The sequence below is a fragment of the Eschscholzia californica genome, unplaced genomic scaffold, assembly GCF_041429995.1.
Source record: "Eschscholzia californica isolate CP2 unplaced genomic scaffold, dmEscCali1.0.p SCAF_3, whole genome shotgun sequence".
Classification (NCBI taxonomy): Eukaryota; Viridiplantae; Streptophyta; class Magnoliopsida; order Ranunculales; family Papaveraceae; genus Eschscholzia; species Eschscholzia californica.
Genome location: NW_028238420.1, coordinates 57,155,238 through 57,432,379, shown reverse-complemented (window position 1 = coordinate 57,432,379; position 277,142 = coordinate 57,155,238). Strand labels below are relative to the sequence as shown.

At 36.3% G+C, this 277,142-nt stretch overlaps 36 protein-coding genes and 5 non-coding genes across 65 annotated transcripts; 23 read left to right on the top strand and 18 right to left on the bottom strand.

Moving 5' to 3' along the window:
- Positions 1–2,131: 2,131 nt before the first annotated feature.
- Positions 2,132–8,322, top strand: CDS2 (cytidinediphosphate diacylglycerol synthase 2). 4 transcript variants are annotated; one of them, XM_086667881.1, is made up of 12 exons: positions 2,132–2,488; positions 3,336–3,515; positions 4,582–4,835; positions 4,981–5,132; positions 5,240–5,381; positions 5,484–5,640; positions 5,736–5,783; positions 5,870–5,956; positions 6,056–6,184; positions 6,272–6,328; positions 6,490–6,573; positions 7,874–8,322. In XM_086667881.1, exons 2-12 carry the CDS (start codon positions 3,441–3,443, stop codon positions 7,955–7,957), a joined length of 1,269 nt encoding a protein of 422 aa, XP_086524007.1. In that variant the 5' UTR covers positions 2,132–2,488; positions 3,336–3,440; the 3' UTR covers positions 7,958–8,322. The 4 variants fall into 4 exon arrangements, with proteins under 4 accessions (XP_086524007.1, XP_086524008.1, XP_086524009.1 ...); XM_086667882.1 differs by having other exon boundaries at positions 2,224–2,488; positions 3,410–3,515; XM_086667883.1 differs by having other exon boundaries at positions 2,224–2,488; positions 6,490–6,599; positions 7,291–8,322.
- A 1,245-nt stretch (positions 8,323–9,567) lies between these two features.
- LOC147552325 (stress response NST1-like protein) lies at positions 9,568–12,184 on the top strand. Its single transcript, XM_086668894.1, has 2 exons — positions 9,568–10,047; positions 11,797–12,184. Exons 1-2 carry the CDS (start codon positions 9,616–9,618, stop codon positions 11,965–11,967), a joined length of 603 nt encoding a protein of 200 aa, XP_086525020.1. The 5' UTR covers positions 9,568–9,615; the 3' UTR covers positions 11,968–12,184.
- Positions 12,185–12,613: 429 nt separating this feature from the next.
- LOC147552324 (alkaline ceramidase-like) lies at positions 12,614–16,044 on the bottom strand. The gene is made up of 3 exons (XM_086668893.1): positions 15,577–16,044; positions 14,493–14,826; positions 12,614–13,324 (listed from the first exon to the last, which is right to left on the bottom strand). The coding sequence occupies exons 2-3, from the start codon at positions 14,744–14,746 to the stop codon at positions 12,811–12,813; spliced, it is 768 nt and encodes a 255-aa protein (XP_086525019.1). The 5' UTR covers positions 14,747–14,826; positions 15,577–16,044; the 3' UTR covers positions 12,614–12,810.
- A 1,607-nt stretch (positions 16,045–17,651) lies between these two features.
- LOC147552323 (protein-tyrosine-phosphatase IBR5-like) lies at positions 17,652–22,582 on the top strand. The gene is made up of 5 exons (XM_086669725.1): positions 17,652–18,042; positions 18,738–18,837; positions 21,517–21,574; positions 21,673–21,779; positions 22,020–22,582. The coding sequence occupies exons 1-5, from the start codon at positions 17,806–17,808 to the stop codon at positions 22,319–22,321; spliced, it is 804 nt and encodes a 267-aa protein (XP_086525851.1). The 5' UTR covers positions 17,652–17,805; the 3' UTR covers positions 22,322–22,582.
- A 2,054-nt stretch (positions 22,583–24,636) lies between these two features.
- On the top strand, positions 24,637–26,564 carry LOC147552322 (uncharacterized). The gene is made up of 2 exons (XM_086669929.1): positions 24,637–25,142; positions 25,776–26,564. The coding sequence occupies exons 1-2, from the start codon at positions 24,722–24,724 to the stop codon at positions 26,219–26,221; spliced, it is 867 nt and encodes a 288-aa protein (XP_086526055.1). The 5' UTR covers positions 24,637–24,721; the 3' UTR covers positions 26,222–26,564.
- A 223-nt stretch (positions 26,565–26,787) lies between these two features.
- LOC147552321 (Formyl transferase) lies at positions 26,788–36,011 on the bottom strand. The gene is made up of 7 exons (XM_086669928.1): positions 35,983–36,011; positions 30,659–30,860; positions 29,577–29,942; positions 28,590–28,701; positions 27,999–28,175; positions 27,581–27,707; positions 26,788–27,192 (listed from the first exon to the last, which is right to left on the bottom strand). The coding sequence occupies exons 3-7, from the start codon at positions 29,935–29,937 to the stop codon at positions 27,079–27,081; spliced, it is 891 nt and encodes a 296-aa protein (XP_086526054.1). The 5' UTR covers positions 29,938–29,942; positions 30,659–30,860; positions 35,983–36,011; the 3' UTR covers positions 26,788–27,078.
- A 608-nt stretch (positions 36,012–36,619) lies between these two features.
- On the bottom strand, positions 36,620–38,208 carry LOC147552320 (mitochondrial pyruvate carrier 4-like). 2 transcript variants are annotated; one of them, XR_015237852.1, is made up of 6 exons: positions 38,060–38,203; positions 37,543–37,641; positions 37,321–37,373; positions 37,152–37,225; positions 36,738–37,013; positions 36,620–36,657 (listed from the first exon to the last, which is right to left on the bottom strand). XR_015237852.1 is itself a non-coding variant. In XM_086669930.1 (5 exons), the coding sequence occupies exons 1-5, from the start codon at positions 38,112–38,114 to the stop codon at positions 36,962–36,964; spliced, it is 333 nt and encodes a 110-aa protein (XP_086526056.1). In that variant the 5' UTR covers positions 38,115–38,208; the 3' UTR covers positions 36,620–36,961. The 2 variants fall into 2 exon arrangements, 1 of the variants encoding a protein (XP_086526056.1); XM_086669930.1 differs by having other exon boundaries at positions 36,620–37,013; positions 38,060–38,208.
- Positions 38,209–38,431: 223 nt separating this feature from the next.
- On the bottom strand, positions 38,432–42,017 carry LOC147552319 (extracellular ligand-gated ion channel protein (DUF3537)). Its single transcript, XM_086669926.1, has 4 exons — positions 41,540–42,017; positions 39,749–40,198; positions 38,998–39,310; positions 38,432–38,918 (listed from the first exon to the last, which is right to left on the bottom strand). The coding sequence occupies exons 1-4, from the start codon at positions 41,939–41,941 to the stop codon at positions 38,782–38,784; spliced, it is 1,302 nt and encodes a 433-aa protein (XP_086526052.1). The 5' UTR covers positions 41,942–42,017; the 3' UTR covers positions 38,432–38,781.
- Positions 42,018–49,571: 7,554 nt separating this feature from the next.
- Positions 49,572–53,532, bottom strand: LOC147552318 (triacylglycerol lipase 2-like). Of its 7 annotated transcripts, none has more exons than XM_086671857.1 (10): positions 53,437–53,532; positions 53,016–53,067; positions 51,923–52,051; positions 51,435–51,575; positions 51,252–51,362; positions 51,027–51,170; positions 50,888–50,928; positions 50,560–50,639; positions 50,369–50,458; positions 49,572–50,024 (listed from the first exon to the last, which is right to left on the bottom strand). In XM_086671857.1, the coding sequence occupies exons 3-10, from the start codon at positions 52,019–52,021 to the stop codon at positions 49,705–49,707; spliced, it is 1,026 nt and encodes a 341-aa protein (XP_086527983.1). In that variant the 5' UTR covers positions 52,022–52,051; positions 53,016–53,067; positions 53,437–53,532; the 3' UTR covers positions 49,572–49,704. The 7 variants fall into 7 exon arrangements, with proteins under 7 accessions (XP_086527983.1, XP_086527985.1, XP_086527982.1 ...); XM_086671859.1 differs by having other exon boundaries at positions 51,941–52,051; XM_086671856.1 differs by lacking the exon at positions 53,437–53,532 and adding an exon at positions 53,169–53,211.
- A 10,328-nt stretch (positions 53,533–63,860) lies between these two features.
- Positions 63,861–65,333, top strand: LOC147552317 (ethylene-responsive transcription factor 3-like). The gene has a single exon (XM_086669398.1). The coding sequence runs from the start codon at positions 64,305–64,307 to the stop codon at positions 64,968–64,970; it is 666 nt and encodes a 221-aa protein (XP_086525524.1). The 5' UTR covers positions 63,861–64,304; the 3' UTR covers positions 64,971–65,333.
- Positions 65,334–68,734: 3,401 nt separating this feature from the next.
- On the bottom strand, positions 68,735–72,607 carry LOC147552316 (zinc finger CCCH domain-containing protein ZFN-like). The gene is made up of 8 exons (XM_086667279.1): positions 72,371–72,607; positions 72,111–72,256; positions 71,520–71,695; positions 71,104–71,157; positions 70,828–70,944; positions 70,341–70,655; positions 69,549–69,818; positions 68,735–69,457 (listed from the first exon to the last, which is right to left on the bottom strand). The coding sequence occupies exons 2-8, from the start codon at positions 72,172–72,174 to the stop codon at positions 69,119–69,121; spliced, it is 1,335 nt and encodes a 444-aa protein (XP_086523405.1). The 5' UTR covers positions 72,175–72,256; positions 72,371–72,607; the 3' UTR covers positions 68,735–69,118.
- Positions 72,608–76,454: 3,847 nt separating this feature from the next.
- AGO6 (Argonaute family protein) lies at positions 76,455–83,079 on the bottom strand. Its single transcript, XM_086669925.1, has 23 exons — positions 82,752–83,079; positions 81,706–81,905; positions 81,419–81,624; positions 80,674–80,889; positions 80,449–80,585; positions 80,260–80,357; positions 80,078–80,175; positions 79,789–79,963; positions 79,562–79,678; positions 79,379–79,486; positions 79,213–79,275; positions 79,011–79,124; positions 78,760–78,925; positions 78,570–78,682; positions 78,330–78,467; positions 78,107–78,237; positions 77,957–78,022; positions 77,803–77,866; positions 77,527–77,638; positions 77,370–77,443; positions 77,175–77,269; positions 77,057–77,088; positions 76,455–76,975 (listed from the first exon to the last, which is right to left on the bottom strand). Exons 2-23 carry the CDS (start codon positions 81,883–81,885, stop codon positions 76,800–76,802), a joined length of 2,679 nt encoding a protein of 892 aa, XP_086526051.1. The 5' UTR covers positions 81,886–81,905; positions 82,752–83,079; the 3' UTR covers positions 76,455–76,799.
- Positions 83,080–90,680: 7,601 nt separating this feature from the next.
- On the top strand, positions 90,681–93,616 carry LOC147552314 (inositol diphosphatase DSP4-like). Of its 2 annotated transcripts, XM_086669924.1 has the most exons (6): positions 90,976–91,017; positions 91,058–91,381; positions 91,470–91,563; positions 92,573–92,630; positions 92,724–92,767; positions 93,243–93,616. In XM_086669924.1, the coding sequence occupies exons 2-6, from the start codon at positions 91,122–91,124 to the stop codon at positions 93,426–93,428; spliced, it is 642 nt and encodes a 213-aa protein (XP_086526050.1). In that variant the 5' UTR covers positions 90,976–91,017; positions 91,058–91,121; the 3' UTR covers positions 93,429–93,616. The 2 variants fall into 2 exon arrangements, with proteins under 2 accessions (XP_086526049.1, XP_086526050.1); XM_086669923.1 differs by having other exon boundaries at positions 90,681–91,381.
- Positions 93,617–93,714: 98 nt separating this feature from the next.
- Positions 93,715–93,787, bottom strand: TRNAK-CUU (transfer RNA lysine (anticodon CUU)). Its single transcript has one exon. It is a non-coding gene; the product is annotated as a tRNA-Lys (tRNA).
- Positions 93,780–97,564, top strand: PHOX2 (Octicosapeptide/Phox/Bem1p (PB1) domain-containing protein / tetratricopeptide repeat (TPR)-containing protein). The gene is made up of 2 exons (XM_086669922.1): positions 93,780–96,743; positions 97,353–97,564. Exon 1 carries the CDS (start codon positions 94,160–94,162, stop codon positions 96,500–96,502), a length of 2,343 nt encoding a protein of 780 aa, XP_086526048.1. The 5' UTR covers positions 93,780–94,159; the 3' UTR covers positions 96,503–96,743; positions 97,353–97,564.
- Positions 97,565–98,950: 1,386 nt separating this feature from the next.
- LOC147552311 (pathogenesis-related protein STH-2-like) lies at positions 98,951–99,875 on the top strand. Its single transcript, XM_086669921.1, has 2 exons — positions 98,951–99,234; positions 99,422–99,875. Exons 1-2 carry the CDS (start codon positions 99,051–99,053, stop codon positions 99,718–99,720), a joined length of 483 nt encoding a protein of 160 aa, XP_086526047.1. The 5' UTR covers positions 98,951–99,050; the 3' UTR covers positions 99,721–99,875.
- Positions 99,876–101,489: 1,614 nt separating this feature from the next.
- LOC147552310 (uncharacterized) lies at positions 101,490–102,987 on the bottom strand. The gene has a single exon (XM_086671707.1). The coding sequence runs from the start codon at positions 102,346–102,348 to the stop codon at positions 101,659–101,661; it is 690 nt and encodes a 229-aa protein (XP_086527833.1). The 5' UTR covers positions 102,349–102,987; the 3' UTR covers positions 101,490–101,658.
- Positions 102,988–104,860: 1,873 nt separating this feature from the next.
- LOC147552309 (putative amino acid permease 7) lies at positions 104,861–108,919 on the bottom strand. Its single transcript, XM_086670955.1, has 7 exons — positions 108,522–108,919; positions 107,868–108,104; positions 106,810–106,903; positions 106,430–106,644; positions 105,951–106,084; positions 105,604–105,831; positions 104,861–105,408 (listed from the first exon to the last, which is right to left on the bottom strand). The coding sequence occupies exons 1-7, from the start codon at positions 108,610–108,612 to the stop codon at positions 105,007–105,009; spliced, it is 1,401 nt and encodes a 466-aa protein (XP_086527081.1). The 5' UTR covers positions 108,613–108,919; the 3' UTR covers positions 104,861–105,006.
- A 13,126-nt stretch (positions 108,920–122,045) lies between these two features.
- Positions 122,046–124,715, bottom strand: LOC147552308 (glucan endo-1,3-beta-glucosidase 14-like). The gene is made up of 3 exons (XM_086667736.1): positions 124,430–124,715; positions 122,982–124,313; positions 122,046–122,388 (listed from the first exon to the last, which is right to left on the bottom strand). The coding sequence occupies exons 1-3, from the start codon at positions 124,515–124,517 to the stop codon at positions 122,174–122,176; spliced, it is 1,635 nt and encodes a 544-aa protein (XP_086523862.1). The 5' UTR covers positions 124,518–124,715; the 3' UTR covers positions 122,046–122,173.
- Positions 124,716–132,196: 7,481 nt separating this feature from the next.
- LOC147552307 (small ubiquitin-related modifier 1-like) lies at positions 132,197–134,768 on the top strand. The gene is made up of 3 exons (XM_086667045.1): positions 132,197–132,505; positions 134,228–134,377; positions 134,543–134,768. Exons 1-3 carry the CDS (start codon positions 132,419–132,421, stop codon positions 134,606–134,608), a joined length of 303 nt encoding a protein of 100 aa, XP_086523171.1. The 5' UTR covers positions 132,197–132,418; the 3' UTR covers positions 134,609–134,768.
- Positions 134,769–134,932: 164 nt separating this feature from the next.
- Positions 134,933–140,004, bottom strand: LOC147552306 (uncharacterized). 2 transcript variants are annotated; one of them, XM_086667044.1, is made up of 10 exons: positions 138,991–140,004; positions 138,776–138,891; positions 137,792–137,933; positions 137,421–137,717; positions 137,181–137,328; positions 136,120–137,073; positions 135,788–136,026; positions 135,639–135,712; positions 135,428–135,521; positions 134,933–135,327 (listed from the first exon to the last, which is right to left on the bottom strand). In XM_086667044.1, exons 2-10 carry the CDS (start codon positions 138,829–138,831, stop codon positions 135,286–135,288), a joined length of 2,046 nt encoding a protein of 681 aa, XP_086523170.1. In that variant the 5' UTR covers positions 138,832–138,891; positions 138,991–140,004; the 3' UTR covers positions 134,933–135,285. The 2 variants fall into 2 exon arrangements, with proteins under 2 accessions (XP_086523170.1, XP_086523169.1); XM_086667043.1 differs by having other exon boundaries at positions 138,776–138,860; positions 138,991–139,925.
- A 1,229-nt stretch (positions 140,005–141,233) lies between these two features.
- AUG2 (HAUS augmin-like complex subunit) lies at positions 141,234–145,385 on the bottom strand. The gene is made up of 6 exons (XM_086668720.1): positions 144,963–145,385; positions 143,080–143,205; positions 142,642–142,746; positions 142,294–142,362; positions 141,950–142,063; positions 141,234–141,726 (listed from the first exon to the last, which is right to left on the bottom strand). The coding sequence occupies exons 1-6, from the start codon at positions 145,083–145,085 to the stop codon at positions 141,385–141,387; spliced, it is 879 nt and encodes a 292-aa protein (XP_086524846.1). The 5' UTR covers positions 145,086–145,385; the 3' UTR covers positions 141,234–141,384.
- A 353-nt stretch (positions 145,386–145,738) lies between these two features.
- Positions 145,739–150,227, bottom strand: LOC147552304 (transcription factor IIIB). The gene is made up of 4 exons (XM_086668719.1): positions 149,911–150,227; positions 149,421–149,574; positions 146,924–147,034; positions 145,739–146,228 (listed from the first exon to the last, which is right to left on the bottom strand). The coding sequence occupies exons 2-4, from the start codon at positions 149,535–149,537 to the stop codon at positions 145,989–145,991; spliced, it is 468 nt and encodes a 155-aa protein (XP_086524845.1). The 5' UTR covers positions 149,538–149,574; positions 149,911–150,227; the 3' UTR covers positions 145,739–145,988.
- Positions 150,228–155,918: 5,691 nt separating this feature from the next.
- On the top strand, positions 155,919–156,106 carry LOC147552303 (small nucleolar RNA Z112). The gene has a single exon (XR_015239061.1). It is a non-coding gene; the product is annotated as a small nucleolar RNA Z112 (small nucleolar RNA).
- Positions 156,107–156,157: 51 nt separating this feature from the next.
- LOC147552302 (small nucleolar RNA snoR2/U65) lies at positions 156,158–156,311 on the top strand. The gene has a single exon (XR_015239088.1). It is a non-coding gene; the product is annotated as a small nucleolar RNA snoR2/U65 (small nucleolar RNA).
- A 30-nt stretch (positions 156,312–156,341) lies between these two features.
- On the top strand, positions 156,342–156,425 carry LOC147552301 (small nucleolar RNA snoR77Y). Its single transcript, XR_015239105.1, has one exon. It is a non-coding gene; the product is annotated as a small nucleolar RNA snoR77Y (small nucleolar RNA).
- A 343-nt stretch (positions 156,426–156,768) lies between these two features.
- LOC147552300 (small nucleolar RNA SNORD96 family) lies at positions 156,769–156,860 on the top strand. The gene has a single exon (XR_015239021.1). It is a non-coding gene; the product is annotated as a small nucleolar RNA SNORD96 family (small nucleolar RNA).
- A 1,282-nt stretch (positions 156,861–158,142) lies between these two features.
- Positions 158,143–164,099, top strand: LOC147552299 (ATP-dependent caseinolytic (Clp) protease/crotonase family protein). Of its 3 annotated transcripts, none has more exons than XM_086666288.1 (16): positions 158,143–158,653; positions 158,739–158,811; positions 158,916–158,999; positions 159,085–159,153; positions 159,272–159,335; positions 159,445–159,518; positions 159,634–159,717; positions 159,847–159,931; positions 160,019–160,104; positions 160,418–160,539; positions 160,634–160,694; positions 161,983–162,081; positions 162,718–162,819; positions 162,924–162,965; positions 163,045–163,151; positions 163,821–164,099. In XM_086666288.1, the coding sequence occupies exons 2-16, from the start codon at positions 158,782–158,784 to the stop codon at positions 163,876–163,878; spliced, it is 1,167 nt and encodes a 388-aa protein (XP_086522414.1). In that variant the 5' UTR covers positions 158,143–158,653; positions 158,739–158,781; the 3' UTR covers positions 163,879–164,099. The 3 variants fall into 3 exon arrangements, with proteins under 3 accessions (XP_086522414.1, XP_086522415.1, XP_086522416.1); XM_086666289.1 differs by having other exon boundaries at positions 158,307–158,483; XM_086666290.1 differs by having other exon boundaries at positions 158,350–158,479.
- Positions 164,100–164,875: 776 nt separating this feature from the next.
- On the bottom strand, positions 164,876–170,798 carry LOC147552298 (Nodulin MtN21 /EamA-like transporter family protein). Its single transcript, XM_086669272.1, has 10 exons — positions 169,735–170,798; positions 169,277–169,433; positions 167,443–167,617; positions 167,224–167,339; positions 166,402–166,461; positions 165,976–166,129; positions 165,694–165,760; positions 165,522–165,593; positions 165,330–165,395; positions 164,876–165,132 (listed from the first exon to the last, which is right to left on the bottom strand). Exons 1-10 carry the CDS (start codon positions 169,915–169,917, stop codon positions 164,992–164,994), a joined length of 1,191 nt encoding a protein of 396 aa, XP_086525398.1. The 5' UTR covers positions 169,918–170,798; the 3' UTR covers positions 164,876–164,991.
- Positions 170,799–170,881: 83 nt separating this feature from the next.
- Positions 170,882–174,616, bottom strand: LOC147552297 (Major facilitator superfamily protein). 4 transcript variants are annotated; one of them, XR_015237639.1, is made up of 12 exons: positions 174,201–174,616; positions 173,982–174,102; positions 173,519–173,719; positions 173,314–173,413; positions 173,071–173,183; positions 172,805–172,898; positions 172,558–172,714; positions 172,179–172,325; positions 172,003–172,076; positions 171,798–171,886; positions 171,383–171,586; positions 170,882–171,292 (listed from the first exon to the last, which is right to left on the bottom strand). XR_015237639.1 is itself a non-coding variant. In XM_086669271.1 (12 exons), exons 1-12 carry the CDS (start codon positions 174,385–174,387, stop codon positions 171,095–171,097), a joined length of 1,596 nt encoding a protein of 531 aa, XP_086525397.1. In that variant the 5' UTR covers positions 174,388–174,616; the 3' UTR covers positions 170,882–171,094. The 4 variants fall into 4 exon arrangements, 2 of the variants coding, with proteins under 2 accessions (XP_086525397.1, XP_086525396.1); XR_015237638.1 differs by having other exon boundaries at positions 173,519–173,743; positions 174,201–174,570; XM_086669271.1 differs by having other exon boundaries at positions 171,472–171,586.
- Positions 174,617–195,539: 20,923 nt separating this feature from the next.
- LOC147552296 (Major facilitator superfamily protein) lies at positions 195,540–198,813 on the top strand. The gene is made up of 5 exons (XM_086670759.1): positions 195,540–195,747; positions 195,859–195,973; positions 196,289–196,506; positions 196,711–197,258; positions 197,573–198,813. The coding sequence occupies exons 1-5, from the start codon at positions 195,745–195,747 to the stop codon at positions 198,471–198,473; spliced, it is 1,785 nt and encodes a 594-aa protein (XP_086526885.1). The 5' UTR covers positions 195,540–195,744; the 3' UTR covers positions 198,474–198,813.
- A 4,342-nt stretch (positions 198,814–203,155) lies between these two features.
- On the top strand, positions 203,156–209,206 carry LOC147552295 (pyrophosphate--fructose 6-phosphate 1-phosphotransferase subunit beta-like). Its single transcript, XM_086669268.1, has 16 exons — positions 203,156–203,511; positions 203,587–203,748; positions 203,845–203,966; positions 205,418–205,471; positions 205,561–205,667; positions 206,275–206,380; positions 206,463–206,526; positions 206,690–206,778; positions 206,876–207,007; positions 207,153–207,323; positions 207,417–207,532; positions 207,737–207,848; positions 208,149–208,233; positions 208,419–208,463; positions 208,769–208,837; positions 208,932–209,206. Exons 1-16 carry the CDS (start codon positions 203,337–203,339, stop codon positions 209,006–209,008), a joined length of 1,686 nt encoding a protein of 561 aa, XP_086525394.1. The 5' UTR covers positions 203,156–203,336; the 3' UTR covers positions 209,009–209,206.
- Positions 209,207–210,045: 839 nt separating this feature from the next.
- On the top strand, positions 210,046–213,368 carry LOC147552294 (plant UBX domain-containing protein 4-like). The gene is made up of 4 exons (XM_086669269.1): positions 210,046–210,743; positions 211,316–211,613; positions 212,519–212,614; positions 212,740–213,368. The coding sequence occupies exons 1-4, from the start codon at positions 210,334–210,336 to the stop codon at positions 213,118–213,120; spliced, it is 1,185 nt and encodes a 394-aa protein (XP_086525395.1). The 5' UTR covers positions 210,046–210,333; the 3' UTR covers positions 213,121–213,368.
- A 1,721-nt stretch (positions 213,369–215,089) lies between these two features.
- Positions 215,090–220,366, top strand: CNX5 (co-factor for nitrate, reductase and xanthine dehydrogenase 5). Its single transcript, XM_086669267.1, has 11 exons — positions 215,090–215,645; positions 215,983–216,075; positions 216,415–216,470; positions 216,855–216,919; positions 217,072–217,146; positions 217,272–217,350; positions 218,007–218,045; positions 218,256–218,364; positions 218,492–218,610; positions 219,051–219,167; positions 219,714–220,366. Exons 1-11 carry the CDS (start codon positions 215,393–215,395, stop codon positions 220,104–220,106), a joined length of 1,398 nt encoding a protein of 465 aa, XP_086525393.1. The 5' UTR covers positions 215,090–215,392; the 3' UTR covers positions 220,107–220,366.
- Positions 220,367–221,856: 1,490 nt separating this feature from the next.
- LOC147552292 (serine/threonine protein phosphatase 2A 59 kDa regulatory subunit B' gamma isoform-like) lies at positions 221,857–225,126 on the top strand. Of its 4 annotated transcripts, none has more exons than XM_086669265.1 (4): positions 221,857–222,149; positions 222,376–223,778; positions 224,372–224,726; positions 224,813–225,126. In XM_086669265.1, exons 2-4 carry the CDS (start codon positions 222,501–222,503, stop codon positions 224,839–224,841), a joined length of 1,662 nt encoding a protein of 553 aa, XP_086525391.1. In that variant the 5' UTR covers positions 221,857–222,149; positions 222,376–222,500; the 3' UTR covers positions 224,842–225,126. The 4 variants fall into 4 exon arrangements, with proteins under 4 accessions (XP_086525391.1, XP_086525389.1, XP_086525392.1 ...); XM_086669266.1 differs by having other exon boundaries at positions 221,897–222,149; positions 222,310–223,778; XM_086669263.1 differs by having other exon boundaries at positions 221,878–222,149; positions 224,372–225,126.
- Positions 225,127–225,223: 97 nt separating this feature from the next.
- Positions 225,224–233,977, top strand: LOC147552291 (Lycopene beta/epsilon cyclase protein). Of its 4 annotated transcripts, none has more exons than XR_015237634.1 (19): positions 225,224–225,763; positions 226,455–226,572; positions 226,698–226,885; positions 226,993–227,100; positions 227,632–227,696; positions 227,834–227,939; positions 228,452–228,535; positions 229,125–229,271; positions 229,387–229,515; positions 229,698–229,765; positions 229,922–229,955; positions 230,047–230,131; positions 230,291–230,358; positions 230,434–230,547; positions 230,651–230,686; positions 230,794–230,880; positions 231,055–231,146; positions 231,284–231,520; positions 233,757–233,977. XR_015237634.1 is itself a non-coding variant. In XM_086669261.1 (18 exons), exons 1-18 carry the CDS (start codon positions 225,410–225,412, stop codon positions 231,378–231,380), a joined length of 1,980 nt encoding a protein of 659 aa, XP_086525387.1. In that variant the 5' UTR covers positions 225,224–225,409; the 3' UTR covers positions 231,381–231,662. The 4 variants fall into 4 exon arrangements, 2 of the variants coding, with proteins under 2 accessions (XP_086525387.1, XP_086525388.1); XR_015237635.1 differs by lacking the exon at positions 233,757–233,977 and adding an exon at positions 232,793–233,102; XM_086669261.1 differs by lacking the exon at positions 233,757–233,977 and having other exon boundaries at positions 231,284–231,662.
- A 3,605-nt stretch (positions 233,978–237,582) lies between these two features.
- LOC147552290 (Ribosomal protein L31) lies at positions 237,583–240,656 on the bottom strand. Of its 2 annotated transcripts, XM_086671584.1 has the most exons (3): positions 239,841–240,116; positions 239,110–239,170; positions 237,583–238,045 (listed from the first exon to the last, which is right to left on the bottom strand). In XM_086671584.1, the coding sequence occupies exon 3, from the start codon at positions 238,037–238,039 to the stop codon at positions 237,833–237,835; it is 207 nt and encodes a 68-aa protein (XP_086527710.1). In that variant the 5' UTR covers positions 238,040–238,045; positions 239,110–239,170; positions 239,841–240,116; the 3' UTR covers positions 237,583–237,832. The 2 variants fall into 2 exon arrangements, with proteins under 2 accessions (XP_086527710.1, XP_086527711.1); XM_086671585.1 differs by lacking the exons at positions 239,110–239,170; positions 239,841–240,116 and adding an exon at positions 240,579–240,656.
- A 3,290-nt stretch (positions 240,657–243,946) lies between these two features.
- On the top strand, positions 243,947–245,305 carry LOC147552289 (uncharacterized). The gene is made up of 3 exons (XM_086668628.1): positions 243,947–243,953; positions 244,072–244,474; positions 244,645–245,305. The coding sequence occupies exons 1-3, from the start codon at positions 243,947–243,949 to the stop codon at positions 245,279–245,281; spliced, it is 1,047 nt and encodes a 348-aa protein (XP_086524754.1). The 3' UTR covers positions 245,282–245,305.
- Positions 245,306–251,758: 6,453 nt separating this feature from the next.
- Positions 251,759–256,083, top strand: LOC147552288 (malonyl-CoA decarboxylase family protein). Its single transcript, XM_086669259.1, has 16 exons — positions 251,759–252,094; positions 252,358–252,455; positions 252,564–252,654; positions 252,735–252,861; positions 252,966–253,149; positions 253,293–253,437; positions 253,553–253,643; positions 253,768–253,826; positions 253,906–253,983; positions 254,135–254,218; positions 254,438–254,619; positions 254,703–254,831; positions 255,057–255,129; positions 255,293–255,378; positions 255,633–255,717; positions 255,795–256,083. The coding sequence occupies exons 1-16, from the start codon at positions 252,026–252,028 to the stop codon at positions 255,804–255,806; spliced, it is 1,593 nt and encodes a 530-aa protein (XP_086525385.1). The 5' UTR covers positions 251,759–252,025; the 3' UTR covers positions 255,807–256,083.
- Positions 256,084–256,400: 317 nt separating this feature from the next.
- VTC5 (GDP-L-galactose phosphorylase VITAMIN C DEFECTIVE 5 (VTC5)) lies at positions 256,401–259,188 on the bottom strand. The gene is made up of 6 exons (XM_086669260.1): positions 258,473–259,188; positions 258,249–258,349; positions 258,061–258,120; positions 257,722–257,964; positions 257,398–257,583; positions 256,401–257,282 (listed from the first exon to the last, which is right to left on the bottom strand). The coding sequence occupies exons 1-6, from the start codon at positions 258,582–258,584 to the stop codon at positions 256,689–256,691; spliced, it is 1,296 nt and encodes a 431-aa protein (XP_086525386.1). The 5' UTR covers positions 258,585–259,188; the 3' UTR covers positions 256,401–256,688.
- Positions 259,189–268,247: 9,059 nt separating this feature from the next.
- LOC147552286 (Ubiquitin fusion degradation UFD1 family protein) lies at positions 268,248–270,884 on the top strand. The gene is made up of 3 exons (XM_086669859.1): positions 268,248–268,707; positions 269,085–270,401; positions 270,519–270,884. The coding sequence occupies exons 1-3, from the start codon at positions 268,525–268,527 to the stop codon at positions 270,744–270,746; spliced, it is 1,728 nt and encodes a 575-aa protein (XP_086525985.1). The 5' UTR covers positions 268,248–268,524; the 3' UTR covers positions 270,747–270,884.
- The last annotated feature ends 6,258 nt before the right edge of the window (positions 270,885–277,142 follow it).

Below are 277,142 nucleotides of genomic sequence, written 5' to 3'. Positions count from 1 at the left end.
GGCAAGAAAACCAATGTGTTTACAGTTTATTAAATGTAGTATCGCTCAATCGGTTGGGTATTTTTCATCCCTAATATGAAAAATACAAATCTATTATATAAAATAGGATGATGAGTGTTGACTGGGGCAAACAAAAACACAAACAGTGAGATAAATCTAGCCTTCTGTTTTGGATCAGATTAGTTAGATTAAATCGTGGCCATTAAAACATATTTATTATATAAAATCAACATTAGTACATCCTATGCATATGCACGTTAAAAAAAACATTAATTTGGATGTTACAGGGAGTGTTTATAGGCACCCACTAAAACTATTGTAGGCACCTCCCAGGATTGCTTGTCGCCTCTTGCGCTCCCCCACATGTCGTTTTTCCTCTCTTATTCTTTTTTTTGAATTATTAAGCGTGTGCCTCGAACCCTTGACCTCTAGGCGGAAGATTATACCTCTTACCACTCCAACCAAGGGTTGTTGGCTCCTCTCTTATTCTTTCTCTCTCCACTTTCTTTCTTTTAAGTTTCTTCCTCAATCAACAAAATATCCTCCACAACGATTAAACTCAAGGAATAAGAAAACAACAAATATGAAACCCACCTTAAAAATCTTAGAAATCTATCATAAAAATCCTCTTCAAAACTTTGAAACCGTAAAAACCCTAGAAATCATCTTCAAAAACTTTGAAAGCATACAAAACCCTAGAAACCCACTCTATAAATTCTCTTTGAACCCAAAAAATCAAAACCCTAGTTAGAGAGACATGGAAGCAGTCTCAGACTCAAAGCATGGCCTTGGACGGGACAGTCTGAATCCTTTCGGGCAAACAATCCGTGTCTGTTACTACTGGGCCAGTGCGGACCATGCTTTGGACCTCGGACTGATCAGTCCGAAGAGAGGCGCCTACAACTGTCGGAGTTTGATCGTGGTCAAACTCTTCTAGGAGGCGCCTTAAGACGCTCACAGACATAGTAAATCTTATTTTGCTTAAAAGAAAAGTTACCTAACACATGGATTCTAGATTCCAAAATCTATACAGTCATAACTAATAAGAGAGAATCAAAGTCACATGCTACATCCAAACACACTTTACAAAAATAATTAGGGTTTTATAATGATTAAGCTAACCATGGTTTGTTTAATTAAAAATGATAATTACAATAATGGCCCGTCATAAATGGTACAGCAAAACATGCTATTATTATTCCATTCCATACCATACCCACTACTAGTCATCTCTCCTCTTGAATTGAGGGCCTGCTTGGGTACTTGGTTTTATGGTTTAGGTTTTGGGATAAGACTCTACTAGTCTTCTCCCCAGAGAGTTACTCATTATTAAATATCAACGGAATTGGAAGTCTAGAGATACGTATAATTAAATGAGAACCATAGATTGTTGAGATTGTGGTGTGTTTTGTTAAATTTGTTCGTGGCTTGGGCAATGGGTGGTCTTCGATAGAGAGAAAAAGGCCCGACTATTTTAGTGCTGTCTCCAACGTGATATCACCAACCTTTATTATTGAAATATTCTACTTGTACGTACTCCATCCCGCTATTTCCCCGATCTCTCATTACCTCTCTTATTACCCCCTTGTTTTTTTGCCACCTCTAGACCCTTGGAGATATTTTGTAGTTTAAAATGTGGCAGCAACTCTATGCAAATTTGAATTTTTGATAGGAAGGTTTCAGATGGCCATAAGAATTTTGCTCAAATTATTATGTTTTAAAAGTTCTTGCGATTTGAAACTCGATGGAGAGTGTCTAGAGTTTGTGTGATCTGAAACTCGATATAGAGGGTCTAGAGCTCGTGCGATCTCAAATTCACTAAACACCGTAATCATATTACGGAAGAATCAGTACATATAAGGCAAATAGATTAAGCCCCACATTCATTGGCTTTCGATCTTACAAGTTGAATTTCCCAACGAAACATCAATAAAAACTCTTGGGTTGTTTGACTATTTGTTGGATGCAAAATTTACTCTACAAAAAGTGGTACAAACAAAACCAATCGCACTAAGTAATAGAAATGTGAATGCCTAGAATCGAAATACAAAATAACTTTTCACTTAATGGTAAATATACAGACAATATCGACGACTACTCTTACTTAGATCAAAACAAGGTCACGTAGAGTGGGACAAGAAAATATCATTTTAGTATACATATTGTTACTAAAATTAAGTGGGACCAAACTTAAAAACCCAATAATTTATCTTTTTATACTTTGTATAAATCGAGAGTACTGTTCAACACAAAAAATCGGTAGATTTATTCCTGTTTTTTGGTACCCAGACATCACATCTTCTTCTTCCCAGAATCTCTCAATTCTCTTCTATACTTTTACCTCTGTCCCTCTCTCTCTCCTCTTTCTCTCTCTATATCGCTTATAGTGAGAGAGAGATTGACCCGCAAATCACAAACCAGAAGATTGAGTGTGTTTGCCTCAAATTTTATTCGAAACCTCAATCGTTTCTCGCCATATACAATAAAGGTAAATCTCGTTCTTAAACTATAAATCACTTTAATGGAAGAGTTGTTATAAGCAAGCAAGTAAGCAACTCTTAGGGTTTCTTTTGCGTTCCTCAAGATCTTACGTTTTTTTCTTTTTTCTTTTTAAACTCCCCTTCAGGTAGGGGGAAGGTCAAGGTCTCGTAATAAATTGTAGTTTTTGTTTACAAAATTTCTAGGGATTTACTTGATTACTTCCTCATGTGTATTGACATTGTGTGATGTATGTAAATTTTGTTTCAAATTGGGGAGAACAATCCTAATTAGTAGAATCAAATTGAAATGAAAAAGAGATAACCTATTACAGGTCATTATCATGTGATATACCTAAATTAATCACAAATGGGGATAACAATCCTAATAGTAAAATCAAATTGAAGGAAAAAGAGATAACATATTACAGGTCATTATTATGGGATATACTCATTTGATACACTAGTTAGACTGGTTCTGGTGATTTTCAACTAGTTTACCAAGCCAATATTTAATGATTTTTCGTCGGATATATGGTTTAAGTGAGTCCTCTATTGAGCATTATCTATCTGAACCTAGTCATGAGCTTGCTTATATGATTTTGCTATACTGTTGGTCGTCTTCTTTACTTGCCAAATCAAATGGATATGATCACCGATTGCCATCTTATTATTACTTAAATGACGTGGTTCTGTTAAAAAATGCATTTGAATTTTTGTTGCTTAATAAGTTCTTTGCATTCTAGTTGATTTACTTAACGAGCGTTCGTTAATTTTTTTTTCCTTTTCAGTTAGTAGACGGCATTTTTGTTTTGATTTTAAGACTCATGTTTTCTTTGTTACATTATGTTACTGTAGACTACAATCGACCTCACATCTGTTCATTGAAAATTGTACTTGCGTATTTCATGACTTGACGAACTTTATCTAAGAACTTTGGAGTAACAAAGAAGTGTTAACATAATGCAAAAGGAGCACAGTTCCAGCACGCCATCAACTCCATCTGGGAGAATTAGACATCGCAGACGCTCAAATGAGGTTAGTGATATAAATTCTAATTGTAAATTGTTGGAGCTGTTTGACGCTGCACTTTTGCCTTTGTGTTTTGCTTTATCAAACAAATATATACATTGGTACTTGGAGGTGGAGGTTGTTTGCCTTTACTCCGTTTTCCTAGCTCTAAATATGACGATGTTGAACAGTTTGCCCCACGGAAGAAACCAGGTTTAAAAATCAAGGGGGGCCAATATATAATGCGAACTCAATTATTTTCATTTGACAATTTGCTCACACTTCAAATTTATACTTTGCTTATTATAAAATGTCTATAAATAATGATTTTGAAAAGTCAAATAAGAGTAGCACTAACATCAATTACGAACACAAATGAGATACTAAATACATGAGGAAATTATCTTCTATAGATAGTTTGTTATGATTAGTGGATGATCAAGTAGAATGCATGTATGTTCGCTAGATAGAGAAAAAGATGTCGAGTAAAATTGTCTAATTTAGGCATCCGTTGAGTTATTTTGCATAAAGAATTATTGAAACGTAATGGAAAGATGAAAGTTTCTTAATTTAGGACATCAGATTTTCAACGAAAAGTTGCATAATTGTAAACTTCATAATTGGTGGTATGAATATTCAATAAAACCAACCATATTCTTCATTGAATTTTCCTCTTTATTAGAAACTAAATGGTATATCATTACCAAACACCCCTAGAGGAGTGAATAAAAAACAATGTCGTGCTCTGGGGAATTGATCTTGCATCACGATCACTACGCATTCTTACCAACTTTCCTGGTACATTTCCATTGCACAGTTCATGCTCATATAAGGCAGTAAATCTTAACGAGCTTGGTTACCCTAGAGGAAATTTCGGCTAGGCCCAGTGGTCCGTGCCCCCTGCCTTAGCTGAAGTTTTGTCCTTGGTTCGCCCTGTCCTTTTCATTTTTTTTCCGTTGAAATCATGGAAGGTTTTGAAGTTATTATAGAAAAACTTTGTTCGATTTTATATTAGTCTTTTACTCTATGAGGCTTTGAGCACAATGACAATGTTGGAGGAGCTAGAAACTCAATGGTTCTTCTTTGTTGTCAGGCTCCTCTTGAGTCAAGTAAAGCAAATGGAGGTCATTTACTGGTTAACGATCAAAACAAATATCGTTCAATGTTAATTCGTGCGTATTCGTCTGTCTGGATGATTGGTGGGTTTGCACTTATTATCTACATGGGCCATCTATACATTTGGGCAATGATTGTTGTGATTCAAATCTTTATGGCAAAGGAGCTATTCAACCTACTCAGAAAAGCTCATGAAGATCGTCACCTTCCTGGATTCAGGCTTTTGAATTGGTAAGCGGACTTGTCAACTTTGTTTTTGTAAACTAAACTTTTGGTGTACATCTCTAAGTCTCTTCGCTTCTTTGTGCTCGACAGTAGATTCTATACATTTTATACATGAGTCATTGTCGTGTCTCACCTTTGCTCTTGTTGCCAGGCATTTTTTCTTCACTGCGGTTTTGTTTGTTTATGGCCGCATCCTCAGTCAACGACTTGTCAACACTGTGACTTCGGATAAATTCTTATACAAGCTTGTGAGCGGTCTCATTAAATATCAGATGGTCATTTGTTATTTCCTATATATCGCTGGTTAGTTTTTTTTTCTTGTTTTGAGCTGATATTTGTTGTCCGGATATTTGTTATCTTGTTATTATATGGTATTCCTCTTAGCTGTTTTTATTTGTACTTCGCCCCAGGATTTATGTGGTTCATTCTTACTCTGAAGAAAAAGATGTACAAGTATCAGTTTGGGCAATATGCATGGACGCATATGATTTTAATTGTTGTTTTCACTCAGTCGGCGTTCACTGTTGCAAGTATTTTTGAAGGAATTTTCTGGTTAGATCACTTTAACATTTCCTTGATCTTTCTTCAATTGAAACAATTTTTGCAACTATTATGCTTTTACCTCTTGACGCTCATTAGAATTCACTGCTGCAGGTTTCTTTTGCCAGCCTCACTTATTGTTATCAATGACATTGCTGCTTATTTCTTTGGTTTTTTCTTTGGAAAAACACCTTTGATCAAGTTATCCCCAAAGAAAACATGGGAGGGTTTCATTGGAGCATCTGTAACAACTATGCTCTCTGCATTTATGGTAAGAATTGTCGCCTACTTCCACATTAGATCACCCCCTCTTCTCTGTCCACATGTCTGAAGTATTTATCTGTCGCCTTCTTTTGATATGTGCAGCTAGCTAATGTTATGGGCCGTTTTCAGTGGCTTACGTGTCCTAGGGAGGTAAAACTCTGACATAATTTTGCCATCTAACTGCAAGAATACGAGGATGCAATTATTCATTCTTTGAGATGATTGAAAACTTGCAGGATCTTTCGACTGGTTGGCTTCACTGTGATCCTGGTTCCCTTTATAAGCCGGAAACTTATTCTTTGGCAGGATGGCTTCCTGAATGGGTAAGTGGTGATATATTTTATCGAAGTTTCAAGTTTTTAGCTGTATTTCTATCTTCAAAAATCGATTTATAATCTTAGGGTTCTTGTCTTCATCCACAGTTTGCATGGAAGGAGGTGTCAATTTTGCCGGTGCAGTGGCACGCTCTATGTCTTGGGCTTTTTGCGTCGATTATAGCCCCTTTTGGAGGCTTTTTCGCCAGTGGTTTTAAAAGAGCTTTCAAAGTCAAGGTAAACCCTCATTGATTTTTAGGATGAAGTTTGATACGAGTGCTTGACCAGCTTCACCATTGTTGATGTTCACTGTAATCTTTACAGGATTTTGGTGATAGTATCCCTGGCCATGGTGGAATCACTGATAGGATGGATTGCCAGGTAAACTAAAGAAAATTATGAATATATAATATTTGTCATTAAAATTTTAATCTTATGTCCTTTACCAAGTTCATGTATTACATGGAACAAGTAATTCAACTGGTATCAAAACAATGCCGCTGCATAAGTGTTTTGTGATTAAATGTGATCCATTTCTGCAGATGGTGATGGCTGTCTTTGCGTATATTTATCATCAGTCTTTTGTCGTTCCACAGACCTTTTCGGCTGAGATAATCTTGGATCAGGTAAACCTTTCTATATACATATATGTGTATATATATTTAGGGTTATTTCCCTAATGGCCCCCTACTTTGTGACCAGCTTCCCGCCTGGCCCCCTACTTTACGAGAAATACCCATATGGCCCCCTTCCGTTATAACACCGTCACTCTCTCTCCTCCATCATGTTTTCTCTCTCTGCCAACTCACGCCACATCATTTGTTACGCCACCTCATCACCTTCTCCGGCAGAGGTCGCCGGTCGGCCAAATTTCCGGCCGGCGACCTTCAAACTAAAAAAAAAAAAAAATTTCTCTCTTCCTCTCTCTCTCTAAAATTACTCAGGCGAAGGGAGACCTTCGTCGGAGTGGTCTGTTCTTGAAGAACAGACCGAGATCTGTTCTTCACTGAACAGACCTGGTCTGTTCCTTGAAGAACAGACCACTCCGGCGAAGGTCTCCCTTCGCCGGAGTAATTTTAGAGAGAGAGAGAGGAAGAGAGAAAAAAAATATATATATTTTTTTTTTAGTTTGAAGGTCGCCGGCCGGAAATTTGGCCGGCCGGCGACCTCTGCCGGAGAAGGTGATGAGGTGGCGTAGCAAATGATGTGGCGTGAGTTGGCAGCGAGAGAAAACATGATGAGGAGAGAGAGTGATGGTGTTATAACAAAAGGGGGCCATATGGGTATTTCTCGTAAAGTAGGGGGCCAGGCGGGAAGCTGGTCACAAAGTAGGGGGCCATTAGGGAAATAACCCATTTATTTATATAAGAATGGCGACATCATTTAGATACACCTCTGGGCGGGATTGGCACCCATCCCAATGCGAGGCACATTGTCTTGGATTTAGCACCATCCATTCCCACTGAGCATGGTCCACATGGAATATTTGGGATATGCTTCTTAGCCTACAAGAAATGAAAACATCTTTGACAACACGGGAGATGAAGAGTCCAGGTTTGAGTGCTTAAACAAGTTTATATGATTGCTTTTAAGAGATCTGGGAGTTCAGATCCGGACCTTTCATTTCGCAACTCGTCAAAGTTGTTTTTTTTTTTTAGGAATGAAGCATATATAGTTGCATGAACTCCTAGACCATTCTAGACTTTCCACCTGATCAGCCTAGAGCACACAAATAAGGCTAACCGATATGTAACACAAGGTGCTTATCGTATGACTCGTAGTTCTTTCTAAGTAACGGGGGACCAAGTACATTGCACCTTCTAGAGCTCATCTCAGGCCGAGTTTCACTCTATTACATACATCTAGTTTATGTTATCTTGTTCTTATTTTACGAATAAAAGGAGTTGTTGCTATCTTGTGATGTAGATAATGAGAAACCTTAGTTACGAGGAGCAAAGGGCTTTGTACATGAAGCTAGGGCAAATCTTTTTGGAGAGGCAATTTGGCTGATGAAACAAATCATAAAGCTTTGAATGTAACAGTAGAAATTATTTTTAGCTTGGGGGTATGTTCTTGAATTGGGAATCAATGTATAGTGCTTGATACCCACCCATTTGTTAATGCAGACTTTTTTTTAAGTCTAGGGATTTGTAATAGTAGTTGTGATTCATTTCTACCCTTTCTTCTTGCTTGACCTGACTTTTGAGTGTTTAATTTTAATAGGCTAGAAATGAACAAGAGTTGACATGTTTATTCAGATGATTTCTTCTCTTTGATTTTTCATTATGGATTTGGCTTGGGTGTTCCTGAGATATAAGAGGATGTTGAAATATAATAATTTCACATGGAACGGGATATTTTTCTCAGATTACAAATATTGGAATGAGCTTAGATGTTTTTGGAGGTTAGAATTGGTTCGAGTAGAATGTCATTGTTTTTGTATAACTTGTCTGAATGGTTGAACCAAATGATTCGGAGTCAGAATAGTAAGATTAAGTAAGAATGAATAATTCAAACCACCTAAATCCGATGACCTATATTGCTCAGTACCTTCTCCCTAATAGAAAAAAGTTGTATTGTTGCTAAAAGGGAAAGTTACACACAAAATGGTTTACTCGTCTAATTATCTCCCGGAGTTAAACACAATACATTAGAACAGCCTAATTCCATCACTCTAAGAGCAACTCCAATGGGATAGAAGAAAATTTTCTAAAAGTCGTATGTGTCAAGGCCGAGCCACTTACTTTGGAAGTGGTCCTCGCTGAAAATCTCGAAGGAATTTTGTATTTTATAGTAAATAATTTTTTCTACAATATAGATAAAAAGTTAAAACTTTAATTTAATGGTGTGTTTGGTTGCAGGATTAGGATTCCTATCAAATGTCGGATTTGGTAGGAATCAAACATCCTTGGTCTATTTGACTACCAAGAATTCTATGACTCTTGAATCTTAAGGATTCTGTTCCAGAATTTGTATTAAACCAAAATCCCACCCTACCTCCTAAAGATTTGCTAGGATTTTGGATTAATAAATCTAGATTTCAAATTTAAAATTAACAAATTAATATTTCTTTAAAATAATTATTTTAAATATATATTTTTTTCCTAAATAATGTTTTTTCCGAAAATCATTTTTCTCTTCAAACAATCGTTTTTTTTTTCGAAATAATTTTTTTCTCAAAACCAGATTTTTCCGACAATCGTTTTTTTTTTCAAAAAACGATTCTTCCCCAAAGGATTCATAAAATTTCGGTTTCCGAAAAAAACAATAATTTCTGGAAAATATTATTTTTCGAGAAAAAAAGTTTTCGAAGAAAAAACGAATTTCGAGAATAAGATTTCTTAAATACTTTTTTTAAAGAATCGTTTAAAAATACTCAAATAATAATAAAAATAATAGGATTTTTATTAGTTGTCAAACAAACGAAAATCTTTAGTTGAAAGATGAAATGTACATCCGTTTAAGTGTGCTAACGTGTATGTATCTCCATATTTCACTTTAGTTGAGTGGTGATATGTGTATCTCTTTGTAATTCACTTTGGAAGAATTAAGAGTGCCCATAAGAAACCCAAGCCCATCACCCATTTACTATCATCAAACAAAAACCTCCCACTTGATCAAACTCATCTCAAGCTTCTTCTTCCCTCTCTCTCTCTCTCTAGAAATCAATGGCGGCCTCTCGTCAAATCTTACGTTATTCTTCTTCATCATCATCATCAGCTGGTATTTCCAAATCATTTCTCCGATTCAAATCAACTTCATCATCAACGTTAACTTCTCACCATTCCCACCATCAAAACCAGCATGAATATTCAAAACCCTGCAATTTCTTAGGGAGTTGGGAAGCACCGAAAGATCCAAAAGAAGCACAATCGAAACTTGCTATGCTAAGAAGGGATTACGCGAATCAAGTTAAAGAACTTCGAAAAGAATATTTATACGAGATGGAATTACAAAGGCAAGAGAAACAAAAGAAAGATGAAGCTAACAGAGAAGCTATTCGTCTTGCTAAACAAGAAAGAAAAGCTGCTAAAGCTGAGATGGCTAAAGCTAGAGCTGCTGAGAGAAAGATTCTTGAAGATGAATTTCGACAAACCCTAGTAAGTTCATTCTAAGTTTTAACTTTTAATACATTAAAGTTGCAATGTCAAAATCCTTGAGAAATTGCATGAAAATGTTTCAAAAATGTAGTTTTTCAGATAAATTTAGGGTTTTTTAGACGTTAATTTCACATATTTTGTAGAAAATTAAGCTATTGCTGCTAATATTGAAAGTACATTTTGGATCTAGGAGTATTTGAGCCACTTTAGATGCTTTATCTTTACATGTCAAGAGAAATACTTAATTCTGAAAACCTAGATGGATTGCCGCATAGAGAAAAGAATTTGTTGAGACACAAATTGAAATTTTATGCAAATTAGGGTGGAGTATGGTAAGGAGATCGGATATGGTGTCATAGTCCACAAGTTTAGGATGTAAAAATTGGTTGTTGCTTAACGTACGGCATAACAACTTGCTATTCGCCTATAGACGATAAGGAGTTCATGGGAAGAGACAAGTAATGTAATAAAGAAAAAGTATTTAGATTAGGTTACCGCTCTAAAAATGTGTCAGACGAAAAACATGTTAAAAATCTCATATATGTATGTCTATACCATTTATATTACGAAACACCAAGATAAATTTATTTCCGTTTGTTGGTTGATGTGTAAATTTCCCTTGGGATAGAACCACCTCTAGAGGAGCACCGTAGCGTCAGTAGTACATGAGTAAGGTCGGCTTCAGTATACGGCATGACTTGTTTCCGTTCTTTGTTGTTTAAATATTAGGAGAACAATGTTACTTAAAACCCTCCAAAAAATTAGATACACAATAACCCTTCTATGTTGCAATACGTATAATCTGTTAGCGTAATTTCGGGTCTTGATACGTCACGCCTGTTTTCTTGAGTCCTTGTTGTATACTCTCGATAACAGAGTTCAATCCAGTAAGATAAGGAAGATGGTGTGGTGGCTGCGGAGTAGAAAAGCTATGTCATTTACTTGCTGGTGTGTACTTTCCGCACCTTTCTGTTTGGTCCAGTGATGTGTCCAAGGTTGGGTAAAACTTACCGAGATGTGTTCTATGCTGAGGTATTTTGGTCACTAGGTGAGTACACGAGTAAATCACTGGCCAAGTGCCCTACACGGGCAGGTCGAACACACGTGAACATTCCTTGTTACAAATATTTCCTTTAATACAATTCAAATAACATATACCAAACAACTTCCTTTTGAGTGACCACATTACATGTGACTGTATTTATGTTGCATGTTAATCAGCTAGTCACTTGGAGATCTATTGAAGATTCAAGAGATACCTACCCATTCAATACTATGTCATGCGTCCTGGACTATCACAAGACACTCACCACCCAAGTTGGTCTTTGTAGAAGCTTAAAACTCTGAACAGCTTACTGTACACCTAACGTATTCGAATTACTACCTGGAGGAATCGAAGATAACCTTCTGTGTGGATCCCAATCTAACATGGTCTTTGCAAGCCATATAGGTGTATTAGATTCAATTGGTTGTACTTGTGCAGTCTACTTAAACTTAGATTTGAAAATCGTTTTCCTATATTGAGATAATTTGTTTTGGGTTCTCTTAAGTCCCCCAATCCCAATTTTTGTTAGGAAAAACCCTTCATTTTTTTAAGTTCCGAGTAGGTATCCAGTATCCAAAGTGGTAGTTACATCTACGCACTTTTTTTTCGCTTCTATTTACACCGAATAGCTTTATTTTCCTGTTATCCATCACATATCTGCATTGATAAACTCTGAGGTTCAATGACATGAATATTGAATACAGATGAAGGAGAGAGAACAGAATCTGGAAAATTGGAGGCTTAAAGAGAAAACAAGAGAGGAAAAGAAGAAAGAAAAGAGAGAGCTCCTTCGCCGCCAGAGTTCCATGTGGGTTACCGAAACCGATTTGGAGAAAAAGATCCTCGAGGCCATTGTCGATACGAAGCCTCTCTGAGTTCATACCATCCTTGCGTCAGATTTTGGTCCACTCTATACTGTTTGTTAGATCCAGTGTTTCGGGACTCTAAATTTTAAAAAATATTTCAAATGGTTATCCTGTCTTTCAGAACTTTCTTTCATAAAATGTGAGTGGGTTGGGCAATAACCATCCCGATCATCTTTGTTTAGACAACTCCTTGTGGTTTCATATTTCATTTGTTTCTCGTCCTTCACTTATTCTCTTCGTTTTACCACTAACTTTTTCTTTTTTATCTTTGCCCCTCACGGTAGTTATATAAACACCACTGCCTTCGTCCACGGGATGGCTTGGTTAACATCAAGTAGCCCAAATCTCGGACCTCGTCTATGTAGGGGTTTCGGGTAAAACCTCTCGCCATGCCAAACGTCTGCTGATGGTTGCTCTAGTCATCCACCAACGATGTCGTGGTTGTCAAAATACAACCGTTTGCTAAATAGGAAGATAAAAACTTGTAAAGGTTATTCATGCTACAAAAACTGTAATGAAATCCTTGTGAGATAAAACAATGAATTCAAACATACCTCTTGCACTTTTCAGTGGAAGAATAGAAAACAAATGAGTTGATCCAAAAACAATACCTAGGTTATCTACCAACCTCCCCCTCCTCTCTCAATCTCTGACAAAAGCAAAGATATATAGTACATTCCAAAGAACATTCTGCTAGTTTTACATTTGAATATTCCAATGAAAACCCTAATCAACCAAACCACCAAGATTATCCTTTACATCCATTTGAGGAAAATAACAAAAAAAAATAACAAAAGAGCACAAAAACCCTAATCTACCACCTCAAGTTCTTAAATATTCAGTATCATCTGTTTACTGTGTTTTTGGCTTCTCAATCTTCACATAGGGCAGGAGTCCCATAAGATGAATGACCCTCGGTGACCACCCAAGTTGTTCAGCACGACAGAACATCACAAACGTGTTTGCAAAGTAGGAATTGAACCCCATAAGAACATGCCAAAATGCGTGACCTTGTGGGTTAACATACCAACCAGAAATCTCTTTGCAGAAAAAGCGATCACCCAACCAACACAGGCTTCCCAGAGATATAGTTAGCACATAAAGTTTGGCTAGACGTTTTGCTGATGCATCTGCTGTATAAATATAATATTTGTACATACGGGGTATGCAAAGAAGACAAAGGATTGCGTAATGAAACTTGAAGCCAATTTCGAAACGAACTTGAGAATGAACGACAGCAAAGACAACACCGTAGAGGAAAATAAATGTTGGCATTGTGCTACGGTAATGCCAATCTGGGGAGTAGAGTATATAGAGGTAGAGGAGCATCTCCCAGACCATTGGTGTTTCATCACTCTGCTGTTGTCTGCATAGATAGGTATTGAAGTGGTTAAAATATTGAAGTATATAATGTAACAATCAAGTAATAGAATTTAGGATTCGGGGTTTAGAGTTAAATTGAACCAAACAGATGTCGTCAACATATTACTGAACCTACTAGAAGAATGAAAAACATACTGTAATGAAAATTTTAGCAACTATAAACCAAAGGATAAGGACTAGAAGCAAGTTACTTCATAGCAGTTATGGTTTTCACAATAAACAGAAGGTCATGGTCACAAATAAGACTTGCAAATTCAACAATCCTAATCATCCGATAGATGGAGTTAAGACAGTTCGAAAAAAATTCAAAATGCAAATGCAACCAACTAATGAGAAGTTGGGAGTAAATCGACAAAACTAGGAAACCATAACAACTGAAGGACAGAATCAATCATTAGTGGAATAGAGGAAGCTCAGAAAAACAAGCGAAGTATATAAGAACAAAGTGTATAACCGACAGGTCTAAAATACCGTATAGACGAATGCCCCACATCTCAAGGTAGAATGAAGCATTCCATAACAATTACCAAATTATATATTAAAAGATGCCTTAAACTTAACAAAGTCTTCATCTTGTAAATATATACACGTATGAACATACTATGAGCTCTAATGGGAAATGATCACAAATCAACTATATCTTATAAATCTCTAAATTATACTGATGTTGCAATTAAAATTTTATAAAGTCACTTAGAACCATTTTTAAGCCTCTCGTAATTGTATGGGGATTCTTAAAATTCAAATCCAGTCGTCTTACTATAACCTGGTAGGCTGATACCACAGCTAAAGACCTTACAACAGGAAGCATCTAACATAGGCATAAAAAAATCTTCACTTTCGCATAACTTCTTCACTTTCGCATAACTCAAGTTAGAGAATCAAGACACTCATTTTCTTTATCCAAATATTTGTCAGTCCATTTCCTGGATCAGTTAGTCGACTATAAATATATGCTTCAGTGAAGCAGTCTAGAGAAACTATAAAGCAATTCCAATGGACTTGCATAAGATGTTCTAATGTATTAGAAAGGAGAACATGAAATCAAGGATGAAGGTTGATAAAGTTTCAAATTTGTAACATGAAAAGATAGGAGAGTAAGGCGGAAAATACAAGAAGATGCACAGATATAAAATATCATAGATACGTACACATGTTGTAGAGTCGCATGGAAAAGCATGCTCCCGATAGCTAGTATCATATTAGAGATATGAAGAACACTAAATCTTTTCTCAAACCGTTGTCTCAAAGCATTTATAAGTCCAATCAACGCCAAAAGTATACAAGGAACGTTTGAGATAGTGTTGTAAAACTCAGCAATATACGAGGAGTAGACATAATTCTTCTCGCACCACTCGGTGGTTGATGTAACAGGACCCCAGAAGCTCGGCACTTTATCTGCCATTCTCAAAAACGACAACCGAGGTCTAAAACACTGATAGAATTGAGGTACTTTTCAACTCCAGAGAACAACAAATCATGCACCTGCAGCAACCATAAAATACTAATTCAATAACAGAACAATAGGCATATCAAACACCTTAAAGTTTTCTAACAACCAGTCAAACTAAAAAGAAATTACAAAGACTAAAACGAGTTACTATTAGATCCCCAACCTCCTAATCGAAGGGGCTAAACAAGCAAGTCTTCAACCTAATCCCAAGTTATATATTAGCACCCCAAAATAATACAACCAGAACACATAAGAAAGAACCCTAAAATTGTAGCTAGGGCCAGATATACAAGGTACCCAAACTTGAAATTTTGATGTCTCAAAACATTATTGACAAAATTCATAGAAGATGGAGTTCTTCCATAAACCAATTTCTACACAACAAAAAACACAAGTTTTTGACCAAGTTTAGATGCAATCTGAATGATCAAAACACACTCAATTTCTTAGAATCATCATCTAACATTGGAAGATTTCTATACATACAGAATTTCCTCAAGAGAACAACAATAAAAAAAAAAAGTAAAACATAAACTGAATTCTAACCAAATAGGGGGGAAAAATAAAATCCTTGATTCAACTAGACAACAAACCCATCTGAGAAAGCAAAATCGAAAAATGAAAGGCGAAACCTCAGTTCATCATTACAGAAGAAAAACCCTAATTATACTTCATTTCAGATCAAATGACTTCTACACGAAGATCAATAATTCAAACTTGAATTATTAAAAAGAAGACGAATGAAATAGAGAGAGAGAGAGAGAAATTGGTAATAAACTAACCTTATGACGACGATGGATCGTTTCAGTTTCTCTCTCTAGAATTGTTCTATTGAAAAGGGGGGTGATAATTTTGGAAGGTCGCGTTTGTTTAGAGAGATGAAGAAAGGGGAATATACCTTTTCCTTCTACTTCCCCGAAATCAAGTAGAAGAAAATCGAGGAAGAGAGCTGAAATTCAGTATTGTGGTTCTCCTTCTTCTTCTTCCCCTTTTCAATTTTTTTGTGTTCTTCATTTACCATTAAAAACTAGGGTTTTATTTTTTCTTGATATGAGCGCCTCTGATTGGATCTGAGAGCCGGTCAGAGTCTCATGTACTATACAATAATTAAACCTAAGACCAACTCATGCTTGCCCTCCCGTGCCTTTTCCTTTCATTCACACCCTCTATAAATAATGCAACAAAAATAAAATTAAAATTAAGAATGCCACAATTTAATTTTGAATTTATGTTAAAATACCATCTGCAATGACGAATATGTGTGGCTATTAACTATCTTCACCTTTAAAAAAAAAAAAAAAAAAATATCTTCACCCTTTCGAAAGAATTTTTTTTTTCTCATGTAATTATTGACTCATCTCAAAGAAGTAGTATTTCAACGGAATTTTATTGCAATTCGGATTAAGTGTGAAGAGAAATCTTTTTGACTTGAGATTTGTTTATCTCTGTTGTGAATGCTAAACGTTTTTTTTAATTAAGAATTCTTTCATCTCTTTCTCTTCTTCGATCTCTAAGAAGAAGACGAAGAAGAATTATTAAAGGTCGCTAGCAGCAGTTTGCACGCGACTTAAAGATCTGAAAAAAATATTAAATGTCGCTAGCAATGACAGTAAGCCCGCGACTTTACCTGCGTGGAGAAGAAATAGTTGTGAGGGCTTAGGAGAAACAGAAACGAAAAAAAAAAGTTTATCAAAATTGTTTCACCCAAAATTTTATACCCAGAAAAATATTCTTATTTTCTTAAAGCGGTGGTCTTTATGAATCTAGGACCTACTACTGGTGCCCTGCCCAATATATTTCCCTCCCTAAAGTCAGACATAAGATTTTGATTTTTCTTTTCGGTTTCTTTGGGTAATGATGTAAATCTGTGTCAACACTCGGTTGACCAAATAGTGTTGACATAATTTGCTCACTTTATATGGTTTAGTATGTAGGCGCCCCTTCATCTTACTTTCAGTTTTTCTTTTCACGCGTCCACTGATCAGGGTAGTCTAACGGAAATCAAATTAGGAGGGTGCTTGATTTTGCACTTATTAAGTGATTTTCACTTATTAAGTGCGGCCTGGTAATTTTAGGTCGTTTGATTTTAACTTAATAAGTGAAAATCACTTCTAAGGGGCGGCAAAGTAAGTGTAAAATAGTAAGCTCCAAGTCTCCACTTACTTTGTAAGTGCTAAAAAGGACGTTTCTATCATTCTCCTAATATTCAATATAATGTTGACTAAGAAGAAAATCTTAAACAATTGATAAATACAAAATCTTTTTATGACTCTCTCTATGACTCTTCTACATCTTCACTCATAATTCACCTAAGTTTTCCTCCTAATGTTTTTAACATCTCTTCCTTCACTAATCATGGAACACCCAAACTCCATTACACAACTAAGTTCTTTCACCTTCATAATTCTTAATTATTTACGATTAATATTTTTGACATAGCATTCGTAAACCGTAGTTTTCTTTTACCTAAACTAACGAACTTATTACGAATTACTATAAAATACTAATGTGTAAATACACCAAAGTTAAAACAAACAATTTTTCATTTTTATAACATTTAGAATTAATATAAAAATTAAAATCAAGCACTTAGAACCGAACTGTCCTCGGACTATCCCAATTAGTGGGTTTCAGACTGAATAATCCGAGGCCTGAGGGGAATGCCAAGAGAGTGATGAAGTAAGAGCAAAATGAATTAGTCGGAGGGGGTTCGAGGCACACGCTGAACAATTCAAGAAAAAAGAAATTAGTCGGTGGCCCACAAGGAGTGCCAAGAAAGGTAATGGGGTAAGAGCAAAAATTGGGGCGCCTTTAGAGACACCCACGTTGTACAGAGTTAAGTCAATCTGTAAATATTATGTTGTGTTAGATTTTTAAGCTTCTAAGATTCGTACCAAAACATCATTGTTTCTAAAATCTTACATCCCCTATTGGTTTACTATTAATTTCTATCAAATCTAGAGAGAGAGAGAGAGAGTTTAGAGAGAGAGAAAAAAAGAGAGAGTTTAACGATGAGGAAGAGAGAGAGGGAAAATCCATGTGGGGTATGTGGGCACTATCACAAGTATGAAGAAGGGGAAATTTGTGGGATTTGTGGTCATCGGCTACCGGCATCAACCGAGAAATTTGGGGTTCAGACAAGTGCGTTTCCGTCGGAGATCTTGCCGGAGTTTCTCTACTTGGGCAGCTATGATAACGCTTCTAGGGCTGAACTTCTCAAAACTCAGGGGATCTCTCGCGTTCTTAATGTAAGTTTTATTCTTTAGGTTTTAATTGGAATCTTTATGATTCTTTGATAACAGGATTAGTAATCGGTTTTGTTCTTTCTAATAAAAGGGGAAGTTTTTATATTGATGTATTGAAGTAATTAATTCAATTATTACTTAATAGAAGTGTGGGTAATGTTTCTTTTCTCATAAAGTTTTAATCTTTGAACAAAAAAGGTCTTGAAATAAGTTTTATTGATTGGACTTATCACAATTGCCCTTTCAGTTAATCAACAAATTAGGTTTAATGTTAGCTGAAAACTAATGGTTTTAGGTATTAGTTTGATTAGAAAGTGATATAAGCTAAGGTTTTTTTGATAAATTGCATTGTGTTCTTGCTCTCTGTATGACTTAAATTTCTACCTTTAGGGAGTTAGGAAAATTAGGTTTTGGTATAGAACTGTCTTCGATCTTCTATTGTATCTTTATGCCACTGTCGGAGCTCTATAATCCCTTCTTATTTAACGCCGTTATTTCGATGCTCTTTATAATTAGATGAAAGGATATTGTTCTTGAGTTGTTTCGATAGGTAAGTAGCTTGCCCATTTCAATTTAGTAAAATTCCTATTTATCTTCCATTTTCGTTTCTCATGTACTTCCTACTTCCTATTGTCTTTCATTTTTTCTTGAGTTTATACTACTCGTACTCATACAATTCTTGGTTCCTGAATCTGCAGACTGTACCTGCTTGTCAAAATCTTTACAAGAACTCATTCACTTATCACTGCCTTCAGGAGGAGAAAATTTTACCTTTTGACGATGCAATCCAATTTTTAGGTATGACATTCCTTTGCTTGTATGTATCACATGGATGGCTTGCTGAATGAGTTTCATGGTTTCTTCTATTTGGTTGTGGGCATCTGTGGTAGTTACCTTGTTGCATTAAGATAACCAAATCTTTGTACCCTCATAAATTTTCGTCATCCTCGCAACTATAGGTGGAATCCTCAGTACTATATGTTTTTCATATATTTTTTTTTCTTTGGTGTTGTATGTTTCTCTTCTGGTTGGATATCTTGTTTTGAGGTTTGCATTTGCTTTTTATCGTCCTTTCTCTTCCTCATTGAAACCTTTGTTTGCATCTATATGATCCTTTTCCTATTTTATTCGTTCGCGGTTAGTGCTTGGTTTATTACTTTATTAGATCTCAGGATTGCTTTAGCCTTTCACCTTTGTCCACTAGCTCCCCCCACACTATAAGTTACCACCTTATCTGATACGTTTTCTTTTCAGAAATGTATTACAAGTATTTCCCAAGTGGTCAAAGTATTCTCTTCCATTCTATATATTTTATAATTTTCGTTAAGAAACAAATCTAGATTGGTAACGCTAAAAATACACAACCTAATTTTTTTTTTATGCAAGTACAAATTATCACACTAATAGAAGTATTCAGATAGGAAACCTATATCATGGGAAATAAAATGTGCACTTATTCTCTTGGTGGATGGCCTACCACAAAGCAAATTTGCTGCGAAATTCAACTAATATCATAATGGGAAGCAGTGTTGAGCAAATAGATGTGCCTAAAAAAGATAAACTGTAGCTCTCAAGAATTAAACCTATGACCTCTTGGTTTTTTGAGTACCCAACTGTCCCAACCTAATGAGCTGTCTGTCTAAGTGTCGACGTCTCAAAATTGGAACTAGTAAACCAGAACCATCAATATGGTACCTTAATATATCATGTAGCAATAAAACTTATTTCAAATAATTTACACTTGTATGAAATTATATATTTACCTATATTAAGTTTTTTGTTAATTTTTTTTCCTGCAATTGACAAATCTGGGGTCTTGAGATATGTGTAAGATAGTGTAGAGTAGATGTATTGGTTATTTATTGTGGTTTAATAGAATACGAAAAGCTGATTATTGATATGATAGGGAGGAGTTTGTAAACACGATCTCTATTCTCTAATCTTGTTAAGATTTTATACCACATTAACTACTATTTTGAAAGTGACTGAGTAAAGCTAAAATGCTTGCGGTATTTCTTTATCTATAAGATTGAAATGTAATGCTTGCCTTGAATTGAATTTTAGCTTTAAGAATTTTGTGTTTACATTTCTAGGTTGTTAAAGATAAGGAATTGGGCTTTAATTTGTATGTCCGATGTTTTATTCAATTGAATGAGAGGAAAAAGGAATCTAAATTCCAATTTGATTTCTTGTTTTTTTGTTAGTTTCCATATGGTTGGCTAATTAGTCTTAAATGAATTCATATAATAGCAATGCTTTTTTAAAAGTGTTTTTCTGCCTCAAGGCAGTAGGCTCCTAAGATGCGAAACAGCGCCTGGAGGCATATGGCTCAGTGCATAAACAGTGTACATTAAATTTTTTTCGTAAATTACCAAATTTTGTGTAGAAAGATCACTTAACATTTTTTTTTTACTTTTGTTATTGTAATCCAAAGTCTTAGATGTTTAATAGACAAAAATAACAATGTGTTTTGGAAATTTTTATTCTAAAGGAACAAGAGCATGAACTCCAAAGCCCTCAAACGGAACAAGAGCATTAAATTTTTCGTTTTAAAAACCCACATGTAGACAATATACGTAATGAGAATTAAAAGTGAACCTATGGATACAATTGTACAATTCATTTTTTTGTTTACAGAAATGGCCATTTTGTGAGGCTTACGCCTCGGACGCCTTGAGGCGTTTCGTTTCAAGGTGTACGCCTAGCGGAGTAAATGCGTACATTTTGTCGAGTATGAAAAAGGCGTGCCTGGAGGCAAGAAGGCACCAAACCGATTCAAGGCGGGCCTCAAGGCGTATGCCTTGATCCATTTTTAAAACATTATTATACGAAGGCATCACCTAGACAATTGTCACATGGCGTATTGTCATTCTGTGTAATATATGCCTGAGATTCACTTCAACGTTTAGTGTGATTCCTTGATTTTGTAACTGACAGCAACTCTTAGATATTCCTCTTACACTGTTTCTTTCTAGATTAATGCATCAAGGTCATTATCTGTTAATCTGACGTGATCTAGTATGTTGCATGCTCTGAAGTTTTGATAATTCAAAATTTTTTAAGGTGAAGCGCAAGATCCATCTATGGTTAGAAGACGACAAGATTATGGGTCAACTTGGCAGTTTCAGCTGACTTATTTGTAGATCTTGCTCTGACCAGAAGTCAAGTTTCCATATAAGAAGTCCACTTTCTTATTCATGTCGTTTATACTTCAACCCCATTTTTCTCAATGTACCAAGTTCTGTGCATTAGCTTATAACCAAATCCGCATCAAGAATGCCTTCACTCAAGAATGCATATCTTGTGGCTTCTTACCTTGTGTCTCGGCATTAAGAAACCTTGTGTTGAAGTTGTTCAAATTTTGATTTTCAAAGTAAATGATTTTAGGCATAATTAAGTATTAATTTTTTTTTCCGTTCCGTATGCATATTCTCTATTTTCCGTCCCACTGAAACTGGTACATATTTGTATTTACAGAACAATGTGAGAAAGACAAAGCTCGGGTTCTCGTCCACTGCATGTCGGGAAAAAGCAGGTTAGTGGTAGTACACCAACTGTTAGATATTGGGGAAGAGATGGGGTTAAAAATTTTCAGTTCTCTTTTACTAAAATTATCACTCTGATTTGTAACAGGTCACCGGCCATTGTAATAGCTTACTTAATGAAATGCAAAGGATGGAGACTTGCTCAAGGTTACCAATGGGTCAAAACTCGAAGGCCGTCGGTGGAACTATCTTCAGGTCTATTTCCTTACATTAGACCTTAAGCATTTAGAATCAATTTCCTATTTAATATCTAAGATGAATTTCCCAATCAATATATTTGTCTTCCTTGACCCCTGGCAAAACCTCCACGATAACCACTGATATTTACTTATTACATGGGACATGACTACACATAGTTGCCATCTGTACGAGATGTTGGACAATATATCCATGTTTTCTTTCCTGACTGTAGAATATATTGTACATGAATTATAGGTGTGTACCAGCAACTAGAGGAGTACGAACGACATATATTTGGATCAGTCGAAAGCAATCCAGTTCCTGCAGTTTTCCCTTTACCTCAAACACAACCTTTTGGGTTTGAGTTCCCAAAAGCTAGCAATGCAGTTCCTGCCTTCGGTTTCAGCAGTTCCCCATCTATTTTTGACAAGGAACCTCTACACATTCCGTCACAAGAATTCGCTTTCGGTGCTACCCACAATGAGAAGACGATTTCTAGCAACAATCCTTTTGGTTTTGACTCGCATGGAAATGATACTGCAATGGATAGCTCATAAGGTCCATTGTAGGATGAAGATGACAAGTTTATATCTGAAGTTTGTACATAAAAGCAGGGTAATGCTCATTTTCATTTGTACTATTTCAGATTTTAATCTTTTGACTTTGTTGTTCACTAGTATGGCGTTGGGAATTGATGTAATTCTGCAACTTTTTATTTGCTTATTTAACTTCTTCAACTATATGAAACATAAATTACCTTGAGAAGTTGTGTTTGGACTTGATTTATGAGATTAGTTTCTGTCACTTTATTAGGTAAATGTTCCCTCTTGGCTCATTCTTTTTCTTGTTATAGTCCCACATTAAAGATATTACGAAGCATCTGAGGTCGTGGTGGATTTGAAATCAGTGGGTTGTCATTGAAGTAATCTACCATCAACTTCCGCCGTTGCCAGATGTTTGATATTAATATTATTCAAGTTATGATTTAAAGCTTCGGATGTCAATGAAACTTCAGATTTGAAGCCCTGATGAAGCTTTGGTTGAAGCTTGACGCTCGGTTGAAGATTCTGCTGGAGCAGAAGCTTTAAATCGAAGCTAGAGAGAAAGAGAGACGAAGATGGTGGTGGTGGCCATGTATTGGTGATGGTGGTGAGAAGAAGAGAAAAAAAATTTGTTGAAATTCGTTGGCGACCGTAGGGCGGCCATTGTCAACGACCTAACGGCAGGGCGGCCATTGTCAACACCCTTTTTCAGCTACCCATCTGATGAGTATTGAGAGATAAATGACGTGACATAAATAACTTTAAAACATATGGTAAATGGGAAAAAAAGTATTAAGTATTAAATTTGAATGACGAAATCATAGTTTGACGACCAAATTAGAATGTAATTGCAACAAAAAAAACTTCCATCATCTAGTAGGGAAGGATTTAGGCTCAACAAAAAAAAGAAAAAGTAGGAAAGGATCTAAGGGCCCCACAAGGGCTTTTGTTTCCATCCACATTGAGTGACAACCTAGCTTTAATGAGAGTTTCGGTTAAAGCTTCGTATTTGACATGGAGCAGTACTTCTGTGCCGTCTAGAAGGTAATAGTTCTGAAAATAGGAGTGAAAAGACAAAAAAAAATTTACATTGTTAAATTTTACTAACGAAATCTTAATTATGAAATCAAGTTAGATCATTAGATCTTTCAACAAAAAAAAAAAAGTTAGATCATTAGACAAACATAAGGTCAAATATTCCAGATAGACATAAATTGGGAGTCTAATTGAGATTCAAAAATAATGTCCTAAACAATGGAAGCGAGCCACATAAGCCTCGGGCATACCCCAGATTTCGGGCCAAATAACATTTCTAACTCTTTATATTAAACAATTCGTTCACATCTATATCATCACCCCTACTGAGTTACAAATAATGTAGTATGGAGTATTAAGTTAGAAGAAATAGTTTTAATTGGAGATTACTTTGAATGTGAACTAAGGGTATGAATAAGGAACAATTAAGATTAGAATAAGAAGCAATAAGGCATCAAACGGTTCGAGTTGATAATTACATTTTTCTTTTTAAGAATTCGACTACTATACGTTAGTCGTTACAAGGCCTTGATGCATCATGAAGATGTGATAAGCACGATAACCGCCTAATTCAAACCAAGAACTAAAGAGGCCTAAAATCCAATAAGGAAAGAGACTTAAAATCCGACAAATTATTACATTATTTATAGCCTAAATTACATAGGATAAATCTTGATGACAAACTGCTTCTACTGAAGCTCGATCCCGCGACCTCATGGACTTAAAAGAGGTGCCCAACCGTTAAACCAAAAGGTGGTGAACTTGATAATTTCATTTTGACATACCGAGATTTACATAACAAATTTGGAAAAAAAAAATTTAGAGCGCAATACACAAAATCACATTTATTACATTAGCAAACCACCCAAAACACTAACTTAAAAAAATAGAGTTATTCTCTGTATATATAACTCAAAATTAAAAGACATAATTACTGATAATTATTTACTCAACCAAATTCAAGAATAATTCCTTGAGAAATGCTTTTTATACAACCCTAGGTGGTGTATCATGTATGTATGTAGTCAAGAAAGATTTGTTAAATGCTAGTAGTAATTAGGTCTAATTACATTTACACCCCCTAAAATACAATGAACCTTAAGGGTTAATTAAGAATGAATCCAGTCATAAAATCGCCCACGTTCGTTCATTTTAACTGAAGTATTGTCCACATTCATTTTTAAATATCGACTCCCAAAAATACATTGCTAACGTCGTTTAATCTCTCTCTCTCTCTAAACTTTTTTTTACCGGACTTGTCTTATAAATAACAAACATCCTTCTATCAATTCTTTACTCCCATAACAATATCTAGAGAGAGAAAGAGAGAGAGAAATAACAGAGGAGGATTCTAGTGAGAGAGAAAAGAAGAAGAAGAAGATGATGAATACTTATCCGATTAGGTTTAAAAGAGTTACGGCATCGTTTAACGAAGTCATTGCTCAAACTCGTTTCTGCGATGGAACCGATCATCACTTTCCTGATGACTCTACTGAGCTTTCTGATCTCATTAATTCATTCATTGAGAGAAGAAATGAAGAAGAAGAAGAAGTAGAAGAAGAAAAATACAATCGAAAGAAAAAATTCAACTTATCGGAAAGTTATTTGTCAATTTCAGAGATGAAGAAAATGTTGAGGAATTTGCTAGGGAAACCATTAGGTGTCACCGAATTGGATGAAATTAAAGAAACGATTCGTGAAGAAACAGAGCTGGCTTCTATTATTATCGAAACAAATTCCTCATCTGAAGGGTTTAAACGTAGTTTGGTGAATCGATTGCGTGATCGAGGTTTTGATGCTGGTAATTCCTATAAACTAATCAATTTAAATGTCTCATTTTCCATTTTTATTGTGAATTTTTTTTTAACTATATTGTTTGGTATATTTGGTTTGAAAATGGGTGCTAAAAGGGTGCCCACACACCAATAACTGATGTGCCGGACTCTCATTGGTCTTGTCGTTTTTTTCTCCACAAGTCCCACTGCATTAGTTTTGGGCCTGTGGTAAAAGTAGTTGTAGTGTAAATTGGGTCCGTTGGGCTAGCAAATGCCAGCACAAAGGAGCCACAGGCCAGTCCGGCCGTTGAAAGCTGACTTGAGGTGGGCCACATGCTAGTGTGGCCTGCCAATAGCGACCTGAGGCGGGCCACAGGCTAGTCCGGTATGTCAAAAGTCTGCTTGAGGCGAGTCACTGGCCGGAACCACCCGCTATATAGCCAGACGGGCCAGGCAGACGATTCCCATATGGCTTGGCCCAGACCACCAGGCTCTTCGGCAGGGAGGTCTAAGTTCGAGTTGTGGGCTAAGGCAGGCAGGACCCATGAGACAGTAGCTTTGACAGGCCCCCAACACTAATTTCTCTCTATTGTTCTAACATCTTTAGATTCTCAAAAGGAAGTGGTTGTTTAACATTATACTACATTGTTCAATTTCAGGTCTTTGCAAGAGTAGTTGGGACAAAATGAGTGGCTTCCCGGCAGGCGAGTACGAATATGTTGACATTTTTGTGGACGGGACTCGTTACATAATTGAAGTAGCACTTGCTGGAGAGTTCTCGATAGCTCGACCTACAAAAGAATATTTATCGTTATTGGGGGAGTTTCCTAGAATATTTGTAGGGAAACCGGATGAGCTAAAACAAATAGTGAAAATAATGTCATTAGCTGCTAAAGAGTCGATGAAGAGTAATAATATGCATTTACCACCATGGAGAAGAAATGGGTATATGGAGGCTAAATGGTTTGGTTCTCATAAAAGACTTACTAACGTTGGGATGGCAAAGAAGATGTGGAATGCCGGTGGAAGGAGGTCAGAAGGGATAGAGCCGTCGACATTGGCGACGTATCATTATTTCCGCAGAGGCGAAGTCGTAGGAAATTAGGGTGAATTAGGGTCGAGACTTGATATAGTTGAAGTAGTTCAGCTGATTCTACCTTGAAGTAGTGCCTTAAATATGGAAGTTCCAATCCAGATAACCACTGTATAGTTCTCCTTTGATAATGCTAATCGATTGAGGACTATATTTTAAGGAGATGAAGAAGAACCATAATCGGCGTTTTGGGAACTGCTAATCTTTCTCAAATTTATTTAATATATCTAGTATGGAGTTCATGAGTATGTGTAACTATAGGCTTACTATAGAAGTATGTAAAGAAATTGTAATACAGTCTTTTTGGTTGTTGATCGAATCTATACTTCGTTATATCATCACCTTGGCATGGCACTTAATGTTGTTGATCTTTTTTTTTGTTTTTGTAATTTATTTTGATTGGTTTGCTATTTTTTTCTTTTACAAGATTTAGAAATTTAACTAAATTTTTCTTAACAGTCTTGTCAAGTCAAAATATTTCGGTCGAAATGACCTAAATATTTTCATTTTCCATGTCTATAGAAACTTCCACGAAGCCAAAACTTCATTCATTGGGTAGACAGACGGATAAGAATCTATTTCAAACAACCTATTCTCCTTAAATAGTTTCATTCATTTAAAAGAAGTTCTAATCAATCTCTATATTAAGAACAACTTGTGATAATCAAATTTAGTCCCACTTTTAGGGAAAATAGTAAGCAATCCAAAAAGAATCAACAGATAAGAAACTATCTTCTTAGCCCAAATTTCCATCCACCAAGAACCCAATTCTTTTGCCTCTCCTATACGTTTTGATACTCAAAAGGGTAGATATTGAACAACTGCAACTTTGATCTTAACTTGGAGAAAAGTTGTGGGTACGAAGACATTTAACTGTATTTCTTCGGGTCTTCTCTGTCTCGGATGAGAGGAACGCCATCTTCTCTCCAAATTATTCTGTCTTCACAGAGTGCCTCTGTCACTTCCACATATAAACGATGTTCCTGAAATACAATCGCTGTTTGAAATTATAAATGAAGATGAAATAACGTCTCAAACATAAGGAGTTAATTCTTCGGTCGTGACATCACTTTGGGTTAGATTACCTAGTTGGCTAATCATGTTACTAATAGAATAACAACTCTACTGTGCCTTCTCGGCCTAACCACTGTGGCTAGAAATCAGACAGTTCATCTTTTCTGTGCACATCTTAAGGAGGTTAGTAACTCGACACAAGTATTTTGGATCAAAACTTGGGCCCATGTGAGGGATAGAGTTCAAGAACAATCAATAGAATAATCACTTTCGTATTAGGAGATTCATTTCTACTATAAGAAAGGTAAGATATATGGATGGTAAGAGTAAACAAAATATGAAGTTGTGTTTCATTACCTCATGAAGGACCCTTGCAGCCAATGCATCTGCAGTGTCATTAGCCAGAACAGGGACAACTGCTTGAGCAAGAATTCGACCCGTGTCATAGTGTTCATCGACAAAATGAATGGTCGGACCTGAATACCTGAAAGGTGATGTATAAATTTCTTTTACTAACTGAAATCTTCCGGAATTCAAAAACAAGTAAAACAAAGAACAAATTCAAATACCAAAGTAATTATATATTAGCGATAGTCTTGGTTTCAAGCTCGTTTCAAACTTCAAATGACCGTATAGTTCAAAAGATCAGAATCACAACGTACAACACCGGCCGTATTGTAATAGTATAACAAATTCTCTATTAAATGAAGAAGAATACAAAATAATCAGATAAATAAAAAATAAAACAAGAAAGACGCGTGAAATTTGAACTTACCTAGCTCCAGAAGCAATAACAGCTTTATGCACTTTCCTACCGTAGTAACCTTTCCCCCCAAAGGCTGGAAGAAGTGATGGATGTATGTTTAATATGGATCTCTGATAGGCTCGAATCAAGTCAGCAGGTATCAGCTTTAAATAACCAGCTAGCAGGATAAAGTCAACCTCGAATTTCCTGATCACATATAAACATTCACAAGTGTTAGCCCAAACATTGTTATATTGCTTATTTTTTTCCTCGGTGTTGTTTAAGAGCTTTTTTCCGAACTTGTGAGCTCAGATAAGGAGTGAAGGAGAGGAAACCTTAATGAGTTTTTTTCTTGTACGTTTATCTAGCTCATTGCCTCATAATTGCAAGGACTGAAACAAATGAGATAAATAATCATTTTCTAGGAGTATTTCCAAATCACTTGATTTTTTTTCCTGCGCAGTGATTGAGTTTTTCATGAAGAATCCAAGGTTTTGATTAGTCCAAGTTTCAGTTGACATTCCAGTCAGGATGTTACCTTGCAAAACAAAAATAACGGAGAAAAAAAAACAGAAATCGGAAGAGAAAAAGCCGTTTTTGTAAAAATACAGAAGAACCCACCTCAGAGTATTCAAGAGGTCAGCCACCGATAGTCCCTCAGAGGCATTTGAGGATTTGGGGAACACAATAACTGGGATACCATTGTTTCTTGCATATTCAGCTCCTCCACAATCTTCCATACCATAAGAACAAATATAAAATTCACAGTTAAACGACTGCATTACTTCTACCAATCAAATATGAACTTTTACTTTTAAAAATCAAGCTATCAGGAAAACAATTAGCTACTTCATAGCATGAGAAGCCATAAGAGGTTTCTTCGAATTAATTTACTCTATCTAAGAGGAAGAAAAGAACCCGCTGATCCTAGTAGAGATAGATACAATTTCTCTTAAGTATTTTTATTCTGGTTTAAGAATTTCTTTTTCTTTCACAATTCTCTTAACAAGCATGAAAAAGTGACCCTTTAATGTCTATAAATGTCCTGCTTCACCTAACGAAATAACTAATAAGAATCTACAAGGCATCCTACATTGATTTGAGCCTCTTATTCTTCTCTCGAGTACGTAGTTCAATGAAACAGTGAATGGTCAGAACCTTGATTTAGGAATCAAATGTAGCTCCCTTAGGTTAAAAACATCAAAACTCATAGCCCACTCCAAAAACTCAGAAATCCAACTTTCTAAGCCTTATCAAATTGAAAATTTCTAGTTGTATATAAATGCACTCTTGCCCACAAATTGCCTTAGAAAACCTTTAACTTAATTTTTCCTACTCGATGTCCCAATTAACAGTTTACCCCTACAAACAAGATTTGAAACATTTCATTGTCTCAGACACAAGCATATCTTAACGATACTGGGATTTTAAGATCACAAACATTAGATGAATAAGAACAACCAAAAACAATTCTTGGCCTAAAGTAAACCGGAATATTAAACACCAATCAAACAATTATAACAATCTAAAGGCACCAGAAGCATTCTCTTCTGAATCTTTATACTACTTTGTCTAATTCTGGAATCTCAATAGAGAAAAGAAGATTACCAGGTTTATTTGTGACTAAAACAGCAATATCACCATGAACAGAACCTCGAACAATGCCCTCATGAATTGATCGAAAATTAGACCCTCCACCAGAAACAAAAACAGCCAACTTTTTCCGTCGAATCTCAATTTCTGAATCCTCTTCCTGAAGACTAATAACATCTCTCCCAACACTATTTCTAAATATTAATCTCTTTTCAGCTCTTACCCTTTGTGAAACAAGCTTCACTGAATAATGGGTTCTCAAAAAGTCAAATTTTTGGGACGTATTGAGATTTACGAAGAGTGATTCCTTGGGTTTTCTAAGAAGTGATTTTGTTGAGATTGAAGACAAGTGGGAGAGCAAGCTTTGAGCTTCCATTAATACTACAAGCACAAAAAATCAAAACAAATAAAGTATATTAAGAAAAGGGGAAATCTTTCTGCAAGGAAGGGTGATTATTATCCAAAACAATTGTTATATCTTGGACGGAAATCAACAAAGAAAGTCGGTGGAGATCAAAAGAAAATATGGTTTTTCTAATGACGAAGAGATTGAGAAACTGGCTATCAACTTCACCCCTAAAGGGTAGGGGACGGGGGAGGAGCGCACAAAAATTAACAGAAAGTCATACTTGATGAGCGCGCAAAATGGTTTTTTTTCCCCTTTTTCACAAAAAAATTGAACTTATCTGAGTTTCCAACTTATAAGAAAGTAAGAATCATAATTTGTAACATGGACTAATTAACAAAATGTGAACTTATCTGAGATTCATAACTTATAAGAAAGTCAGAATCATAGTTCATAATTCATAATCATCAATTGATTGAAGTCTTTAACTTGCAATTTCTAATCTTCAAGTGTTCTTCAAACAAAAAATTTAAAGAGGAATTTCATCAAACAGTTGGGCTACATCCAAAACCATTTCCACAATTCTCAAAAAGACTCATCAATTCCTTGATGAATTCCTTAAAAGGGAAGCAAAATTATACCTAAAACATAAGGATCAATAATCTCCATGAGTCAAACCATTCAGATTTTAGGTTCTTTTACAAATTACACAGCAAAGTGGTTAGAATCAAATCAAGTATCAAGTACTCACCAGAAATCTGAGTATCCCAAATGCAATGTTGGACTATTCCAAAATTAAAAGTTCAACCGAATCCTTGAGAGAACAAATGAAGATTCAGGATAAAACCCTAGTTGCCCGGCAGCTCGTGGACAAAGATTTGAGAGAGAAAGTGGAGATTAAAGATAAACCCTGGTGCTAGTTGCTCACTAAACTTGCTTTGCTCGACTCATCCCTGCTGTTGTTGATTTTTTTTTTTGAGTTAATTCCTATATGGCCCCCTACTTTGTGACCAGCTTCCTTTATGGCCCCCTACTTTGTGACCAGCTTCCTTTATGGCCCCCTACTTTGTGACCAGCTTCCTTTATGGCCCCCTTTTTTTCGTAAATTCAAATATGGCCCCCTATTTTCATGGAAATGTCCTAACTACCCTTCCTTTAAATTTTTTTTCAAAATAAAATAAAAAAAACAAACATAATTCCACCTCACTTCCCTCTCCACCACTTATCTCTCTCCACCTCACCTCTCTTTCCCAATCATCTTTCTCTCTCCACCTCTCCTCTCTCTCTCTCACCACCTCACTCTATCTCTCTCCACCTCACTCTATCTTCTCCAATGAAGGTCGCCGGCCGGAAAATTTTCCGGCCGGCGACCTTCAACCTAAAAAAAAAAAAATTTTTTTTTTTTTTTTTTATCTCTCATCTCCCTCTCTCTCTAAAAACTCCGGCGAAGGGGGTTCCCTTCGCCGGAGTACGGGTCTGTTGAAGAACAGACCAGATCGGGTCTGTTCTTCAACAGACCCGTACTCCGGCGAAGGGAACCCCCTTCGCCGGAGTTTTTAGAGAGAGAGGGAGATGAGAGATAAAAAAAAAAAAAAAAATTTTTTTTTTTTTATAGGTTGAAGGTGGAGAGAGAGATAGAGTGCGGTGGAGAGAGATAGAGTGAGGTGGAGAGAGATAGAGTGAGGTGGAGAGAGAGAGAGGAGAGGTGGAGAGAGAAAAAGGTGAGTTGGAGAGAGAGAAAGATGATTGGGAAAGAGAGGTGAGGTGGAGAGAGATAAGTGGTGGAGAGGGAAGTGAGGTGGAATTATGTTTGTTTTTTTTTATTTTATTTTGAAAAAAGATTTAAATGAAGGGTAGTTAAGACATTTCCATGAAAATAGGGGGTCATATTTGAATTTACGAAAAAAAAGGGGCCATAAAGGAAGCTGGTCACAAAGTAGGGGACCATATAGGAATTAACTCTCTTTTTTTTGAGTATTTGAATACAATGGTGAACACAATAACTGTCGAAATACTACGGTCGAAATACTATACGACGTGATGAATCCATCCATACGACGTGATTAACACAATAACTGTCGAAATACTACTGGTTTAAAAATCATAAAAAATTAAATCTATATAATAAAATAGGTTGAAACGTGCTGACTAGGACAAACCAATGATAAATCTTGGTCGTTCGTTTGTATCATGATAAATCATGGCCTTCCTTACGTAACTCTAATTTATTGATAATGACATTGGATGTTTAATTAGGGTGGCCAATACGCGGACAACCGTTTTTCTTATATGGACAACTATCTTATGTGAACAACGCAAAAAAATTAAATTTTTATATGGACATCAGTTTCTAAGGGGACAACTCTCTATTATTTTCACTCAAGTCCTCTTAGAATCAGATGTATTATTTGATGACCTCTCTCTTTCTCCATAAACCCTAGGTTAGTTTAGTCTTCATCTCTTCTATTACTTGTTCTTCATCATCACCCAAATTTCTAGAGAGAGAAACTCCTTGGAGAAGCATTGGTGGTTATGACATCAAACAAAGGCAAGGGAGTTGTTGTAGAATCTCCCCAAAGACAAAGGTTAGAACTCTAAAACTCTAAAACCAACCATTAAGAAGAAGATGGTACTGATGGCAGAGAAAATTAGAGAAGATGTGGAAGACGAAGATGGATCTGTTGGTTCCGACTCTGAAAACGATGGTGAAGAGGAAAATAAATCTGGTAATTCGGGTTGTGCAAAAATATGGCATAACAGAACATCACTTGCGACGAAAATCTGCCATAATCAGAAAACTTGCCAGATTTTCGTCGCAACTTAGCTTCTGTTGTGCAATATTTTCGTCGGTTTTCTCCGAAAATACGGCATAACAGAAGCTAAGTTGCTACGAAAATCTGGAAAATTGTCCGATTTTGCCAGATTTTCGTCGCAAGTTATGTTCTGTTTTACCTCATCAATGTCATTAATGCCTATTATAGAAACGCCCGGAAAAAATTCTTCAGGTGCAGATTGAGGGATTTTGTCTTCTTCATCCATCTAGGGTTTGATAAAAAAAAATGGTAGAAACTACAGTTTACTTTTCGTAGAAGTGAAGAAAGAAGAATAAGACTAAGAAGAGATTTTGTCTTCATCCATCTAGGGTTTGATAGAAAAAATGGTAGAAACTATAGTTTACTTTTAGTAGAAGTGAAGAAAGAAGAATAAGACTAAGAAGAAGGAAGAAGATGAAGAAGAAGAAGACAGTTTAGGTTTTCAATCTTTAACTATTATTTTTGTTAGTAGTCCACAAGTTACTAATTATTAGTATTTAAGACTTTATGGAGTTGTCCCCTTATCAAATCAAAGTCAACTAAGTCAAGCATAGTTGACTCGCATCAGGCCCGAAAATAGTTGTCCATATAAGAAAAACGGTTGTCCGCGTATTGGCCACCTTAATTAGTTATAACTATTCTATTGGACGGTCAAAATCATGGCATTACTACTATCTTTTTGCTTATGACCGTTTCGAATCCACACTTCATGCAAAAATTGGGCCTTTAATGCCATGGAATATGGTGATCCTAATGCTAATTAAGTTGCAATATAATTTATTAAGATTTGAGTAAGAAATTTGATGTAGACTTGGACGGTCAAAATCATGGCATTACTACTATCTTATTGCTTATGACCGTTTCCAATCATGGCATTACTACTATCTTATTGCTTATGACCGTTTCCAATCATGGCATTACTAAAATGAATCCCATGTTTAATCCCCTGCCGTTAGAATATGGAAGGTGGGGTTAAATTTTAATGAAAAGAAATTAATTGCCTTTAGTTGGAAAAATTGATTAGAAGAACATGGGATCTTCCCCCCAAAAAATCGATGCATCCATTCCCCTTCCTGCCGTTACCATCTCTACCCCCTAATCCATTCTTCCACCAGACCCTATCTATAAAGGCCAGACTCAGAAGAGATCCTCAAAGTCCATTCTCAATCCACCATTAGAAGATGAACATTTAGTGAGAGTCTTTATCTCGATTTGTGATGGCGAAGCTTCTTTTTGAGGTTGTTACATTTTCTATCTCTCTCTATAATGTTTTCTCTATCTAAAGAGCAAAGTTGTGTGGGTTTTTTATGATGTACTTTCACTTTTAAATTTTGCAAAAATCTCCAAGGACGAATTCTTCAATAAGTTACCTCTCTTTTATGGTTGGCAATTACAAATGGCACTATCTGTATTTACTTCTATATATTTAAACCAATAATTGTCCAATAATCAGAATTTTCTTCAGTGCTTCATGGCTATTATTTGAATAACTGGTTATGTTCTTGAATTATATTTTTATTGAATACGTGGTATATCTACCGAGCTTCAAATACCGGACCTGTTTCGTTCAACAAACTTCCCTTAGTTACTCGGTTTATTAAGGAATATGCACGAATGATTTTTGAGAATCCAATTACGAAACATGTACTGACATATAATCAGATTTTTCTTTTCAACATTTTGAATGGTTGAATGAAGGTCTTTGAAGCTTTGATAATTAAAATTCTCAAGTGAATTTTCATTTTGGAATTATTTTATAATTGCAGGTTATCTATGTTCGCGTCAAACTCGACGATGGAGTTGTAGGGATACCACATTCGGGGTTTTTTAGCGTCAAGGGAGACCATCTCAGTGTGTTTTTTCTCTTAACTTTTTCACTTTGATTTCTTATTTACACTTCAAAATTTTCATGATGTAATTCATTTGCATATAGATTATTCTTTTACTCGGTAAGAAAGATGGCAAACAAGTACTTTTTCTACAATTCAACAAAAAAAAAATTACTTTTTCTACAATGAAGTCACGTATCATAATATAAAAGTTGGATTCCTTTTACTTATTTAGACCAACTTATTTTCATCACTTGGGTTTTGCCTGCCATTATGTTTTTTTATCTTAATTACGATGTAGTCTATTAGGCATTCACAAATGATTTTCTTGAAGGCAAACTTACACCTTTCTACAAGTCGAATCCTATGCCGAGATTGTAAGTTTTTAGTCCTCATTTTTCTGGTGATTCACTTGACAAAATAATTTTATACTTTTCCCTTGTTTCTTTCGTGAATGAGCACAAAATTATGGACAATGGAGACATATAGATAGTGGTAGTGAAAATATTCGATAAGATTGTGTATGAGTCAAAGAAAATTCTTCTTGAGACATCTGACTATCATTCTTCCCGATGATTCATATTTTTTTTTTACTTAGCTACAATCTCATTTGATGAATTGGCATTGATCCATACGAATGCACCACGTTGTGAATATTGCATAAAGTCATATTCGACATTTCATATTTCAGTTTAGCTTATTCTATTGTGGGAAAATGTGTTTAATGAAAACAATAATACTTTTTGTCATACTAATGCATGTTGATGGGTTCCCCGCATTGTTTTTACCCCCTGCAGGAAATTTAGTGAAGGAATTGATGTACCAAAAAGAGTAATTAGGGAAGTTACTTAGAAGTCGCATTTTTGCTGGGACAAAGAGAAATTTCGTTGAAATTGTCGAAAATCTAAATTACCGTGCTTCAATTCCTTCCAAGAGCGTCAACACTGGATTGCCCAAGTACTGGATAGTGTTTGACATAATACAATTTTTTATTGGATAATTTGCAGTGCTAACAAAAGGAAACAAACAATTAACAACAAGACAAACGAATTATGCTTTGTTATTGTGTGTCTCACGTATGAATCTTTTCTTTGGAATTGAACCTATTCCTTATCAAGAAAAGTGCAAATTTGTCCGGTTTTGGTGATTTTTTGAAAAAGTGATGATACATTGTCGATGAAAGTCGGTAGTTGCCTCCGAAGAAATTGAGAAGAAAATTAAGTATTTTTATATGAACTTCCATTTCAATCATGGTATTTGTTATATACTCAATGATCTCAGTCGTGCCGAAGGCACGGGTTATATTTAGTAACTTAAAATGTACAAAAAAATATTTTATTTATATTTAAGTTTAATATTCTTAGATTTGCATTTTCATGAGAACGAATCCGAGATCTCCGCATTGGCGCATTCTCACTTACCAAATGGGCTACCAGTTGTTGTTGTCGATTTTGAGAAGTTGGAGCAACTAAAGAACCCAAAATGCCCATCAACTTTTAAGAAATTACGGAGACCGAACATCAAATTTTTCATAATCCTATGGCTGCAACCATGGTAGTGGAAGAAGAAGAGTAATGATAGAAAACAAGAAAATAGGTAGACTCTGGACATAAGATTTTTGTCTAGAATCTGCTCAATTTTCTTGTTTCCTAACATTTTTCGAAGTGTAAACTTCACGCCCAAAGAGTAACAAAAGAAGAAAGTCAGTAGATATCAAGAGAAGATACATTTTTTTCCCCAATGAATAAGAGATTGAGAAACTGGGTTTGAACTTCACACCCAAAGGGTAGCAGCAGAAGAAAGTAGAGAACCAAAATTTTTGTTTATAAGCACTCCTCGTTAAAGAATCACTCCCATATATCAGTTAGACCTAACGACAAAGTTGACGTCGTAAAATTGTTTGTTAAGTTCAAACAAATATGACTTAATTAAATAACTGCCCCTCCTCCTTTATCTTCTCATTCAATTTCTTCTAATTTCTTTTACATAAAGTATACTTGACCTGCTTTCTGGAACTCCCACTTGAACCGCATGTGACAGAAAGAAGGGTTTCACAATACCTTAACATTATATCAAAATAATGATTATATAAAAGAGGATATCTAAACCTGCATGAATTATTGGATTCTACTTTGTTATCAAGAGTTAGTTTTTTATACCATAGATCATTTTTTTTTTTTTGTTAAACAAGATCATAAGTAATTTACAATTTAATTTCACTATAGACAAGGATATAATAGAGCTTCTTGGTTCCATGCAAACTTTCCCAACAAATACCAACTTATTGTCAACCAAAAGCAAACTATTTGTAGTCGCACAACTGAACTACATATATTTCCCATTGCAAAACAAAAATGCAGCCTTTTTTACATGAACTTCTTCTGCTTTGTTATCAAGAGTTAGTTTTCGTGATCATTTTTCTTTCTCTACATGAACTTCTTCTGTCTCGGCGTAGTAGTCATGCCTAAAAGTGTAAAAAGATGAAGCCATTAATATTACCAGAATGAATGATAAATTTCATTGTAAAATGTCAAACGCCTCAGTTTTTTCAAGTAAACAACAACAATTAACCTTTAATAGAGATGTTATAAATCTTGTATACCTGATTTTGCGAGAAAGTTGATAAAAGCCGGTTATAGACATTGCGGAACTTACGCTGAGAAGCAACAAATTTTTCTGAAACAAAGCATAGAACATTCAGACTATAGGCATTTTTGTACTTTTTCTGTTCCCCAAACAACATCGTTAATGTAAATAAAAAATTTCTTTACCGGTATTACTATCGTACTATATCGAGCCCAAATTACACCCGAGCATGCGACAGCTGCAGAACACAATACAAATATGAAATATGCGTCGTTTAACTGGTTGATATCGTTGAATTTTTCATTGACTTACATTAACCTCAAGTGTTTTTCCTTAACTTCTTTTTTTGTTTTCTAGAGCATCGAAAACGAAAAAAGTAAAAGAAAACCAAATAGTAGGTAAGTTACCTAATTGTTGAGGATATGAGATTTGTTCAGGCGGATTTTTAAAATCAGCAATATTTGCTATGCTTATTCCCCATTTAAAAGCCGGAGCCCAAAAGAAAACTGCATTTAACATACAAGATAAATAGTCACAACTAGATATGCAACAAATAAATGCTGGGAACAAAATTAACATTGGAAAAAAATTATAGTTCATAGAATAACTTCTCCAAATTAGAACCATCTTAACCATCATGATAGTTTGATTGACTCTTATAGTCTTATTTCAGATACTATTTCGAAACTAGTTCATCGTTTTGTCAAAAATGGATTAATTGCATAAAGATTACAAAAACACAAGGTCAAACTTTTAGATGTTCTCGACAAATCAATCTCAAATCTTCAACTATAAGCAGAGTCATGTGAATGATACATATTAAATTTTCATTTTACTAAAAGAAACGTCGAAAGGAGGTAAAGTATAAGACAGGGAAAACAAAATAAGTACAAACAGAAATTAGAAGATGGAAAAAACACAAACTGGTTTTTGGCCCGGCAGGATGGTTCCACAGACTTTTAAACTTCCCACTCGCCATTAATATCTATTTCTCCTCTCTCTGTGTTTCTTTTTCTATCTCTTTAAACTGTTTCAAATGTTTGGGTCTAATCTCTTTTTTTTTTAAACAAAAATGAACAAGTTGAATGGAAATTTCTATTGAATGGAGTAATTTATTTGTTTGACTTAATCTATAGATATGAATTTGGCCTTCCCAACTCTGAAGGGGGAGGCCGAAAATGTAATTGTTAATTATTTATTTGGAGTTGGTTGTAGTATTTAAAATATAAATAAGTAGATAACTAAATGAACGCGAAAGTTAAGCATCGCTCCATAGACGCAACTAAGAGAATGATAGAATGAAAGTTATAATGCAATTAACAAATAATTTAATTAGCAATAATAATTAAACATATTACAAACTCACATCACTCCCCTACACATATATATTATACATTTCGAAAATAAGATTACAGAAAAAATAAATACCCCCTTCTATTAAAAACAAAATACTTTCGAAGTAGAAAGTTGTTGTACACAGTGTTGATCACGCAAAGATGATTCAAATGGTTCATGTTTGAGACTGATATATCTTCGCCATATAGATCATCTTCCTAGGTAGGCCAAACGAGAACTCGGATCAGGCAGCCTATCCCGGTCCAATTGATAGCCCAAAACTCAAGGCCCAAGCTTTACCTTCTTCGGATTTAAGAGATACCAACAGTCTTCCCGAGCAACCAAAGAACCAAAGACATCTCAATTCCGAAAATTGTGTGTAATAATGTTCGATCCAGCATGAACCCAAACACAGTTATACCGGCACGATTGTTCTCGAAATAAGTAACTGCCATTTAATTAGTTTAAATAAGTTAAGCTATATATAAGAATGAAAATAAAGGGGGAGATGATCAAGTGATACTCACCTAGAGCTTGTCTCTTATGGAAAGACATGGTATGGGTATAGCTTGGCATTATGATCTTTGTATTATCAAGATCTTCATCATCACCATCACCCGGTTCATCATCGTCTGACTCTGTACTACCACTGGTTGGGTGTGCGGTGCAAGATGTGATCGGAGCCCTAGGTGTCTCACCATCAGTACCATCAAAAGAATCCAACGTCGCACAGATATGCCACTTGGCAGCAAGACAAGTTATAGATTGTGCTTTGTGTGTGATTTTTGTTGCACTTCTCATTAGTATATATAGCCCTGCTAGTAGAGTCATGGAGCACAGCTGCATTTACATACAAACATCAATGACTTCATAATTCATCCAAGGAAAAGACTAGATTTTTCAATTACAGCGTTTGTTTTGTCAAATCTAGACCCAAAATCTGATGGAAGATCTGTATTGGCTCAACCTAGATTTCGAGAAGTTTTATTTGTGTTTGGAATATCCGACTAGTTCATTAAACTCGTCCAAATGACTGAGTTTGGGATTTCCTAAAGGGTTGTGCCTGCTAAATGGTTGAGTCTAATGTTTCCCAAATGGTCATCCTAGGTCACTGCCCGTGGCACGTGTTTTCCAAATAAGTCGCTAGCCTTCTGATCCACCACGCTTCACGCCCTATAGAGAAACTCTAGCTGAGTTAAGTTGAGTTTAGGACCATGGCCTCAGACTCTGCAGAATCAGATATACTAAAGATTTAGATAAAGAATGCGGAATACTCACAGCAAGTTCGCCGGCCATGTAAACATTGAGATAGGCTCTGGACCGAGTGGTGCTAAGCAACGATGAAAACTGACTAGCAGTGACAATAAAAAGAGCAAACATGATAAATGCTCGATACCGATGACTAATGATCCGAAGCTGTCTTCTGATTCTAAGATGTTCTTTCAATACAGATTCAACATCTGATTCTTCTTGAAATACTTGAGCAAAATCTTGAAGCCTCAATATCTGTAGGTAACAATTGAGACGAAAGAGAACGCAGACCAAGAAGAAGATTGATGTCCTATATAACCATGAGAATAGTTCTAAAGTACAAGCAGCTGCGTCGCTTAAGTAAACATTGCCTAAGAATGGAATTTGGGTTGCACCAGAACTGTACCACCATATTTTGTAAGCTGCTTCTACACCAAAACATGGTAGCACAAAGCAAGCTAATAGTTTTAATGATCTCTGCATTTCATGAATTGAGAACCATATATAAGATAAGTATATAATCATGCAAATTGAACAAGTTTATAACGCGCAATTAATAGGTAAAGTGGGCTTCACAGAAAAACCCTATGCTAAAAATTATTGAAGATGTTGCTCCAGTTAGGAAGTTTGGGTAATACTGAGCGGTGGATTTCCTCTTCACAAAGGAAGAGTTTGTAGAACACAAAAAATTGTATTTCATTGTCTATACTACAAGAAAGAGTTCATATAATAGTCACAAAAACTAGTTTGAACTACCTAAATAATCAAGGAAAAGAAGCTCCGATGTGGAGAGTATGTGAAATATGTTATATACTAAAGAATTAAGAAAGTAGGTATGGCTACCGACTTACAGTTTATTATAGAGCCCTGATGCTATGCCCGGCCACATACCCGGGCCGGGATTGTGGTCGGGCATTGGATCATTTTCCTTTATTATATTAGTAAAAACACTCGCTAGTCCTGTTTTTGTTTTTGGGAACAGAGGATTAATTGGGTACAATAAATATCAAACATCAAATGGGTTAAAGACTTATAAGGATGAAATATGCTCATAATTGTCATAAAATAATCCTAAAGACAGTCATAAACCTTAAAGGTCGGATAAAATTCCTAAAGGCCGTCTAAACTAATAAATTTTTTTATTTATGCCCTTTATGAAACAAATCAATAATTTCTAGATATCCAGTCAAATATCAATCCCGCAACTTCTGAGTTTTGGAAGTAGATGTACGAAACAAGACCTAACGTGTGCCCGAGTCATGGTTATGATAGAGAAGAACTAAAATCGGCCAATAATTCATAACAAGTGTGTGTGTGTGTATATATATAAAAATATATATTAGTCTATCTTAGCTGCACTTACCTACATACTTAGTGTTATGCATATCAAAACATAGAGAAGAGATATTTGTCTTGTTCTAGGCTAAGTCTTAGCATCAATTAGTCCTAAGTCCTAACCTGGGCGGGCTGCGCTGGGGTGACCAAAGGGTAGACGTAGCCGACTAAGCTGGAAGGCCAACCCTACACGGCCAGTTGGCCTTATAATAACACGGGAAATTTGTTGGCATAATTAAAACAAATTGACTGGAAATCGAAGATCTCAATAACAATAAAAATCAAATTTGCAACAGTTTTTCTCTATTTATTATTTTCAATTCACCGACCAAAATTCGAATTATGAAAACCTAAATTGCATTAAATAAAACCAAGCTAATCAAGATCCAAATTCACCAAAAGCCAGCAAAATTGAAGATAACAAAAAAAAAAACAGTATATTATCTGGTTGAATTTAGAGAGAGAGAGAGAGAGAGGACATACATTGAGCTGAGCAGTATAACCTTGACGAACCTTTTCGCTTTCACCACAAAGTTTATCAAGGAATAGAAATCGTCGAAGTCCATATTTAGTAATAAATTTAGAGAGAGAAAGAAAGGATAGAATCGCAACAGATGTGAGAGATAATTGAACAACACCATCATAAGGACGATGATGAGTAGCATCACAATCTGGACAAGCTAAGAAAACATGTGATAAAATTGGTACAGCAATACCTAATAGAAAAAACAGAGACCATGATAAAGTAGCTCTCCATAGATTTGATTGATCAATACACATCCATCTTAAACATGATCTAAAACTTGCTAATTCATCTCCTGCGTTTGATACAGATCGTGCGAAGTTCTTCTTCTTGTATAACAAGCTTTGTTCACAATCTCCCATTTTCTCTCCCACTTTCTCTCTCTCTCTCTCTCTCGATGATTTGGGACTGGGGAACAGACATAAAATGGGAATGGAAATGATTAGCTTCTTCCAGTAAAATAAATCTTTATAAATAAAGAGAAGTCCGCCTAAAATGACCAAATAAGCCCTGGTGAGGTGGATGATTTTTTTTCTTCATAAAAACACTCCCCAGTTATAAGATGGTGCGGACCAGCCTTCTGGATTGCAGATCAGCCTTCTGGATTGCTAGTGATACTGTCAGCTAATGTTGTGGCAACAATCTCACATTGGTGGTGAGATGGAGTGTGGTGCTCCTCTTAAGAGGTTAAACACCTTTCCCTAGTGAATCCTTTTAAAACCGTGAGACCCAAGTGTGCAGACAGTATCACTAGCAGCTCAGAAGGCTGGTCCGCACCATCCTATAACACCTTGTTCATTCTTTTGTTATTTTAAAGTGCATCTCTACATGCATACAACATGCTCTTGTACACCTTTCCTTCCTACCATTTTAACAAAATGGCTGATTGGATGTGATTTGATTATAACTGAATATAAGGGTTGGTAAATAACTTCGAAGTCTGACAGAAGGCGTTCAAGATTGTTAAGTCCACGAATGATCAAAATCGAAGTGATAACTTCTGCCTAACTCACATTAATGGTAGGCTTGGTTGGAAAAATTTGGTTACTACTGGTCGATGATGACTCGATGTCTTAGAGATAAAAGTGACACAAGGCATTCATGATTTTATTTTCTTATAGATATATATGGTAATTCTCCAACTAAATCACGTTAAACCATAGTGTTTATTATGGTCAATGTAACTAGATTAAACCACAAAGTCACAGTTGTGGAGATTAGTACAATATGGCAGTTTACAAATACTTTTTTTTTTTCGTAAATGTATATCATAATTCTCCCATTGCACTATGTTAGATCATAAGGTACTCGTTATTTCAACTCATATTCCTATTATTGCAGAATCGTGACATTTAACAGAAAGCTATTTGCATTTAAGTCATTTTGTATCTCTATACTATACGTCTACGCCTATATAAGATATTTATGACACACTCAAGGAATGAGGATAAACATATTATTCAATTACGATGGGATAGATTTTAAAATATTGTTAAGACTGAATCGATAAGTGTCATTAGATGTGAAAATTAGAAAACACATAGTATAATATTAGTATAGTTGGTGGTGGTTAACAAGGACCGGTTCTTTCAACATCAACAAAAAGAAAAAAAAAATCTCATAAAAAAAAAAACAAGGACCAGTTCATTTCAAGTGCCACACATCAATTGATAGTAGCTGTAATGTGGGTCCTACTTTGCTCAATAATTATACGTGGTTGCTTAAAAATCGGTGAGTATCTATTAGCAAATGTTGCCTTCTTTGCCACATGTAAATGTTCACCTTAATTATTAAGAAGTTCTTTACTAATTAGGGACTTCTTAATTAAATAAACATAAAGAACTTTTGTATATACGAGCTAACAACACCTCACTTCTCAATGAACTAATCCTAACAAAGAAACTATTTCAATAACTATGAAGATGAGAGAGAGAGGGGGAGATTCTCATTCTATACATGGGCCAAATAGGGGTGTGGAAGATGGTAATAGGTTTGATTTATACTTAATTTCTCTTTGATTGGTAAAGTTAGGTTGAATGGAAATGTATAACAGTATGAGTTGGTAATGGAATATTATTTCATCCAATTAAATAAGAATTGAAGAACTAAATATTTGCGAATTTGTCCCGTACAGTGATGGTGACATCTCATTTTGAAAACAGAGAGACGGAGTTAGTTTATACGTGTCAAAAATTCGGAAAAAAAATGATAGACATACATACCTTTGTACTAATTGTGTGGTATGTTCTGCTTAGTCTCATATGCTAACTGCTCACATTTTGCTTAATTTTTTCTCTCAATAATTCAACTATAACTATCGTTTATTTCTTTAGATGCTTTTTTAGGATCATCTGCAATCACCCAAAAGATAAACTTCCAACAAAGTGCATATGTTTATAGTAGTTTTATCCGTCTGAAATATGAAGCAATCCCAACGGAGTACCTCGAAGCTGAAGCTGATTGAGTGATAATACGTATGTCTCACTAATGGAAATATTATGATCCTATAATTTCCAAAAAATAGTACAACTGTCAAGTCTTTCATTTGTTGGGCTTTTTTTGGACCGGGACAGAATGGTCTAGTTCCTCAACTAATTAACCCAGTAATGTATATTTTTAGGGAAACTTTTAAAGGCGCTACCAAATTCGAGGTCCCAATTTCCTCTAAAGACTAAAGGCACAGATAGCTTTGAAACGTATCAATTACTCGATAGAAAATAATGGTCTTTAGCAAAGACAGTGTGTTAGAAAGGTCAATTTCTAAATGTGCTGTTCGTTTACCAAATTAGTTTAAGGAGAACGTTGTAAGGATCATTTAATAAATAGTGCTTAAATATAAAGACTTGGATAAAAATTAACAATAAATCTAATATTCTATTCACTTGTAGTTTTGTCTCACATAAACAACCCAACCCTAATATCTTCACTACTATCAACATCAGCATTAGTATTAAAAAGCTTGCAAAATACAATTTTACTATCACTGTAGTCTTAGTTACAAGTTTTTAATGATGCTTCAAGATCTCAAGGATGAGGAACCACCATTAATGAAGAAGGAGGTAACTTACATCAAGAAAGAAGAATCCTTTGACTTAATCGAAGATGACTTAAACGAGGACATCGACTTAAACGAAGATATCGACCTAAACAAAGATATAAATAATGAAGATAATATGTCTCAGGTAAAGAAAAATCATTTTCTTGTCCTCCTCTATGGTTGAACAAACGTTTTTAGAGTTTTAGGTCGCTTTTATTCCGTAAAGGATTTCGGTTGGGTCGGCTGAAAAAGACAACAAATTTCGGTCTGACCGGCTGAAAAGGACAACAAATTTCGGACGGGCGACTGAAAAGGACAACAAATTTCGGCGGGACCGACTAAAATTGGTCTGTTTTTTCATCTACTTTAGATGAAATTTGTTTAAATTTCAGTGGTTTTGGATAAAAAGTTTCACTATTTTCATTCATGAATTTTTATTTATGTTGAACGAAAAGAAACAGAAAAAATGGAATTGTGATTTTGGAACCGAAAATGCAGAGATTTTTCGGTGCAATGGACGAAATTATAAAGATTTACAAAGGTTCCAACTGAAATTAAACCAAAACAAATCAATCAGTTCAGAAGATGAGCAAGCACTCTTATATTTCTTTGTTTGTATTATTCATTGCAACATTGATACTTGAAATCTTCAAAAGTTAAGTATTAAAACCCTAAAAATGTATGGAGAAATCAAGCAATAACAAGAATTACAAACCCTTCTATAGAGACGAGTGTTGTGTTAGTCATCTAGCTGTTAGGGTTTCCATCTTTATCTCTCTCTCTTTGATCAAAACGAATAGATTTAGGGTTTTTTTCTCTTTTGGTCGAACAGATTTTAAGGGTGTCTCTTCTCTCTTTTGGTCGAACATAGTTTAAGAGGAGGGACCAAAATTTAATTTTGAGATATTTTGAAAAATAGTGTTTATCTCTCCTTATTCTAAAAAGAATGCTCTCCTTATCAACTGCACTGCCTTTACGAAACATTGCTCTTCATATACCAAAGACCAAAATAATTTCTTCTCAAAACACTGTTCTTTTTAGAGTGTGAAATTTTTAAGTTAAAAAGAGGAAAAAAGGAAAAGTGAACAGCAACAACGAGAGAAGAAAATGAAGTTTAAAAATGAAGAGACTCTCTCTGCATAACCGTTTCATCCACAGAGATCCGAAAAATCCTTCTTTTTTCCGGCGAAAGGTCCTCCTTTCGCCGGATCCCTCTTTCATTCCAAGTTTAGTTTGTTGATTTGATTACCACACTCCTATATCTCTCACTCTACTTTTCTCTTTATGACCCCTCTCTGATCTACATTAATACACCCTAGACACAGTATTCATTCACAAAACCCCCAAACAAAACAATTTCAACCTACCCATCTCTGATCTACTATCACTTTTCAAGAACAAAGAAACTACTTCATGGAAATGGCCTTTATGTATACAACCTAAAACCCATTCAGTTAGAGTTGATAAAAATGATATATTCAACTCACTCAACTTTATTCTAGTTGTATAGTAGAAGATGTGTCATGTTTTACTATATCAATTCTGTTTTGATTTCTTGTTTTAGTTCTCCTTGAATGCAATCTTTTTAGATCTGAAGAATTACTATTTAACTTCCTGCAATTGTGGTTTCCGTCGTTTACCATCTCTTACCGGAAAAAAGTGCCAAGCATAGTACGAAGACGGGTTACAATCTGTACATGGATCTAGATTACTCCTTCATTATTTTGGATTACGATGTAATCGGGTGTGATATTGGTGAAATTAATAACCATGTGATAGAATTAGAGGTGTTCATTGAGGCTGGCCATGGTTTTTATTGGTGACGAATTTGACTGAATCTTCTAAAACAAATAAGATTTTGTGTTATACAGAGGTCGGGAATGCGATTTGGTGGAACACGGAGAAGAATTTCGAACTTTCCTCATGGTTAAAAATGGTGTCCAAGGTTACTGTAAGTTAATCTGATTGGTATTGGTGATGCTGATAATCATCAATGTGTTGATAATTTGGACGGGTTTGAAGAGGAACGTGGCTCACACTATTTGACTCTTCACTATATTTTATACAATTAAGTTGACGGAATGAAAGATCGAACCAGTGAGTGATGCGAAGAAAGGGAGAAGTAAGAGTTACTAGTTTTATATCTACTTAGTACAATAAAGGTTATGTTTCTTTGTTGGTCTTTAGGGCCTGTTTTGTTGGTCTTTAGGACCTGTTTTGTTGGTCTTTAGGACCTTTTGTTATTTTCAATTTTATTTAGGACCGAGTGTTTTGATCATAGACCACTAATGGGAGTTTCTTCATCAACTTACAACTCAATCTACCGATGTACCGGATTCAGAGGCGCTAACCGGAGATTTGCACGCCACGGTTGACGGCGAGAAGAGAAGAAGGTGAAAGAAGCATCGGTTATAAAACCACCCTTAGATGGTTTGTGGCGGCTGCACCAGAAGTAGCCCACCAGTTAGATCAGGCAGCTCTAGAGGCAACCCAAATGGGCATAACTTGTCTTGTTTGTCAGGTTTTGGATGTGTCTTTGTTATTTTAAACTTCATGATGTAATTCTCATTAGCCTTAAAGAATCAACTTTAGAAGTTGGTAACAATCCATCAAATGAACCCACTAGTTTAAAAAGTTGAGGTCACTAACGGTTTTCCTAGAAAAATAGTCAATCACTATGAGTTGACGAAGTCAAAAGTCATGGGTTAGGATTTGAGAGAAGGGGTGAGTGGTCGGGTTTTTTCAGTTTTGGTTCAAGCCGTAGCCGAACCAATAAGTGGCGGTTTGACTAAATCGTCGGTCGAAGTCGAACAGATCATTCGGCCGGCCGACATGGTTCGACTCGGTTGAGTTCGATTGATCGGTTTAACCGATCACGATTTAGAGAAAATTTTTAAACTAATGTTATTCATTTCATTACATATACCGAAAATAAAAATTAAAAACCCATCATACTTTTCCGCTATTACATATGCTGAAAATAAAAATTAAAAATTAATCGTACTTTTCCACCATTACAAAAAATAAATAAATAGAAGTACGAATACAAAATCTATAATTTTAAGTTACTAACTAAGAATAGGTTGTGGTAAATAGAAAATCATGAAGACTTACCTTTAAAACCTTGCAATCAAGTTGAATAGGTGGTTGATGAAGTCGACAACAACAACCAGCAAGAAGGACGGATAGTAGTATGGAAGACTTGATTACGGGTTTTCTAATTTTTTTTTCTTTTTAGTTTAGCACTTTCTAACTTTACAAAATTATTATTTCATTTTTCCTTAAAGTTCGGTCGGTTCGGTTTGGGCGATTTCTAGAAACTCAAGTCGAGGCCAAACCAGACCAATTTTGGGTTATTCGGTTTTTCGGCCGAACCGAGTCGAACGGTGATCGGTTCGGTCCAAAAACTGATCGGTGTAGTTCGACTTGGTTTGGTTCGGCCAATTGGTTCAGTTTTTGCTCACCCCTATTTGAGAGGGTGTGGCTAAACGTGCCCATAATAATTGTTCTTCTTGCCTTAATCTATAGGTGCCTACTATAATTTCATTTTTTTTCTATTGGTGCCCTGGATAAGCCAAGCGCCTCTTCATCCAAACCTGAACCTAGCTTTAGAATTCTACCTTCACTTCTTCACTTTGATCCCATGAAGACGAAAGTAATCCATCTTGTTATTGAAGGTTTTTACTAAGCTAGCCAGGAGTCTCAAACACGTAGCAGTCTGAGGCTTTCAATTGGCTCTTAGACATGTCAGCCTCCGAGATCTTTCAGACTGACCAGTCAGAAGCCTTGTTCTGGCTCTATGATTGGTAAGTCCGAAAAGGGCGCCTATAGATGTCAGATGTCAAACCAATGGACTAGTGTCAATCCATTTTTTGGAGCGTGAATAGCAATTTCGAGGGACGCCTTTAGCCGCTCCCTTTGAGATATTGGTAGCAAACCTTAATATTGTTCTCCCTGAATCGATTGGGTTGGTTTGTTTCCTGGGTATATTTAAGCCAATAAGAAACTCATGCTCCTATTCCAACAAAAAATCAGTAACATCATAAAGGAGGCAAGTAACCAACATAATCAAATATGAGCAATAAAGCTGCAATAACAATAACAGTTTCACCACTCAATACCAATGACAAATATGTCACCATCTTCTCATACAGACAAAATACTCACCCTATCATCAAAACCATACATTAAACTTCAAACCAACATATTTTATCTCCATCTTTTCCATATAACTAACTATATATTATATATATGCATATACAGAGAGAAGAGGGGGAAGAAAGAGTTACATACTCATGAGTAATAGAGGAGAGATGAAGAATTTGAAGTTTTACAAACTCATCAAATACATTAAGAAGTTGAAGAACATGGCAACTTTCAGTACTGTAAAGAGAACCAATCGATCTTCGACTATTTCTTCTTGTGCTGTTCATTGTGATGAACTCTACATAAATGCAGTCAACAAGTGCAACAATAACCAGAGGAACTACAATGACAATGACCCAGTTTTGATTTCTTACATTTTAGCTCAGAATCATTTTACTTCTAGGCCAAACTTTCTCGTGTAAACTCGAAAATTCTTCATATTCTTCTTGTTGTTGTACCTTCTGTAGTTTTTCCTGCATTTGCAACAAGTTTTTACAGTTTTTGTTCTCTCTACTTGTTTACGTAGTAACCACGCTAAATCTAGTGACAAAAGAACACAATTTCTAGCATTTAATAATCAACAATTCTAAATTCAATAATTAAGGTATATAAATGTTAGTATGTCGAAGAAGGTGTTACCAGGCTATAAACGAAAATAAAGACTAATGAAGGGTGCCTATAAAACTAACGGACTTCACCAACGGATTAACAGTGTTAGATGTCCGTTAGTTTGTTTTGTTAAATTCGGTTCACTCTCTCTCTCTCTCGAATCATGAGCATCATGCTGACAACTGTAATAGAAAGTTCGGTTTTGTTGAATAAAACCTTCTGCAATTCTCGTTTCTAACATATATAAACACACACACACACACACACACACACACACACACACACACACACACACATAGATAGATAGATAGAATACAATCAGACCGACGATCCTTAGTGAAGGCGGAAGAAGGCCATAAGTGGATCATAAACAAGTTTGTTAGCGTTTACACCAAAGATGAAGTCTAAATGAGCGTAATCCTCTCGGTATTGAACAACCAACTTATCTCTATCGTGGTCTTTTAAATCATTCAGTAAACGCTGCACATCTATAACATCAGATACGACGTCCCGCCCTCCGTAGCTGAGAAATAATGGAATTCCATTCGGGATGTTTTTCAGGTCATAATCTGGAGATGTAGACTGCCCATAGTGCTTGATATTCTCATTATCAGAACCATAATCAAACATCGCAATCCTGCCACTTCTAATCACTGTACAGAAAAGTCCGAAAATCCGAAAGCGCATTAGCTTCAATCTAAATTTGCAGTTACACAGTAGTCGTTTCGAATTATATAGGTATGTCTTTCTGTAACCACCCAAGCTCTAGTTACCAATATTACCTCTGTTTCGTCACAACCCTAACCCAATAGGTACAAGGTTTATTCATGGGGAGTGTTTCACGAGCACACCCAAAAGGCATCGACACATAGTAAGCTTGAGCTAGCACCTATAGCCTAATCTCTGTACGCTCCCCCCAAGGTATAAGGGAATACCGGATATTACACGTTAATTTGTTTCACGAGTGAATGAGGTATCAAAGAAATTGGAGACTTACGCTGAGCGTATTGGACCAGGTTCTTCGTCGCCGTAGGTTCAAGTAATTTGATGACTCCAATGGGCAAAGAGTTGACGCAACAGTTTTTACCTTCAATTTTGCACATATATAAAGTGTTAAATAGATGGATTATGGATAAAACAGTTCTCTTGAAGAGACTGTAACAGGAGGTAAAGATACACGGATATTACCTGTTAAAGCTGTCACTGTATCATTGCAAATACGACCTTGTTTCTTGCAGATCTTTACAAGAAGATTGGAAACAACCTCCCTGTTCATTCCGATAATTCAAGAAAATAAATCATCCATCTTACCCAAGAAGTTCTTGGCTTCCATAATCTTAGAAATATGTGAAATTCTTGGAAGTTTTCGTTTTGGCTGCATTATATTTGCAGAATATATACCAACAAAAAAAACTCAAAATTGAGAAACGCCGGAAGGTATTTGACATCAAAACGAAACTAGAGATTATGATAGAATAACATAACGATGTAGGAGCCTAGGAGGATGTTGTCTCACCTAGATGGATCGAACTCGTAAATGCCCAACTTATAGAGTGACTGTTACAAAGGATAAGTGGCAAATCAGTTCTCAAGTGTTCACTATGTTAAATATAAAAGGTGACTTCAAAACAAAGGATTTCCGAAATTGCTTTTACTTCGGCAACGAAGTTCTTAGCGGCAGGTCGGAGAATTGGTGATGACAACTGACCGAGATAAGCGATTGGGCTTAGTAAGGCAGCTGATCTCAACATATCCAAGAGCTTCAGTTTGGAAAGCGAAGTTAAAGCCATCAGAGTTCCCTATAAACACAAATACAAACAATCTTAGTCATATTCAACCAGAGAAAGAAATTAAAACATAGAATATATATACATATTCACCTGTGAATGCCCAACAAAGTAAAGTTTCTGACGCGTCTGATTATTCACATATCCAAAAATAGCAGGAAGTTCATACTCCATTAGGTCATCCACTGTCCAATCCCAATAAGCCTGCAGAAAACCACCAAAACCTCTGTATAATTTTTATATAAAGGAAATCTAGATGCATCTAAAAAGAAATACCGGATCATCCGGACTAAGTGAAGTATGTCCACGGCTATAATTGGTGCCACGAGTATTTGCAACCCAAACATCGAATCCATTATCTGCCAAGATAAATGCTAAAGCTTGATCTGGAGGATTAAACAGCCATGTGATTCCATCCTGCCAACGACAGAAGCAAGAATGTTAATCAACCACTTATCACCTTATGATGTAATTAAAGAATGAACCTGATTTCTGCAGCTAAAGAGAGCCAATTCATGAAATGATACTAAGTGAGACTCATAAAACAGTTTTTGAATGTTCTACGAGAAAAATGAAGTCTTTCTAGAAGTAATGTACATATCACTGGAGTATAGTTTCTCACCATTCTCTCTCCAATTGCTCCACACTCAAGTGATATGTCGCCACATCAATGGAGGGCTGGGGGAGGGACCAAAATGGAGAGATGGATAAAATTGCTCATATAATATACGTATACTTTATATATCTCTCTCTATATATATTACTTGTGTATTTATACTCACCAATAGTATTCCGTGCTGTAATAAAACTGGTGGTCTGGACCCTATTGTATCACCCGATCGTCCCGTTGGGATTCTTTGCATTGACAAAATATAACCGTCTGGAGTCGTGACCTGAGACCATCGCTACAAGTTGTCAGATACATACTTAAAAAACGAATGTTGAAAGAAACGAAGGTGGAACAATACTTTATGCTCTTCACAGGCATAACCAAATATTTGAACCCTTAATTTGCATAAACCATCATTGCTCGGAATCATATCACTACTTGCCCCAAGAGCTAACGTATAGAGTAAAAATAATACTAATATCATATAAGCAAGAGTATTTTTCATCTTCGGCGACTATATTGAAATGCTCTTATGAATCTACCAGCAAATATCCGTTCAAGTTATATAAATAGGATGAAGAATGAGTAATTAGTTATTTAGAAAAAAGAAGAATCTATATGAAACCTATTGCCTATCAATCTATCTATCAGTCTATCACAAAGCTAGATGAGTATTTGATGTCATCGTGGTGGCATCGACGTTTTAACTAGAATACAACTAACTTCCATAACTAGGTGGAAAATCTTAAATGTGTTCAGAAGTTTAAATTAAAAAGGATTTTCTATGTATGAGGTTTCTTTTGTTTTTTTATAAGAAAGTGGTGCATCTCAGAATTTGAATAAAACCTAGACCCCATGCCACCCCTTTCCCCTAAATGATAGAGGATATCAAATTTTGATTAAAGAGATCAACACAACCACCTTTTTTTTGAGAATTCGACTAAGATCTATGTTAGTCGTTACAAGGCATTGATGCATCATGAAGATGTAATAAGCACGATAACTGCCTAATTCAAACCAAGAATGAAAGAGGCCTAAAGCCCGAAACATAACAAAATTAAACAAGATAGAAGTCACACAATAAAGCAATTAACTAGTTCTCACTTTCACCTTAAATATTATGCAAAAATTGTGGAATATTATGGTTGAGATAATACAAAATTGAAAACAAAAGAGAAAAAATGAATCATAAAAAGGGAAAGTAAGCAGTTTTTGATATTTGACCAATTGATGAATCGTGAACTTACCAGCCCAAGCCGTTACGGGGTGAGCTTGAGATTGTATATAAATTACCTGAATCTGCAAAGAGAAATCTCAAAAATTCACATAAAGGAAAATATTGTATTACTATAAGAATCCAACATTAAAAAATAAGATCCCTAAGCAAACATAGTAAATACCCATTAGAACTTGATTAGAGTCAAGAAAAAGTGTGAAGTTAGGAGGGAACTGTTAAGTTTGTGGCCATCCAACTCAAAATCAATTGGCAATGAGTGGAGAAGACCTATACTTTATATTCTTGGTTGCTAGTTACCCATTCTCCAATGTGGGACTATTCTCACACGCCCCCTCACGTGTGGCGTTCTTTGAGCCTAACACGTGTTTTTTTTTCTTTACGGGTGACGTGGAGCACGTGTGGCTTTTAAACCTATCACGTGTGGGCCTAGCTTCTCAAAAGTGACAACACCCCACATTTCTACTTTGGGGTCTCTCAAATGTCTCCCAATGTCTTCCTTTATTGGTTTGAGACAAGAAATTAGCGATACCTCAAGATTAGTTAGGTTCATGGATATTTGACGACATTTTTAGATAAATTTGGAGAGTTTTTTGAGAGAATGTCTTTGAAAATATAAAAGATAAGGAGACATTTCGGTAAAGAAAAAAAATAGAAAAAAATTATTATTATCATTATATTTAGATTAATAGTATAGTATATAATAATATAACAATATTTATTACTATTATATTATTTTAATAGATTAATTTGGCTTTCGCTCTCAAGGGCTAATAGAATTTTAACTTTTTTCACGAACTACTCTTGGCCACCAAAATAGAATTGGTTCAAAAAACTTTGAAGACATAAGTGCCACCTCGTCTTTCCCTCTCTTCTTTTCGTTTTGGCTTCTTTCTCTTTCTCTCTCTATTCTCTTCTTAGGTGACCGAACCTACAAGGCCTGGAAACTAGACCGTGAAGGTCTGTTGACTGGAAACCAGAATTCCTGCAAAGAAGATCCTCCCCTTACTCTTGTATTGAATTATTATTACATAATCATATTTAATTAATTAGTACACGAATAATGAAACTCTTATATTGATACATAATCATATTTAATTAATTAGTACATTAATAATTAAACTCTTAGAAATCTACTAAGTGTCATCGGTAGGCCTCATATTCTACAAGTGTTCAACAAGATCTGTCTTTAATTTAGTATGAATGTCATGGCTTCTCACTCGACCAAGATGCTCAAGCACTTCGTCCAGTAAAGTTTCTTCACGATATATCGGGCCTCTTTCACATTCGTTGTAGCATTTGTTCCTTCATCTTCACTAATCATGTTGTACATTTTAATAGATGTCTTCATGATATCACTCATTGTCTTTACATCCCACTAACTTATTGGTCCTTAAATAATTCCCCAACGACCTCGCAGTGTACTAAAAGCTCGTTCAACATTTTTTCTAACCGAATCTTGTGTTTTGGCAAAGAATGTTTCTTTCAGAACATATGCATAAGCACAACTTTTAGGCCTAAGCTTCTTCAAGGTTGCGGTTTATTTTTTTAGGTAAAGCCCCTTGATTAAATTATAATAAAGAAAAATAGTTTTGGGGCCTAAGCCCCTCCAAAGTTGGAGTTGCCAACAACCCTTGGTTGGAGTGGTAAGAGGTATAATCTTCCACCTAGAGGTCAAGGATTCGAGGCACACGCTGAACAATTCAAAAAAAAAGTTGGAGTTGCTCTAAGAGCAAGTCCAAGCCAATAGGGCCTTAGGAAAAAAAAAACACTTTTCCTTTATTATAATTAAATTAAGGGGTTCTACTTCAAAAATCAACTCCAACCTTGAAAGGACTTAGACTTAAAAAACTGTGCACGTGTGAAACACGTGTGTAAATTTTTTGATGGTGTAAGGAAAACATGTGTGGTCTTGTGTATGTGCGAAACACATGTGTGAACTATTTTTATTTTTTTCAAAAATTAATTTTTTTTTGAAAACTAATCCAATTTTGGCCGTTGGATTTTTCCCAACGACCATGACCATCACCCACATGACCGTTGGGAGTCCAGAGGTCATGTGGACTGGTGCTCAGTCGACTCTACATTAAGAGTCGACTAAGCATTCCCTCAGGGGCTGTACCTCAACTCAACCACAAAGGACCAGGGCCGCCCCTGAGGTGCAAGTAGGCAAAGCCTCGCTTCGGCCTTAGGGCCTCCAACAAAGACTACAATGAAATAATCGAAGGGACCACAATTTATATTGTCTTTATAAAACGATTACCAAAAGTGACAAGTAGTCGAATTTAGCTCAATTGGTAGAAACCATATTAGAAAGTTTTAGCAATTCAAGTTCAAATTCAAGCATAAGCATTTTTGTCCTTCGTAAATAATTTTTTTTTTTAAATTACTTTGGTTGACACTTCTACCATCACGATTACTGAACCTCCACACTGTATTAACACCACCACCACGAACACCAACATTAAACTTCAACACTGCAACTACCACCATTAAATTGTACTCTTTTTAATTACTTTAGTTGACACTTCTACCACCACCACCATAATTACTAAACCTTCACCATTGTACCTCCACTACTACCATCATAACTACTAAACCTTTACCACTGTACCTTCACTACCACCACCACGACCACCACCATTACTAAACCTAACCCCATAACCACCACCAATACTAAATCTCCAGCACCACAATCAAGCACGACCAATACTATCACCGTTCAACAAAAAAAAAAACAATACCATCACGGTATCACCATAAGTACCAAAAAAAGAAAGTTCTTGGGCTCTTTTCTCAGATAATCATTTTCCAACACTTTTTATTTTGTTAAAAAAAGAACATAATGAACAAGCTATTGACTCTCTGAGTTTGGAACTCGCTAAACCACTTGATTGGGAGGTTGACTAAAGACCGACGAGGGCTCTCCCCGAACGCGAACCTATTTTTGAGTAACTCAATAAGATCGTTCGGTTCAGGCTGCAAGTTATCAACACAGATTTCATGTTTAAACCTCATATTATGTTTAAAGAAAATGTAGAAAGTTTCGATATACAATTTTTTTTTTTTGTAAAATACGTGTAGGTCACATTCTTAAACTTCGCTTCGAGTCTCCAAAATCTCAAAGCTGACCCTGCAAAGGATCCAACTTGGACGGAGAAGCTGAGGTCCAAATTTGAATTTTGGGCATGAATCTCTTAGGGTTGGAGTTGCTCCAGCCTCTAAGTACAAAGACCACAAACACGGGGGAACACATACATCTAGTAGATACAACTACCGTCAACAGTTGGTAGCCCAAGTGGTTCCTAGGTGTTGACATAAACTCTAGAAAGCCCTGGAGAGGTCCCAGGTTCGAATCCCAGAGAAGGTGGAATCTTTGGTTATTTGAATTGAGATTATTAGGGTGTAAATAATATTGTTGGGCTTTAGGCCATGTCTAGTTGGGCTATAGGCCCGGTCTTGTTAGTGTTTGAGTGGGCGGTTATCGAACTTATCACATCTATGATATATCAAGTGTCAAATGTAACGACATACGTATATCGTAGTCGACTTAAAAAAAAAAAAAAAAAAAAAAGTAGATACAACTACGAACTACCTGAGGTGGAGTGCATTTGCAGTAGTATTTCTTTTTCGTGAGTTCTCTCTCCCTATGCTCTACCAATGACCATCTGAAGGCCAAAACAAAGCCACGTCATTTGGTTCTGGGTCCCACATCAGGAAAAAAAAGTGGGAATCCCATTATCAACGAGACACGACAGTCCATACCTCGAGCGCAGCGGAAGAAAGAAAATCAAACTCCAAGACTAGTCAAAACATTTTGACCTCCTTTTTCTTTATTTTTATTGTAAAAAAGCGAAAAAAGAAAGAAAATTTTGAAAACTAAGAATAAATAAATACAAATGAATTTCTCGTGAAGAAGAAATAAAGAGGGGAGGGGTGGGGTCTAAATTCTAATAGGTGGTGGTGGTGGTGGTGGTAAATGCAATAAATTTGTTTCGCCGACAAAGGCATCAGAGGCTACAGCTGTTTGTAACCATTAAAAAGATAAATCAAAAGCTACCTTCCATTTTCTCTATTTCTTTTTTTTATTATTATTGAATTTAATAGTACTATTATTATTTTTAATTAATCATAATTATAGGATGAGTCAATGTCTCATTGGTTCTAACTCTAATTATTGTTTATGAGTAATGAAAATCACCTAAAACAAGATTATTAATATATACTTGGCAACTAATAAAAGACTGTTAGAAAGTTTGGCTCTATATTTGTCCAACCTTCAACCTAGCCTCAAAAATCATCTTCTTGTTAAGTATTTGTTAGTCAGTATTATCTGTCAAAATTTCATTTCCTTTTTTCCATCTCTATCTCGAAAGTATTTTCATCTTTATCACTTTTCTCTTATGAACACGTTTTTTCTTCAAAAAAAATTTAATCTTTTGATCTCTCCTTCTTCCTCCTCATCCCACCACCATCACCACTACCAGCACCGACATCATCTTCACCATCTCTATTTGTCTCGCTCACTCTTTGTCTCTCACTCACTCACTCGTTGTCTCTCTCTCTCACGTTGGTTCTCTAAAAAAACACAAATTGGGGGTTTCCAGAAGAAACCCCGAATTAGGGTTTATTCCTGAAACCTAATCAACGGGTTTTTCTAGAGAAAGAGGAAAATGATGATGTTGGTAATGGTGGTGGTTGTCGTGAGAAAACAATTGAAAGACAACAATGGTTGTTCAGTTCATTATCAACGATCATTCCAGTTTCCGACTAAGAAAAAGGAGCAAATTTTGACTATTAATGTTCACCAACGGATCCCTAAATGGTCCTGGGAGCCAAACTAGAACACTTGATAAATATGTAAACCATAATTTTATAGTGGTCACAAATTGAGAGGTATTAACAAAACCATAAATATATGTAGCATAGTTTTTGTTTTTTTTTTTTGAGAAATGTAGCGTAGTTGATATGCACTAGAAATTGATATGAACTAGAAATCCTATTGCCTCCAAATATGAAAGTTTTAGGTCTAAATAATATTGACAATAAATAAAAAGCACAAAATATTCCATGATTATTATTGAGGTAAATTTTTTTTACAAAAAGACTAAAATACCCTTTTTTTTTATTTTGTGTAGTTAATTCTTCATTTTTTTTAAAATTTTAAATCTATATGAACTTTTTTGACACGTCGGATTTCTATGAAATTTATATATTTATAAAAGATATTTCATTAGCTTTCTAACAAGATCAACTTTCAATACCTTTTCTTTTAAACAAATAACTCAGAAATTTCGCATTTTCTGCAAATTGGGTTTGTAATTTGTGCAAACTGGATTTGCAAAATGTAAATTGCAAGCTGTGGTTGCAAAATCTAAATTACAAACTAGAACAAGCTTTGCAGAACGTAATCTCGGGGTGCAGATCTTGCAAACTCGACTTGTAGATTTTGCACAAATTGAATAAAAAAAACGAAGTTTCATCATCATCAGATAAATTAGGATTTCACCATCATCACAAGATCAAAGTCGACCTTGCAAACTCGACATTGGTGCACATAATCATCATCATCAAGATCAAATTCATCGTCAACATCATCATGATCAAAATTAGAATTTCGGTTTAAGAGATAGAAGAATATTTGTCCAGATTCATCAACATCACAAGAACAATAGTAAGTGTGGTTACAAGAAGCTGGACCTGATTCAAGAAAAAGAAACAACCAAAGAAGAAGAAAAGACGCATAGTAACAAAGAAGAAAAATCTGAGATTGAAGAAGATAAAAATAGAGAATTTTCTAGTCAAATATGATAAAAGCAGGTTGTAATAGAACATATCTGATTTTCTACCTTAGATTCCGTCTCTTTACCCGTTAATGATTTAGTTACAAAGCTTGCCTTGATGTGTTCGTCGATCTATGGACTCTGGTTTCGTCTGGAATCTTACACGACACAAGAAGAAAAAGAACTGAAGAAGAAGAAGAAGATTCCCAAAAGAAGAAGGAAGAAAAAACCCTTAGAAGAAGAGTAAGCAGAAGAACCTTTAGAAGGAGAAAGATAAACCTGCATTTTGTAGAGAGATAGTGAGTTTTAGTGGGTAAAGTCATCTTGGGAATGGAAAAAAGAATGACTTGAATAGTAATTATCAATATTATTTTAAACTTTACATTACTACACATAATATTTCGGTAACTTCTACCTAATAGAGGTTTTAAACTGAAAAAGAAGAAGATTCCCAGAAGAAGAAGAAGAAAGAAGAACCCTTAAGAAGAAGAGTAAGCAGAAGAACCTTAAGAAAGAGATAGATAAACCTAAAAGGTTTTCGTATTTTTTTAAAGAGATGGTGAGTTTAAGTGGGTAAAGTCATTTTGAGGAATAAAAAAAATGACTTGAATAGCAATTATCAATATTATTTTAAACTTTGCATTACTACGCATAATATTTCGGTAACTTCTACTTGATAGAGATTCTTTTTTGTTATTATGATCAAATTTTTTTACCTAAACAACCGTTCTACCTTTTTTTTTTGTTAAGGAAAACAACCGTTCTACCTAATAGAGAATTTTTTTTGTTATTATGATCAATTTTTTTTTACCTAAACAACCATTCTTGACCGTGCCAAATATCATCTCTACTCATGACATAGAAGCACTATTCTAAATGAATCAAAAAAATTATTCTCTTCACATATCTTAGATAGATTATTATTTTACACGAAGTCCAATACTTGAACCTATATAAATTATACGATTTTTCTGCCTTTGTTGATAACTGTAACAACTTTTTATAGGCTAAATAGCGGCTATAGCAAGTCGAGCTTCAACATAACGTTTTTTTATGGCCTAAAGTAGTCTAAAGAAGTGTGCAAAATTCATTACAAAATACAAACTTACATAGACATTGAAGTTGTGAGACTTGAGATCATAACCTTAGGAGAAAATTAAGATACACTAATTATCAAAAAATGAGTTTTCACATGAAATATTGGTCATATTGAAAATTAAATGAGCATTACCAACATCATATCTTCCTTTGAACAAAAAAGAACACCATATCTTCGCTATTCATTTCCAAATATTTCCTTTTTAGGGGATATGAATACTACATCTCCTTCTGTAAGACCAACAAAAGGCAAGTCATTCATGAAAATTTCATAGGGGCTGTAACGATATGTGCCCCCACATCACAGGCCTCTTAAACATAAAAAAAAGAAAAGTTAGAAGCATCAAATCAATAATGTATTCTATATGGGAAGTCCTTGAGAAATCGAAAATCTAAGTTTGGTGAACTTCACACTTTTGAGCTCAAAAATATAGTTTCATAGCATCATTTGTGATCTAGTCCCATAAGGGTGGTAATATTTTCTCAAATTAGCTACAATTACGTTATTGGACTTCTGTTTCTAGCATTGGTCCTCACACTCTGCTAAAAGACCGAGATTTTATAATAAGATACTAGCACACTATAAATAACAATGTTTGCGTTCATGTAATTAGTAGTGTGAGACTAAGGGCGATCTTCCACACGTGCAACTCGTATATGAGGTTCTTTAAATTCCTAATAGAAAAAGTGAAACTTGTTCTACATAAATACATCAACTATGACTATCTCGTCTAAAAAGTCTAATAACGATATATGACAGACAATAGAAGTAACTATAACGCGTTATACAAATAGCCAAAGAAGGTGAGAGTTAGTTTTCTTTTCTTGAATGCTTCTTCTATTCAATTTATATTTACGCTTATATTTGGACTATACTATCTCTGATAACATCAAAGAAGAGATATAATTATACCAATGATGATGTCTAATTTATGTAGGCTGAAAGTAATTCCAGATGATAATTCATTTATACATTAGAATAAGCTTTTACATTCCTTTAATTTTTAGTTTATATTGAACAAAATACATTACTTTAATAAATGTTACTAGATCAAAAAAACAGTAGAGGGTGAATTAGGACTTAAGATTAAGTGCCACAACTAAAAAAAAGATTAGGTGCCAACAAACAACTATTTGAAAATGAAATGCTAGGTGTAAGAAAAAATCTCAAATTCTTTTGTCCAAAACTTTATCCGCGAGGTGTTAAGAGAGAAGGGATGATGAAGTCGAAGTTGATAGTGGGAGATAGGACTAGAGAAGTATAACTTTGCTCTTGTGATAATGAAGATGTGGAAGATGTGGGGGAAAGAATAAGTGGGAAGGTCGAGAGAAAGAAAAAATATGATATTAGACCAGGGACTTTGAAAGAAAAAAAAAAAGGCTCCGTGAACAAACATGATTTTGGACAAAAATGGGATTTTGAAAGAAAAAGAAAAGGGGGGTTTTGATAAAAATGTGATTTAAAAAAATACTATTATTTGATTTTAAACTTGAAATTCTGTTATAATCATCCAAAATCTTAGCAAATTTTAAGAGTTAGAGTTAGAATGAGATTTTGGTCGAATACAAGTTTAGGACTTCGAATCCTTAGGAATCAAGATTTCTAAGTTTTTTGGTCGTCAAACAGGCCAAAGTATTCTTGATTTATACTGAGTTTCGTTTTGATCTCGGTGCTCCCTCTCACATTTCCTCTCTCTCTAAACAAAGTGGGTATATTTCATCGCGCAATAGCAGAAACGAATGAGTATATTTCATCAAAGATATGTTGGTATCTATAAAATACCTTTGATGAATGGCGGATGATTCGTCTGATTGATAATCACATCGATGGATTCATCGCCTCTGAAATTTGAGATTCATCTCCTTTTATAATCAAATCAATGATTCGTTAAGAAAGTTGGTATTTATGAAATACCTTTAATTAATCAATGGCGGATGATTCGTCTGATTGATAATCACATGGATGATTCGTCAAAAAAATTGGTATATACGGAATTTCATTGTTTGATTTAAAAAGGAAAATGGATCTTTGAAATTTGAGATCGAATATAAAAATGAAATAAGGAATATGATGGTTTCCATTATGGATTTAGAAGATCTTGGATTAAACTCAGCCAGTTCAGTTAGAGAGAGAAAATGATTGATATTACAAACACCTCCATTATAACTAAAAAAGATATATCTCTCTAGATTTGTTTGTCTGAACTCTCTTTCTCTAGATATGTCTGTCCTATGGTGTCGCCGGCGAACTGCTGGCTGTCGTTGTCGGCGACCTTATTTCAGATGAACTAATAAAGAAAGACAAGAATGAATGTTTTCTAGAAAGAAGGGTAAAAAGGTAAAAACTATGTTGATTGTTAAAGTTGTCTAACAAAAAAAAAATGAAAAAGTGGGTCAAAATGGAAGTTGGTCATCTCGGGGGGGGGGGGGGGGGGGGGGGATTTTGGTGAATTGGTCACCTTTAAGGGGTCAAAATAGAATTATTTCTTCTCTTTCTCTCTTTATGTTTGTCTCTTTATCAATCCCAGTATCCGACAAAACCTACAAATTTTATTTGCAGAGGATGAAAAGCGGTGGTGGTCGAAGTTAGCAGTCAGAGGTGAAAGAGAAAAACAACAAATTTTAAAAATAAAGAATAGTTAATTATCGTCTTCAAAACAACAATGGCAATTTGTCGACAATCCACCTATATACCACGTATGAACCAGAAAAGTTGGGTGAAGAGATTGGGAGGAGAAAAATAGGTAAGAATTTGGCCTAAATTTTGTCTACAAAATTTCTACCCTAAAAAGGTTTTGTTGCCCTTCGGAAGAGTGGCCTAAAAACTGACCTAATATATCGTTTGCCGAAACGAATACTATCTCGATATCTCCAATGTTCAAACTTCTGACCTTTTTTTTTTTTACCAAACAACATCTGTTACACTACGCCATTGTTATCTTCTCCTACTCCTGGCATACCAAGATAAGAACGGTCCACGTGTTCTACACCCACTTATCTGGTCATACATAAAAATACACCTGGTTATATCATCCCCTCAGTTGGGCGGGTGAAAACCGGAGGCCGCTTCTCCAGGGGTAGCCCACTGGGTGTGCTTCCCTAATTTTTGTTCTTTAAATTGACTAAATTAACCCTCACTTTACTTTAACAGATTAGAAAATCTAACATATACACATATTGACGAAAATGCCCCTAAAGTTATCTTGTATTTTCTCTTTATTTGAGTAGGATATTATTGAATAAACCACTATTAAGCATTGTGTTTTCAAAATTTTAGTTACATTTTCATGTTTTATTAGTATTTAGAATTAAAAGTAGTGTCCAGTTTGGGATGAGGTTGCATAAATTTAGCTCGTAAAATAAGATCTTAGCGGGTAATTTTTGTAAAATTTTGATACGTGGTGATCACACAAACACAACTAGCTAGTGAAGTTGTAAGTTAAAAATGGATACAATATCCTATATTGCTGGATTGTTTGTAACGTAACGCGTGGTAAATTTTATGAATACGACAAATTAGTAAAGTGATTGATCTAACAATAAATATTTCTTATAATATCACTATAATGAGTAATCATTTTGAAGAAGTAAATACGTTAAAAATATTTTTAACGATATTTAAATTTGTCGTTTAGTAGACTGAAAAAATTTTCTTTATCTATTTTAGAAAGGAAAAGATTCAATGATTTGAAGATCGGAACATAGAATTAGTGAGAGTCAACAGAACACATGAGAAATCTAAGAGATGAATCGATGTCTAATTGCATTTCTATTCATCCAATCCCAAGTTAAACAAAATTGGCAAATAAATATCTCTTCTTTCTTTTCTTGCATCAGTGAGCAGGGCAAATAAATATTCATACTAAACAAAATAATAGCTTTAAGTATTGATAAAAGGGTATTATAGTCATTTTATGTTGGTGATTTTGGTTGTCCTTGAAAGATTTAGTGAGCTGAACGCAACCCAAATCCAGAGCAGAGAGAGAAAGAGACAGAACCAAGTAAAGAAGGTAAGAGATATCACTGAGCAAAAGAAAAGGTAAATTCCAGAATTACCCCCTTACCTCATTTTGAAGAGTGAGGGTATTTTGGTGATAAGAAAGAGAAAGAAGAAATTGAAAAGAAAAGGCAAAACGAGAGAAGAAGAAATCAAGTTGGTCTGTGGACCTGTGTAGGCAAAACTCAATCGAAAAAAAAAAAGAGTTTTTAGAGAGAGAAAGTTAGATAGATAGAAGAAACAAAAGGAAGATTAGAGAGAGAGAGATCTGTGAAGGGGAAGAAGGAAGGGGTTATAGAGATTATAGAGAGAGAGAGAGACTCTACTAGATTTCATTAAGCCTTCATCAGGGTGGGTATCTTTCTCTCTCTCTCTACCTATATCTTTCTCTCTCTAGAAAGTCATCTTGTCTTTGAAGATAAGTATGGGTAGAGGGAGAGGATCTGCAGTTGGAGCAGGAGTGGTGAATGGAACGATGGTAGAATCAAATCATCAAGAACCAGTGAAGGAGATGAGATTTAGAGGAGTAAGAAAGAGACCATGGGGAAGATATGCAGCAGAAATCAGAGACCCATGGAAGAAAACAAGAGTTTGGCTTGGTACTTTTGATTCAGCTGAAGATGCAGCTAGGGCTTATGATTCTGCTGCTCGTAATCTTAGAGGACCTAAAGCTAAAACAAATTTCCCCTTTTCATCTCCACCTTCTTCAATTCTTCCTAATCAAAATCATAATCTTCCTTTTCAACAAAACCCAAATCACCCACTTTATAATAATCAACAATTTCATCATCATCAAATCCAAGTTCAGATGCCAACAACTAGTAGTTTAAGCAGTACAGTTGAGTCTTTTAGTGGTCCTAGATTTTCATCTGGAGTGGTGGCGCTGTCGTCGATTAGACCAAGACCTCATCATCGGCAACGTCTTCCTCAACCACCTGAAGATTGTCACAGTGATTGTGATTCTTCTTCTTCTGTGGTTGATGGAGATATTAATTCATTTCGTCAACCTTTACCTTTTGATCTTAACTTTCCACCATTAGATGATGCTGGTGATGATGATGATTTTCAGATTACAGCTTTACATCTTTGATGCTTCTTCTTCATCAATTAAAACAAAAGAATCATCTTACCCATCTCTTCAATTTTCTTTTTTTCTTAATCTTTACAGGAGGAGAGAAAGATGATCTGTTGTTATTGTTGTTATGGATAAATCATAGTTGGGGGGGTTTGAGAAAAAAGATTGTCTTTTTTTTTTTTTGGGTTTTTAATCTTTGTCTGTCGTTGTTAGATTAAATTTGGGGTTAATGTTATTCGATCTGGGTGGTGTTAATCTTCAACTTCAACTGATGGGCTTCAAAAAATCTGGTCTAAAATTGTTGAAATTATGAGAATCATAATTTAGAGGGGTTGTGTTATATATGAAAACTGAAACAAAATTTGGGTGTTTATCTTACTTAATCTTCTCTCATCTACTTGCTACCCATTTGATTGACCTTTCTTTTTCTGTATTATGAATGATAGTTTTATTTTCGAAACTTCAAGGAGAGATAAAGAGATGGTGGCCGGAGAAATGAGAGAGAGAGAGAGAGAGAGAGAGGGGAGGGGGGGTAAGTAATTAGTTGGGGGGTGCATGAATGAATAATTGCATATGATGGTGTCAGGGTTAGCAGCAAGCAAGGGGGGAGATGAGATGATAGAGTTTTTGATAAGATTAGTATTTATTGCAGAGCACATGTTTTCTTAAATTAAATTTGTCCAAGGGAGGTCCTAACTCTTGACAGTGGGATCTTTGCCTTCAAAATATGACCTCATAGACTGTCTAGCTTTCAGGGATTCGAAACATGTTAGTTCTAAAGAGCCATGGGCTCACAATTTGAGCATGACACCCTCTTGTGACCTCAGAGAGCCGAGAGGGCCGGGATGGCTTTGGACATCCGACCTCAACATTCCGGTTGGTTACTTCTTTCTCAATGGCCGATATATTCTAGCCAGATTAACCGGAGTGCGAGTGGTATTTGCGGTAAAGATGAGTGACTGGAGTTGTTCCGAAATCACTTTCAAGTCACTAGCTTCCAAACCGCGACATAGCAAGCGCGTTTCTATTTTTTCGATTTATTATTTTCTATTGATCTAACCATACATTTCAATCCATTGGCTTCCAAACCGCGACTTGTTGTTCCTCTGGTTATCAATCGATAAGTCGAGTTCTCTCTGTCTCGGCTTGATTCAGACAGAGTTTCCTTTCTCTAACTCATAGAGAGATAAACTATTAAGAAATAATGATTTATCAATATTCCTTCTTTCGGGCTAACCGAGATAGGTGTTTAATGTAGTCGAGGCAAGAATAAATTCTCTTTCCTTAAGACATTTTACACCCCCGTAACAGTACCAAACGTTAGGGTGAATGCCTTCGGGATACAACGACTAACCTTTCAGAATTTTAAGATGGTACTTCTATATTCTGAAAGCGGGCGAACCTTTGTCAGTATTATGAGCTCTTTGACTGATGCGGATGATCTTCTAGATGCTTTGGAAATTCAGATTTCACTCGAGACTTCTTTCTTCCTTTTCCAGATATTCTAGTCTATCCAGAACCTCTAGAAAATACTTCTTTAATTAGATATTCTAGGCTAACCAGAACCTCTAATTGTTAGAAGGGAAGAGAAGAAGAGAATGAATTGAATTGATGTTCTAGACGACCTATGAAAAACTTCTTTCTTCCTTTTCTAGATATTCTAGTCTATCCAGATCCTCTAGAAAATACTTCTTTAATTAGATATTCTAGGCTAACCAGAACCTCTAATTGTTAGAAGGGAAGAGAAGAAGAGAAGAGAATGAATTGATGAAAAATGAAGTGAGTTTGGGTGGTATTTATAGGAATTGAATAGGTATAAACTTTTGGGACACATCTCTAGAGTTTTGGGGACAAAACTCTTGGTTTTTAGGGACACAACTCTTTGAGAAGAGTTGGTTATATAACTGGGATTTTCGGGTGTATTTTAGGCCCTCAGATTCAGCTCAAAAACTCGGCCAGAATCTGATCCATCAGATTATCCCGAAACTGTCCCACAGATGGATATCCGACCGTTTAGACGTAGCCTTACTCGTGCCCGAACACGGAATGAGCGCCATCTGTCGGATCGCGCACAATCCCGCGCGATGAACGCTGGCCGTTCAGATTTGAGCGCGTCCTGTTCGCGCAAATGCCCCTCCACTTGACTTGTCCTTTTTGACGATTTAGTACCTATTTCAACCGATCTTCGTTCAAACTTTAACCTTGAATTTCTCATTCATCCGGAATCGGATTTGAGTGATTCTTGGCTCTAAATTGTAGAGCTCGACGAGACGAACGCAATGGCGCGTTCCGTTTCTGAGTTTGACGAGTCGGCTCGAGCCAAAATTGGCTCCGATTCCAACACGACTTAGCAAGCGCTTTACTGTTTTTTCGATTTATAATTTTCCATTTAAGATTGGATCCTTCTTGACCTCTCAGACGGCCTTAGTCTAAAATTATAAAATTTGTGACATTTATTGCAATAGTTTAAAAAGGCAGAGAAAATCAGTAAACAAAATAAATCAGTTTAACTAGAGAAGAAAAGCATGAAGCTCAAACAGAGGAGTTTTGACAGGGAGTGAAAGAGGAAGTGTGTGAGAATAGCGGCATCTTGAGAGTTTCACATGCATCTAGAATTATTGAGATTTTAGAGAAGAGAGAGATAGCAAAGTAGAGAGTCGACAAGATTAAGAAAAGTGATTTCTAGGGTTATATATTTTTACTCTTGAAACCTAACAGTTGTAGCTAACCATACAAATCTAAAGACTTAAAATCAATCTTATAGACATGCGAGTATAACATGTTAGATAGGTATTGATGGGTTCGGTCGGGCAGACTATATAATCGGACGGACTTGGTCGGATCACTGGGTAAAGGACCTACGCCCGCATCCGTCTGCTTAAGATTTTTGAGTCGGACGGGTATGGATCTTATCGGACATCAGACGGTCACGAACCCTTCGGACTCGGACGGTGGTGGGCGGGTTCCGGGCCAAAAATCTCATAAACATCTTATATGTGGATGAATGTTGCATTTTCTATTTGAGTATGAAAAATAGACAGTTCTATCCTACCTTCTGTTAAGAATCATAATCCAAAATTTTATTTATTAACCCACAGACACCACTAGCCGACACTGTAGTCAAATCGGGCGAGGGAAACCCTCCCTTCCTAACAAAGAAGACAACTACCCTTCTATATTCACCAAGTCCATGGTTCACATTGGCCAACGAAGAGAACCTTTATTTTTTTTCTTATATACAGTAAATGATTTGCTCATTAGTCAATTGGTTCGTGTGGGGTCCGTAAGAACGCGTGTGCCTATAATTTCCCAAGAATGGGATTAATTAAAGAAGAAAAACTAAGCAGACTCTAAGCGGAAATTTTATGTGGATTGTCATGATTTGTGTTTTGACTGATTTTGACCCAGTAAACAGCGAATCACGGCAAACCACACGAAATTTCTGCCCAGAGACTGCGTAGTTCTTCTTGTTCTCTATCATTACTCGTAGAATAAAATAATGTCAATCAAGTTTGGAAACCAAACTTCTACCGAATCCCAACCCAAGCAAACTATGCCCCAACCCAATCAAATTAGGTCATGGTCCAACCCCTCAGCAGCACACGATGGGAACTTGATGGGGACTGAGAAACTTACAGACTGAAGTGTTCTGAAATCATCACAGACAGCTTTCAGAAGCTGCAAACAATAAATTCACAAAATCTAGGCAGAATTGAAACACTCAGAAAGTGAGTGTTAATTCGCTTGAATTGGGATTCAGAATATAGCACATGATCCAGTTTTCTTTTATAACAATTGACTTTGAGATGTAACTAAAGGAAAACAAGAATGTAAAGAAGTTGCAGTGACGAAATATGTCCGGGCTTTCTTAGAGTATTCCTAATCAAGCATGGTAAAAAACAACAGATTGAAAGTTGAAACCTGTGAGGTTGAGGACAAAAACAATTAAGATGAAGTGAAATGATACTAGTATTTGACCTGCATTTATTCACCCAAAGAAAGCCTTCCATCTCTCTCTCTCTGTCTCTCTGCTGTCTTCACCTTCTATACTCAAATATCCTAATCTCAATTAGCTTCGTAACGAGCAAAAAGTGGAACAGGAAGCATATGTATGAAAGTTTCTCTTGAACACCAAAAAATGAGAAATAGCTGCAATGAAGAAGTTAATCGGATTTGTCTCGTCGAGGTTCCATGCATGTTGGATTAGTATTTGTTGACGATAGAGCTTCTTGCTTTGGATCTTCTGAACCTTCACTATCTAGGTTCTGTTGTTTGGAAGTTATCATGTCGGGTAATTTAGACGATTTAGAAGGAGAAGTTTCCGAAGAACAAACTACTAGTGAGTTTCTTGGCTTCGGAATAAAAGGACTGTTCGCTATGGAGTAAGATGGGATGTTCAAACCGTAGTTATAGTACCCTCCTGCTAAGGGATGATCAAATTTGCAATTCCAACCATACTTGCAGATTCCATAAAGACTATAGTATGAGCAAACAGCTTGACCCTACATGTAAAAGAAGTTCGAAGAACATAAATAATCAGATATCACAATGAAAAGTTAGTGACAGTTTGAGAGAATGAGTATGAAAACTTACAGGTCTCAACGGTAAACCGAGAGGCCCGACAGAATTTGTAGCCAATGGTGTAATCTTCTCTCGTGGGTGATGATACTTGCAAGTGGAACCGAATTTGCATATTCCAGTTTTCATGTAAAACTGGCATTCTGGTTGTTCGGGCCTCTCGGGGTATTGTGGGAAAGATGTAGAGTGCAGCTGCCCGGTTGAACCTGGTTCTCCTTGATTCTTAGAGGCAAAGATCAGGTTTTGCCCAAGAAAATTTGTAGATGATACAGGGCCCATAGTTCCCTGGTTAGTACATAAAGAGCATTAAAAAACTACCTTACCAATAAGTGAAGCTAAACAATTGCCAATACTCTCACAATAATGAATTAATTCACATATCGAAATAGTAAAACCAATGATTTGATTAACCTAAGAGAACCTCACCATCATTCAATAACTTGCGTTTTTTAATCTCTTTATATCACGCATGGCTTTGGCGAGGAAAGGGAAAGTTTCTAATAAGAGAAAATAACTTCATGAACGTCACCTATCATCATCTAAGTCAACAACATCATCATGAATTTTAGTCTAGTCAACCACTTCAAGGGTTCCATGTGGAAACTCAACATCATCATCTAAGTCAGCGTACTTCGGAAAGGCACTAGGGAACCAATTAGGCAAAGGCAAGGAAACATAAACTTATTCGTTTGATAGGGAATTAAAATACGATTAGAAACGAAAATAAAATTCCATTTCCAAGATGGATTTCATATTAAAATTCGTGTCTGGACTAAAGTATGGGTATTTAAGAGATTAGAAACTAACCGTGTAAGTATTCCATCCAGTTTGCCTCGGTAATAAGCCTTCTGAAGAAGAAAGAACTACAGGCATGTAGCTTGGCGGGCCTTGCAAGGCTGGACCAGATATGGACTGTCCTCTTGATAAAGACCATGCTGGAAGCCCACCTACATATGGAAGACTAGATGGAGCTGCTACTGAGGAACCCACGAATCCATAGGTAGGTAATCCAGTTATAGGTGATACACCTCCAAGTGAAGCTGGCTGGGGATGATGAAACTTGCAGGCAATTCCAAACTTACAAGATCCAGTTCGTATATAAAATGGACAAGACTTCTCTTCCTGATAAAGAAAATATCCGTAAGCATCCACGAAGGTACAACATCTCTACGAGTTTTTCATCAAAAATAAAGGTTAGACTAAAACAAGATTGAAAGTGCATGATTGGACACAAGTACAAGTATTCAAGAGATATAAAAATAATTCACATGAAGAATTTATGAGAAATAAGCACCTGACGGAGTGGTAATCCAAGAACATTTAGAGGAATTGGTCCTGCATCATATCTATCTCTTGGGTGATTATATTTACACGTACTTCCAAATTTGCAAGTCCCCGTCTTCATGAAATACTATGACACACATTAAAAAGAGAGCAGCAATTATGAAATGCTAAACTTTCTCGTGTTCATTTTATTTTACTCTTGAAGTGTAGGAGCAAGACCAAAATGAAGTAGTAATATCAGAAATTGGTGGAGATTGAATGACTCCAGTGGAAAAAGATGAGGTACCTGACAATCAGGTTCTCCAACTCTTTCAGGAAGTTCACCCTTAGGCTGAGCAGTCTGTGCGTGAAGAACGAAGGTAGCATGTTGAGACAACTTCTTTATTAGAAGAATACCATGTCATAGAATCATGATTGATATCACATCACTTTGGTAAACATTATACATTATTTAGCACTACATGGGATAAATCTCGAGGTAAACTGCGCTCCTCATGACCTCAAGGTATTTTTGAGGGATGCCCAATGAATTGGCGTACATGCCCATGTACTCCCATTAAGACAATTAAGATTGCTAGTTATATATAAACGTTTTATAAATAGAAACTATCTGAAGTGGACACAAGCATCCAAAAGTTTCCCACTATTCCAGAAAACCGACTTATATGATAAAGGAAAGGAGAACAGATTAAGTACATATACCTGCCCAGAATAATCAGGATGGTTAAAGCGACAGTTAGTTCCATAACCACACAATCCAGTCCTCAAATAATAAATACAGTCGGCTTCACCAGGACGATCGGGATAGGCAATTGAATGAGAAGCTACTCCATCTTGATGATCTTCCTGGGTCTGAATTTTTAATTTCCACATAGCTTCTGCAATAATTAGTATATGTATCATCACATAAAACACAAAATGATTCACATTTCTTAAGATTCAAAAGAACACCAAACATAATTCAACCGCTTGTGAATCACTGAGACATGCTCGACCATGACGATTATGAAGCCACACAATATACTAGCTTATTATGTACCAAAACGGTATTCTTTCGACGGGATCAACCGCTAGGGCACGGTGGAAACCTATAATACATACATATATATCACATTTATATGCTTAAATTAGTTAGGTTCTACGAAGGACTAAAAAACCTAATCTAAACTATAATCACACTGAGAAACTACCCAGTTCAATTGTGAGAAAACTAAAAAACATGGGAAACTTCTCAATATCAAGTAATGAAATGATCAGATCTTTATAAAGAAGATAAGGGAAACGATTAATAACCTCCAAGTTTATCAGGGTTGACAGCAGAAGTAGTGGAAACCCCATTCTGAACATTATCCGGCATGGATGATAACTTAAAGATTCAAATAATCAAACCCTTATTTCTAACCACCAACCACAACTTCTTCAACAAAACTAAGAAATTTCTGTAATGAAAAAAAGGGGAAATGATTGGAGAACAATTCCTCTAAATATCCCAAAAAAATCACCTCAAGTTCATAAGACATCAACAATTACAATAAAGGGTAAACAAATCATACCTTTATGCTTGAAGAACAACAATTAAAATTTTAAATCATCAAAACTTAAAGTAGAGAAAGTACGAGGAATTATATATGATGGAAACCTAAGTTTGATCTGATTTTTTAATGTTCAAAAAACAAATGGGAACACAAGAAAGGGTTGATTCGAGTTTCTCTATTTCTTTTTTGGTGTTTGATAAAGGCACCTGTATCTACGGTATTGTGACACAGTTTGTAAAGGGACATTATTTCTTTGATTTAGATCCTAAACACAATTTCCCTTTTTCTATTGGTAGAGGGATGAAAATGGTGGGTCATTCGGTGAATAAAAAAGATTACGTGGGGTACAAAGTTTTGGGCGGAAACAAAAAATATTTGGCACGTTTTGTTTCCTCCAAACACTTCAACCTTTCAGCTTCTTCTTTCTCAACAAAAATTCCGGCGACCTCCATCACACTCCAACGACATCCACTATTAACGCTGGCCAAACATTTCAACCTTCATCTCTTCTTCCTCTCTCTCTCTTTCTCTTCCCTCTTCCTTTTCTCCTCGCTTTCTTTCTCTAAGTCCGGCCAAGGGGCTTTCTCCTTCGTCGGAAACTCGTCTGATTTTCCAGACGAGCTTGCTTCGTCTGGATCTGGAAGAACCGGGTCCAGGTGGCCTTCGACGGGACTTACAGAAAGACAGAGAGAGAAGCAAGGAGAGGGATGGAAAGAGAGAGAGAAAGAGGAGCTAGAGAGGATTGTTGCCGGCCGGCGACTCTCTGTCGGGAACAAGGAAGTGTGTGTTTAGCTATATTTTTTGTTTCTCCCTTTTTTAAATTTTGCACACTCGATAATTTTTTCATCTCTCCAAATCACCCGGCATCAACATCTAAAAATATGAAATTTTGATTATGTCCCGATACCATTCAGTCAGGTCCCCATACTATACAGTTTTCCAGTTTTCCTTTCACAGGAATGGAGATCTCTTTCTCTCTCTAACTATTCTGAATTCGTACGGTATAAACGTACCAATTTAGTCAAATTTCCTCTTCTTAATCAGAATTAGAATAATTATTTGTTTATTTTAATTAATAATAAATGACCCATCAGTGAGCGCGCGAAACCGCATGAGACCGCGTAAACGGTTGAGGCCGTTCAATTTTTTATTGTTTTTCGACTTTTCTAATGTTCTTTTGGATGTTTGATTTTATATAACCAATTGTAAGTTATTAAAGATGCAAACATCTTTAGGAAAAATTAGCTGTAATCTCTACAATTGATTAGGGGTCAGAGTGAGGATTTAGACGACACCGCCTGGAGGATATTATAGGTTATAGCTGCTTGTTCGCATTGTTCATATGAACGTGAGAGGAGTGTCATAAGTGCCATGACCGGACTCCCGTCAAATAATAAAAGTTGTTATGCTCATGTAGGGGTATTAAGATAATCTTATGTAATCCAAAGAGTTCCAGAATGAATCGAAATCTAATATGCGAGGTTTATAAATTATCACCTGAACACTTATATATCCAACTAAATTTCTCTCTTACGTTAACTTTTAAACTAGTACAAAAGAAAACATAATGAAACTTAGGAGTAATTGTCGAAAAATAATATCCAGAAATAAGATTCAAGAGGTTATATAATCCGAAATCTTTATAAAGTAAAATTATATTTGACAAACTAGTGCTTACTAAATCTAGATTTATTTAGAGACTGTGTCAAGTTCAAGAAACGAGAAGTTCAACCATAATTTGATTTAAACATCAATAAGAAGGATAACCATTTTGGAATTAGGTAGAGAAGAAGTTCAACCCAAAAATCTTGTTTTGTTAGCAACTAACAGACCAACCAAACTAATGCATATCCAAGGTCATTATAATTAAAAATAAATTCGCTCGAACTGCGAATCAAACCCTTGGCAATGAAGGTACGACCGACACAATGCACGACCCAATCACCAACCGAACTAATCACCCTCTCCTGCTAAAATGTGGAATAGACACGGATATATACACTAATATCTAAAGTTTTAAAGAGGGCCCTGTTGTGGTTGGGGGCCAGTGTAGGCGCCCTGCCCGCCCTGGCCCATCCACAGCCCTGGAAACCACCACTTCACCAGACTATAACCAAACAATCACCACAACCCCCGCCACCATGATTACTAAACCTACACTATTGCTAAAATTCGCTTTGAACCTCCGAATTTACTATGATCGGCCTTGGATATACAAAAGAAATGGATGCTCTTGGCGTTAGTCATCGTAAGTTTGCACTAAGGGGGGTGTTACAAGTAGTGCAGCTTACTAAGTCATACTAATATGGCCTTATTGATCAAGTCTTTCACGAATCTAGGATTTGAATTAGTCAATAAGTTTGTTATGAGTCCTAGCTTTTCAGAATTTTTAGGAGATAGTTATGGCACTAATAAGGGTCCGTTTGATACGTTAGAGAGTCTGAGTAAGAAAACCATTTTTTTTCTGACGGGAAAGAAAACCAAGATTTTCCCATACAAATTCATTTTTTTGTGTTTGGTAGGGTAGGAAATCATTTGAAAAATCACTTCTAAAGGCACTCACAAATATCACTGTTGACACCCTCATTTTACATCTAAATGGGCGTCGGTTATAAAAGAGTTGGGGCGCCTTTAGCCATCCCCAATTATATCCCTCTTTCCAGCTTTATCTCTCTCGTTCCCGCTTCCAAATTCCATCTCTTTCCAAAATCCAAACCAAGTTACCAATCTTCCATCCTCCATTTAATTTGCATGGATTAGGGTTAGAGGAAGCAATTAGGTTTACATCACATGGACCCAAATTCCGTCTCTCGATGTCTTGTTGTTCATGGGAAATAATTAGGGTTATATGAATTAGGGTTTCTCTGGTTCAAACCAATTAGGTTGAGGATTTTAGAAGATGTGTGACAAACTAAGAGAAAGATAGACATTTTTTATGAAGCTTCAACATCAGATTTCAACAAACTACCGATTTCATCAAGCTTCAGCAAACAATCGATTACATCAAGCTTCACAGATTTCTGGTTCAACATTTTTGATGAAGCTTCAACATCCTTTAGGGATCATGGAAACAGTTCCATTTGCTTCAACCAGTCGATTTTCAATTAGGATTTTGATTTGATTCAACCAGTCGATTTTCAATTTGGGTTTCGATTTGCTTCAACCAAAATCGATTTTCAATTTGGGGTTTGATTTACTTCAACCATAATCGATTTTCAGTTTGGATTTTGATTTACTTCAACCAATCGATTTTCAATTTGGGTTAGGTTTTTCATAATTTGCGTTTTCAATTTGAGATTGAGAAGGATAGACAATAAATTCAGGGATGGAGTTAGAAAGAACGTGAGAAAGTAGAGAGAGTTAGGAGTTAGGACGAGGTGAGAGGAGAGAGAGCGCGTCAATGAACAGTGCGTGAGAATTCAGTTTTACCATGTAAAAGGTGGTAAAATTTTTGGGACCATTTTCACACTTTTTTTTTTCTCATGAGAATTCAACTTTCCCATCCAAATGGTTAAACAAACGGTGGAAAATCGATTTTCTAACGATATTTTCACACGTAACAAACAGACCCTAAAAGTAGTATAAATATGTTGCTACAAGTCAGTCGTAAGTAGAGAATAAACCCCGCCACCATGATTACTAAACCTACACTATTGCCAAAATTCGCTTTGAACCTCAGAATTTTTTATGATCGGACTTAGATATACAAAAGAAATGGAACCACGTGTGTCCAGACTGACTCTAACTTTCCATATTTGATGCCCAAAATAAAAACAAATTAACAGTGGGACAAGTCAGACATCACAAATCAAACAAAAACATTATTTTCGGACTGAAACGTGATCATATTCAATAAGTTCGGATCCAGCAATCATAGGCACAAGCCACTTATCATGGCCAAGTTCGTTACGTTTGGTACTTGCTAATGCTCTAGACCTAGGTTCAATATCTAAGTCTGCAGCCAATCTCCTATACAAGAATCCAAAACTTGACTGCAATTTAACCCTTCATATCTAAACTGTACAAAGTATAAATCACACGAAATTTATAACCAATCACACGAAACTTATAGCCAATTGGAATCAAAACGAACGTAAAATAATTAAGTTCAACTAGTTTTGATTTACTACCAAATAATATCCCGTCCATCATGAAAATAGTGCAGATGTTAATAGAACAAAATCATAATATTTAATTAAAATGAGCCACGAGCTACTTTCTTTACCAGGGAAACTTTTCGATTGTCCATCTCTCCATATATAGAGAACCTATATGATATGAATCCAAAAATCTATATGTACCACTACCTATTTGGCACTTTACACCTATCCTCAGGTATTTTCGCCCTCCATGGGAAAAAACCCACAAAAATCTCATATAGACAACCCATTATATTCTACCCAAAAAAGTATGGGTGTGTCTTTCTGTATGTGCATAGTGATCTACCTCAGCAAAAGAACATGGAACTTCGAACATTTTTATGCAACCTCGGGAGTTCAGGTACAGGAACACTCCCTGCAGATGTAACACCACCATGCCCAGATGAAGTATCAGAGAAATCTTCAAACTTTATGAACTGTCCCATTTGATGAGCTGCGTGATGAGCGTAGCAAATCGGTGCAACTGGAGAGGAAAACGAATGTCATATCAAACATCGGGCATGAGATACAAGCCATAAGACACCAAAAACAAGTATGAACTTACCAATTGAAACAGCAGTTGTACTACGCTGGTATCTGCATTAATCAAAAAGCAAAAAAGTTGGAACACGTGAACTTGAATTGAATATGTTATTATTATAAGAACGTTTGAGATTGCTTACACGTAGGAGAGAGAATGGACGAGCTGCTGAAGATCATCGGGGGAGAATCCAATCTCATCGAGCAATACATTGTAGTGAGCCGGTCGAGATGTTCCCTTTAGATGATCAAAATGTGAAGTACATAAGAACATGAATATCTGCACTAGATACTAGCAATCAACTACTATTTGAGAATATAAAAGAAAAGTTACTTACAATCATTCCTGCATGGGCACACATGTAAAAGTCATAATATCTTGGATGCACAACTTTCGTATCAACCACGGTTCCTGCATATATATAACGGAAGTAAATAACTGATCCATAGTGTAATGTTTTAATGTTGAGAATAGCAACTTGAGGGAAGACAAACCTGGTGGAACATTTTCCTGACGATTTGCTTGGAATAGCTTTGTGTGGTGGTTCTTTTGACAGACAACAAGTGTGAACTTCGGAAGCTTTTTCTCACCCAAGTGGGTTAAAGCCTAAGAGAATAAGAACTCGGCAAGTTTAGAAATGGAAAGAAAACATAAAGAGGCATAAGAAAATGCCAAGAAACACAAAGTATGAGATGTTAAGTTCTTTATGATTTGATCCAGCTCTTATACTTTGAAATAAAATTAACGAGTGGAGTAGAAGCTAGCAAGACCTTTATGATTTGATCCAACTCAATGTTCAAAACTTGGTTGAATTGCGATTCACTTACTCCATCCCTAAGAAAAGAAAAAAATAACAGTTAAGAGATGGGTCTTGGATTTATCATACGATATTCGAAAAGGGGACTCCAGGAACTTTTGCCATACCTAAAGATTATAATTTGAGTTGGCTTACGACCATTACTTGTTTGATAGAAATCCACCAGAAGCTCCCTAGAGTAACAATAATAAACACAAGTTTCAGCAGTAAAGCAAATTGAAACGTCAGGATATTGTCAGATTTTATACAAGCTCTACCTAATAATGCCATCATCTTCACCATTTGGCAATGGTTTGTATAAGGAGTCAATCATTTCCACCTTTGGAGATTGTGTTCTTACAGATGCCCTATACCTTGAAATTAAAGGCCAACATCTAGAACCCACAACCTGACAATTCCAACATTTTAACTAGCAGTGTTAAATCAAGCTACAAAATTCAAAGTTAAAGAAACATCAACCAATAGAGCAGCAAAACTTACAGCAGCTATGGAAGGGGTATCTGATTGACCAGGAGACCCATGAGAAACATCCATACCCAATATCATAGTTGGAGTTTCATTTATAAGGGGGATTCTTGGTACATGCTCAGCCGCCAATAATGAGTTCTTACCTCCAAGCTTAACGAGAAATAAAGCAAAGACAAGAAAAAAGTAAACATGGTGCCATAGTGATATCGAGAAGATCAGAAACAGAACAATTGAAGTCTACAAGAATATTACCTTTGTATTAATCTTCAGAAGTACGTTTGTGAGGTATTGGTCGTTGATCTTCGCTGGGGAGATGCATTGTGTGACAATTCCCATTTCAGAAAGGTTTTTCTTTTTCCAGGGCCCTTAATAAATAGACAAGTAAATAAGTTACCTACGAAGATGAACAAGCACTGATATCAAAATAAAGTTATGATCATACCATAAATATCAGAATTTTTACGCTCTGGCAAGACACAAAGAATAAATTCAGGTGGTCCAGGTAGCTTTGCTTGAATTAATTCAAACATCTTCTCAACTCTGATAACAGGACTAGATCTCCTACATTGAGGATCTTCCTCAATCAGAGCGAATGGGCGTTCAATATGCTGCAAAAAGGGAAGCACTATATGAACAATAATATCCACCTATTTAAACTCAATATGAAAAAGACAATGCACTCATATAACTCACAATTCCCTTGTTTCTTCCACAGTTAAGAAGCTCCCGCGAAAGATGACTGGTATCACAACGAGCAGAAAAGTTTACAACTATCCAACGTTCAATTCGGATAGGTTCTAACAGCCTCTGAAAAAGAACAAAAACCAGAATGATATCGATTCTCAGAAAAATAATATAAAGCAGTTTATTTGAAGACAAAAGGAAAAGTCATTACCTTGTTATTGAAGTTCCATCGACCGTTGCGAGGGACACAATCTTCATTGTTACCGACCTTCAACTGCAAAGAAGTGCCAAAAGTAAGAGCAGTACAATTATGTGCAATTAATGAGAGAACTTAGTTTCTTCCTCGTAAAAAATAATATCTACAAAACAAAGCTCACCGAAGGAGCATTAAGAATACGTCCATCAACTTGAGCTAACTGTTTTTCGATGGAGATCCCACAAGCGGAAAGCGACGGATCCTCGTCATAGCGATAGTTGTTAACAGCCTAAAAAATCAAATACTTAGAAAATGGAAGCAACCCAATAGAGATGATAACAAAAATAAGTAAAAGAAGGCATACATCGGTCAAAGTTTTCATACGCTCTTGAGGTTTTTGTCTTGATTTTTCAACTAAGGATGATCTTTGGTTAGTAGATAATGCTTTTGTGTAGCGTTGCAGCGGCAGTAGCGAACAGAGCTGCAATGCAAGTAAACAAGAGAAAGCATGAGAGAGAGAGAGGGAGGGAGAGAGTCAGAGAGAGAGGGAGAAGGGGGGAGAGAGAGACAGAGAGACAGAGACGAACAAACCTCTAGTGGAACATAGTTAGGTTTCTTTGGCCTGCCAACATCAACGCAAGGCATATATGCGGCAGAAGGAGACAGCTCCTGTTTGCGGTGTTTTATGAAATAGTCATAAACAGTAACCTCAACACTTTGCCCTTCATCCTGAGCACCATTTCCATTTCTCAGCTTCAAGGAGAAGCTGCAGCAGTTATTTAAATACAAGAGAAGATAAAGTTATGTACCAGTTAGGGCGAATTAGTTGTAAAATAGTAAGGGCAAGAACAAACATATTAATAAAAAAAAAGTTACATACTATTGCTGGTTGCAAGGCTTTTCACTAAGTCCAAAGATCTTAAATTCCATATTAGTGTGTGTCGTCTTAATTCTCAAGTTCTTCAGCATTCTTTTGGCCTGAAGATGTCTTCACAATCAACACGAAGATTGAAGAAAAATGGATACTAGAAAATTGAGATATAGAGTACAATTCCGCCTTACCCTTCCCCAATCTATCTGGCGAGCATCCTTCACATTTTGGTTCTCCATTAGAAATTTCAACACAGGACCAGGAGTCAAGATCATCGTAGTAGACACATCTGCAGAAAGTAATGAACGAAAGATTACTTCAGAAATAAAAACATGGACTGAAAACGTGATACAGGAGATCAGTGAATCGAGGAACCATACCCATATTTAAGGTCAAACCACCTTCAGTGGTACGGAAGCTAGAGTGGAAGCCTCTTAAACCAGTAACACCCCCACCAACATCAACAAAGTTCCTCACATCACCATGAAAGAAGGATTGCCTGACTAATAGGCATCCCCTGTGCTCATCAAATCATAACAAAGTAAGACCTCGATTCAACAAAAGATTAGTAATAGAAGTGTTTAGACCAACAATAATCTACACACCTCTCAGCCGCTTGCTGCCTGAGTATGATATCAAGCACTCTCAATGCATCTCCAGTATTTTCTACTTCCTTTCCTTTGAGAGCTAAAGCAATTGACGTCAAGGGAATTTTTCTAGCATAGCTGATCTGTACCTTAAAAGTCTTCGATTGGTATGTATGCTTTGATCGCTTATGTTCCATATCACTGGGTGCTCCATTTGAACCAGGGCTCCCCTTACTGGTAACTCCACAAACCACAATGAAAGTAAAACACGTGCTTGAACAAAAAATGACAGGAGATGGTGAAATTGCATACATAATTGACAAGATGATTGTATATTAATTATCTATTACTATAGTTTTACCTATTCAATATAACTGTTAAGGTTATTATAACAGAATGTTCATTGACCGACATTGCTCGGAACTTGTGTTTCTTGTACTAATATTAAGTGGCACGCATATATTTGATCTAGACAGTTGGAAGACTGAAAGTTTGATTAGGGATGGGCTTCTAGAAGTTATACTAACTTATCCGGGGGTATCATATTACTTATAGAATTTATAGTTATGAGTCTTGACATATGACTATTAAACATTAATAATATTATATAACATAAATTACAATTAAGAATAACTGTTATATTACATAATAATGTAACTAAAATTGTTTGATAAAGTACTAGAGGTCATAATCAAACATATCAATTATATTAATCATTTGAACTTTACGCTGGAAGAAATACAAATGGGCAATGAAAACAAACCGTCTGAGGGATGATTCCTCTAAAACCAATTTGAACTCAAACTTGTTTAAGGGAAGAGGTCCCACTGTGAACAAGCTATTCTCCCCATCATAAGCAAGATGCTTCCGTCCAAGTTCAGAAGAGTATGCTTTGTAGAGTCTGTCCATAAGCTTCCTTCCTATTCCCTTCCCTTCTACAAGTTGGTCATCTTCAGAGGTAATGGATACCTGCAATTAAGTACTAAGTTGCACATTCTACCACTGCAAATTCAAAAAAGAACTAAATAAGCAAGCTCATTCATTACATACACTGTACATATAGAAAATTGCATCCGGATAATTAACCGAGACTTTGAAATGGTTAGTTAGCAACTTAATCCGCTGTCCACTGGTTCCGACACCAGGCCTAGCCATCGGCAAACGCTTTGGTAAGTCTAGTTGAACTGGGTCCAAAACTTGTTTGGTTACCTCCGCTTCTGCTTTCTCCATCTTTTAATGAACTAAATTTCCTGACATTATTTTACCCAAAATAGAAACTGTTAGTTCCCAATTTAAATTCCAATCCATGTAACATATAGAAGGACCTCATCGCCAAAATTTCTTCTTTTCTTTTGACAGATGCAACATTATGTTAACAACGAGTAGAGATAATCAGTCAAATCATGGGGGTATATCAGCTTTCTTGTAGAACATTAAGGAATTTTTCCTTTGCTGACTAAAGGCTTGGAAGAAGATATATAAGAAAACCCTAGACAGATAATATCAAACAAGGATGAAACACGACCGAAAATCTCATGTTACTTTTGGTAATCGACATACAAGAATTTGTAAAGTTTATTCTAAATAATGCGAAATTCTTCACCAAAACTACCCAAGTACATTAAGTCTTTAACAATGCCAAGAAACACGAATATCCGGGAGATTCAACAAAGACTAACAAGCAATCAAAAGTTTTAATCAGTTCTTCAGACACCAAAGTTTCAAGAAGTAGAACGACAAGGGCAAAAATAAAAATAAAAAAAAAACAACAAAAAAAGCATGCAAGATTCAAGAACTTCAATAACAAACTTAAAATTACAGAAAAATATCTCAAATCGATCAAAACCCACAAGAATATGTATCGACACAGTCAATAAACACTAATGTTGATCAATTTTCCCGCGCAAAAACAACCCACAACTAAAATATTCCAAAATAAACTAATGCAGCTACCGATTAACCATCTAAAACTCATCAAAATCACTTCTAAACACCAAAAACTTCAGGAAGCATCTACTTCAAGGCCTTTTTAGTGAAACAATTGAACTTGAAAGCCAAATAGAAGATGAATACTAAACCACATTGAAGAAAATTACCTGAAAGGGTAATTCTCGGAAGCAAATTAGGGTTTCCTGAAAGAGATTGAAAGCAGAGTTCAAAGGTTTCTTCTCTCTCTCTTGATTCTACGGCTTCAGCTCTTTAAAGCAGACGTTCTTAATGAAGTATAGTGGAGGGAAATTTCTCTAAGAGTCGGAAATTTTGAGAAGTGAAAAAGACGTTTATAAAGTGTATCACGAGACATCAAGATTATTTATACCATAACCTAATTTATTCAATCATGACCCTTGATTTGGGACTCATTATAGGTTAAAACAAATATCTTTACTTAGGCATCCCACTTATGTTAATACTTTATTTCGGGATATATAATATTAGCTGTTTTTTCTTTTTATAATTTAGGGTTTCTATTTGGAGAAGGCCAGCAGTTTGGGGAAAGCTAAATAGTTTCCGGGGTGTGAAATTTTAAAGGGAATATGTAGAATTTTAGAGATTTTGCGGGGAAATAATTTTAAGGGGAAATAAAAAAAACACTCCACCTCACCTCATTGTCTTCTCTGATTTGGTCGCCGGCCGGAAAATTTTCCCGGCGACCATGAAGAAAAAAAAAAAAAAAATTCACTCTCTCTCTCTTTAGAATTGTCAAACAAAATTGACTAATTTTTTACCAAGTCTTCACACCCCGGAAACTATTTAGCTTTCCCCAAAGCGCTGGCCTTTGGAGAAAGGGTGAAATTTTCATAAAGCAAAATTTATTGGTAGATGTTTTTTTTTGTTTAATTTCCCTATTCAGTTAATAAGTCTTTTTGGTTAACACCTAAAAAAAACAAATTTTTTTGTAGAGTTCGACAAACTAAGATGTGATAAATACAATAACCGCCTAAGTCAAATTAACAATGAAAGAGACTAATAAAGCCCAACAACGTGAAAGAGGTTTAAAATCCAACAATACGAAATAGACCTAAAATCCTACAAACTTATTCTATTATTTATACTAGGGTATATCCCGTGTCCTAGGGCAGTGACACTTGTATCAATCAAATGTTACGAAATTTATTGTTATATTTTATCGTGAGAAAGAGATTTTTATTAGTTATTATTGTTTTGTATTATTTTTTTTGTTTATTTTCTCTTAAATTAGTTATTATTTTATTGAAAAAGAAAGAGAGAGAGATTTAATTATTATTTTTAACCCTTGAAATTTATTTTGTTTTTTTTCTTAAATTAGTTATTTTATTTCTAAGAAGGAAAGAATTATTGTTTTTTAAATAGGTAACTTTAAACAAAAGATATTTCAGTGGTTAAAAAAGAAATTAAAACGTCTCTCAATAAAATAATAACTAATTTAAGAAAAAGAAACAAAAGAAAATAATACCAAAAAATTAAGGTATCCAGAATATAACAAATGTTTTTGCCCTAAATTAAAATTTAGGGCGACTCTAGAAGCACTGAGTTACAATTTCGTCACAATTAATTGGTACAATTGTCTGTGCCCTGGGGCACGGGATATACCCTAGTCCTTTATTAAAAAATGATGTTTGTCCCAGTCATCGTTTTCCCTTCTGTTTTATTATATAGATCTTTAATAACTCAAATTCATATATTCAATAACTATGGATTCCATCTTTTCTGTAAATCAAACTTAGGACTTCAAGGATTTTGGAGTTTATGTCAACATATCATCTGTTTGGGCAATCGAGTGTTGACAACAAAACCAAGATTATTGTTTTCCATAATAAGTATGATCTGTTAGATTTATGACACTTGGCATATTCAACTTTCTCCAGGCTCATCGTGGACACGATGTTGAGTGCATTTAACTCTTTGGTTCATTGTCAGTCAGGAGCGAGCCCATATAGGCGCATGTGGAGCCCAAATGTGAACTCTCTTGTATATCCCATGTGCCCAAGCCCAACTCATATAATAACTTTGTTTCCCAGAGAAGCACAAATTTACAAGTCGACCTCATCTTTAACCTACTAGTTTATGAGAATTAACACTAAGACCACTTAGAAATATAAGGCCAAGCCCACTACCTAGAAACTTATTACTAACCACATACAACTATAAACTATTAGTATTACTATTAAGTGTCAGTCTTGTACGCGTGAGGAAATATGAAAAAACAAAATCACTTACCAGATTTAGCTCGAATCAAAAGTCAGACTATATATATAATGGCTCATTCCTACAATTTAATAGGTCTGATGCAGTTTTTCTTAATGTCATGTAGTATAGACACTTTAAAGAGACAAAAAAAGTTAAAAAAAAATGGCGAGTTCTATCTAATGTAGTGCATATCTTCACATCATCTTTAGACAGTGAGGAAGAGATCACCGAAACAATACAAATTAAGTGAACACATGGAAAAAGTGAAATGTACCAGAGAGGGGTTGGGGCGTTTAATGAAGAAAGACAGTAGGGGCATTAGCAAGGGATTGGAATAACCATAAATTTTATTACTACCTTTTACCACCTTCATATAATGTCAATGTAAAAAAAATTAGTATTATGAACCACAATTTACTTCTTAGAGTTGGTGAGAGCTCCAACCACCTTATTTTCAAAATATGGTGATTTTGATTGTAAACCATATGTATCAAATGTAGATGTCCTTGTGTGCAAAGGATGATGAGTTCTTTGAACACGTCTTCCCTTATAAACAAAATTTAGATAATATTCTGAAACTAGAAAACGTGGTAGAGAAGAAATCCAAATTTCAGAAACATTTCAAAGAGATATAATGGAATAAGAGGAGACTGGCGTTGAATCTCGAAAGAGAAAAGGGACAAAGATAACTAAGACATTTGGTCTTTATTTTTTCACCTATATGGTAGAAAAATGAGCCTCAGAAATTTACAGAAGCAATGTCTACCCCAAAGACTTCATTTTCAAAAGAAGTTGTGAATAGTGAAGTATATGCATTATGCAAAACCACACATAGGAAGTTGTAAATCTTCCACCTGGATGTATTCCTTTAGGGTTAATAGACTTTTAAGAAAAAATAAAAACAAATGAATCCATAGACAAGTACAAAGCATGACTTGTGGCAAAAGGCTTTCGACAACGAGAAGGGCTGGACTATTTCGATACCTACTCCCCGGTTAGTCGAATAATCTCTATAAGAGTATTGGCATTCTTAACATTCTTGTACAATCTGGAAATTCACCAGATGGATGTGAAAACAACTTTCTAAATGGAGAGTTGGACGAAGAAATCTATATGAACCAACCAAAAGTGTTTGTGGCTTAAAAGCTGTCCCCAAAACAATGACATGTTAATTTTGGTAATACATTATTATCAAATGGGTGTGTATATATTATGAACACAAATAAAGGGTGTGTTATTCTGTGTTTATGTGTAGATGACATGCTAACTACGAGAAATAACTTAGATGTCATCAACACGACTAAGAAAATGTTTTCTAAGAATTTCGATACGAAAGATTTAGGAAAAATATAAGTAATCATAGGAATCAAACTTACTAAGACAAGTAAAGGTATAACTTTATCCCAACCTCTCATTGTTGAGATTTTTTTTTTAGTAAAAATGATCTCAAAACTGTAGTTACTCCATTAGACCTAGTGATGTTTAAAGGTCGACTTGAGTTGCGGGCCTAGCCAACCCGGGTTGGAATAGTTCCGGTCATGCCTCAACCCGGGTTGGCTATACCCTGACCCAGATCGGACGGGGAATAGACCACCCGGGCCCGACCGGGATGAAACTGGGTCGGGCCGGCTCAACACGTTTTTTAATATTTTTTTTAAATGTTATTTAGAAAAAAAACTACAATCTTAGTATAGTATAAAATGACAGTTAACAAACTTACCTACATTATACGGATATAATTTACAGATATCTTTTACCATTTTTATGCTAAATATTTTTGGTATGTTCTTCCTACAGATTGAGAAAAAACATTGACAAAAATTATATTCCTATAAAATGAAATTTATATTATGGAAAGTATCTCATCATAGTTTATAATAAAATATCCTCGACGATTACAAATTATTGGTAAGAATTATTCCTTACCAATTGAAATCCAAATTATGGAAATTATTCCATTATGGATTACATTTTGAAAAACTTGCCTAAATTTTGTATGGAACTACATACCAAAATTGATTTTGAGAAAACTTGCCTAAATTTTTTTTATGACAACTTACCTAAAAAATATGATTTAAAAATCTAAAACATAAAGATACCGATAATAAAACTTATTTAATAAAAAATCTATTGAATGATATAAGAAAAGACAAAAAAAAAGAACAGATCCATGTCGGGCTTTGTCGGGTCAGACCTAGCCCTCCGAACCCAAAATGGAGGGCCAGCCCGGGACCGGCACTATGCCTAGGTTGGACTGGTCCATTTTTCATACGAGTCTGTCCGGGTCGATCCAACCTTTTAAACACCCCTAATTATGCCCAAACATTCATCTTATGAAAAAACTAAGAATGGAGTAAGAAAGTTAGAACACTCAAGGATTATAGGAAACCTTATGTGATAGTGAATTGTGTTAGACTAGACATAATTCTCTTTATCAGTAAACTAAGCAGGTTCACTTTCAATCTAAATAATACCCATTGGGATATTGCGATTCAAATTGGATATCAGATATCGATGATACAAAGTCAACTAGCAGTTTATTTATTTACACTGGGAGGGTCTGTCATATCTTTGAGATCTTTTAAGAAACTTGTATTTCCAGATGAACAATGAATTCAAAATTCACTGCATTGGACAAAGCTATGAAAGAAATCGAGTGGCTTACACAATTCTTAAAAGATATACCAATACTGCTATCACAAATTGCAATTGCAGAAGCACATAGCAAAAAGTATAATGGTAAGTTTCGACAAATCCGCTGAAGAATAACACCGTAAAACAATTACTCTCTAAAGGAGTCATACCAATAGATTATGTAAAAGTTAAAGAAAACTAGCAGATCCTTTCACCAAGGGATTGCCTAGAGATCTTGTAGTTGCTTCATCGAAGGTAATGAGTCTACTGCCTAAAGTAAATGATAAAGGCATGATGAAATCCTACCTATAAGACTGGAGACCCCACGATCAAGTTTCAAAGAAAAACTGAAGTTATATCCTGACTCAAACGTAACATTGAAAGAGAATTTCTTTTTCCAATTCCTATGATGAAATTAGTGTTGACCGCATTGCAGAGTAACGCTTAAAGCTTTTGATGTAGTTGAAAAATTCAGAAAAATGATCTATAAGGAAGGTATAGCAGCATACCTAAGTGGAAAACAACTATATATGTGGGAGTTGGTGTTAGCTCTACGACAGTGCTGACAAAAATTCAGAAAAAATTCCGATGTTGCGACTTTTGTAATACACACACACGAAACTGGAAACGTTCATGAGCGCAAAGAACACAACTGAGAACTAATTAGCAGGAATCAATTCAAGACTAACAGTTCAATGTTGTCCTTATAAATATGATAATTATCACTATGGAAGGTTCAAAGCTTAAAAGCTACCTTCATCTGATGTTGCAACATTCCGTGTAAGAACCTCTGTTTGTCACCATTATAATATAGTAAGGTCAGTCAATTTGTTGTGATTTTCAAACATGTAATTATCATTCGGGTAGGGGGATTGTTGGAATCGGTACCTAGCTCAAAAGCTGCTATACCGGTATTTTCTAAATTTGAGGAACTTAGAGTTATCAAAATCTTGAGCAAAATGTCTCGTTGGATTCGTCTTGTCGAGCTCTTTGATTTAGACCTAAATTTTGTCCAACTATGATTCTGTATGAGTGAGTTACTAATAAATTAGTTTGGTATGAGAACAACTAACTCTAAACCTTGAGTTGGTACCACATCTAAGATATATGATAAACATTACTTCTTTATATAGACTCTTCCATATATTTATGGTATATTCGTTGAAACGAAAAGGTGACGCGCACATGCGGCGTGGCATTTAGGACACATTGGGCGCTTTAGAGGCGCCCGCACATACTTTGCACTCGCATCGTTCGCGACTAGCGATTTGAGCCTTTCCTTTTATGATCATAGATATTATCTGACAGTTGAGATGTGAGGAGTGGATATATAAGATTCGACGGACAAAAAACAAAGGGAGGTAGAGAGGAAAAGAGAAAGGGGAAGGAAATAAAGAAGATCGAAGAAAAATGAGATGGAGAAAAACTGTCTTCGGATAGCAGGGCTACTGAGCAACGACTGGTTATAGTAGATGAGAAAGAAGAAGATGAATGCCACAAAAACAAAAGTCATCGGATACGATGGGTATTGACCAACAACTGGTTGTAATAGTAGAGATAGAAAAAGATGAACGAGATAGAAAAAAAAATCGTCCGAGCCGCTAACGACTGGTTGTAGTGGAGGAGAGAGTAGGAGAAGATCAAGAGTAGGAGGAGATTTTAAAAGGCCTCCCCGTTTTTGTTAAAAGGCCTCCCATGGTTTCGTTGACTTAGTAAAAAACCTTTGACTTAGCTTGGTTAAAGGGCCCCCTCTTTGAATGGGTGAAAAAAACCCCCTTTAAAGGTGTATTTCACCCACATCATTTGACCACGCCACATCATCATCTTCTCCGGCAGGGTCGCCGGCCGGCCAAACTTCCGGCCGGCGACCTTCAAAATTTTTTTTTTTTTTTTATTCTCTCTCTCTCTAAAATTTTTTTTTTTGTTTTTAGAAAGAGAGAGAGAGAAGAGAGAGAATAAAAAAAAAAAAAAATTTGAAGGTCGCCGGCCGGAAGTTTGGCCGGCCGGCAACCCTGCCGGAGAAGATGATGATGTGGCGTGGTCAACATGACCGGTCTTGGGTTAAGTTTGATCTAACGGCGTTAACTTTGCCGTTAGGTCAAATATTGATGAAGGAGGTGCTCTTTTGTAGAGAGGGCCCTATAACCAAATGGGTTATAATGAGGGGCGCTTTTAGCGGGGAGGTCTTTTAACAAAAACGGGGGCCTTTTAAAATTTCCCAATAAATAAAAAAGAATGACAGAGTGGTACTTTAAGATGTACAATATTGACTTTCTAGTCAAGAATATAAAAAAGGAATCATTTGGCTGTTAAATATAAATTTGGGGATTAGAGAGGAAACTAACTACCAACTAGGGGGTCAAGTAAAACAAATTAACCCCTATTATAAGAAACAAAAGGCATTAATGGTATATTCAGTAGAATATACCTCATGCCTATCTAGCCGTGGAAGATCCGTGCAACTTTGTGTGTTTGTTTTTTTTGTTTTTTTTTTGTAGAAGACAAATTTTTTACTTTTTCAAGTGATTTTTGCGTATGTAATTTGAAACCACAACATCAATGCCATTTTAATTTGATGAGCCGATTGCTCATGTTGGTTTCTTTGGAGTTTCTCTTTTTTTGTTACAAGTTTTTTTCGAGTTCTTTCAACAAAAATAAAAAAATTCTTTCGAGTTGTAATATGGAAGACTAATATTGCAAAGCACAAAATAGGGATTCTGAGTTACACTATACTACCCCATATACATGGGATATGTGCCCAATCCTGTAAAAAAAGTTAACAAAAGTAATTACAAAGTCAATCTAACTTTCTTTAATAAATGGCTAATCAAAATAGTCTCAGGATATTGCTCAAAATAAATAGTCAGAGCCTCTGAGGGTATTCATAAAAAAATTGAGGGACAAGTGACTCCACCCGTACCTCCTCTATTATAGAAAATGCCTGATAGAATTCCTCAAAAGTAGAAAGTCATTTGGTAGATGTCCACCCTTTCTCTCAAGTAACTATTGTTTAGAAATGGGATATGCGTAATTTTTATATTTTAAATTTATATTTGAACTAAATAAATCTAAATTTATAAAATCTTTACGATAAGAAGGAAAATATCTTTGTTAAATTTGTGGTTATCTAACTCAAAACTAATTAACAATGATTGAGAAAAATAGATATTATATTCTTAGTTGATGTCCCTTCTTATATGTGGGAGTATTCTCACACGCCCTTCACGTGTGGGAGTAGTTTTACAATGTTAAAGTTGGGACGTCCAACTCAAAACCAATTGACAATAAGTGAAAAAAACCTAGACATTATATTTTTGGTTGTCAAATGACCCTTCTCCCATACAAAACTATTCTCACTAAATCTTCCTCTTAAATGGCTAAGATTACGCTTCTCAAATGATATCCAAAGAGTTCAAGTTGTATCTCTCAGCTACTTCAAAAGTTCCAGACAAACTGAGAATTCAAAAAAAATGGTGAGACTATACCTTACAAATTTTTCTTACATAAATTTACGTGTTCATTCACATAAATTTGTGGCAAAAGAAATACCATGACGAAGAAGTAAAATAATATATTTCATCAAAAAAACAAAAAAAAAAAGTAAAAGAATATACTTTTTGATTTCATAGAGTCCCAGAGAGAGATAGATAGAGAGAGAAAGAGAGATGAGGCAAGTTACTGGTAAAATTGAAGAAGCGGAGGAGGAGGAAGAAGAAGTGGAGGTTTTAATGGTGCCATCACTGGAAATAATGATTTCGAGCGTCGGTAATTTAGGTAAAGTCGATGAAAGCGGGTGTGGTGGAGATGAAGAAGTATTTGTACCGCCTTTGAATTTTGCAATGGTTGATAATGGCATTTTCAGGTCTGGTTTTCCAGATACTTCTAATTTCTCTTTCTTACAAACACTTCGTCTTCGCTCCATCATGTAAGTTCGTTTTCCAACACTTTTATCAATTAATTTCGAAAAAGGCACAAAACCAAATACTAATTAATTTTATTCTAATTTGATGCAGATATCTCTGTCCTGAGCCATATCCAGAGGCCAACTATGATTTTCTCAAATCTAATCGGATTCAACTTTTTCAGTTTGGAATTGAAGGATGTAAAGTAAGTAATCAGTATTGAATCCGATTAATTTAGCTAAATTTTGGTTGAATTTAGTTAATAGGATGGATCAAAATTAAAAATTATGGTTTTGAAGTTGTGTTGGTGTTAGTTATCTGATTAATGCTAAGCATCTAGTGTGATACTTTTGAGCTAGAGTAACTTTTCATTTGTGTGACCATTCAAATGAAGAAATTAGTTCTTGAGCACTCCATTTGATTAGTCCTAACTCAAGACAAATTGTACAGCTAGTAATAATCTACTTTCTCAAGGTAGATATGGGAGGAGGCTATGACTAGGATCAAGTAGCCGAGAGATCTTTTTGCTAGCGACTAGCGTGCTTATATGCTCGTTATGTGCATCGTTACATATTGTTGTTCTGATATAGAGTATTTGGATTGAGTCAAATTAGCAGGCGTGCCTTTCTTAATTTAATTTTTTATAAACATAGGATCCACTTTTTTTTACGAGTGGTCGAGAGTTCTGGAAAGGACTATATTACTGCTTCATCTACAAACTATCGACACAGTAGGCTCCTACAGTCCCTTATTAGGACATGTAAGAGGTGGGGTCTGGTTCTTTACATCCCAGATGCTTGATTTACGTCAAAAGAATATCACCTGAAATACAAAAGGGAATAAGCTAATATTCTGCTAGGTAGTTCTACATTGAAGTGTTCTTCATGATTTCTCTTCTGGTTTTATGAAGTTGTCGTGCTAGTCTTATCATTTTGGAAGTTGTTTTGTCACCGCGGCCTATTGTCTGCCTCCAATATGCTCTTACTTTTGATGATTTCGATATGGTGTATTTTCATTTTAAGATTGCACATTTTCATTTTGTTGAAACATTGTCACTTTTTTTAGTTTTGTCAAATCTTTGCCTAGTGAAGTTATCTGGAATGATATTCTGCTATCATATTACCCGTTCACTTTCAGACAAAAGAAAGAAGATTTTGTCGAATCAACATTGAATTTGCTATACTTGTATCAATAATGTATCTTGTCTATTGCAGGAACCTTTTGTTAATATACCAGAAGATACAATCCGTGAGGCACTCAAAGTTCTACTTGGTATTAAAAATACTATCTCTATACTTCCCATGTATTCCTTGGAAGCTAAGGGTCTTCTTCTAATTTCTACTTTCTTATGTTTCTATTACACAGATGTTAGAAATCACCCACTTCTCATTCACTGTAAAAGAGGGAAGGTATGTGTGTACTCTTTTTCTTCTTTACTAAAACTACCTAAGCTCTAGCATATATCGATATTGTCCCTTTTTTACCACCTAGACCCGAGCACAATGGGTACATCATTTGTTCTTTATAGTGTGAGCCCTCGTAAGCACACAGGAAAACCATCAGACCACCTCAAGACTTACTAGACTTGAGCTCGTGCTCATACCTATAGCACAGACTCTGGATGCTTCCCCAAGCGATTGGGTACATCATTTGTTCTTTATAGTGTGAGCCCTCGTAAGCGCACAGGAACTTTCATCAAAAAAAAAAAGCGCACAGGAAAGGCATCAGACCACCTCAAGACTTACTAGACTTGAGCTGGTCCTCATACCTATAGCGCAGACTCTGGATGCTTCCATATGCGATTGGGATATACATTTAGTCATTTACTACTTTTGTTTAATTACCTTTACTTATATTTCTGTATTTGTATTCGTGTTTGTTCAGCATCGAACTGGTTGTTTAGTCGGATGCTTTAGAAAACTACAGAGGTGGTGCCTATCTTCAGTATTCGATGAATACCAACGTTTTGCTGCTGCTAAAGCAAGGGTATCAGATCAGAGGTTCATGGAGAAGTTTGATATTTCCAGCTTGAAGCATTTGTCGACTTCCTTCTCTTTCTCAAAGAGATAATATAATAGTTAACCAAGAAGCTTTGTCGCCTTCTATTTCTGTAAAGAGAAGCAGACTTGTCATTCTGAAGCAGCTAAAGAAACATTAGAATATCCGTATTACTTATTTTCTTCGTTTTTAATCGATGTAGAAAACGCTTATCTCTTCCACTTAAATATTTTGCTGATTATACCATTGCACCTTTGGTTGTAAGACTATCAAGTTAGCCATGAGGCCTTCGAATAAGTATCCCTTCAAATAAAGTTGGGTGGCCAAAAAATGTTTAAATGGAAAAAGAAAAAATAATCGCCCACCGTGGGGCTCGAACCCACGACCACAAGGTTAAGAGCCTTGCGCTCTACCAACTGAGCTAGACGGGCTTGGTGATTTTGGTGTACAAAATATATATAAGTTGAATAATATTGCTAATGTGGCTAGCTTTACCTAGGGTTTCAAATGAAATAGTCGTTTTTAGGTCATCATCTTCTAGACTCATCTCTATCTTCATTTTGGGGGAACAGACACCCATTTTATCATCATTCAGTTTCCTCCAAAAAATAAACTTTCACTACTCAAATTCAATCTCTCAGCAGGAATTCAATCAAAATCCTAAAAGGTGTAAGTAATTCAACTCTCTCTTTCCTTTCAAAATTTATTTGTTTACCACAAATTCATCTCTGTAGCTAGAGAGAGAAAAAGGGGAAAGGAAGAGAGTTAGACAGAAAAAGTTAGAGAGAGAGAGAGGGGATTTAATGGGGAAAGGAGGAGGAAGAAAAAAGAAAGGAGCTGTAACAAATAATACAGCAAAAGTAGAAGCCCCAAAATCTGTTCCTAATAATACTACTACTACTACTGTTCCTAATGGTGGAGTTGATATAGATTACTCAATCTTGTTACAAAAAGCTAAAGAACTTAAAGAAGAAGGAAACAAGAGATTTCAATCCAAAGATTATGTAGGAGCTCTTGAAAAATACGATAACGCTCTTCGCCTCACACCCAAAACCCATCCTGATCGTGCTATTTTTCACAGTAATAGAGCTGCTTGTTTAATGCAAATGAAACCAGTTGATTATGAAACTGTTATTTCTGAGTGTTCTCTTGCTCTTCAATCTCAACCTGGTTATTTTAGGGCACTTCTTCGTCGTGCTAGAGCATTTGAAGCTCTTGGTAAGTATGAAATGGCAATGCAAGATGTTCAGGTGATTTTGACTGATAACCCTAAACAACATGATGGGTTGGAAATTGCTGGGAGATTAAGGGTTGCTTTAGGGCGTCGTCAGGAAGCTCAGCAAGATCTTCAGAGTCGTCCTTCACCTGCTGCACTTGGTGCTTCTGCTGTTCGTGGAGCTCCTGTTGCTGGTTTAGGCCCTTGTTTACCTGCTAGACCTGTTCCTAAGAAGTCCTCAGCTCCGACAACTGGTACGGTTACTTCTCCTACTAGTAAGTCTGATAAGAGCCAAACTGTTATAGCTCATGAAGATGGCATAGATACAAAAATTAAACAGTCTAAATCTGTTTCTAAGAATGGTAAGAGTTTCCCCGAAATTCCCGTTAGTAATTCTAACAAGGGTAATTCAAAGGAACAATCTTTATTATCGTCATTGTCTGTACCTGTTAATCGTGGCCAGAATTCGAAGTTAGTTGTTACAAAATGGAGGCCGTTGAAGCTTATTTACGATCATGATATTCGTCGTGGAGAAATGCCGGTGAATTGTAGCTTTAGAGAGTTGAGGGAGATTGTGGGTAAGAGGTTTCCGTCAGCTAAATCAATTTTAATGAAGTATAAGGATGAAGATGATGACTTGGTGACCATTACTTGTACTGGTGAGCTTAGATTGGCCGAGTCCAATGTGGACCGGAAGGAGCTTGAAACTGAGAAAAAGGACTCTTTTGGATTGTTGAGGTTACATATTGTTGACGTGAGCCCTGAGCAGGAGCCAGTTATGGTGGAAGAAGAGGAGGAAAAGGTATTGGAGGACGAGGGAATTAAAACTGATGATACTGGGTCTGGGGCTTCTGTGGGAGATTCTGTGATTGAAACCGTGGATACTGAGAACAGTAAGGCCGAGGAAGAACCCCCAAAGGAAAAGAATGATGAGAAAGAGAGCAAGGAAGTAGAGATAGATGATTGGTTGTTTGAATTTGCTCAGCTATTCCGAACCCACGTGGGGATCGATCCAGATGCTCACATTGACCTACATGAGCTCGGAATGGAGCTTTGCTCAGAAGCTCTTGAGGAGACAGTGACAAGTGAAGAAGCACAGATCCTTTTCGACATGGCTGCTGCAAAATTCCAGGAGGTTGCGGCTTTGGCTTTCTTCAATTGGGGAAATGTTCATATGTGTGCAGCGAGAAAGCGAATTCCCTTGGATGATTCTGCACCAAAGGAGTTAATGGATGCACAGCTTCAAGTGGCTTATGACTGGGTTAAAGAGAAGTACTCTCTTGCTGGGGTTAAGTATGAAGAGGCACTACAAATCAAACCTGACTTTTATGAAGGATTGCTTGCGTTGGGACAGCAGCATTTTGAGACAGCAAAACTTCATTGGTCTTTTGCCCTTGCAAATAAGACTGATCTGAAAACTTGGGATCCCACAGAGACGATTCGGCTCTTTGATAGTGCCGAGGAGAAGATGAAAGCTGCAACTGGGATGTGGGAGAAGTTGGAGGAGCAAAGAGCTAATGAAATCAAAGATCCAAGTTCGAATAAGAAGGATGAATTGTTGAAGAGGAGAAAGAAACAAGGATCAACTCCAGATGAAGGGTCCTCAGCAAATGGGAATCAAGGAAATAATCCTGAAGAAGCAGAGGAGCAAGCTGCTGTGATGAGATCACAGATACATCTGTTCTGGGGTAATATGCTTTTTGAACGATCCCAAGTTGAGTTCAAACTGGGTTTGGATGGATGGAAGGAGAACTTGGATGCTTCTATTGAAAGGTTTAAGCTTGCTGGCGCTTCTGAAACTGACATTTCTACTGTCTTGGGTAACCATTCGTCGAATGTTGTAGTGGCGGAAGGTGTTGAGGAAAAGGTAACCGCTGTCTCTACGGAAACAAACACTAAGGATGAGGGGAAGGAAGCTTTAGCTAGCTAACCTAATATGAAGTTTTCTACAATCTTAGTGGTTCAAAATCCGTTTTTCTCTATTGGTTCTGTAACCAACCATATATAAATGAAATTTGATGTGCGGGCGTTACTTGGTTCTTGCGAAACTCAGGAAATGTTGAGGTAAGGTTTTTGTGGATCTTCTCTGAGAGTAAAAAGAAGAATAGGATGTCTACAGCGTACAAGCTTTACTCAATTTTGTGTTCAACTTCTCCTAATCGGCTTTTGAGGTGACTTGTGTTTTAAATTTTAAACTCGTTTTCAATTATTTATTAGTGTGACCATTATCTAATTTTCTTTTGTTTCCACTATGTTTCTAGTGTTGTTTGTGCATTCATGACTACTTAAGGATATAACATATTATCTGAAAATTGTGCATGATTAGCTCCTACATTGTGTTAGCTCGAGAAAATATGATGACCCCCCTAGAGATGACTTAGGGCTTAACTCTGTTCTGATTGTTGGGCCAATGCGGACATTATCGTGGTTACGACTGTGGCGAGGATGACCCCCTCATGGCAAGAGACTTTCTCCTAAAGAACCCATAGGCCGACCACGGATCCTTCAACCTCTTGTAGCCCACTAGTGTTATGTTCATGCTTTTGATGGAAAGTTGTGGAACTCTCACCACTTCAGCGTAGGATCCCTATATCTATCTGTTTATGATTAGTTTACCGGATACGCTAATTTTCTGGAACTCTTCTCATTTCAATATGTTACGTTTAATTATGATATGGAAATACTTCAACTCTGGCGTTTCTTTTATGAGATGAATGAACAATCATTACGGTGAACATGGATGGTTTTAATGGATACTTATGTTCATCATTTTCTTGCAGAAGTTGAGTCCCTCCTGGTTCTGAATACAAAAGTAGCTCTGAACCCATCTCCATGTAGCTCTTGAATTCAGAGAAACTGATGTCATAATCTTTGTGTGTTTTTCTCTACTTCTTCATTGATCAATTGACGTTATCAAATGCATTGTTTCTGAACAGATTTGTAGCTTAGATTAATTGCATATGAATCTTCTTTTGAGTTGACTCTACTCAAATCAACAAGTAGCAACTACTTCTTAGCTACTTAATTTACTCTAGGAAAATGCCTGAGACTCATGATCTCGGTTTGGTCAAGTAGAAGGTACTGGATCAAGTCAGTCTCAACTGACCTGGTTCATTTTCTATTAGACAGTAAAATGGGTTCTGGACTGATCTTTGACACGACAGACTCTGGTACATGAGCGAGGAGAGATTTCAAATCCTTGCTAAAAGGCAGAACTTACCAAATATAACTTTCAAGACTCGTTCTCATTGTTTGGTAGGTAAGACATTATTTTTACCTCAATGAGAATAAAATAAATTGTCTCTTGCAGAGAAGGATGCAATATTTTTTGTTGTTGTCGTTGAAAGAAGCAAGGAGTGTAATGTTGAGTTCAACTAGACATACTATCAGATATACGAAAAAAGTAATGTCTAAATTTGCCTTTAAACATTTTTTATTGGCTATAAGAATTATCAGAGCACAGAGACCTAGTACGGTCGTATTAGTTCGATTGCACACAACTTTATGACAAACAACGAGTCGGTGATACTATTGCTATATGGACTTTAGTCAATGATGTACAAAACTAATCGACAAAAGTAAGACTAGAGATGGGAAGACGATAGTAAATAAAAACACAATAGTTTGATTAGAGTTGGCTTTTAGGTGGTGGATAGACTTTGAAAATATTTATCAAGAGAAAGGGTAGGTGTCTAAGTGTCTTTATGGTCCAAAACCAACCAACCAACGAGACGAGTTTGGTGACTCATGAGTCATCACAAAGCCCTTTTGAGTTGTGACCATTCTCATCACAAAACTATTCTTTTGTTGAAAATATAATTGAAATGGTCTAACCTTACATAAATACCAGTTTGATTGCTATTACGGACAATATTTTGTAAAACTTTTGGTAATAAACACTCTTGACCGTACCTCCTCATCACTAATGGATAACTGAATTTACTTCCTATATAATACTGTAATAAGATATAAAATTTATTGTAATCACATTTCTTTCCCACACGACATTTACGTTTTTGAAAAAAATAGTAAACCTAATGAAGTAGACACAGTTACTAATTTGTAAGAGAAAATCTCTAAACTAATTAGAAAAAGATAGCTTAGACAGATAGTCAGATATGTATGCCTATATATCAACTACATTTGACGATTTTCTCTCTTTCACATTTGACGTCTAAAAGAAATACTCTGATTCAACAACTCAACAAGAAAAATAAGACAATGATAAAGTTGTCGCAGTGAAGATAAATTAATGGTCAAAATCCATATATGTGAAAGGGATGACATTTAAGTGGAGTCTGGTATAAAGTTGAAACCAAGTCATGGGTAGGTGACTCTGTAGTTGAAATATTGGAATGTACTCGAATAATCTCATTCTATAAATACCCATCTATACTCTTCAAGTCTTCAACACTTCTTCTTCTTCTTAAAGATCACTCACTACTCATTCTATTCAGTTTTCTAAACATCAAATAAGGATGGGTGCTCTAAGTTTCAGTGATGAATTCCCTTGCCCAATCGCTCCGGCTAGGATGTTCCATGCTTTGTTCATTGATGCTCATACTTTGATGCCTAAAATCTTGCCTCATGTCATCAAGAACGTCGAAATTCTCTCCGGAGATGGAGGGCCTGGAAGCATCGAACAAGTTAACTATGTAGATGGTAATTCAGTCCTAACAAGTAGAAGCTTCAATAAAACATAATTAAGTGTTTATAGTATGTTTTTTGTGACGCTTTTCTTAGATTGTTGCATTTTGTGCATAAAAATGTCAGTAAAAGTAATTTTTTCGCAACATTGGAATAAAATACTGGAGTATATTTTTTTAACCAAATGATTTCTTGAATGCAGGTAGTCCTATCAAATATGCCAAGCATAGACTGGAAGCTCTTGACAAAGAGAACATGGTATGCAAGTACAGTGTGATCGAGAGTGATGCATTTGGAGACCAAGTCGATTGTTTGGTTAACGAGGTAAAGTTTGAAGCTGCTCCTAGTGGAGGATGCATCTGTAAGACGAATAGCACATATCACCCGAAAGGCAATGCCGTTCTAAAAGAAGAAGAAGCCAAAGCTGCAAAAGAGAAAGCAATGGAATTGTTCAAAGCGGTCGAAGCCTATCTCGCTGCAAATCCTCATGTTTATGCTTAAATATTAAGCTTATATATACATACGTATGTGGGCATTAGTAGCTTTCACGATAATAAGGAATTCCTAATAGTAAATGGAACTTTAGTCTTAAAATTTGAATGAATATGTATAAGAATCTAAAATTTATGTTTAATAAAATTGGGAGGCTTTCTAAATGATACTGAAGCAATTGGTAACAAAGATTTTGTTACTGTTACTTGTAATGTATCAAATATACCATGATAAAAACCCAAAGCATTTGACATAACCAACATGTTTAATGTGTTGATATTATTTCTTACATGTTCTACATGGTGGCAAATTCTTTCCTCCTAAGTGTTAGTGAATAGAGAACATATGAGTTATCTTAGATAGTCCCACATTAGATGGACTAATATTAGGTTTCTCTTATAGAGCCTATATAAAGGCTTCTAGTGTAATAGCTAATTAAATTAACTCACAATCAATACAACTCTTCTCCTTCTCATATCATTTATCTTACACTAACTAGATATCCCCTGGGTGAGTTGATTAAGTTACATTTGTGGTCATCTATTTCAAAATCAGTTGGTAATAAATGAAGGGATATAGCTATTGTGTTCTTAGTTAATAGATAAACTATTGTGTTCTTAGTTTTTTTTTTGTTGAACTTATTGTGTTCTTAGTTAATAGATAAAAAAAAAAAAAATCTGCGATTGTTCTCACACGCCTCTTCACGTGTGACGTTATTTAAGCGTGACATATGTCTTCTTTTATTTTCATTTTCGGTGGCTTGGAACACGTGTGACTTTTTAATTTATCAAGTGCATACTTCGCTTTATTACCATGTTAAATTTGTGGTCATCCAACTCAAATCTATTGGTAATGAGTGGAGAGGATTGGTAGAATCAAGGTTGATCTTGGCTCGATCCGACTTGTCAAAATAAAAAGCGAAACATGTCATTGTTCGTGTCGTCGATTACTGAAGTCTAGAGCCAATAGTTTCATGAATCCAGTTTCAGATGAATGCATGTTTCAAATTTGAAGTTCGGACGAAAATGGATAATTTAAGAGCTAAACGACAATAAAAAGAAGTTAATTTGGGGGTCACTCGAGCAGAGTGAGGATGTCTAGATCGAACTACTGGTATTCTACCCTTGCAGAAGGCCATGATCTAACTGCCACGATATGAACCCGTGGCTATCTTGTTGAAAACACTAAAAATAATCAATAAATGGTAAATTGATGAAAACTTTTCAAAAGGAATCATTTTGGTGTTTTTTCTAAATAAGGGGTCAGACAAATAACCAGTTGTAAACCAGGGGGCATATAGAAAATAACTTAATACCAAAAAGAAAAGAAGTAGGTGTGGGTAGCATGATAGGAGAGATGGCAAACCACTAAGATTATTGATTAAAATTTAAAGCTAAATAAAGAAAAATATAATAAAACAAAAAAGTGAATCACAATCAAACAGTTTCATTTAAAATTACCTCAAGTTTGTCAAATTCTTGGACCTGTTGATTAATAATCACTTGATCAGAATGTTTGGTAAGATCTAAAAGATTAAGTTTTCTACCACCAATACTACAATTATAAGAGATTCTTTAGTATTTAGAAATGATATACAATCTCGACTATCAGTAACACTTTTCGACTACCAGTCAGCTATCGATTCTAATTTGCAATAATATTGCACATTAGTTTTGCAACATAAAATCAAAGCTACTAGCAACCGTTTTCTTTTTCAAATTGAGAAATGTAAATTGTTGGCATCATGCAGTAGATATTTATAAGACCCAAACCCATAGTCTAAAACATTCTTGAAACCAAAAGAATAATTAACAAACAAACAAACAAACAGAAATTTGGGCTAAATATCACAAGCAAATCAAAGAGAGAAATAGAGAAAAACAAATTGAACAATGACAAAAAAAAAATTAAAATTTTAAGCACACACATCTCGAGGAAGTAAAGATTTTAGAAGATATCAAGAACCTCAAGGATCAAACGGTTACAAAGAGGACAAATTCCTCTGTTCAACCAAAGCTCTCTTGAACAAACTCGACAAAATGTATGCCCACACGGAATAAAAGCTGCACCTTTCTTTCTTTCCATACACACGCAACACACAATATCATTTCCCATTCCTTTCTCATTTTCACTTTCTCTCTCTTCCTCTTCTCTCTCTTCTTCATCATCATCATCATCATCATCATCTTCTTCTCTCTCTAAATCCACACCTTCTCCTTCAAGTAATCTCATCAATGATACCCCCAATGGCATACCGATTGCCACACTTGAATTTGATTCCGTAGGGTTTTCAATATTAGGGTTTATAATTCCACCCTCCCAATCTTGTGTTGCTCGGTAATAACGTTCGGCGGCCAGTGCCGTGGCCAAATTAATACCGGAGGATACCGGAGGAACGGTATTAATACACCCATGATTCGATTCATTATCTGCCTGGATCTGACCCACATTGATTATGTGTTCTTGAATGGGTAAGTCTTGTTCTTCTTCATCTTCGTCTCTTACTGTCATATTTGATGAAGCTGCTCCTAATCCCCAAATTCCTCTACTACAACATGACATTCCTGTAAGTTTCAGCCTTTCTTTAAGATGTTTCCATCTTCCTCCTCCTCCTTCTCTTCGACCTGAACCATTCATTTTTTTTCTCTCACTAGAATCAACCTCCCCTGTTTTTCTATTTCTCTCTCTCTCTGATTCGAACAAAACAGAGGATTGTACCAACTCTAATTACAAAACAGAGAGAGGGTAAATTGATGACAACCCATCAAAATTTAAAGAAGAAGATAGAGATCGGAGAGGAGCCCATTAAAGTTTTTGAGGAGCTGAGAAATGGGTCGAAGGCGGTTTTTGAGAACCGCTCTTCTGATCTCCTCTCCAATCACTTTCTCTCTCTAATCTCTGTTGTCAAAGACAAAAAAAGAGTTCTGAAACTCTCTGAAAAGAAAAAATAAATTTAGAGAGAGAAAGCTTTCTCAAATGTACTTTTGACAGAAATTCATCTTATTTTATTTGATCACATGTTCAGAGTTGCAGTTTATTACGATATATAATACTGCATTCCTAACCACAAGATTAAAATAAGCAAATCCACAGCCTTATTAATTAGGTTTATAATATATTAGGATACAAGAGGTACACTGAATCATTCAGTAATTCTTTATTTTTTGTTCTTTTCTGTTAAAGGCTTGAAGCTAAAAGCTGGTTTGACAAAGTCAAATGGTTGAAGGACATGAAAGCCAATTGTTTTGGCGCCAATTTAGGTGTATATAGATTGTATTTTTATTTATTTTGTTTTTATTTTTGAAAAATAAGATACATCATTAAAATATGATAAGCACAATAACAATCTAAGTTAAACCAATAATTAAAGAGGCTTAAAGGACGACAACAAAGAGCCTAAAACCCGACAAATTGTGGTATATAGATGAGATAAATCTTGGTGATAAAGTGCTTTCACCTCATTGACTTAAGAAGGATGTTGTACCACCACACTAAAAGTATCCCTGTTCTACCATCTAGGATGTTAAACCACCACACTAGATGGTAGAACAGGGATACTTCACGCAAATTGTTTGGGAAAAAATATCCCAATCCCTACAGAATTTAGATGAGTCAGATTTTGGATAATCTTAAAGGCGCCTCTTTAAAAAATTTATTGGCACCCCTTCAAAATTTGTTTGGGGGGAAGAGTATGATGAAATGAAGCGCCAATAACACTTCTGAAAGGCATTTTTAAAACTATCCTACAGATCTTAGATGATTCATACTCAAATATCGAGCCAGAAGCTCTAACCTAAAATTACTATATCTCCGAAGATGGTTATCATTTTAATATAGGATACAGTATTTGAAAAGTGTGTAAAGATCAAATTCTAAACTTTTTAAGCTTAAAAGACAAGTTACATTCTTTTCGCTAAAAGTTTATAATTTGTATTTTTTGTCAAAATCCAATATTTTTTTTCGAAGTTGTTGCAAATTTTTTTAGAAATCTTGCAAATTAAAAGAGTACCTAGAGAGCTAAAGATAAAAAAAAATTGACCGACTATTTTTCATTAAAACAAAAAAATTTATAGGAAGTTTTAATCAAATTTCTCATATAGTATTAATACAGTATTAACTATTGGAGCCTAAGAGCATCTCCGGTGCAAAACTCAATCTTAGAAACTCGGAGTGCCACATAGGATTTTCTGAGTTTTTCTTAAAAAATCATCTCCAATGCAAAACTCAACTACGATCTCAAAGATGATGTGTCGAAAGTGGAATAGAGATATCTCAAGAGGACACTCTATTTTCAGAGTGTCCTCTTGAGATATCTCTAATTGTCCAACTCATCAATATTTAAATTTCAACCAATAGAAATCAAGTCTTCGTATATTTCCAAAATAACTAATTATTTTTTTACAAAAATAACCATGACACATAAGTAAAATAAAAGAGTTTAGAGTGTTGCATTGGAGACATACAAGAAATGAGGATCTCTATTTTCGACACCTAAGAATGAGAATCTTAATTGGAACTTGACAAATAGGACGAATGGAGATTTTTTTTGAGTTTTGCATTAGAGATGCTCTAAGTCAAATAAGATGTCGTGAGCAATTAAAGTGGCGTGTAAAAATAAAAACTAACCCTAGTTGAGACTTTTCACTTTACGAGGAATTGAGCAATTAAAGTGGCGTGTAAAAATCCACTTGTGATAGAAGCCATCTCATTATTGTTCTCTGAATCTAAGCCATTTAATCGGGAGTTCGACTAAGGATCGACTAGTGTTTTTTCCGAATCTGAGTCAATTTTTTAGTCACTCATCTCCCGAGTCTAAATGTATAGTTATGAACACAAGTTTTATGTTTTAACCCCACATTAAGTGTTAGAAAGATGTAGGGTATTCGAATATAAATTTCTTGCAATTTGAATGTTGGCTACATTCTTAGAATTCGTTTCGGACCTCCAAAATCTGAAAGGCCACATTGTTGTTATTTTGAAGTATTTGTAATTGGCATTTTATAGTATCCAAGAGCAACTGGGAGTTTCTGGTTCAACAAAAAAAAAAACTGGGAGTTTATGAGTTCCCTATGCTCATTCTAGTTATAAAATGAGTTCCCTATGCTCATTTTGAAGTATGAGTTCCCTATGCTTATAAGTGGAAAACAGATTTTCTTTCATCAATTTCTTCACACTCATTATTCACAACCTACCCATACTTCCATATTATTACATCTACAATCACTTATTATATATACAATTACACATGACGAATAATTGTTCGTCTCTCACTCAAATACAAATAATCAGAGTGATTTAGCTTAATTTAGCACTTATAAGACCCTCAACTGATCCGACTAAAGCAATCATGCCAACAATCAAACAAACAATGCTAAAGGTCTGAAGCATAACCCATTGTCTTGTCCAAGCCTGTATCTTTCTCTGCACAATGTACATCTCAACGGGAAAATATATTGTCACGGGCCAAAAGTTCATAGAGCCCAATACTCCCAACACCGGATTGAAGTAAGGGAAAAGAATAGCTATTCCTGTCGTTGATATAACGTAAATGGTACGAGAGGATAGCCTGAGAAGATTTAGATCAAGAGGTGGGAGCAAAGGAACTTTGATTGTGTAAGATTTGTTTATGAAGCTACTGTTGGGGAACTTCTCTTCAAAAAATCCTTCAAAAAATGCAAAGACTGTCTGACTGAACATCTGCTTCAAAACAAAAATGTTGTTACAAAGAATCACAAGAAACCATAAAATAATTTATCGTTTCCAAGACACTTTTTCGTCAAATACTAACATCACTTAACTCAATCCTACCCGACCGAAACCATGAAAAACTAATTTCAAATAAGAGAATTTGAGGAATTTAATTGCTTAATGTTCAATAAACATATGTTATACCTGGTATCCTCCTATTAAATGGACAATGATACAAGCATTAGCGAAGTCAATAAGCCAGTACGGTTCGTAGAATCCAAACCCCGTCAAAAGGTTTCCGGGAGTCTGATTTCCAAAAGCAGCATATCCAAAGCATCCACAGCAGAGGTAGAAGAAGGTGGTGATTGAGACTGATGTCATTGATGCTCTCTTCATGGTATGGTTTTCAGGTGGTGGTGATTTCAGAGTGTCCTTCATTCTCACAACATTTTTTAGTGAAGAATTAGCGTTTTCATTCATAAATATATAGAAATTTTGGGACCATAAGATCCTTGAAACCAACTTTTCGTCGTAAGAGAAAGAATCAAAACCTGTATATTAAGAAGAACAACACAGTATGGATAGGCAAAAGCGATATCTCCAAGTGCTTGGCAAATCTTCCATAGTTTTTGAGCTACTCTCGGCATGGGTACTCCTCCAAGACTCCCCTTGATAGTTCCGTTTTCTGCAGTTCAAAATTAAAAAAATTGAAATGCTGATATCTTGGTTTCACATTTTAACCATAACTATGAGGTGCCCTTTTTGAAACAACAGATAGAATGAGACAACCAGGATGTCAACTGGTCGGTTTCGGTTAGGGTATCTCACTACCAGAAGCGAAATCTATTAAAAGTTCCGGTTCCTAGCGCTTCTGGTTCCAGTTCTATAATATAAAGATCCAGAATCGGAACCTATAAGAATGCAGGTACTCGTTGGTTATCGGGTATTCTTAGATATTGTTGTAAAGATATTGAAAAAGTCATTCGAGATTGGTAAGATGATGACAATGTTAGAGTAGAAAAAACCATACCAATAACTTTGGTAAAGCCAAGTCCAAATCCGATTGAAGAGTAAGACAAGGACATGACTGCAGCTATGATGGAGAGCCATTCCATTTCATGGAAATTTGGTATCTGAGAGAAGACAAGTTGAATAGCTCCAAATAGAAGCATAAAATATGTATCTCCAAATAAACAAGGAGCTTCATGGCCTTCTTTATGGAAACAATTTGATCTTTGGATTGCTCTGCATTATACAGAACATCAAATAAGTAAACAAACATTCTTAACAATTTAGAACAAATCACAAAGAACGAAACTCGAGTTATGTGGTCACATTAACAACTACACGCATTAATAGCGATCTAAATTCCTTCGTACGTGTAATATATAGGTAGGTAGAAGAAGGTACCTCATGCTACTGGCAGAAGTAATAGTATATGCAATCCCTGTTCCAAACAAGCTTGTCTGTTGACAAATTCCACACCATATTGCGCTCTTCTTTCCTGAATGTATATATATGTACTTCAACATTTTTTGCCATTATGTTAGAAAAATAACATTATTTTGGCAACATAAAGATATAAATGTTATTTTAGTCACCCAATAAACCAACAAAAATTCTCTGGAATCATAAATCCATAGATTCGAGAACCCATTCGAATTATGATTCCAAACATTTCACGATTCCTTCAACCAAACTCATTATCTCTGTCCATAGAAGTTGTGGTTGGTGCAAATTCATAAGATTGAAAATAACCCAACGTTATCAGGGTGCCTCTAAAGGCGCCCCCGTCATTTTGCTCTTAACCCATCGTTCTTTGAGTACTCCTCATAGTCCTCAGACTGAGAAGCTCGAGGCCAACAAATTAGTGTAGTTCAACCGTCTCGGGCTGGCATGTGTTCGTGTTATTCAAGCCCAGCATGGACTATAGCACAGACTAGACTCAGTCTGAGTGCCTTGGGAATGTCTCAGTTTGAATGTCCTCGAACTGTCCCAATCCGTGGAGATGCGAAGAAGGAAGTGCGCCAACAATACTTTTGGGGGCGCCTATAGACGCTCCCAACCACGGTTTTTTTTTTTTCTTTAGAGATTTACGGTTGGAAATGCTCTTAGAGTGAGTTGGTTTAGTTTGAAAGTGTGTTGAAGTTGAGGTGGTAGGTACGGTTGTAATGGGCAATCAAGATAGTTGGCGCCTAGTGTGACTCAGCCATTTGAAATTCTATTCATCCCTCCATTTTGGTCCCTCCTCCAGCCCTCCGCCGATGTGGCAACATATCACTTGAGTGTGGATCGATTGGAGAGAGAATTGTGAGAAAATGTAATCAAGTGATATGTTGCCACATCGGCGGAGGGCTGGGGGAGGGACTAAAATGGAGGGATAAATAGAATTTTTGTTTCCACGCGGGGCAAGTAGTTGAGATAAATCTAATAAGCACAAAATGGGGGATATTACTATTAGTAGGTACCTAAATTCAACTTGATAGCATCAATGATGGAGCGATTTCTGATGAGACCAAATTCAGGATCAGGAGATCTATAACAGTCTGATAGAAGGAATGAAGAAACAACAGTGACCCCTGCAAATAACACCATGGCTATTGGTCCTGCTATCCACCCTAGCTGAGCCGTGCTCCATGCCAGTGACAACACCCCTGACCCTATCACTGCTGTTATTATATGCGCTATTGCCGTCCAATATGTCCCTTCATCCATCCATCATCACCAATTAATTAAAAATCTCATTCAATTATCACACCTAACCTAGAAACTCCGGTGCTCTAAGGGCGCCCACATCTTTTCGCCCTTAGCTCATCTCTCTGTTGGCACTTCTCGTGGGTTTCAGACTGAGCATCCGAGACCCACGTATTGGGGCAGTCTGAGAGCTCTCAGACAGGGCCTGGTCTGTGTTGTTCGAGCCTAGCACGGATTAGGTCTAGTCTGAGTATCCTCGGACTACCCCACCAGTCTATGAGGCAGGAAGAGAGAAGGATGCCCCCAGAGTAAAATGAAGGGCGTCCTATAGATGCACCCTAGAATCTATACCTTTTTAAATTCACCCAAATGTTCCCTAATTCCAAAAAAAAGAAGTTTAAGCATTCATGCATGTTTAAATTACAAACCAGTTCTCTTGAAATGGCCATCTGATGAGGATGATGATGATGAAAGGTCTGTGAGCAGTAGAATTTCTTCTTCATCTTTTCCTTCTCCCATTTCCTCTGTGCTTCTATATAATCTTCTGATTTCCCTTAATGAAAAAAAAAAAAAAAAAGCAGATATGCAATTAGAAATTGGTATCTCCCAGTCTCCTCTCTATCTCTATGTATGTTATAAATTTTCGTCTCCCAAATAATTAGAGGAGATGGTGGTGGGGAACTACTGGACTATTGTTTGCTCATAGTTTTCATCTGCCAATCCAAAATAAACAGATGTCCCTTTTCTCTCTTTTAATATTTAGTTGTTGATGATACGGCCTACATATTATTATACATATATAATCCTCACTCCTCTCCCATCTCCTAAATATTTTAAATCCCGATTGGCAAAGAAAAACGTTTTACACAAAGGGAAAGAGAAAGAAAAGAGAGGTGGGAGAAGTCGTAGGTGTGGGAGTTAGCGTGATGGTGGCTTCTGGCTACCATGCGATTGCACCGGTGGCTCAAACCAAGGTTGAGCTTAGTCGTGCTAGGTATTGTTTTGACACAAAAATGACCTTTCCAAGATGGTGTTTCATTACTCTAGCTAACATGTGGTTGAAGAAAAATGATAGAAGATGCAACAAACGTGCGTAGACCTACTCTAGACGTAAACAAAAATCAACCGTCTATCTAAAGTCAAAAAATTCATCAAGAGAGAAAAAGAGTTGATTTCGTTTAGGTATGGTGTAAGCTTTGACTTGTACCCCTTCTAGCATTACTCATGTTTGAATCCCGCTCATTACTTCAATTATTTTTCTTTTATTTCTTGGGCTTTTTCACTTTCCCGTCGATTTTAATTAATTGGTAACTGAATTTACCTTTCCATAATTGGTAACTAAGCTTACTCGTCAGACTTACATTTTTTTGAAACTGTGTTTGATTTCCCTTCAACAAAAAAAAAACCTTAACCATTAGGTTCATTTTGTTTTGCCCCTTGCAATGTTTAAAGTTTCACTTTCGGCACCAAACTTTCACTCACATTCCAAATTGTTTATTTTTGTACCCTCTATTTTTTTTTTTGTCAATTCCAATTTGAACAATTTTTAGTTAGGTTCCATTCAGTCTATGTTAAAGTTACTTTTTCTTTTGTGCAAATAAGTCAGAGATGAGAAGCTACAAGCAAACAAAGTGGTTAGGAATAAGACAGCTACAAGCAAACAATAGATCATAAGTCAGAGATGAGAAGCTAGCTAACAACATGCTACTTAATACACAATTATCTCAAATTCTAATTAATAGAGAAAAAAAAAAGTTATATCATATGGGAGGCAGTTGGTATTTGTCCTTCTTTAATTTATTCATCCAACATTCAGTATTTTAGCTGATCCAAGATAATGGTAGTAAGAGACAGAATAAAGGCAGCTGAAGGAATTATACTTATAACCTGTAACCAACATCTTCACAAACAAGGAGGGTTTAACTCCAACAACTTTGTGATGAAAAATCCATGGCAAAATATGTTCTAAACCAGCTGAAGTGCTTCGGGCAATACATATCTGGCATTTGTAACGACTCGATTAATATAGTCCATGAAAAACTCGCATACTAATACTACATATGAAATTGTATGCACAAATCGAATAAGACAACACCAAAATCATATCATTAGGTAGGACGTAAGAACAAAACAGGTGAATCGAATATAAACTAAATATAAAAAATCGAAGAAAGAACTTTCCTGATTCTAACCATATTAGAATTCCAGTCCCAAGCAAAGGAGAAAAAGAGATGCAAATTGTCTAATACTAAATAGCATAACTAAATACAATTCAAGCCCCCAATACCAGTAACATACTTTTGATACAATATTCCAAACAAAAAACACCATATTCAATAACTTTGATGGGGAAATATTCTACAAAGTACAAACTAGTCAAGGAATATAGCCAAAATATTAATAGCTAGATAATGGATTCGGGTGTGTCTATCGGCGCCCCTTCATGTTACTCTTGGGCCTTTTTCTCTCTTCCGACTCCAATTGGTGGGCAGCCTAATCTGACGAGCACATATTAGGCCCAATCTGAGAGTCCTCAGACTGTCCAATATGTGGGTCTCACGCTGAGCGGGTCAAGAGAGAAATTGACTAAGAACGAAAGGATGGACACCCCTTTAGAGGCACCGTATAGATTTATAACCAAAAACTTCAAGTTAAATCAAATGTCTGTTCAAATAAATGACATCACATCAACCTTTCAAACAAAAAAACATCACATCTTACTCCACAAGCCCATGGAAGTTTCAATTTCCAGCCAAATGGAATGAAACAAAATGTTTTGCTGATCCCTTGTACTGTTTACACTGTTTAATGCCCAACAAGACTTCTTGTAAACTAAGGACTCCTGCATATCATTTTTGCAGCCTTAAACAAGTAAAAGAAAACAAAGTTCTACTCAAAAATCTTTTCTTCACATTCACATAGAAAAATCTGCTTACAATAACTGAGGATCCGTCTGATTTGTGTAAAAACATTTTGATGTTTAAATGAGTTTCTTTATAGTGGAAAAGAAAATCAAAATTTTCACATGTGAAATTATTTTTAAAATGTTTGATAAAGAATGGGAAAATAAGGAGTGCCTATAGAAAAGAACGCATAGATTGGACTTTTAAGGGTAACTTTAGAAAATTTATATAATAAAACAGAATGAAAAAATACTGACTGGGACAAACATCCTTATTTAATTATGTATATTGTCTAGAAGTCTTTCCCTTATATTACAATATAATCCTTCTTAGAAATAAAATAACCTATCTAAGAAAAATAAGTTATATAAAGAAAAAAAAAAAGATTATCAGGTTTAGAAATAAAATAACCTATATAAAAAAAACTATTACTTGCACAACACAGCTTTAGAAATAAAATAACCCATTTCCTTTTTCTTTTTTCTCATAATATTTGTTTCCAAAATAACCTATCAAATTGAAAAATAACAAGTTCTAGAGTTTAGTACTCATATCGTTCAGTTTGATTTCTTCATTATTACATTTCTTGGTAATATGTGTTTATGACAACTTGATGTTCGTTTGATTTCTTCGATAATTTCGTTGAATATTGATTGATATAACTATCCGTGCCCTCGGGCACGGGTTATACCCTAGTAATATATAAATTGGAATTAAGAAAAGTATCCGGAGTGTAAAAACTTTTTCAAAAATTAGTCAATGTTAGTTGACTCATGTTTTTCTCAATTGTTAGAAAGAAAGAAACCATTTTGAGTGAAGTGGGGAAATTAAGTCACGTGACTAACTTTTTCCTTTTCCCTTTAACGGCCACCAAACACATAGAAAATATAAATTTTGGAGAAAGTTTTTCTACTTTCTCGGGGAAAAACCTGTATCAAACACACCCCTAGTTGTTTTCCGGTGCCACCTCATCTTCTCGCAACCTCATCATCTTCACAGGCGAAGGTCGTCGACCGGCCAATTTTCAGGCCATCAACCTTCAAACATTAAAAAAAAAATATTTAACTCTTCTCTCCCTCTCTACAGAATCTGATGACTAGTTAACGGTGTTATAACAGAATCTGAAAAAGCCCAAAAAGGGGGTCATCTGGGTATTTTTGATAAAGTAGGGGGCTAGGCATGAAACTGGTCACAAAGTTGGGGGCTATTAAGGAAATAACCCTTAAACTAACATTATAATTTTTTTTTTTTTTTTTTTGAAGTCGACTACGATCTACGTATGTCGTTACATTTGGCACTTGATACATCATAGATGTGATAAGCTCAATAACCGCCCACTCAAACACTAACAGAACCGGGCCTATAGCCCAACAAGACATGACCTAAAGCCCAACAACATTATTTACACCCTAATAACCCCAATTCAAATAACCAAAGATTCCACCTTCTCTGGGATTCGAACCTCAGACCTCCAGGGATTTCTGGAGTTTATGTCAACACCTTGGAACCACTTGGGCTACCAACTGTTGACAATTAACATTATAATTAGTAAATAAATTAATTTAGTTAGTATTATTAATTAATAATATTAATTAGTTAATTATATTATTTAATTAATAATATTATTTGAATGAGTACTCTAATTAATAAATAATATTATTTATTAGTATCCTAATAAATAAATATTATTACTTAATATCAAAATTAATAAAGTAATATTATATTTGGATAATCCTTACAATATTTTATAAATCGACATTTAAATCCTATCACACTTGTATTTTAATTAAAAAGTAATTTTTGTACAATTGATAAGTAGTTTTAGATGTCATTCGGGTTTTAGTTAAGGTTGCACGAGGCCTATTATTTGAGCTTTGGGGGCAATCAACAGTTGATCCTTTTAAACAAGTCAGACTATACGAGAGCAATCGTACTTTAATCGTAGATAGCAAACTTATTTATACTGAAATTGTTTTTCATAGTTCGCTTATTGTCCTTTTAGAACTTGTTCAACATAAGATGCAGAACCATCATTCCTAACCCGAGCATACGATATCACAGGATTCGCGACAGATGTCTTCCAAAACTACAAGTTTGACATTGAGTACGGAGAAATTTATAAACTAATCAGAACTGCTATGATACGAGTTGGCCAACCGTACGAACCAAGCGAGTTTGGCGTATCCTTGGTAAAGAGCGGGGAACTAATCACAACCTTTCTTATCGATGAAAACAACGTTCCTGACTTGAAGTAAGTTGTATCTGAGCACTTCGAAGAAAGAAGCAGATCAAGAGGAGAGAGATGCAGAAGAAGCAAGATGTTGGAAGAGAATCAGAAGAAACCGCAGAAAAAAAAAAAAAATAATAATAATAAAAGCAAAAAAACAGGAAGACCGGGAGCGTTTAGGGTGCCCACTGGAGGAGACGTGGATGAAGAGAAGCAATACAAAAATATTTTTTCTTGAATGGTGTTGTCTTGTCTCTAATAAAAAAGTTCCCTTATTGCCATAAAAAAGTATAACAAAATAATAAACAAGTCATACTATTCGACTAAGATAATAAAGTGAGTTGATTGAATTAACATTCCAATTAGTAAATAATTTAATTAACAATATTATTTAAAAGTATTCTAATTAATAAATATTATTAATTAATATCAAAATTAATAAAGTAATACTATATTTAGATAATTCTTAATATATTTTCTAAATAGACATTTATATCTCATCACACTTGTATTTTAATTAATAAGTAATTTTGTTAACTAGTATTTAGCTTAGAAATATGTTATGATTAAGAAATAATATTATTAAATAGTATGTAATATTAATAGCTAATACTATTTAATTATTAATATTGATTGATACAAATTAACATAAATAGTATCTTTTTTAATATAAATAGCTAATATTATTTAATTATTAATATTGATTAATATTTTATATATTTTTAATCTTCTTTTTGTATGTAATCGTATTATTTCACTAAAAGACTTTTAATCGTTTTTTTTAATACTTTATATGCTATCATATAGATAACCTAAGACGACAAGATTAGTTGTGACAAAATATCTGAACTCATTCAAATAGTTCAAGTTGACGAACAATAGACCTGCCTCTTAATTCGTTCATTGTTGAAGAACGCGATATTTGAGTTAAATATGTAAAAACTCCTTCCTCGAAAAGTCATTTAGATAAATTATATTACTAAACAATATATTAATTAATACTTTAATTAGTAAATAATTTAATTCAATTAGAAAATAATTACTAATTAATATTATAAATAATTAATATTTTTAATTAATATCAAAATTAATAAAATAATATTATATTTAGATAATCCTTGATTTTTTTTTTATAAATATACATTTGTATCTCGTACATTTGTATTCTAATTAAAAAGTAATTTTTCTAATTGATATTCAGTTTATAAATATGTTATGCTTCATAAATAATATTATTAAATGGTTAATATTATATAATTAATAATATAAATTGTTACAAATTAACATAAATAAATTATTTATTTTTTGATATAATTTATTTTATTTATAAGTTGACATTTGTGTCCCCCGCACTTGTGTTCTAAATAATTTTGTTAACTAATATTCTAATTAAAAAAATATGTTATAGTTTAAAAATAATATTATTAATTAGTATTTAAGTTAATATATAAATTAATAATACTAATTTCCGTAAATTAACGTAATAATATTTTTTTTGTATAAGATATTTGTTCTTTTAATAAATAAAAATAGTAAGTTGTTAATTAATAATATTATTTATCAATATTTTAATAAATAAATAATCGTATTTAATGAATAATGTTAATTGCTATAGATTAACATAAATAATATATTTATATTTTAATATAATAGAGTTGTTTTTCAATTTCATACATTTGATATTAAATTTCAATTATTAATTTTAATAGTTAATATATAAAACTATTAAGTTAGTAGATTTAAAACAAATAAAAAAATAAGGGTTATTTTCCAAATAACTCTTAGGGGGGGGTAGTGGATCAAGACATTGGGGGACATTAGGGGACAATCAGAGACAAAATGTTCCGTGTACATTTCAAGACATTTCGGGACATTTGTCTGTAGACAAAATGTCTTTATAGACATTTCAAGACATTTGATTCGTAGACAAAATGTCTTTATAGACATTTCAAGACATTTGATTCATAGACAAAATGTCTTAAGAGACATTTCAAGACATTTGGTTCACGGACAAAATGTTCCGGAGACATTTCAACATACTGAATCCATGGACCAAATGTGTAGTGGACATTATTATTATTATTATCATTATTATCATTATTATTATTATTATTATTATTATTATTATTATTATTATTATTATTATTATTATTATTATTATTATTATTATTATTATTATTATTATTATTATTATTATTATTATTATTATTATTATTATTATTACTATTATTGTTATTATTATTATCTTTATTATTATTATTATTATTATTATTATTATTATTATCTCATCATTGAAGGACAATTGGTAGACATTTATATTGTCTAACCATATGAAATAATATATTTGTACTCATATTTCAAAAATATATTTTTCGATATTTGTGGACATCTGTGGATATCCGAGGACATTGAAGGACAGTTGGTAGACAATTATTTTAATTTTATTATTATTGTTTAACCATATGAATTATGAAATAATATATTTTTACTCATATTTCAAAAATATATTTTTAGACTTTTGTAGACAACCGTGGATATCTGAGGACATTGATGGACAATTGTTATTATTTTAATATTATCATTATTATATAATCATATGAAATGATATATTTGTACCACTAATCTGAAATATATTTTTTGACTTTCGTAGATTTTCGTAGACATCCGTAGATATCTGTGGACATTGATAGACATCTGTAGATATCTGTGGACATTAATATAATAATAATATAATAAAATAAAATAACATAATATAATAATAAAATAACATAATATAATAATAATATAATAATATAATAATAATATAATAATATAATAATATAATAATACAATATAATATAATATAATATGATAATAAAATATAATATAATAAAATATTAATATAATAATAAAATATAATATAATAATATTATATTACTATAATAATAAAATATAGTAATATAATAATAAAGTAATATTATAATAATATAATAATATAATAATAGCACAATATAGTAATATGATAATAATATCATTATTACTATAATAGAATAATAATATTATAATATAATACTATATAATAATACAATAATATAATAAGAGAATATAATAATAATATAATATAGTAATATAATAATAATATAATAATAGTATAATTTAATAATATGATAATATTTTATATATTATTTATTATATATTATTTAATCTAATTTGATAATAATAATAATTTTTATTTTCTTCCTCACTGAAATGTCCCCAAGTTTCCTCAAATGTCTTCCATATTTTGAGAGACATTTTCTCTCCAAAAGCTCTCCAAATTTACACTAAAATGTCTCCAAATGTCCCCAAAACTAATTTGTCTTGAAATGTCCCCAAATTCGTGTCCCAAACGAATAACAAGGACATTTGGAGACATTTAAAATGTCCCCAACCAATAACACGGACATTTCGGGACATTTGAAATGTCTCCAACCAATAACACGGACATTTGGAGACATTTCGGGACATTTGAAATGTCCCGAACCAATAACGCAGACATTTCGGGACATTTAAAATGTCCCCAACCAATAACACGGACATTTGGGGACATTTGAAATGTCCCCAACGAATAACACGGACATTGGGGGACATGAAAATGTCCCCCAATGTCTTGATCCACTACCCCCCCTTAACTTTGTGACCAGCTTCCTCCTATCCCCCTACTTTATGAAAAATACTCAGATGGCCCCCTTTTTCTGTTACACTAACTCCGTTAACTAGTCATCACTTCTCTCTGTAGGGTTTTGTGTATCCTATACACTAACTAGTGTTCTAAGCGGAATCTCAAACATCACATGTTTAACACTAGATTGCCCAGGATCGTTATGGATAAACTAATCAATGAACTAGAGAGGGATAAATACCTTAACGAGTTTCTCCCTCGAACCATTCCAATCGCATGCAAAGATCGAGAACTCCAATTGTAGCTCCTCTACTTGAGACACCGAGTGAATTGACTTGATCTCCGATCCCTTCCTTTCAGACTGCTAGGACTTACTAGAAGGTTGAGAAGAACTCTTCTTCTTGACTAGATTGATAGAACGGGAGTTTTTTCTCTATATTCCTCTCTCCAATAGCTGTATATTTTTCCTTAGAGAAAAATCCACACCTTTTCTGTTCACAACTGACCCAATATATAGACAAACCCTAATTAGAATCTCATTCAAATTAGGTTTTCTATTTTCGGATCACAGAAAAGATAATTACCAAAATACCCTTTTGAGGTATTTTGATAATCCCTTAAGTGTGGCCGGCCAGGGCAGCCCACCATGGGCCTTATATGGTCGGCCCACTTACTCTGGTCGGCCATCTCATGGCCGGCCCAATGAGCCTTCCTTCTATCTTGTCCCGAATCTCCATTCGGACCCTTTCGGCTTTTCCAGTTGAATCCCATCGAACTTTAGCCAGTTCCCGTCTAGTCAATTCTCTCCGATCAAGCTACCACTCTTATGTGTAACCCGTTGTAGGATCCGGTCTATGTTAGTCGCGAATCAACTCCTTGATCCGACGATCGTAGTTGGCTTCTAGCAAAGCATTACGACCCCTAATTGGACCGGACTGGATGATCTTTACGTGTGGTCATCGTTATCCTAACTGACAAATTGATCGCATTGCCACCTTGGTCGAAGGACACTCCTTCGGAAGGACATCTACTTCAGACCGAACGGATAAATCCTTCACTCTCTCCTCCATCTCATCTCATCTGTCTGCCACCTCATCTTGTCGCCACCTCATCGTCTTCACCGGCAAAGGTCGCCGGCCAGCCATTTTTCCGGTCGGCGACATTCAAACATAAAAAAAAATGTAAAAAAATTTTTCCTCCCTCCTCTCTCTAGATCTGGTGAACCAGATCATGGCCTATGAACAGACCATTGAATGTTTGTTCGCAGACCTTCAAAGGTCTGGTCGTAGATCTTCAAAGGTCTGGTCGCAGACCTTCAATGGTTGTTCGCAGACCATAATTTGGAGAGAGGAATTTTTATTTATTTTATGTCTGAAAGTCGTCGGCTGAAAAATTGGCTGGCCGGCGACTTTTGTCGGTAAAAACGATGAGATGGCGAGAAGATGAGGTGGCAGAGAGAGGAGATGAGATGGAGGAGAAAAAAGTGATGACTAGTTAACGGAGTTATAATAGTAACTGAAAAAAGCAAAACTTAGTAAGGGGAAAGTTCAGTCAGAATCAAAAAAATGGAGGATTACACCTCTATACATCCCCCATGTGACTTTTTTTTTTTTTTTTTTTTGAAATACTCCCATGTGACGTTGTTTGATATTAACGTGAAGAAGAGAGGGAATTAGAGTCAAATTGGAGGCAATGGGAATCTTTTCTCTGGAGGACAAATTATTATTTTACTACAAGATAGTCCACAACGTAGTGGGATCCTCATTTGAGTTTTAACCCTTTCTTAGAGCATCTCCAATGGTTGTTCTCCAAATGCCCCTCCAAATGAGCATCTTCTCCAAATTTGGGGCCCACTTTTGGAGGGGCTCTCCTATGGTTCCATCTCTATCCCCCCTTCAAAACATTTCCTACATTATTTTAATCTAACATTTAAACAAAAACTCATTTACTACATATATAGTAAATTAAAAAAGACATAATAATTATATTGAAATTCACTAATATATTAGAAAAAACAAATAAAAAAAAGATTGCATGAAAAGAAAATTATGCGTTACGAGATGCTTTGATTGATCATTTGTGGGCAAGAAAAGGTGAGGCTTCACATAACTGATTAATCTTTAAATTGTTAAAGATGTTTGGAAGAATTATCGTAGTTTTTCAGTTTAATTTGTCTTAGTTTCGAGTTGTACTATCTATTTCCATTAATGAAAATTTAGTTATGTTAATCTTTATAAAACAAAATTACAATATATTTTATTTTTATTAATCAAAATATATGTTGAAATGAAACTTAATTAATACAAAAAAAAATTAAAGTAGGGACTTAAAATGAATAAGTAAGAACTTATACAATAAATTAGGACTAAAAAAATAATTTAAAGGACTTAAACTAAACACATAAAAGCAAAAGGACCAAATAAATAGATATGGAGAAGTTGAATAGTGCCCCTTCATGTATGAAGAAGTACTATTCATGGTTCTTCAAATCTTTGGAGATTTGGAGAACCATTGGAGATGGTTTGGAGCTCCATCCCTCCAAAAGTTGTACTTTTTGGAGGGATGGAGCTCCCATTGGAGATGCTCTTAGAATTCTATTCTCCAAAAAACAAAAAATTATTTTGGTCCCCACTCCACCCATGAACTTTGCAAAGTTCACTTTTTTGACAATCTTTTTGTTTTCCATGTCATGTGGTTGTTGGAAACCATGTTTGATACATTTCTCATCCAAAAAACAAAAATGTTTGATACATTCCATAACTTCTACCTAAAAAAAATGTTGTGCTTGTATATTTTAAGTAATTTTTTCAGATTAGATAGCAACAAAGAAAACATAAATCTCTAATAAAGAAAGGAAAATGAGATATAACTTTACGACGTCTTTCTACGGGCTACGGCAGTACCCAATAGAGTTTGAGGCTTTATTCCGCAAATGGCCCACTATTTTATGACGTGCTTCTTGCTTAACTCCCTAAATTTATCGAAAATATCCAAATGACTCTCTTTTTTTATTATCGTCACATGTCCGTTAAATACTTTTTCCCTCTCTCAAAACTACCCTTTCACGTTGTCAACCAATGTCTCCTCCATCTCATCACCTCTATCTGTCACGTCATCCCTCTCGCCACCTAATCATCTTCTCCGATAAGGACGTCAGCCGATCAAAATTTTCAGCGACCTTCATGCTTAAAAGAAATAAAAATAACAAAGTTTTTTTTTCTTTTTTTTCTCTCCACTAGGGTTTGGGAAAACCCCTTCGCCGGAGTGTTCATCTTCTCCGATAAGGTCGTCAGCCGACCAAAATTTTCGGCGACCTTTATACTTACAAAAAAATAAAAAGTTTTTCTTTGGTTTCTTTTTTTTTATCTCTCCACTAGGGTTTGGGGATACCCTTTCGCCAGGTGTTTAGAGAGAGAAAAGATAATTTTTTTATGTTTGAAGGTCGCAAGCCGGAAAATTTTTCGGCCGGCGACAATTGTCTGGGAAGAGTGAGGTGAGGTAGAGAGAGAGAGAGAAAAAAAATTAAGTATGAAGGTCGCCGAAAATTTTGACCGGTCGACGACCTTATCGGATAAGATGATAAAGTGGCGAGAGAGATGACGTGGACGTGATGAGATGGGGCAGAGAGAGTTAACAAACATTTAACGGAAAAAGATGACAATCTGAGTATTTTTTATAGGTGGGGGCTTTGGGGAATAAAAAAAAATCTCTAGGGAATAAAGATTTTGTCAACCGATTTTGACTAAGGAGGCATATTTACTTTTTAGTTCAACAATTGACTTGATTGAAATATGCTCCCTTCTCTTCATCTTCTCCCTTCACTGAAACCCTAAGAAACTTGTAGAATCTGTTGCTTGGGTTTCTCCAATGGCTCCTCATACACCCTCATTCAGATCCATTTCAATGCACACAACCCAATAAAAAACCCCACAATCAAAACACCAACATTTAAACTCTGCAAGACATATCAACTCATCTTTATAGATCCTCCATTAAAACTAAACACATCAGACATGAATACATGATACTTGTAGTGGGACAAACTAAAAAAAAAAGACAGATCTGACTGGACTTCTATAATTGATGAATGATTACACTCACTCTTCTTCTTTACTCAACTAGATAGATCTTCCTTCAAATTCTAATATCACCAAATTTCCCTTACCAACAACTACTTCTTTCTCTCTCCAGGGAACTCTCTCTCTCTAAACTCTAGCCATGTCTATTGGAGACACAGTTACCGTATTTAATTCGATTGTTATTTGTATTAGACTCAGTAATTCTTCTTATTCTTTATTGTACCTGTATCATTTCTTGTACTTGTAGAAAATCTTCCAAATCTAGGCGTCAATCATGACTCTGTTTCGAAAACCCTAATCTTAGTTACACTAATCTTTTCATCAAAAAAAAATAGTTACACTAATCAAGTACAACACAAGCTCCCAGATTCTTCTTCTTCTATTCCTAATCAATCTGTTCTTCCTGAAGTTCAAATTCATATTGAAAAAGAAGGGGATCAAACAGTACTTTCTGCAAGACAAATCAACGCCAGAAATCAACCCATCTAATGTGTTGCAGAGTTAGATCTAGAGAGCGAAAGCGAGAAAGAGTGAAACAATGAGAAAGAGAGATATCGAGAGATAGATAGAGAGAGTGTGTCGGAAATGGTGGCGGCCGGAATATTTGCAGTGGTAGGAAGTTTTGGAGAGGGAGAGAGAAGATGAAGATTAGGGGGCAGTTTTCAATCAAGTATATTTTTGGGTTAAGAGATAAATATGTTCCATAAGTCAATATTGACGGACTTGGTCTTTATTCCAGATTTTTCTTTATTCCCCAAAGCCGCGGCCTTTTTATAAAGTAGAAAGTTAGCGGGAAGTTAGTCACAAATTAAGGGTCTTTTGGGAAATAATCCTTATTTATCTATAGTTTTTCTTCTTCTAACCACACATATACACATAATTAGTTTGGTTTCAGTCTTACTAGGAAGTTAACCTCGCCCATTAATTAGTTTAGTTTTGGTTTTACCTTAAATAGGCAGCAACCAACCAACCTCGGTTATTATTGAATAATGAGAGGTTAACCTCGCCAATTATTTCCAAAATGTCAAAGTGGGTAAACTTCCCCCTTTTTTTTTTAAGAAGAAGGTAGACCTTTCATGAGTAAATGACAATCTCATATATATCCCAAAACCTAAATATTCCAAATATATATATTAATTGCAAAAGAAATGAACTAATCAGATTATAATTACATAAAATAAGTCAAAAACAAGTGAACTAATTATCCCTCAACCTACTTGCTAATTTTTAATTAGAATGATAAATACACTAAAACTAACATGACCCAACAAAACCAAGAGGAATAACTTGGTAATACTAATCTACTTGAGAAATTGACATCAACCTCATCCTTTTGTGTATTGTTATCTTTTTGTACCAAAATATGTCCTGTTTTTGTTGAATCCTCCTTCTCATTACCATTACCATTAACACCATCTGTTGCCTCTAATTCACACTTCCCAATTTCTGCACAAAACAAAAAATACAACATCAATTTCTTGTTGTTACTTTTCTAAACCAAAGAACACAAAAGAGAAAAAGTTATTATAGGTTTTCAAAGGCGCTGTCATCTCTTAAAATATGTTACGGCAAAGGATTTTTCAAGACTCTGTCTTCTAAACTGCTAGCGATACTAACCGCTTTATCGAACTATACTCAAGAAGTCATTATGGTGGGGTATTCACAGCCCATTGATTTTTAGATTTAAAACCTCTCTACAGATCTAATTGATACTCTTTCAAAAAGTCTTCATCTTGGATCCCAGCAATGGAAGGAGAGAGAGAGAACTCTAATCTTATACCACAACTCTCAGTGGTCTGACCAAACCTAGGCCCCACAAACTTATCATCACACACAGAAACCAACAACATGTGAAATGGTTGGTTATATGATGGAAACTAGTACCCTCCTTCCCCACTAGATATTTTTTAGATCTACTCAAGTCGGTAAAAACCACACCCCACTATCTAGTGCATTTTAGCAAATCATAACCCCACTGATTCTAGAATGCACCATAACAAAATAGCAAATATGTTAGAGACAAAAGATAAAATACGCACTTGGTAGTTCTGATACGACGTAAGCTGCGCCACCGAAATCACAGCTCCCACTCGCACGCCCCTTCTTTTGATAATATGCATTGAATGCAAAAGAAGCATGTGCACCTAGTGTATCAGGATCGTAACAAGTGGCACCTGGTTGAATCTGACGGCAATCAGTTTCTCCACAAGCGTAATCTAATCCTTTCTGTAATTTCTCCTTCCCTACTTTCTCATTAGCCACACACCAACTCTTATTCCCTCTTGCCGCCGGACTTCCGTTTCCGACACCTTTAACTGGACTCGTCTGAGTTTGTGCCGGGGAATGAGTTTTCCCACTGTTGACCGGTGTCGACTTCCACCCTTTGACTTCCTCAATTGTTAATGGTATCTGATAAACTTTTTCTTCATTTGGGTAAAAAAGCCCATAATTTCTCTCACTAATTGGACCTGGTTTTTTGTTCTCATTAAACAGAGCAAATAAGTAAACATCTAGGTTTTCATTAGGTCTTAATGGAGTTCCACCACCATTAAGAACTCTTTTAACTAAATTTCCATTATAAGCAGATGCATTTTCTTCACTTGCTCCAATTTCTTTCTCATCTCCTTTTGATGGCCACCCAGTTTCAGTAACTACCATTTTCAAATCACTGTATTTTAATGAATTTAAAGCAGCATAAACTGCATCAATTTGAGCTTCAAATAGATTTGAATAATGTAATCCATTACCAGAATCAATCACACCTGGGTTTTCACGAAACAAAGCATAATCTAAAGGTATAACATCTGAATTAGCAGCATAAGCGAAAAATGGGTAAGCATTAACCATTAGATAAGATTTAGTTTCTCTGAGAAAATCTAACATGGGTTTGATTACTGGTTCGATTAAGTCGGTTCTGAATGAACCAGATGAAGCTGGGTAAGATGATTGAAGAGCAGTTAAAGCAATTGGGGAAGAAATTTTAATGAAAGAGTCTAATTTGAAGTAAACCAGAGCAGCTTGAACATTTTTCATGGCGGGGACTAAGAAATTGGTTGTGTTTTTGGGATCAACAAAAACCTCATTACCAACTGCTATAGCTTCGATTTGGGTTGATGGGTAGTGAGAGGAAATGTTCTGTTGAACCCAGGCGTAGGCGGCAGAGAGACGGCGAGAGACAGAGAAGAGAAGTTCATTAGGTAAGGCGACGGTGACTTTGATGTTAGTTCCGGCGAGGGCTTTTAAAACTGTGGAATCAGTATCATAAAGCTTAACTCGACCAACGCCTTGAGATTTGAGAAGCTTTACTACTTCTGTTGGTGATGGGAGGTCGTTTGCTATTCGACCGTAGTTTACTCCGATCAAACCTGGATCTGCAAAATGTAGAGACAGAGAACATTTAGTTATTACTAGATACAAAAAGTGTAAGTTAGAGAGAGAGAGAGAGAGAGAGAGGTACAAAGTTGTTAGTTTTGGAAATAGTATTTACCGGCGAGAGCAAAGACTGAGAGGAGTGAGATAGAGAAACAAATAGCTAGGAGACGATCCATGCTCTGGTTCTGTGGTTTACAGAGCATGGAAGAAGGATTAGATTAGAGAGAGAAAAGGGGTATGTGAGTTTTACTTCTGTAAAAAAAATCCTATAAGAGAACTGTCGTAAAATGAACTTGGTTGTAGAGAGAAAGTGGAAAGAGATTGATAGAGAGAGAGAGAGAGAGAGAGAGAGATAAGGGTGTGGGGAGAAGTGTGGACGTGACTTTATTGTGAGGGAGACTGAAGAGGAAGGAGGAAAAGTGGGACCCAGAAAGACTGAATTCTCAACGGACCACTAGCTTACTCGGCTGGTCCACTACCCGATAGAGACGGAACCCACCAACTTGACCGTTTCCTTACTTACTGTATTGGTGTCAGTCGGTATAGAACGTACAAGTGAACGTTGGATATCTCTTGCTACTCCTATTTCCTTTTTCTTTCCTTTTTTTTTTCTTTCCTTTTTTTTTTTCTTTTCTTTTGTTGGTGTTTTTTTTTTTTGAAGACGACTACGATCTACGTATATCATGATATTTGACATTTGATACATCATATATGTAATAAGCTCGTATTTAAGGGGATAAGTTGTTTTTTTTTTTTGTTGAGAGCAAGGGGATAAGTTGTTCTACTATGATAGGTGTTATCCGCTACAATATAGAAAAGTAATGACGAATTTATTTAAAAAACACAATTGGTGTAGACCCTGTTTAGGACATTCTATGCCATAAGTTTAATTCATGGCATAAATGTTAGATATTTATTTCTAAATTACATTTTTAGCCAATTATGCTTGGAATATAAATTAGACACTGAATTCGGCGGATAGCTAAACTTACATTTATTTGAGGGGAAAAAAGTTGTTCACCATGCATCTTTGGTAAATTTGAACATTTTGTGTCACGCAAAAGAGAACAAGTCACATACATTCCTTGTTTGAGATGTATCTTGATCAATCATTGTTGTTTCTTCTTTTAATTTCATTTCAAAATTTGACATTTACTATAAAGCTTCTATTTTTTTTTTTGTTGAGGTTATAAAGCTTCTAGTTTCCAGCATAAATTAGAATCACAATTTAAGTGGAATACAATTAGTTGGTCAAAACTATTTACAGAGCTACACTGGTTATTTTACAAAACCTAAAAGTTGGAATTTTTTTACTTTCTCCTTAAATAAGGCTTTGCTATTAAAGAGTACATAGGGACTAAAATCAAATGGGTTATTTCTCAAATAGCCCCCCAACTTTATGACCGATTTCCTGCCTAGCCCCTTACTTTATCAAAAATATCCAGATGACCCCATTTTTCAGTTACCGTTATAACACAATTAACTAGTCATCACTTTCTCTCCTCCATCTCATTACCTCTCTCTCCCACCTCACCTTCTTGCCACCTCATCGTCTTCACCGACGACATTTAGGTGTCGTTTGGCAATCAAAAGTAGAAGTACTTTTGCTTTAAAAAAGTAAAAAAGTTTCAAAAGTATGTTTGGCAAAAATGTTACTTATAAGTAAAAAAGTCAAAAAGTTAGTTTGGTAACTCAATTTACTTTTGATAATTTTATTTTCCTTTTTTATAGAGATACCTGATTTTAATTGAATTTATTTATGATTTCCACGATTACTCTTGTATGCAATGTAGTAGTGATATTGGTGGTGCCATGAAGGTATGGTTATGGGGTGTGCTGGTGGTTGAGGTTTGATGGTGGTGGTGGTGGTAGAGAGGTAGGTGGCAGCGGTGGTGGTGGAGGTATGATGGTGGCGATGATAGTGGAAGTATGGCGGTGGTGGAAGTACGGTGGTGGTGATGGTGGAAATACGGTGGTGGTTGGGATACGGTGGTGGTGGTGGATAAGGTATGTGAGTGATAGTGACGGAGTTATGGTGGAGGTGGTACGGTGATGGTGGTAAAGGTGGTGGATAAGATATGTAGGTGGTAACGATGTAGGTATGATCGTGGTGGTGAAGGTATGTTGGTGGTGGTGGCGGTGAAGGATGGTGGTGGTGATGATGGTGGTGGCGGTGAAGATAAGGTGGTGGTGGTGACGGTGAAAGTAAGGTGGTGGTGGTGAAGGTACGGTGATGGTGGTGCTGGTGGAGCTACGAAGTAGTTATTGTCGAGGTGTGGTGGTGTATGGTGGTGGTACGAATGTGGTGGTGGTAGTTGAGGTAGGGTGGTGGGGGAGGTGCAATGCTTGTTGTGGTGGTGGTGAGGGTAGAATGATATGGTAGAAGTTTAGTTGTGGTAGTGGAGCGAGATAGACAAAAAAAAAAATTCGTCAAGTAAAATTCATGCATGTTTCAAAGAAAAGTTACTTTACTTTGAAGTCAAAAGCCAAAAAATTTAACTTAAAAAAAAAGTCAAATTTTAACTTAAATGAAGTCGATAATTTTTGCGTACCAAACTAACTTTTTGACTTTTCTACTTAAATAAGCAAAAAAGTAACTTATTTTAGTGTTGCCAAACGACACCTTAAACAAAAAAAACAAATTTTATAATTTACTTTCTCTTCTCTCTAGATCTGTTATAGAGAGAGAGGAAAGAAAAAAAAAATAGAGAGAAAGGAGAGAAGAAAAAAAATTGTTTTTTTTAAGGTCGTCAACGAATTTTTTCTTAAAGTGATAACTAGTTAATTGTGTTATAACGGTAACATGCAGGGGCGGAGCTACAAGTGGGCTAAGCCGGGCTGCAGCCCGAGTCTTCCTTCCTGTAACTTCTACCTTATGTTGCCTTTTTTTACGATGTAGCCCGAGTCTTCCCACCTGACTTATACTTTGCGTTGATTTTTTAACCAAAGACTTCAGAAACCCAGTTGGTTAGACGAGGGGTATATAACCATGAGGTCGTGTGTTCAAGTCCCCTTATCGGTTGTATTTGATTTTAAAACTAGTTCTTATATTAACATCCACAACTATTAACTTCAATAACTATAACATAAATAAAGTTCATCACTATTTTAAGGTTTAATTCTTGTGCATATTTCTCTTATATTTTAAACTAGTTCCCTTACTAGCAATAAAGTTCTTCACTATTTTAAACTAGTTCATACATTGACATCCACAAAGATTCCTATTGGTATTAAATCCAATAATGTCTATTTTGTATAAAAGATAGATATGAATCCAATGATACAATGATGTAATTTAGCCAAAACTCTAAATTTTTCTAAATATAAATGTTAAAATGTGAACTAGCACTATGAAAGGGGGTGTATAGAAATTATAAATTTTCGTGAACCCTTAATATAAGTTCAACCCGCACATACTCAAATTCCTAGCTCCACTTTAATAACATGAAAAAAGAAGTTCTTGCACGCAAATGGAGCTACAAACAATATGCTTTTTTATTTTATCCTCTATTAACCAAAAAATACAAAAACAAGGAAACTCATTATGGACAATACTTCTTAATCGAGCTATAATCTTCTTGGCAACCCAATGTGCTTGGATGGCCATTTAAAAGGTCGACCACCGTTCACCATTTCTCTTGCTTAAGTCTCAAGCTAGAACGATCCAAACACACAAAAGGCAAGTGAGAATAAATCTGTTGAAAGTGAAGAAAAAGCAAGGAGGATCTATCTGATAAAAGTTGACTTTTTCCCTTAAATCTCATTGGATCCTGTACCTCAGCCTCAGGATGTCTGATCTCATGTGGCTGTGACAGCGTATTTACCACCAAACCTACGAGTTTACGTAGTACCTAAGCATTTCTACCACGTATCATCAACTATGTAAATAAATTAAGTATTAAAGTGTAGTATCAACCGTACACATTTCTAACCCCATTAGAATTTGACACAGTCTTCGGGGCACCGACTATTTGTCCACATTATATCACATGATGGTGTGTAGTTTTCCCAATAAATTTACAACACGTGGACAGTGTACCAGTTCTTTTTATACTCAAAGTTCCGTCTTATATGTCTTTCGGTAAATTTCCACCAGTAACGGGAACTTGAGATATGAATCTCGAGGAAGATGAAGGAATCTATCTATTAATGGCTAGTCTCACACGCAACAGAGGAAGAACTAAAGCTCACAGTTCGATACTGCCAATGACCAACTAGACTTTGGTGGGATGTAATATCGATAAACGGCTATAAAATTTTTGCCTTATTTGGGGTAGTTTCTTCTTTCGTTTCATCAAAGGTTTTGGCTTTTCGGCTACTATTTCTATCTAGGGGCCTATGACAATTTATAATCACTAGTTAGGTGACGCTAAAAGCACCCGGTCAAACTGCGGTAGACACCCGGACAAAGAACAAACTGTTTAATGTCTCATGTGCAATGCGGGCAGGGGCGGAAGACTTTATAAAATAAGCTTCTACATAAAATACATAGGGTCTTACAAGATACAAGACAATTTACAAATAAACGTAGCATTAGAGTACCAAAATATCGATAGATCTTTATTAATCATTCAACATTTTAAAGAACAAAAAAGTCACATAATTTAATTAATCATTAATATAAAGTTCTCGTGTTATAATAATTTTTTTTTTTTTTTTTTTGGAAATCAAACTTCATATAAAGGCCAATAGGCTAATGAGAATTACAACATGAAGTTTAAACAACAAAGACACAACCATAACCGGAGACACAAGACAAGTTATGCCCACTTGGGGTGCCGCTAGAGCTGCCTGATCTAACTGGTGTGCTGCTTCTGGAACAGTCGCCACTAATCATTTGAAGGTATTTATATAACTGATGTTTCTTTCATCTTCTTCTCTTCTCGCCGTCAACCGTCGGCGTGCAGAACTCCGATTTGCGCCTCTAATTCCGGTACATCGGTAAAGAGAGTTGTAAGATGATGAAGAAAACTCTCAATGGTGGTCCATGATCAAAACACTCGGTCCTGAATAAAAAAACGAAAATAACAAAAAGGTCCTAAAGACCAACAAAACAGGCCCTAAAGACCAACAAAACAGGCCCTAAAGACCAACAGAGAAACATAACCTTTATTGTAATAAGCATAAAAAAACTAATAATTCTCTTTTCTCCCTTGCTCCGCATCACTAACTGGATGGACGGCTTCATTTTTAATCTCCTCCAAACAGATCGCCTTTTCGGCGCCCACCGATTGTGCATATGAGGCCACATACGTCCATAGCTTTCATATCTGTTTACATAAACTTTCAAAGTCTAAATCCGAAGGATTAGCCATCCAAGGCTATAACAGAATAGCAGAGAGTGACTGTGATGATTAGCATGTCAGCAGGAACCCTAATTGCAAAGTTTAAATCTCCAAGAACCCAAGCTTCTTTCCCGTCCATCTTAGTTTTACACAAATACTATATCTTCAAAAGGTAAATAATTAAGGGAACCAACCTAAGAACCACCATATATCTAAAGAATATTAAGGCCGAACCTTCTTTTTACTCTGTATAGGGATCAACTCTGTTCGCTCCATGCTTGGCTAATTGTAGAAGTTGTAATCTTGAGGCGTTAATGGCGAAGATTTGCATTTTGCCTCCAAATGTGTCCCCGATTTCTAACCACCACCCAATCTTTCACCAAACCCTTACCACCCTTACCCATATTATAAACAGTATTCATTTTAGTTTGTTGATAGGAATTCAAACTAGGGATTTCTCTCTTTATGACCCAATTGACAGAAGTTGGATGAAGATCTTCAATAACCATTTCCTGATTTACTTCTCTAAAATGAGAGAATCACCAAAAATGTAAGAACTTCAGAAAAAAACAGTTATCTATTCTGATCTAGGATCCTATAGTCAGCCTAACACCCTAACCACCGTCTTCATCTCTACCTCTCATACGACTCTATAATGATAAGTTTGAAGAGAAAAGAAATACTAGTCGACAAAAAAGAAAGAACGAAATACATAGAAGAGGAAATTCCGGCGAAGGGAGTCCCTTCGCCGGATACTAGATCTCGATCTCTTTCTCTCTCTAGGGTTAAGCAGAGCGGTTACGCAGAGGAAGTTTTTATTATGCAATAGCACTTTAAGTAGAAAAAATACAAACCCAAGAGTGTATCCAAGCAAAAAACAAGATTTCCTATAACAATTGGTTACTTAGTTTGAAACTAAAATGAAACTTAAAAGAGGTGGTGAGGCAGTTAAAGGGTTTTGAACCCGTGCCTTTGGGTTGGAAGCCTAGAGAATCTACCACCAGAGCTAAAGTAAACATTAGTCAACAATAGTAGTTTTTATTACATATGTGGAGCCCCCTGGTTAACCTATCAATGGGCTTTGAGAAAAGCACCTAAGTAGATTAAAAACGCTCGGTTTTTTTATAAACAGGGCCGTGCCTGAGAGTTTAAGGGCCCCGTGCGAAATTTGTTTCTGGGCCTTTTAGAACAAACAAAATTTGAATAAAGTATAATTTCTTTGTTAAAATGTATTATTTCTTTGTACAAGATATAGTATAGAATCTAAAAGTGGGTTTTTAGATGTAGCATTTTTGTATCATGATTTTCACATACATACCTTCGAGTTTTTTTTTTTTACGAATTTTAGATATCTATTTCTAAAAATACTTCAAAAAATTAACCCAAACACGTAACAAAATGGTAAAAAGAAGTGTAACAAAGTAAAAAAAAATTAAGAGTCAATTAGCAATGTACCATCAACATTAATTACAAAACCGGCTAAAGAGCAAAATTAATTTGCAAGTAGTGGGTTTCGAACCCTCACCAAATGGGTACATTTAGCACTTCCAACCAACCCGGCTAAGAGATGTTTTATGTATGTGCTTGTATCTATATTTTTTAACCAATAGCTATAAGGATATTATTGCAAATGGGCCCTTGTCGGTGGGGGGCCTTGTGCGGCCGCCCTGCCGGCACGGGCCCAAGCACGGCCCTGTTTATAAATTTAAGTGATTCTGTAAGACAATTGAAGATGTAATTGGAGTTACGACGTTTCGATGACATCGGTTGCTTCAATAGGCTCAAACTCAAAAGTAAACTAACATCTATCTTGATGGATACTAGTAGACTAACTTCTTGTAGAACTCCCCAAAAACTCTCTATAATCTTCTTTTTAGAATCTTTAGAATGAGCTTCTAATAACAGTTGATCATTTGAAAAAAATGAAATGCAATGAAATTTGGAGTGGATTTTGGGTCTATTTATGGACACCTTTGTTCAAACAGGGGTGATCTAATGATCGTCCGGTGAAGAAAGGTGACAGTTTAAAGAATTGTTTGTTGCGATGTAGATCCCTAGATTTCAAGGAATGGGCAGTGAGAACGCAAGCCTTTAGATCTGACTTATGTCCGAAAGATCGTCGCCCTTATTCTCCACCAAAAAACAACTAGTCAGGAATTCAAAGATCGTCGCCCTGCAACCTCCAGATGGCGACTGACCTGATATGAAAAAAAACAGAGAGTGAATCGTCTAGAAATTAGACGAACCAGACCTTCCTCTCCTTCTCCGAAGACAGAGAACAGAGAGTGAAAAGAAAAGAACAATGAAGAGGAAGAAGAAGAAGAAGAGAGAGAGATATTTTTTGTACAGGTCGGGTCGCTGACCGGTGACTTGAGGCTATCAGGTCAAACTCTGATTTAAGCATTGCCTCTTAATTACACATTGCTTTAAATCAAACTAGGGACTGTCTTTAGCGAGATTGCTTTTAACAACGGAAGAACCAATCTTAAGTTCGCCAGGCCCAAGTCCGAATTAAAGACCATTCTTAATTTCGTAAGGCCCGCCTCCATTCGGACCTGATGCTTATTTCCGATTCGCCTAGCACACTTGCCCTATTTGAGTTTTTTGGGGGGCCTTTGGCCCCATCCCCATTGATTTTTTTTTTTTTTTTTTGTTGAAATATCCCCATTGATTTTCTCGAAGGGGGGAAAAACTGATCCAATCCTAGCCGTTAGTTTACTTCTTCAAAAGGTAGCATAAGTCATTGATTTCCTTAGCGTACATTTGCAGTCTGAGGAAGAGAGAGAGAAGGAGAAGGAGAAGAAGAAGAAGTTAGAAAAATGTCAGGTGTGAGTAACCAACAAGAGGAAGACAAGAAGCCCAACGATCAATCTGCGGCACACATCAATCTCAAGGTTAAGGGTCAGGTTTGTGATGTTCTTCCCCCCTTCTGTTGTATTCGATTTACTTATGTTCTTAGGGTTTCCTGTTCTCTCTAGTGTATGTTTTTTACGGCTTTTATTTGAATATGGGTACTTTAGATTTATCTATTTTAGGGTTTCAATCTTTTAAGAATGATTTGATGTTTTTAGGGTTTTAGGGTTCGTAAGCTTTCTAGTTTCTGTTTAGTTCTTCTCATTTAGGGGTTTTATAAAGGGTTTCTATGGTTTATATTGTTGTAGCTTTAGTAGACAAAGATTGCACTTTTAGATATTTGCCCTACTTGTTCTTTTTTCTCTTTCAATTTCTTGAGCGGGTTTCATTTTTCAAGGGAAAGTTGTAGATTTAGTCTCCTATTTTCGTCTTTCTGTGCAAACTAGGTCAGGGGATCATGGACTAGATGTCTCATTCTAATCTAAACCCTTAGGATACATGTGCCATTCCCAGCCTGCTATATCCACAAATCTTCATTCAGTTAAAGATCGTGCATGTTGCATTTGGTCACATGTGATCCATGGAAGCCCGTTTTAGTGGTCCGATGGAGTTTGGACAACGAAGTACCCACCTGAAACAACAAACGAGACACCCGTTGCATCTTCCCTGTATTGAGCAGAACTGGATCTGCATAAGCAAACTCTAGTTGCTTTTCGCTTTTATTACTGGAAAACACAGACGATTAGTGACCCTGGTCGTCCTCCATGAGATTTTATCTAGGATTTTTTTTTGCCAATTCATGAGTCCGTGCGGTGTTACATTGTAGCTATTGCTTTGTCCTAGGTTTATAGCAGCAGAACCTACCCTTTGTTTTGATCATATTTGGGCAGCTCCCATATATCTCATTAGCACTCAATTACTCAAGCTAGAAATCAAACTATAAGTTGTTTTTTTGTTGCTCATTTGCTCGTGAAGTGGGTCATTCTCAACGTTACTAGATACTCTATTCCCCTCGGGCATTCCGTGCTAGATTCCCTGTATCCTTTTTGGTTGGGTTTGGATCCTGTACTCTTAGTTTGGACTTTGGCATAGCAAGAAGTTTTAGTCCTAATTAACTCGACACCTTTGTAGAAATCTATAAGATCAATAGTTTAGTAGTTAACTTGTCAAGATTTCAGTTCAATAGCGAGAATGTTTTGGAGTAGATTTACCTATTATTTATGCATTATATAGTGTATATATTGCTTAGGAAGATAGTCCAAAATGGTTTCACGAAAAAGTAGCGTACCGAGTGATATGCCCTTGGTACTCACATGGTAGTGTATCACGTACGGGTACCCGTATGACATAATGGACCGCAAGTAGCTTTGGTAATTTTTTTTGTACAAGTTTCTCTGTAGCCTTTCTTCTATTTTTTTATTATCTAGAGAAAAGGAACTTATCCCACTGCCATTAGTTTTTCTGCTTATTGCTAGTATGCATAATTATCCTTTTGGACCCTAATGCATCTATTTACTTGACTTTTATTCCACACACTCGACGAACTCAAATGAAATAGTATCAAGATCATACGCGGATCAGAATGTGATTGAAGGAAGTGGTTTGTCTAAGTTGCATGATCCTTCTTAGTAGTTCATTACTTCATTATAGTATTATCTGAAAAAACTATAGTCGTTGATAGAAATGGCATTTCTAACTTGAAGAAGATCCGTGTACTCAGCTAAGATATGTTTGTTTAAAATTGAGGCACATTGATTTGTTGTTTGAAATTGTAGGATGGAAATGAAGTATTCTTCAAGATCAAGAGAAGCACACAACTCCGGAAGCTCATGAATGCTTACTGTGATCGTCAATCTGTGGACTTCAACTCCATTGCTTTCCTTTTCGATGGTCGTCGGCTCCGAGGAGAGCAGACTCCAGATGAAGTAACTCCCTTTTTCTCTCATCCCTTCCTGAAATTCCTTCTCAATCAACCCCTCAGATGTTGTTTTCGTCCCTGACAATTAATTATTTTACGCTAACTACAGCCAGTACCTAATCTATTATATGCAAACTGCAGCTAGTATCTAACCTCATAGCATTTTTTGCAGCTCGAGATGGAAGACGGGGATGAGATTGATGCTATGCTTCACCAGACTGGAGGCTCCGTCATCTAATTCGCGCATCTCAGTTGATAATACCTGTAAAAACTCTGATGGGATGATGGATCTAGGTTTTTAAAGACAATAGTATGTGTCCGGGGTACTGTTTATTTCTTTTCTTGGAACATATTTTCCTGGCAGTCTATATAAATATAAATACTCCCTAATTGACTGGCTTGCTTTCTTATGTTGCACTCCCCTTTTGGTCGTGTGGTTTGTTTAATTTCCCAACGCATTTATACAATGCTCAAGTTCTTCCATATTTTGACTGCATACATCATTTAGAAAAAAAAACATCATGAGGCCTGTTTTTTCATTTTTTTTGTCTAGACAGTGAAGTAACTAAAAAGCAAATAGATAGAGGAGACCATTTTATGATTACATGAGATTGGCTATACAAATTTAGCAACTATTGACACAATATTTACAAATCGAAACTTTAGAAAGAAAAATGGTTTATCCCGGCCTTGTGAGTTTGATAATATATGAATCTTCCAAACCCATGTCTTGCTTCCCTCATCTGTGAGTTTGGTAATATATGAATCTTCCAAACCCATGTCTTGCTTCCCTCATCTTTTATACGATCACGCCTTCCTCATTTGATTCTTCAACTAGGAAGTATTCCTTTGGGTTTCTCATTATGTACACTTTGTGTGCCTAATTCCACAAGAAAAAAACTCCAAGAAACGCGACTACTCAAAATGAATCTTCCTCCTATATTCCAACTGTGCAGTCTGCAGTCATGAACATGATAATATAAGGTCTCCATCGCTGGTAGATGCTGATAAGTCTAAACCCAACAAAACTAAATCATAGGCACGATAGAGAACATACCGGACTTCGAGCTCCTTTACGCTTCCATCTACGATATGTTTGGGTAGACATATATGAAAATCGTCTAAGATAGTCTTGTGTATGGTGATATATGCTGCATATGATCATCCATAACAAAATTATACGATACTGTATCTTCTAAGCAGCTTAACTTTAGAAGTATTTTGCATTAATGATTCGAGAATTTTGTAAAATATGGTTAATGACATACCTTAAACGGTGCCTATTACAGGCAGCGAAGAATGAAATGAGTCCATTTATAATACTTCTAACTGCACGAAAAATCTGCAAGAAACAAAATTAGTATGGACCCGAACAATTGGATTAGGGTTTTAACCTGTATTGGGGAGTCTTTACTACCTGCGAGAAAAGATCGTTCCAAAGAGAACGCCACATTGAAATCTCATACGTGCTTACAGTAGCCTCTGTAGTTGCTGCTATTTGGAATAGGCCACTTAGTGACAACCAAACCTCTCTAAGAACATCGAAGGTGGACAGGCAAACACAAGCCACAAATCTTGCCATTGCAAGAAGTAGGCGAAGTGGGGAATATAACAACTCATAAAGCGCCAAATATATCGGGTAAATAATGGACGAAACTGCATAAAAACCGAAGAGGAAATAATCTTAAAAAAGCAAAATTCAACAAAACTACATGAACAAACGAATTCTGAGATGAAATGACAATATACCAGCGCTGCAGATCGCGGAAACGATAGACCACATTGGAAAGAACACAATTTCTACTGCGTTCAGTACTAAGCCGAATGAAGATCCAACAGAAATCCAAATAACTGAATATAAACTTCCGAATGTTTCAAGACAAATATTCCATAAAGGAAGAACGATATCGATGATGTCAACAAATGGGCCAGCCATCGGCTGTGTAAGAACTGAAAAGAACGATCTTACAGCACGTGTGAACATTAAAAAGAACTTTACTGCTTTCTCAAAATTGTGCAGAAACAGCATTGTTCCTAAATATTTAATCCTTGATATCATTTCCCACGTTTCTATCCAATCGAAAAGAGGTCCACAAATACGAGATGCAGTTGCTTTCAGAACCGGAACATTTTTGTATAGATCATAAAATCCGATAAGAACAGTGACAACTGAAATCAATACGTATAAAGCTCTTACTAGAGGACACATCCACGGACGATATAAATGGCAAAAAACTGGATAAGACTGCAGAAAAATGACCCAAGATGGGAGACCAGCTTCAAGCAAAGTGAGTAAGCGTAAATTAGGTAGAATTATATCCCTCAATTTGAAGGGCAGGTCACGATCGTTAAATCTAAACAGTATCAAAACGTCTCGGTAGTTAGTAGGATCAAAAGTGTTTTGGCCAGTTTCTGGATTCGTAGATGTACAAACCATTTCACTAACTGATACCGAAGATGTGTCTTGGCCCGGTGACCTAGTTGATTCGTTTATCTTTCTTGTTTTATGGGCTAGAGTTGGCGGAGGTGGAGTTTGAAGTATACCCTCCTTATGCTCCAAACTTGCTGGGTAAACAGAGAAATCACTAGAAATGGTATCATCACAAGTCTCTGGAACACAATCGTCATCATTACATACACTCTCACCATTGTCCGTAGGATCGCTACTTAAGAAGTCTTCTTCAGCGTCATAGAACACCTCGCCTGAAAATATTGGGGTAATATCTGCGTTATACTTCACACCCAGGATTATACAGAAATCAAAGAAGAACCGAAGGGGTCATGATAGTTAAAGTTGAGGCAAGATATACCTATAATTGAATCCAGATAGTCTTGAAACATAAGCCGCTCATTGTTCGTCCCTGAAAACCACGAGGAAATACAGTTTGAAGCTTGTTGTATGCTATCGAATTCCCATCTTTTCATAAACTTAGCCTCGATGGCGAAGGATGTATCTGTCTGTGAGGGTCATATGCAATATCTTAGCTTTGTTGGACAGACTAAAAAACAACATAAAACATATATCTTAAAGAAGAGAGAAAGATGGATACCTGAAGCTCATTTATATAGCTAATGCCACGAACGTTAGCCCAAGCAACTTCAAATATTATAAAACCAGACAATGTACGATGCAACTCGCTTATTAAGAGCATCGACTTCCTTAAATTCTTGATAGGGAGCAAAGCTTTCTTCTGAGATAATGTAGCTACGTTGATTAAAGCGTTCCATCTCTCAAACTTTTTTGGTTTCCTGATATCTAATCTAGACTTGTCCTTCACATCGAGTCGATTTTTATCATCTTTTTGTTCACGTCTTGCTTTAGTGTTTGCGAAAGGGGACAACCTGGACTGCATAGAATTCAAATGAATGTTGTCATGTGGGATACATTTGATCTTATAAACAAATAAGAGTTATTTGTTACCTTTGTGATCATTAACTGCCATAGATAAGCGGCTCGTGAATCCAAGTCGATTAACCAAGGTCGATTGTCGACTAATATGAACAGTTTGTCACTTTCACAAGCCAAGAAGATGTTGAGATACGAACGATAAGATTGTAAATCCCTGCAAAGAATAACAACACAAGTGTATCTGAAACTCGTACAAATAAACACAACATTAAGAGCAAATAACTCTATGCTTGTAAATAAACTCGTATAAATAAACTTAACTTGGAGTAATCAATTATCGAACAACAATGTTGGTGAAAAACTGATAATTAAGGTTTATAGACATAAACTACATCATCCATGGGCAAAAGGCATAAGTCCCCAATAAGGTGGCCCAATACTAAGACTTCCATGACCAATATTCCATCTCCTTAGTTAGAATCATGCTAATTTTTGTTGATCTGATGCTACACCGCTGCTCAATACTTTAGTGGATCGACTCTATTACATAAGTTGATTCCTAACTTTTATCTCATAGCATGACATAAAAAAGCAGTTCTTATTGTATCGGAAGTCAACGGGTTAAGGTTGATTCCTAACTTTTATCTCATTGTTCACCTAATTTTCGACATAATCGCGATCAAGGATGCAGAACACACATTCTGTTCCAAACATGTAACCCTAGTTCATACTTCTAATATGTATATATAATGCTCACAGCTAACAAAACAAACAGATACTCTTCTAAGTTATAAGACATGGTTATGAGTTTCAATCTCTGAAATTTTCTAACCCTGATTGTCTAATTTCCTTCCAACATTATGAAAGGTCATCACAAACAGCATCATTCAATCAATGGAAGATTCATAATTCAATTCAATCAAGGAACAAATACAGAGTTAAACCCTGTTAATTATATATATGAAACAATTACTGTAATCAAAATAATCAGATTTTTGTTAACATTTAGATGAAAAGAAATGAAAATTTGAAGAGAAATTTTGTTTTTTGAATTACCCAATTTGTAAACTGGTTAGAGGGAAGAAACAACGATGGGTGTCACCAGTTCCCATGGCAATTATGGTTGAAAACCTTGATGAAGCTGTAATTAATGGCGAAAGAATCAGAAATATCTGCAAAATTCAATTAAACCCCATAAAAGTTGACAAATTAAAAAGAAAAGATTGGAAACTTGGAAGAAATTAAAGAAGGGATTGAATTGAATTGATCACCTTTAAGCTTCATAACAAAAAGGTTGACTCCTCCTCCTCAAAGAATTAAGGGGGATAACAGAATTAACAAGAACAGATTGGAGGATTGAATTTTGTTATTTTTTGTTCTCTGTATAGTTTCTCTTTCTAAAAACCCATTTGTTAGAAATTGATAGGGGGGGTTAATACTAATAGGATGGATTGGGTAATTGCTTCGTCTGTAAGGCGTGTCGACGAGATACCTCTCGTCTGGGACACGTACAACAGAATGTCATACGTACAATTAAAGCTACCCTCTCTCTCTCTCTAACTATTCACATAGATAGAATTAGAATGAGAGATAGAATTAGAATGAGAGATAGAATTAGAGAGGGAGAGAAAGAGAGAGAAGAGAAGAATGGTGGGAGAAGAATGGGTGGGAGAAGGAAAGGGGGGTAAAATGGGTAAGTAAAATGGGAGGATAGTTATTATTATTAGTTACTAAACATAGGATCTAGTTACTATATGTTTCATGGATTCTAGGGATCTGACTGCTTTCCGTTTTTGCAGCCGCTTACTTTTTCGTTTGTTTTACAGGTAGCCGCAGTCAGTCAGCCAGGAACTCTTTCTCTATCTCTTTCTTTCTCTCTCTCTAAAATTCAGTAACTCACACTGGTGTCATCTCCTTATCAATAATTTGATTGTCAATATGTGTAAGACCTGTTAAAAATTCTCCCAACAAGTATGTGAATGATTTGAAACCAACATCTTTTATAACCCAACTAAAGCACAAGCAACCAATTGATGAATTGAATGTTTCTATACATGTCATTTTTTTGTTTATTATTAAAAAAAATGAAAGAATTGGTTCCCCTTCTCCTCTCAATCTCCACAACCACAATCTTTCATGATCATCTATCACTACTTCCGACCACCGTCACCCGTCCCTTCTGATCACTACAAAAAAATTCAATACCTTTTTCTTGGAAATGATCAGCTAATAATTGAATACTACAATAATAACAACAATAGAAAGAAGTATAATTTGTCATACAAGAGGATCTTTTTATTTTCGACCTTTAGGGTCATTTGGTATTTTTTTTAATTTGTATTTTCAGTTATTTTGGTGATTTTTAGGGTCTTTTCATCCGTGATTTATAGGATCCTTTCATTTTCGACCTTTAAGGTCATTTTCTTGAGTCGTGTCTACTCCAATTTCTTTTTCATTATGAGGCAATTTGCATTTAAAGGTATGCAACTCTCATGATGTTTGAAGAGAGAAATAATTATGATTATTCATGTAACAATTGTGATTCAATCACGTATGAATAGATATGGTTCCCTTCGTTTCAAAAAAAAAAAAAAATAGCTTCATCCACTATTTATTTTTGTTTTATTTTTTATTTTTTGTTGAAGTGATGAGTTGGATGTGTCATGGATTGGATAAACTATATGTCGTCTATTACAAGAGAGAGAGAGGGGGTTTGGAACTATATGGAACCGTGGCCGTGGGTGGTGGGACCTTCTGTGCCGTTCCAATTGTTATTTTTGTTTTGTCATGACATTAGACTTTTAGAGAGAGATCCATAAATAATAATACCCTCTAAATAATACTCCTAAAAACAATAATAGAATAGAACGTGTACGCAATATTACTTTTTGTGATTTACAACTGCACATGATCCAAACAAACACAGGAGGCAATTATCAGTTGCATGATTGGATTCCACTGCCCTAAGTAAGAACACAGAACCTTCAACAAAAAAAAAAAAAAAAAAAGTAAGAACACAGAAAGAGAATGGTTAGGGCTGATTAAGATGGGAAACAAATTGATAGATTAACTTGGGACTTGGTCTGAACAGACTTGGAGTACAAGAATAACCTATTTCCCTCCCCATTACTACCCACCCACAAATACAATTAGGGTGACCAAGATGGAAGCGGTGGAATAAAAATGAGTAATTAGACTCATACAATAAATTGCGACACAGCAAAAGGAAGCAACTAGACTACCTGAATCTGATATCTCACTCGAGGTTTTTCAGAATGATTGTTTTATCGGACATGTCTATATGACTAACTTGGGTTGATTTAGATTCCTTTGTCTTAGACGACTCAGATCCAGGCAATGAATAGGAACCCGCCTAAACCTAAGAATATAAACCCGCCTATACCAATGATCCATTCTTTGGTCTCTAGGCAGGGCTAGTTGAATCCTGATCCAAACAGAGGCCAAGAAGCCCTTACTCTGTAAGCAGAAATATGGGCAACAATTTCCAGTAGGATTCTAGAACTTTGTATCCTGTTCATTCTTCAAATATAATGGCGATAAAAGATAATGTGTGTATTTAAGTGCTAATATCAAAATACAAACTCTCAAAACAAAAAACCAAAACAAAAAAAAATCGAAAAAGTAATGTTGGTTTTATATTATTATTACATGCCACCACTTTTCTTGACTGAAGGAGGCCAAGACAGTCTTCTATGGCTCAAGTTATCAATTTCACTTCCATCACTAATTTCATCATCTTGCCTTCTCTGACTTCTACTGCTAACCAAATCATTCAAGCTCACTTCCTGTCTCCATGGCGGAGTTACACAATCTGCCTCGCCTAATACTCCTTGGTAAGAATCTTTTGGTGGTGTTGTAGGCGAAGAATACGAAGAATGACCTACTCGTATATTCTGAAGTGTTGAAAATGTTTCTCTCATTGCTGACATTGCTTCAAAGAATCGGGTACATGATGCTAAAGCAACCGGTATCGGTCGAAGCATTTCCTTTATAACAGAAAAACAGTAAAGAAACAATATAACAGGAATTAAAACGATATAGTGAGAGTTGCAGAATCATGGTAGAAGATTGAAGGAGAACCCCAAACCCCGGATAATAATAAAGTGAGGGACTATGAAAACCAAAATAAAACGAAAAACAAGCCAGCGAAAGCATTTGTTTACAGTTTAGAGTTTAGAGTTTAGAATTTAAGGTTTAGGAAAGACATACCCCCCAGACTGATGGTGATTCTCTGAAATTCTGACTCCACTGAAAATCGGCAATAGATGCTGTCAACGCCCCATAATCACTTGCTGCTTTGAGAAGCAATTCAGAAAATTGTTTCTGCAGGAACCCACAAAAAGGAAGTAAATTCCTGTATCAGCTTGCTCAGTTCAAGAATTCGAAGCAAATAAAGATCATCTTAAATTGCTTCAGACAAGTCATGGAAGAAAAGTTTCAGATTGATAAGCAAGAGCTAAATATTGAGTCTTTTGATTGTAGAATGCTCGATTTGGAATAGGTAACCACCAGTTATATTGTATATAATGTATATCCTAATTCGTTTTATGAACCTGGTATTCTGCTTCAACTGGTATGCAATCCAATGAATATGGTTGTTGTAGTCGAGCAATAATTCGATCCTGCCAAAGTGCAAGCAACACACTGAGATAAATGAATGACGAGAAATTGACACATATAATAGAATACAGATGAGAGGCAACAATGAAGCATAACCCTCCTCTGTATTATATTAAGACTATGAGATGTAAGATGGCTACAATTTATGACAATCTGAGATAGATATAAGCCATCAAGTTGAAGCAAAAGAAAAGTTGGAGAGCCTTACAAAACAACTCGATACATCTATAAACTTCCAAATCTAAAATGCAGGAGATAGATATACTTATCGACAAGTATACCTTGTTTTGAATAACATCCTTTAAAATTGTGGTAATCCTTGCCAAGGATTCAGACTTCTTCTCCATTTCGCTCACATGTGTAAGATAAGCAACATTCTTATCATCCTGAACCATAAAAACATACAGAAATAAGATATCCATATTCCTCAATAATATGAACTCATCGAAGGGAGTTTATTTTAGTTTATAATATCACATACTGATAGTCATTAACAAAAGTACATCAAAGTATCACATAAATAGTTAGGAGTTCTTCCAAAATTATGTCTATTATGTCAACATAATTAGATGATCTTTAACCGGACATGTAATTAATACTCATCATTTGGGATACCTTAGATTTTCTCTATAGACTGTGCTGGTTTTATCATAATTAAGAGAAAGCATAAACACTGAACTAAAAGTCCATCATCAAATAACTAATATTGAAGATGTTACCTTTCGACCTTGTAGCTCCACTTGCAAATCCGCAATTTTTCGCTGTACAGTCGTAAGTTCTCTTAAGACCCGTATCAAGTCATCACTCTTCTCACCTGTAGTACTCGACAAGCTCTGCAGGTCTTCCTAAGTTTTGAAATATATATATACAAACAAATACAGTTGAAGATCAGCCAATAGGTGATTCGTGATAACATGACGACTTCAAGGATTGAACCATGTGAACATGAGTAGTAAACGATAAAACATGCTGAGGAGAAACAAAACCAATATTAATAATCACATCAACTGCACAAGAGTCTTAAACAGAACTTCCTAGCGATTTAAAAGCTTTTCAATAAGAAAGAGGGGTTAATTGCAAACATTATTTTAACAACTTATAGGAAACAGTACAATATCATCTTCCCCGTTGGTCTGCCCCCAGATTTTTTATGATAGATCTTGGATTGGTTCAAAAGAAGGGGAATCCTCGGCTATTGATCCCAATAATAATATTGACAAAAGAGAAGAGTTCCCGAGCAAACAGATTTGGAGGCATTTTATTCCTTCAAAAGTATGCTTCATGATATGGGGTGCTACGGTAAATCCCTTCTTACCTTGGATCACCTTCAAAACAGGGGATTTAGTTGGTCAATCAATGCTTTCACTGTCATCAAGAGGAATAACCGATCGACCGTCTTCTAAATTACAGCTTCTGAAGAAGAATTTGGAACAGCTTCCTTAGCCTAATGCCAAATGTATGGCCAACTCAGGACTCCTTGACAACGTAATTCATAGGATGGCACAGGTTAAAGTTAAAGAAATGAAAAGTTTCCTAAATCAAGTAACTTCCTTTGCAGTTTGGTGGTCTTTATGGGTTCAGACGAACAACCAAATTTTCAGAGAGAAGCCTCAAGTGAGAACAAATTCGTAATCCATGCTAAGTACCTCATTCAAAGTTGAATACCCCACTTCACCAATTTTAGCTGGCCCAACTTCTTCGCAAACTGGGCGACTATCATTTTGTAATATATTACCGTTTTAAAAAAACTGCACAATATACTTCACAAAAGGAAAATTTCCAAATTACCAATTAAGCAATTTCTAGATGCTGGAGTAGACCCTAAAGAGATCCCACCTCCTCATGAATTTCTCTTGAATTGGGATGTTTTGGCTCAGCCTTATCCAAATTTTTCCGAGGGGCGACCTCGTTTTTAACCTTGAATTGGTAAAAAAGTATGCAGATTTTCTTACTGTTTTTGGAGGACTAGATCCAGCAACAAAGGGGCCCTGTGGCTGACCGATATTGCACTTTTAATAAAAATTGGTTAGCACATACCATTCTTTGTCCCTCGCTCCATTCGTGAGAGTCCATTTGAAGTATTCCATTACTTGGTTTAGATTTTGAGCATGTGCAAGCAATGGGTGATGGAATAAAGCAAATTGTCATTCATTTCCGAGCATTTACCCACATCACTTTTAGATTAGTACTCTGACAGTTATTTTCTCCCCTTATATACATATATATATATATATATACACTCCTCATTTCTTTATCCTCCATCGTTTCCGTAATTTAAGTGATATTGAGGCGAATAGAGCAACTACTATGTCTCTGAAGAAACCCAATTAGACCTCATCTTCTCTACTCTTCTGACTATGCTAAGTAAACCACAATGGAAAGCTATGCTATCTGTTAAATTCGATTAAAAAAACTTCACTACTGAAAAGTGAAACCCTAGAAAGATAAAAAGCAGATCAATTCAAAATTTAATAGAATGAAAACGTGGGTTGATAATAAAATCAACCAATTAATTATTAACCAATTCAAGATGTAGAAAAGAGGGAGTTCAAACTTTCCGATCTAAAGTGATACAGGGGAAGAAAATTAGGTTATAATTTACCTGAGCAGAAGGAGGAGGAACGGAGAAACCAAGATCAGAAGCTATTGATAAGGCATCAGACATTCCGCCAAGGCGTCTAATTGGCTTCTTTCCCACCCAACTTGTATCGTTCCCCATCGACATCTTTCACCCCCTCCTCAACTTGCAGATTTTCCAAGTATCCCAACCCTATACTGAACTTAAAACACTGATCTCTCTCCTCTCTCTCTCTCTACCCAGTAATCAGTTGGTAAATTGTTGGTTGAAATTTCAAAAACAGAATAAAAATTGAAAGTTTCTGGGAGAAAATGGTCCTTCTCTTTTAAACTTGTTTTTTAATTATTTTGCCCCTTTTTGAAGTTCAAAAACCTGGTAGCTCTTTGTGTTCTATTTCCTATTGTGATGAATTCTATTTCTGTCCCACACTCAATATTTGACAATAGTGAATTCTATTTCTGTGGAACGTTACATCTGATGAACACGATAACCGTCAAATTTAAATTTTTATAAAAAACGTGCCTAAAGCCATGGCACAAAGCCCGCCTAAATTACGTTATCTCTTTAACATGACTAAATGGCGACGAAGAAAAAGATAATTTGTTTGATTGCTAACCAAACTAGTAATCGCATCAAATTCTGGGCATTAGACTTGAAGAAATTCTAACGGGTGAAGAAAAAGAAGAATTCTTAAATCATGGTTTCAGTATGTTCAAAACACGTGCGCAGTTTAGACACACTTGCCCTTGAAGCTTTGATGACATTAGTGATTGGTGAGTGTGAAGCAATGACATCCAAGATAAGCAAAAAGACTTCTCCAATGTATTAAATAAAACCCAAATATGTTGGGGTTTTGGAATTTTCGTTCTTCCCTCAAATGTTCTAGGTGGATGAAAATTGGAAAACATACAAAAGGAAAGGTAAAAGAAGAACAAAAATATTTCTCCACTCAGAGCTTATATCTTACAGTAACAACCATTACAAGGGCCTCACTAACAAAAATCCTCTTTTATTTCATTCAAGACAAACACGATATGCGATCGTCTCATCTTATAATTGGTTGGTGGGTTTAGAAGATGTTTTATCATGGTTTTGTTGTTGATCATCAACCATATTGGTATTAGAAACTTCGGCCATCATCCGCTCTTTTTCAGCATTCTCCAACAAAGCTTGCTCTTGCATGGCTTTCACCATCCTCTTCATCTTACTTTCCTCTCCTTTAAGTTGCATGTCCATTATGATCTCCGCTTCCTTGTCAATCGGCTTGAAGTATTCTTCAATGGCTGCTTCCTGCAATAGAAACAAACATTTTCTTAGCAGTTTGAGAAATAAGAAAGTGATAGTTTAGTTCACAAATCACGCAGCCACCAAAATGGGAAAATACAGATTAATATACACCAGAGAGTGCACATTTCCATGTAGTGCAGCAACAGCAGTATATTTAATATCCCACATCACTTGGAGGAGCATGCAGATACTGAGCTATAGGTAGGAGCTCAAACTTAGCAAGCGTTGAGCCCTTATGGGTGGGCTCGTGGAGTATTTGCCGGAAATAAAACCATGCACTTAATGGGCTGACTTTTGGTAGAAAAAGCAGGGACAATACCATCATTACAGACAGTATATGCATCTAACGATTTTCCAATAATTCTCAACAAAGCATAGATACGTGATTTGCACACGGGTGACTTCTTTCTCGGGAGAGGAAGAAGCGAGAATGAGGATCGGATAGTGAGTATATTTTTTCAGTTAAATTCCACACTAGCTTTCTGGAGGTAAACATTTATGTTGTTGCGATGCTCGTCTTTTTGCATAATTAAAGCGGCATAAGTTGTAGAAGAGAGAAATGGTGTATGTTATTGCTAGCAATGCAATATGGGATCATATCTCCATAATACGGCCACCTAAAACTCATGGTTTTAACTATGTTTCAGTCACTATTGGGGAGAAGAGAAAAGGAAAAGAAGCATTTGAAATATGCTTACTGTCTCTTCCAGCTTTTTGTTAAGGTTTTGCATTTCTTCCACCATACGGCGAACCTCCCCCAAGATAGCTTGCTCTGGGATTTTTCTTAAGGAGGCCTTTTTTGCATTTGCCTGGACAAAAAGGAAAGATGTATGAGAGCCAAACAAAAACAGCATAGATGACTATTACATGACATGACTAAGAAAATTACCATTCAATTGGAAAGTTTAAAACTACATAACTCGTATGTCATGTTTCATGACGAAACGGCAGAAAGAAACACAGAAAATAGACTGAGAAAGAAAAAAAGAGAATAACTTGATGCGAGTGGCCACAGAAGGCAACTTATCACATCAGTTTGCATCTTTTCTCTTCTCTGTTTATCGGCATTGATCCACATCTTCTATTCCGAGTACTAAGGCTGTAAATAATGGAAAACTTCTAACAGATCTGAACGTACTTAAAGTTCTATAACTAATTAAAGGATCATACCATTCACCTTCAATTAAAAATCTTTCCTGACATCTTGTGTTATCTCGAGGTAAAAAATTATCTTCTAGCACATCAAGAGTAAAATCTTATTACAAATTTGAACTACCACTCCTCCACAAGATATCTCATACAAATATAATTAACTCCTTCAAAGAACATATTTGGTTCAAAAGGTCATGGCATTAAGTTTCAAAAAAAAAAAGTCATGGCAGAAATCTGGTAGTGAGTGGGTAGAGTGTGGCATATGCAACACGACCATATAAGAAACTGTCCACGGGCTGGGTTGAGGACACAACCAATACAGGGAACTTTCCATAGTTGGCAGGCAATTTTGCAACATAACACCATTATTCTTTATTGTTTTCCTCAGTTGTTCATCCTTTAGGAAAGGTCCAATGATTATCTCAGAAATGATTTGCTAGATGGGTACTTTAGGGTCTTACCTATTAAGAATACCACCATTTGAAATCCTGCAAAAACTTGAATAACATTTTCTTTTGGAGAAATCGACTACGATCTACGTTAGTCGTTACAAGGCATTGATACATCATGAAGTGATGAAGATGTGATGAGCACGATAACTGCCTAATTTAAACCATAATGAAAGATGCCTAAAACCAGACAACATGAAAGAGGCCTAAAGCCCGACAAATTTATTATATTATTTTACTATATATATTGCCTAAATTACATGGGATAAATCTTGATGGCAAAATGCTTCCACCAAGACTCGATCCCATAACCTCATGGGCTTAAGAGGGGTGTCTAACCGCTGCACCAAAGGGTGGTGGACAAAACTTAGATAACATAGATGAAAAGATTAAAAACAAAAACAGGTTTCATAAGAAATCGGTTCTTAAATGTAAGGTGTTTGTATTTTTGTCACGTGCATGTGGATCGCCTCGATTGTTCGTCATTATTCTTTCAAATTGCCAACGCATGAATTCCCCAGAAAAAAAAACAAGTCCTGAACGTAGGAAGAAACTAAGTAACAGATAATAATCACTGCCTACCTAAAGAGAAGTATTGAGGGATCCTGAGGCTTTATGCACGCAAGATTGGAAAATTATGACGAAAAGCAAGAGAAAACAGAAAGGTGGGGGATATATAGAGTGTCTGTGCCCAAAAAGAGTGACAACGAAAAGGATTGGTTCTCAAATATTATATGGAAATTTAAAAAAAAAAAAAAAAAAAAAGAGAGAGAGAGAGAGAGAAACCAATACCCATCTTCCGTTAAACTGTTCCAAATCATGTTAATCGTACTAGTGCCTTAATCCTAGATTCAGACAATTTAATCTATAACCCAGAAGACTAGATTCATCATTCATCTTTAGTTGATCAACTGGGCAAGTTCAAATCATACTATACATACTTTTGTTGTATATGTGTACATGTATCTACGTTCCTGAAACAATATTATCTGAAATGCGGATCGCTATAGTATACGCAACTATCTGCATATATGATGGTAGGGGTATACCTCTTCAGTATGCTACTTTCAGTTGAGGTACATTTTGAACTATTTTTCCAGCAATATATGCTCTGTGTAACGCACATAGAATAGATACACCTAATCTCGAACATTCTATCTCTATAAAACTTAATATCTTAACTATAACGTTTTGTAGTAAACTACTAAACTAGTTGTGCTTTATTACAGCTAAAGATCGCAGTAAGCCAAATTCGGAGTACTGGATCGCGTACCCACCCAAAAGGGTACGGGGAATCCAGTACGCGATGCGCAAGGAGTAGTGTCTTGTAACATTTGTTCCGAAGTCTATTTTATTCTCCAGACATGGTATGATGAATAAACCTATTTCTCTAGCCTGTGCAAGGTTCCTTGTACCACTGGAATAGGGGAAAGGAATTGGCAAGATACCTGACCTACGTAGATTACTCGCCTGCTTGGGAGGAGAAAAACTCCTTTCTGTAAGTTTCCGGCCATGGACGGAACTTGCGCATTGTCTTTCAGTTTACAGGTTTGTGGGAACCACAAAATGAAGAAAGAGAGGAGATTGACCTTACCTCTTCAAGTTGCTTTTGGAGTTGCAGTCTGAAAGCCCTAATTCTTTTTTCTTCATATCCAGAGAGGACCCTGACATAAAACAAAGCTTTTCTTCCAAAGTCCAGTAGTTTATTCATGCTAAAAATTGAACTCTTCTGGTGCCCAAAAATCGACCTAAAACAGAGATTAAACAAACATCAATTGTTTTTTATTGATCTCAACTAAAATTAAATGTTCAAATAGATCGGCTGAATTATGAGCACAAGAATTTCATTTTAAACATAGACTGATACATGATAAATCTAGAACAATAGCAATTAGTGTAAAAGGCTAAATCTTTCACTAATTCAAAACGCAACTTCCCGTTTCCCATTTCAAATACCCTAGATTTGTTTCTGAATGTAGGGTTTCTGCAAACAAAATCTTAAAGGAGGAATTTCATCAAACAATTGGTGTACAATCCTACAACCCAACCCATCTCTGCAATTTCATCAAGTATCAAGTACTCACCAGAAATCTGAGTATCCCTAACGTTGGAGTATTCGTGAATTGAAAGATCAACCAACTGAATCCTTGAGAGAGAGTGAAGATTTAAGATAAATCCCTAGTTGCTCGGCTGCTCGGTTCCTTGATTGGGTTAGAATAAGACCAACCGAAACCTTGAGGGAGAAAGTTCAAAATGAAGTCCTCACAACAAATCCTTGAGAAAGAAAGTGGAGATTTGCTCTCGGCTCCTCCTTGCTGGTGACGAATTGAGAAGTCAGGAACTCTGCCTTTCTTTCCCGTCCCAAATTAAAAAAACAAAGGGTTATTTCCCTCGAGGCCCCTTATTTTGTGACCAGCTTCCCGCGTAGCCCCCTACTTTATCGATAATACTGAGAAGGCCCCTTTTTCCGTTATTGTTAAGTGTCAGTTATTCTCTCTCCTCCGTCTCATCACCTCTCTCTGCCACGTCAACTCTCTCGCCACATCATCATCTTTTTCGATAGAGTAGTCGGTCGGTCAAAAATTCCAATGACCTTCGTACGAGGGAGAGTTCAGGGGTTGGGCTCCCCATGAGGTTGAGATCCTGAGTGGAGGGGCTCCTCGCACCCAATATGACTGTTGGGGGTCTCCAACGGTCATATTTGAGGCTACGAGCCCTAATTTACTGGATCTATCCCATTCTAATTTAATGATTGATAGTATCGACATAAACTTCAAAACAAACTTTTGAGATCCTAGGTTCAATTTCCAATAGATGTGGAATCTATGGTTATTGAATTTAGATTATTAAACGTATAAAATTATGTAATAAATTTGTCGGACTTAGACCTCGTTCATGTTGTTGGCTTTGGACCACCTTCATTATTAGTTTAACTTAAGCGGTTATCATGTTTATGGCATCTTCATGATGTATCAACGGCTTATAACGACTAACGTAGAACGAAGCCGATTTCTAAAAAAAAAAATTAATGATTACTTTTTAAAAAAAATTATTGTTTGATGTAAATTTTTTTCTTGTCAATTTATTATTTGAAATTGGAATGGACCGATATATGTATCTCATTGAAAATCTAAATAGATTTTTAAACTCAAATGTAACTGAAATACTGGAAAAAAAAAAAGTAAATTAATGATAAAAGATTTGTCAGTCGTTGCGAGCTTTGTTATTCCACGAATTTTGTATAAGATTTGTCTTTAATTATGTATGAATTTTTCTACTTCTAACTCGACCGACATGAACAAACATTTATTCACCAATATCTTCCTCGATAAACACTAGTTCTATTGGACTTTATGGGTCTTTGCAAAAGAGAATTTCTTTTTCAACATGCTTGATCTAGGGCTTTTCACTGGTGATTTATATATATACTTCATCTATCGAGTAATCTGATTTTTTCCTTTTTGATTATTTTATGGGATTCGATTTTTTACTTCTTCGTCTTTTCTCTATTTGCGGATCTGATTATATCTAAAATTTTTTTACCACTTCAACTTTAGAATTCAATACACGTTATCCCAAAAGCATCGATGGAGTTAAGGAGTTTTCTGCTAACCCCTATCTTTGTACCACTGGCATTGGGTGCAATGTAATGCTTAAGATCCAAGGGATGTTATGTGAGTTAGGTTGCCAATACTAAATAGTAATTGAGAAGATGAATCAGATCTGAGGGCTTTCACCGCGTCATTTTCTTCGGATTTATAGGGGGCTCTAGAAAGGAGATGAAGAAGGTAGGGAAATAGAGAGTGTGGAGGAAAGAAGATAAAATGTAGGTGGTGGTCTGAAATTATGGTGGCAAAGGCCTAAAACTAGGGGTGGTGTCTGGTGGTGGTCAGAATTTGTGGGTGGAGGTGAGGAAGAAGATGAAGACTAACGACTAAGAAACAATCAATTTTTTTAAGTTAAAAATAAATAAGTCCTGTAGATTTTTTTGTCCCAAATTTGTGGTGAAATGTATAACCTTAAAATGAATAGAGGGAGACCTCTTAGAGCATGTACGAAAAAACAAATTTTTAAGTTAAAAGTAAATAAGTTTTGTAGATTTTTTTTGTCCCAAATTCGTGGCGAAATGTATAACCTTAAAATTGAAGAGTGGGAACAACTCCGACCAAGAGAGGCTTAGACCCAAAAAATCACTTTTTGTATCCAAATTAAAATCAAAAGCTCGAAATTTGTGGCCGAAAGTAAGGAAGAAGATGAAGACTAAGGACTAAAAAAAAACATTTTTTTAAGTTGAAAATAAATAAGTCCTGTAGATTTTTTTTTTTGTTCCAAATTTGTGGCGAAATGTATAACCTTAAAATGAAGAGAGCTGGGACTGGGAGCAACTCCACCAAGAGGGGTTTAGACCCAAAAAAATCACATTTTCTATTCAAAATTAAATCAAGGCTTCAAAAAATCGACTCCAACCCTTGAGGGGCTTAAGCCTAAAAAATGTGCTTACGTCAAATACGTGAGTAATTTTTTTTGTAGGTGTGCGAAAAATGTGGGTGATCTTATGCATGTACGAAACATGTGTTTCACCCTTTTTGAAAAAGTTTTTTCTAGATTTTTTATTTCGCACTTTTTCTACCCAACCAATTAATTAAATGTTCACAAATTTAGTTAGTAATGTGTGAGTTTAATTAGAGTAAAAATAAAATACTAATTGGGGTTGGATGTGCTCCAACGACACAGATGCCTGGTCACGTAACCATTGGATCTCAACGGTCATGTGACAAGCGCCGTCAGTCAACAACTCAATACTTTAAGTCGACCGATGGTTCCTCTTGGGACTGAGTCTCAGCTCAATCCCAACAGACCTGGGTTGGGTTAAGGGGTGAAGCGTCTAAATTTGAATTTTGGGCCTACGCCCCTCCCTGGTTGGAGTTGGCCTCTAGGGATGTCAATGGGGCGGGTTTGGGACGGTTCATCCCCTTCCGAACTCCGTCCCGTCAGCAAACGGGTTTTACCATTACCGTCCCAATAATTAATCGGGGTGGATATTCAATTACCATACCAGCCCCAATTAAAAATTGCTAAACCATTACCGCCCCGTCCCGACCCGTTTAATATATTTTGTTTCACAAAAGTTATTTTAGTTTGAAGTAACATAACAATCGTTAACAAAATTTTATAAGATTTTGAGTACATCAATCATAAACAATACAACTACTTAAATAATATAAAACATAACATAGTCAAATTGATAATATAAGACTAAATGTTTAGAAACATAACCTTAAATAAAACATATATTTAATATATTAGAGTTAATTCCTATATGGCCCCTGTGTTGACCAAAAACTACACCTGGGCCCTCGACGATAAAATGCCCATCGGGACGTCAAGCCCAACCCAGCTCGCTTGTCCTTGTTCGGGCCCAGCCCAAAAGTCTCTTAATGGGTACTCGTCAACTAGACCCTAAAACTCGTGTCAAGGCCCAATCACGTGCAAAGAGTTCCCACGTGCACAAAGCCCCACACGCCCGAATCTCCACACGTCTGGCGCTCGACACGTCTATATCTCCACGTACCACGTGTAAGAGATTATTTAATGAAGAGATACTCCACATGTCAAATATATCCGTAATGACAAAGATATCTGACTTGGTCAACGTAACCTCAGAGACAATTATCCCCCATCAATGACATGCATAACATGGTAACGTCTCACATAAATGTGAGACCATGCGCATGCACAATCAGAGTAGTTGCCAGAGAACATGCACAACCGTTGTGCATGTACAGCCAGCGTACACGTCACCATATCCCAGGTATCTTGACGTGCATTTACTCCGTAACGGTCAGCCTTTACTCCTCCCAACGGATCACTCCTCAAGCCTATATAAAGAGGAGCACTTTCATTTCTCAGATCATGGAATACAGAGCAAAGCAACTCATACAACTTCTTCTTCTCCACTCGCCCTCTGTTCTTCGATTATCCTCGAGACGTTTGCATACAAGTTCACCTGGTTCTGGTCCTCGACTCTACTAGACGCCTCAAGGGTGTTAAAGCTTATCTTTTCTCGACGCTTCCTGCTCGACGCTTCCGGCTCGACGCTCCCGGCTCGACGCTTCCTGCTCGACGCTTCCAGACGTCTTCGAGGAGATCACAACCTTCTTCTTGCTCGACGCTACTGGTAACATCTACTCTCATACTTCTGATCATTTCACTCCCGTAGATTCGAACTCCGGTCATTCTACGAGCCTAGCCACTCTCCGATTACACATCAACGGTTATACCCTCGGCTTTTCATTTATTATCTATTGTAATACTTTGCTGACTTGACCGTCGGAGGGCCCTTGGCAGGCACCATCCCGGTGTCCCCCCAAGCCTTCACGGGTTTGTTTGTGTCTGTTCACCTTCTTTTGCAGGTTTCTTTCACACGTTGATGGTGCCTATCAATCAAGAACTCGACGTTTGGAATTCCAGAAGACGTTTCAGCTACCGACCTTCTGACTTCCGACCCGTAGACTTCTCACCGTCTACAGCCCCCTACTTTGTGACCAGCTTCCTTTATGGCCCCCTTTTTTTCGTAAATTCAAATATGACCCCCTATTTTCAAGTAAATGTCATTACTACCCTTCTTAATTTTAAATTTAAAACATTTAAAAAACATTATTTCCACCTCACCCCTCTCTCTCTCTCCACCTCATCTCTCTCTACAACTCACCCATCTCTCTCTTCAATTCACCTCTCTATCTTTCCAACTCACCTCTCTCTCTTCCAAGTCACCTCTCTCTCTTCCAAGTCACCTCTCTCTCTCTCTCCCTCCAACTCACCTTCATCTTCCCCGTTTAAGGTCGCCGGCCGGAAAATTTTCCGGCCGGCGACCTCCAAAAAAAAAAAAAAAAAAAAATTTTCCTCTCATCTCTCTCTCTAAAAACTCCGGCGAAGGGGGTTTCCCTTCGCCGGAGATCGTGAACAGACCAGATCGGTCTGTTCACGAGCAGACCTTTCAAGGTCTGTTCGTGAACAGACCGATCTGGTCTGTTCACGAGCAGATCTTTCAAGGTCTGCTCGGGAACTCACGAGCAGACCTTGAAAGATCTGCTCGTGAACAGACCAGATCTGGTCTGTTCACGGCAGACCTTGGGAAACCCCCTTCGCCGGAGTTTTTAGAGAGAGAGAGATGAGAGGAAAATTTTTTTTTTTTTTTGGAGGTCGCCGGCCGGAAAATTTTCCGGCCGGCGACCTTAAACGGGGAAGATGAAGGTGAGTTGGAGGGAGAGAGAGAGGTGACTTGGAAGAGAGAGAGGTGACTTGGAAAGATAGAGAGGTGAATTGGAGAGAGAGAGATGGGTGAGTTGTAGAGAGAGATGAGGTGGAGAGAGAGAGAGAGGGGTGAGGTGGAAATAATGTTTTTTAAATGTTTTAAATTTAAAATTAAGAAGGGTAGTAATGACATTTACTTGAAAATAAGGGGTCATATTTGAATTTACGAAAAAAAGGGGGCCATAAAGGAAGCTGGTCACAAAGTAGGGGGCCATATAGGAATTAACTCAATATATTAATACTAATCGGTTCGGGGCGGAGTTTACTATCTAATACCAAACCCGCCCCGAACCGATTATTTTTTTAACTTCATACCAAACCCGAACTGTTTGATAAACGGGTCGGTAAAACCCGTTCCATTAGGGGCGGGGTTGAAAAAAAAAACCGCCCGTTCGGACCAAATTGCCACCCCTATTGGCCTCCGAACTAGGTTGGCTACTTTGCCTAACACTCGCCACGCGAAATCATGCCAAAATGAAAATCCAACGGCTTAATTTACGCCAAAATTTTGTTGGGTTGGTCAAGTAAGTAGCCGCCGAGATCGTTAGGTTTAGGGTTTAGAAGTCTATATAAACGCCCCTTACTCTTCTTTACAAACACAGTATTCGCCGCTAGTCCTATCGTCTCTTTGATCTGTAGTTTCATTTCTTATGAACCCTAGTTTCAAATCTAGCAAACCTTGTTATATCTATAGTCACAGGTAGGTTACATTAGATTGTTGTTTTTAATTTCTGTTTCAAATTCATTTGAAGTTTTAGAGAAAAAGAGATGAAGAAAAACCCCAATGAGGAAGCAAACCCATTGATAGGAAGTGCCGTATGACACTCTAAACGCAGCGTTTTCATCTCACCCGCCACCACTTCTTACGTTTTCGTTACTGGTTTCTGGTTCGATCTCGTTAAGTTTTTGTGGTCGGAATGTTTTGTTTTCGTTGTGTGTGTGATTTGGAAAGGGAATCTGAGGGTTTTTCATTAGTCTCTTCAATCTTCAATTTTAGTTTTTTTTTCCGATTGGTTTGGTCCGATGCCACGTTGACGGTAGTCTAAGAAATGACAATGACCGACAATGCTATGATTGGACCTAAACAAATTTCATATTTCGTATGCTGATAGGAATCTGTGAACTGATTTAATCCCATTCATTCACAGAGCCGTTTACTGCGATTACATTTTTTAAAGTTTCAATTTTTATTTTGATTTTGAAGTCAATGAAGATGAAACATTATTTGGAATTACCGGCTGATCATAATTGATGTTAAAACACGGCTGATTACCTGAGACTTCTTCATTCATATTTTATTTTTTAGGGTTTGAAAACGACGGAGATGATTTTCTGGCTGAAAATCTCTTAACTTGTTAAAATGGGGCGAACTTTTTATTACAATGTTCGTAAAACTCAAAAGTAAACGTCGGAAAAAGAGTTTCTATTGACTACGTAGTTGGATCATTAATTTGATTCACCGTTTTAAAGGGAACGGTCTCATATTCCATCGCCTTGGGGATGCAGCGTTGTTGCCATTACCTCTTGGGACTGGCCATGAGGCATACATTTCTTCTCTCTCTTTCTCTAACTTTTTTTAATGCATTTTGTTTTATAGTTTGTTTAATATTAAATATTATTGAGTTGTGCTGCCAGTGAGGAAATCAGATATAAAAACACCATCTTTCGGGACTGAATAGGCTTATTGCCTTTTGTTGACATTTCTGCAATTCTGAGGCTCTCTATCTCTTACTCTTAATTTTATTTCTAGTTATTATTTGCAGGTTCTATTAAAGTATATTAGTTTTGCAGATTAAATGAAGAAGAGTTTGATATGAACTAGGAGATTGCTGTATCATAAATGAACTTTGTTTGGCGCTACTTACAATTAAGAATTTGAAGGGAGAAATAAAATGTGTACATTTGTCTTTTTGAGTTAAACGAATGTATACTTTTTATATTATAAATGTAAAGAATGGGGATTGTATTCAGAAATTCTAATTCATATAGAAATGCTCTCTTTCTACAGATTCACCATTACCTTTCTTTTTTACGTATTGAAAAAGCCAAAATAAAAAATGATAATGTATTTGTTTCGGCTGTACATCTAGGTTTATCATCTAGAGAGCTTTTTTTTTTTTTTTTTTTTGATGAGAGCATCTAGAGAGCTTAATGGTGGCAAACTGGCAATAACAGAACTTGAAGGAGAAGGCTTTCGAATACGGTTGAGCCTGTAAAACAAGATGGGTAGCTTGAGGCAAACAACAAGACTTATGCATAGTTGGAGGCAAGCCACAGGAAGATTGCTGTAACCATTAACTTTTGACATAACTATTGGTTACGGTAATTCAAGTTTGTTGTAAAGCAATAACGAAGCAGAATATGAAACTCGGCTAGATTGGCTGAAACTAACTCTCAAGAGTCCTTTTGTCGCTTCTTTGCCTCCTCTGACTCTTTGCCTGTGTCGTCCCGTGCTTTTTCGCCTTCTCTTTGGTAGAGATTTCAGCACCTGGCTCGTTTGGCCTGTCTTCAGACAAATTAGGTTATTGCCTCGTACTTCTCTAAGGTTTGGAGTGTAACTTCTGATGTCGGACAAGTTCAGACATAATATGGTTTTCCCCTACCGGTACAAGCCACATCACGAGAGGGGGACACTTGAGCAGATTGGTCCACTTTCTGATTTTTAGACTTACATAATAAAATATTCCAAACAGTTCGCGGGTAGTAGTATATTCACAAAACTTTTTGTGGTTCTCCAACTCACGAAATGCTCGTGAGTCCCTCATTAGTTCTGCAACACGAAGACGTTTTCAACAAAAGGAATCATTAGTCCAATACCTAAACCCTATTTGGCTGGTGGGCATTTAAAAGTGTTCTATGATGAAGGTTTTGACAAAAGGAATCATTAGTCCAATACCTAAACCCTATTTGGCTGGTGGGGATTTAAAAGTGTTCTATGATGAAGGTTTTGAATGCACCATATTTGAAGCTTGTATAGAAATCGAAATTTGTTGATGGTCCTTAGGTTTTTCTCTCTCAAAGAAGGCCAAAGAAAAAAAAAGGACCGAACAGAAAAAAAGTAAAAAGTTTTTGGACTTTTTGTAAAACAAACTTTAATATAAGATTCTCCAGAAAATTTCTTTTCTGCTAAAATCTTCAAAATTTCGCATCTTCCTGTTAAAATTTTATACCTCGGAAAATATTCTTATTTCTGGGCTAGCCTTTCAAATGCTCTCAACCAATAACAAAAACATTGATAGACATTCCCATTCCCACAAATGTCGAGAAGAACTACCCCTTAAAGGTTGTGTTTGGAATCTACCACCGGTGGTAGTTGAGACTTTGTAGCAGACCGCGGTGGTAGGTAAACTTCCTTTCTTCTTTCAAAGCTTTAAAATTCAATTCCATAAACAACCCACCCACTGCTGCACTCATTGAATTCCCCTATAATTTTTCATTCAATTCCATAAACCCCCCACTTCTTTCTTCTTCTTCATTTTTCCTAAGCTACCCAAACCTAGTTCATTCCTCTTGGTGAGTAATTATCTACCCAATTTTACAATCTTTTTATTTTCTTTCTATTCCTTTTTGATCTTATTAGTGTGATATCTTTTTCCAGATCTATTTTCAGTTTAGAATTGCTCTGTTTTAGTTTGGTTTCAATGGCACAAGAACATTCAATTTCAGAAGAGGTGTACTTATAATCTCTTTCATTTTATCAATTTTATATCTTTCTAATTCTCTCTCTCTCTCTAGTTTAATCACTTAATTAGTTTGTTACTTTGTACTTTATTAGGTTGTTCTTTTAGAAGAAGTGAACCATGTGAGATTAATCACTTTGAACAGGCCTCGTCAATTGAATGTCATTTCACCCAAAGTGGTATGTATTCCAAATTTTAATTAAATTTCAAACCAAATGTGCCTTTTGTAGTTTACACTTTACAGCCATACTTGTTTATTATTAGGTTTCTCTGCTTGCTGAAAACCTAGAAAAATGGGAGAAAGATGATAATGTAGAGCTTGTAATATTCAAGGTTAGTTTTTTACTTTCCAACTTGATTATCTTCTTTGGGGGTATCACATTTTTTCTTCATCAAGTTTCTGAATTTACTTTTACAATCCAAATGGGTTACAATGGTTTCTCGTATCAAGGGAGCTGGGCGAGCTTATTCGGCTGGTGGGGATTTAAAAGTGTTCTATGAACGAAGGAATTCGTGTAAGAAATTAGTTTTCCCTTAATGTTTCATTACCTGAAACATCACAATCTTCATTATTGTTGTCAAAGTGATAAGTTTAAGGACTGGTTGAAAATGGGGTTCTCACAGATGATGCTTGCCTTGAAGTTGTGTATAGAATGTATTGGCTGTGTTATCATAATCACACCTATAAGAAAACTCAGGTACACAAACTTTAATTTCGTCTTCAATTAGAAGACAACCAACGATTTTTACGTGGTTTTGCCGAGCCTGCGTCATTGTACAAGTTCATTAATCAGCTATCATTGGTCATCTCAGGTGGCTCTTGTTCATGGACTAGCGATGGGTGGAGGTGCGTCATTAATGGCCCCTTTGAAGTTTTCTGTTGTGACAGAAAAAACTGTGGGTATTTTTGCTTTTTTTGGTTTTACTTTTTTGCTTGCTATACTGTTTTTTTTTCATTCTTTTTTCCAATTTTGCAAGAAAACAGCTGAACTATTTGGAAGTAATAGTGGTACTATTGCTTTGTAGATTTTCTCCATGCCTGAAGCAAGTATTGGATTCCACACTGATTGCAGCTTCTCATACATGTTTTCGCGTCTCCCTGGGCATTTGGGTAAGATTGTAGCTCCATGTGGTGGCACGAGAGGTCAAATGGAGTTTTTTATAGGGATTTTGATGTTTGGGTTATAAAATTTCGCAGGAGAATACTTGGCATTAACAGGTGCTAGACTGAATGGGAAGGAATTAGTTGCAGCTGGGCTTGCTACTCACTTTGTCCCTTCTGAGGTGAAAGTTCAACTCTAAAGGATGGATTGACCTGGATTGATTAGTACAAAATATATGATCCTATTGAGTCCCTCTAAGAGAAAAAGTAGTAGTCTAGCTCGGGCTAGGCTTGTAGTAGTTCCTCCTAATGGTTATTACAGATTACTTGGGATACTATGTTATTGGAGTTAAACGGAAATAAGACATCCTATAAGGCTATCTTGATATTCTTTTACTCCTGAAATTTCTCAGCTTTTCTCCTGGGTTAGCTCCATTTTCAATACTTCATCCCAAATTCCTTGATTTACTAAAACTTGTTACTATTGTTTTCTAGAAATTACCTGAGCTCGAGAGGCGACTCATAGAATTAAACTCAGGTAACGAGGATGCAGTCAAGTCCGTAATTGAGGAATTCTCATTAGATGTTAAGCCCGACGCAGATAGTATCTTACACAAGTAATTGGAATTTGCTCATGTATCATTTTGTATGTTTTCTTTTCCTGATTGTTAGTTTTTAACTTTGTTCTTTCGACGCGGTTTCTTCTTGCAGACAAACAATAATAGACGAGTGCTTTTCAAAGGAGTCGGTAGTGGAGATTATAAGATCATTTGTGAGTTTGTAATATCCATTGCATTGTTACTAACTTTTAGTCTTTTACATATATTTACATTTTGGAATTGTAGTTAGAGTGGTGTTTACTTTCATATTCTTCTGCTTCTAGTTAAGTTATTTCTTAGGTATTACTGTTATAGTCTTAGTGTCGTACCGAAGATTTCCATATAATAAAACCCTTGGTGAAGATTACTTGTGTGAATATTGGCATATGAGATATGAAGCCAAATACTTGTACCAGAAGGAGCATTTCCATATTATACAAGAGATTCACTAAGCCAATAGACTGATAAAAAATCATTTTGAAGTACGCCCATAACTCTAATTTTAGGAGTCTTGTTCTGATGCAGTCCCAAATAAAAGGAGAACAGTGGGGAGTAAACAAGGAAGTGAACAATTAACATTTCTAAATCAATGAACAATTAATCAAGCTAGATTCAAATACCAATCAATAAGTCTTAACAACCACAACCGTCTTTTACCAAACAACGACTCCTAACGTAAACCAACTATAGGCAAAGCAGAACAAGCAAGAGAGTTAGGAGGAAAGATTAAGAGACTAAATAAATCAGCAAACGAGAAGAATGAAGAGAAAGAAAGTAGAGAAAGAGAATTTCAGGGAAGAAAGGTTCTTAGAAAAGAATAGAGTCCAGAGAAGAGAGAAGAAACTAGAGAAGAGAAATGAAATTAGATGAGAGAAAAAGGAAGTTTGAAAGGAGAAGAGAGGTAGTGGAATAGAAGAAAGGAGAAGGAACGAAGCCTGGAGGCTGGAGTAGATGATGGTAGTGAGCAAGAGGAAGAAATGAGAAGAAGAAGGCTTGGGAAGAGGAGCTTAGGAGGCAAGCTGAATATTCTTTCTAGTCTGCCCCATTCTTGAAGATTGAGGTAGTATTTATAGAAAGTTTCTAAAAATTTCTGACTTGCTGCCGAAGATTCTTTTATGCAGCTCTAGGTTGATAATAAACCCCGAAACCATAAGTCTCCACAAACTAAAATAAATAACTCCTAGACATACCATACACACACACAACCCAGAGGCACGATACAAACACTCAACCTAGGCTAAATCATGTTCATCGTGATGAGAACTGATCGGATTCATTTCTCAAAATTATCGCAGAAGTCCATGTGAAAAGATCAGAATAAATAATAAAAGTTCTTGAGATGTACGGGAGCATCACGTTTCTAGCTCAAGCATGGTTGTGTTGTAAGCAGAAATTGTGGCACTATGAGCCTGTAACTATTAACTTTCATTTCCTAGTGGACTAACACACTCTACTGTACAGGAATCGGAGGCAAGCAACGAGGGAAATAGGTGGATAGCTCCGGTGCTCAAGAGTATAAAACGATCGTCTCCAACGGGATTGGAGATAACATTGAGATCAGTATACCCTCATATTGTTCTTTATGTTATATTATATTCTGTTAAATTATATATATAGCCCATAAGGCCGTTACACCTAATGTTTACCGGCGCGCATTCGTGGCACCAATATATGGGTTTTTGTAACAGCTGTGATTTCACATAGCCGTTAGAAATACCCAAATATAGGCAGCCAACTTATTTGGGTTATTTATAATGGCTTTTGTAAGAACAATCGTTAGAAATAAGTAACTTTACGTAACGACCCACCTCAAAGCCGTTACGAATTGAGTGTTTCGTAACGGCTTTCAAAAAGCCGTTATAAATACTCGTTAGTCGTTACAAAAGCTCCTTATTTTTTAGTGACAGGCCATCTTGAATTGTCACATCCCAGTAGCTTGCTTAATCGCTTTAGTCCTTTCACAGGAGAGAAGCTCAAAAACCATGTTGATTCTTTAACTCCTTTTCCCTCATTTCTGGTAACCAAGTATCTATGCATATTTAACCCGACAGTTCTTTTCTACGAGGCAGCAGAATTCTTCTTCGGTTTATATGAAATTTTAGTACTTTAGTCCTTTCACTCTCTTATAATCTGATCCATCATTTTGTAGTACAAGTTAAACCATTGTTTTCATAATCCATCTCTTAATTCTTTCAGATTAGAGAAGGGAGGGAACAAACTCTGCAAGAATGTCTGAAGAAGGAATTCAGACTTACGATTAACATACTAAGAGAAACAGCATCTGGTGATATCTATGAGGTAATTAATAGATTAGTATCTTCTACATAAAGTAGTACTAGTATGGCAAAACATATTTCTCACCAGGCTATCTAACTCACATTTTTTATTTTCTACTTCAAAAGGGTATTAGAGCTCTAACGATCGATAAAGACAATGCTCCAAAGGTTTCTCTCTCTCTCTCTCTGCCTTTCTTTCTCTTGTTTTTCTTCACCCCCAGTTCACTTTTGAATTTTTGTACGACAGTGGAACCCGGCTACACTAGACGAATTAAGCAGTAAGAAAGTAGACCAGGTTTTCGAGCCATTCAAGGAAGAATTGGAGCTTTACGTTCCAACTACAGCAGACGAAAGGTCAGCCGCTTCCACTTAAATTTTCAAAATCCTTAGGGCATTTAAATTTGCCAAAAATAGGTACAAATCTTGTAGCTAAACAACTGTAAATCATTCGGGCTAATTAGAAATAGGTAAGTGTGATATGACTTCAATAAACACGACAAAGGCATAAATGGTGATGTGAATCCTATTCAAAAGAGCACGAAAACTTCTCCCCGTGAAGTCATTTTCAGAATGAGTTTTTGAATAGTCATGACTCATGAGTTCACTGCAAAATAGAAAAGCATAAAAAGCTGTTCTTGTTAGATAGATACTGAAAAGTTATTCAAATGTAACCCATATTTTATAAATTGTAGGCGCTCGTCCTTTTTTACTCGTGGAACTCCCTCACTCTTCGCGCCCCCCGGATTGGTTCAGTCCAGGGGCACTCGGACTGGGTCTGATCTGTATTGGGCTTGAACAGTACGGACTCAGGCCAGTCCGAGGCCCTCAGACTGCTCAGTCTGGAGCCCACGAGGAGTGCCAAGAGAGGGATGGCTAAGAGAAAAAGACAGGGCGCTTTATATATATATATATATATATATATATATATATATATATATATATATATTTCTGTTGTAGACTCGTTTCATATGCATCCAACCAAAACTTATTGCAAATTTTGATTGTATTTGAACAAATGTGCAGATGGGATGGGAAGTATGAGAATTCAGCCTATCCAAGCTTAAAGGAAACGAAGAACTAAAATTCGTAACTGGAAATGATTGAGGGTTCTTTCTTATCAATACCTTGATCTTTTTCAGATGTTTCTTTAGTTGAATCAGCATTAAACTACTATGTGCACTTTCTAAATATCGAAATATATATGTAACTCAGGATGTCTTGAAGAAAGATCGAATGCATTCAGATTTTCAATAATGTATAAATAATCATAATTTATTGCAGTAAGAAAACAGGTGTTGGGTATTGTATTATTGTTCAGACAGGCCAAAGTTCTTCTGATTTTGTGTTTAGTTCTTCTATTTTTTAGATTTGAAAATATTTAACCTTTTTTTTATTACCTTTGTATATTTAAAAATAACTTTTTTTTATTACCTTCGTAACAATTATCCTTTAAAAAAACGACTAAGAAAAACTATTTTTTTTCGTTTCTTATGCATTTGCAGAACGAGTTTAAAAATACAATGTCGCACTTAAACTGTTCTAATATATTTAGTAAATTTGTAAACCGAGTTTGTATGATATGCAAACCCCGTTTGTAAAAAAAGGGAAACAATATGTTTTTCTGGATTTACTTTATTGAAAGTAGGTTTGAAAAATCCTTTCTAAACAAATTTTATTGAATCCAATATTAAATAAAAAAATTACATATTATATATAGTTGAAAGAGAAAATATAAGAATTAGTATTATTAAAAAAAAATATAAGAATTAGTTTACACAAGAAAGCACTTTTTTTTTGTTAAGAGCACAAGAAAGCACTTTGGTCTTTATAAATATTTTGACTTGTTTTTTTTTTGTTGCAAGATAAATATTTGATAATTATGAAACAATTGTCAGTTATGTTAGAATATTATTTTGGTTCAAATAGCCATTGGCCCTTGATTTCTTTGCCCTGAAATGAGTTGGTCCAACTGTTCATATTTGTGTGGAGTTTTGCTCCCCCAGTCTGAGCCTCAAATAACAGAGTAAACTGAAATAAGGAATTCTTTTGCTTGTACATAAACGAAAGATGCACAGATGGGAAATTGAAAGCTGCTTTCATTCATTCTATTAAAGATTGTTGTAACTAATCAATGATGACTGCGAGAGCAAAAACAAGACAGATGTGTATGAATGTGATGGCAGAACTTCTTCTCTCATTCTATTTCAATCTCTTTCTCTGGTCCAAGGCATATTGTACCACATACAGATACCAAAATAAGCAAACAACCAATGAGTCTTCCAAATGAAGGCGCCAGACTTGATAAACCCATGCCCAATATCTGCAATAGGAGTGGCTGAAAACACAAACGTGCATCATATTAGTAACGTGAGCATATTTACGTGCAGAACTTGCTTCATTATTTCAGTTTTTTCATAACATAACGTGCAAGTGTGACTGTGCGAGTATAGAAATATGTAGATATACGACGAGCTCACGAGAAAAAACGTTGTTTTTTTTGTAGGCAATAGTTAGTATAAGCAAGAAGAGGACCTGAATGTAATGCATATTTGCGACTTTGCTGATCTTCTCAAGTTGAAGGCCTCGTGCTAAAAGTACCTGCAACAAATGAATCAACAGATTATTTCTCGATCATTGTGATCTGGGTTGGATGTGGTTGGGAACGTGGAAGTTGTTGTGATCAAGGCAAAATCAAGAAAAAAAATTGAAGAGTCCAGGATATACCTCTCCAAAGAAGGCCAACACGCCAAGTAAAATCATGAGAACAAATGAAAAGAAATCTGGCAGCACAAAATTCTGCACATGAATATAAAAAAGAAATAACATTAATGCTGGGATCTTATATAAATTAGCAAAACAAAGTTCAATCAACCCCCGAGAATATTTTTCTACCCACCTGTAAGAAAAAAGTACATATTGCTGCAGCAGGACAAGCCACTAGACTAAATGAAAACACTGTAACTCTGCGCAAAGGAGACATACTTAGATAGTTAGATAATAACTTAACCGGCTAGAATAACTGGCTAACGTTTTGTCTTCAATGTTTTCTCTTTCGAGCAAGTTATGTTCATTTTGAATCCCCAAAATTGCAGAACGACATGAGTCGGTAAAACTAAGGCTACTATAACTAAATGGATGCAACAAGTCAGATACGAAATGCCTCAAAGCAAAATCTTACACAGGTTGATCAGAAGCCTTTGCTCCAGCTCGTATGAGGCAGTAGCTGATCCCACCCGTTATCGAAGAGAGTAGACCAACTAGAAATGCATAAACAGGGTGGTTTACCCGAACAATATAACTGTTGCCTAACTCTGTAGTTTCAGCTATCCCTCCTGCATAAGAAAATTGCCAATTGACATATAACAATGGGCCAACAACAATTTTCACCTTAGTGCAGTTTCCGTAAACCAAGGTTTCTGGAATAGAAAGAATTATTTTTTGAAATTTGTAGAGAGAAATAGATAAGGGCACCAAATGTGGTGAGGAAGCCAGAGAAGCTCTCGTCTCATTGTTGTCATATTTATCATCAGGCCCACATGAATTGGAGGCTTGATGATAAACCCAAATGTTACTTCAGAGATGTGATAAGCTTTCAATCACTTACCTTGGCTTATAAGCGCCGGTCTGAAGATGAATAGCAGGCCAAAGAAGCTGCAGGCTAGACCTGACAAGTGGACGAGACATAACAGAACAATCATTTCCTGCGCGATGAAGAAGCAGTTCTTTACGAGGTAAAGATAAACAGAAAGCAATATAATCATAAAGAACTTGAACTCCCATCAAACTAGCAACTAAATGAGAAAAAACAGGTAAATTGTTGAAGGCAAGAGATAGAACACAATAGTTTTTCTCATAAAAGGAAATAAATGAACTAATTGCAGTACTGCAACTCAAAAGAGTTTAAGAATAGTAAAAGAGTACAAGCTCAAACCAAATTACTTTATTTTTTTTAAGATGATAGATTAGAAAAAACAGGATCAGGGGAAAGTGTACCCCAAACACCAAGTTTTGCTCCTGAAAGATACGAGACTGTATTATAAAAGAGAAAACAGATGGCACGAAGGATTGAAAAGTCATCCGTATTGTCTCAGCAGCCTATGGTATTGTGTGCCTGATCTGAGCTAAACCCAACTGAGATATGAAACTCCACTCTCGGTTCAACATATGGATCAGATAAAGCAGTTTTTGCCCATTCTGTTTTATATATTATTATCAATTTCACCTAGGGAAATCAACTTCTGCTCGCAAATAGCCAAATACTTGTAAGCAGGTAATAAATTTAACCAGTTATCTCAACACCAACTCATGTACTGCTGGAATTAGAACTATAACTAACTGTTCCAGCTAAAAGTTGTCCTTATTTCATAGTAAATGTGTGGGTGCACAAAAGAATGTGAAGGTTTACTGAGGATAATCTAGCTCATACCTCCAACATCTGCAAGTTTCAACTTCTCCTGCAAAATGACACTTGATGCAATTGACGCCATAATTGGAGTTGTGAAGTTCAATACTATTGCTTGGGACAGAGGAAGGCTTTGAATGCTGCATAACTTAACAGGATGAAAATCAAGCATTCTCGTAAACGAATAGAAAGATTAAACAATAAACAGGTAACAAGAAGTCAAATTACTCAAGTATCAGTTACCTATATACGAAACTGAACAAAGACATAAATCCCAGAAGAGCTCTTGAAACAAGAAGATGTCTCATATGTGTTGGACCAAAAATTGGTTGCCCAGTCTTTCTTAACCATATAAAAGATGATATCAGGATAATTGTACATCTTGTAAATACACTTTCAAACAAAGGAATTGGTCGGACTGTCACAATAAATAAAGAAGAAAACCAATTAGTACAAAACCAATACCATGCCCAAACAATTATCATATTAAGAAGTACAAACTAACATAAAAACATGTAGGGGGTCGGAGAAGGAACACTCACAACTTTATCTCAATGATTGGAATGACAACTTTATAGTTTAAATGGTTCACTGTCAGATGATATAGTTCAATATGCAATCTTCAGAACAGAAATAAGCATTAAGCTAATTGGGTCCAGAATCAGGCCTCAGGTCATGACAAATAAAATAATATAAACTCCTATTATTTGAAGTTGTTGCTGAATCCAAATGGACTAGGTCAGGCCTGACAGCACTTATTGAGCAGTTAACTAATATAGTACTATAAATTTGTTCATCGGTGTACCCCAAATGTTACCCAACTGATCTGGTCTCGGATACCATACCTAACCCCCAAACTATCCATATATTATACGCCAAATAGATAGAAGGATGAGGAGCGGCAATGGTAAAAGAACTAGATTCTGGTTGGATACTTGGATTATAAATCAACCTATCAAAGATAGCTTTCCCAGATTTTTCACCTCGGGCCAGCAACAGGGAACGTTATGTTTCAGATCATTTCACCAGAGCTTCTTCTTTTAGGGATATTAGTGTGAGAAGAAATTTAACTGACTGGGATATTCAAGAAGTTGGTGCCTTGCTGAGCTGCATTCAGCCATAAGCTTTCAGACAGGGGCTCTCGAAGGTGAATTAACAATCACGAAGACAAGTTCTTGGGTCTTAAGATGTTTAAGCTTCTTTCTAACCAGAAAAGTGAACCTGACAGACTTATTTTAAATATCATTTGGTTGATCAATTTCCCTCAAAAGATAAGTTTTTTATTCCTTTAGCCTGCAAGTGTAAAGAAGATCCCAACAATGAATTTGCTGAGAATGAGAGGAACCATTAGCTCTAACAAATGCCCTTTGTGTAAGAGAGACTAGGAGTCAGCTAATCATCTCTTGATTCACGGCGAAGTAGCCTTTCATGTGTGGTACTAGTTCATCAAAAGTGTGAAAGTGGATTCACTTCCATTGTCATTAGAAGATATCTTAGTAGCTTTGACAGGAATCAAATGAAACAAAAGTAAAAAAAAAAGTCAATTGCTTGAATTGATCCCAAAGGCGTCTGGGCTATTTGGAAGGCAAGAACTTTCAGCAGTCAGCGTCTTCAAAAGGAAAGAGAAATAATAACGGTACTATCCTCTTCAATTCCAAATGCTACATCTTTCATGGGAGCAGGAAGTATCAATGGGCAAAGCACAAAACATTTTTCGATATGATGGAAATTGGGATACGTTTTTGTATATGATGTGATTTTCCTTTTTGACCTCTCCCCCTTCTCGGAGGGGTTGAAGCCTTCGTATATTCTCTCCTCTTACTTCTATATCAATTCAAAATTTCAAAAAAGAAATTTATCCAAATAATAATAACCCATCAAAAGACTTCCAGTCTACAATCTACATACTAATTTACATTGAATATCATTTCACACCAAATCAAAAGGGAAAATTCATAATTGAGCAATGAGAGTTGTTGTATCTAATTGGCACTTAAGTTATTAAGTACTTTAATCAGATGAACTATCGTAAATTGTTTACAAACATATATTATGCGCAAATAACGTACTTCCTTACCTGTAAAAATATCTGAGAGGACATCCATGAAAAAGTATATAAATGAGGAGAATGCCATGCATAGTAAACCAGAGTACTTGGAACCACCCCACGTCCACGAAACAAATTGAGATAACAATGATATCTCTGACTCGCCCGTTTTATTTAACACTTTCTCCTGCACATATTTAACTTGTTAAAGTAATCTTCTTGAAAATCCTTTAGCATGAAACTGTTAATCTTGACCTCACAAAATTACTTCTAAGCAAATTGAAGTTGGAATTTCGATATCAAATTTCATTCTGAAACTTTCTTTTATAGAATTCGATTACCAATTTCACATAATCCAACCAAAATTAAACCTAAGCAAATGATATTAGAACATTTCACATAGAAGAGAGATCCCCAAAAAGAACAATGAAAGAGGTAAAAAAGACATATATGAGATCAAAGATTGATTTTTGTTAGAGATTGATTACCTTGGCTTCCTTCCGTCTAGGATAAGAGATAGTAAAGATGTTGATCTTAGATTTCTCTCCGTCGGAGAGAAGAGGAGCACTCTCCTCAGTTAATGATGAAATTTCAGCGTCGCTACCATTGTTAACCAGCTCGATTACATGATCTGCTCCTCCTCCGCCATTACTCATTTCAAGAGATGTCATCTTCTCTCCTCCGTTGCTCCACCCTCCTCTCACCGAAACCCTAATTCTCTAAAATTCACAATTGCTCTATCAACTTGTTGATGATGATTAACGTGAAACAAAACAAACATTGCTTTCATCAATCGGCGAAGTCAATCGAAGAAGACTCTTCTCTGATTCTCTCTCTTCTCTCTGTCTCTCTATGAAGTGGACATTTTTACTGGTAGAGTTTGATTTTTAGCGGATCGAAAGTTGTAAAATTTTCACCACAACGAATTCCTAGTTATTTCATTTCTGTGGAATTTTAAAATCCCGTTAAATGGTTTCCAAAAATCCTACGTTGGAAATAAATCAGCCAAAGGGCTTTGGGGATCTGGGTAAGTAAGTATCAGCAACGCTTTTTTGCCACAGTCTATAATCTCTTAGAAAACTTTCACGACAGTGTGATAGGTATTTTTGACAACGCTTTTGTAGGCACTTTCAGCCTGAAGTTTCACCGAGTAAAGGACACTTCAGTATAATGCCAACCAGCATTCTGGCAAGGACACTTTCGCGATCCACTTGTGGTGAACCTTCAACATCGTCTACCAAAAGATTTACGAAAGCTTCACCAAAAGTGTTACAATAAGGTCACTTAGAACAGTCGCAAGTAACCTCAAAAAACATTGCTATGAATGTATTACTCAAGGCGCTAAAAGCGTCGCTAAATGGGCCTTAAAGACTTCGAAAATTGTATGCACAAGTGTGGCACTAAGTTGAACAAAATTGTTTTGAAAAGTGGTGGTTGACAGCCAAGGATGAAGATGGTGAAGTAGAAGATGAAGGTGGTGGTCAGCGGTGGAGGTGGTGGACATGGTGGCCAGCTTTCTTTTTGGTCCCTGAACTATATGTCCTCATAGTAATCAAAATTCCACCATCCACGTAAGAAATTCTTCGTCCACATATGGGCTGCCTAAACTTACTCATACGAGATCATGACTTGAAATTAGCAAAACTTTGTTCAGATTCTCACTTACCGAAACAAAAATGATAACAACACTGTGAATCTATGATATACAAATTTCAATGGCTTCTATGCCGAAAAGTTAATCACACAGAATTACATCATAAAAGAAACAAAAGAGAAAAACATTTCGCTGTACAAATCGCCTTCAATCAGTTCTGCAGATTTTTCTGAACTTTTTGAAATAGAATTGGGTTATTTACCTTTGTTTCGGATATTTGAATTTAGAGACAACTCTATTTCCTCAAGAGACCGTCCTTTTGTTTCAACGATGAAATACTTTGCAAAGATTGCCGATAACAATGAGACCACACCGAAACTTGTATACACAGGTGATATTCCAAATTTATCCACCATTTCGAGGAAGAAGAGACCAACCACGAAGTTGCAAACCTGTATAAAGTTCAAAATCGATAATGAATTTAGAAACAAAATAGCTGCATATATAGGCAGATTAACGAGTATCAGAAGAGTATTTCTAGCCTTAATAATTCAAGTCGTTGGTGTGGGTTCTGGTAGACTTTGTGTTGCTACAAATACTAGGATTTTATGAGAACAAAGCAGGTATCTACCCAGTGAACAGAGAAACTGAAGCCCATGATCTTTCCACGGGTTCTGTTGCTGCTTAGTTCCGGTATAACAAGACCTGTTACAGGCCCAGCTCCGACCGCAAAGGTAAATATGTACCTATATGAGTGAATCAGCTTGATCATTCAGAACTTTTAGAAGAAATGTTAAAGCATCCCATAGTACCAGATAGAAGATTAACAAACGAAAGTGTATGTTTTTGTTCGATAACATTTGTGGACTATTCAAGACTAATTGATCTACAAATATACTTGTTACGGCAGATTATGAAACCATTTAGTTGGAATATAGAATGAGAGCGAATACATACATGAGACTTCCAAGTATCGATAAGTTATGACTAAGTTGTTCGTCTAAAGGAAATCTGATGGCGAAAACTATCAGAAACATCGATGCTGCCTGCAAAAAGAGAGAGAAATTCAGATTAAGGTTTATTATTGTAAAAGAGAAGTTTAACTGTTCGAGTGATGGTAAAGTATGAACATCAATGGATTCCGGGTTCCTGACAGTCTTACCATTCCTAAATAGCTTCCTACCAAAAGACTTTGCCTTCCTTGCTTATCGAGTAAGTGGAAAGCCACCAAGGCACCTAGAAGAGAACAATGAACAAGGTTCACGGGAATTTTTTAACTCGAGTAAATCACAGGCAATTGAAATTATATAGATTTTTATGTAACTTGACGTTTGAAACCTGCAAAGTTGGTTACTCCAATAAACAAGCTTGCTAAAGCACTACTTGTAATCCCAACATCTTTAAACGTCAAGGACGAGAAGTAAAGAATTCCATTTATTCCAGCAAATTGTTGAAGCACAAAAAGAACCCCACCGATTAAAGCAACTACACACACATAAAAGTTAGTCCTTCCAAGTTCCAATTTGTATCTTACAAAAAATCCACCATTTATTCGTGAAGTATGCGCATCTCTGTAAAATGTCAATTAACAAATCATGGCGGAAAATGCACTATGATACATCTGATTGGCCAGTGAAATTCTTAACCTGATCTTAAGCAATGTTTAGTGGGATTTGGATTTGGTATAAACTAATTGGATACACGCCAAGTGCACTACCTCTCCTATGGGGTTTGTGAAGAAGTTCCAACCAGTTACTCTCGGGATCACTACCATCACTCTTAATGACTGACCGAAATTGCTCAATCGAATTCTCAACTTCGTCTTCTCCCCAAAGCTTGCTGATAACATCTCTTGCATCATTCCATCTGCCTACCTACACCAAACAGCTTCCTCTCTAATTTTTTCACCATAAACTTTGAGTAGCCATAATTTAATAACAGATTGAGAGAAACTGAAAACGTACTTTGCATAACCAGCGAGGACTATCGACAGAAAATTGCATACCAAGTCCAAGTATAACACCGGGAGCACTCGCAACATACAACATTGTTCTCCACCTTAAAATAGAGATGCAGTGAAGTACGGTAAAATCATATGGATCAAAAAAGATTTCACAAACTCATGAAAAGAAACCCTTAATCTTCAAGTTAGGAAGTATAAAAAATCTACATGTTTCTCGACTTGGACTCATCCCAAAGTATTCATATATCACAACGAAGAGGACCTCACCAGTGTGGATCATTCTCAGAAGGAATCCCTAAGAACAGTGAAGACACAATTCCAAGACATGTCCCAATTTGGCATAAAGCTCCCAATGAACCTCTATATCTTGTTGGAGCCACCTGAAGCACAGAGGGGCATGGAGATAAAACAATTAAGTCGATCGCTAATGCTAAGATAAAAAAAACTCTGGGAAATTTGAACTCTTAGTAAAGAACTTGCAACTTTACCATCTCAAATTTGAACTAGTACCTCCGAAATATAAATTGGCACAAGAACAGTGTTCACACCAATGCCAAGGCCAACAAGAAATCTTCCCAAGAGTATTTCATCCAAGGAATTGGCTTGTGCACTGTTATATTGGAAGTAGCACTAAACCTTAGATGCATTTTTGTAACCGAAAAAGAACTAAACTACCCTAACTATTTTTTTATTCTTTCGATTGGTTGTGAAATACCTTATAATAGCACCAACAATCAAAGGTATTGTATCGATTTGAAGTGTTCGACGAATCCCGAGGCTATCTACCAATGCTCCAGAGCTAATGCTTCCAATAAATGCACCAGCTATAAATATACTAACAACAAGACCCTCAAGAAGTGAATTCCCTTGAAACCCGAGCTCGTGTGCTATCGACACTATAGGTCCGTTCATTACCCTGTGTGGATCAAAGTATTGCAATCTACTACAATCAAATACCAAGATTCAAACTTTTCTATTTACTCTAAAAGAAGAGAAAATATACTTGCAATATTCCACCAAAATTTCATGAAAGTGACTACAACCCATCAACAACAATAAACAAAAAAAAGTAAACCAGCCATTAAAATGGCTAGAACCCACAAACTAACTTTCAGAGTTTTATCAATATATGATTATTAGTTAGAAATTTAATGGGAGTTGGGGTATATAGAACTCACCCAATGTGATATCCAAATAGGAAATTAGACATTGAAGCTGCCAATACATGGGGAAAAGCAGGTACCCATCCCATATCAACTCCTTCATTTTCCTTGTTTGATAGTAATAATTTTGAATTAACTACAAAACAAAAACAAGCAAGTTATAACTAAGAACAAAAAAATACATAAAAATGGAGAACACAGAGAAGTGTTTTTAGATAGAAATTGAGAGAAAACCTGGAATCTGAATCTGGGATTTATGAAGTTGTTTTTTTGATGCTGTAATGAGTTTGAGGTTTTTGGGTGAATAAGAAACTAGGAAAGGGGAAGAGTGTTTTGAGGGGTAGAAAGAATGGGAAGTTTTGGAATTTGATCTGTAAATAGAGATGGCCGGAAGATGAAGATGAAGTGAAGTTGTACCCATGTTTTGATTTTTCTTTTTTTTTTTCGAGCTGAATAAGGTAAGTCTGATTTTTGGATGAGAGGGAAAGGAGGGAAGATCAGATCACTTTTCCAAGAAGATGAGATTCTTGTTGTCAACATCAATTTCTGATGGACAAGTAGACAACCACGGTAAGTGTCGTTAGCGAACAGTGGTATTTGCTGTAGCAAATTATATGAACGGAAATGTTAATATCAATACCCCGTCCCGGTGTCACGTGCATATTCTTGAGCATGCATATGACGTGACGAGTGCTAGGAGAGCACGTACGAGCATATAGGCCGTAGGGGCCGAAGACGAGGTCGAAGTAGGGCAAGAGTGCCAGCAAGCTTCCTTAGGCCATGCACGGGGACATCCGTGGCATTCAAGACTTTGTCAAGGATACGAAGGGTCATTTGGACGAGAGTATGCCTGGTTAAAAGGATTGATGTTTCCTTGTGGAAATAGGCAAAACAAGAAGTTTGCACCTTAGGAGGGGGTGGTCTCCCTTCCTCATATGCATCCAGCATATGTCAAGACCTCGTGGATGGGAGCTCGCCCATCTTAGCATGGTATGCACGAAAGTGAGCATCCTCGTGGCGCAACCCATGAGGCCGGCCTAGCGTATGCGAGAGAAGCATATTGCACGGGTTCCCTTGTCATAGGAAATGGCTCGGGACAGTACCTGGAGATAGGTTACTGCGGGTTCCTTTGGAAGGCGTGTTACATGTATTCATGCCATGGCGAGGCGTGCGTCGTGCTAGCATATTCCATAAGGAGGATTGAGCTATTCAAGGGGCCAAACCTTGATGTGCTATGTTGGGCATGAGGTAGCTTATTAGAGATGGATGCTCCTATGCCCAATGTCCGGATGGTAAGCCGAGATGATAAGGTGCCGGATGCTTGAGACTAGATGGCAAGATCCGCATATGCGGCTTGGTGTGCTCCGCACATATGTTGGTATCCTTTATAGTGGGCGAGAGTCTATGACTCAAGGAAGCGTTATACGGGACGGCTCGAGCTATGCTCGTAGGTTGGGACACGTTGGTGTCATGCCGCATTATTGGTTGGGAACCAAGGTGACTTGATAGTCGAGATGCTCCGAATATATTCGGGAAGGCTGGTTATGTACTAGGAGGGAGTACATGACGCCGCACGGCACGTTAGGATTTGATATTCCGCACTATCGACCCGTGTCTTTGAGGATAATATGCCGGGTCGACCTAACGGGACTAAAAGGCCGTGACAATTGGTATCAGAGCTTGATTGGTCAAGCTTAAGAGTATGATGCTCTGATCTTATATGAGAAATGGATGTCAGAGCCTGAGCTGCAGGATGGAGATGCACGAGTTGAAGATGTATTACATCCTGATAACCATTTAACAATTGGTATAATAGCCTAGGTGATAGGCAAAAGAGTATATTGCTCTGGTCCTAGTGATAGATGGATTAAGAGCTCGATAACTTACGAGATATGTTCCAAGAGCCTAGTTATAGTGGCAAATGGATATGTTTTGGGAGCTTGAGAAGACAAGCACGAAGATATGCATAAGAACATGTGGTATGTTTGGAAGCATACTTCCAGAGCCTGGACGGCAGGTTCAAAGAGATGGTATCTATGCTCGAAGAGTGTGATGAAGAGCTTAGTGATTCTCCCACTATGGTATGAGGTATACTGGAGTGTGTATGAAGAGCTACGTTGAGAGCATGATTCCGAGAGAAAGCTTTCAGAGTGAGATGCATTCAAGATGGTATGGTCTCTGAAGCTATGATGCTAGAAGGGGACTTTGTCGAGGGATGCATGGTGCATAAGGCGACGAGAGTTCCGATGGAAGGAATAGGTCGTGTGCACGGATGCTACGGTGGTAGCTATACTTGGGTCTATGTTCCTTTGAGCAGGAAGGACATATGCTAGATATGAGATGGAACCGTATTGACACAAGAAGTCATGTGCAAGCTCAGTGGCAAGAGTTCAGTATGACTTGGTGTACAAGAAGGTACCATATATGCTTGAGTCCTTTAGGGGTAAGGACAAGTGCAGAGATGGATGAACCGAGAATGACACGGTGAGTCGTGTGCGAGCTTAGTGCAGTAATGCTCAGTACGATTTGGTGCGCATTGGGTACATCATGATATAAAGTCCTTGGAGTGGACAACATGCTTGGTATAAAGCGTACCAAGATAGCAAGTAGAGTCAGGCTGAGAGCTTGTGGTAAGCTAGTCTGAGTAAGCTTGTTGGATTGGCATCCAAGAGTGGAGCTATGTTGATCCAAGTGATACTTGAGCATTAGAGCAGGGTATGGCAACAAGGTGTTGAAGGATACTCTCTTATGCTTAAGCCGAAGGTAGCATCGAGTGACTTGTGATGTTGTGAGTTCAAGCTACTTACAGAAGACAGGGGTCAAGAGTAAGATAGATGGACAGAGTACATCGTTGGGCAAGTTGGTGCTAGATCAAGTTGTGCTTATGTGGTATGGTGCACGATAGAGTTCGGCACGGTGTATTGTAAGCGCATTTGAGTTCCAAAGAGAATGGACTCACTCGAGATAAGACATGGATATGCTAACATAGTTGTGTTTGGTATGTCGCATGAGTGCTATAAGCCGAAACCAACATTGAAGCTTATGGTCATATTGGTATGAAGTCTATAGAGACAAATTCACGAGACCAAGTGAAGTACTGATGGTAGTTGGAACCGAGTTCAATCCGTCAAGTAATATGAGGGTCGTTGTATCTGAAGTGGATCTGCCCATGTTTGAGTTATGCATTGGAGGTAAGTTGGAACCGAGTTCAAGCCTACAGTGTGCAATGAGTACGTGGTGACTGAGAAGAGATCAACTCACGTTTGGGATTTCAGGATGGTGTGTCGTGGTGACATTAAGCATCGTTCAAGTCTGAAGATAGTTGGGACTAAGTTCATATCGTCAGATACATATGACAACGTCGAGTTGTAAGCCGTATGGTGCTGCATAAGATGTGTTGGAACTTATGCGGTGGTACGTTCGGATGTGTTCAAGAGGGACACGAGCCTACCAAGATGCTCGGGTTAAGGAGCATCGCCAATGATTAAATGACAAGTGTGTGTCTGGATGTAGTCAAGAGGACGTTCCCAAGAGTATGCCAGTGGTGGATGGTTTGGTACCATGTAGTTCTTGTGGAGAGAAGCTACCGTGCTCGTTTCAGTGGACATCGAAGGCAACACAACAATTTCCCGAGGAAGGGATGGCACGGATGATGCCAGGCGCATGTGGCGCAAGCGCGAAGGCGCGGGTTTGAGATGTGCACAAAGGTGCAGGCGCAAGGGCGCAAGTGATGCAAGGGTCGTCAAGAGAAGAGGCGACATTGCGAAGAGTCAAGTGGTATACACTCAAGGGTACAAGTAGTGGATACGTAGGTACTAGAGTCCACTTGAAGTTGGGGACAGTGGTCGAAACGAGGGTCTCAATGAACAAGCAAACCAAGGAGTCAGAACGTGGAGTACATGGGTACATAGGGTCTGGTCCAGAGGTGAGTGACATTGAAGATGAGTTGCTTCGCGATGGTAACATTGCGAGCACATGGCAAGACGCAGTGGCGTCAAGATGCTAACTCGGGTGAAGGCAACGGTTGCTGAGGTACCAGGGTGACGAGTTGTGTCGCAGTGAACTGCGATACGCATGGCAAGATTGGTCACAAAAGCAGAGATGGAAGGTGACAATCGAGATGCCAACTCGAGGTGAAGCCGAGGAGGTGAGGTACCTGAGTTCGAGGAGCGGCGGAGGCTGCAACGGAGAAGCAACATTGAGCATGGATGAATGGTACGGAAGACCATTATCCTAACGCATTCGAGAAGGCAAAAGCAGAAGACTGAAGTAATCCTGCGGGATGCCTACACGATGAGACTGTGTAGTTTGCACGGAGGTGCGGTATGCCGAAGACATGAAGGTGCAGTGGTAGCATCGGAGTTGAGGCAGAAGATTGAAGTACTCCAAACTTAGTCGACGAGGACGTCGACATTACAAGTGGGGGAGTATGTTGTAAGGATTTAAACCCTTATACTAGTGTTTATAGCGGAAATAAGACATCTAATGCCTACACTAGTATTCCCAGGATCACATGCAAAACTAGTAATTAAACTAATGGAGATAGTAGATTACCTTAATCGCTTTTCCCTCGAACTAATTGAATTGATTAAAGAAGACCAAGAGCTTCAAGTGTAGCTCCTCTACTTGGGACACGAGTAATCAACTTGATGTCCCACCTTGTTGTATAGCTAGCACACCAATGGTGGTTGGAAAGAAGAACACCTTCTTCTTTGACTAGATAGATAGTTAATGGGAATTAGCTCACTTTCTCCTCTCTACTTGATGTGGTAGAGTAAGAAAGCTTAGAGAGAAATTCCACACCTTATTCTCTGTCCTAAGAGTGTTTATATAGAACCCTAATAAGAATCCACCTCCTTTTAGGTTTCCCAAAACACCCTTTAGAATAAGATTTAGGGAAATAGTCGAAAATAGCAACTATTGGTATTTTCTCAATTACCTAAGGAGATGACGTCCAAACCCAGCCAAAATTGGCAGATTTGATTTTCATAACATAAGGAAACGTCCCTCCAAAAATCAGCCCAATCCGAGCCTTAGAAGTGCCCGAATCGGCTAAGGCCCAAAAACCCTGTTTTTGGCCTTTTTCTACTATCTTTGCCTAATTCCTTTTTAGGCCTATGAGATATGTTTATGGGACACTCCCATGATTATATCTCACTCCCAATAGTCATATCCTAGATCAATTTGACACTCTTATGTGTAACCCGTTGTAGGATCCGATCGAAGTTAGCCGCGAATTACTTCGTAATTCGACGATCGTAGTTGGTCTCTAGCTACAACTCTACGATCCCTAAATCAATCGGACTTGATGATCTTCCACATTAATTGTCCTATCCGACAAATTGTTCGCATTGTCACCTTGGTCGAAGGACATCTCCTTCAGACTCCCACTTGGACTTAGAACATGTGCAATGCCTCGATTCCCGTGTCAATTTAGTATCCCATCTGATACGTCACGTCATTCAGACTTTCTTGATATCCGAGTACAACTGTAAAAGACAAACAATTAACTTTTAATCCGTTTGAGTGCGGCCACGCATTTTCAGTTGCTACTCATCAAGTGGCCTTGAGACACTTTGTACCTAATGTGATTAGGGTGACACAATCCATTCTTGCGCTCCCACTTAACTTCATGTCTATCCTGTCCTTCCCAGTATCCGTCTTTATAACCTCCTTTTACGGCGCGGCGTTTGACGGAACCAAAGTCGGGCATTCCTTACATAAGATGAGTGGAGCACTCATGTTTTGAGGAATCTCTCCAATTATCTTTATGAGAAGTATTGACGTTCATCACGAGTGATGTACTTCTCATTTGAGGGTTATCTAGTGTATAAACCTTTTACACACCCACGTAGTCGAATAGAATATACTATTCCTATAGCCCATGAAACTGCGCTATCCCATCGACTCCCGTGCTAGTCTTCGTGAGTCATTGTTGTCCATGCAATGACCTGGACCAGGGTTTTTGATAATAAATATTCCAAGTTCACTTAATAGGGTTTCATTCATCAGATCACGTATCTGACAAACCTATTCGGAATGTTTTATTATCGATGGACTGTCGTTTAAATACTAAACCAAATTTAGACGACTTGTGAAATAACTTTATTATTTCCGATAACGAGAGTTGTAAATCTGAGCCTCTTCCGTAAAACTCTTTTTACCCACTCAGTTTTACTCGTCGAGGTTTATTCCAAATTTACCTCATGCCTTAGACTGTGTATGAGTCTCATACTATGTCTTAGGTGACAGTTTAGTTTGACTACGTATGTAGTCCGTTTTAAACTTTGCTAATTATCAATTAATTTGAAGATTGCTTACTTCAACCTTGATAATTTCTAGTATATTTTACTAGAGTTAAGGCTTTTAATTCTTTATGTAGTATTTGCAACAGTTCCCGGCTTAAAACACTTTTAGCCTACTTTCCTTCCATGTCTGGAAGTTTGCTACGATGACATGTTCAAGTTTTGTACTACTTCATCCTTTAGCCTTCTAGGATGTTTCTAAGTAGTGTTTCGGTTTTCAAATCCGAATTTGGATATTCAAATGCTAATCATATCCAATATGATTGACTTTATGTATTCGAACATAAATCTCTCTCTCATGCTTGTTTGCTACATCGGTGTCTTTTCAAACTCCGATTTAGCAACGCTCTTAGTCATGAGTTTTGGGTCGAAATTCTTTTAGACTTTCCGAGTCTTAGATTTTCTGTTTCGGATCTCAAGCATCTCAGCGTACTGAGTCTCTCTAATCCTATCATCTTTTTGATCTATGCTTATAGATCCTCAGATGCCCAAAATGGCATTTCATCCTTGTGTGTGGTCCTTTATTGAGTCAATGTGTTTACTGTTACACAACATCTTATGTCGTACTCAATCTTTTGTATGTACTCTGCATACGGACTCGGAAGGTTTGTTTCTCCCACTTACCTTCTTGAAACTCGTGATTCAAGATTTTCTTCATTCCTCAGGAATCAAACTTCTTTGATTTCCTTTTTGAATCGAAGATTCTAACTCTTGCATGCTTTTAATCCGTCGATAGATTTCTGAAGCATGCCTATGGACATAACTTGATTGGAAGAATCTTATTCTTCTTGTCTAGTTTCGGGAAACATGAATGTTTCCATCCTTCTCAGTTTTCTATTTTGGAAAACCAATTTAGGTCTTCTGTTGACTTAAATTATCAAGCTTCATGTCTTGACGAGATATGGATTCCACGATGATTTTGGCTTCTAGCCAAAATCTAGAGTCAGTTTCCGTTTCTGCGCAGGTCTTTTATCTCTTCAGAAATAACCTTTATTTTCTGAGTCTTTAAGATTTTATTTTGACCTTTCAGGGCTTTTGAACAACAATTTGGAATTTTCTCAACTACTTTGAGATATTCCTTTAGAGACACTTTCACTCGCTTTGAGAGTTCTCCTGCGAATGACATTCGCTTTTGTGCGGTGGGTTTACAAGATCATATCTTTAACCTTTCCTTTTCCGAGGAGCCGCAGTTTGTTGCTCTTGGTCGAATTTAATCGTCTTGTACAAGGGTCATGATTGTTCTTCATGACCCTCAATGATTTTTCTCATGATCGAATTAAATCGACTTGTACTTTTCTCCCACTTATTCTTGTAATAATTAGTGCTTTTCTCCCAGACTACTAGGTGTGCTAATTATTAGAAGAATACTATCATGAGCAACAAACACTTTGTTCTCTTGATTGGTTGTGGAAAAGCCCAAATTTCTTCTAAAAGAAATTGCGTTAGATATTAGCTAGTTTTGTAACGTTTTTACAAGTTTTAGCTTTAGACGGAATAGGTTAAGTGTGAAAGCAATCGTGTCTAGACTATATCCCAAAATATTCGGAAGACTGGCTTAAACCCATCTTTGATCGAATTATGCATAGCAATGTTCGATTACTCCCACTGAATCCACCATCCCTCAGATGTGTTCCATGGAGCGAGTTGGGAAACAGTTTCTCAACTCCTTTGATGGTTATCAAGTATTTGACTCAAGTTTTTACCACTCCAATCTAATTGGATGACTTAAACTCTCTTGTCAAAATTGATTCTTTTACTTCGGTTTGTACTTTGTTTGAACCTTTCAAACATTCCGACTTATACTTTATGATTTGTACGTTTCCATACTTCATGAAGTTGTCAGAGTACGTATTTGAAGTTTCTCTCGTTAGCTTCTGCAAGTAAACTTATAGGTCTGCATAACACTGTATGAGTCCTAATAGATTACTAGTCTCTATGCCTTTTGAAAAAGGGTGACTTTATCAATTCAGTCCTTAAGACCTAATTGACAATGCTGAAGTTTAATGAGTTTGAATCTCTTGATTTTAGCCATTATCAATGTTAACCTTCAGTTAATTTTACCACTGGTTTAAAACATCACATGTTTCTAGAAGAACAAAATAATCACTATTAAGTTCTAAGCTAGATCAGTGTCTAAAAGAAGACTTTGATCCCTTTCAGCATCCCTAGCATTACTGCTTCTGCTCCCTCTTGGATCTTTACTTCTTTTAGTCAAGTATGTAATTCCCTTAAGCTCCCACTGAGCCGCTCATCCGGTATAAAATACCTGATGAAGAAATTTTACGATACTTGTTTTTAACTTTGTTAGCAAGGATACGGAACCGGAATTCATAATTCCATTCCTTTTGTCCTCCAGGTGCTAAAGGTAGTTTCCTTTTAGATGGTCTAGCCATTGTTTTAGAAACATTCACAGTAATGAGGAATACTCTTGATCATGTACTCGGCAACTGCTTTTCTTTGATCAAATGTTTGTCTCACTTGACTGATCCTTTTGCCCTTTTGAATCTCAAGATCTCTTTCTTAGATTCTTTGTACCAAATCTCAAGAACCTTTCTTAGACTGGATATTCCCGTATGTTCTGCTCAGTTTGTTTGTAACAACTTGAGTGACTCATCTAAGGTCTTTATCAATCTTTGTTCAATCGATATTGAATTGGGTGATAGATCTATTCTGTTGTCTTCCCTTAGGATGTCTTTCAGATTGCCTTGGAGGTCTCGTACCTCTCCATTTATGACTTCTGTAGGAATTTCTTCCTTAGTTTGTCTTAATGGTTATGCTAGCATTCATTACTCTTCCAAAGAGAATGTTATAAGATCGCTTGCAAATGGCTTTTGACCTTCTTCGGTATGAGTCAACATTGGGATTGGGTATTCTAGTAAGCTTTCCTTTTGAATCTGAGAACTATTCTCGGATTCATTCTTCCATTCTAGGAAGTGGATCAACACCTCCCTTAGGTGTGATTTTAAAGTTGAAACCGTTTTCATGTGTCATCTTATATCTACATAAAGAAATGGCAAAGTTTTAAAACTCGTTATCGTTTTTGAAAAACTTAGTTTTCCCACATTATTCAATAAAAATCGTCCCCGATTGAATAAGTGATTCCAAGACCCCAGTTCTTCGGAGTAAAGCGGACGAAGGCCCTACCCTTTGACTCCGTCGTTCCAGGTGAGTGAACTACTTCACTGATCATGCCTTATGACTCTTGGTTGATAGATTTCATTAATGAATGACTAATCTATCCTTTTGCCTCGAGTATCCAAGACTCTCTTGCTGATCTCGTTGAGTAGAACCATTTAGACGTGTAGGCCTCTTCTATAGACCTACCCGCATTGTCCCAAGGTAGAGGAGGTACTCTGCGAAGGTCGACCCACCTTCCTCGAACAAGGGCGCAACGAGTGTCTTAATCTGGATAGGCGATTACTCAAGATTACGTTTTGGGGACTTTTACGCTAGTCTGGCGTTTGTTATAGTGAACTATTTAGCCTAACTAACGTCCACGACATAAAGCGTAAATAAGTAAGTAAATGCGCGCGAGAAAATAAATCAAGCAGACATGGATCCTAGTATGGCCCCTAACCTAGAAGATCTAATCTCCTTTGGTTTTCTTCTTGTTTCGCCTTTTGGTTCATCTTAGATCGCCATCTTTGAACCTCCATTGATTTCTCCCACTCGCCTTTGGATTTCATCCTCGAGTTTCTTCAAAGGACTCATAGACCCTAAACTCTAATTACAAGACTCTAACGATTCGCAGATCGTATAAACTTGAAATTAAAATTAATTACAAAGCATGCACCCATCCGTGCTTAAAACAAGAATAAAGAAATAAATCTATGGCCATACTAGTTTCCCGCATTCACATCACATGCAATCATATAATATATCAAGGCTAAGAATTATATATGCATGATTATCTTGGGAGATACTTTTGTTGACATCACATGTCACATTACGGACCTTAAGTCTAAATTCGAAGAATTCAACTAATGGTGCGTTCCGATTTTATCTTTTATGATTTCTAAAATCAACTTTAAGAAAAACTCCGTTTTGGGCTCGAGAAAGCCCGGGTCAATTTCGGGAAAAAATATTGGTTCGATTCTTAATGATTTCATAAATCAATTTAAAGAGAAATCCGTGTTGGCCTTCTGGATGGCCCGGATTGATTTTGGAATTATTTGGTTGGAATCGGAAGAAATTTTGGCAAAAACTCCCACTCGAATGATGGTCCCTTTTCGTGGTCCGAAAAGCCTCGAAAAAGCCCGGGACAAGTCCTAGACAAGTCCCGACCCAAGCCCACAAAAGGGCTCGGACAAGGTCCGGACATAGCACGGCCCATAGGGCCGACATGTCCTGGCCGAGGCCTATTAAGGCCTGGTCTCGTCCTGGCCGGAGCCAGGACGCTAGTCCATGTACCAGACGCGTCCTAGACGTGTCTGGTGCTGGACCGGACCAGCACTAGGTGTCTCGGACTAGTCCGAGACACCCAGAACCTCAGACGCGTCTGGTGGTAGCTACTGGACGCGTCCCAGACGCGTCCTGGTGGTAGCTACTGGACGCGTCCCAGACGCGTCCTGGTATAGCTACTGGTCGCGTCCTGGCCTGACCAGGACAGCAACCTTGAAGTTTCTAAAACTTCAAGTTTCCATTTTTTTTTTCTTATGCAACTCTAAGTTGCTATTTTCCAATTTTAAAACTTTTCTAAAATTTTGAAATTCCTTTTAGAACACTTCTAACTTTTTTTCAAACTTTTAGAAACTTTTAAAATTTTTCAAATTTGTTTTGGGAGTTTCCTAAACTCAAAACAACTCCTTTTAGAACACTTCTAAAATTCCAAATTTTTGTTTTTCAAAAGTTTCCAAAACTTAAAAACAACTCTTAATCAAACCAATTTTGGATCAAAATCTAGGTTTTTGAAACTTTTTCAAATAACAATTTTGAAATCAATTTGAAAAATCTTTGAATCCAATTCAAAATCAATCAAATTCTTATGTTTAAAACTCTTTTAAACATAACTATCAACTTAATCAAGCATAGATTAGTTTGAAATTCAATCAAATTGAGTCTTTTAAAACACTTTTAATCATCAATTTGATTCTCAATTTGAAATTCATTGAATCCCATTCAATAATATCAAATTGTGAGTTTAAATAATTTTAAAACATTTTTAAAATACTTTTATAAACTTAATTTATCAAACTATCAATCATATCTAATATGAACTAGTTCGATTCTTAGCAAAAACTAGTTAATTGCAAGAGGCTCTGACGCCACTGTAGGGATTTAAACCCTTATACTAGTGTTTATAGCGGAAATAAGACATCTAATGCCTACACTAGTATTCCCAGGATCACATGCAAAACTAGTAATTAAACTAATGGAGATAGTAGATTACCTTTTAATCGCTTTTCCCTCGAACTAATTGAATTGATTAAAGAAGACCAAGAGCTTCAAGTGTAGCTCCTCTACTTGGGACACGAGTAATCAACTTGATCTCCCACCTTGTTGTATAGCTAGCACACCAATGGTGGTTGGAAAGAAGAACACCTTCTTCTTTGACTAGATAGATAGTTAATGGGAATTAGCTCACTTTCTCCTCTCTACTTGATGTGGTAGAGTAAGAAAGCTTAGAGAGAAATTCCACACCTTATTCTCTGTCCTAAGAGTGTTTATATAGAACCCTAATAAGAATCCACCTCCTTTTAGGTTTCCCAAAACACCCTTTAGAATAAGATTTAGGGAAATAGTCGAAAATGACAGCTATTGGTATTTTCTCAATTCCCTAAGGAGATGAGGTCCAAACCCATTCAAAATTGGCATATTTAATGTTCATAACATAAGAAAATGTCCCTCCAAAAATCAGCCCAATACGAGCCCTAGAAGTGCCCGAATCGGCTAAGGCCCAAAAACCCTGTTTTTGGCCTTTTTGTACTATCTTTGCCTAATTCCTTTTTAGGCCTATGAGATATGTTTATGGGACACTCCCATGATTATATCTCACTCCCACTAGTCATATCCTAGATCAATTTGACACTCTTATGTGTAACCTGTTGTAGGATCCGATCGAAGTTAGCCGCGAATTACTTCGTAATTCGACGATCGTAGTTGGTCTCTAGCTACAACTCTACGATCCCTAAATCAATCGGACTTGATGATCTTCCACATTAATTGTCCTATCCGACAAATTGTTCGCATTGTCACCTTGGTCGAAGGACATCTCCTTCAACTCCTTCATATGTCACATGCATATTCTTGAGCATGCATATGACGTGACGAGTGCTAGGAGAGCACGTACGAGCATATAGGCCGTAGGGCCGAAGACGAGGTCGAAGTAGGGCAAGAGTGCCAGCAAGCTTCCTTAGGCCATGCACGGGGACATCCGTGGCATTCAAGACTTTGTCAAGGATACGAAGGGTCATTTGGACGAGAGTATGCCTGGTTAAAAGGATTGATGTTTGCTTGTGGAAATAGGCAAAACAAGAAGTTTGCACCTTAGGAGGGGGTGGTCTCCCTTCCTCATATGCATCCAGCATATGTCAAGACCTCGTGGATGGGAGCTCGCCCATCTTAGCATGGTATGAACGAAAGTGAGCATCCTCGTGGCGCAACCCATGAGGCCGGCCTAGCGTATGCGAGAGAAGCATATTGCACGGGTTCCCTTGTCATAGGAAATGGCTCGGGACAGTACCTGGAGATAGGTTACTGCGGGTTCCTTTGGAAGGCGTGTTACATGTATTCATGCCATGGCGAGGCGTGCGTCGTGCTAGCATATTCCATAAGGAGGATTGAGCTATTCAAGGGGCCAAGCCTTGATGTACTATGTTGGGCATGAGGTAGCTTATTAGAGATGGATGCTCCTATGCCCAATGTCCGGATGGTAAGCCGAGATGATAAGGTGCCGGATGCTTGAGACTAGATGGCAAGATCCGCATATGCGGCTTGGTGTGCTCCGCACATATGTTGGTATCCTTTATAGTGGGCGAGAGTCTATGACTCAAGGAAGCGTTACACGGGACGGCTCGAGCTATGCTCGTAGGTTGGGACACGTTGGTGTCATGCCGCATTATTGGTTGGGAACCTAGGTGACTTGATAGTCGAGATGCTCCGAATATATTCGGGAAGGCTGGTTATGTACTAGGAGGGAGTACATGACGCCGCACGGCACGTTAGGATTTGATATTCCGCACTATCGACCCGTGTCTTTGAGGATAATATGCCGGGTCGACCTAACGGGACTAAAAGGCCGTGACACCGGGACATTCACTCTCACAAATCTACCATCTTCAAAATAATTCAAACACCCAACCCATCCCAAGTGTTGACTACACTTGTAGAATGTGTGATGACTACACTGATCTGAATAAAGTTTGCCCCAAAGACAACTTCCACTGTCGTCGATAGACTAATTAGTAGACTCGACAACAAAACACGCTCTACTAAGTTTCACGGACATTAGTACCATCTGATAGTCATGTATCATGGATTAGGAGCACACAACCTTCAAAACTAATTTAGTTATACCTTTAATAATCCAAGTTCATTAATCATAAATTCCACCTCCTCTGATAATCGAAATTAAGACCTCAAGGATTTTTTTTAGTGAATTTACAAATGTAGGGAACTCCTTACCTCTTGAAATAACCTTGGGTGAGTGGGGCCATCCAATGGAAGGTCCCTCTTCCCCTCAGAAAAAATAAGAACCTGCAAGGCTGCAACATGAATCAAACCCATCCAGACATATTGGCGGATTGGCCCATGTGGGCTGTGGCCATGAGTCGACTTAGTGGTGCCAAACCTTGCTATCCACGTCAACATGAATTAAAACCATCAAGACATTTAGGGGGGGGGGGGGGGGGTAGTGGTTGGGGATTTGGAGGGACATTGCCATGTCCCTCCAAATCCTATGTTATTGGTTGGTGACATTTTAAATGTCCCCAAATGTCTGTGTTATTGGTTGGGGACATTTAAAATATCTCTAAATGTCCATGTTATTCGTTTGAGACATTTCAAATGTCCTGAAATGTCTGTGGTATTCGTTAGAGACACGAAATTAAGGACATTTCAAGACAAATTGGTTTTGGAGACATGTGAGGACATTTTAGTGTAAATTTGGAGAGCTTTTGGAGAGAAAATGTCTCTCAAAATATGGAAGACACTTGTGGACATTTCATTAAGAAATATAAAAATAATTATTATTATCAAATTAGATTAAATAATTTATAATAAATAATATATAAAAATATTAATTATTATAATACTTTATTATAGTAATAATGATATTATTGCCATTACTATATTATACTATTATTATATTATTATAATATTATCTTATTATTATATTATTATACTATATTATTATTATCTTATTATATGTTACTATATTATTGTATTATTATATTATATTATTACTATATTATATTATTATTATTATATTATATATATATATATATATATATATATATTAGTATACTATATAAAATAATACATATTTACCAATTGTCCATCAATGTTCACAGATATCTACGGATGGCTACCAAAGTCGAAAAATATATTTTCGAAATAATGATACAATTATTTTTATTTCATATGATTAAACGATAATGATAAAATTAAATAAATAAATGTCCACCAATTGTCCATAAATGTCCTCAGATATCCACAGACGTCCACAAAACTCGAAAAATATATTTTTAAAATATGAGTACAAATATATTATTTTGTATGGTTAGACAATAATGATAATACTAAAATAATAAATGCCTACCAATTGTCATCCATGATGAGATAATAATAATAATAATAATAATAATAATAACAATAATAATAATAATAATAATATAATAATAATATCCACTACACATTTTGTCCATGGATTCAATATGTTGAAATGTCTCCAAAACATTTTGTCTATAAACCAAATGTCTTGAAATGTCCATAAAGACTTTTTGTCCATGAATCAAATGTCTTAAAATGTCTATAAAGACATTTTGTCTACAGATAAATGTCTCGAAATGTCTTAAAATGTCTCGAAATGTCTACGAGACATTTTGTCCACGAATGTCTTCCTAAATCCCTATCCACTACCCCCTTAAATGTTCTTTCAGTACAAAGGATGACTTTTGTCCCATCACGACCGGTTGCTTGTAGTCAAACTCCCACATGCCTTTCCACTTGAGGGACAACCCACGTCTGAATAAAGGAAACTGCTTCTCAAGATCCCATTGGAAATATTTTGCCTAAGATTTTTTTTTTTTTTTTTTTTGTTGAAAGATATTTTGCCTAAGATTGTTCTCCCGTAACACTAAGTTTTTTTTTTTTGTTGAAAGAAAATACATTAAACTTTAGAGTCTATTACAATATCCAAAGTAGAAAACAACATTACAGTAAACAAAATAGAACAACAAAATTACAGAATTGAGAAAATGCATAATAAATCTTCGCTTTGTAAAGCATTCTTCACTCTGTAGCGTGCAAGTCTGGCAGCTCATCATGAGGATGAAATAACGTTTAGCCTCGAGAGTCCTTCCGATTGATCGATAGATGAAACTTGAACCTAAATTCCTGTAACATTGAAGATGGATAAAACAGACACCCACCGTTTCAGAACGAAACGAGGATGTCTGTAAAATGGAATCAAATGAAGATTCCGAGTTATCCCGCCAGTATTCTCCATATAAAGAGACCATATCCGCTCGAGTTCTACAAAGTAGAATCAGATCAGACACCTGGTAAATGGGATCGCCGTCATAGTCTGAGTATAAATACCCAACTAATCCGACAAATGATCGCAAATGTATTGCGAAAAGGGGTGGAAGTTAAAATGTTACGGAACTTGGATAAAGAGTTAAAACTATTCGAAAATCAGACACAAAAGTAGTTGACAAAGATAGAGCTGAGAAATGCGAAATAAAGGGTGGGCGATAATTGAGATTAATATTAGAAAGATAGTGTTCTCCAGGATCGAAGGGAAAGTTGAGATAAATGCTTTGTAAGACTGTTTTAGTACATGAGGGTGAGGTAGCTAGCGATTCACCAACAAATGTTCTTAGGTTGTTTCCTATCAGAGAGGTATGGGACTTGAGAGGTAGCCGATCAAAGTGAAATGAAGTAGGCCGACGGTAAAATAACACTGTATATTCATTCTTGTTCATTACTCTATCTAATTTTTTGCTCAGATGTGCTGAAGTTAAATCAACTAATAAGGGAGAGAATACCAAAAGGCAGTAGATCATGAGAATAAAGGGTTGTTGGTTGATCAAATTTAAGTAAACTTGCTTAATATAGCTAATATAGCGATTGGATCTGGAAAAACTCATACGTATAAAAAGATCAAAACCAGTAGAATAAATCCAAGCGTTGTATCTAGATAGAACAAGCTATAGTCAATCAACGTTGAAGTAAAACGAAGATAAAACAAGTCTAGACACAGAATTGGTGATGAACAATCCTTAGAATAAACATGCAAGCACTAAAACGAAATGAAAGGAGGTGATTTGAGATACTCCCTGATGAACGATGATTGGATCTGTTCTCGGTGACCGATAAGCTGGTGGATGTGATCTTCTCTTCCTTTGTTTGATGCAGTACTTATTATAGGAGATTCTTGGTTGATGGGTTTGAAAGATTGGGGTGTTGTGGATGAAGATCAGAAAGGGGATCAGTGAAGGCTTTGATTGTGATTTGTTTATGAGAGTTTGGGTTCTGTTGGGGTTAGGGGTGGTGACCTTAGGGTTTCGAAAAGGAAAGGGAGAAAAATCGCACTTATGCGAGAAACCCTCTCTGGATCTAAGTTCCCGTAACACAAAGTTTGAAATAACTTAATCACAAAAGCATCCTAATGATGTTTTGGGCCAAAAATAGGTATAGAAAGAGAGAAAGGGAATGAAAAGTCATTTTATGATGATGAAAAAGAAACCAACTAATGACATGGATCAATTATATACAACAGAGGTTACAAATAGAGGTGGAAATCAGTCCGAGTGGGGTCGGTCTGGTTCTTATCATTTTTCAGGTCGGGTTTTGAAATTCTTTGTCCATTCGAGTTTTCGGACGGGTTATTTTAAAAATCTTGGTGCACTAAATTCGTCCAAGTCCGTCAAACCTTTTGAATTTACCGGGTATCATGCAGGTATCAGGTTTTCACCGAAAATACAAAATATCTCGGTCGAAGTGACCAAACTATTTCTTCCTCCATAGTAACGAAAATTCTATCAAAATTAAAATTTAATTAAATTTCTCTTAACAATGCCTTGTCAAAGGGCACCTCAGATGACATTATTAAACAAGTTATGTCGGGTAAATATTAATAGGCGGGTTCGGACTAGGATGTCGATGTCGGGTAGCATTTCAAAACCCGAGTACGTCCCGTTTATTTCACCCGGTCGGTCAGGCTAAACCCGCCTTCGAATTTCGGATATCTATGGACTCTAACGGACTCGGGTACCCGTGACGGACTTTTTCCCAACCCTAATTACAAATGAATTTTATACCAAAGTTAGTTTAGAACTAATCTACATTCAAAATATGGCAGCCCTACGTACAAGTTGGTCAAATGGTGGTAACATCCGATCCTAGAAATAACCCAAAGTAATAACACTAATGTCGGCACCATCAATGATTAATTACTTGCATGTGGGACTCGACAATTGATGAGACCCAAGGTCAAAGGTGAACTGGTGGAGGGTTTATCTTCCACAAAAGTTAGAAATTTGACTTGATATCTAACCGTCAGTGGAGAATCCACTTAAGATTCATCAATGACGTGTCACCTCTAAAAACTTGCCATGTGGTATTTGAGCTAAAAGAGGTTATCTTTTCTTTTCTTTTCATTATCTAAATGGACACCTTTCCTTCCCTTTCTTGAATAATTGGTAGAAGAAAGCAAGATAGATTTTACTTCCTCATTTGGCTTGTAGTTCATTTCAAATGCTTGGCTCTTTTTCTTTTTGGTGAAGGGAATATATTAATATTAAAAGTCTATTACAATACAGTAAGAAGAAAAATACAAATACAATAAGAAAAGTAGTACAACAAAATATCAGAAGTGAAGAAATGCATCATATAACTTCGGTTTGTAGGGCAGTCTCCATTCTGTAGCTTGCAAGGCTGGCAACTCTTTTTGATCGAGATATAATCTTTAATGTTGAGAGTCCGTCTGGTATCTATGAAGATGAAGCTCCTATCTAACTTCGTGTAACACTTACGATGGATAAAACAAACACCCAACATTTCCGGAAGAAACGAGGGTGTCTGCAAGATGGAATCATAGGATGATTCCTGGGTATCCCGCCAGTATTCTCCATGTACAGAGACCATATCCGATCGAATTCTACAATGTAGAAACAGTTCAGACACCTGGGAAATGGGATCGCCGTCATAGCCCGAGTAAGAATACCCTGCTACTTCGACAAGAGATCGCAATAAAATTGCGTCAAAGGGTGGAAGTGAACATGTTACAGAACTTGGAATTAGAGTTAAATCTATAAGATCACCAAATACACATGAATTCAACAAAAAGTGAGCTGCAAGATGGGTAACATAGACTTTACTACGGAGATGGATATAGAAATACGAAGTGTAATGCCGACCGGGGTGGAAAGGTAAGTTAATACTTATATTAAATCTCTTATAGGATAAACGGTACGAACTCATGAGCCACAAAGTTAATCGATGGATCCAAACTGTCCTAATTTGATTCCAGGAGGTGAAAGTTATTTGGGTGTAGTAATGGAGGGTGATAGGATGAGATCGAGGGTTGAAATTAAATTCAGTAGAGATTGAAGAGATGTGTGAATCTAGGGTTAGTTCATCGTTTATCATGAAAGCGATGAAAATAACTACCATTAGATGAGCACGAAGCTCGACCTCTAACGATGCACAGCTAATCACAAAAAGAGGAATTAACATAGACATGCAAGACAAATTAAATGTGTATCTATAGGTCAGTATAGATGTGTTAAAAGGTTGTAAGAGAAATACTACAAAAAGATAACTAGAAGAGGCGATTGGTCTCTAATGGCTTAAGATGATCAAAAGCCTGATCTGAGAAAGTCATAACTATGGTTCGTCTAGATTAAACGGAGGAAGAAGATAGAAATTACAAAGACAATAAAATTAAAAGAGATAAGATTCAGAAGGACTTCCCTCTGGTAGAAAACTAAGATCTGAAGAGGATAGCCAGGTGATTCTATTCATGAATATTCACTACATCTTTAGATCCTTTTAGGCTTTGCATCTTCTCTAGTTGTTAGGATGCTGAATCGCTCCTAGGGTTACTGGAAATAGAATGAAGATGAAGAAACCCTAGGTGAAGTTATTGAAACCTATCTTTTCTTATGATAGATTCTTTGAGATTTGTAAGGAATTGATTTTGGTTGTGGTTGTAATTTCTTGCTGTCCAAACCGAAATTTCTCGAAGTAGATCAAGAAGCTTCAGAATTTAGGGTTACGATTTGGGGAAAAAGGAGAAAAAGGAATCGCAGTGCTGACGTCACTCGACACCTTCTCTCTCCTCAAAAACCCACCAAGTTCCAATGCTTTGCTCAATTAATTTGCCATATCAAAGAAATGCATAGTATAGAGAACGAGGAAAGTATGTTCCAAGATCCTAATTAAAAACTCAAACTCTACGAAATTGACAAAAATGTAAAAATATCGTTGTTAGTGTCGTTGATGAAAAATCTACAGATGTTACGATACTACCAATCCATTCCCTTTCTCTCTTTCTCTCTATAATTTACCAGGAGATTTAGCATACAATGATACAAACATTTAATTTCTCTAACTAATCGAGTATAATTATGAGAATTGTGAATTGAATTTCCCTTACCAAGTATAATTTTGATTTGGAATAGGTAATTATCCAATATAATATGAGAATCGAATTTCCCTTACCAATCATAATTTTCATTTAGTTCAACAAAAAAAAAAATTATAATGTTCATTTGGACTAGGTGTTGCTCTAACTTGTCGAATATATAATATAAAAACTGAATTTTCATTTGGTAGTCTTGCACTTCAGTGTTAATGAAGATTCCAATATATGGAATGAATTTGAATTTGGATTTGATGCCTGTGCTTGAGGACAATGAGGAGATGCATCACTTTCTTCCTGCCTACTCTTTTTTTTGTTCTTTTGTCGGACAGAAATGAGTAAAGGGAATTAGGTAAGTTAAACCATATAAAGTACTTAATCATTTTGAATATTATAACCCTAAAATCAATTTTTGGATTTGACATTTTTCTAACCTTATTCATTTGGTGGGGTTTCATACCCTACCTTTATAGATGAATCTTTTGTCTCCTTTTCACATTTTAGTGAATCTCAATGAATATAATGAGAATACTAAATTAGTAAATTTCTAATACAAAATAGTTGAAGTAGAACCATGAAAGAGTAGGGTAGGTGCACGAACTAATTAGAGAAGTGATTATAGCCTTCTGCCAAGATTTAAGGCCAGAGAGTCACACTTTCAAAGTTCTCTTTAGCCACCCGCACATATAAAGTTTATTCTTTTATTCATTTAGTCGCTTGCAGGAGAGCTTTTAAGTTTTAAGTAGTATGCATTAAGTAACGAGCGCTTGAGCCTGGATGTGACACTTCTTGACCTAAAATTTTTCCCATGTTCATCTTTCTTGCACTTGCAGACATGGGAATAAAATAAAGAATACCTACAACTCGGATGTTATCAAAAAGTCCATAACTTGGTACAAATACAATCCTTTTACGCCTCTTCCTTGACGAAGAAGACAATGGGAAAAGAAAGAATATGTACATAGACAAGTGACCTAATTGAAGAAACTTGAGGAATACAATTGGTACTACAATAGTGATATCTAAACATTCCTAATGTAGACAGGTATAAGATGATATCTAAACTTGAGGAAAACAGTCAAGAGAAAAGAATAAACATTAGTATTTTTCTAAGAAATAATAAATATTGGTTAAAGATGATAGAATTTTTTCAAAATTCGATTTGTTTTTTTAACTTTTATCGTACAGGACAATATATAACATGTAATTTTAACCTTGTGGGGGTATGAAAGTGACCTATTGTACTATGTAGTCACTGCATTACTTGAAGACATTATTAGAACCACCAAGTGCACATATATGGTTAAGTTATTTGTTGGGTTTATTTTGTCATTTTATAGTGATCATTATGATAAAAAGATAAGGCCATAAATTATGTGCATGGTCCCTAGCTTCCTCAATCTTCACCACAAAAGAAGATGTGGTATTAATAAAGCATCTACTCACTTTACACCCCTTCTCAATATCACATCATTCACATACACACACACACACACACACACTCTCTCTATAGATGTATATATAAATGTATTAATCAATCATTCCTTCCTATCTCTTCCCCTACTATTTCTCTTTAAAAGCTCACACATCAACCAACATTAGTAATCATTCTCCTATTGAGTAGCTCATCACATTTCATCCCTTTTCTTACTTTCTCCCTGTGAATATGGTAACTAAGCTGTAATATCAATCTATCAAAGTCTAAATTTAGATACTCTTCCTCTTCTTCTCTTTTTGACAATTTTCTCTTGTTGTTTGTTATTTGTTTCGATTTTAACAGGTTTCAGCGGTTACCCATGTCGACGGTGAAGACGATGGAAGTGTAGTGGATTTTCGTGGAAAACCTATAGATAAATCTCGTAGTGGTGGCTGGCTTGGAGCCGGTCTCATTTTAGGTAGTCTTCTATCACTACATCATTTTTGTGCATATATAAGATAAGTGATGTATATAAGCTACTCTAATAGAAATGATGCAAACTCTAAAGGCAAGTATTGGTAGTATACTTTATACTCCAACTAAAGTTAGCCTAGTAATATTTTCGTCGGTATATGTTTGAATTCCTGCTAATGACCATAGATCTCTTCCATCACTACATCCTTTTTGTGCATATATAAGATAATTGATGTATTGGTAGTGGTACTGGAAACTCATTAATTTGTAGCTCGTAGTTATTTAGTACTAATTTGTGATTAATGTGTTTTTGTTTTAGGAAGCGAACTTGCAGAAAGAGTTTGTGTCGTTGGTATCTCGATGAATTTAGTGACTTATTTAGTCGGAGAGTTGCATATTCCAACATCAAAATCGGCAACTATAGTCACCAATTTTATGGGTACTCTCAATCTTCTTGCACTTCTTGCTGGTTTCTTGGCTGATGCAAAACTAGGCCGGTACTTGACTGTTGCAATATTTTCTACCATAACTGCAGTGGTAAGTCCAAAGCTCGATGCTTATAACGTGAATTACTATTAGACCGACTGGCGACTGATTGTTATTACTATTGATGCCATTTGTGACCGTTATAATGTGTTTCCGATAAAAAAAATCTGTTATAATACCTATGGTTAATGAGTAATGGAACTTTACAACATCGCTTTTATCATTTTAAAATGTCCGTTATGTTGTTAATTCCAGGGAGCGGTTTTATTAACAGTATCAACAAGCATTCCAAGTATGAGACCTCCACCATGCGATGAGGTAAGAAAGCAACACCATCAGTGCATAGAAGCCAATGGCCACCAACTTGCCTTGCTATACATCGCCTTATATGTAATTGCTTTGGGTGGTGGAGGTATAAAATCAAACGTGTCAGGGTTTGGTTCAGATCAATTCGACCTAAATGATCCTAAAGAACAGAAAGCGATGCTCTTTTTCTTCAATAGATTTTATTTCTGCATCAGTATTGGGTCATTATTTGCTACGACGATTCTGGTTTATGTACAAGATAATGTGGGGAGAGCTTGTGGATATGGGATATCGGCCGGGGCGATGGCTATTGCTGTTATTGTTTTGCTCGCTGGAACACCATTTTACCGGTTAAGGAAGCCTAGAGGAAGTCCATTAACCATTATATGGAGGGTGATATTTTTGGCATGTAAGAAGAGAAATTTGCCTCACCCTTCTCATCCTAGCCTATTGAATGAGTATGATAATGCTAAGGTTTCTCATACCCAAAGACTTAGGTAAGATTTCCTCAATATAGTTTTTTCCTATCATAATAGCAAACCGCGTGACATCGCAGATGCCATTGTATATGGGTCACAAATATGTTCAGAGTGATGAATCGGTAGTACGCTACCATTATCACTTCAACTACCATATCTGTGACCCACGTACAAAATTTGAAACAAAACGTTCGTGAGTATCAACCTCTTTTTTCACAACAATGGCTATATCATGTGGTCCGATAATGTAGTTCATTTAAAATTTCATGTAAAACCACATATATTTCACTTTGCTAGCTTCCTTATAACATTCTTTTATTGTGATAAATTAGGTGGCTAGACAGGGCAGCAATAATAGATATACCAAAGACAGCTGAAGATGGGACATATAATTCTTGGTTTGTTTCAACAGTAACACAAGTTGAAGAAGTCAAAATGGTACTAAAACTCATCCCAATTTGGTCTACTTGCATTTTATTTTGGACGGTTTACTCTCAAATGACAACATTTTCAATTGAACAAGCTACATTTATGAATCGAAAAATCGGCTCTTTCGTTATTCCTTCAGGATCAATGTCTGTTTTTCTCATTCTTACTATCTTAATCTTCACTTCCCTTAACGAAAAACTTATCGTTCCTATTGCTCGGAAATTCACTCATACTACTCAAGGAATTACAAGTCTTCAAAGAATTGGAGTTGGCTTATTTTTCTCTGTTATGGGTATGGTTGCTTCAGCTATTGTGGAAAAACAAAGAAGATTGGTTGCTAATCAAGACAATATAAGAATAAGTGCTTTTTGGTTAGTCCCTCAATTTTTTCTAGTCGGAGCGGGCGAAGGATTCGCTTATGTCGGACAACTCGAGTTTTTTATAAGAGAAGCACCAGAGAGAATGAAGTCTATGAGTACAGGATTGTTTCTTACTACTGTCTCAATGGGTTTCTTTGTTAGTAGTCTATTAGTGTCTTTAGTGACTAAAGTGACAAAGAAAAGTTGGATAAGAAGTAATCTTAATAAAGGGAAGTTAGACAACTTTTATTGGATGCTTGCAGTTTTGGGAGTTGTGAATTTCTTGGTGTTTCTTGCTTTTGCTATGAAACATCAATATAAGGTTGAACAATATAATGGTTCAAATGATAGTTCGAAGGAACTTGAAAGTTGGAAGGAGGAGAAGAATGGTAGTACTACTTTTGAAGATATTGAGAAGAAAGAGAATGTTGAAGGGGTATGTTGAAGAGAAGATTAATAGTTTCGAAGACATTCACGTGCTCCGCGAATGTGCTATGAGATTTATAAGAGAATTATGGGTTATACAGAAAGTAGGATTGTCGTATCAATAGAATTGTTGTCCGATGTGCACGACGAATATTTGATGCTTATTTCCTTTCCCTTGTGAGTCTTCTCGAAAGCCAAACGTTTGTAAAAATTAAGAAGGTGAAGTGAAGGTGTGTTTATAGGTAATTTTGCAATTTGGGTTGTAGGACGTCAAATTTCGAAAAAGAAAGTAGTGTTTGTAATTCATATTAAAAGGTTTCCTATATGATACTAGATATAACCCATGCCTCCGGCACAGACATTGTTGTTGAGCAGATGTCGTGTTATAAGTATTGGACCTCCCGCTATCAAAATTAATGATGATCGCTTACCAAAAATAGACCCAACCAAAGCGTAAATGTTCAAAAACAAATAACAGAATTCAAAATACTTTCTTTACATTTATGGAATAATTAGAAACGGATACGTCCATTAGAAAATTTGCAACAAAAAAAAATTACACTATTTGTAACGGTAGCATTGTTTGATAATCTTCATTGACTTCTTCGAATTTCTTTTCCAAACTCTGCTTGACATCTGCCGATAGAGTGAGAATAACGTTAATTAGAATAGAAAAAGTAGATTACTCAATTAAGTTAAAGTCTTTTTCGTGAGAGATTTAAAGGTTAATAAAGAATATAAGCATAATTAATGAAATTTATCAGCAAAAAAAATGTGAAATAAGGGATGGAAATATGAGAGACGATAACATAAGAAGAACATTACCTGGTACGGGAAGTGCATCAAAGAGGGAGACTGCTGCTTTTGATTTAGGGAATTTTTTTTTTTATTTGTTTATAAATAAATATCCCATAAAATATTGGATAAAAACAGTCCCTCTTAATTGAGATTTTTTTTTTAACATTCAAATTTTGCTTTTCTGCTTCTCTTCTTTATAAAATAACTAAGAAAGAAATTAGTAGTAGGCCTTACCAGTTTGATGTTTGATGTTTGTTGCGTCACCGAAAGTCTAATTTGAAGACCAATGATAGTTCTTGTTACGGTAGTTGGACCTGAAAAACAAAGAGAACATTTCAACTCATTTGGGTTTCACATAAAGGGTCTATTATACTCGAGTTATTGAACTTTAAATTAATTACCATCTACTTCTTTGGTAAAAGATAAAAAGTATGGTGCCAGATAGATCATCTTTGCTTTTACGAAAGGCAACTAATTTCACCATTTATACCTTTGATCTAAATGGAAAGCATTATTTGAGATAGCCACATAAAGACTTGAGAATTAGTAATTATGGTTGACTCAATGTTGAAGGCATACATTCTAGTCTAATTAATCACTCCATCGTATTAATGTCAATGTGACTCGAGGATGAGTACATGGCATGAAGTGTAAAATTAAACCAGATAAAAATACAAACACTATATACAAACAACGTAATCAACCATTTGATCTAATTGCACCAACCAACCAAATAACATAAGGGTTATCTCTCCATTGTATTTTTTTTTGAATTGGTAAGCGTGTGCCTCGAACCCTCGACCTTTAAGTTGGAAGACTTACCTCTTAACATAAGGGTTGTTGGCCAATTTCTACTTGAGACAATTGCACCAACCAACCAAATAACATAAGGGTTAATCTCTACTTGAGACAAGGGTTGTTAGCTAATCTCTCCATTGTATCAATGTGAATATGACTCGAGGATGAATAATTACGCAAAAATTGAGAATATATGGCATGAAGTTAAATATTAAAGCAGGAAAAAAAATACAAATATCTATCCAAGCAACGTAATCCACCTTTTGAGCCAATTGCACCAACCAAACAAATAACATAAGAGAATGATTTCAGCTTTGTACGACAATTATAAGCACAGCACAACATATGGCAATAGTATAATAATCAATGTAAGAATCTATGTTGAAGGCATGTATCGCATTCTCATTAATCTCTCTCTTATTTCAATGTGAAAAGACTCGAGTATTGAGGCATGAAGTGTAAGATCAACCAAACAAAAATACAAACAGATGCAACTACGGTACATGGCATAATATATTTCTTAACACTGCATTATTTTCTTTAAATGGTTAAATTAATTTTAGCTGGCTCAGTCACACTCCTGCCCTTAGTAAGTCGATCAAGTAGATGGGATGAATATGTGCAGAAAATCAAGATAAAGGGTAAACCACATTATTCATACTGAACGAAGAAAATAAAACAAATATAATGCTCTCAATCCTAAATCTGAAGTCTTAACAAAGTAACAATAAATAAAAATCAAAGATAACCAAAGACTAATCAACTTACTAACTAAATAGATAGAAAATGTAGAGCTATATTAGTTGAAACATAAACATCTACTCTTTTCCTATATCATTGTGTTTGAGTGATATTGCAAGATACAGATACTTGGGCATTTTAAAAACTACATTCATTTAACTATCCAGCAAGAAGCTGGTCATTATCATCATATAGCTCAAACAAACAAAAAATGTGTACAACAGATTAAAAAATAAAATCTATGGTTTTTAGTTTGAGTGCAACTTATCTTTTACAATGAAGATGTTTAGGACTTGAATGGATTCTCCTCTCGTCATTTCCAAAAAACAATTGACTATTATTTTCATCTTCAATCTTCTTATTAATTTCCACATTGTAGTTAAGGCATTTTATCAAACACCAGGATAACTATTTTGATTTTCATTAAGTGCGTTACTTAAATGCGATTGAAACAATGACTAACAATAACTGAAGAAAAATGGGACGGAATCGATTGAAAACCTACATTTAGATTGTAATCTATTTCTATTTAAATTACAAACAAAGAGAATTTAGGTTTTAGTGAACCTGAAATCATAAGCATAGAGATAGAGAGAGTTGAAGTCACTAAACTTCAAGTTAAATTATGAAACATGGCTAAAGAAATCAGAATCATACCTGTCCTCACCTTGATTCTTTTAAACCCTAAAACCAGAAATATGGAGAAAGATTATTAGTGGAAATAAAAAAAAACTTCATTTACTAATCACAACCCCAATAAGAGAAACACATAAGAAGAATCTAATCATGACAAAAAATACACGAAACATCAGACTCTCCGGTAACTTCTACACCAACAACTCCAGCTAACTACATCAATCAAAACATTTAATGTTTTCCCTAATACTAAATAGAAAACCCAAAAGGAAATAGAACAAAGAGCGTGAAGAGATCGCTTACGTACCCGTCGCAATCTGAGACAATGGCTAGTCTGGACACCCGTTAGACCCGAAGCGGACTCATGGTTTAGCTTTTGGACTGTCTATATAGCAAAACTAACAGTAAATTAACAAAAAAACTTATCCTGACTATCTATATAATTTCTGGAGTGTCTAAGTTAACAATAAACTCACGTCTCCAAGGCCTTAAGAGTTTTTTACTGAGATAAGTTGTTCTGACTTGAAGAAAAAGAATTCATCAAGAAAATGTAGTAGTCACAACCTCTGCAAAAAAGAAAAAGAAATCATCAAGAAAATGTTATAAAACATCAGCAAGATGTGAATGTAAAACTGACCAAGTAATTTAAAGCCTTAACATAACTTCAATGAAGCATCTCTACATACACTTGGTGAGCTAGAAGAACATTAAAAGAATAACTTCCTGCAATTTCTTCAATGAAGCATTTCTTCATACACTTCGTGAGCAAGAAGTATACTTTGAACATCAAAAGAATAACTTCCTGCAATTCATAAGAAAATTACCATTTTGTTGTTTCTTAAACTCTCAAGAAAAATAGAAAAAACACCTTCCGTTATGTTTTTTAGGTTTGTTAAAGAACTTCACTAAAATCTGATCCCCAAATCGAGAAAAACCCCAAGATAATGAAGAGGTGGAGGAAGAGTTATGGAAAAGAAACATGGGGGAACCGTTTCTTTGAGAGAGCTAAAGTCAATTAATGGAGAAAATTAAAGATGATTAACAGGGAGTTGAGAAGATGGAAAGAGAGCGAATTTATTTGAGAAAACTTAAGGGACGGGTTGAGAAGTTATTCTACTCCTTCAAAACGCATTAATAGAGGTTAACAAATAATTTTTTTTGATGAGAAGGTGATAAATCTAACGGTTAATATTAAAGATCAAATAAAATGGGCGGTTAGATTTATCTACTGGTTTGTCCCAGTCAACATTTTTCAACCTGTTTTATTATATAGATATTTTATTATATAGATGTTAAAATGTAAATTATTCGACTAAGTCAACGTTCCCTTTATCTTTCATTTCTCTTCTCTTTGGTTCATTGTTTCATCATTGCTTATATTTTGGGATCTCTAATTCTCGTAGTTACTAAAGTCAGACAACGACGATAGTAGTAAAGTCCCAGGAAATGGGGTCGTGTCTTAAGGCTCAAGATGTCTTAAATCATACTAATTCACTAACATTGTTCCTTTCATGATGTATCCATATTTTGTAATTGGAGTTCAAATCAATAGAAGAAAACCTAGAACTGTTGTAACTTGTAAGACAATTCATTTTCATTGCTCTATGCTGGAGCCTGCCACAAAATTTTGGTGCCTGCCCATAAAATCAGAATGAATTCTTCGTGAGCTTTTACTCAATAGGCTTGGACCTAGATGTGTGGCTTAAAATGGGCCGGTCATTTTCACGTGAGGTGAAATATGCGAATAAAATGGAATATTTATATGACAATTTTACCCTCGTAGGCCAACTACTTCCCTTGAAAAGCAACGAACATAAACACTACGGAGATCCCAAAGACGAGCACTTGCCTTGCCGATCCTCTTCTTTCTCACTCTAAAATCTCGCTCTCTCTTTCTCTCTAAGAAATCATGGCTTCTAACGGCGGCGCCACCGACGCCAAACAATCTCGCACCAGTCGTCTCGCTTCTTTCTACAGCGAAGTACAAGTTTCCCGACTAGATCATTCGCTTCCTCTTCCTTCCGTTCTCAGACAACCTTTCAATGTCGTCGATGGACCTAAAAGCTCCGCCGCTGGAAATCCAGGTAACTAACTTTTCAGATCTATTATTCAATGGATCGTAACGATTCATCACTCGATCTCATTACTTGTTTTGGCAGATGAAATCGCTAAGCTTTTCCCTTGTCTATTCGGACAACCTTCCGCCTCACTTGTACCAAGTGAATCTGGATTGGCTGGATCGGAGAAGAAGTTGAAGATCGGTGTTGTGCTATCTGGTGGCCAAGCTCCTGGTGGACACAATGTCATTTCTGGAATTTTTGGTGAGGATTTTGATTCTAGTTATGAATATGATTAGTGTTGCATGTGTTTAAAGATTCGATTTTGTTTTGGAGAATGATTTTTTTTTTCGGCTTTAGATTACTTGCAGGATAAAGTGAAGGGAAGTACTCTTTATGGATTCAAGGGCGGTCCTGCTGGGATCATGAAATGCAAATATGTTGAATTGAATTCAGAGTTCGTCTATCCTTACAGAAATCAGGTCTGAATTTGGGTTCTGTTTAATTGTTAATTGCTCTTATTCTTGTTAAGAGATAATGGAGATTCTTAAAAAGTTAGAAACTCTAATAATAAGAAATCTTAATTAATCATAATGTATAATAGAAAGATCTAGAATTGATATGGTCGATGCGGCTAGCCTACTGAAATTGTTCTCTTTTACGCGTATAATTTATGCTTGAATGTGTTATTGCTTATGATGCGAACATATTGGTCATATTTTTTTCATTAACAATTGTGAAGAACTGAAGGTGGTTAGATTTGTTACACTTTGGGATGTCTGGTTTGCATGTAAAGATTGAGAGATTTAAAATAAAACGTCCGAGAAGCAAAATGGTTAAGCGTGAAAGTGTTCTAGTATTGGCCCTATTGGGTCCTGTTTGCCTACCTACATTTATAGGGATGTCAAATATGTTTGATTATTAATTTAAAATCTAATGATCCATGTGGCATACTGCCATCAATTGGAATTGTCACATTGTTATTGTTGTGCATTAGTATTGGTGAACATTTTTTATGCATAACTGCGTGATTTTTTTTGAAACGGCATAACTGCATGATTCAAATTTCTAATGTCGTTAATTTTGAAACAAATATTTCTAATGTGGTACATTTTCTATCTGCTGGTAGTTTTCCAGTGATTGTTGTTCTCTGGGGAAGAGTCTTGGCATCTTCAATTTTCATCGAACTAATAGTCTAGACTTTTCATCACAACAAAATTGTGTATTTCTTACAGATGTGCTTGTGTACTGTTGTTCCTGCAGAGACACTCAGATAGTAGTCGGTAAAGTTAGATGGTTAATTCTCTGTTTGAATATACTTGTTCCAGTATACCCTAATAATCTACAGCTCTGCCTTGGTATCCCGGCTACCCCAGTAATTTTTTGGGGAATTCTCATACTCCACTTATGCATAGAAAGCATTACTGGATGGACAACTTCTTGTTAGGCCTGCAAGGCAGGAGTTTGATAAAATAAGGTTTAGAAATTTGAAGTTTGTAGCTGAAAACAATCACACCCTAATTTTTAAAGTTCATGTGTGCTAATTAGTAATTGATCCATAATGTTGCACTTAAAGAAATACCTTTAGCATACATTGGATGTGAAAATTTGCAAAAACTCCGTAGCATGAATGCATTGAGCATGGACAGTACTTCTTGGTATTCTTTTACCATGTCTGGTACTCCAAGACTTGCAGTCAATTCAGGGGGTATGATATTATATTTTTTTACCGTGACCACTACATCTTGTTTGTACTGCGACAAATGACTTAAGGATCATGAATATCACTAGATAAATCATAAATGTGTACAGAGGCCAGTCAGCTTTTGCAATATGCCACTCACTGTGTTAACGCGTCATACATTTGTTGCCAATCACTTAATCTATCTCCTTGTTAAACAGCTAGTAATATAACTCAAAAAACTTGGTGCAGGGTGGATTTGATATGATCTGCAGTGGAAGGGACAAGATTGAAACTCCGGAGCAGGTGCTTCACTTTTTACACGAGTTTTTCATTTTGTTTGCTGTGATTTATATTGACTATTAACTTTAATCTAACTTATGAATCATTTTCAGTTTAAACAAGCTCAAGAGACAGCAGCGAAGCTTGATTTGGATGGGCTTGTAGTTATTGGAGGAGATGACTCGAACACAAATGCATGCCTCCTTGCTGAAAACTTTAGGTACGGAAAATGACGGTTTTCCTTTCATATCTTATTGCACTTCTTAAGCACTGAACTGAACAAACCACAACGGGTTTGGCTTGCATATATTTTTCTATATGTAGTTTGTTTAGCCTGGTGCAGTTTCCATGATTTTTACCTTTTCCCGCATGATATAAATGACAGTTTGCAGTTGATTCTCTGAAGTAACTGATTTTGGCCGAAAAACTAATAATATGGTCCATCATTTTATTTTATCTTATGCTTTTTTCGGCAAAACTGCCCTGCATATATTTTCTTTTTATATCAATCACTCGACCCACTTCTTTTGGAGTCTTTAACAGCTGACAGCTCGTTCACTCTTTTCACCAATGTGACTTATTCATTGTTCCTCATAACATGCTCAAGCTGTCTAAGTGTTTTTTAATCTCAACAAGTGGTCTTCTTTGGGTATCTTCACAATTTTGTATCGTTTTATTTTTTACTACACAATTAATGTCATGTACTGTCTCTTGTTGCGATTATAACTTCCATTCTGCCAATGCAGTTAGATTTAAAAATGTTATGGTCAATTCATATTATCACCACGACATCATTGTTGATTCAAACTTATTTCTTTTGATTTCAGGGGAAGTAATTTAAAAACTCGGGTTATTGGATGTCCAAAGACCATCGATGGTGATTTAAAATGCAAAGAAGTTCCCACTAGTTTTGGATTTGATACAGCGTGCAAGGTGATCAATTGTTCAAAATTGTGACTGCATAACTGCAGTGTTTCTCAGTGATTAGAATTCTGATGTAAACTTTTAAATGCAGGTATATGCAGAAATGATAGGAAACGTCATGACTGATGCTCGCTCTACTGGAAAGTACTATCACTGTAAGATTTCTGTCTCGCTTACCAGAAAAGAACAAGTTACTGACTTTGAAATGTCATAAGTTCTTCTTTTCAGTCTGACCATGTCTTCTACCTCCACTTATACTCTATTTGCAACCTGTTGAGCCCCCGAAACTTTTTGTATGACCAATTTTCTGTCTGGCAGTTGTAAGACTTATGGGACGTGCAGCTTCTCACATTACCTTGGAGTGTGCTTTGCAGACTCATCCTAATGTCACCATTATCGGTGAAGAGGTGCTCTTACTATCCTTCTTCAGTTTCACAAGACAAGCTTCTAATGGAGTTGCTGTCCCTTGAATGTTTCTCTGATGGACGTTGAGTCTTTCTGCAGGTTGCTGAAAAGAAACAAACTTTAAAGAATGTAACAGACTACATCACAGATGTCATCTGCAAACGTGCAGAACTTGGCTACAACTACGGAGTCATACTCATTCCTGAAGGTCTAATTGATTTCATTCCTGAGGTATAACTAAGTCTCTTATTATAAAAAAAATTCGGTTTAATAAACCCTAGCTACTAATTGTGAATCTCTGATAAAATGATGTTTACTGATCTTCATTTATGTAAAAAGCTTTAATAATTTCTGTTTGTCCATTTTACTATTACAGGTACAACAACTGATTTCAGAGCTGAATGAAATTCTAGCTCATGATGTTGTGGATGAAGCTGGTGCATGGAAGAACAAGCTCCGTGATCAGTCTCATCAGCTCTTTGATTTCTTGCCTCAAGCAATTCAGGAGCAATTGATGCTTGAAAGAGACCCACATGGAAATGTGCAGGTAACTGCTTTATGTGTGAATATTCATCAACAAGTCGAAGTTTGATCATATTGTCATTACACTTTGTAATGCTCAACTTTTTTACACGTTTAGGTCGCCAAAATTGAAACCGAAAAGATGCTTATCCAAATGGTTGAAACTGAGTTGGAGAAAAGGAAGCAGGAAGGTGTATACAAAGGACAATTCAAAGGGCAATCCCACTTTTTCGGGTAACTATCAACTTAACGGCTTAAATTATGTCTCAGAAAATTGTTAATGACATGCTACTTTATTTACTTTCTTGGAGTTAATGTGAAAATAATGATACCCTTAAAGCATTATATGTTAAATGCTAGACCAACTTTGATCCAGATTTGGTGTTTTACAGTGTTTTATTAGATAACTTTACACATTATTTCCTTTCTGACTTGCAGTTACGAGGGGAGATGTGGTCTGCCAACAAATTTCGATTCTACCTATTGCTATGCATTGGGTTACGCAGCAGGAGCACTTCTTCAGGCTGGAAAGACAGGGCTCATATCCTCAGTATGTTATTTTAATCATTTCTATTTTAGTTAAAGTTTAAACTGAGAACTACGGTAGTGTTTCTTTTCCTTCTCTAAGTCAGATCTGTAATCTGACTCAATGTCTGAATTGACTCGAGTCCGATCTCAGGATGTTTGTTTTTGTCTGACTTATCTGAATGGCTGGTTTAGGTTGGTTTTGGGTCCATTTGATTCGGACAATTCAGATTCAGACTATGAGGGAAAAACCCACCACCTACGCATGAAAATTGCTACTTCATCCAGTATATTTACTTTCTAACATTTGTGATTATGTTACCAGGTTGGAAATTTGAGTGCTCCCGTTGAAGAATGGACTGTAGGTGGGACTGCATTAACTGCACTGATGGATGTGGAGAGGAGACATGGTATGTATCCATTCTCATCATAAATCTTAGACTCCCAATTTTCTGGATATCCTGTTATTTTTAGTTTACTAGTTTCTCCGAAAATTACAATCGTAAGATTGAAGCCTGTTTTCCATACCATCGAGTGTTAAATTTAACCGATAAAACATGTTTCAAACTGGTATCTTTTTCCCTGATAATTTCAGGTAAATTCAAGCCTGTTATCAAGAAGGCAATGGTGGAGCTTGAAGGTATGGTTAGCTTCATTTGTTATATGCTCTTACTCATCAACAATTCACTCCATGACTTCTGTGTAGTATCAACTACGCCCTTTTACCTTATTATTTTGTGACTACTTGGTTCCATATCCAACCAAATATGCCAACAAAGTTTATGTCAAGGAATTGCTCTAAGCAGTTGAGGGTGGGATGGGACATGGGCCAATCCCAATCCCCACTGGTCTGAGCTGACTAGCTGAGTAACTTAGGGTTTCACATGGGATCGATTTGAGTAATGGTCCGAAGAAAGAGAACTTACAATATTGATGAAATTGCAGGTGCACCATTCAGAAAATTTGCATCACTGCGAGAAGAGTGGGCAATTAAGAACCGATACATCAATCCAGGTATGTAGTGAATTTGTTTAGACGGTCTCATATATGAGCCACGAGTGAATAGAAGCCATGAACATCTAACTATGCAACTTATTCTTATGAACAGGTCCCATTCAATTTCATGGTCCAGCATCCAACGCCCTTAACCACACTCTGCTTTTAGAGCTCGGAGCCCAAGCTTAAGGATATATTTATTTTGTGGTAGTCAGACCTAGTTTTGTCAGAGTTATTTTTTCTCAAGAAGTAAAAAGACTCGATTAAGATGCATTGTCTTTCATTTACTTTGTGTTAGCAACGGATCAAATAAGACTTGTAATGTCGTTTTTGGGCGTTCTATATTTGTACTTTTGTACTCTCTTCTTAAGTATGGAAGTTTAAATAGTGTCCTTTTGGGTTGGTTAAGAGCAACTCCTATGCGACGTACAAAGATAAGATTACATATGTGACGTTCAAAGATAAAATTACATGTGTAAATGGGAAGTAGAAAGTGAGTTGTTTTTGACAATTAGACCTGTTTTATATTAGCCGGTGTTTTGGGGAAATAAGCAAAATTTCTGGGATGGAAACAATTTTTTTTTGGTTCCTCCAAACACTACCCATTTCTTCTTCCACCATCTTCTTTCTCACCAACATCAACTCCGGCGGCCATTATTTCCGGCGACAACTCCGGTCATCCATCTCTCTCTTCATCCCTCTGTCTTCTCTCTCTCTCTTCATCTCTCTGTTTCCTCTATATTCTCTCTCTCTCTCTCTCTTCATCCCTCTCTTTCCTCTATCTTCTCTCTCTTTCCTCTATTTTTTTTTTCAAATTTCGGCGAATTTCGCCGGAACCCTCGTCTGGTAGAACCAGGCGAAGCTCGCCTAAATTTGGACTCCAGATCCAGACGAACGGTTCCGGCAAAGGGACCATTCCCTTCGCCGGAACTTAGAGAGAGAGAGAGAAATACAGAGAAAAAAGATTGAAGAGAGAGAGAGGAGAGAGAGAAGACAGAGAGGAGAGAGAGAAGACAGAGAGGAGAGAGAGAAGAGTTGCCAGAGAGGAGAGAGTGAGATCCGGTCGGTGGTTGTCGAAGAGGGAGAGTTGGCTGGAGAAGAAGAGTTGGCCGGAGAAGAGAGATAAGGTGCATTTGGTGTCCCTTCGCCGGAACTTAGAGGGAGAGAGAGAAATACAAAGAAAAAAGATAGAAAATAGAGAGAGGAGAGAGAGAAGACAGACAGGAGAGAGAGAGAAGAGTTGCCAGAGAGGAGAGAGTGAGATCCGGTCGACGGTTGTCGGAGAGGGAGAGTTGGCCGGAGAAGAGAGATAAGGCGCGTTTGGATCGATTTTTTTTTTGTTTTCCACCGTCTTCCCCGGAAACTTTTTAACTTTCCCCAAAGCGGTGGCCTTTATATTTTGGTTATGGTGAATAATCTTATTAACCCAGACCGACTCCAACCAATTTTTCCTACACCTATATAATTTACCTAATTAGTAAAGTAGTAACGCCTAAGATAATATACTTTTAGTGATGGATAATTTAGAAGATGAAAACAAAATCTTGGTTCAAACTTTTTGTGAAATCACAACTTCCTCTCCAGAAGAAGCTCTGTTCTTCTTAGAAAGTCATAACTGGGATCTCGATTCTTCTGTTTCTACTTTCTTAGAGAACAATAATCCCATCACCGACACTAACCCTAATTACCAATCCGATTCTCCATCTCCACCATCAATTCCAGTTCCATCTCTTACCCAACAACAACCTTCAATTTCATCCAGTTTTCAGTCGATGGCTTCTCGACCAGACAAAAAACCAGTGAAACCTTCTGCTAGGCGTCCTGGAGATATTCGTACTCTCTCTGATTTGAATCGTCCTTCTGGTCCTGATTCTGATAGTGATTCAGATGGTCCTCAGGAGTATTTCACCGGCGGCGAGAAGAGGTATATTGATTCTCTTCATACTCTTTCATCGTAACGGATAATACTTGTCTTGAATTTGGAAACCCTATAACTGATTGGATTGTTTTGCTTCAGATTTTAATCTTTTTTCCGGAAAAAAAAACCCTAGAGATTAATCAGTTTCCAATTACCCTATTATCTTGAAACATGTTGCTGAAAATTTATCAGTTTTGGGGGTTGGGTTTCTAGAACCTAAATTTTAGATTGGAAAAGAACCCTGGAATTATATTTACAGATAGATTTAGGGTTAGATATATTGCAAAGTTTAGTTCAATGGGTGATCTGTAGTTTTATGCTAGTTGAGATCTTTCTTACTTGGATTGATAAAATGAATTGTTACTACGAGTTTGACTGTTTGAGTTATGACTGTAATGGAATTTCGCCCGATTGAGTGATTGATTGATTTACTTGATCCCTGTAACTGAAATTGGAGTTGTTGTTTGGAATGTGTGTTTCTTTTATTAACTTAGGATGTGTTTCTTGTTCACAATAGAAACCTGTATAGTGCTTTTCATTGACTAACTTGCATATAAAAATTACCGTTTTTATTGCAGTGGAATGGTTGTACAGGGTTCTTCTAAAGGAGGTAACGATGTTGATGCAATATTTAATCAAGCTAGGGAATTGGGAGCCGTGGAAGGGTCTACTGAAAACCTTCATCCATCTTCAAGCTCGAGAAGTTTTACTGGGACTGGTAGACTTCTATCTGGAGAAACTGTAGCAGCGGCGGCGTCTAACCCTCAGCAACCAGAACCTATAACTCACAGCATTGTTTTTTACAATAACGGATTCACTGTGAATGATGGGCCTCTGAGGAGGTTGGATGACCCTGAAAATGAATCTTTCTTGGAGGTAACATCAATCTGTCTTCTTAATTATGATTTTTATACTCTTAGTTAGTTTAACTCATAATGATATGTCTCACTAGAAAATTGAATATGCATGAGTCAATAAAATTGCTAAGTATACGATAGTTCTATGATGCGCTATTAATCAAGGCTTGTTTCTGTTGTTAGAAAATCTAAGTCCACTTTTTAGCAAATCTTTCAAATAAAAAACAGTTCATTGTTAAGTCTCCAAATCTTGAGTTTCTAACAACTCCTGTTCTGTTTCTTTTAGAACCCTATTAAAGCCTTGATGTATAGGAGCTTCGTTTCCATTTTGTGAGGACAAAAGGGGTCTCCCCCTCTCTTTTTCTTAATTAGTATTCTCTAACTTATAAAAGGCAGAGGAGTTCCGGTACCAAACAATAGCAGTCCAAAAGCAAAAAAAAACTTTTAGTACGTTGCAATGAAGCGTGTATATCAAGATATAAGCTTGGGTACACCTAATGAATCCTTTTTAACCTTAACACCTCACTCATCTAACCGACATCAGTATCCATACTATGACCAGTTGCTTAGTCTAGCTGGGTTTCAATAAAATATTCATGGTTTTAATTTGGAAGATGCTGTCTCGATGGGCCCAGATTCCTATTATTAACAACATAATTCTTAGATTGGCCATTAGTTGCGAGTTATAATATAAACTGGACTTTCGGAATGAAATTAATTATGTTTCATTGTAGAGGAAAGTAAGAAACTATGAGGTTGCTCTTGTAAGTCTAGGCTAAACTCAGCCTGAACTTATTATAGGCTTATAGCTGAAGATATAATTGCTGTTTATGCTTAAACTACTACACATTGACTAAAATTTATATTTTATACCTTTATATTGATTTATATTATGTATGATGATCGATCACTTATGGAATTCAGAGCATTAGAAAGTCTGAGTGCCCAAAAGAGCTTGAACCCGCAGACAGGAAGTCCGCAATTAGCGTTAATCTCATAAGGAGGGAAGGAAACTGCCCTGTATGTCGTACTTAACTCCTTCCTCAACTTGTCACTCTTTTTGGTCATGAGAGAAACTTTTTGTGTCATTCTCTCCTAGCTTGACTTGCTTTTCTTGTCATTTCTCTTCTGCAACTTTAATGTAGGAACCAGAGAAACCGAAAGTTGCATTTCAGGGTGTAGGGAGAACTTTAGGTAGCAGCAGCAACACAACCGCCCCTGAACCAACATCTGCAGTCACTCCTCTCTCTAGTGCTCCGGCCCCAACCATGGGTCTAATCGTAGATAATGCTTCGCCTTCAACCTCGGTTCAACTTCGTTTAGCTGATGGGACACGGATGGTTGCCCGATTCAATTATCATCATACCATCAGTGATATTCGTGCCTTCATCGATGCTTCCAGGCCAGGAGGAGCGAGAAGTTATCAGTTGCAGACAGTGGGTTTTCCTCCCAAGCAACTTACTGATGTGAATCAAACAATTGAACAAGCAGGACTTGCCAACTCTGTCCTAATCCAGAAACTCTGAGAGTCACTTCATGGGTAAAATGTTTCTGTGATTAGATATCTAGACAAAAAAAAATCAGTTTTATCTTATTATCTTCTTTGAACTGTGTGGGGGTATGATAACATATTATTACTTGTGTAATTCTACTACTCATGGTTTAAGTGTTTCCTGCCCATTATGTTTTCTAGGTTTAACTTGTACGGATGGATATATGTCATGAACATATTTTCTTTGGTTATATTTTTTTTTGATGAAATATTCTTTGGTCATATTTGATGAATTATTTTTGAATTGTGTTAGAACTGTGGGTAGCTGTGTATAAGGTGGATGCTTTGGGGCATACAGTTTTAGTTGGGACATGAAGACTTTTAAGTCAATTTAGTTTTACCCAAATTGACGAGAGGCCTACTTAATTAATTCTAAACATCAATGTGTTTGTTTTTTATCTTGTCATCGTGTTCTCGTACTATAGCACCACAACTACCTCTGTCATTAGCACCACAACTACCTCTGTCATTCTGCGAAGACCCCGTAACCATCATAAACAGGATCAATGGTTTTCATTTAGAAACCGTCCTCTGATTGTTAGTGAAAGAAAATTTTGGTTCTATGCCCGAAAAACGAGCCCAAATAGGACCATAAACCCATCCCGCATAAGAAAATTCACCTGAAGTCATCCACATACAATCCAAAACATGGGCTCTATGCACCAAATCGTATTTCGAGGCAATGAAATATTTTTTTTTTTGTTTTAATTTTAACCTTCTATATATACTCTATTCCTTAGAAACCTCAAAGGATGAAGGCTTCTATTGTCCTCCCCCTGTATACCTCCCCAATGGCACATAGTGTATTTCCCTATAGGTAAGTTTTATAGGCGTCTCTAAATTTAGAGCATCTCTCCACAACATTCAAATTGACAACTCAATATTAAAATCAAATCTACACATCTAGGAAATGACACTTAACTTATTTTTGAGTTTTTAGAGTGTTGTATTGGAGATGTCTTTAAATTTAGGATCTCAATATCGATATTTAGGAAAGAAAAACTCAATTGAGCCTTGACACATACGAGAAATTGAGTTTCTTTTGAGTTTTGCATTGGAAAAGCTCTTATAAGGGGCCAAAACTTCCCTTTCGAAAAAAGAGGGGAAGCTATAAAGACACCTCCCACGTGTTAAAGATGCCCCCTTAACTTACAAACGGTCTCTCAATTTTGTCTCGACGGAGATGCCTTTAACAGTTGGACAATGTTTGGCGCGTGAGAATGGTTTGGGAATGAAGTGTGATTCGTAGGAATCACAATCTAAATTATTGTTCAGCTTGTGAAAATACAGGAGGAATCATATTCATCTGGAAATGTGATTTCCCCATAAGAGGGTAATAACAAACACAGGGAGGGGTGCATTTATGATTCACATTCCCCCTATCTGATTTGTTTTAGTCTTTAAGGACAAAGTTGTTGTCAATAAAATATTGGAGTGACTAATATTAAAATCATCCTTATCACAACCAAAAAAACTAAAAACCTAGGGTTTTAGCCTCCATGGCAACTCTATCTCGTTCAAAGGAACCTCTCTCTAGTTTTTTTCCTTCTATCTCCCTCTCTCGTTCTTTGTTCATTCTAACTATTTCATACTATTTTAAAAAGAAAAAATTTACCCGAAAGCTTTAGTACGGGAAGATGAAGTTAATTTTTATAGATTTAACTTTTATAATTCTCGGTGTAGGTGGCATTTTGACGGAGATCAAACATTATTTTTCGTTCATCTCGATTTTGATGGATTTAAAAATCCGAAAGCTATCCTACACCTACCATCAAAATCGATTTAATTTTTAATCCTACAATACTTCTACAAAAATTTACAATTTGCACGAACCAAATAACAAATCAAGGATCAATTTTCATAAACATTAAATCAAGAATCTGCCAGGAATTAAATTCTTATTTCTGGTCAGATCAAACATCAAAGTATCAAACTAAAATAGTGAATCACGTTATGAATCACAATGCGATTCTCATTCCATTTGGGCGCTCCAAACATAGTCTTAGAGGGAGTCGGGGACGAGGACATGAGGTAATCAAACCTATTTGACCAAGTCATTTATTCTCAAATATTTCCACCCGAAACTCGCAATTGGCAGCTAAAGAATAGACAGTAATCCTCAGAATCAACATCTTTTGATAAAATGCTCAACCCCGCCAATTGCATCAACTAGGGTTTTACACTTTCTCTCACTAAAACTTGCCTTAACAGGAACCCTCACTCTGAAACTTTCTCTCTCCTTAATAATGGAGTCTAACGGAGTTCACTCATCTCTGATTCTTCAAGAACTCGAGAAGTTGAAAGCTGATAAAAAGGAAATTGAGAATCGAATTTCAGTTCTTGAAGGTCAGCTCACTGAAGTATTAGCCAAAGAAGAAACAATTTCTAGTTCTTCTACTCCTTTGTCGATCACTGATTTAAGCTTAGAACATGGGTTATCACCGGATATGATTTATAGATACAGTCGCCATCTGTTGCTTCCTACTTTTGGAGTTCAAGGTATGACCTTTTTTGTTCTTCAGTTTAACTTTTTTCACTTCTAATCAGTTCGAACTATTTCAAATAGATTCTATAAATTTAATCACGAATTTTAGTTGAAAACTGTTAATTTGTGTATCAAGAATTTACTGAAAGTTGTTTGTTTAAATTGAAATTTTAGATCGTTTTTAGCAAGTTCATTGATATTCTGTAATTTTTCTTCTAGTTTGATTCAAAGTAAACTTGATCAAAGAAGTTCTTTTGAGTTCAGATTGATCTTATTGTGTAATTATATATGTGTGTTCGGTCCCTAATTACCTGTTAATTAAGGAGCTTAAATTACTTTTATTGATTGTAGGGCAGTCCAATCTTGTGAAATCGTCGATTTTGGTGGTTGGAGCTGGAGGGTTGGGATCACCTGCCTTGTTGTATCTTGCAGCCTGTGGAATTGGTATGATTTTCTCTACTGAAAAAGACCTGATTTTTATAGCTCTTTATGTTGTAATGTACTGGCTGTAACTTTTCGGTTTCACTTCTTCAGTAGCCTGACTAACCTTTCTTAATAGCTATGCTTAAGTTTTTGTTATCTGTATGACCTTTTGACTTTTGATGGTTTATTAATAAAAGCACATTTCCCTGATCATTCTTCAGGGTTATAAATGAAATTCGTAAGTATACGTTTTAATCGGTTTGGGGTGCCTTGTAAATATCATGTTCTTCTATCGTCGGATGGTCTTATTTATTTGTTCTGATTTTGGAACTTATCAATGTTTGTATTTTGTTTTCTCAGGTCGCTTGGGTATTGTAGATCATGACGTCGTGGAGCTCAATAATCTGCATCGGCAGGTATATCTTTATCATGCATCAGATGAATCAAACTTAATGTTGATGTTCTCAGAGATGACCCTTTGTTTGGATCCACTTGAATGGTCATGCAATTAGTCGAGCTTATATGGGCTAGACATAATTCGGCTCAGTCAAGGCTCCTACTATGTTTTTTTTTTTTTTCTGAATTGTTCAGCGTGTGCCTCGAACCCTTGACCTTTAAGGCTCCTACTATGTAACTCTGTGCATATAGTTGTGCCCAGCTTTAAAGCACTTTGACCTCGTTAAGTTTATTATTTGCGGCAATATACTATCTAAATCGTGGTTTAGCTTTGTTCCGAACTTCAAAATAGTTTATTTGACTGATTGCTTGTGGTTATTAGACTTTGTATTTGTTACTCGCAGATTATTCACGGTGAAGCTTATATTGGTCAATCAAAAGTAAAGTCTGCTGCTGCTGCTTGTCGTGCGTATGTACCACTTTTTTTCCTTATGAACTATAGCTTGAATCAAGTTGTAATGGAGTGTTCGTAGAAAATCATAAAGAACGACTCAGTGCTTTCACACTGATATTTGTTGCTTTCAAGTTCCATCTGAATGTAATATATTTCTTCATTCCCAGGATTAACTCCTCTATTCAGATAGTTGAACACATAGAAGCTTTGCGAGCATCTAATGCTTTGGAAATTATGAGCAAGTATCCTTTACATACATAAGTAATGCTTGCTACTTGCAACCTTTATCTCTCATTGCTTGTATTTTCTTTATTGATACAATTACAGTAATTATGCTATGATTTCCATGACTCATGATGTTTCCTAGATATGACATAGTCGTAGATGCAACAGATAATGCTCCTAGCAGGTATATGATCAGTGATTGCTGTGTTGTGTTGGGAAAGGTAACTGGAGAATTCACTCCCTTCATATTTGTTATCTGTGCTGAAACTTAGGCGGTAGTTAGCTCTTTGGTTTTGCATGTCACTGAAGATGATTTTCTATGTCCTATTGTAGAAAGCTTGAAGTTAAATATATTCGCCAGTAATTTTGTGATAGTGGTTTTCAAGATTGGAAGATGATATCATGTTCTTTTTCTGTTAATTGTTATCTACTTTTTCCATTGTTATATACGTTACTAAGATGTCTTTTCTAAGAGGCCAATGACTGATTTGAGTTTTTGCACACTGATCTACCAATCAGTTAAAATGTCTGAGAGAATATTAATCAAATATTTCGAAGACTTTGCGGAAATATTTAGTGTTTGTCTGGAAAACCTGACAACAACTAGATCGTGTCAGAGTCAGAATAATGCTTTAATGTTATATTATGACTTGGTATGAATGTAGCTTTAGATAAAACTGCTACTTTAGTTTCATACTTGAGGGAGGTTGACTTTAAACTAGAGAAAGATGTGATATATTAGAATGTTGAGGACTCATCTGTTCCTTGCGCTAGCATTTAATCTTATCAACTTGCTTATTTCGACCATAACACAAAAATAGCTTGGTAGTCAAATGCTATGTTTATGTTTTCTTACCTCCAGTTTTAATTTTCTCAGCCTCTTATCTCTGGCGCTGCAGTAGGATTGGAAGGGCAGGTAAAATGATCTCAACTCCCATTATCAGTTTACAAGGTTCTCTGTTCATTATTTGGTGTACATCTGATTCTGTATACTTCATTTAAAATATATTTTTGGTTGAATGAGTAGAACTTTGTTCTACAATCGTACTTATGGACTGACTAATCATTCTTAAGGTATTATTCTTTGACTTATATTTTGCTTAATTTTCATTAATCTTTTGTGCAGCTAACCATTTACAATTACAACGGAGGTCCATGCTATAGGTGCCTATTTCCAACACCACCGCCAGCAACAGCTTGCCAGAGATGCTCGGATAGTGGCGTTCTAGGTGTTGGTAAGCTACTGATTTATGATGCATCTTATGAATCCCAATGCTGAGCTCCTTCAGATCCTATCATTCTGATTATTGGTCCCCTGAAGTAAGTGCTGAGATTTCATGCCCTTTCTAATTTTTTACGTAGTCCCGGGCGTGATCGGCTGTTTGCAAGCCCTAGAGGCTATAAAGGTTGCAAGTGCTATTGGTGAACCCCTCTCAGGCCGAATGCTTCTTTTTGATGCCTTTTCAGCAAGAATACGAATTGTATGTTTCTTGTTCCCTGCACTTACCAAGCTTTTTCTGCTTTAGCCATTTTTTAATTATTTCTAGGGCATTATGTTTTTATGCTCTGCCATAACTGTTACAAATACGTGCAATATTTGTTCGATTAACTAAAAAACATAATTCTTTTTTGGCATTATTAAGAATCGAAAGATAAAAGAAGTTTCAATGGTGGAAGCTATATATCCCTCGGTAGTTTCCATTAATTTTGAACCTGTTTCATCGGGGAATAATTCCTTAAACATTAACATGGGCCGAAATGTTGGCAACCATGGGAGTCCTTTTTTGGGTTATCTTGTGTTTTTTCAGTCATTTCTTTTGAAGGAATCTATTTAGTTTTCTTTCTCAAAATTTTCGTATTTTAAAGTATCCTTCATCATTCAAGTGATCATATACTGATTAACATATCTTACATTTCTTAGGTCAAGATAAGAGGGAGATCTGTGAATTGTGAAGCATGTGGAGAAAATTCAGGCTTCACGCCGCAGATATTCCAAGATTTTGACTATGAAAAGTTTACTCAAACGCCCTTGTCTACGGTAATGCTTCTGTTTCTCTGTACATTTTGTCATGTTATCTGCTTGACTATAACTTTAACTAGTACATAAATCTTTACTCTCATCTCATCATATTGGTATTCTTATAAACCTTATCATGTTCTTATTCTTTATGTGAATCGAACCACTGTTTCATTAGTAATGCACTTTTTACAAATTACTCTCCTCCACCTTCTCCACATATAAGCATGGCCTAGTTTTTGTTGATGCTGACGTGCATGTGGTAGCTCAATGACTTGTGTGTGAAAGAATATCTTTACGTATCATGTCATTCTTTAACATGCCTAATTCGTGCAAATACCTCCGGGCAAACAGTTAACACTAATTAGCACGGATTCAGTCCATCCATTAGGCCTGTTAGAAATTCCTGGTTTCGCCCGTCTGGGACACAATTGCTATTCTAGACATTGCAATTCCTTGATATGCAGCAAAACATGACAATATGAAGCTTTTAACTCCCTGTTTTCGATTAGATGGGGAATTTTTCTCATTCTCTGCGCTAACCAGCATTTGTTTTTTTTATTACAGACGCCGTTGAAGCTAAAACTACTTCCAGACAGTGCTAGAATCAGCAGTGAAGAATACAAAGAGAAAGTCACTAATGGAGAAGCTCATATACTAATCGATGTTCGTCCTGAGCACCATTTCAAGATTGTTTCTCTGCCCAAATCCATAAACATTCCATTCTCAAAAATGGAAACCAAATTATCAACAATATCTTCGGCCTTAAAAAACGAGGAAGAACATACAGGTCTAAGTCCTGGTTCAAGTCCATCACTTTACGTAATATGCAGAAGAGGTAACGATTCACAGAGAGCTGTTGATTATCTCCACAAGAATGGGTTCACATCAGCAAAGGATATCGTTGGTGGATTAGAGTCTTGGGCGAACAACGTTGATCCCAACTTCCCTACTTACTAATACTCTTTCCGATATGTTGTTAACTATGTAATTTATCTTCCCTATGTTAACCTATCATTTGATTCCCCTATAAAACAAAGACATGGGATGAAATTTTTGATCATTTTATTTTTCATGTTTCCAAGTTACATTCTGAGTGTTCTTCATTGATGATGAATCTGAAAATTGCTAGGAAGTAGATGACTGAGACAGGAGAAGTAAAACAATAGTTATTGTTAGTTTATATCATTAGAGAAATGTAAAGGCTTTATTTGTTTGCCTCTGCAGTCTTACATCTTGGGCATGTGTAGTATCTGTTGGATTTATGGTATATGTTTGTTTCAAGGATAAAGTAGCATTCCAATGGAGTCTTACTCTGAAAGAAGTTTAAGATACAACATCTACTCAGAGCTCAGTTGGTATCCCTGGGGTTGTCTATTTCGATTTTTTGAAGGTGGGGGTTTATTCAATTCAATTATACTATGCAATCGCTCGTCGATGGTGTAAATAAAGTAGACGATGGTGTAATTAAAGTAAAGGTAGCCTTGATGGTGATGGTGGCAGGTGAAGTGAAGAAGATGAAGAAAAACAAAAGTATATATTATCTTCAAGTCTTTATGGTTGTATTTCTAACTTAATAAAGTCAACCTGTCTCAAATCAAATTTTTGCACAAGTGTTTTGGGAAGTTTTAATTGGGGGCCTAACCTTCTATTTGGGAAGGTTGTAACATTATCAAATGTTAGTTCTACCGAAGTAACTCCCACGTACTTGGAAGATTTTCCATAATTTATGATTCTCAAACCGACGTAGAAAAGGATTGATCAATCGGGGCTCCAAACAAAGGGTCATTCGAACATAGTGGCTCTCGGTAATCGCAGTTGTATCACTTGGTTGGTTCAATGACTTCACCCTTCACTCGACCCTGTCTCATTCAATCATGCCTCATTTTTCTTACCCTATCCCATAGTCAAGGATAGGGGTGGGAATTGGTTCGGACCAGTCGATGCCGCTCTCTAACTTCATCGGATTGGTCGATTCGGACATAAAATGTTGGTGACCACCTATTTAATGGGGCGGTCACTCTCAAGAATTGTTCGTCCATATTATCGGGCCAGTCGGACACCGAACGGTTTCGATCCGGACTATTCAATAAAATTTATGTAAATTTATAACTTTTTTTTTATTACCACAAACAAAATTACAAATGAAAATGTTCAACAAAAAAAACACAAGTAATTAAAAAAAAAAGTTGATCATCATTTGACAAGATATAATTAAGACATGCGCTAATCATTTTATCCTCATGTTTCCGATAACATACATAATCTGACACTACAAGGGTCAAGACAAAGTACATCCTTGGACAATATGTTGTTGATTCAAAGTTAGCTCCATGACCATCATATGTCTAAAAAATCCGACAGTCTATAACTTCTAAAAATGAGGACGGGTTATTCGGTCACTCGTACCGGTCGGTCCTTCGACAATGAATTTTGATCGTGACTCCCGCCAATTCTTTTGGACCGATCGGACACTAACTGTTATGACCATCGGGTGCCCACGAACACTTTTTTGTCCCAGTCGAACGGATCGGATAGCGGTCTTCCTTGTTTTTTCCCCACCACTAGTCAAGTCAAGGACAACTAAAGAAAGATATTGGCAAAAATAGAGGGCATTATTGTCATTTTTTGCTTAAGTGATGTTCTCAAATTAGGACATCATCTTTCATCATAATTCCAAATATGTCCTCCCTCTTTCTCTCACTTCCTCCTATCCTTCTTTATTTTCCGTATTATTACCTTCACATTTCTAGTCACACTCACTTAAATTCCTTCAGGAGACTAGGAGAGAGAGAGAAAGAGAGAAGAGGTTTTCTTCTTTATCTGCAACCTGAGTGTGTTCTTCGATCTTTCTCCTTTCTCTCTCTAGATGTATTCTTGCCATCATCAAAGTTGAGGTCAAATTAGGGCTCGCCAGTTGGGATATACTTTTTACACAAAAAATATCCTAATTTCAATTTCTAGGGTTTCTTCTTCATCGTGATCTTCGATCGAGTTATAAATGTAAGTTCGTTTTATGTTTATTTTCGATCTTCATGTTGTTAATCTCATTATATATCCCAGCTTATCTAAACTCGAAATGATTAATTGTTTGATTGATTGGATGAGGATAGAAGTAATGAATTGAGATAATTTTTTAATCAATTTAATGTTTGCACTACAGATTATTCTGTTTGAAGAGATTTGATTTCTGATTAGGGTTTCTTTTTTGTGGTCATTATATGTTTAGTGGGATTCTGGAGAAATGTGGTTGAGGTCATAAAGGAGAAAACTTTGTGATTGGTAGGGTAAGTTTGAAATTGTTGTTGCTAGAGAGGGGTTTTGTCTAGATTTTTGGTGTTAGGGTTTGTAAATATGATTAAGCAGATACTAGGCAAGTTACCTCGGAAACCCTCATCGAAATCGGCATCTAACGGCACTACTAATAACGATGGAGGGGTTGCTTCTGGAAATCCTTCTGTGCATTCATCTCAAGCTGTGAACTCTTCTGGGTCTGGTGTTAGCAATTCGAAAGGTAGTTCAACTTCGGGGAAAGCATCTAATCAGTCATCAAATGCTACCCGTTCTAACAATACGTCTTCTGCCCCACACGCATCCGGAACAAACAAAACTAATCATGGGAAAAAATCTGTAGGTGTTTCTTCTCAAGCAGGTTCGTTGTCGGCTTCTACTGTTTACGAAGCATTGCCCAGTTTCCGTGATGTTCCGAGCTCTGAGAAACAGAATTTATTTATTCGAAAGCTGAACATGTGTTGTGTCGTTTTTGATTTCACTGATCCCTCGAAAAATCTTAAAGAAAAGGATATAAAGAGACAAACCTTGCTCGAGCTAGTTGACTATATTACATCAGTTACCTCCAAGTTCAATGAGGTTGTGATGCAAGAAATAACGAAGATGGTAGCTGCCAATCTATTCCGTACATTTCCGTCTTCGTATCACGATAACAAGTTCCCTGATAGTTATGACCCAGAAGAGGAGGAACCAACAATGGAACCAGCATGGCCACACCTTCAAGTTGTTTATGAGTTCCTCCTGAGGTTTGTTGCTTCGTCAGAGACAGATGCAAAGCTAGCAAAAAGATATATCGACCACTCGTTTGTTTTAAGGTTGCTTGACCTCTTTGATTCCGAGGATCAGAGAGAGAGGGAGTACTTGAAGACGATACTTCATCGAATTTATGGAAAATTCATGGTGCATCGCCCGTTCATCAGGAAGGCAATCAACAACATCTTTTATCGTTTCATCTTTGAGACAGAGAAACATAATGGAATTGCAGAGTTGCTTGAGATTCTCGGCAGTATAATCAATGGGTTTGCTCTGCCACTGAAGGAAGAGCACAAACTCTTCCTTGTACGGGCACTGCTTCCGCTTCACAGACCAAAATGTGTCTCGATGTACCATCAGCAACTTTCTTATTGTATCACTCAGTTTGTTGAAAAAGATTTCAAGCTAGCAGATACTGTGATTAGAGGCCTTTTGAAGTACTGGCCCATCACTAATAGTTCAAAGGAGGTAGTGTTTCTCGGTGAGCTGGAGGAAGTTCTGGAAGCTACTCAAGCAGCAGAATTCCAGCGCTGCATGGTTCCTTTGTTTCGCCAGATTGGCCGATGCCTCAACAGTTCGCATTTCCAGGTACCATATTCATAAAGCAGATTCTGGGTTAATTTCACTTTTCAAGGTTGTGGTCCCGAGTCTTTTTTATCTTTTCTATATCATAGTTTTGGCATGTTCTCTTATCCTTTGTCAGTCCTGTGATCCTGTCCCATCCAATGTCATATTAACTGGACCCTCCACATTCTCTCTCTCTCTCTCTCTCTCTCTCTCTCTCTGTGTCTGTCTGTGTCACTTTCTCTCTCATTATGTTGGTTCATTGGTTGATTGCCTTCGTGAGCTAGGACTGTCTTCGACATTGCCTCTTACAAGACAGTCTCAGATGTAATCAATTGGATCAAAGCCATTTGGTAATTGAATTGGTTGGTGGTGTTGTCTTTTCGTCTATAACTGTTTAGGTTATTAATCATCACAACTGTACTGGAGAGGACCGATTCTGTCTAATTCTTGATCTGTCTAGGTTGAAGTAAGTTACCCTTCCTGAGGAACAAAACGTGCAACGCGCGAAATATTTATACTATATCTTGAACTGAAAGCAAGACATGCTTGTTATGATTGTTGAAATGCATTATGAGGGTAGTTTGGTTCAGCATTTTCTGGTACATGATCTGCAGGTAGCGGAGCGAGCACTATTCCTTTGGAACAACGATCACATACGAAACCTTATCACTCAGAATCAAAAGGTGATACTACCCATAATCTTTCCATCATTGGAGAAGAATACAAGAACCCACTGGAATCAAGCTGTTCAGAGCTTAACTCTGAACGTAAGGAAGATATTCTCAGATGCGGACCAAGAGCTGTTCGAGGAATGCTTGATAAGATATCAAGAAGACGCATCTAAGGAGAAAGAAATGCAGGAAAAACGAGAATCAACATGGAAGCGCTTGGAAGATGTTGCAGCATCGAAGGCTGTAAGCAACGAGGCAGTACTGGTTTCTCGGCTTATGTCTTCAATTTCAATTGGCGGTACCAACACGAGTCCGAGAGCTGCAGTTAGTAGTTGATCAATATGCACGGTTCAAATTAACGAGTTATTCTTGTTTGATATGCAGACTCGACGGGAAGAGGAGACAAGTTCTAGTACTGATGATTTCTCGCTATACCTCGGTCTCATTCTACGATGCGAGCTACCACCACCACCACAACAGTAGTGGGGTACTTACTAATAGAATGGGGAAGAGAGAGAAAAATGGTGGGAGAGAGTTTAGAGACTCTTTCAGTTTTTAAAATGTCTCCTTTTTTTTTTCCGTTCTTTTTTGCTTTTTGATTATTTATCATGTTGTTTTTAGGTTTTATGAAGGGAGGTAATGGGAAATGTGTAAGTGTGTATTATAAAGGATTTGGTTAGAGGTGGTTGGATTTTCTACCTTGCTGTTCTGTTGTTGCTGCTGCTGCTGCTGATATTATCTTCTTAGATTTTGTGTAGTTTTTGAAGAAAATTGTCCTTTTACCCACCCCCCACTCTTTTCCCTTGACTTCCATTTGATCTCTCTCTCTCTCCACTCACATTACCTCCCCCCCTCTCTCTCTCTCTCTCTCTACTATATCTTTGTATTGCTCTTGAATGTAGCTTTTATGCACCATAAAAGAAATAAAAGAGACATAGTCAACCCTAATCAAACAACAAGACAAATATCAAACAATCTGAGATGACCAATCTGACTCAAAAAAGAACCCCTGCCAAAATTGGTCACTTGACTAGAAAAGGAGAGAGGCCATTTACGTGTCCAACTTCTGAACATAAGATATCTAGTAGATATACAAACAAGATAAAATATTTGATGACACTGAAGAAGATAATACTAGATCATTCTTGGGATGTAAATTGGAAATTCCTCTTGAAAACAATCATGTCAATATTACAGCTTCCACATCCCCAACTGATCATCAATGGCTTTTCTTCTTCATCTGCAACTTCTGGCTTCCAATTACGACTTGGAAGAAGAAGAACTCACAGTAACCCACGACGTATCCAGGCTCAAGCTCTTTCCTCCAGAACTCAAGTACCCCCAAAACTCTCTTTCTCTCTTAAATGGCTCCATATTTCTTTGTATTATGATTTTGTTATATTACCAACTAAATTTCACTTGATGGGTTTCTCCCATTCTGATAAAACAGTCGCCCCAAGGCTCTCTAATGAACTTTCAAACAGAAAATCAAGTTAACTACTATTACATTGTTCTTTAATAAGTTCAAATATTGTTTTTTTAGGAAGTTAGGGAAATATCACTCAATTTACTAAATCAAATATACATTTAAGTCTGTCATGTTTACTAGTTTGATGTTGAGAATCTGAGGGTTCATTGAACAACAACATCATCATAGTCTCTCATTTTGACATTAATACAATGGTTAGAAACAAATCTTGATATTCTTATCAGCTTAACGTTATGTTATGTACTGTAATCATATTTCGACAACAAATCAAGAAGTTTATGAAGATGAGGATTATTTCAAGTGCTCTAGAAATTCGGGGTAGAAGACACAAATTTCAGTTATAGTGGGTAGGGTTATGGAGGATGAGAAGTGTTAAAATTTCTTGATCGGCGGTTATAATTCAAAAGTTGATTAAAGGGTTCTACATGAATGAGTTACTTTGGTCAATTTGATTTTCTTTTCTTTATGCGTATATGTTCCTTTATGATTAACATTGTATTCAATGTGTGGAATAAATCATTTGCTTCTATCTTGTAGAAAATAATGGAAAATATTTCAGTAAGTGGTGAGGTGGGTGGTGCTGGTGGGTCATACTCATATAATGCTTTGAAGAGGTTAGATCAATTATGGTCTAGTCTTTGCTCCACGGAAACGGGTAGGAATTGAACCACTTGATAATGTCATGAATAAGATAACAAAATGGGTTAGTTGTAAGTTTTAAGATTAAAGGAGTGGATTAAGTGTTTGTTCATCTATTGATTCCGTTTGTCTCTCTTTCAGCATTAGAAAAACCTAAGGAGGTCGTTTCATGCTCTCCGGGGTCATTCAAACTCTCTGATTTTGGTGAAAAAGCAATTGATACATTTGACGTGTTAGTATGTGGCGGTACTTTGGGGATCTTTCTTGCTACATCATTGAGTTTAAAAGGCCTACGTGTAGGCATTGTGGAAAGGAATCTGCTAAAAGGGGTATACTATGAAGTTTTTTCTAAAAATACTTCATAACATGCACCAACTGCTCAATAAACATAATTCCATGTTCAGGTTGTATTGATGTATTAATAACCATTGATCAGAGAGAACAAGAATGGAATATTTCAAAGAAAGAGCTGTTAGAACTTGTCGAAGTTGGCATTCTAGTAGAAGACGATATCGTAGAAGCAACTGCAATGAACTTTAACCCTGTAAGTTAACAACTTTAGAGGTTACATCTAAAAAAATCTTGGTAAGGGGGAAGAAATGACATATAAGTATCAATCTCGACCATCTTAGTAACATATATATGATCTTCCTACATCTACTTAGTGAGTTAGTGATATTATTGACACAAAATTCGATTGGTTTTGGTTAAAAGGACATATTAGTATTTCTTAGACTTGGGCTCTCTGTGCAACCTGTGCAAACCTGTCCAAAATATATGCAGATTTGTGCAAAACTTACATAGGAAGCTGAAGCCTATAAAATTGATGGATCCTTTTGACAAAAAAACCGAGGGAGTTTTGCTCAATTTTCCTATTATTTGTTGACTCTTCCTTGTCATTAAATCTGCAAAACTTACAAGATGGGACTCAAAGCCTCGACTTTTGTAAAATCCTACCATTTGGTGATTGATTATTTTGGCCTGATGTACTATCATCTGTCAGGTTACAACTAGACTGTCCCCCTGAAGCATGATTCTTAACCTCACAATGTTGGAGCTCATTTTATTTTTACAGAACAGATGCGGATTTGAGGGAAAAGGTGAAATTTGGGTCGAAGACATTCTTAACCTTGGAGTTTCGTAAGTTAGTTTCTTTTTAGTATAAACTGCCTTGCATTGTATACATCTGTCGAAGTTTTATATCATTACCATTTAGTTTGGGATGCTTATACCATCTAATAACGGTTGTACTAATTGTCTCCTATGTGTTGGTGTAGGCCGGCTAAACTTATAGAGATAATGAAAAAACGTTTTACTTCTCTTGGTGGTGTCATTTTTGAGGGATATAGCGTGTCTAGCATAAGCATATTCGAGGATGCAGCTGTAATCAACTAACTTTTTTCCATTAGTATATCAGATTTATTTACTTTGCCCACTTATTATCATGTTTTGTAACTATTAATTAATTTGTAATCTCTTGGAATAATGATACCCTCTGTGTTAGCTATAGCCTATAAGGTCTTGACTTGAGTCTTGACTATAATCTACTTCAAGCCCTTTACTTAAAGATTTTTTCATAGCAAAAGAGTATACTAGGACCAAGAGAAATATCTAGTTCATACCTCATGTTAGAGATGATTTTCTTGTAATATGAGGTGAAACCGTGAAAGTTACTATATCAATCCCATAATAAATTTTCAAATTTTCCCTTTACACACGTATACAGCATATCTTAAGCGAGTAGTGGACCAGTGACCCTAAACATTTTTGCCAGTAGATTCTTTTTTATGACTCCTCTAAAATCAACAAACCAGCCTTCTATTCTTTTAGGTGTTCTTTGAAATGCATTGGTAAGTAGCAGTATTAACTCTTCATCGGTACATTTATTTTCTTAGGTTCTACGACTTGCTGAAGGAAGGAGTTTTTCTTCACGTCTAATAATTGATGCAATGGGTAATTTCTCCCCCGTGGTGAAACAGGTTAGGTTTATTACCGTTGTGCAATATCTATGATGTTTACACATCAACTTGGTTGAGTTGAGTTTTTGAGCCAAACATGAGTGACTTGAGTCGGTCAAGAGTCTCAAGACCATCTTGGTGTTAACGCAATAGGTTAATATCACTCTGAAATATGCATAATGGTTGCACCCAGGAGGTAGAAATTCAAATAAACCACTAGATGAATAAAAGTATATTTATATTTATGCGTATGACTGTTTTCGGTCGCTATCTTGTGCATATCTCTTACATGTTACTTATATCATTATATGAATATATTCTCCATTTCAGACTTGCCAACTTTGTTGCACAAGAATAATTTCCACTAATTAACATAAATTCCTATTTGAGCTATCGCTTTCTTCCCCCGTCTAACAGTGTGTTGTTCGTTCCTTCTTTTTTGACTGAAAAAACTACTATTCATCTTTGGAGTTTTTTTATCGGCACAAAAATCCTATTCACGCTCTAAACTGCGCTTCAAACTTCCATATATCACATCAAATTTCTTGTCTTTTCTGATTCGAGATTTTGTTATCCAGAGAGGTAACCTAGTGAGATGTATATGTAACAGATGAGATCTGGACGGAAGCCGGATGGTGTTTGTCTTGTTGTTGGTTCTTGTGCTCGTGGATTCGAGGAGAATGTGACAAGTGATGTCATATTTAGTAGTTCATCAGTGAAAGATGTTGGAGAAGCAGCAGTGCAATATTTTTGGGAGGTAATTCCGCTCACCTTCATATGCATTATAAATCTCTAACACTTTTAGTTCTTAACGTGAATATGTGAGATAACTTTAGGAAATAAATATCGAACATAATGTGATTGTTCCACAGGCCTTTCCAGCTGGTTCAGGTCCGAAAGATAGAACAACGTATATGTTCACCTATGTCGATCCTCAACCAGGGTGCCCAAAATTGGAAGAGTTATTAGAAGACTATTGGGATTTGATGCCCACTTATCAGGTTGAATATATCAAACTTAAGCTTTATGTTTATGGGCTCTGTATTTATGCCGTTATGGACTACACTACTATTTCCTACAATTAGGGTGTGTTAAATTTCTTTACGAAATAATCAGCGTAGTTTATGGTTACTAATACACATTCTCTTGGTGTTTCTTCTTTTTCGTTTTCCGCACCTCTTAGGGAGTTTCACTTGATGACTTGGAGATACTGAGAGTTGTATATGGAATTTTCCCTACGTATCGAGACAGGTAAAGAACTAGTCTTCTCTGAGTGCATCATCTCCACTTTTTGAGTGTAATTTACCGAGTCATCAATTTTGTAATATGAAATTACTTTTGTTACTAGTTCATGAAATCTAATGATTTCCTCTTCTTAATGGGTGATGATGAACTTCTACGAAATAGTCCACTTCCAGCTGCTTTTGATCGTATTCTACAGGTTCTATGTTATACTTTACTACCTTCAGTCGAATTCTGAAACAAAAAAGAAAAAGATAAACTCGTACTTAGAGAGATCCCATCTCGTGTAGTTTGGCGATGCTAGCGGCATACAATCACCTGTTTCATTTGGTGGATTTGGGAGTTTGACTCGGCATCTAGGCAGATTATCAGATGGTATATTTTGTTCTCTTGCTATACAAGACCCTACATATTCAAGTATTCAACATGACGCTATTAGTAGCGATTTTTCTTTCTGGTTTTCGTCGAGAAAATGGTATATTTTTTCCTTTTCTTGCTTATTTGTTCTTTGCATTTTTCGTATTGAGAGTTCAGGAATTTATGAAGCTATTAGTAGCGATTTTCTCGACTCGTACAGCTTGTCTCTGCTAAACCCTTACATGGTAGGTGTTTACTGACTTTTTAAATGTTTCCTTCGTTTCTCTTATGGATCTCAAAAATAATTTTTGTTGTTTCAGCCCAACTTAAGTTCATCGTGGTTGTTTCAAAGGGCAATGTCGGCAAAGAAAGAAACTAATGTTTCACCCGACTTTATTAATGAGCTGCTCTGTATCAATTTCCAGTGTATGCAGGTAAATTTACGTTATCTGTTCATGAGTTCATTAAAACGACTATTTTGGTGCGTATTCTCGTTTCAGCTATAGATGCCTAACTTTACTGAATTTCTGCTTCTAGAGACTCGGGGACCCAGTATTAAGACCATTTCTTCAGGTTGTTTTTCCTTCTCATTCTCCATAACCTCAATCTTTGAAACAACTATTTCGGCGCTTGTTGTTACTGGACCCATCAACCTCGTAAACTCTTTCATCTTTTTGCAGGATGTAATACAATTTGTGCCGCTAGTGAAGACTTTGGGCTTAGTTATGTTAACTAAACCTCAAATCATTCCGTCTATATTCAAACAGGTAACCTGTGGAACATAAAATCCGCACATATATCAGTGTGCGACACTGATTCGAAATTTTGGTGCTGCAACCTAAAAACGGCCAAAACGTGGATACAACCGTACAAACACGCACACATACACATTCCTGTCTTAGTTACTAGTCCTTGTCTTGTTTTTGTTATCAATCATGCAGGTTGGAGTTCCTGTGCTTTTAGACTGGTCTGGACATTTTTTCATGTTGGGGTACTACACATTTCTATCGAGTTTCATCGATCCAATCATAAGGTAAACATTACCCAGCTTTGCCTACTCCCAATTCGTTTTTTTTTTTCCTGATTCATGTAGTATATCTGGTTTAGTTTACTGAAGCGTATGGATAACTCAATGGAATTAACGTTTTGATCTGTTTTTGGATATACAAGACCTTGGATAAATTCATACCCGGACAAAATGAAGTATGAATGGAGGCGACATCTTGAGGCTTGGAAGTACGGGTCAGGTTTAGATTACAAGCTATAAAGATACATTCAACTAAGAACATAAGCTGGTCGAATCCTATCATCAAGGACAGTGCTATCAATATCGATGTTTGCTGTGGAGTGCTCGATGCTGGTTCGCAATCTTGCCGATTTAGAGGCTGAATTTCAAGGATCACCCCGGTGAGAACTTTGGATATTTACTAATATACATCATATATTTCCTTCGTTTGCCTTTCCTTTTGTAAGATCAATTGTTCATTGTGTGACAAAGAATTAGATCATTCGATTAATATTCATTAACACAAACAATTTCACCCATCAATTCATTGTTCAACTTTCTTGTACTCTGAAAATCAAATCTTTAATTCGTCGAAAATCAATAAACTACTTACACGAAAAGATATTCTTAATAAGATTTAGATGATAAATTAGTCAAATAGGATCATAAACAACTCCAAACTAAATATGAGATGATTAAACAAGATTCATAATTGTTCATTGAATTAATATTCGAACTCATAAATTGAATTGAATGAGATATAATGTACAAATACTTTAAATTCTTTCAACTATAATGAATAAATGTACATAAATGATAAATCAATATATGAAAGCTGGTGATACTTGAAAGCAATTAAATCTGTATTTACACCTCATTTACACATAGTGGACCACCTTATTGCCAGCCCAAAACTCTCTCATTTCTATGAATGAAATTCTCCCAACTGTTCTCATAATGGTTCTTCATGAGTGAACTCTAGAAGAATGTTCTGGGCATAGGGCATTCTTCCCATGATTAGTTTATGTTTGGCTAGAACTAGACATGCCAAGTCGACTCGCCCTTCTCCGATATCTAGGGTTAATGGTTATATATCGACGTTAAAAGGCGGGTTTCATATCTAACTCCTTGTATAAGTTGTACCCGACTACCGACTAAGTAGTTTGGGCCGTGACTAGTTCCATATCCAATTGAGTCCCGACCCGAGTACAACCATGGTAAGACTAATCTATGAACAAGAGTCTGTGTTTAAGTCCTCAACTAAACCTATTATTTCGTCGTTCGAACGAAAGATATCGTCTAAATTTGACTAAGAGATCTCAACATGAACAAGCTTCATATATGGTATTTTTCTTAAACCCCAAACTTGAAACCTCATCAAATTTATAACAATGTAAATCAATTATATGTATTTACTTAATTCAAAGTTGTACAATTCAAACCAAATAAATCATTTAGCTCAACTACAATAGAATTAACAAAAACAGAACAACCCCTGAATCAAACTCAAATTATGATTTACTAATATGGATTAATATAATTACCTTCTGTACAATATCTCTTTGGTTAAAATCATATCTCTATCACTAAAACTCATTCGGATCCACGGATTCGAAGACCGAAGGACTAATGAAGTTGATATTGATCTGTTGGAGTTACTTGAGATTATGCAGAGGATTTGATCCAGTGGGGATTCTTCTTTTTTGTGATTCTATATCTTTTGCTTGTCCAAGTGAGGTAGGTGGAGCTTTTACAGGAGAAGGATGGAAAATTTCTTCATCTTCATGTTGGTTTCTAACAGTAGGAGAATGATTGTTAATGTAGTTTTTTCTATAAGCATGAACTTTTGTTGAAGAAATGAAGAGAAGAAGAAGAAGGAGAAATGGAAGAAGGGTAGTGGGTAGATGAATGTGTTTAATCATTTCTGCAAAATAAATTGGTCTGTTTTCAAAATTCTCAATTCAATGTTGTGAAATTCTTTTATGATGTTGTTTTGAAGAGAGAGAGAGAGAGAGAGAGAGAGAGAGAGAGAATGGGTGGGTTTATTGGGTCTATGGTCTCATATTGTAGACTTGTAGAGAGAGAAAATACATTTACAAAGACAACAAGAAAAATCTACCATTTGTGTGAACACCAAATTCTTAATATTTGGTAATCAAGAAATCATGGGTAGGGTCTAGATTTCTTGACTTGATGGATCTAATGGTGTAGATTGAGATTGAGAGAGAGAGAAAGGATGGCACTTAGAGACAAAGGTAGGCGGTGACTTGGGCCATAATAAGTCATGATAAATAAATAAAATCGGTTGATAGTTGTAATAAGTATTATGACCAAACTACCCTTTGACTTATCCTTGTGTGAATCGACAATGGGGGTTGATCTGTCATAATATGAAAGTCAAAGGTCAAACGTATAGAAATAGAAGACTTTGAGTATAAAAACTTAATTAATTAATTAAAATAGTATGGAGAATTAAATATTAAATAAATAAATAAATGAAAAGTCAAAAGAGCACTTTCGTCTTATTTATGAGTCTGTTTTTCTCTTTTTATCTACGTTTTCAACACTTGATGATGTTTGTCACCGACCCCCATTCATTTTTGTTTATTTGAAGTGTGTTGATATCGTGTTTTTCAGGTGCACCGGGAGTCCAATTTTACACCTTTTAAGACCCCTATGGGTGAAACTTACTAGAAAATGGATCTGAACCTGAAGTATCATTATCATGTGACTAAGCAATCTATTGTTATGATTCTAATTATTGAATTTTTTTTATCTACAATGATGCAAATGTGTAGTTAAGGATACATCAAATTTTGAGTCAAACTCTAAAGGAAATAAACATTTCCTCTTGTGTTTGTGATTGGACGACCATACAAAACTAAAAACATTATCTAAAATTTAGAAGTGATGAAACTTATTAACTTTCGAAAAAAATTGAGAAAAACAATTGATTCTAAATTAATAGATTAATATTTTTTTGGTTTTTCTTTCTCTCTTTTTCCCTCTTCTTTTTCTTCCGCTCTCTTCTTTTTCTTCTCTCTCCACTTTCTCTTCTCTCTCCACTTTCTCTTCTCCGAGAAAGCGGAAGAGTCCTTTCGTTGGAACTTCGGTTTCCAGACAAAAAAAAAAGAGAAGGAAAATAAGGGAGAAGAAGAAAGAGGAAGAAGAGAAACAAAGAAGAACAACTTTTTTTTAAGTTTGAAGATCGTCAAGGAAATTTAGTCAGCGGATGACCATCTTGGGTAGCAGAAGGTGATTGGAGGAAAGAAAATTATGAGGTGGAGAAGCAAAGAGTATGAGTTGGATGATTAAAAGAAAATTAATAATAACGGGATTGTTATAAGGGCTAAAATGGAAGAGTGATAAATATTGAGACCAAATCGAAGTCCCGAATACAATTGGGAGCCAAACTGAAAGCCTAGATACGAGCCAAATCGGATAGTTGGTTACAAATTGAGAGACAGAACAGAAATAACCCAAATATAAAACAACTAGATATGACATTTTTTCATTATTGTAAAATACTAAAATTAAAAAAACTAAATTATCCAAGATTCTTATAATATCTCTCGAAAATCTCCCAACATCAGTCTCCACCTTAAAGAAACTCGCTTCGAGTTTACTGATCAATTTGAGTGTTATTTTGATTTTAATATATTTGTATATCTTTTCCTTGAATTATCTATAGGAATCGTCCCATATTCACACTTTATTAAAGAATGACTCGTGTCACTAAGAATTTTCAACATGTACCTGAGATGTAATTCAAACTCTATTCACCCCAAAATATACTTGAAATGATCTTGATTATGGTGTTTAAAAACTTTAAATTTTGATGATGTTGTCCAATAAAATTACCAAACAACTTTTTTTTTTTTTTTTTTGTTGAAAGAATTACCAAACAACTTGAGATTTAAAATTTGCGATCTCTCCATAATTCGGTCTATGGGTATTCAGTCGTGAGTCTGTTAATGAACAAGCAAGTATCAGTACATTTAGATAACTAAACAACCTAATGAAATATGTTCTCTCTAACCTTGCTTCCCTTTAGAAGGTAGTGTATGTTCTTCGGCTCGAATTTTTCAGATGTGAGTTTTCTTCTCTTCGACCCAACAATGACACAAAATTTTGTAAAATGGAAGAAAATGTGAAATCCATGGATGAGAAAATCGATAAGAAAGTTTTTGGGCGACTTATAGACTTCTCTATATATAAGTTGATTATCTTCTAACTATATACTTAGACTAAAAGGCCATTGACCAAAATATAAAATAGAAAAAGAAATTGTTAACCTAAAAATTATGTACCCTTTTTGTCCTGCACTTTTGTTAGTTCTCTCTTTTTTCTTTTGTTGAACATTGTTAGTTCTCTCTAGCTACCATCAAATTTGGCCTTTCTCTTTTGAACATTCTCCATTAGCATCTTATCTTATTAGGGGTGATATTCATTTTATATAGGGCACCTATTCTTGTGTTTCACCAAAGAATCACTTTATGAATCTTATCAAAATCTGAACCATTCATTACCACAAAGTGAAATATATGTCACTGAAATCCAACCTTTCAATAGCAATAATAGGTAGTTCCCAAAAATGATTATGTTCTAGACTTATGAAAATGAAAGAAAGTGATAGTAGTACTATTACTTGATGGATTATAGCTTTCATGGGCAAAATTGGAAAATTATAGCCACAGAAAAGAAAAGAAATGAAAGCACTAAAAAAGAACTATATATGGTATAGTAGTAGTGGTAGTAAGAATTTGGCCTTTTAATAGTCCTTGCACACATAACAATATGGAAGTGCACTTCACTCTCAAAACTCATTTTTTTTAGTCCTTCTATCCTTCCTACAATATGGAAGTTATATCCAAGAGCACACACAAAGATATACTCCTAACTTGGCTCCATTTTTAACCAATTCTCTTCTCACCTTAATATTGAAGTCACACACCTTACAAATTCACCACTTTAACCTATGTTTGTACGGCTAGAATAATGAGATCGATAAACATCTTCAAACATGTAATATATTTTCATTGACATGTAATATATTCTCATTGACAAAAAAAACGATTAAGAAAAAAAATTGATTACCAAAGCAAAATTTTTGAAAAGAAAGTAGTAGACACACCATGAATATGTGACTCCGTACTTGTGACTACATAGATGCATACATGCAATGGAGTCTAGTAGAAGAAGCTTCGACAAGACGAAAGAGCGACCAGAAGAAAGATGGATTGAAGAAGTTTAAGCCATTGGGGGTGAGAAGGTGTGTGAAGGTTTAGGTGGTCTAGGAGGAAGTGGGAAAGGAAAAGGGGGAAAAGGAAGCATGGGAGGCATAGGAAATGGGAATGGAGGAAGAGGTACTTGAGCATATCCACACATCCCATAGAAGCAAAGACTACCAAATCCACATCTCTTTCTACACCCTCCACAATGAAATGGATTTGAATTTGTATTAATGCATAAACCAAAACAACATTGGGAAGTAAAAGGACATCTAATTCCACATAACCCGCAATTATTCGAATCTGACATCACATCAACACATCGATTCTGGCAACATAATTTTATAATCGCGGGCGGAAATGTGCCTCCGCCAGTATTACAGATCCAAGGTCGACTCCAACATCCTATCATCCTAGGTTTTGGACTCGTTATCCTATGAAGCCATGGGGAACGCGGTAACAGTGAGCTTCTCTTAGTGTATTTTACTTGTCTTTTATGCGAGTTTAGATCTCCTTTTACTACTAGTGATGTTACTAAGAAATGAAGCATTAAAAAGACGAAAACTCGAGCAAGTAAATTTGACATTTTTATGAATGACAATCGACAAAGTACCCATTAAGAGGGAGAGATGAGTTTTGATGGTTTTATAGGAAAAAAGTTGTGTAAAGGTGAAGGAGTTCATGTTTTTCTTCCATGGGGGGTACTACTACTCGTGTTGTGGGAAGTTAATTAAATTACTATTGACATGAGAGAGAAATATAGAGCTAGAGAGAGAGAGAGAGAGAGAGAGAGAGAGAGAGACTGAACTAGAAATTGAAGGACTTGCTTTTGGAAGTTGACACGATTTAAGTAATTTGTAACGGGCATCAAAGAAGATTTAACTGTGCAAGCTTTTCATTCACGACAAACTTACCCTTTTGCTATTTGCTTTCTTAGCCAAAGAATAATGGATATTGTTTTAGGTAGTGGTTTTTCCTATTTGGATCTGATCTGGTTGAATTTGACTTGTTTTAGTCAAGGGTACAATGGTCTTTTCAAGATACGACGGACTCTTAACTCAAACTTGTTTTTCCGTCTGAATCATAATTTGTCAGAGTCTGTCATTCAAACGAATCAAACAAAAACAAACATCCATAAATGAACACGTGCTGTGACTCAAATGAGTCAGATATGACCACCTTAGATATCTGAGTATGGAAGCATGGTGAAAAGATAATGTCCCAACATGAAGTAATTCAACCTTCTGCTGCTTCCTGTCAGCAATTGCTTCATATTGTATTGATTGAATACATAATAGATAATCACTTTATCAAGCAAGAACAATAAACCCATCAAATCTAGCAGTTCGATGAATCAACAAAACTTAACAATAACCATTAAACTGCTAAGAGCAGGGGGTAGAATTCTACTGTTTCAAAAAAAAAAGTCATTAAACCCGCAAAAAAAAAAAAAAACTAAGGAACTAACATGAAGCTGCAGTTTTACTTCTCTTCGGGTTCCTCGTTTTTCTGAGCAAATCGACGATTGAACTTGGCAATTTGACCTTCACTTTGAGCTCTCTGTCTTCTAGCTCTGAAATGGTAAACTTTACCAGCATTATGTATTTTAGTCATCATAACATTAATCAATCTCCCACTCTGTGTTACATATGATATCCATTGCAATTGAGGATGAAAACCCTTCCTCATCTCTTACTGCACATCAAAATGTAGACAAAAAGATCTTATTGATGAATCAATTCAACTACAACAGTTCGATGTTTTTTTCAATTCATAAGCCCAAAGTGGAAGTATTTTTGTATAACAATTCTCTTTGATTGAAAACTGAGATATGAGGAATCGGATTAGAAGAAACTTAGGGGTATAAACCAAAGAAAACAGTCAGAGGTCTTATAACTGAGTTTGATCTTCGTCCGGTATTTCGAAAGCCTAAACTTCATTTTCCCATTCAAAAGATTTAGTTCTCGACACTCGTTAACATTTAATACGATAGAATAGACAATTGACGAAACACACATCTCAATAAAAAGTCATAATGTCCTCGATTTAAGCACTACGCCCAGTGATGCAGGGCCAGTAGCATATTTCATCATGGTACGAGGTTTTTCTGTGGCATGAGCCTGCCCTAGACTACCCCAGGCTTCTCCATCTGGCCAATCTAGACTCCAAATCCACCGAAAATGCCTAGCCAATATATAAGACAAGGCCTGGAAGGTGATCCCAAGAAATATGGGACTAAATGCCTTACACATGAAACTTCTGTTTGACATCAGCAACAGTCGACTAAAATGACATAATCGACTAACGGTAAACAATTCAAGTCCCTCACTTAATATTAAAAATTTACTCAATCTTTGTTGATTAAGCTTTTCTTTGATGACCCATGGCTGTTCGACTGAGATTTTTTCCACACAAGTTCACACACCCATTTTATAGAACAGCTGAAGGACAGCATCTCAATCATGAAACAGCTTGAGCATGACCACATAATTCCATTTTGGATGGTGGGTCATATTAAATTAGCTAAAAGTGTTTCATATACATCTTCACCTAGGGTTTTCTTGTGAATTACTATAATATGGTAACAAGGGCGGAGCCAGGATTTGAAACTATACAGGACTAGCCTAATTATTTTATAACTAAAATTCTTCTTACGGTAAATATATAATTGCCGAAAGTAACATGTAAAGGCAATTTTTTGTGTCAAAGTACAATGTTGCGACAATAACACAAACCATATATGAAAAGTAAGAGCATACCTATTAAGAATGCGAAGTCCGTCCGTTGCAATTATACCCGTTAATTCGTCCAAAAGACTAGCTATCAAAACAAACATTTCGCAATATATCATATACCAAGAATTTATCTATAAAATACGATAGTTTATTGAAATAAAAGTTCACAAAAGAGTACATAAGATCAAAGTAATGATTTCATTTCATTGTGTATATATTACCACATTCGAGGGCGGAGCGAGGATTTGTACACAAACCTGGCTAGCCTAAAATTACTATGCAATGTATATGTAATCACAAAATTGTAATTTAAACATCATAATGTATAACAAATAGACTTAATTATGCTAAATTGAAATTGAAAAAAGGGTTCACACATAAACATCAAAATCACCGAATTAATCAACCAGCTAAAGCAAGATTAAAACGAAAGAGGGGCCAATGAACACCATGAGTTTATTCTCTTCTTTCTCTTCAAACCTACGACATTAAGTTTTGAAACTAATTTCAACCCAAACCAGTTTTAAGAAAGTTCAAACCCCCACAACCATAACCATATATGCTGGGAAGTTTTCCAAGCATAATAAATCCTAAGAAAAAAAAAGGATTTTAGAAGTATTTGGACTTTTAATGAATAAAAAAAAAAAGGAAATCCTAAGATCAAAGTCAATAACCTAATTACCCAAAAAAATTGATATTGAAATATTAGAAGCTTTAGAAAGAATAAAAAGCAAGAGAGAAAACATATCACTTACCTAGATGGTAGATAACAAAGATTTGTATTCCTTGATTAGTTGATTTTGTTTTTGTTTATTAGTGAGAACATGAAGAACCCTAAATTTCACTTTGAATTTTAACTTTAAACCCTAGTGATTGTTAGAGAAGGTGATAAAGTAAGAGGGAAGAACGAGATGATAGAGAATTAGAGATCAGAGAGAGATGATGAACAGGCTTCGTCTTCGATCACGGCTCCTTCTCTCTCGGATAAACGAATTCCTCTCTCAAGGTCACCACCGCTCCTTCTCTCTCTCGTCGATTTTTCTTCCAAAGCTTTTTCCCTTTCAGTAAAAAAAAAAAAATTGAACCCCTGGCTGAAAATACGAAATTAACCCTACCCTCTAGCCAGGGATAGTCTACTTTTTTTTTTTTTTTTTTGTTAAAAATAGGGATAGTCTACTTGTAGTTCCGCCCTTGCATGGTAATAATGTAATGACATTGGCTTTTTTTTTTTGTTGATGGGTAAATGACATTGGCTTGATTAGCTATTGGAAATGCCTAAAGTTTATGCATCTTAGTTGATAAAAATGACAAAGAAAGCAATCAAAACCCATATTTACAAACATTGGAAGCAAGGAATACTCATAAAAACAAGAAGCAAAGAGAATAACAATAAAATCGCCATCATACAGAGATTGAAGCATATAACCTAGTAAGAATCCGTGAAAATGGAACAGAATCGATAGAATTAGAATGAAAAAATGTAGATTGTTTACCTTGAATCTAGGGCTAAAACAAATACCTTCAAAGAGTTTCTCTACAGGAAGTGAGCGAGTCGAGAGATTCCGAGAGAGAGAGAAGAGGGAAAATTTTGGTGGTGGGCTGGAATTGGTCCTAGCTATCGTCACGGCCCATGAAAGAATGACGGTTGTTAGGGACGGGAAAGTGTCTGGACAACTACCCATCTACTCCGGGCTGAACGGACGCTACTCAAACTTGTTTTTTCAGACAACCAGATAAAACAGACGGGCATTTCAGTTTTTTTCTGTAAAAATGTCCGTCTGTGTCCGTTTTTTAGCCGGACATGCTAGACACCGGTCGGGGGGCAGCGGGTTTACATTGTAATTTGTCAAAAAATAAAAGTCATCACATTCACTAACTTAGTGAACAATAACAACAAAATTAAAAACACCGAGATAAAGGATCGTCAATTAGAATAAAAACCTCTCAACGAATAATCAAAAAAGATGGAAGCATCGATTATGATTTCGCCATTGATAACCAGAAGAGACATGAGTGGAAGAGGGTCGATGAGAAGACGAAAGAATAGGGTTGGACTTATTCTGATTTTGAGGGTTATATGTCACAGCCTAATCTAATCTAACACTATCATCTGACTCTAAACATTTAAAGATTCATATTTATTATGGGCGGGTACTACGGACGGGTGAACGAACAACCTAAACTGGCGGATTCGGGCGGTTCACCGGTTAGGCCCCCTTGCCCGCGTCCGTCCACTAAACATCGGTCGGGCGGGTTTTGACCGACTCGATCATCGGGCGTCTGCGGACCCTTCAGACGCAGACGGGTACCCGACCACGGGCCAAAATCCCACTCCTAGTCGCTGTTGCTTTTATTTTTTTAGATTAGGGGCAATTGTTGCTGAGATGCAGATATTTTTAAGATGACGTCTAATTTCTCAGTCCCTATAGATTTCTTAAAAGATGATGTGTAATTTAACAAACGGAAGAAATTATTGTGGTCAGAGAATAAAGAAAAGAGTTAGGAGGAGTGACAGAAGAGCAGGAGAGACAGATAGTCATGGTCCTTGGCCACGGTTGAAGGCGGTGGTAAGGGGAGGAGACGAAGGAGATGGTGAAGAAAGAAAGAGACCGAAAATAAATAGTATATGGAGTACTTTTTAAGTCTTTAAAATTAAGTTGCGTCAAATAAAATAAAATTCATCAAGAATAATTCGATGAGTAAAAAGCTAGAAGAGCTACAAATCAAAGCCTACTAAAGACCTACACGAAATCAATGGTCGTCATTTTCGAGTCAACTTTCTTTCTCTGTATTTGATGAATTTTCACTTTGTTGATTCTTATTTAGGTCTGGAGTAAGTATACTTTTGTAGTCTCTCGTATCATGTTTCTAATTAGATTGAACAGTTTGTGAGAGAAGTGTTCCGTTGTAATGTACTCCTTCCCTAAAGAAAATTTTGATGAAAGGCCCAAATTTTGGGCCCAAATACAAAAAAAAACCCAACAAGGTTTAATATCTCACCCAAAACCCAATAATCAAATAATAACTCATATCAAACCCAAATACACATCCCAATGTGCAATCCGGGCCCAACTCTTATCTCTAAGATTTCCTATTTTCTTTTAAACCCTCTTTTGCCCTCCTATATATATCCCTCAACTCTAACAACTCATATCTTTCTCTCTCCAAAATCTGATTTAGTTTCTCTCTCCAAAATCTTTTTCACTTTATCTCTCTACCTAAACCGAAATACAAACCCTTTTTTTCCACCTTCATCTATCTACAGTCTTCATCTCTTCGATCATCATCTTCGTTTTCACGTTTCTCTCTCTAATGTTGTCATCATCTTCCTTCAGTCATCACCTACATCTCCAAACCGAGTTACAAAACCCTTTATTCCTTCAGTCATCATAGAGATAAGCCATCAACTTGTTTGTTTCTAGACTCATCAACTTGTTCGAATCACCATATTCTTGTCCTATAAATCCAGGTAACTGTTGATGTTGAATCTCTTTTTTATGATTTTTATGCTCTTGTTCTTCCTTCTCGTCTACTGTTTAGTTTCTGGAATGTCCGTACAGTTCTACCGCTGTCCGTACAATCTTTTGGTTTCTGGTACAACTTTAAAGTTTGTTTTAACATTTTCTAAAATGTCTGAACACATGGTACATGTTAAAAGTAGTTTATCATGTGTTAACACATTTGTTTCATAGCTATTGAACTAGCAGTTAGACCAACATTTGATAGAATGATTAGACATTGCTTCAACATTTGATAGAATGATCAGACATTGCTTCTTGGACCACCTGATTATACCACATATTCGAAACAATCAGTATAATGTTATCCATCATTTTCACATAAACTCACACATTACGTATAATTCTACGACATTCTCCATGATAACCAAACATTCCTACGCATGTCAAAACATTATGCTCGGTGTTTAGACATTACACTAGATGTTCACACATTTGTTAACATTTTAATACAATTGATGATACTTTCATAACATTTTATTCAATTTTGCAGTATGGAAACTGAAAGGTCACTTTCTACATCTCAAAATAATGAGAAGAAGTTAGTATGTGACTCATGGGGCGACGTATTTACGGAGATTGGGCAAATATTCCCCGGTGGTGTCAAAGCTTTTCGAGACGCTCTTGGTCGATATACCATTGCAACCAAGAACAACTACAAATATATCAAGAATGAACCAGGTCGTGTCACTGCCGTTTGTTCCAAACCCGGATGTAATTGGAGAGTGCACGGGGTTGCACCATTGGGATGTAAATCCGTTTTTTTGTTGAAAGAGTACGAACCGAATCACGCTTGTCTCGATGTTGTTCTCAAACCTGCGGATCCCAAGTTGTCTAGTAAACTTGTTGGCAGCCTAATGAATGAAGACATCAGAAGACACCCAAATTGGAGTACTGCTGAAGTTAAAGAAAAGTTTCAAGACGATTACGGTGTTGAGTTGACCTATTATTTTTCTTACGGTGGTAAGAAGGTAGCCATGGACAAAGTATTTGGGCAGGAGGGTGATTCCTACGCAAAGTTGAAGTGGTACGTAGATGCTTTGGAGAGTACTAATCCCAATAGCATAATTGATTTGCAAATCGAACCCACTACCAACAGATTTGTCCGAGTTTTTATTGACCTTCACGCATCTATCCTTGGGTTTCAACACTGTCGCCCTGTGATCTATATTGATGGAACATTCGCCAAAACTCGTTTTAATGGCTGCATTTTGGCTGCGGTTACCAAGGACGGAAACGACGGTATGTTTTCATTTTCACATCACATGTTAACATTCTAGTGTTCCTGCTAACACGTGACAAAATGTTAGATCATGATCATTATTGACGCGACATAGATAAAGATGCGGCGTAATTTATTGAAGTCATACCTCATTCCCAAATATGGTTTTACATTTCCAACAATGCTTATGCACTTTTGATTCATGCATCAACAGAACTAATTTTGTATTTCATTTTTTTTTGTTAGGTCTTTTTCCCATTGCTTACGCAGTTGTGGACATTGAGAATGATCAGAATTGGGATTGGTTTTTGCAAAATTTGAAATTAGCAGTAGATCCGATCAAACGTTACACCTTTATTTCGGACAGACATGCTGGAATTCTAAAAGGCGTGAAGAACGTTTTTCCCACCGCTCATCACTCATTCTGTGCTTGGCACTTACGATGTAATCTGAACTTGAGGATACGTAACGGGGCGCGCCAGTCACGTTATTTTCAGAGTCTTATGTTTACGGCGGCACGGGCATTACCCGAGAGCGAGTATCACGCAACCATTGAACAAATGGTTGAGATGGGTGGAACCAATGTCGAGAGGTTTTTCCAATCCCTTAATCCGGAATCATGGGCAGATTCCTTTTTCCCAGGGGATAGGTATTTTGTTTTCTCTTTTTCAGTTATTTTTTAACATTAATCATATCTTTCTGTTATGAATGGACATTTGTTCATGTGTTCCGTCAGGCATATACATGTTTATACATTTCGCGCAATGTTTTAACACGACACGATGTTTTACAAGCATCCCATTTAATGTTTTTTCACAGGTATGGCGCCATCACTTCCCAACTGTCTGAGAGCTTCAACAACATGGTCAAGAAAGCCCGCGTGCTCCCTATTACAGCATTGTTGGATGCCATAAGACAGAAGATTATGAACAAGATGCGAAAGCATAGAGACGCTTCTATTGGATGGAATACATTTCTTTGCCCATCCATTAACTTGGAGCAACAAGCGAAATACAAAGTTGCGGAGACTTGGAGATACGTCGAGGCAGCCCCACTTGTTTATGAAGTATATTCTACTCCACGCCATTCCGTAAATCTTGGTACTCTCACATGCTCTTGTCGGCGTTGGCAAGTAGATTCGCTTCCGTGTCAACATGCAATGTTATGCATCAACAAGACTCGTGGTGATAGTACATGTTTTTTCGATCCGGTCTGGACCGTGGAGGCTTACAGGAACACATACCAACATTGTGTTTACCCCGTTCCAAATTTTGACGAACCATATACTTTTGATCCATTAACCAAGACTCTTCCTCCACTAGTTAGAAGGGCACCAGGCAGACCACGTACAACAAGGTTGCAGAGTTCCGGAGATGTTACCAGGAGGAAAAGAATATGTCGCAGGTGCAACCAACCCGCTTATCACAACAGTGCGACATGTCGAGCCCAACTGTAGTCTCATTTTACTAAATGTTATAACATTCACCGATATGTCCCAACATGTAACAGAGTGTTGTTACATTGTGCTCAATGTTTAGTAAAATCTTTTGGTCTTTAGTACATATATTTTTGTCTAGTGAATATGTGATAACATTCTACAAAATGTTCAGTGAATGAATTACTACATGTCTAGCTATTATTTACAATGTGTCCACATTATGAAGTTTAGTGAATACATTCTAGACAATGAAGGTTCAGTATTACATATTTCCCGAGACATTTGTCCATATGTCCAACCATTAAGAGGAATGTTCTAACATGTCTGTGTATGTTCTTTCCTGAAACAAACTTTAAGGGGACAATGCATGTCACACATGATGTTGAAGAAAAATAATAATATATTCAAATTTACTTCCTTTAGTTTTAACATAAATATCCCATCCAAAATCATTGTATGTCGTTAACCTCACAAAATAATTTACAAACCATCATTGTTTTTAATCTAATCAAGAATGAAGTGGTTTCGGGTTTAGCGAACATAACCCGTTACCTCAACAACTACTTCATTTTTTATTAAAAGATCTTTCACCAAACAAAAAAATATTCACGGCAACCACACTTTCAACATCGGCCCATCCTCCAAGATATTGTGTTCTCCTTCAATATATTGTGCGTGATCTTAGCCCTCTTCCTTTGTGCCCGGGAGACCCAATCTGGGTTTTTTGTACGCTGTTTGGGTCCAGTAGTCATGCAGTCTTGGACTAGCTCTTCAATTTTCAAAATAACAAATAGACCGCAATCCGGACTGTTCAAGACACAAATGGAATGTTAAAGCATAACCAATAATGTTTCTACATTCCCACACAAAACAGAAACATTATATTAAATGACGTGTTTTTTTATCAATTGTATGAAAACATAAAAGGCTTTTGTTAAACATTTCGCGAAATGTTTGAACATTTTCATACTAATTAAAGCATGCATCTTAATGTTGGGAACAAATAAAGTTTGAAAACACTTACTTTTCTCCCTGAGTTGGGAATTCTGGCTCCCCAAGAACATCAGCATATCTTTGTTGGGTTCCATACATTGTGAATCCCACTTCTTCCATTACATCCTCAATATATGCCGCGTACTCCCGGGCATTTTCGTAACACTCCTTGGCATTCTTCTTATCAAATGACATTGAGTCATAATGGGTCCACCGATGGAGAAATACATTATATACCAATAGTGTCCAGTGCCCCCATGGCAGATAGGTGCACACACAAATAAGATCTCCGGTTTCCCAGCATTATTACTCAACGTACGGTTGAGCATTCTTTCGATAGAAGGTTGGTTGACCTCGGACTTGATCATCGTCTGTAGAACATACACAAAGTTATTAAAATGTTCACTCATATAAAAGATGATGATAGGAAAACATTCTAATCACTAAACTCATATAGATTTCTGATGGTAGACATAGGACACTCTTTTCTTTCAAATCCTCCTGATTAGTGACGAACGAACTCGCCCAGTTAATAACTTGTGAGTCGCACTCCAGATTCATCATCAACATATCTAGCTGCTTCCCACAAATGTCGTTGATCCCATTACTGAACCAGACTTTCGTGCTGCAACATTTGAAAAAACAAGTGTCACAGTTGCTAATGTTATGACATTTGTGATAATGCATGGACATTACAGTAAGCAGATATAAATGCATAAACACAAACTGTAATGTGCAAACATAACTGTAAATGCATGAACATTACAGTAACTTTCTCGTACCTTTTTTCACCTTTCCTGATGAATTCTTCCAACAGGCCCTTTTCTTCTTCCTTCAACTTCTTCCACACCGGGCTTCTTTTCCAGTTACCTAGCTTCTGGCCTTCCTCCTCTGCTGCTGACCTTCCACCTCCCAACTCTACAATTTCATCTACATTAATTGGTTTTTTCTTCTCGAGTTGCTTTCCTTTCTCGGTCATGGTTCGGGTTCTTGGCTGTGTTTTAACCCTCTTAACCAAAGAGTTTGGTTTGTTTTTATCTTTCTTTTCCACAACTTCAGCCGTTTCAACCTTTGGCTTATCTACAAAATCGTCTTCAGAAGAACTTTCGTTCTCCACGATCTCATAGTTCTCATATACTTTTGCCACTTCGCAAACCTCTGAAAAGAAAGCTGAAGGCCAAGTCAGCTGAAAGTCAACTTCTTCCGTCTCATTTTCACCTACATTCAAAAAACTTGGAAAATGCTTTTCACCTGTTCCCACCACCACACGTTTAACTAGTCAACATTCGATAGAAAACCAAATCTTAACATAAATTATTATCCAATTCTCGATCAATATATATAAACGTTAGCACGTATGTTCAAACATTTTACGTATTTATGTGGGAGAAAAACACTTACTTGTTTGTTTCTTATTTATTACTTAGCCGACCAGTCTATTGTCGTTCGTTCGTGGTAAAAGAAAGTCTTCAATTATCGTGGTAAAAGACATCGTGGGAGTACGATAGAACTCTTTTACTTACCGTTTATCAAAAAACTTGTAACGATGGCGGAACAATTTATGTTCATACCAATCATCTGACAAGTAAGTAAGAATTTCAGAGAAGATAGATAGATTGCACACAAGTTAATACGTTGCTTCAAAAAAATAAACTAGAAATAAAACCAACTTTAATCAAGCAAAGACAATATTCATTACTTTTTATAACAGTATCTCAAATGTTGAAGCATTCTGGTATTTGCTCCAACATTTCCAAATTCTAATCAAGCAAAGACAGGAATGTCAACAGAAGTAAAGATTTGCGTGAGCATTTACTCACTTGACCCAGCAACTTGGCTCACTTTCTGCTCCTGGTTTTGGCCCTCTCCGGAAGCTTGACCCCTTACCGACTCATCAGAAATTGCCTTCTTACCCTTATTGTCGTCTATTTGTGCTCCTTCAGTTTGGGCTTCGGCATCACTTTCTTTTTCGATGCTGGGTTCTACGTTTACTTGTTCCGGATTTTCTGGGGCTACTTCCTGCTCCACTATCTTCTCTCCACCATCTCCACTCTCCACCTCTTGTCTAACCTCCCCACCCTCCACCTCCTCTCCAACAGTCACCAACTCTCTACCAACCTCGTCTCTAACATCCACCTCCCCTCCTACACCAAAATCAAATTCCAATACATCATCTTTCTCTCCTCTCTCTCTCTTCATCCTCTCCAACTCCTCTTTTAATACTTCTCTCTCTCTCTTAACCATCTCACTCTCTCTCTTAACCATCTCACACTCTCTCTTAACCAACAAATTTTCTTCTCTCAACCTCTCCACTTCCTCCTTCAACTTTTCTACTTCCTCCTCATTCATCTCCTCCACCACCCTCTCCGTGAACTTTAACAACTCTTCCTCTTCCACAGACTCCGCCACCAACTCCACCTTCACCTACAAGAAGGGATACATAAGGTTATTATCTCAACACCTCTTAAAAAAACACATGCACTTAATTAAATGTTCCAACATTCTTGCAAATGTTCCAACATTTGCTAAAATGTCACTCAGTCATCAGTTATGTTAGAACATTAGTTTAAATAACCGAGACATTATAAGAAATGTTAAAACAAATTACCTGCTCTTCTGTAATGCTTTCCAGCTCTTCTTCCAGTCCTTTAAGGAAGAATGGCTCGATCATCCATCGAGCTATTCTAGGACTGACCCCTACTTCTCCAACCAGGTCCTCATGGATCCTGGTGTGCATGCAATACCAGTACTGCAAAGAAATTAAACACTCTTAGGTCAGTACTGTTTTTCTTTATCACCATAAGAAATGTAAACACATTTTATAACATGCCCAAACATTCTCCAAAATGTTTCAGCATTACAGAAGCCCCAAAAGAATGATGAAACATTTAAAAGAATGTCAGAGCACACTAATTTGACTTTTATCACTATAAGAAATTATGAAACATTTAAGTGCATGGTTATGAATACTTACGGGGAGAAGAGTCAGGCATCCTGAAGCTTTTGCCGGGTCTTCCGAGTGCTTGTTTATTCTCTCCATCATGTAGGAGTGAATAGCTCTCGCCCATGAAACTCTTTTCATCATTCTCTCCGTTTGGAGATTGTGATAAAAACTCCCGACAACCGAGGAGCCGGCAGCTGAAGCAAACAGGAATGTGGCTGCCATGTACATAATCCATAGTTTCAAGAACTCAATGGCCGGAGCCTTTGTTCTTGCAGCCACATGCAACGCCTTTTCGATGCTGGGACCCCCAAAAGATGCAGCCTTTCCCTCAACAACACAGTCTTTGAAATACTTGCTCAAAAACTCGTCTTTAGCCACATCTATGGTGACATTGGTTGGGAATGCATCATATATTTGTCCTTCCATTGGGACTCCCAACAACAAAGCAACATCTCCGGGAGTGAACTGAATCAACTTCCCTCCGATGTTGAAGGCTTGGCTCTGTTTGTCATAGCAGTACAGAAGATCATAGATGGCTTTGTTCGGCTTCTCCATCACATTCTCTGTTCGGAAACTAAAACTGGTCACTGCCTTAAATAAGGCCCCGAATGGTGAAGAAAGCAACATCTCCCTTTGCTCTTCAGTAATATATAACTGCAATTCCCGCGCCACCTTGAAAACTGCTTTGAAGTTACATTTGTAATTGAAAGCAGCTTTCTTCTTCTGCTCTTTAGCCTCTGTTGGTTTTGGTTGAGGCTCCACCTTGTCCACTCTCGCCTTTGAAGTAAACCCACGGTGCTTCACAGAAACAATAACAGAAATGTCAGGGCATTCAATAAAATGTTCAACAGTAAACTTAATGCTCCATCACAATAAGTAATGGCAGATCATTGTTTACTGTGTCCACACAATAAGCATAGGCCTCTACACAATAATGACAGATCAATAACTGAAGCAACATTTTACAGAATGTTAACACACTAACTAATATGCATAACAATTATAAAAAATGTAAGAACACAAACATTATTGTCAGAACATTGTAAAAAATGTCTATACAATAACACACCTTTGCTTGTTGGGGGCTGGCAACTTTCTTGCCTTTTTTGCTCGGCCCAGCATTTGATGCCTCTTCAGCAGGTCTCTTCCTGGGGCTAGCCCTCACCGGAGTCTGTTGTTTCTTATCAGCACCATCTCCTTTCTTTGTGTTAGTTTTAGCCATCTTGGGATTGTCTGCAAAAGTTCATATGTTTCAAACAAACACAAAGACAAACAAAAGCAGAATGTATCTACACAACCAAAATGTATAAACATATACTAGTTTTTTTTTTCACAACCATGAATGTTAAAGAAAAAACATTCTGTTAATCAACAACCCATAAATCTTGATCAAATGACTAAATTTCTCCACAGAAACATAAATGTTAAAACAACTCTAACCTAGAAACTTGATGTAGTATCATAAACACCCAAATGACCTTTATGTGTAGATGCATGCTTTCGAAATCACTAACAACTATCAAAATGTCTGAACATAATCCAACATTTCTTCAACACAACCCACAATGATAAACCAAATCATGCACTTCATAAACAAAGACAGACCCCCAAAAAACAAAGACAAAGTACTAAATGTCTCCACACAAACCTAACTTTCGGATCACAACCCTAAATGTTAAAACAAAACTAACCTAGAAGCTTGATGAAGAACCATAAACACCCAAATGGTTCCGAAATCACAAAACAACAACCAAAATGTTTTATCACAAACTTTAGAGCAACTTAACCCTAAAACTTTTTCGAAAAACAACCCAAAATGATTTATCACAGACTATAGATCAGACTACTAAACTTGAAATCATAAACCCTAATTGTTTGAAAACTCCCCCAAATTTTCAAAAACCCTTAAAACTGTACCAAAAACCACAGATCTGAAACAAGAAACCCCAAAAATGTTCTAACAATCCTAAAAATTTACCAACAACAGAGAGAGGATCAAGAGTTAGATGAAGAACAGAGACGTACCTGTTTTGAAAGAGAGAGAAATCGAGAAAGAAGCTTGAGATTCGTTGAAACAGAGAGAAATAGAGAGAAAAAAGATGAGATCCGGTTGTTTAAATAGGTTTGGTTGAGAGAGATTCGGCTGTAACGTTTGGACTCTATGAGGCGTTAATGGCTGAGGGATTTCGCTTGAAAAAGAGACAGAGAGAGAGATAGAGATGCGCCGGTATGAATGAAGAGAGAGAGTTTGATCGAAATAGAGAGAGAGATAGAGATGAAACGTTTTGATGGAGGGAGAAGATAGGATTTCAAGTTAGAGAGAGAGAGAGCGCGGAAGCCAAGAGAGGGATGTGTGTTGTGTCTAATCAAAGTCAGGGAGAGAAAGAGAAAGGCTGGGTGTGTTGGCGGGAAATGTGTGAGGGATAAGAGAGGGAACAATTTCTTTTGGAGGGATAGAGAGGTAATCTAACATTTTGGGTTTTTTTTGAAATATAAATCCCTATTGGGTTGGATTTCCTATTTGGGCTGTGTTTTTGGGCCTTAGATTTATCCTCTCTTCCCTAAAGCAGGAAGCTGCCAAAAGAATAGGCCGTGAGTCAGAATGGACCTCAGGTCGGCACGGACAGTGAACTGGAACGAACCCCCGCACCGCACAGGTAGGAAGTTTGCAAAAATGGTGGCCCTGTGAAAATCCATCCAGGTAGAAGGAACCCGGGAAATTTGGAATTGATGATTAGTCTTCACTTCCACGGAAAGCACAAGGTGTCTCACTCACATCCATTCTAGAGAGAGAAAAAGATTCTAATCTAGAGAGTCTAGAGAGAATGAACAGAAAAGCTTTGGCAATTTTGATGAGAACCAGAATGAGACCAAACAAGCTCCCCATCTCTCCTGTAAGTGAATGCCCTAATCACACCTCTCTCTCTCTCTCTCTCTCTAGCTATTGTTAATTCATTTACAATAACGATTAATCAAATCCACTGTTCTCGCAAGAGATTAATTAGAATCAACAGCTTCTAAAATAAAAAAAATTATGAATTGAAATGATTTCTACTTGTACAATTCATTCATTCATTCTAACTATTTGGGGTTTTTTTTTCTAATTGTTTCGGATTCTTCCATATATGAGTTATTAGTTTTCCCCTTTTTTAATCAGAATGAAGCTAATCTAGCACAGTCTTCTGGTAGCAATCAATTAGGTGAACATGTAATTTCATCTACTGAGATATCCAATTCCCCAAGCAATTCAGAAAGGTACCCTTTCTCTTCCTATATATATATATATATACCATCAGATTTATACCCTTGTTGGATCAAATTATGAAGGGACAAAACTGAACCTTCCTTTTTTTTTAAATTCAGAGAAATGAAGGTTGTCAAAGAGAGCTTACATTCTGCTATATCAATGTCGAAAACTGATATAATAGATGAAGTTCTTAATAATTTCTCCAAGGTATTTTACTCCGAAGATAGAATTTTAGCATCTAAAATTATGTCAATTAGTGTTTTTGATCATGGGCATTATTGATTTAGGGCTATTTTAATCTTTCGTCCGAGAATCGTCGTAAACTATTACTTGTACTCTCTAGAGATTATGATGTTAGTAGAACACAAGTCCGAGAACTGATGCAGCAATATCTTAGCCTCGAGCTTCCCAGCAGTGAGTTTCGTTCCCTACTTTGAAGTAGGCTAAATATCATTATCACCATTGTCTCATATATTCTTTCAATTTAGGTTTTAGTTAATTGAATGTTGTCGTTGAAGGTGAAAAGGCTCAATCTTCCGACCTTGATGGGCAAGCTTTATTATCAGCACTTTATAGGACTGAAAGAAATTTAAGGCATGCACTTCGGCCGAAATATGAAGTCCTCTTTGAGCGGCTCAACATGCACCCTGAAGGGTTGAAATTCTTGACAATTCTACGAGCGGATCTCCTCTCCATGCTTCAGTATGATCTTAGCAAATAAAGAACACCAAAAATACAGCTCTATATGTCTTAGACTTTGATATGGATTTTTACTTTAACTCATAACACGTAAGATGGGATCAATGAAGTTCAATTTTTCATACTTTTTTTTTTGGAATATTCAGGGAGGAAAACACTGCGTCTTTACGAGCATTAGACTCTTACTTAAAGGAAAAGCTTGTTACATGGCTTAGTCCAGCAGCATTAGAACTTCATCAAATTACATGGGACGACCCTGCATCTTTGTTAGAGAAAATTGTAGCATATGAGGTCATTCCTTTCACATCTTGTTACTAGTTTTGGTTTTATTAGTCTTATATGTGGGTTTAGTACTTTCTTATTTGTTTGATAATTTGAAAGTGTTTCTATAATTCCTTTTGTTTAGGCTGTTCATCCCATAAGCAACCTTCTAGATCTGAAAAGGAGGCTAGGTGTGGGTCGTCGATGTTTTGGATATTTACATCCAGCAATACCTGGTTAGACATTTGCCGTTTATCCTTGAACAAATGTTACTTGCTCCAAGAATTAATTTTAGATTTGGATATTCATAGTTCATATATCAAGTCTAATTACTAAATGATTCTAGACGGTATATTACAGGAGAACCTTTAATTTTTATTGAAGTTGCACTTCTGAAGAATGTGGCTGAGAAAATACAGGTTACCTTTTTTCCGAATGACAGTTCATTATTTTGTATTGATTTTATGTTCTAAAGATTCTTCTTCCTACTTCACTCAGGAAGTATTGTGGGACAATCCACCTACTTCTGAAAGTGAGGCAACTTGTGCGTTGTTTTACTCTATATCATCAACCAAGGTGAGATTAATAACATCACAAACTCGTAACGAGATTATCCTAAGTTTATTCTTTAACCCAAGTTACAAAATATTGATTATTTGATTAGCTATTAAGTCAATTTTGTTAAGACATCCATTACATGTATTTAATTTTGCCCTGAACCCTGCAGCCAGGCTTAGCAGGAATCAACTTAGGAAAATTTCTTATTAAACGTGTGATTCAGCTCGTGAAAAGAGATATGCCACATATTTCTGTAAGTACCTCTATTACCCTATACCTCATTGAATGTCAAATAACAGCGAAAAGGGTAGTCGAATCCAACCTATATGTCAATCGTAAAGATCGTTTACTTTTAAAATTCGGCAACTACTGAGCGGTGGTGTATTGTTTGGGGTTTACGCATCATTTATCTCATAATTATTAGGCTTGTACTTGCTTATGGTTTCTAATTTTATCTGGTTTGTCGATAAAGACCTTTGCAACACTCAGCCCAATACCAGGTTATATGCAATGGCTCCTCGCGAAGTTAGCATCTCAACTAAAACTTGCTGAATCCGAAGATGAAGGTGATTCACTAAACAAGATCTCAAGTTCTACTTTCAGGGAAAATATACTTCAACCAGAGGAAGAGAGAGCAATATTGGACTCATCAGTGTAAGCTCAATCAAATGTTATCATGTAATTTTATGAAGTCATATTGTGCAAACCTAATTTCATGTTAACTAATTCATTTGCAGAGAGTTTACAACTGGGAAAAATGGCATGGAAGTAATGTGGAATTTGCTAACATCAACAAATAACGAGTGGACCAGTTCTTCAAGACTGGTATCAGTATTACAAGCCCCTCTTCTTCGGTTATGTGCCAGGTATTATGACCCACTCTTCCATTAGGATACACCAAGTATGGCGATCATCTTCAGAGTGTTTTGTGTTCCTCTCCTGGCAGGCCTTTCTTTAGATTCGACCTTCATTTATCTTAACAGAGGTTCTACATCAATATTTCTTTAGAAGATGGGAATCTCACGGTCCATAAGTGTATTATAAACAGTACAAGTGCTAAATGTCAATTCTGATTAACTTGAGGTTTTCAGGTACCTTATTCAAGAGAAAAAGAGAGGGAAAGCTCTAGATGCAGTGGCCAATTTTCATTTACAAAATGGAGCAGTATGAACCTAAACTAACTCTTCGTTCTATTTGTTAAAATTTTCATCTTCATGATCTCTTCTTCCCCAAAGATTAACCATTTATGGTGTTTGAATATATATTATAATTTTCCGTTGGTTTTGAAATCTAAACTGCAACAATGTTTTGTTTTAACATGTGCTAGATGATTGAGAGACTAAATTGGATGTCAGATCGATCTGAAAATGGCATCCGCCAAAGTGCCGGTATAATGGTAAACTATATCTATAGGTAAACTCTTCTAAACCCATAGATTTCATTTTTCAATTTCGGGTTATGGGTTCATCGGATCTCTGATATCATCTAATGGTGGTGCAACCCCTTAAGCATTAATACCTCAGGACTCAGGATTGATGTCATAGCTCATAACTAGCCTGTCCCAAATGGTCCATTTCAATCGAAGGGGTCCTCATTTTTTCTAAATCTAAAGAATCCCAAAGATATTATACCTTAGAAAAAAATGTTAACTGAGAAATTTTATGCAGGATCGGCGAAATTGAGGAGAATGCTCAGTCTTATTTTAGCCATGGGCATATTCATGTGTCAGATGACCTTCGGCGATATCTTGAGGTAATATGCAATTCTTGATGCTTTGTTGCACATTTTAAAGTTCATGAAATCTAACTTGCTCTCGCTCTTTCTTGTAGAACAATCAATGAAAAGGAAGAAGAGAAAAACTTTGGAGCCAACAACCCTTGGTTGGAGTGGTAAGAGGTATAATCTTCCACCTAGAGGTCAAGAGTTCGAGGCACACGCTGAACAATTCAAAAAAAAAAACTTTGGTCTCCAGCTCTCTCTCTATATATATATGGCGGTTGTAAATACCATTTGGAGGAATAATTCTACGACAGACAAATTTGTAACATGTTCGTGAATATTGTATCACATTGTTTTAAAAAAAATATTATATCACATTCAATTTTTATTTTTACTTTATTTATTTTATTTTTTTGAGAATCTGACATTGTTACAAGGCATTGATGCATCATGGAGATGTAATAAGCACGATAACCGCATAATTTAAACCACGGATGAAAGATGCCTAAAGCCCGACAACAAAGAAGCCTAAAGCCTTACAAAGACAAGAAAATTATTTACAAGAAAATCCCACTCGTCGAGAAACTAAGTCAGGTTTACGAGAGTCAGATGTAGAAAAGTCAGACACAGACAAGAAAATTAAACATCACCTAAGAGGGATGATAAAGATTTCAGATCTGACTCTTAATCAATACTTCAATGAAAATCAGAGCAACTGGAACACAAAATCATACATTAAAACACTTACTAGCATATAAATAGAGGCAGAAACAGTACATGGGTGTTTCTTAGGAGGAGCAACTAAGGTGCACCAATATTCAACAGAAAAGCAAAGCAGAATACAGACTAATCATGGAAATCTTACAACTAACAGCAATGGCAATAAGCACACACAGTTCGCCTTATTTATAGAACACTAGCTCGTCCTCGAGACTTCAGATAATAATTGTAATAGTACCACGTAAATCGCTTTATCGCGAAACATGACCGAGAAACCTTCGCCATTACTGCAGAACAAGACATTCTTGGTCCAAAGCCATGGTTCGGTCGGCAACAATGCTTGCAGTCCCAAGTTCTTCAGACTTTGAGTTCAAGCTTTCGTTCATAGTCTCGTCAGAATCTTCTTGGCATTTGATGGATTCAAATATGATAGCTTTAACTTCTTCGAAACGTGGTTCAGAGAGAGAAACCTCTGCAAGAAGCCTCCAAGCATTTTCTTCGGATGCCTCCTCGTAGTCCTTTCGCCTCTTTAACACCATATGGCCACTGATCTCCCAAACTGCTGGGTTAACTTGAGTGTCTAGAAGTTCGGCACTCACTTCCCCAAGAGCTTGTTTCTCGGCGTAACACTGTGGGAGAACAAAGATTCTTTTCCCTGAATCGGCAATAAGGACATTGTACGGGATGTTGTTATCTTGAAGGCAAATGCACGAGTCGGAGACAGCATTTGATAAGGTCTCCACATCATCACCGCCTTCAAATACGAGACCTCTAACTGGATAATTCAATAGCTCAGAGATCTTTACTTCATTAGGAAGAGTAGTCACTTTTCGAGTAGACGCCTTTTCGATAGGAAAAGGCACAGCCAAGTAATAAGCCTGTTTCCATTAAACCATTACAATCAGAGATAAGAGATCATGAAAATAGTATAGCCATTGAGTTTATCATGGTTCAAACTGAGTAAAAAATTGAGTTATGGTTTAGAAATAAAACCTGGAAGTGAAGGTGATTGATAGTAGCAAATGCACCCAAACTGTTATAACCTAATCGAAAATAAGGATTTCCAGCTTCAGCAGCCATGTTGATTGCAAGAAATAGACTCTTTCGATCGATACTTTGAGGCAAGCTGTCAAGAACATTTGGGATCAAAAGGACATGCCCGTACTCGATAGGGCTCACCTGAAACACAAATCAGTTTCGATCTAACTTAGAATCTAACTGAGTTATCTAGTAATTAGATCCTATACTCGAAGAACTAAAACAATCCATAAACCAAAATCGAATTTGAAGATTAATCAGTAAATTAGTATTACATACATTGATGGCAACGACACTCGGGGAGTTCTCAGAATCAATAGGAGCACTTGGGAAGAACTGAGCTTCATCACCATCAGTCTCTTCAAACTGGAAAAGTATCTCTTCCTGACCAACCTTGGTGAAGTTGAATTTGGTTCCATCAAAAGGTTGAAGAACCTTATCGACACGAAATTCAGTTGGTCGCTTCTTTAGATGACGACCCTCGTTCAATTGGGCAATGAAACCAGATTCACCTGGAATCACCTGCGAAAACAACATCATATTACAAAAGAAGTTCAGAAATCTTCATATTTTGATAACCTTGATACATAAAAAGAAGGGGATGAAGAAGATTGAAACCTTGGTTTCACAAGCAGTAACATCATAGCGGAAAAGCCCTCTTTGCATACGATCTTCCCACTGCAATCAAGAAGTATAATTTGAACTCAAAATCTAACTACTACAAGCAACAAAAATTGGGTATTTTTCTTAAACAACAGAGAGAGAGAGAGATTTGGGTATTTTGTTATAAGGGTTGAGAGATTTACCTCCCCAAGAAGGAGTGAATCGAGAAAAGGTACAGGGGTATTCTTCTTCTCTTCCATGACATTTTTCAGCCTCTTAAAAGTATAGAGAGGGAGATTCGACCCTGAATCAGAAGAAAAAAAAACAATTTTTTATACCCAATCATCAAAAATTGAAAATAATCAGGACAATTTTCACAGTTGATAATCAACCATCAAAGCTATTTGAATAGAGAGAGAGAAAGTACCTGGAAGACAGCAGCTCCGGAGGCAATTCCGACCACACCCAGTAGTAGGCTGGTCCTCTGTGTCTTTCTGGAAATTGGAAACCATAGTAGGAACTCTCTTGATCCTCAACATCTTTGCTAATTTTATTTAGTTTTTCAAATCTCAATAACAATTTTTCAAGACTAACAGAAAATAGATTCACTCACTGGTTTTTACTTAATTATAAAGCTGATTCAAATTTGAAGAAGATGATAGGTTTATTGATTGTAGGTAAATTTAGGTTTGGAAAGAGAAGGGGGGAGGAGAGAAGGGAGAGTTAAAGGAAAGGAAGAAAGAAAGAAGATGAACCACCACCAGCAAGAAAGAGAAGATCAGAAGGACTGCCTCCTTCAGAAGGCAAAGCTCCACGCCCGCCGTGCGGCGAAGGGTTACTCTCAATTACAGAGCCCTTACGTCGTACTGCTCGGACATGAATTAATGGCCCGATTGCTCCGGATATAGCCGTGATGTCTACAACTTGTTCACACAGGGGACTTACCCTTCTTTACCTCTTTCTCTCTCTCTCTCTAGAAATTCTCTCTCTAGAAGGAGAAATTCCACAACCCAGATGCTCGAATTGGAAGGAATGATTGTTTGATTGAATGGGTTGTTGCTGATTTGTTGGAAAAACCAAAGAGAAGAAGATGAGAACTCACTTTCTCTCTCTAAAACTTTCTCTCTCTAGTTATGTTCGCACAAAAATTGAAGATGAAGAGATCAGAACTTAAATAGAAGGAAGTTGTGGTCGTGGTGGAGGACTTTTCCTTGTAAATTGGAAAAATGAATAAGGGTATCATAGGGATTTGAACATCCAATTATTGAGGTATGGAGCCGGGCGAGCCGCCGTGAGGCGAACGGGTTAGTTCCGGTTCCTTTATTAACCTAGACCAAATCAGAACCATGATAGTTTATTGGGTTCTATAAGAAACCAGTTCAAGGTGTGGGAAGCAAGCTTGTGGGCTTGGAACCTGAATATGAAGGGTCCGACGTTGTGGTGCTCGTGTGCACTAGGAACCCGACTTCGGTTCATCCTAGTCCACGACTTTATAGTAATAGTTGGAAAATTAATAGGTTAAATGAAATTTTGTCAGTACTCGTTTTGGTGAAGATTACTCAACCTTTTCTAATCTTTACTTCCTTAAGTATTTTCTTAAATTTTTGCAACAGTTTGCATGAGGATTGCAATAGTCCTGCAAAAGAGTTTCAACTGCTTGTAAAAATGTTGCAAACATATTGAGTTTTTAACTAAACAAAATCTAATTTTTTTTATTTTTAACCAAGCAAATACAAACAATTTCCTGATGATTAATACACCAGTTATCAAATACGATGTAACACTATTGATTTTAGGGTTAGCTTATACATGACATGTATGTAGCTACCATAACGGACTTATCTTGGGTTCTCTTGCAGGGTTTGAGCGTACGAATTCATCAAGCATGCGGCCCTAGAGTCTATAGCCCTGATTTCTGATGGATTTTCTACCCGATCGACCGGCTGATGAAGATAGTACCCCACGTATAGTCGAGCATTTCCCACCACAAGAAGAAACACAATAACTAAAACTAAGTGTTTGGTTCGTAGTATTTGTAATTGTATTTTCAAATGATCCTCCAAACGTAGAAATGATCCTCCAAACGTAGAACTATAAGTTTCATTTTGTTGAAATGATAGAACTTTAAGTTGGAATCCAAAAAAGTGATTCCAACTTGAGTCCCGTGTGAAATGGTTTCACACCCAAAGTGGTCCTCCACCTGGTCACCGTACCCGCCTGAACTATTCTTTTGTTGTTCATGGTGTGGTAGGACTGCCCTTTGGGGTTGTCGGGCAACATCGGGGACCAAGAGAAATTGTCACTCTAAAAAACCCATGATCTGGCGATGAATCTCAAATTATAACGGTTCTGATTGTATGCTTGTCGCATTTTGATATCCAATAAATGTACGAAAATATAAATTGTTGATTTAAAAGTTTATTGTAATTTTTTGTGAAGTTGTGGTAGAAAGTATAATAGAATTACTATAAGAGTACTTCAGACTGATAGTATATATGGTTCAAGTCATGCAGTTCACAAGAAGCATTTAACAGATAAAGTATAATAATTGGATATAAGGTCCAAAAAAAACCTTAAAATATTAAGGGCAAAGGCACAACATACACAAACTCTTTTTGTCCCTCGATTAACAACCACGGATACGATTTGAATGATGTTATGAGTCAGAATAGTCATTTTCAACTTTGCCCCCCAAATAGGGTAAGCTTTTCGTGCAATCCTTTAATTTATGAAATGCGAAATTTGGTTAAAATTACTTATAAATTTTCTCTTTTGGAAAACAATTACCTAATTTTTTTAGTCTTCAGCTCTTTAAGTATTTTTCGTAATATGAAACAACTTGCAAAATGTTTGTAACAAGTTTGCAGTAGTTTTGCAATAGCTTGCGAACAATAAATATTGAGTTTTTAACTAAACAAAACAGAAATTTTAAGTTTTTAACCAAAAAAAAAAATACAAACTTTGGATTTTTAACCAAAACAAACTATAACTTGTCTTTTTAATTTAAAAAAATTTAAAATTGAATATGCAGGGCAATTTCTTGTTAAGAAAATGCCAAGATGACCTCATCTTCAAATATTGAGAGGAAGAAGATGAAGATTAGAAGAGAGAATCATGTAAGGAAAAAAGAGAAAAAATATTGAGAAGACAAGGGGAAGTTTAATGGAAGTTGCTCATGAAGAAGAAAAATTAGACAATCAAAACTAACTTAACTCCGTCTTAACGGGAAAATTGGGAAGAGGGTCATCTCGATAATTCCGATAAATCAGGGGGCCACACGAGAAACTGATCATTTTTCAAGGGGCTTATAAAGAAATAACTCTTCAAACCAAATACTCGGCTTTATTCATATTTGCCTCTATTTTTATTTTGTACGAAGTTGCGCAGACCCTGGCATGACCTAAACCACCAAATCAAATGCTTTGAGCCTACAAATTTGAAACGAGGTATATATAATAAACTCATCTAATTTATCTGTTTATTGAAATTTACATGTAAAAAATCTATCTACAAACATTTTTGTTATAAATTTGATTATTGTTTATGTTTATAAACTTATTCTAGTACAATGTAGAAAATAAAACCCCCAAAGACAAACTCCAAAGGCAAGCTCACAGCCTTTTTTGTTCTAACAAGTTTAATGGTTCTAGTGGATTAGATTTTAGTGGTCACCTTCAATACACACTGTCCAAATATGGACCAACCAGCAATTGAAAATAACTCTTTTCTTTGTCTTTTGCTTTTGTGTCCCGTTACACCACGCAATTGTATGACATAATGACAACATAAAAGTCGTGTATGATTATAGTCCGTGAGAATTCTTTGTTAACCATGGCAAGTTGGACCTGATTCATGCCGATTGACTAAGTTCATTCATATGCATTACAAAAATGTAATGCCAAACAAGTTCGGAATGAAAAGTGCAAAATGTATGGTGTTGATTGGCCAAAAATTGTGATCGTCGTAATAGACGTACTGGGTACACGTTATGTCGCTATTGTACGAATGACATAAGTCGTTATCCGATATATTTTCCTTTAGGTATTTTTCTCTCTATGATAATAAAAATTAGTTTGAGGAAATTGAATTTATTTGGTCATCTTACCAGCAACCACATATGCTAATTGCTAAGCCTTAGGTCAACAGTTGGTAGCCCAAGTGGTTCCAAGGTGTTGACATAAACTCCAGAAATCCCTGGAAGTCTCAGGTTCGAATCCCAGAGAAGGTGAAATCTTTGGTTATTTGAATTGGGATTATTAGGGTATAAATAAGGTCATGTTAGAGTTTGAGTGGGCGGGTAGCAAGCTTATCACATCTTTGATGTATTCAATGGCAATTGTACGACAATGTAATCGGTTTCCAAAAAAAAAAAAAAAAAAAATTGCTAAGCCTAAGGAGAGGTGGCCTCCTTCATCAAAAAAAAAAAAAAAAAAAAAGGAGAGGTCGCCTATGATTAAAGGGCTTATGTGTAACTATGTGAGAAGGTCTATTTTTTGCTTTGCAAATTACATCTAAGTTTGATTTGGGAATGTCATTTTATTAGCATTAGATTCTGGAAATACATTCCTATTTTTGTTTCTCACACGGACTATAATTATACTCTTCAGTTTTAGTACTATATATCGTCTTCGGGAAAAAGAATTGTAGATCAGATAGTAGGGCGTGAATTTGAAATGTATCAATTTTAACGCACCTTGACAATATTGTTTGTGTTTGTAGGGTGTGTTTGATGTATTTCCTCGTCACTTCATAACATACAATGATAACTGAATCTCGCATAACGTTTTTGATGCAACTGTTTGTGCCGTACGAGCAACCTTTATGCTTACTACTAATAGAAAACCAACCTGGTAATAGTTTCCGAGTAAAATTGCTTAAAATGACTTCATTTACGGTTATGGGAACTCAAAATGTAGTTTTCGAGTTAGCCATATATGTAGAATCCGCTCAACAACCTACCCGCGGTTAGATCTCTTTAACAATTATGATGTTAGGCAGCATTAACAAAACAACAAAATTGAGAATGTTAACGGCGTGCTTTCAGCTTTGTTATATCCAAGTTTTAATTTTATGTAACGTCCTCGCTGAAAATTGTTTCTATACTCGATATCACATCATCGTAATAACAAACTACACTAACAATGATAGTGGAATGAGTAATGTTAGGCGACCTAATATTTCTTTCACATGGCCATGTCTCATGGTTACGTTCTAGAGTTTTTTTTTTTGTTGAAATATATTCCAGCGTTTTACTTCTATGTAACAGAGCGTCGATGAAATTTTGTGATGCTTTATGTTCTTGAATTTTTTATAATTGACCTATAATTTGACATTTTTTTCTAAAGTTTATCATTAGATCAAATAGCAAGGAAGACAGTTATATATCAAATGGATCAAACAGACACAGAGAGATAAGTGGACTCAAATAAAATGAGTATTGGTACCTTAATACTTATCTATTCCTTATCCACTTATTGTCTTTCTAAATTTCGTGATTGGTTCTATTAAAAAGTTGTTTTCTGGTCCACCATATTTGTCTGATTTTTTTTTGGACCACGCGAAATCATATTTCATTTCATAAGTGATAAATCACAAAGATTACATGGATAATTGTTATTTGTCTGATATCATGGAGCCAATGCTAGAATCTTGGAGTTGCTTCCTTAAGATTCTTTAGCCCTTCAAACAACATGGGGGTTGTTTCACTTAGCCCCACACACCAAGCATGACAATTCCATGCCTTTTAAAACATCCCATAACTCAAATTAGATTATAAAATTTCAACAATTCAAAGGAAAAAAAACCGATGTACACAGCGTTAGGTCTGCAAGAAAATTACCGACTAAGAGAAATTAATGTTGGTTTCGGATAGTTTATGTTTGTATGAAATTTCATCAGAATTTGAAATAATGTTAAAATTTAACATATATAAAACAAGTATAAAAAGTATGTATGTGTACCGAACTTTTTCGTACATGTAGACTGTGTGTACATAAAGTCGTTGTTATAAGAGTATGGATTTTGCAAAAACTTTCAAACAAAATATTTTTCATTTTATTTAAAAGTATTACCTCCACGTCTATTTTGTATGAAATTTCAGATCTCCAATTTGATCAGCAACTTATAATAAGATCATTTGTTTTATCTAGAAAAGAAAGTAGACTAGAAACCACATGATAGTCTAAAAAATGATCGATTAGGTAGGTTCACGTTTTCAAAAATTTAATTAATTTATTATATTTATTCAAATGTTTACTTATTTTATTTTATTTTTATTAGAAGAATTTGGCAGGTATTTTTCTTTTGGAGAATCTTCTAGGTATTAGATTCCATTCAACAACCAACCCAAAAAATAATGAGAAAATGAAAGGATCAGTGTTCCTATGCTTCGCTTATATCTTAATCTATCCAACTAAGAGAAACCACATGTCCGAGAAAGTATCAGGTGTATCTAACTAACACGAACATATGGGCCATCCGTTTCACAAGAAAAAGGTAAACACGTGATCCAATTGAAGTCATTGGGGTCGTACATGTTGACATAAGTGGTCCATGTCTCATTCTTCTCTCTCTAAAATCATTGTCCTCTTTCCCCCCACTAATTTTAGGTTAAGGGAGTGTTTAGTTGTCCATATGTGAAGGCACATTTCTAATGTAGGAAGAAGGTACTCCCATTTCGGCGCATGATTTTTTTTTTTTTCGAAACAATAAGATTTCAATACTGCTTCTCAAAGTAGAGAGAAAGTATCACCAGCCGAAATGGATTTAAACACAATCAAATTATGCTTCGGAAATATTAAAATGATTTTTGAGACTATCCAACCAGATGAAACTATTTAAATGACTACATCCAACCAAACTGCTTTATACAGAAAGTTTCGTACAAATGTGTTTTTCGATCTAGACCACAATCAACTTTTAAAGTACACCCTAGCAAATAATTCTAGTTCTTAGACTCTAGACCATTCTTTTCACTAGAAATTTTTTCATTGCGATAAGTCTGACACTTGCTCTAAATGAATTTTAATATGTATTTTGTTTGCTTGCCAATCTTACTAGGGAAAGAGTGAGATATAGGAAGCATTGGCTCCATTAGTTCTGGTATTGAGTAGGGCACATTTAATTTCCTTTTTGAATATTTAGAATCTATAATTGATTACAGAAATGCGTGTCCGGAGATCTCTTACCCCTTTGGTCTTTTGGTCTATTTTTTGTACTGTATTTTTTCCTCTTTAATCTAAAATTCTTTGTTTTTTTTTTGTTGAGAGATCTGAAATTCTTCTTAGGTGACCGAACAAAAGAGTTTGTAGTTACACTAAGCTTATTAACCCACCCTTATGAAAGCTACGTAAAAAGTCATGACGCCTATTTATTATTTATTTGAACTAAACCAGATTATTTGTTTGATTTCAATCATGCCGTCTAGGAGATTTTATTAAATTATCATACCTTTTTTCTGTTAAAAGTTAAATTATCATACCTAACTTCAAGGAGCGAGGTATTATCATATAAAAAATCTTTGTTTAGGTTCATCAATTTTATATAGTTAGTCAAGTAGAATATATAGATAATATTCCAAGAAAGAAGACTAGAAAGCAAGTAGAAGTGGTGAGTAAATGTGATTCATGCCTTATAACTAACTGTAGAGCTGAAGATTTGAAATTTTAAGAGTTTGTATTGTCGTATCAAGAAAATATTTAACCGTCAGATTGAATGAAATGTATTAGATCGAGAAAAATAGAATCCACTCATAAATTCCTGTTTTGTACAAAATAAAGTCCCTCAAATTACAAAGAAAAAGAGTCCAAAGATGAAGGAAATTTCTTGATACAATCCTTTGTATTTTACTCATAATGCATTTGGCTTATGGCCAAACGAAAAAGTTTGTAGCCTAACTTCCCTCATTGGAGGATTATTGTCTACAAACCAAACTTGTTAAGAGTATGGATAGAGACTGTCTTTGGCCAAAACAACACGAGTCGTGGTTTTGTGCCCTAACTTAGAAAATGCACAAAATCGTTATTTCCGATCTTAGTAATTCATTGAGAAAAGTTAGACTAGCTTTGGTAATTTAATTGTAAGTTTATCTTATAAAATTAGGCTTTAATTATGACTTGGCTACATTTTTATTCATGACAAAATCCATTTTGTTTTCGTAATGATGACATATCTTAATTAGAATCAATATAAAAATGTTAATGGTGGCGTCCTAATTTCAAATCCCAAATTATTTGAGAATGTTTTATAACTTTCCGCGAACCTAGTCAAGTTGTTGGCACTTAATGAATCAATTCAAATGTTTAATACGATTTTGTGAATTATAAAAATGCATCGTAAGAGTACGAAATAGAAAGCAACTGCAAAATATTATATTGACTCTCTTTCTCTAATATTGGTCAGATCATTTGGACATGAGAGGAATCAATAATTTTATCAAGGTGGCTTGAGTGAAACATATGTTTGGAAGTTAAAATTGAAACACCACCACCATCAATTTGAAGACATAATCACATAAAGGCAAAATGTTTGTATGAATGTCATAACTTCATTATTGATCATATTATGCCGATACTTAAGTTGTTTTATCTCAGAAATCCACTCACAAATATTTATATAGTAGAAAGTTAATATCATAAAGTCGTTAAGAAATTTTGCCATCTTAATATACTATGTCATCTATTATAATCTTTCTTTTGTTGAAACTTTATCGTCTATTATTATCGTGAACCTTTAAATAGGTATTACACAATTCTAGCCCAGTCACAATGGGCTTAGCCGATCGATAAGTCGACCTTTGAGTTTTGAGTCACATTGTTGTCAAATGCCATCTAGGTTGCACATATTTTAGTAATAAACTAAATCCAACAAAGGGCATAGTTAGAGTAAGGACTATAAAATCACCAAGCATAGTAGGTAAATTTCATCACCATATTTTTAGTAGTGGCATTTATAATGACACAGGCAGGCTCCATCTATTGTCCAAGCAAATCCATGCCTCTTGATTATGTAAAATTGAGACATCCATCTCCTAACATGTTTTCCACGATTTTATAAAAAAATTAAAGTTTGTTACAGTTCTATGGACTCTTTTTTTTTGGGGTTACAAAGTTCTATGGACTCAATCATGCATGCTGCAATAACTATCAAATGAGAAGTGAGTACCTTTCAACAAAAAAAAATGAGAAGTGAGTACTAACAATCATAATTTTTTTTTTTTCAGATGAGTTATTTTTTTTCGGATACCAATCCCTTATGGCCGAACCAGCCTTGGCGTTCGAAGGAGCTTTTATCTAACCATGACCCGCATGTAGGTCTTGTGGCATGCGGCATGCCCATATATGCCCTTGGTGCTGCCATGACATGACAAGTTGATGACATCCCCATACTTGTCTGCATGTGAGTAGTTATTAGAGTTATTGTGAACCTTTTATGTCTGGTCGAGATTTTTTTTTTTTTTGTTGAGAGTGTCTGGTCGGGACTTGGGAGGAGTTATTTTGAACTTAAAACTTACTTGGATATAGTTAACATTTGGTTGTCCAAATAATATTGACATAAAATCTAAAATTTTAGTGGTTCCAAGTTGGATTTTATTGAACTTGGGTTATTAAAGTATAAATAACGAATTTAGATTTTAGGTCATAATTTAGTTGAACTTTAGGTTTGTTTCTGTGAGAGTTTAAATTCAACGGTTATCATGTTTATTACATTTTTGATGTATTAATACCATCGCACCGACTCTTCTTACTTCCGGAGACATGCAAGAAACGATAACATATCTCGTCATTAATGGCAATTAAGTGAATATAGGTGCTGATCGTTCATTGGCGAGAGGTGAACCTTATGATAAAAGGGATCCGGATGTACTGATGTACAAGTATACGATTTAGGCCAACATATATGTATGTCTGCTCACAAAGCACGAAAGGTAATTGATCAGATTCGTGGGTGTTCTTACGAGGAAACACTTATGATGTATCAACGCCAATGTAATGACTATCGTAGATCGTAGTCAATTTCCAAAAAAAAAAGAAAAGCAAGTGGGTGGATGTATATTCTATGTGCACTCCCAAATTGCTAAGGGAAGTGTCAAGCACCTCCTTGTTATTTGGGCTCCCAAATTTTTAGGAAATGGCTAAAAGCGCCACCTCTCGAAAATATATATTCTCACTAACGGTGGCGCCAATAAAACTTCATAAAGGTTAAAGTCTAAAGCTAACCCAATGTGATAGGACTCATAGGAGAACCATTGAGAAATCTTGTTAACCAAGAAATCATAAACCGAGTAACCAAACACTTCCATTATTTATTGGCTTCCAAATAGTTAGGGCTGGCAAATTTGATCATAGTAAAACCTAGAAATATCCAGATTTCCTAATCCGATCTGATAGAGATCTATCAGTGTATTTGCGTATAAAGATTGAAAATTGTGAAGCAAAATTGTAAAGAGGTAGAAAAAGTAGAGAGAGAGAGAAAGAAAGAATGGATTTTGAACTTAGAGCAGCGAAACAGAAGTTAGAGAGAGAACAGAAGGAAAGAAAAGAGAAGGCAAGACGGAAACTTGAAAGAGAGAAGAAGGCTAAACAAGAAGCTCAACGTCAACGTGAAGCTATTGAAGATGCTCAACGAATTCGTAGATTGGATCAAGCTCAAGCACTTCTCAAGGTTTTTTTTCTTTCTTTCTATGATCGTCTATAAATTATGCCCCCTCTTTTTATTGATTGATTATTGAGTAATTAGGGTTTTCATCAATAGAAACCCTAATTTGGTAGATCATGTTGAATAGAACTATAGAAGTCATCATTGTGGGATTTGTCATTAGGTTTAATTATGCTTTACCCATTGACATTAAGTCTTTGGGTAATTTCAATAATGAGGGTTCTTACAGATTTGGTGGGAATTTGTAAAGTTTACCCAAGGCTCACTTGTTTAGATTAAGAAACACTTAGTGGAGCAATCTTTTAGAATAGATTACATAACTTCTTACTTTAGATGTTTTAATCAACAATCATGAAACAAACTTTTCTTTGTTTTGAATTCAGGCTGATCAGCAAATGGAAGAAATTGCAGTTTCTTCAGATGGAGTAATGTTTTATCGTTTACTCGAAGCTCTACGTTTCGAGGGTTATGGAGATAAGATTAAATTACCATCTTCTTCCTTCACTGAACTGTCTAATCAAGGTGCTCTAGATAAAGGACCCATGTACTTCCAACTATCAAAAGCTCATCAAGAGTATACTACATCGATGACAGAGGTTACCGAAGAACAACAAAATCACGGAAAAACCCACTCAGGGGTTTTAGAATTCACAGCTTCTGAAGGTTTTGTTGAGCTTCCTCCACATGTATGGAACAATTTGTTTCACGATGAGACTCCGGATATTCCTTTAATTGAGGTTCGTTATGTTAGACTCCCAAAAGGAACATACGCCAAGCTCCAACCAGATGGGAGAGGATTCTCCGACATTCCAAACCACAAAGCTGTACTAGAAACTAGCCTACGCCAGCACGCTACTCTCTCTCTAGGTGATGTTGTTGTAGTTAACCATGGGGAGCTTAGCTATAAGTTGAGGGTTCTTGAGCTAAAACCTTCAACTAGTGTTTCCGTCTTAGAGACTGATATTGAGGTGGATATCATGGGATCCGAGTCCTCTTATGAGAGTATGAATCAGAATGTCTTAATGCCTCTTCAGCTAGGGAAGGTAGAAACAGGAACTGTCGAGGAAGGAAAATATGTTTATTACAAGTTTTCGGTTGATTCTCACATTAGTGAGATTATAGCGGCTGGGGATGCTAATATAGAGGTTAAGATTGATACAGATAACAATGATGGGGATACCGATCTTTATGTATCGAAACATCCCGTGATTTTTCCAACACAACATCAGCATGGATGGTCTTCTCATGACATTGGCTCAAAGATCTTGATCCTTTCTTCTAAAGATGAAACCTTTGGTCAAGGTACATACAGCATTGCAGTGTTTGGTTTCAAGGGAACAACTAAATATCAAATCTCAGTTCGTTTTCAAGATATCAGTCATGTTAATGTGGGTGAAGTAGCGGGATCAGGCTTGGGTTCTTCTTCTGAAGTGGATCCAAATTCCACCAAGTGTCGTAATTGTGGGCATTATATACCTAGTAGAACTATTGCTCTACATGAAGCTTATTGCAGCAGACACAATCTCATCTGTAATCATTCTGGGTGCGGGATTGTTCTTCGGAAGGAAGAAGCGAAGAACCATGTCCATTGTGAGAAATGCGGGCGAGCGTCTCAAGTGGGTGAGCTGGAGAAGCACATGAAAGTGTTCCATGAGCCACTGCATTGTGGCTGTGGAGTCATTCTTGAGAAGGAAGAAATGGTAAGCAATATCACCAATACCCTCCCTCTACACACACACACACACACACACACACACACATATATATATATGCTTATGATTAATCATTACAATTCCTTATGATATTCGTTGTTTCAGGTTCAACATCAATCTTCAGCTTGTCCATTGCGATTAGTTACGTGTAGATTCTGCGGGGATATGGTTCAAGCTGGGAGTTCAGCAACAGATGTTAGAGATCGAATGAGAGGATTATCGGAGCACGAGAGCCAGTGTGGATCAAGAACAGCTCCGTGCGATTCATGTGGGCGAGCCGTAATGTTGAAAGAGATGGACATTCATAGAGTTGCTGTTCATCAGAAAAACTGAACTCAAGTCGGCCCTTATATTTGTGTTCTTTTGTGATTGTTGTCAGATAAATTAAATAGAGCACACAAACAACAAATTACTCTGGATGTTTAATATGTATTTCCTTAATATATTGAATTGTTGGCCTTTGTTTTCCAATGTGATCACAAAATGTTGTATTTGATAGACTATGAACCCCGTCCTTGTGTGATTAAACCAGATAAACGGCGAAACATAGGAATTTTGCGTATACAAATAAAACTAACGAAATAAAACTATGTTGTAATTTTGCTTATACAGATAAAACTAACGAAAGAAAAGGTCAACAGGAAAAGTCATTTTCAAGAGAGATTTACTTGGAAAAAACTGGATTTGGTTGGTGGTAGTGGGAGTTGATGGTTTTTTTTTTTTGTTGAAAGCAAGAGTTGATGGGGGTTGGTCGTGCTTTTCTGTTGGAAATAAAAAATCCTCCACAAACAAACTGATCTGTAGTACTTTTAAAAAACAAAAATTAATCTGAAATCTAAAATAATTAAGTGTTAATTCCGTTTTGGCCCCCGATTTGTGACCAACTGGCCGTTTTGGCCCCTAATTGTGTCCGGCAGTTCGTTTTGGCCCCAAAAAATTCCTAAATGACCCCAAATTTTTTCAACCTCCCAATTCTACCCCCATGGCATTCCTGTAATTATTTTTTTTTCTTTTTCTTTGTCCACCTCATCTAACAATTGTCACATCACTCTCTCTACCTCACCCTTCTTCTCCGGCGAAAGGTTGCCGACCGGAATAAAAAATTCCGGCCGGCCACCTTTACCAAAATATTTTTTTTTCATTTCTCTCTCTTCTTCATCTCCTTCTTTCTCTCTCTTCTTCTTTTTTCTCTCTTCTTCTTTCTTTACCTCTCTCTCTCTAACCCCTCTCTCTCTAACCCCTCTCTCTCTAACCCCTCTCTCTCTTTCTCTATAATTCCGGCGAAGGGGCGGAGCCCCTTCGCCGGAGAACCAAACCTTGAAGGTCTGGTTTCAAACCAGACCGAGATCTGGTTTCTACAACCAGATCCCGGTCTGGTTTCAAACCAGACCGAGATCTGGTTTCTACAACCAGATCCCGGTCTGGTTTGAAACCATAACGGAATCTGGTTAGTTGAAACCAGATTCCGATCTGGTTTCAAACCAGACCGAATCTGGTTTCGCACCAAACGTTGAAGGTCTGGTTCTTCGGCGAAGGGGCTCCGCCCCTTCGCCGGGGTTATAGAGAGAGAGAGGTAAAGAAAGAAGGAGATGAAGAAGAGAGAGAAAGGAGATGAAGAAGAGAGAGAAAGAAGGAGATGAAGAAGAACGAGAAATGAAAAAAAAATTATTTTGGTAAAGGTGGCCGGCCGGGATTTTTTATTCCGGCCGGCAACCTTTCGCCGGAGAAGAAGGGTGAGGTGGACAGAGTGATGTGACAATTGTTAGATGAGGTGGACAAAGAAAAAGAAAAAAAATAATAATTACAGAAATGTCATGGGGGTAGAATTGGGAGGTTGAAAAATTTGGGGCCATTTAGGAATTTTTTGGTGCCAAAACGAACTGCCAGACACAATTAGGGGCCAAAACGGCCAGTTGGTCACAAATTGGGGGCTAAAACGGAATTAACCCAATAATTAATGACTAATTCACTTCAGACTTCAAAACAAGTTTTCTCAAATTCGAACTTGTGTTTGAGAGTTGAAAATATATGCGTTGGATATAAAAGACTTATTTTTAGATCTTAATAAAAGCATATAAAACAACTAAAATTACATGTACAATCATTTCAGATTTAGATTTACGAAAAAAAGAAAAAAAAAACAAGCGGCACCTAAAACTGTCCAGGTGAGTGAGCAACGACTAGAATCGATCCTACAAACTCTTAGATAAACTTTAGATTTTTGGAGTTGATTCACAACGATGACAAGAGATATCTCAAAAACTTATAGTGATGGGGTAGACAAGTGATTCCGCAATAATTGCGACCACATTTGACTCATCTATGGGTGCTACAGCCTACAGTTATATGACATAGTTATTTGTCTAGTCTTACTTATCTTGAACTGAACACTATTATTTTTGGATTCCACATTGTAATTCGATTTTGTTTTCCCATCTTTTTTATGCACATCTCAAAAAATATTATCTCAACACAAGAGTCTTTATTAGGGGTAAGCAACACTGTACCAAACCATCAAGCCCAATAAAATCTTAGCCAAACTGAATAATGTTGAAAGATCGATACCAACATAATTTGTTTTTTTTTTTTGTTCAAAACCATCTGTACAAATCAACAAAACTATATGTATAAATTTTATATAACACTATAAATTAGTAATGAATACTTAATATGGTCGGTAAACTAAGAATTAGACTTGTTAAAGGATTCCAATCTATAATAGTTTAAAGTTCTCAACTCCCATTCTTCTTGCACACTTTTTTTCTTCATTTTTGATTTGGTTAGTTTTCTTTTTGATTTGGTTAGTTTTTTTTTATTTGGTTAGTTGAGTTTAGCTAGACGGACAAACTGAAGTTAGTCGAATCAAATTGAACGGAATCGAACAAATCGGTTAAAAGTTTGATAGCTCGATTTCGACAATGATCTAACCAAATTGCTATTGATAAGTTTAGCCTCAACCAGACTCTTAATGGTCGGAAATTAACCATCTCTCACCTGTAGTCTTTAGATTAATACTAATTTCTAGATTAGACATAATTTGGACCTAATATATTTTTCATAGTTTCTGTCTTTAAGATTCAATAATAAAAAGGCTTGAATGAAATGAAAACAATAATGGTGTCTAAAAAGAAAAACCTGATTTTGTTCACCAAATCATGGACCAAAAGCAGGTGAGAGGAGCCCCACAATATGTGTCTGCTTGTGATCCTGAATTTGATGGTTCTTTGTAGCAGTTTCTTAGAAAACGAAGACGTTTTTATAGTGGCGTGGCTGAACATTTGGAGGTCCGGTGCGAAATTTTAATCGGGGTCTTTTATATCACAATAAGACGGTAAAAAAATATCACAAGCCCCAAACGATAAATATTAATTAGGGTTATTTCTCAAATGGCCCCCAACTTTGTTACCAGCTTCCTGCCTGGCCCCCTACTTTAGCAAATATTCCCATATGACCCCATTTTTTCGTTATCTTTAACTGTCTGTTACTCTCACTCCTCCACCTCATTTCCTCTCTCTGGCAGGGGTCGCCGGCCGGCCGGCGACCTTCAAACCTAAAAAAAAAGTTTTTTTTTTTCTCTTCTTCTTCCTCTCTCTCTCTCTCCTGTTTTCTCCCTCTTCTTCTTCTCTCTCTCTCTCTCCTGTTTTCTCCCTCTTCTTCTTCTTCTTCTTCTTCTTCTTCTTCTTCTTCCTCTCTCTCTCTCTCTCTCATCTTCTTCCTCTCTCTCATTCTTTTTTCTTCTTCTTCCTCTCTCTATCTCATCTTCTTCCTTTCTCTCTCTCTCTTTCTTCTTCTTCCTCTCTCTCTCTGTTCCCCTCTCTTCTCACTCTTTCTCTCTCTAAAATGGTCGGGCTCGGGCTACAAAGTGCCAGGCTCGGGCTCGGATAAGCCGAACCCGAGGTAGTGAGCCGGCCGGATCGGGCCGGGCGAATCATGGAATTGAAGTGCCCGTAGCCCGTCCGAGTCCGGCTGCCCGAGCGGGTTCCAACGGGCTCGGGTCGGACGGGCTCGGGTTTTTGAGATTTCTGTTTTTTTTTCTTTCTTTTTTTTTGGGAAGATTTTTTTATTAATAAACCTAACTATTTCTGAAACCCTAGATTCCCACCCCTAGAAAAATGTATTATATTATTACCACTATCAAGCCATTTTTGAATACTAGATTGATCATAAGCAACTCCATTACAGAGACTAACAGAAGATATCATCAGGTTCAACAAAAAAAAAAAAAAAAACAGAAGATATCATCACGCCTAAAGAGATCGGACATTTCAAGATACTCGGAAAGGTGATGAATAAGTCATTCCCCATCAATATCATCATCAGCTTCATCATCATCATCATCAGACCCATCCCCATCAAGAAGAAAACGAAGAAGAAGAAGAAGAAGATCTAACTCATCAACACCCACATCTTCACCTTCATCAACAAGAACAAGGGTTTAATGGATTTTATCAACTTCATCAACCAACATCACTAAATGGTGTTGACTAGATGAGAAGGGGAGAGAGAGTAGAGAGAGGAGGCGGCTAAGAGAGAGAGGCAGAGAGAGAAAGTTAGGTTGATATTAGGGTTTCTTTGTTGAAGAAAGGAGGGTTTTTATAATAGATTTGGGCGGGTTGACGCGGGCGGGTTGACGCGGGCCGGTTGACGCAGGTGGGTTCACGCGGGCGGGTGGCGGACGGACCTAACGGGCCGGGACTCGGAATTGAGGGTATGTCCGAGTCCCGACCTAATAAGCCCGAGCCATCGGGCTGGGTATGCCCGGCTTGGGTAGGACTCGGGCTGCGGGTCAAAACGGTCCGGGCCGAACGGGCCGGACCCCGAGTTCCCGGACCGTTTTCCCAGCCCTACTCACGCCCCTGCGTTTTGTGTGATAAGCAAAAACTGTTACAATTTTCTACATGAAAGTAAAATAACAGAACCCTTTCAAAAAAAAAAAATAGAGTTAATTCCTATATGGCCCCCTACTTTGTGACCAGCTTCCTTTATGGTCCCTTTTTTTTCGTAAATTCAAATATGGCCCCCTTTTTGATGTAATTGTCCTAACTACCCTTCCTTTAAATCTTTTTTCAAAATTAAAAATAAAAATAAAATTATAATTCCACCTCGTTTCCTCACCACCACACATTTCTCTCCATGTCAACTCTCTCTCTCCACATCACCTCTCTCTCTCCACATCACCTCTCTCTCTCTCCAACTCACCCCTCTCTCTCTCCAACTCACCTTCATCTTCTCCGATTGACTTCCAAAAAAAAAAAAAAATTTCTCTCATCTCTCTCTCTCTCTAAAAATCCGACGAAGGGGGTTTCCCTTTGCCGGAGCCGTGACGACAGACCTTCAAAGAACTCTTCAATTAGGTTATTCATAAATAGATCGGCAGTAGGTAAAAACTATATGTTTAATTTTCAATGCTTGAAGTTACTTCTAAAGAACTCTTCTTCAATCTTAATTCTAAATGAATCATGGACTCAAACCTAAGCTAAATTAATTAGAAATTGAAGAAAGTTCCAACCAAATCTAGGAAGATAACAACATAATTAGAGCTTAACTGCCTTGAACCTCTCAATTATGAGCCCTAAATTTCTAATTTTATAACAAGAACTCAAACCCTAAGCTAAAATTATCACAGAAAATAAAAGAAAAGAAAAGAAGAATAGCCAAATGAATCATGAACTTGTTACTCAAAAACAGACCAATTAGTACTAACCAAATCGATGTTTTCTTCTAAATTTTGAAGATCAGAACTTTCTTTGACAACCGATCGAACATCTAGAAATCGTAAGCTTTGATTACAAACAATTTCTGCTTCAGCTACCATCTTTAATCAAAGATCATCACCAATCAATAATACAACACCAAATCAAATTCCCCCAAATCGGCAAATCCTCCTTCAAATAGAAATACAGAATCAACTGTTCGTCAACAAAAAAACTAGGGTTTTGAAAAAAGTTTCTTTGCAGGAATTATTATTAGTTTCTTGGTAAGAAAGAATCGGAAGATGAGTTACGACTTGTATTACTTTGTTCTTTCACTTACTTTTCGTGTCCCGCGTTATTTTCTCTCTCTCTCTCTAGATAATAATGTTTGTTATTGTAATAATTCTCTCTCTCTAGATTTTGTAGTTGGTGTGGTAAACGTGGAATGAGTTTGGTTGCGAAAATTGGTTTTTATGACAGTGGTGTGAATTGGTAACCGGCGCCCACCTGTAAATATTGACGGATTTTTAGAGAGAGAGAGATGAGAAAATTTTTTTTTTTTTTTGGGAAGTCGCCGGCCGGAGAGCGACTTCAATCGGAGAAGATGAAGGTGAGTTGGAGAGAGAGAGAGGGGTGAGGTGGAGAGAGAGAGAGGGAGAAAGAGAGGTGAGTTGGGAAGAGAGAGAGGTGAGTTGGAAAGAGAGAGAGGTGAGTTGGAAAGAGAGAGGGGTGAGTTGTAGAAAGAGATGAGGTGGAGAGAGAGATAGGGGTGAGGTGGAAATAAGTTTTTTTAAATGTTTTAAATTTAGAATTAAGAAGGGTAGTAATGACATTTACTTGAAAATAGGGGGCCATATTTGAATTTACGAAAAAAATGGGTCCATAAAGGAAGCTGGTCACAAAGTAGGGGGCCATATAGGAATTAACTCAAAAAAATAATAACAGAACGGTCCTTGTCACGTCAAATTTTGTAAAAAGGAGTGTACATCTGTGACGAGTTACGATTCTTGAAACGTGTTTGAAATGATTTAATCGC

Excerpts from the sequence above, each read along its gene's own strand:
- CDS2 (XM_086667881.1), top strand. The coding sequence starts at position 3,441 with ATGCAAAAGGAGCACAGTTCCAGCACGCCATCAACTCCATCTGGGAGA. Across the intron at positions 5,382-5,483 it reads ATTTTTGAAGGAATTTTCTG|GTTTCTTTTGCCAGCCTCAC; the intron begins GTTAGATCACTT and ends TCACTGCTGCAG. Across the intron at positions 5,957-6,055 it reads CAGGATGGCTTCCTGAATGG|TTTGCATGGAAGGAGGTGTC; the intron begins GTAAGTGGTGAT and ends CTTCATCCACAG.
- LOC147552325 (XM_086668894.1), top strand. The coding sequence starts at position 9,616 with ATGGCGGCCTCTCGTCAAATCTTACGTTATTCTTCTTCATCATCATCA. Across the intron at positions 10,048-11,796 it reads ATGAATTTCGACAAACCCTA|ATGAAGGAGAGAGAACAGAA; the intron begins GTAAGTTCATTC and ends TATTGAATACAG.
- LOC147552324 (XM_086668893.1), bottom strand. The coding sequence starts at position 14,746 with ATGGCAGATAAAGTGCCGAGCTTCTGGGGTCCTGTTACATCAACCACC. Across the intron at positions 13,325-14,492 it reads CATGCGACTCTACAACATGT|ACAACAGCAGAGTGATGAAA; the intron begins GTACGTATCTAT and ends CTATCTATGCAG.
- LOC147552323 (XM_086669725.1), top strand. The coding sequence starts at position 17,806 with ATGAGGAAGAGAGAGAGGGAAAATCCATGTGGGGTATGTGGGCACTAT. Across the intron at positions 18,043-18,737 it reads GGATCTCTCGCGTTCTTAAT|ACTGTACCTGCTTGTCAAAA; the intron begins GTAAGTTTTATT and ends CTGAATCTGCAG. Across the intron at positions 18,838-21,516 it reads CGATGCAATCCAATTTTTAG|AACAATGTGAGAAAGACAAA; the intron begins GTATGACATTCC and ends TTGTATTTACAG.
- LOC147552322 (XM_086669929.1), top strand. The coding sequence starts at position 24,722 with ATGATGAATACTTATCCGATTAGGTTTAAAAGAGTTACGGCATCGTTT. Across the intron at positions 25,143-25,775 it reads TGATCGAGGTTTTGATGCTG|GTCTTTGCAAGAGTAGTTGG; the intron begins GTAATTCCTATA and ends GTTCAATTTCAG.
- LOC147552321 (XM_086669928.1), bottom strand. The coding sequence starts at position 29,937 with ATGGAAGCTCAAAGCTTGCTCTCCCACTTGTCTTCAATCTCAACAAAA. Across the intron at positions 28,702-29,576 it reads TTTAGTCACAAATAAACCTG|ATTGTGGAGGAGCTGAATAT; the intron begins GTAATCTTCTTT and ends ATGGTATGGAAG. Across the intron at positions 27,193-27,580 it reads CTGCAAGGGTCCTTCATGAG|GAACATCGTTTATATGTGGA; the intron begins GTAATGAAACAC and ends ATTGTATTTCAG.
- LOC147552320 (XM_086669930.1), bottom strand. The coding sequence starts at position 38,114 with ATGGCGAGTGGGAAGTTTAAAAGTCTGTGGAACCATCCTGCCGGGCCA. Across the intron at positions 37,642-38,059 it reads TCCTGCCGGGCCAAAAACCA|TTTTCTTTTGGGCTCCGGCT; the intron begins GTTTGTGTTTTT and ends TGTTAAATGCAG. Across the intron at positions 37,014-37,151 it reads CAACTTTCTCGCAAAATCAG|GCATGACTACTACGCCGAGA; the intron begins GTATACAAGATT and ends TTACACTTTTAG.
- LOC147552319 (XM_086669926.1), bottom strand. The coding sequence starts at position 41,941 with ATGGGAGATTGTGAACAAAGCTTGTTATACAAGAAGAAGAACTTCGCA. Across the intron at positions 39,311-39,748 it reads ACATGGCCGGCGAACTTGCT|CTGTGCTCCATGACTCTACT; the intron begins GTGAGTATTCCG and ends ATGTAAATGCAG. Across the intron at positions 38,919-38,997 it reads CCATAAGAGACAAGCTCTAG|TTACTTATTTCGAGAACAAT; the intron begins GTGAGTATCACT and ends ATTAAATGGCAG.
- LOC147552318 (XM_086671853.1), bottom strand. The coding sequence starts at position 52,273 with ATGAAAAATACTCTTGCTTATATGATATTAGTATTATTTTTACTCTAT. Across the intron at positions 52,052-52,126 it reads ATGCCTGTGAAGAGCATAAA|GTCACGACTCCAGACGGTTA; the intron begins GTATTGTTCCAC and ends CGATGGTCTCAG. Across the intron at positions 50,459-50,559 it reads TACAGTGACAGCTTTAACAG|GTAAAAACTGTTGCGTCAAC; the intron begins GTAATATCCGTG and ends GCAAAATTGAAG.
- LOC147552317 (XM_086669398.1), top strand. The coding sequence starts at position 64,305 with ATGGGTAGAGGGAGAGGATCTGCAGTTGGAGCAGGAGTGGTGAATGGA.
- LOC147552316 (XM_086667279.1), bottom strand. The coding sequence starts at position 72,174 with ATGCCGGATAATGTTCAGAATGGGGTTTCCACTACTTCTGCTGTCAAC. Across the intron at positions 70,945-71,103 it reads TTGGAGAACCTGATTGTCAG|TATTTCATGAAGACGGGGAC; the intron begins GTACCTCATCTT and ends TGTGTGTCATAG. Across the intron at positions 69,819-70,340 it reads CTGGATGGAATACTTACACG|GGAACTATGGGCCCTGTATC; the intron begins GTTAGTTTCTAA and ends TGTACTAACCAG.
- AGO6 (XM_086669925.1), bottom strand. The coding sequence starts at position 81,885 with ATGGAGAAAGCAGAAGCGGAGGTAACCAAACAAGTTTTGGACCCAGTT. Across the intron at positions 81,625-81,705 it reads CAATTTTCTATATGTACAGT|GTATCCATTACCTCTGAAGA; the intron begins GTATGTAATGAA and ends ACTTAATTGCAG. Across the intron at positions 79,964-80,077 it reads AAGCCTTGCAACCAGCAATA|CTTCTCCTTGAAGCTGAGAA; the intron begins GTATGTAACTTT and ends TAACTGCTGCAG.
- LOC147552314 (XM_086669923.1), top strand. The coding sequence starts at position 91,122 with ATGAGGCAAGTTACTGGTAAAATTGAAGAAGCGGAGGAGGAGGAAGAA. Across the intron at positions 91,382-91,469 it reads CTTCGTCTTCGCTCCATCAT|ATATCTCTGTCCTGAGCCAT; the intron begins GTAAGTTCGTTT and ends AATTTGATGCAG. Across the intron at positions 92,631-92,723 it reads GGCACTCAAAGTTCTACTTG|ATGTTAGAAATCACCCACTT; the intron begins GTATTAAAAATA and ends TCTATTACACAG.
- PHOX2 (XM_086669922.1), top strand. The coding sequence starts at position 94,160 with ATGGGGAAAGGAGGAGGAAGAAAAAAGAAAGGAGCTGTAACAAATAAT.
- LOC147552311 (XM_086669921.1), top strand. The coding sequence starts at position 99,051 with ATGGGTGCTCTAAGTTTCAGTGATGAATTCCCTTGCCCAATCGCTCCG. Across the intron at positions 99,235-99,421 it reads ACAAGTTAACTATGTAGATG|GTAGTCCTATCAAATATGCC; the intron begins GTAATTCAGTCC and ends TCTTGAATGCAG.
- LOC147552310 (XM_086671707.1), bottom strand. The coding sequence starts at position 102,348 with ATGAATGGTTCAGGTCGAAGAGAAGGAGGAGGAGGAAGATGGAAACAT.
- LOC147552309 (XM_086670955.1), bottom strand. The coding sequence starts at position 108,612 with ATGGGAGAAGGAAAAGATGAAGAAGAAATTCTACTGCTCACAGACCTT. Across the intron at positions 106,904-107,867 it reads TGCTATCAAGTTGAATTTAG|GAAAGAAGAGCGCAATATGG; the intron begins GTACCTACTAAT and ends ATATACATTCAG. Across the intron at positions 106,085-106,429 it reads TGGCTTTACCAAAGTTATTG|AAAACGGAACTATCAAGGGG; the intron begins GTATGGTTTTTT and ends TTTGAACTGCAG.
- LOC147552308 (XM_086667736.1), bottom strand. The coding sequence starts at position 124,517 with ATGCTCTGTAAACCACAGAACCAGAGCATGGATCGTCTCCTAGCTATT. Across the intron at positions 124,314-124,429 it reads CTCAGTCTTTGCTCTCGCCG|ATCCAGGTTTGATCGGAGTA; the intron begins GTAAATACTATT and ends TACATTTTGCAG. Across the intron at positions 122,389-122,981 it reads CGTCGTATCAGAACTACCAA|AAATTGGGAAGTGTGAATTA; the intron begins GTGCGTATTTTA and ends TGTTTTGTGCAG.
- LOC147552307 (XM_086667045.1), top strand. The coding sequence starts at position 132,419 with ATGTCAGGTGTGAGTAACCAACAAGAGGAAGACAAGAAGCCCAACGAT. Across the intron at positions 132,506-134,227 it reads ATCTCAAGGTTAAGGGTCAG|GATGGAAATGAAGTATTCTT; the intron begins GTTTGTGATGTT and ends TTGAAATTGTAG. Across the intron at positions 134,378-134,542 it reads GAGAGCAGACTCCAGATGAA|CTCGAGATGGAAGACGGGGA; the intron begins GTAACTCCCTTT and ends CATTTTTTGCAG.
- LOC147552306 (XM_086667043.1), bottom strand. Across the intron at positions 137,934-138,775 it reads CTAACCAGTTTACAAATTGG|GGATTTACAATCTTATCGTT; the intron begins GTAATTCAAAAA and ends TATTCTTTGCAG. Across the intron at positions 135,713-135,787 it reads GGAACGATCTTTTCTCGCAG|ATTTTTCGTGCAGTTAGAAG; the intron begins GTAGTAAAGACT and ends TGTTTCTTGCAG.
- AUG2 (XM_086668720.1), bottom strand. The coding sequence starts at position 145,085 with ATGTCGATGGGGAACGATACAAGTTGGGTGGGAAAGAAGCCAATTAGA. Across the intron at positions 143,206-144,962 it reads TTCCTCCTCCTTCTGCTCAG|GAAGACCTGCAGAGCTTGTC; the intron begins GTAAATTATAAC and ends TTCAAAACTTAG. Across the intron at positions 142,363-142,641 it reads AGGATGTTATTCAAAACAAG|GATCGAATTATTGCTCGACT; the intron begins GTATACTTGTCG and ends GCACTTTGGCAG.
- LOC147552304 (XM_086668719.1), bottom strand. The coding sequence starts at position 149,537 with ATGAATAAACTACTGGACTTTGGAAGAAAAGCTTTGTTTTATGTCAGG. Across the intron at positions 147,035-149,420 it reads TCCAAAAGCAACTTGAAGAG|GCAAATGCAAAAAAGGCCTC; the intron begins GTAAGGTCAATC and ends CTTTTTGTCCAG. Across the intron at positions 146,229-146,923 it reads ACAAAAAGCTGGAAGAGACA|GAAGCAGCCATTGAAGAATA; the intron begins GTAAGCATATTT and ends TTTCTATTGCAG.
- LOC147552299 (XM_086666288.1), top strand. The coding sequence starts at position 158,782 with ATGGCACAAGAACATTCAATTTCAGAAGAG. Across the intron at positions 159,336-159,444 it reads CTATGAACGAAGGAATTCGT|ATGATGCTTGCCTTGAAGTT; the intron begins GTAAGAAATTAG and ends GGGTTCTCACAG. Across the intron at positions 163,152-163,820 it reads CCAACTACAGCAGACGAAAG|ATGGGATGGGAAGTATGAGA; the intron begins GTCAGCCGCTTC and ends ACAAATGTGCAG.
- LOC147552298 (XM_086669272.1), bottom strand. The coding sequence starts at position 169,917 with ATGACATCTCTTGAAATGAGTAATGGCGGAGGAGGAGCAGATCATGTA. Across the intron at positions 166,462-167,223 it reads GAAACTTGCAGATGTTGGAG|GTCTAGCCTGCAGCTTCTTT; the intron begins GTATGAGCTAGA and ends TCCACTTGTCAG. Across the intron at positions 165,594-165,693 it reads TATGTACTTTTTTCTTACAG|AATTTTGTGCTGCCAGATTT; the intron begins GTGGGTAGAAAA and ends ATTCATGTGCAG.
- LOC147552297 (XM_086669270.1), bottom strand. The coding sequence starts at position 174,387 with ATGGGTACAACTTCACTTCATCTTCATCTTCCGGCCATCTCTATTTAC. Across the intron at positions 172,326-172,557 it reads TCACAAACCCCATAGGAGAG|TTGCTTTAATCGGTGGGGTT; the intron begins GTAGTGCACTTG and ends ATGTGTGTGTAG. Across the intron at positions 171,587-171,797 it reads TCGATACTTGGAAGTCTCAT|GTACATATTTACCTTTGCGG; the intron begins GTATGTATTCGC and ends TCACTCATATAG.
- LOC147552296 (XM_086670759.1), top strand. Across the intron at positions 196,507-196,710 it reads TTTCTACCATAACTGCAGTG|GGAGCGGTTTTATTAACAGT; the intron begins GTAAGTCCAAAG and ends TGTTAATTCCAG. Across the intron at positions 197,259-197,572 it reads TCTCATACCCAAAGACTTAG|GTGGCTAGACAGGGCAGCAA; the intron begins GTAAGATTTCCT and ends GTGATAAATTAG.
- LOC147552295 (XM_086669268.1), top strand. The coding sequence starts at position 203,337 with ATGGCTTCTAACGGCGGCGCCACCGACGCCAAACAATCTCGCACCAGT. Across the intron at positions 207,324-207,416 it reads ACCCACATGGAAATGTGCAG|GTCGCCAAAATTGAAACCGA; the intron begins GTAACTGCTTTA and ends TTACACGTTTAG. Across the intron at positions 208,838-208,931 it reads GAACCGATACATCAATCCAG|GTCCCATTCAATTTCATGGT; the intron begins GTATGTAGTGAA and ends TCTTATGAACAG.
- LOC147552294 (XM_086669269.1), top strand. The coding sequence starts at position 210,334 with ATGGATAATTTAGAAGATGAAAACAAAATCTTGGTTCAAACTTTTTGT. Across the intron at positions 211,614-212,518 it reads AAAATGAATCTTTCTTGGAG|AGCATTAGAAAGTCTGAGTG; the intron begins GTAACATCAATC and ends TATGGAATTCAG. Across the intron at positions 212,615-212,739 it reads GGAGGGAAGGAAACTGCCCT|GAACCAGAGAAACCGAAAGT; the intron begins GTATGTCGTACT and ends ACTTTAATGTAG.
- CNX5 (XM_086669267.1), top strand. The coding sequence starts at position 215,393 with ATGGAGTCTAACGGAGTTCACTCATCTCTGATTCTTCAAGAACTCGAG. Across the intron at positions 217,147-217,271 it reads GCTTTGGAAATTATGAGCAA|ATATGACATAGTCGTAGATG; the intron begins GTATCCTTTACA and ends GATGTTTCCTAG. Across the intron at positions 217,351-218,006 it reads GCTGTGTTGTGTTGGGAAAG|CCTCTTATCTCTGGCGCTGC; the intron begins GTAACTGGAGAA and ends TAATTTTCTCAG.
- LOC147552292 (XM_086669263.1), top strand. The coding sequence starts at position 222,501 with ATGATTAAGCAGATACTAGGCAAGTTACCTCGGAAACCCTCATCGAAA. Across the intron at positions 223,779-224,371 it reads TCAACAGTTCGCATTTCCAG|GTAGCGGAGCGAGCACTATT; the intron begins GTACCATATTCA and ends CATGATCTGCAG.
- LOC147552291 (XM_086669261.1), top strand. The coding sequence starts at position 225,410 with ATGACCAATCTGACTCAAAAAAGAACCCCTGCCAAAATTGGTCACTTG. Across the intron at positions 229,956-230,046 it reads CTTTTGATCGTATTCTACAG|TTTGGCGATGCTAGCGGCAT; the intron begins GTTCTATGTTAT and ends CATCTCGTGTAG. Across the intron at positions 230,548-230,650 it reads TCAATTTCCAGTGTATGCAG|AGACTCGGGGACCCAGTATT; the intron begins GTAAATTTACGT and ends TTCTGCTTCTAG.
- LOC147552290 (XM_086671585.1), bottom strand. The coding sequence starts at position 238,039 with ATGAGGAAGGGTTTTCATCCTCAATTGCAATGGATATCATATGTAACA.
- LOC147552289 (XM_086668628.1), top strand. Across the intron at positions 244,475-244,644 it reads TCCTTTTTCCCAGGGGATAG|GTATGGCGCCATCACTTCCC; the intron begins GTATTTTGTTTT and ends GTTTTTTCACAG.
- LOC147552288 (XM_086669259.1), top strand. The coding sequence starts at position 252,026 with ATGAACAGAAAAGCTTTGGCAATTTTGATGAGAACCAGAATGAGACCA. Across the intron at positions 255,130-255,292 it reads TTCATTTACAAAATGGAGCA|ATGATTGAGAGACTAAATTG; the intron begins GTATGAACCTAA and ends AACATGTGCTAG. Across the intron at positions 255,379-255,632 it reads ATGGTAAACTATATCTATAG|GATCGGCGAAATTGAGGAGA; the intron begins GTAAACTCTTCT and ends AATTTTATGCAG.
- VTC5 (XM_086669260.1), bottom strand. The coding sequence starts at position 258,584 with ATGTTGAGGATCAAGAGAGTTCCTACTATGGTTTCCAATTTCCAGAAA. Across the intron at positions 258,350-258,472 it reads CCGGAGCTGCTGTCTTCCAG|GGTCGAATCTCCCTCTCTAT; the intron begins GTACTTTCTCTC and ends CTTCTGATTCAG. Across the intron at positions 257,584-257,721 it reads CGAGTGTCGTTGCCATCAAT|GTGAGCCCTATCGAGTACGG; the intron begins GTATGTAATACT and ends TTTGTGTTTCAG.
- LOC147552286 (XM_086669859.1), top strand. The coding sequence starts at position 268,525 with ATGGATTTTGAACTTAGAGCAGCGAAACAGAAGTTAGAGAGAGAACAG. Across the intron at positions 268,708-269,084 it reads AAGCTCAAGCACTTCTCAAG|GCTGATCAGCAAATGGAAGA; the intron begins GTTTTTTTTCTT and ends TTTTGAATTCAG. Across the intron at positions 270,402-270,518 it reads TTCTTGAGAAGGAAGAAATG|GTTCAACATCAATCTTCAGC; the intron begins GTAAGCAATATC and ends TCGTTGTTTCAG.